This window comes from Phyllobates terribilis, unplaced genomic scaffold, assembly GCF_046119375.1.
Source record: "Phyllobates terribilis strain yellow unplaced genomic scaffold, ASM4611937v1 Scaffold_5__5_contigs__length_657084704, whole genome shotgun sequence".
Lineage (NCBI taxonomy): Eukaryota > Metazoa > Chordata > Amphibia > Anura > Dendrobatidae > Phyllobates > Phyllobates terribilis.
In genome coordinates, this window is record NW_027362765.1 from 324,749,004 (window position 1) to 325,037,361 (window position 288,358).

The window sequence follows — 288,358 nt, forward strand, 5'->3', positions numbered from 1 at the left end:
ATCCAGCTGGATGAATGTCTCAAGTGGGGTACCACAGGGCTCCGTCCTGGGACCTGTATTGTTCAACATCTTTATCAAAGATTTAGATGAAGATATTGAGGGTAAACTGATTAAATTTGCTGATGACACAAAGCTAGGAGGGATAGCTAATGCTAGAGAAGAGAGAGAGAGGATTCAAAAAGACCTAAATAAACTGGAGCAGTGGGCAGCAACCAACAGAATGGTTTTTAACAGGGAAAAATGCAAAGTACTACATCTGGGCAATAAAAATGAAAAAAGCATATACAGAATGGGAGGAATAGAGCTAAGCAACAGTACATGTGAAAAAGACTTAGGTATACTAATAGATCATAGACTGAACATGAGTCAACAGTGTGATGCAGCAGCAAAAAAGGCAAATACAATTCTGGGATGTATTAACAGAAGCATACAGTCTAGATCACGTGAAGTCATTATTGGTCTTTACTCCTCTTTGGTCAGACCTCATCTGGAATACTGTGTACAGTTTTGGGCACCACATTTTAAAAAAGACATAGACAAACTGGAGCAAGTTCAGAGAAGAGCGACCAGAATGGTGACTGGTCTGCAAACCATGTCCTATGAGGAACAGTTGCAGGATTTGGGAATGTTTAGCTTGCAAAAAAGAAGACTGAGTGGAGACTTAATAGCTGTCTACAAATATGTCAAGGGCTGTCACATTGTAGAAGGATCATCTTTATTCTCATTTGCACAAGGAAAGACTAGAAGCAATGGGATGAAACTAAATGGGAGGAGACACAGATTAGATATTAGAAAAAACTTTTTGACAGTTAGGGTGATTAATGAGTGGAACAGGCTGCCACGAGAGGTGGTGAGTTCCCCTTCAATGGACGTCTTCAAACAGAGGCTGGACAGACATCTGTCTGAGATGATTTAGTGAATCCTGCTTTGAGCAGGGGGTTGGACCAGATGACCCAGGAGGTCCCTTCCAACTCTACCATTCTATGATTCTATGATTCTATGATCATCAGAGGGGTGTAGCCAACTGCACAGCTGGTCTAGTAGGTGAGAAGCCTATCACATCTGGGTCTTCCTACTTTAGTCAGCAGGTTTTAGTGGGTGAGAAAGCAGCAAGAGCCTTCCCACTGTTCATGCAGCGGGTTTGGTAGGTGAGAGGCCTATCATATCTGGATTTTCCTACTACAGTCAGCTGGTCTAACAAGTGAGAGAGCCATGAGAGCCTTCCCTCTACACATTGACAGTCCATTCTGACTTGCTACAGTGTGGCCTGTGGACAAGGTTCAGGCACACTGACAGAGCATTTGCAGAAAGGTGAGCTATGTGAAGAATAAGTTGAAGCCATGAGCAACTTGTTCTGTGTGCAGTCAGGGCCCCCAATGAGATCCAAAACAGCTGTACAGATAGTAAAAGACAGAGGAGGAAAGGAAGCAACAAAAATGTGGGACCAATACAGAAAAAGGCAGACATGCCAGAGTGTGGATGTTTGGATGTACAAAATTGGCACTGTGCCAGCAACTGTGCAGTGTGGATTGTGTGACGGACGTATTGTGATCTGGTTCTGATGAATCATCATACTTGGTGTCTGTGCTGCGTGAACTCAAGAGAGAAAATGTAATAATAGTAGTAGTACAGGGGTCTCAAACTCAGCTGGGCACATTGCCTGCACACGGAAAAACATTTAATTTGGGGGGCCGCATTATGTGCATGACAAAGTGACATTTTTAGTGATACCATTTTATTTTCTATACACCTTTTGAACTGGTCCTCATCTTGCAGACATGGTCTCCTCTTCAGGTCCCCCATATTGCAGACATGGTCTCCCCTCCAGGTCTCCCATATTGCAGACATGGTCTCCCCTCCAGGTCCCCCATATTGCAGACATGGTCTCCCCTCCAGGTCCCCCATATTGCAGACATGGTCTCCCCTCCAGGTCCCCCATATTGCAGACATGATCTCCCCTCCAGGTCCCCCATATTGCAGACATGGTCTCCCATCCAGGTCCCCCAAATTGCAGACATGGTCTCCCATCCAGGTCCCCCATATTGCAGATATGGTCCCCCATCCAGGTCCCCCATCCAGCAGACTTGGTCTCCCATCCAGGTCCCCCATATTGTGGACATGGTCCCCCATCCAGGTCTCCCATCCAGCAGACATGGTCTCCCACCCAGGTCCCCCATATTGCAGACATGGTCTTCATATTGCAGACATGGTCTCCTATTGCAGACATGGTCCCCCATCCAGGTCCCCCATATTGCAGACATGGTCTTCATATTGCAGACATGGTCACCTATTGCAGACATGGTCCCCCATCCAGGTCCCCCATATTGCAGACGTGGTCCCCCATCCAGGTCCCCCATATTGCAGACATGGTCCCCCATCCAGGTCCCCCATATTGCAGACATGGTCCCCCACATTGCAGACATGGTCCCCCATCCTGGTCCTTATGTTGCAGACATGTCCCCCATCCAGGTCCCCCCCACCCATACTGTGCACAGGGTCGCCCCCCCATACTGCGCACAGGGTCCCCCCCCATACTGCGCTCAGGGTCCCCGTTCCCCCCATACTGCGCTCAGGGTCACCGTCCCCCCTATACTGCGCTCAGGGTCCCCGTCCCCCCATACAGCGCTCAGGGTCCCCCCCACATACTGCACTCAGGATCCCTGTCCCCCCATACTGCGCTCAGGATCCCCGTCCCCCCATACTGCGCTCATGGTCCCCGTCCCCCCATACTGCACTCAGGGTCCCCGTTTTCCCCCCATACTGCGCTCAGGGTCCCCGTCCCCCCCATACTGCGCTCAGGGTCCCCCCCCCATACTGCGCTCAGGGTCTCCTTCCCCCCATACTGCACTCAGGTTCCCCGTTCCCCCCCATACTGCGCTCAGGGTCCCCGTCCCCCCCATACTGCGCTCAGGGTCCCCCCCCACCATACTGCGCTCAGGGTCTCCTTCCCCCCATACTGCACTCAGGTTCCCCGTTCCCCCCCATACTGCGCTCAGGGTCCCCGTCCCCCCCATACTGCGCGCTGTATTTCACATGACAGAGAAAAAAAAAAAGATTCTCACCTGTCCTCCATTCCCTCGGCGTCCTTTCTGCACCTGTGGCCCGCAGGCACAGACCCCATAACGATCGCGGCTCTCTCCAGCAGCCGCCGACATCAGCGCTGTAATGCAGTGTATTGCCGCACAGAGACCGGCTCTCTGCACAGCAATACCAGTGTCAGCATGGCAGTGACGTCATACGCCGCTGCGCTGGGACGCAGACGTCAGCTGGTGGCCTCTGATAGGCCGGCGGCTAACACTGGTATTGCTGTGCAGAGAGCCGGTCTCTGTGCGGCAATACACTGCATTACAACGCTGATGTCGGCGGCTGCTGGAGAGAGCCGTGATCATTACGGGGTCTGTGCCTGCAGGCCGCAAGAAGCAGCCGGAGGGGCCACATGCGGCCCGCGGGCCGCGTGTTTGAGACCCCTGGAGTAGTAGTTCATCCAGCTAGTATATCCAGAAAGGGGAGACCTAACACAGATTTCATTGCCAAGCTCTGCGCCCTGCAGGATGTTTAAGGGAACTCCTTATTTATGTAGTTAAAACCTGCCATTATGCTCTGATCTAAGTAACCGCTTCTCTTTTGTGCTAGATGTAATCTGTTTGAATAAGAGGAGGTGGACAAAAGTTTTGTAGAAAAAGAACTTATTCTCCCAGGACATGCTATTTTGACTAGCGAAAGTAATTGCAATAACTATTGGTAGTATAGTTTTTGGATTTTTATTTGATTGGTTGTGTATCAAAGTTGTATGGCTACAAAGGGCTGGTTACCTGATGTTGATATTTCCTAGAAATTCTTCTCTTTCGAGAACACTTCAGTTCTGGGAGTTGTAATCCTTTTCTTTCTAGCAAATTGGAAGCTGAGAGAAGAGTAGAGTCTTCTAGGGTTAAGACTCTATAGGCACATTAAGTTCTTCCGTTAACTGCGGGCATTGATGTTGCAGTCATGAGTAGTGTTGAGCCACCCCCGTAGTGTTCGAGTTCGGTTCGGTTCGTCGAACACCCGTGTGTTCGCCGAACTGTTCGTCGAACTGTTCGTCGAACACCTTCGAACACCGTTAAAACCAATGGCAGGCAAACAAAAACACATAGAAACACATAGAAAACACCTTCAAAGGTGTCCAAAAGCTGACAAACTGCTCAGAAGACATAACTAACACATGGAAAAGTGACAAGTACATATAGTCATGCGAAAATAAAAGAGGTGGAGGAGTAAAAGGAGGGGGAGACACAGATATAGGCATGTCATGCCCTTCTAAAATCCAAAAAGTGAGAAGCCGACACGGCCAGTCCGCTCCTGCCCGTGCCACCTCCGTGTCGCCGGGTTTGTGCCAGAGCCACGGTGAACCCTGACGGCCAGCCCCCCTCTCCCAATACTGGTGCCTGTCCGCTGGTGGGTCGAGCGAGCCCCCCTGTGGTGGAGGCAGCTCTAAGCTTTTTAATTTAAATTGTCTCTCTAATTTGAATGAATACACTTTAAATCCATTTAAAAGGATCTATTGGAGGGCAAGTCTCATGCCAGCAGCCGCGGTAATTCCAGCTCCAGTAGCGTCCACTAAAGCTGCTGCAGTTAAAAAGCTTTTATAAGGATCGAGCTCGGCTGTCCACCGCAAGGCATCCTACTGCCAGTCCCAGCCCCTATGCCTTGGGGTGCCTCCTGATGCTCTTCACTAAGTATCCCATGGTCCCGAAGCATTTCCTTTGAAAAAATTAAGTGTCTAAACTACAGGTGGTGCAGCTTGCTTAACAGCCGGGATAATCCGCTTACTAGCAGACACTGCTACTAGGCACAAAGTATTTCCTGGGCTAGATGCAGTTAAAAATTTGTAATTAGATACTCTCGTTGGATGCTGAGAAAGCATTCCATAGAGTCTCCTGGCACGCCATATATGATTCTCTTAAAAAGCTTGGGGTAGGGGTCTAGGGGACCCTTTTATAGCCAAAATCACGGCCCTGTATCGCAATACGTCACCTAGGCTGAAGATAAATGGAACTGTAGCACCCTGAGGGCTCGGTTGCTAAAGACGTATTGCACCTCACCCAGAGGTGTGATATCTCACTCTCAGGTAAGGATGGAGTGTGGATCAGGACCCGACACCTGCATGCATTACACCACATTGCCGTGGGGCAGGGCGACCAATATGCCCCTGAGATGGGCACGACAGTCCCTGTCCCTGGCTGGAGTGGGGGGAGGGAACACTGAGGAAGGGGAACCCTGTAGTGCAGGAGCAGGGAGGAAGCAGTTCCTGGGTGCATTGAGAAGGGAGTATAAAAGGTGGGCACCATCTTAGTTCAGTGCAGAGAAGTCTGAGCAGAAGTGGCAGGGAGCAGGGGCTCTGCATGAGCTCTGCTCCGGAGGCGGGCCTAGTAACAGAGGCCCAGGCCTGGAAGAGGGAGAAGGAAGGAAGAGGAGCGGAGAAGGCTCCAGGAACGAGGAATGAAGGGATCCCAGGGGTGCGGACGGGCGAGTCGCCACCGCACGCCCGAATCCACCTGCGTGGAGGGGTCAGGCCAAAGGGGGAGACCGGTCCCCGAACTAGTGGAGGCAGGAAACGACCCTCAGCTAGAAACCGGAGGCTCTGACATTTTATGTGGCGCAGCCCCTCGCTACACCCGCTAGGAAGGCACCACATAGGGTCAGGGAAACTGGCGCCAAGTTTACCAAGAGGAGGCCCGAGGCAGCCGGACAGAAGTGTTGGTAAGAAAGGCCAGACAAAGGACACACAAAGGGGGTCCTGTGAAGTGCTCCAAAGTTATCTGGGAGTTGTCTGAGCCCCTCACCTGGTGAGCACAGTACGACGTGGGCAGCCGTTACCTGCAGACGTGGTCTGGATAATAAGAACTGTGAGTAAAGGCCCTGAACTGCATCACTGACTCCGTGTCCTTACTGCTGCTGCCCTGCACCATCACCCCCATCCTCCGCATACACTGCCCTGAGGCTATACTCCTCCCGTGGGGAGTTATGCTACGCTCTGCTGCACCCACAACACCAGCCTCAGTGGTCTGCCCTGTAGCGGCGGTTCACTCTGACCGCAATCCACGGGTGGCGTAGTCGGACATTTAAACATGAAAACCACATAAATAGTTCCGCCACTGGTTTGACCGCCCTGAGCCACGGAACTGGGTCGCCGCCACGAAGACTACAACCACCAGCATCCACCAAAAAGGGTCCGGCTCCGGGTGTCCCAAGGCCCAGGGGGTGCGTCAGAACATTTTCATCACCTTTCACAATCACCAATGGGACAAGGCAGTGATGTCCTCTGTCCCCTCTCTTATACATCCTAGTGACGGAGCACCTGCTCTCATCAATTCGCCATAACCCCAATATTAGGTGGATTGAGGTGGGAGGCACCGAGTACAAGTGCTCTCTATTTGCTGATGATGTCCTAGTATATATCACTCAATCACATATATCCATCCATGCTGTTATGGCTGAAATAGATCACTTTGCTACATGGTAAAATTTTAAAATCAATGCAGCGAAGTCTGAGGCCCTCGATGTCTCCCTCCCCAAATCCATATAGGATTCCATCCAGTCCAACTTTCCCTTTGCCTGGCCCTCACAGGGTATCAAATACTTAGGAATTCCTATTCATAGAGACCTCTCCCATCTATGTTATCTTAATTTTGGGCCCTTTATTGAACAACTCCATACAGACCACGGTTGGCAAGTTAGAACTGTAAGATTCACTACGTGAACCACTGGTGTTTTGTGGAAAAGCACATGTACACTGCGTTCCAAATTATTATACAAAAAGTGTTTAGGAGTGATAAGGGAAGAATTTGTTTGTTTGTCAGTTAAACTCATTGATGGTGATGTGTGTCAGGGCTCTTTATATCACTGTAAGCAATTGCAGACACCTGTGCTAATTAGTTTGGCAGGTGTGTCCAATGAAAGGCAAGACTACTTAAGAAGGCTCTCTCACATTATTAAGCAGCCTACATTTTCTGCCAAAATGGGAAAGAAAAAGGATGTGTCGGCTGCTGAGAAGCAACAAATTGTGGAGTGTTTAGGTCAAGGCATGACTACAATCAACATTGTGCGATGATCAGGATGAAGTGTCCTGGCAATCAAGAAGTATGTAGCTGATTCACAGTACACACGTGTGCGTGCTGATAAGGGCAAATTGAGGACTCTTTCCTACAGGCAATTACGTCAGGTTGAAAGAGCAGCGGCAAAAAAGCCTTGTCATAGCAGCAGACAAGTTTTTGAAGCTGCTTGTGCCTCCAACGTCCCCCGAACAACAAGATGCAGGGTCCTTCAGAGGTTTGCAGCTGTGCATATGCCATCCTGTCGACCTCCTCTATCCACTTCACACAAGCAGAAACGGCTCCAGTGGGCCAAACATTACATGAAGACTGATTTCAAAACTGTTTTGTTCACGGATGAGTGCCGTGCAGTGCTCGATGGTCCAGATGGATGGAGTGGAGGATGGCTGGTTGATGGACACCCCACGCAAACACGGCTACAGCGCCAACAAGGAGGAGGTGGAGTAATGTTTTGGGCTGGAATCATGGGGAGAGAGATTGTCGGCCCCTTTAGGATCCCTGAAGGCGCTAAAGATGAACTCCATAATGTATGTGGATTTTCTCAAACAGCACTTCCTGCCATGGTTCAAGAAGAAGAACCGTGTATTTCACAGCAAGATCATTTTTCTGCATGATAATGCACCATCTCATGCTGCACATAAAACATCTGCATCTCTGGCTGATATGGGCATAAAAGGGGACAAACTTATGGTGTGACCCCCATGCTCCCCTGACCTCTACCCCATTCAGAACCTTTGGAGCATCATTAAAAGGAGTGTCTATGATGGCGGGAGGCAGTTCACATCTAAGCAACAGCTCTGGGAGGGTATTCTGTCCTCATGCAAAACAATTGAAGCAGAAACCATCCAAAACCTGACAAATTCAATGGACGAGAGAGTTCAGAAGCTCCTTTCGAACAAGGGGTCCTATGTGAAAATGTAACATCACCTAGAATAAAGTTTTGAGTTGAAAACTGTTTGATTTCAGTTTCTAACAACCTGCTAATGCTTATAATTTCAAAAATGACCATTTTTTTGGTCTTTATTAAAATGAAAAGGTTGATCGAAAAGTTTGGGGGATCTAAGAGTGTGGCAACCCAGTAGTCATGATTACTTCGAATTCTGACAATATGAGGGTCATGCTGCAGGTAGTGCAGCAAGAAGGCACTTATGTGCCTTGCGCATCTCAGAGCCCCAAAATTATTTTCCGGGCTAGATGCAGCTAAAAATTATTTTTAATTTTAAATCTGGTGAAGCTTTAGTATAGATGGCCTAATAGGATCAGTGCTGCACACTGCTACTAAGCCCAAATTATTTTCCAGTCAAGATACAGATAAACATGATTAGTAATTTGAAAGCTTAAAACGGTTGGTAGGGTGATTTTAACCAATCATCAAGCTTTTACTCTCCCCAGGATGACACAGGGGTAGAAAAGTCATTTCGGATCCATGATTTGTTCATCTTTATGAACGTGAGTCTGTCTACATTATCAGTGGAGAGCCGCGTGCGCTTATCTGTCAGCACACCACCAGCAGCGCTGAACACACGTTCAGACAGAACGCTGGCTGCGGGGCATGACAAGATCTCCAAGGCGTAAGTGGCTAGCTCCGGCCATTTATCCAGATTGGAAGCCCAAAAAGAGCAAGGGTCCAGTGACACAGTCGTGGCTTCAATGTTTACTTGGAGATACTCCTGTACCATCGTCTCTAGGTGTTGACTATGTGTCAGACTTCTTGTCTCCTGTGGCCTTGCAAAGGATGGGCTAAAAAAGTGGTGAAATGATTCCGCAAAATTGATGTTACCAGCAGATACTGTGGTTCTGTTACGGTTTGAGTGCTGAACACTTGACGGTCCCACGGTTGGCAAGTTGGAACTGTGAGATTCACTACGTGCACCACTGGTATTTTGTGGAAAAGCACATGTAAGATTCTGCAACAATCTCTGCTGATACTCCTGCATGCGTGCATCCCTTTCTATGGCAGGAATAATTTCTGCAAATTTACTTTTTTACCGGGGATCTAACAGTGTGGCAACCCAGTAGTCAGGATTATTTCTAATTCTCACAATTCGAGGGTCATGTTGCAGGTAGTGCAGCAAGAAGGCACTCATGTGTGTTGCGCATCCAGGAGCACCAAGTCCCTGTTGTGTTGGTGGCGAGGTAACAATCATGCTTCCTTCCTCTGTCCTCTCCCCCCAACCTCGCACAACAGAAATGTGATCAAGGTCTCCCTCATCTGATGAGTCTTCCATCAGTTCGTCCTCCACTTCTTCCTGGGCTCCTGCACCTTCCTCACTAGTTTGGCTGCTACCATGCACCCTGGTAAAACCATCTCCCCCACCCTCACATGCCTGCCGCCTTGGTGCTGCCGACCGTCTGGACCTTGCAGATGTTAGCCCTTCCGCATACAACTCCTCCTCCTCTACTTCCTCCACCTCCTCTTGTGCCACCACCTGACTCCGAATTCTGTTTAACATGTGCTCCAGCATGTAAATCACCGGAATAGTCATGCTGATAATGGCATCGTCAGCACTAAACATCTTCGTCGCCATTTCAAAACTGTGCAGAAGGGTGCATAGGTCCCTGATCTGAGACCACTCCTCCAGCGTGATTTGCCCCACCTCTGAATCTCGTTGGCCCAGGCTATACGTCAGAACGTATTGCACCAGGGCTTGTCGGTGCTGCCACAGTCGCTGCAACATGTGCAGAGTTGAATTCCACCGGGTAGGCACATCGCATTTTAGCCGGTGAAGTGGCAGGCCCAACGACTTCTGTAGAGATGTAAGTCGCTGAGCTGCGGGATGCGAACGGCGGAAGTGAGCACACAGCGACCGTGCCCTCTGCAGAAGGCCATCTAGTCTGGGATAGTGGGCTAAAAATTGCTGGACAACCAGGTTCAACACGTGAGCCATACAAGGCACGTGTGTGACATTGCCCCGGCGAAGGGCCGCACCCAGGTTTGCAGCATTGTCGCACACGGCCTTCCCTGGTTTCAGGTCCAGTGGAGACAACCATTCATGAAATTGGTTCTCCAGAGCTGACCACAACTCCTCAGCTGTGTGACTCACATTTCCCAGACATTTCAATGTAAAAACCGCCTGATGACGTTGAGCCCTACTGCCAGCATAGTAAGGAGGTGTGCAGGATCCCTTCTGCGCAGTTAGAAAGCTTGTGGCATGACCAGACAGGCTTTGGGTGCAGGTGGAAGACCGAGAGGAGGTTGAGGAGGCAGAAGCAGTGGAGGAACTTTGACATAAAGAGGATTGACGCACAACTCGTGGGGACGGCAAGACTTGGACAGCAGCCCCTTGTCCTGCTGTCACCATAGTTACCCAGTGCCCAGTCAGCGACATGTAACGCCCCTGTCCATGCCTACTCGTCCAAGTGTCTGTGGTGAAATGCACCCTGTCACACACAGAGTTTCTCAAAGAAGCGGTGATGTTGTGTGCGACATGCTGGTGGAGCGCAGGCACACCTTTCTTTGAGAAGTAGTGCCGACTGGGCATCTGGTACTGGGGCACTGCGACGGACATAAGGTCTCGAAAATCCTCTGTGTCCACCAGGCGGAAAGGCAGCATTTCTGTAGCCAAGAGCTTGCAGATGGTGAAATTCAACCTCTTAGCTTTCTCATGGCTAGGAGGAAATGGTCTTTTACTTGTCCACATCTGAGGGACCGAGGGCTGGCTATTGTGCTTAGACGGGGTTGATAAGGGTGTCCCCGGCAAACTGCCGGTCTGTGAGGAAGATGCAGGCGGACATGTTAGGTTGCCTTGATCCAAAGGTGGTGCTATCAATGTTGGACAGCGCTCAACACCAGCTGGTGTTACCACCTCCAAAGAAAATGATGACCTGCCAATCACGCTGGCTGTTGCGGGTAAAGAGGTGGCAGGTCTGCGCCCCAAAACAGGTGTGACTGCTGTCCCCCCAGTCACAGAGGATGAAGAGGCCGCGGATGCACAAGATATGGCAGACGGTGATTGGCCCGGCCGGCTAGGCCGCATTGTAGCACACTGAGCTTCCCACTGCAACTTATGCTTCATGTCCATGTGCCGGTTCATGCATGAAGTACTCAAACTATGTATTTTTTGGCCTCTACTTAGCTTTTGCTGACAAATGTTACAGATAACACGAGTTGGGTCATCTTTATCGATCTGAAAAAATGCCCAGGCTATGCAAGGCTTAGCACCCATGCGACCTGAAGAGCCACCACGACTTGTGGTGAGAGGCAGAGTTGTGTTTGAGGATGCAGTTGTTGACGTGCTTCCAGTACTACGTCTCTGTCCAGGAAGGCGCAACCTGACCTCGTCGTCACTAGCATCTTCCTCCACCTCCTCTGCTGACCTCATCTCTTGGCTGACTGTGGGTTGACAGTAAGTGTGATCTCCGACCTCATCATCATCACCCTGTGCGTTATCACACCCGTCGTCCTCAGAGCCAACCTGTTCCTGCCCTGACAAAAAACTAAAGTTGTCGATCCAATCAGGTATTTGAGTCTTATCATCGTCTTCCTCATTGTCTCCACCAACAGGAGTTACAGTTTGGGAATGAGGGTCTACATTATGGTCAGAACCTTCTGCGTCTGGTCCTGGATCCGACTCATAAAGATTCTGGGCATCAGTGCAGATCATTTCCTCGTCTGGATTCACAGAAGCGCTGGAGTCGACCTCTGATTCCCAGGCTAAAGTATGAGTAAACAGCTCTGCAGACTCAACCATCTGTTCTACCTCATACTCAGACGGGCAGCTGGAGATTTGGGAGCTGTGAGGAAGCAAGTGCGATTTGGGTGACACCTTTGAGGACTGGAGTATTTGTGATGTTGAAGTTGATGTGGAGGAGAGACCACTTAAAGGAGCACTTGATATCCGTTGAAGCACCTGCTGTTTTTGTGCCTCATCTGGAATTTGTAGCGATTGGCGTGGCCGTAAGAAAGGGATCTTATCACATTGTCCGCTAAAAGAAGTAGACATTTTAGTTTGGCTGGAAGATGGTCTTTCTTCTGCAGATGTTACTGTTGCTTTAACACCTACCCCACGGACACAACCTTTTTTCCCCTTCCCAACACGCCTATTCCCCTTTCCACCAGCAGCAGGCCTTTTTCCACTCATTTTGGTGGTTAACTAATTCACAACTCTGGAGTTTGCACAAAAAAACAATGGATGGTAACCGAGCAGAGCTGAGTGGCCAAACTGTGGTATTAGGCCAAAACTATTGGCTGGGTTAGATGCAGAAAAAAATTATTTTGAATTTGCAACCTGATGGAGGTCAGTATAGATGGACTAACACAAATAGTCCCACACACTGCTAGAAGCCCAAATATTTTTTCAGAGGTACTGTAGATGCAGATAAAAATTATTTTTAATTTGCAACCTGATGGAGGTCAGTATAGATGGACTAATAGACCAAGTCCCACACACTGCTAGAAGCCCAAATATTTTTTCAGAGCTAGATGCAGAAAAAAATTATTTTTAATTTGCAACCTGATGGAGGTCAGTATAGATGGACTAATAGACCAAGTCCCACACACCGCTAGAAGCCCAAATATTTTTTCAGAGCTAGATGCAGAAAAAAATTATTTTTAATTTGCAACCTGATGGAGGTCAGTATAGATGGACTAATAGACCAAGTCCCACACACCGCTAGAAGCCCAAATATTTTTTCAGAGCTAGATGCAGAAAAAAATTATTTTTAATTTGCAACCTGATGGAGGTCAGTATAGATGGACTAATAGACCAAGTCCCACACACTGCTAGAAGCCCAAATATTTTTTCAGAGCTAGATGCAGAAAAAAATTATTTTTAATTTGCAACCTGATGGAGGTCAGTATAGATGGACTAATAGACCAAGTCCCACACACTGCTAGAAGCCCAAATATTTTTTCAGAGCTAGATGCAGAAAAAAATTATTTTTAATTTGCAACCTGATGGAGGTCAGTATAGATGGACTAATAGACCAAGTCCCACACACCGCTAGAAGCCCAAATATTTTTTCAGAGCTAGATGCAGAAAAAAATTATTTTTAATTTGCAACCTGATGTAGGTCAGTATAGATGGACTAATAGACCAAGTCCCACACACTGCTAGAAGCCCAAATATTTTTTCAGAGCTAGATGCAGAAAAAAATTATTTTTAATTTGCAACCTGATGGAGGTCAGTATAGATGGACTAATAGACCAAGTCCCACACACCGCTAGAAGCCCAAATATTTTTTCAGAGCTAGATGCAGAAAAAAATTATTTTTAATTTGCAACCTGATGGAGGTCAGTATAGATGGACTAATAGACCAAGTCCCACACACCGCTAGAAGCCCAAATATTTTTTCAGAGCTAGATGCAGAAAAAAATTATATTCAGTTTGCAACCTGATGGAGGTCAGTATAGATGGACTAATAGAATGATGCTATGCCCAAAAGATTTTACTTCACTAGGTGCAGTAAAAAAATTGGTATTCTATACACAGGTGTTATATCTTGCAACACAGATAGGCTACTCCACTGACTAACACACTCTGCAATAGGCCAAAAAGGATTAGCTTTGCTAGATTCAGCCAAATGCTGTGAAAAAAACTTGCACAGCACTGGCACAGACCTGCCTGGCAAAAACTGATAGGAACTCATGTAACCTAGTCCTGAAAAGGACTCCAATTACAATTAGTCTTTACTCCCACAACCTATCTATTTAAGAGCACAGACCTCCTTGATAAAAGTCGTAGGAAATGCTGTAACCTAGTCCTTAAAAGGACTGCAATCACAACTATTCCCTACTCCCAAGCTATCTGTATATTTGTGCGAAAATTGGCTTGAAATTAACAAGGTATAGCACACACAGCAACAGCGGTGCCGTCTAGCACGCAGCTGCAGCAGTGAGAAAATGGTGGCGACGGGGAAAATGGCTTGGTCTTATAGGGCAAGGACATGTGACATACACTGCCAATCACACATGCCCTTGCTTGTGTGAAAAAAAGCACTTCGCTCCGTGTGTGCGCTGCTGATAGGCTGACAGATTGCACCTCCCCACTGCAAATGCGGGAAAGAGAAAAAAAAATGGAGATCTTCATTGTTCCTGCAGAGATCCATCCCCTGCCCCTCCCCCCGCCCCGCTGTACACTCAAACTGCGTATTAACATTAATTTTCATCATTACTGAGAAAAAATCCAGTTATGATTTTGGTGCACGAACAGTTATCGAACATAACCTCGAACAGCCGAATTTTTCTCAAATTGTTCGTGTTCGCCGACCGGCTCGGACACCGCCCAAAACAGCTCGAATTTGAGATTGGCGAACAGTTCGAGTAGAACAACGCTCATCTCTAGTCATGAGGACTGGCAACTGAAAGGAAGTAAGCAATCTCAGAGGTATCACCCTTGTCCATGCATGTGATATAGTGAAGGTATGTTCCCACGGTCAGGAGCCACCTGCGGCCCCGACACAGCGGAATAGCTGGCGGCGGCTTCCGCTCATTTTATGCAAATGTGCGGTGGGATTTTTCTTTTTCACCTGCAGACTTTCCTCATAGAGGTTAGTCTATGGGGAAAGCCCGCATGCGAACCCGCCGGAGAAATTGACATGCTGCGGGTCTGAAAGATGTGCCGCATGTCAGTTTCCACGGGTGAGCCGTAGACGCATAGTGGACATGGGATTTCAAGAAATCCCATTCACTATGCTGTAATAGCTGGCCACTGCGGGTTTGATGCAGCATAACACGCAGCGTCAAACTCGCAGTGGCTCCTGACCGTGGGAATATACCCTAAGAAGGAATGGGAGAAGTGTATTTGCAATTGGGAAGGACTATTGGAAGATAGATAAGAGCAGACTTGAGCTGGCTAGGATTTGGTTAGAAGTATTCAAAGTGTCTCTCAATGAGTGAACATAAATCAGAGAAAATAGACATAGAACTGTGTATGTAATCTATGATACACAAAAACACAGAGACCCATGTAGTCTCTGTACTTGATGTAAAACTTGCATCCTTTGCAACACCCCTGCCTTATGCAGGAACGATAGGGTGGGACTGAAGATATTGTGACCAACAGAATCCCTGTGAGGTTAATTACAGTGTCCCATGGTTCCCCATGTCCATGAATGCCCAAGGTGCCTCTGTCCCCATGAGGACCACAAGTCATGTGCACTTTATACCTCCTGGGATAGAAAATTACCTGCTGGTACATGATACACCCTAGGTATAGCCAATAGCATAACAGTAGCCCTGGTCCCCCAGTGAGATCATTGCTCTCGCTGCCCAGGGTTCAGATCCCCTAACATTTAGAATGCGCCTCCATAGTGTCAGGGAGGCATATCGGGCCACACGGGATGATCTAGTCTCAATCATTTTACAATGACCTCTTATTATTGCTGCAGTGTTTAATGAACAGCCTTAGACCTATAGTCCAGAATGTATCACACACTAATTGCCCAGAGTGGCACAATATGTAATGGGTTGATCTGAAGGAAATAGCCCAGGGTGCTGAAGTATGAAGCATGTCAAAAAAAGAGTTAATTAGGACCTGTGCAGCTAAGAAATGGAAGAGGGAGGGGGAGATATGTCCCTGCGGAGGAACAAACTGTTACATTCATGATAGATACTGGATCAGCCTGTACAGTATTGATGCAAGAACACAAATCAGAAGACATACTGTCCCCCGAATATGTAACTAAATTACAAATGACTCAGCCCCTCTCACTGAATTTGCAAGATTCAACTTTAATTGTGACCCAGGTTTTAGTTTCCCCTGATGTATCTTTTAATTTGTTAGAGACAGACGTGTTGCAGAAAATTGTAGCCTGTGTAGAATTTGCTCCAAATGGCCCCAAGATGACTACCCCCTTATACGAATGCACCCCGTGTAGTCCATTGTCCCTGACACTAACTAGAGCCCTGGACAACACATGCTCTGAACCCCATTCTCTACTTAATTGGTTCAAGAACATAACCAGCCAGCTGTGGGCATGTTATAAACATGATTTGGGAAAACTACCCATTTCTCGGTCACAGTAAAATTTAAACCAGGTGTCCAACCCCCTGTACTGTCCAGAATGCGTGATAAATGATAACATCCAAGAGCTCCAGACAAGAGGTCTTATTGTCCCTATAATCTCCTCATTTAGTATCCCCAATATAACTATCAAATGCTGTAATGTTCTAAATCCAGCTACATGATTACCAGTGGATTTAGAAAAGGGAAGAGAATATTAGAATGGGAGAGAGGGAGGGACTGAGAGCCAAAACTTGCCCTTGCTTTTCAAGCTAGCATATGAGAAAGCTCAGTTTGACATTGACACTACTGATGGGCAAGCACTAAAATGCTCGAGCATTTTTCAGGTGGTTACCCCCGGCGGTCAGCAGAGGGACGAAAAATTTCCCAAACCGATGGGAACAGTGCTCAAATCACATGGGAACAGCATGGGGAAGACCCCTGGAAGCATTACTGACTCCCAGGTCACTGCTGTGAACAACATTGTCAGAGGTATTACGCCACTTTTACGGATTCACAATAAAACATACAAAAACAAAACCAAAATGGATTTTCCCGGTAAATATGTTAAGGAACATCCTTTCCAGGGTAATGACTTGTATATAAGGCAAAATAAACAACCAAAACCAAAAATACTCCTGCACACCTTGGGCTATGTTCACACGTAGCGTTTTTGATGCGTTTTTGCACTTTTGCATTGCTTTCAACCATGACAAATGCATTCACCAGGGAATGTAATTTTAACATTTTACAACTAGTGTTGAGCGAACATGCTCGCCACTGCTCGGTACTCGCCCGAGCATCACGCTACTCGGGATGTTCGGTGAGCACCGAGCATTTCCGGGTTACTCGGGCGGGAGCTCGGGTCTCCGCCCTGCATGTTTGGCGCTTTTTACAGAGCCAATGAACATGCAGGGATTGCCAGCCAGTCACTGTAATGCTGCAGCCATGTTGGTTGTGGGCATTACAGTGATTGGCTGGCCGCACAGCGTCACCTCGAGTATTTAAAACAGGGCGCCGCCATCGTGGACACAGTCGCTCCAGATTAGACAGTGTAGGGACAGCGCTGCTGATTTAGGGAGAGATATAAACTACGAAATAGTTAGTGTAGGGTCTGTAAAGGCTGCCAGAACAAACAAGCAGTCCTTTTCAGGACTAATATCCATCCCAGATACCAGGCAGGCAGGCTGTATAGGAGACACAGTGGTTATACCAGCAAACGCTGCATTACAGTCCTGTGTGCTCCTGTTGCTGAAATTGCTGGACTTAGCACCAGGTGTCGGGGGCCAGGAAAAATCCTTTTTTTTTCATCTAAATCCTCCTTTTTTTTTCCTCCTTCACACTGTACAAATACCCATCTTATTAACCTTTTGGTGTGTCCCCCCCCCCCCCCAAAAAAAGCGTGTCTCTGATTTTTCAGACACAAATATAACTGTTGAAAATAGTCTGGTGTAGGCTAGAGAAACAGAAGTGTTGTTTTGCACTTCCACGGTTCAAACCTCTGTATTATCCATTTTGGGCCATTTGTATCTAAAAAAAAAAACAGTTTGAGTGTGTCGCTCACTGTTCAGCCGCAAATATCTCTATTTAAAAAAGTGTGGTATACCCCAGTAAACAATAACTGTGGTTTTGCCATCCCACGGTAAAAAATCTCTATTATTCAGCTTTTGGTAGTTTTTTCCGTAAAGAAAAACAGTAGTGTCTCCTGACTGTTGTGACACAAAAATATATCTGTTGAAAATAGTCTTGTGTAGGCCCGACATCCCAGTGTGGTTTCGCAGTTCCACGGGTCAAATCGCTGTACTATCCAGTTTTTGGCCTTTGGTATCTAAAAAAATAGCAGTTTGAGTGTGTCGCTCACTGTTCAGCCGCAAATATCTCTATTTAAAAAAGTGTGGTATACCCCAGTAAACAATAACTGTGGTTTTGCCATCCCACGGTAAAAAATCTCTATTATTCAGATTTTGGTAGTTTTTTCCGTAAAGAAAAACAGTAGTGTCTCCTGACTGTTGTGACACAAAAATATATCTGTTGAAAATAGTCTTGTGTAGGCCCGACATCCCAGTGTGGTTTCGCAGTTCCACGGGTCAAATCGCTGTACTATCCATTTTTGGCCATTTGTATCTAAAAAAAAGCAGTTTGAGTGTGTCGCTCACTGTTCAGCCGCAAATATCTCTATTTAAAAAAGTGTGGTATACCCCAGTAAACAATAACTGTGGTTTTGCCATCCCACGGTAAAAAATCTCTATTATTCAGGTTTTGGTAGTTTTTTCCGTAAAGAAAAACAGTAGTGTCTCCTGACTGTTGTGACACAAAAATATATCTGTTGAAAATAGTCTTGTGTAGGCCCGACATCCCAGTGTGGATTCGCAGTTCCACGGGTCAAATCACTGTACTATCCAGTTTTGGGCCTTTGGTATCTAAAAAAAAAGCAGTTTGAGTGTGTCGCTCACTGTTCAGCCGCAAATATCTCTATTTAAAAAAGTGGGGTATACCCCAGTAAACAATAACTGTGGTTTTGCCATCCCACGGTAAAAAATCTCTATTATTCAGGTTTTGGTAGTTTTTTCCGTAAAGAAAAACAGTAGTGTCTCCTGACTGTTGTGACACAAAAATATATCTGTTGAAAATAGTCTTGTGTAGGCCCGACATCCCAGTGTGGTTTCGCAGTTCCACGGGTCAAATCGCTGTACTATCCAGTTTTGGGACTTTGGTATCTAAAAAAAAGCAGTTTGAGTGTGTCGCTCACTGTTCAGCCGCAAATATCTCTATTTAAAAAAGTGTGGTATACCCCAGTAAACAATAACTGTGGTTTTGCCATCCCACGGTAAAAAATCTCTATTATTCAGGTTTTGGTAGTTTTTTCCGTAAAGAAAAACAGTAGTGTCTCCTGACTGTTGTGACACAAAAATATATCTGTTGAAAATAGTCTTGTGTAGGCCCAACATCCCAGCGTGGTTTCGCAGCTCCACGGGTCAAATCGCTGTACTATCCAGTTTTGGGCCTTTGGTATCTATAAAAAAGCAGTTTGAGTGCGTCGCTCACTGTTCAGCCGCAAATATCTCTATTTAAAAAAGTGTGGTATACCCCAGTAAACAATAACTGTGGTTTTCCTCTTCCACGGTTCTAATCTACTCTTTATTACCCTTTTTCCATTGATAGTGCTAGTGTAAGCTATTTTACTTCATTTACAATGGGCAAGGTGCGTGGCAAGGGACGTGGAAGTGGACGTTCTGGTGATGGCTAGTGCAGAGGACGGGGCCGTGGCCAAGGTGAAAATGTGCCACAACCAACAGCCACATCTTCTCGCTCCCACTTCTTGACCGAATTACTAGGGAAGCACAGAACAACACCAGTATTGAGAACTGATCAGTGTGAACAGGTTATTAATTGGATAGCAGATAATACTTCCAGTTACCTGGGCACCACCACCTCCGGTCTGTCTTCCACACGGTCAACTCTTAGTAGCCGTGAGTCTCGACCGCATACTCCTCCTCACCCTGATGCTCCTTCCTCCCACCATGTCGAGTGTCGTCAGACAGCAAGTGATCCCACACTTGGACACTCTGAAGAGCTGTTCACTTGTCCATTTCCATATTTGGGCCCCTCGACTGATACGCTTGAAGTGGTGGAAGAGGAGATCCCATGTTGCGATGCCCAAATATTTGAACAGCCACGGCCACAGGAAGTCGACGTTGGCAATCTGTCACAAGAGGTGGACGATGACGAGACACAATTGCCAGGAAGTGAGGAGGAGGATCGTGGTGCGCAAGTGGAAGAGGAGGAGGTGGTGGATGATCTAGTAACTGACCCAACGTGGAAGGAGGACATGCAGAGTGAGGCCAGCAGCACACAGGGGGAGGGAGGCAGAGTAACCCAACAGGCAGGAAGAAGCAGTGTGGTGGCCGCAGACAGAAGGCAGGCAACCATTCCCCGTAACACCAACACGAGGGACGTTGCCAGTACAAGCGGTAGGTCTTCCAGAGTCTGGAATTTTTTTAAAGACTCTGCTGAGTCAAAAAGGCCATATGTTCCACCTGCCATGCCAGCATCAGCAGGGGTGACAAAACTACCAGCCTGACCACCACCAGCATGATCAGGCACATGGCAGCAAAGCACCCGACTTTGTGGGGCGAAACTCAGGGTCCACGACCAGTGTCAGCGGGTGACACCACTGCTTCTTCCACTGTTGTGCGTGCAATAGAACCCCCTGTTGTGTGTGCAAGGCAATGCCCTGTCCTTACTGCATGTAAAGATGCCCCCTCCTCTCAGTCTTCACTTGTTATGGCAGTTTCTCAAGAAACAGCATCAACGTCCACGTCCACGTCCCACCGCAGCGTTCAATTGTCCATATCCCAGACCTTTGAACGAAAGCGGAAATTCGCAGCTAACGCCCCACAGGCCACAGTCCTAAATTCGCACATTTCACGACTGCTTGCATTGGAAATGCTGCCTTTTAGGCTGGTGGAGATGGAATCCTTCCGCAATCTTATGGCGGTGGCCGTCCCTTGGCACTCGGTCCCCAGCCGACACTATTTTGCCCGGTGTGCCATCCCCGCACTACACAAGCACGTGTCCCAAAGCATCTGCCGTGCCCTCAACAACGCAGTTACTGGGAGAGTCCACCTGACAACGGACACGTGGACAAGTGCTTGTGGCCAGGCACGGTACATCTCTCTGACGGCACACTGGGTAAACATAGTGGAAGCCGGGACCCAGTCGGACCTTGGGACGGAACACATCCTCCCCACACCGAGGATTGCGGGCCCTATGTCAGTCAGAGTTGCCCCCACAGTGTACAGCTCCTGCACATCCTCCTCCTCCTCCTCCTCCTCATGTTCAGCCTCCATCTCAGATATCACCACATCAGTTACAAGCTGGAAGCATTGCAGTACTGCCTCCGCCAAGCGGCAACAGGCTGTGCTGAAACTCATAAGCTTAGGTGATAAATCTCACACTGCTTGTGAGTTGTGGACAGCTGTGAAAGAGCAGGCAGATCTGTGGCTGAGACCGCTGAACCTAGATCCCGGCATGGTCGTGTGTGACAATGGCCGTAACCTGGTGGTGGCTCTGAGGCGAGGTGAGATCACACACGTACCATGCCTGGCTCATGTGCTTAACCTCGTGGTTCAGCGGTTTCTTAAATCGTACCCCGAGTTGCAAGATCTGCTCGTGAAAGTACGCCGCCTGTCAGCTCATTTTGGCAAGTCGGCTACAGCTTCCGCCGCCCTTGCTGTGTTGCAGCAGCGTTTGCAGCTTCCGGCACACCGACTGGTGTGTGATGTCCCCACACGTTGGAACTCTACCCTCCACATGTTGCAAAGGATTTGTGAGCAGAAGAGAGCAGTTGTGGAGTACCAGCTGCAACAAGGCCGTCGATATTCTGGTCAGACTCCACACCTAAGACCTCAGGAGTGGACCTGGATGTCTGACATATGTACCATCCTGACAAACTTTGAGGAGGCCACCAAGATGGTGAGTGGCGATGACGCCATCATTAGTGTCAGCATCCCACTTGTCTGTCTTTTGCAACGCTCTCTGCAGAGAATTAAAGAGGAGGCATTGCAGCCAGAGTATGATGAGATGGATTAAGAAGCCGTAGCGGGCGATTACACACAGCCCAGCCTCATCTCATGCCAACGTGCATTGGGGGACAATGAGGGAGAGGAGGAGGAGGAGGAGAAGGAGGAAGAACAGGAGCTGCTATCATGCGTTGTAGACAGTAGTACCTGTACAAGTGTCATACCGTTGGTTCAGCGTGGGTGGCCTGAGGACAGGGGGGAGGAGGAAGAGGAGGAGGAGGAGGAGAGCATGGTCAGTCGTCATCTTGGTGAGGACACGGAAATCTTGCCCGTTACCAGTCTGGCACGCATGGCTGACTTTATGTTACGCTGCCTTAACCGTGACCCTCGCGTTGTCAAAATGTTGGGTGACAGTCATTACTGGTTGGTGACACTTGTAGACCCCCGCTACAAAGAGAACTTTCACTCTCTTATTCCTGAGGTGGAGAGGTCTACAAAAATGGGGCAGTACCAGAAGGCCCTTGCTGTAGAACTCTTAAAAAAATTCCCATCTGAACACGCTAGCGGAAGAGGTCACAGTTCGTTGCCCAACCAAGGCGTACAGGCGAGAGAGATGCAACTCCAATCCTGCAGAGGCAGGGGAACACTGTCAACGTTCTAGGACAGTTTTCTGACACCCGCCCAGCTTACAGGCCCTGAGGCGCGGGGTACTCTCACAAGGAGTGGAAAGTTTCAAAAGATGGTGAGGGAGTACCTTGCCGATCGTACCAGCGTCCTCCGTGATTCCTCTGTGCCTTTTAATTATTGGGTATCCAAGCTGGACACTTGGAATGAACTTGCTCTGTACGCCTTGGAGGTCCTGGCCTGCCCTGCCACTAGCGTGTTATCGGAGTGTGTTTTTAGTGCCGCTGGGGGAATTATAACTGATAAGCGCACTCGCCTGTCAACTGACAATGCTGACAAGCTGACCCTTATCAAAATGAACAAGGGCTGGATTGGGCCAGACTTCTCATCACCACCAAATGACAGCAGAGTAACATAAAGTCAAATCCACTGTGTTATTTCGGGAGGTGTATTCACATGCACCGCTTCACACCCACACATGGGTATACGCTTCCTCGTTTCGGCTGTTTAATCTTCTTCTCCTTATCCTCAGCCTCCACCACCACTATACCACCAGGGTGCCAGAATTGCAAGTTCCTCCGTCCTTATTTTTGGCAGCTTTTGCTTGCAAGGCATAAGCAAATACTATGGGACACCCACTCCCCAATAATGGGACTTATGTTTGTAATATGCTGTACTGCATGGCTCTTGTAAGGGGCATTGCAAGTTGCTCCGTCCTAATTTTTGGCAGCTTTTGCTTGGAAAGCATAAGCAAATACTATGAGACACCCACTCCCCAATAATGGGACTTATGTTTGTAATATGCTGTACTGCATGGCTCTTGTAAGGGGCATTGCAAGCTGCTCCGTCCTAATTTTTGGCAGCTTTTGCTTGGAAAGCATAAGCAAATACTATGGGACACCCACTCCCCAATAATGGGACTTATGTTTGTAATATGCTGTACTGCATGGCTCTTGTAAGGGGCATTGCAAGTTGCTCCGTCCTAATTTTTGGCAGCTTTTGCTGGGAAAGCATAAGCAAATACTATGGGACACCCACTCCCCAATAATGGGACTTATGTTTGTAATATGCTGTACTGCATGGCTCTTGTAAGGGGCATTGCAAGGTGCTCCATCCTAATTTTTGGCAGCTTTTGCTGGGAAAGCATAAGCAAATACTATGGGACACCCACTCCCCAATAATGGGACTTATGTTTGTAATATGCTGTACTGCATGGCTCTTGTAAGGGGCATTGCAAGTTGCTCCGTCCTAATTATTGGCAGCTTTTGCTTGGAAAGCATAAGCAAATACTATGGGACACCCACTCCCCAATAATGGGACTTATGTTTGTAATATGCTGTACTGCATGGCTCTTGTAAGGGGCATTGCAAGTTGCTCCGTCCTAATTTTTGGCAGCTTTTGCTGGAAAAGCATAAGCAAATACTCTGGGACACCCACTCCCCAATAATGGGACTTATGTTTGTAATATGCTGTACTGCATGGCTCTTGTAAGGGGCATTGCAAGTTGCTCCGTCCTAATTTTTGGCAGCTTTTGCTGGGAAAGCATAAGCAAATACTATGGGACACCCACTCCCCAATAATGGGACTTATGTTTGTAATATGCTGTACTGCATGGATCTTGTAAGGGGCATTGCAAGTTGCTCCGTCCTAATTTTTGGCAGCTTTTGCTGGGAAAGCATAAGCAAATACTATGGGACACCTACTCCCCAATAATGGGACTTATGTTTGTAATATGCTGTACTGCATGGCTCTTGTAAGGGGCATTGCAAGTTGCTCTGTCCTAATTTTTGGCAGCTTTTGCTGGGAATGCATAAGCAAATACTATGGGACACCCACTCCCCAATAATGGGACTTATGTTTGTAATATGCTGTACTGCATGGCTCTTGTAAGGGGCATTGCAAGTTGCTCCGTCCTAATTTTTGGTAGCTTTTGCTGGGAAAGCATAAGCAAATACTATGGGACACCCACTCCCCAATAATGGGACTTATGTTTGTAATATGCTGTACTGCATTGCTCTTGTAAGGGGCATTGCAAGTTGCTCCGTCCTAATTTTTGGCAGCTTTTGCTGGGAAAGCATAAGCAAATACTATGGGACACCCACTCCCCAATAATGGGACTTATGTTTGTAATATGCTGTACTGCATGGCTCTTGTAAGGGGCATTGCAAGTTGCTCCGTCCTAATTTTTGGCAGCTTTTGCTGGGAAAGCATAAGCAAATACTATGGGACACCCACTCCCCAATAATGGGACTTATGTTTGTAATATGCTGTACTGCATGGCTCTTGTAAGGGGCATTGCAAGTTGCTCCGTCCTAATTTTTGGCAGCTTTTGCTGGGAAAGCATAAGCAAATACTATGGGACACCCACTCCCCAATAATGGGACTTATGTTTGTAATATGCTGTACTGCATGGCTCTTGTAAGGGGCATTGCAAGTTGCTCTGTCCTAATTTTTGGCAGCTTTTGCTGGGAAAGCATAAGCAAATACTATGGGACACCCACTCCCCAATAATGGGACTTATGTTTGTAATATGCTGTACTGCATGGCTCTTGTAAGGGGCATTGCAAGTTGCTCCGTCCTAATTTTTGGCAGCTTTTGCTTGGAAAGCATAAGCAAATACTATGGGACACCCACTCCCCAATAATGGGACTTATGTTTGTAATATGCTGTACTGCATGGCTCTTGTAAGGGGCATTGCAAGTTGCTCTGTCCTAATTTTTGGCAGCTTTTGCTGGGAAAGAATAAGCAAATACTATGGGACACCCACTCCCCAATAATGGGACTTATGTTTGTAATATGCTGTACTGCATGGCTCTTGTAAGGGGCATTGCAAGTTGCTCCGTCCTAATTTTTGGCAGCTTTTGCTGGGAAAGCATAAGCAAATACTATGGGACACCCACTCCCCAATTATGGGACCTATGTTTGTAATATGCTGTACTGCATGTGACGCGCCCCCTGGGCCGTGTGTACACGTGTGTGGGATACCCGGTGCCGGGTCTCTGGGGTCTGTAGTCTCCGTGGCGGTGACCCGGTCCCGTGGCTCAGGCTGGTCAAACCAGTGGCAGTCTTTCTTAGGTTTTGAGGTTAATTGTCCGACTGCGCCACCCGTGGATTGCGGTCAGGGAGTACCACCGCTGCGAGGCAGACCGCTGAGGCTGGTGTTGTGTGCGCAGCATAGAATGGGATAACTCCCCTCGGGAGGAGTATAGCCTCAGGGCAGTGAGTGTGGATGATGGGGGTGATGGTGCACTAGCGCAGCAGGAATGACTCAGAGTCTTTGCAGTGCAGTTCAGGGTCTTTACTGATGATTATAAGGTAGACCCTCCCGGGAGTACTGGCTAGCATAAGAGGCCTGGTCAGTCTGTGAGCAAGCAGGAGTTCCCCTGGCCAGGTGGAGTTGTAGGCCTCCCCGTCTGTCTGCACTCTTCCTGGCTACCTTGCTGTAAGCGGGTAGAAGTAGCCCACGTCCCTGAGTGTACCGTGTAGTGCTCACCCGTATGGCTGGTGACTTGGGGCCTTCTGTTAGCCTCCGCTCCACGATGGCGGTGCTGGTCCCTTGCTTGTGACTGAGCCTCCGGGCTTCTATGGCCAGAGGACCTGAAATCCCCTGCCGGCTGGTTTCTGCTGCTGGATATATAAGTCCTCACAGCTTCGGACTCCTGTGTCCGGTTCCTATTGTCTTCCGCCAGGGCGAGCTCTGCTCAGCTTCCAGCCCCTGGTCTTTAGCTCCTAGCTCCTACAGAGCTCCTTGCTGTTACTTTTCCTTGCTCTCACTCTGACTCTGACTGTTCTCTGACTCACTCAACCCCGCCCCAGATCCAGTTTATAAGGGCAGAATTCTCCCCTCCCAGGATTGGGGCAGGAGGATGTTGCATGTGTTTAAGGGATCCTGACCAGGAAACCTCCCACTTGCTCTCCGACGTAATATCTCTATTACTGTGGTGACCAGACCTCTGGGGTGCCATACATGGCTCTTGTAAGGGGCATTGCAGTTCCTCATAATTTTTGGAAAGCCTTCCATTCACTGCTTAGGCCAACAGTGCACGGGAGACCCAGTTGCTATAAATGGAAAAAAAGGTTTAGTTAACGCCCTCTGACCTCCATGTCATTTCCAAGGGGCATTGGAGTGGCTCGAAATTTTTGGTAGGCATTGCACTCACTGTATGCCCTATAACTGTGTAGCCAAACCGCTCCTTTTGTTACAGAAACATATCCTACAAGACATATCTGGTTGACTGGCCTGATATTGATGTGAATGGTCCCTGTTCCTCCTGCTCTTTCTCCTTTGCCACTACCTCATCCATCATTTATCACCTGAAGCTTTGTTTTAACGGGAGTCATAGAACTTGGATAGTAGCAGGAAAACATCCAGCAATCCTCGGTATTGCAGCCTGGGGGTGGGTGGGTGGCAGGCTGCATACTTGCGCTTGCATTGCAAGGAATGGGAGAGGTACAATTGAACACTGCCCTGGGACAAGGACTTGAATGGGGATAGTTGCAAGTCTGCAACGACAGGTGCAAGGTGGGAGGCATCTTCGCATGTACCATGAACAGGGGTTTGGCATGCACACACTACAGCGGAATAGGCTCTCCTTCCCACTAAATGCACTGGGGAGGGCACAGGTAATGTTTTGGTATACGCGCTTAATCTTATGTATAAGGCACACCAGGACAAATATGGGCGGCTGGGGACTGAGTATGGATACCTCGCTGCCGAAGCAGCCATGAGGTAGTGGCCAGCTTCGGCCTCCTCCAAACTAAAAGGCCCCATTTCAAGTGCAAGCTAGCAGTATGGAATTGCAGTCTCTGGGTGGGTGGGTGGCAGGCTGCACACTTACACTTGCATTAAAAGAAAACATAGCAGATGCTAACTTCTGTCATCATCATCATGCTCCTCACCTTGGCACTCTCAACTCCACCGATGGAGAAGTCAGGGCCCACCGGAGGAGTCTGGTTCTCTGGTGGGCTCGTCCAATGCTGCCTAAAGCAGGCCGGGCTAAGAAAAGTGTGTGGGGGGATGTTCCAAGGAGAAATAGGGGCGGTTGGGGACCGTTTATGGACACCCGGCTGCCCCCAGGCGGCTGGGGACTGTGTGTGGACACCCGGCCGCGGGGCGGCTGGGGACCGAGTATGGACACCCGGCCGGTGGGCGGCTGGGGACTGAGAATGGATTCCAGGCCGCCAACACAGCCATGACGTGGTGGCCAGATTCCGCCTCCACATGCCTAAAAGGCCCAATTTCAAGTTCAAGCAAGCAAGCAGTATGGTATTGCAGCCTGGGGGTGGGTGGGTGGCAGGCTGCATACTTGAGCTTGTATTGCAAGGAATGGGGGAGGTACAATTGAACACTGCCCTGGGACTAGAACTTGCATGGGGATAGTTGCAAGTCTGCATCTTCTGATGCGGTAAGGATCACTTATGATTGGCACACTTTTAGACAGTGACCTGGGAGTCAGAGATGCTTCCAGGGGTCTTCCCCATGCTGTTCCCTTGTCTTTTCAGCACTTTATGCATGTGTCACACAGCACATCGCCAGATAAGGTTGTAAAATGTTAAAATGACATTTCACGGTGAATGCATTTGTCATAGTTGAAAGCAATACAAAAGTGCAAAAACGCATAAAAAATGCTACTTGTGAACAAAGCCGAAGGTGTGGAGGAGTATTTTTGTTTTTGGTCATTTATTTTAACTTATACACAAGTCTTTACCCTGGAAAGGATGTTCCTTAACATATTTCACAGGAAAAAAGTTTCACTTTCGTTTTTGAACGTTTTATTGTGAGCCTGTAAAAGTGGCTTAATACCTCTGACCATGTTGTTGACAGCAGTGACCTGGGGGTCAGAAATGCTTCCTGGGGCGATCCCCATGTCATTTGAGCACTGTCACTATCGTTTTGGGCACTTGTTAGGCTTTTAAAAGACTGCCGGGGGTGCCACCGCAAAAATGCTCGAGTCTCCCATAGGCTAATATTGGGCTCGTTGCTCGGGTCGAGCACCCAAGTATCACGGCGAGCTCGGCCCGAGCTTCGAGCACCCGAGCATTTTAGTGCTCACTCAACACTATTTACAACCTTATCTAGCCATGTGGTGTGTGAAACATGATCAGACACATCCTGTTTCATTTATGAAGTAGGGACTCTGAAAGTCAAAAAGCCTATTTTTATAGGGCCATCAGGCGGCCTTTACTATTCTTAAAGGGTCAGCAGTCGGCCCTCACTATTCTTAGAGAGCCATCAGCCGGCTATGCTTTGTTGTTCCCATTACTAAATAGTGGGTCTCGTATACTGTTATTGTGTATGTGACTCGCCCCCTGGGCCAGTGCTGTAGTGCGGCGCGCGTGCGCGCGGGGGATACCCGGAGCCGGATCCGATGGGGGTAGTAGTCTTCGTGTGGCGGTGACCCGGTCCGCGCCCAGGGTGGTCAAACTAAGTGGCAGTTATTGGTATGATGGTATTAGTGTCCGACTATGCGACCCGTTGAATGCGGTTATGAAACCGCCGCTGCAGGGCAGACCGCTGAGGCCGGTGGTATAGGTGTGCAGCAATGTTGATATAACCCCCAACGGGAGAGGTATGGCCTCAGGGCAGCGGATGTGGGTGATGTTGGGAGTGATGGTGTGGATGTCCCAGCACTAACGGTGCGACAAGGAAGCACGGAGACGCGAGGGTACAGTTCAGGGCCTTTACTGATGGTACAAGGCAAATTCCCCCGGGAGTACTGGCTAGTAGTTGGGGCCTGGTTAGTCTGCGAGTAAGCCGGAGTTCCCCTGGCCAGGTGGAGTTGTAGGCCTTCCCGTTAGTCTGTACCCTTCCTGGCTACCCTGCTTTCGGCGGTTACAAGTAGCCCACGTCCCTGGGTATACCGTGTGGTGCTCACCCGTATGGCTGGTGACCTGGGGCCTCCTGTTAGCCTCCGCTCCGGGATGGCGGTGCTGGTCCCTTCGTTGTGACTGAGCCTCCGGGCTTTTATGGCCAGAGGACCTGGAATCCCCTGCCGGATGGATTCTGCTGCTGGGTATATCTTAGTCCCCACAGCCTCGGACTCCTGTGTCCGGTTTTAGTACCTTCTCCCAGGGCGAGCTCTGCACAGCTCCAGCCCCTGGCGCTTCTCCTTGGCTCCTACAGAGCTCCTGATGTCTATCTGTCCCTGTTTCTGCGTGTTCAGACCAGACTCCGTCTCTGTCTGGAACTCCTCTCTCTAACCCTGCTCAGCCCCAGTTTATGTAGGGGAAGTCCTTCCCCTCCCAGGACTGAGCAGGAGGTGTGGCATGCTTAGGATTCCTGCCCAGGAGACCTCCCACCTGCTCACAGACGTAATACTGCTATTACTGTGGAAACCAGACCTCTGGGGTGCCACATATGCAGTGATTGGCGGAGCTGCCCAAAATTTTGACGCACCCAGTAATCCTTTGAAAATTTGGACACACCCCAATACCCCTTTGAAGAGACTTATAGGAGGGCCTCCTGAAATGTTCCCATTATTAGTAAGTGGGTCTCCCATTGTGTTTGCTTATGCAGTGAATGCAAGGGTTGCCAAAAATTTGGAGGCACTCCAATGCCCCTTGGAAGAGACGTGGAGGTCAGAGGGCCTCCTGAAAACAATGTTCCCATTATTAGGAAGTGGGTCTCCCATTGTGTTTGCCTATGCACTGAATGCAATTGTTGCCAAAAATTTGGAGGCACTCCAATGCCCCTTGGAAGAGACGTGGAGGGCCTCATGAAAAAATGTTCCCAGTGTTAGGAAGTGGGTCTCCCATAGTGTTGGCCTATGCAGTGAATGCAAAGGTTGCCAAAAATTGGGAGGCACCCCAACGTCCCTTGGAAGAGAAGTGGAGGGCCTCATGAAAAAATGTTCCCATTATTAGGAAGTGAGTCTCCCATAGTGTTGGCCTATGCAGTGAATGCAAGGGCTACCAAAAATTGGTAGGCACTCCAATGCCCCTTGGAAAAGACGTAGAGAGCCTCATGAAAAAATGTTCCCATTATTAGGAAGTGGGACTCCCATAATGTTAGCCTATGCAGTGAATGCAAGGTGTAACGGGTCTGGGAGGCGGAACCTCTGAGAAACTATACAAGGGGGCGGTCCTTGTAAGGAAGCGGGTGGCTCCCCGGGAAGACGGGCAGGTAGTCACGGCAAGTGACAGGGACAGTCTCTGGGTAGAAGGGCAGGTAGTCACGGCAAGTGACAAGGACAGTCTCTGAGTAGAAGGACGGGTACTCACGGCAAGTGACAGGGACAGTCTCTGGGTAGAAGGACAGCAGGCAGGTGGCTGGTGAACGCTCCCAGGTGAGCGGGCGAGAGTCTTTGGACAGGCGGGTGGTCACGGCAAGTGACGGCAGAGCCTCCAGGTAGGCTAGCAGGCAGGTAGCAGGTGAGTGCTCCCATGTGAGCAGGCAAGAGTCTCGGGACATGCAGGTGGTCACGGCAAGTGACGGCAGAGCCTCCAGGTAGGCTAGCAGACAGGTAGCAGGTGAGCGCTCCCAGGTGAGCAGGCAAGAGTCTCTGGACAGGCAGGTGGTCACGGCAAGTGACGGCGGAGCCTCCAGGTAGGCTAGCAGACAGGTAGCAGGTGAGCAGGCAAGAGTCTCTGGACAGGCAGGTGGTCACGGCAAGTGACGGCGGAGCCTCCAGGTAGGCTAGCAGACAGGTAGCAGGCGAGCGCTCCCTGGTGAGCAGGCAAGAGTCTCTGGACAGGCAGGTATCAAGCAGGAATCTGGCAGGTGACTGGCAGGTAACTGGTAACGGGACCTGAGGGCTGAAGCAGAGTGAAGGCTTTGCAACAACATTGCTCGGGCACCTCCATTTTGGAGGAGGTGCCTTATATATGGTGAGGTCCTCCGGCCATTGTCCGGGGACTCCTTAGGACGGCGCGCGGGGCCCCTTTAAGAGAGGGGGAGCGCGCGCGCGAGCGCCCTAAGCACAGTGGCCGGGAAGCAGCGCGCGCTGCCAGCAGGGCGGGAGGAGGACGCCAGGCACGGAGTGAAGAGGTGAGGGGAACAGCGTCCCTGCCTAGCAGGAGGCAGGGCCGCCGACGCTACAGTACCCCCCCCTTTAGGCCCCCCCTTTTTTAGGCCAGACAGAAATTTATCAAGGATGAGAGGGGCATGGATGTTCTCCCGGGGCTCCCACGTTCTCTCCTCAGGACCAAACCCCTTCCAATCTACCAGAAAAAAGGTTTTTCCTCTTACCCTTTTGGTGGCCAGAATGTACTCTACCTCAAACTCGTTTTCAGCGGAAACCGGAGCAGGAGGCGTACCTGTAGACTTGGAAAAAGAGTTAAGTACCACGGGTTTGAGGAGAGATACATGGAAGGAGTTAGGGATCCGCAAGTTGGCCAGGAGTTTCAATTTATAGGCCATTGGGTTGATTTGTTTGATAACTTCTAGCGGGCCGATGAACCGAGTCCCTAACTTGTAGGAAGGAATCTTGAGCCGGACATACTTGGACGAGAGCCAGACTTTATCTCCAGGACGGAATTGTGGAGGATCCAGGCGTTTTTTGTCAGCGTGTTTTTTCATCCGCTCCGACGACTGAAGGAGTGCGGATCGGGTACTCTCCCAAATGGAGGAAAATTTGCTAACGAGAGATTCCGCAGCCGGATTGTCCACCGAGGAGGAGACGGGAAATGGGATCCAAGGATGCTGACCGAAGACTACAAAAAACGGGGATTTGGAGGAAGATTCGCTCTCGTGATTATTGTAAGAGAATTCGGCCCATGGTAGGAGATCCACCCAGTCTGAATGGTGGGCATTAACGAAGTGCCGGAGGTAACTGGTCAGGATCTGATTGATCCGCTCCACTTGACCATTGGACTGTGGATGGTATGCGGAGGAGAAGTCCAGGGTGACGTCTAGCAGCTTACATGTGGCTCTCCAGAAGCGTGAGGTGAACTGAACCCCACGATCCGACACGATGTGGAGGGGCAGGCCATGGAGACGGAAGATGTGGCGGATAAAGTCTTTAGCCAGCTCGGGTGCAGACGGGAGGCCTGGCAGGGGAATGAAATGAGCCATTTTGGAAAAGCGGTCAGCGACCACCCAAATGACCGTACAACCGGCAGAGACAGGGAGATCTGTTATGAAGTACATAGCTATATGCTGCCAGGGGGCAGCAGGTACTGGAAGAGGAAGGAGGCGACCGGCTGGCAGGTGTCTCGGAACCTTGTTGCGGGCGCAGGACACACAGGCAGAAACAAAGTCTATTACGTCCTTGTGCAGGGTAGGCCACCAGTAGTGCCGGGTGATAAGCTGGAGGGTCTTTTTCTGTCCGGCATGACCAGCAAGCTTAGACGAGTGACCCCAGTGTAGGATCTTCTCCCGATCAGGTACCGTTACGAACGTCTTACCTGGAGGGAGATGATTTAGACTCACGGGGGCCACCTGCATTACTCTGGCGGGATCGATGATGTGTTTAGGTTCCTCCTCAAGGTCAGACACCAGGAAGGATCTGGACAAGGCGTCAGCTTTGATGTTTTTGTCAGCCGGGCGAAAATGAAGAACAAAATCAAAGCGAGCAAAAAACAAGGACCACCGGGCTTGGCGCGGGTTAAGCCTCTGGGCACTCTGGAGGTAAGCCAAGTTCTTGTGGTCCGTGTAAATTATTACCGGGTGAAGAGCCCCCTCGAGCAGGTAACGCCACTCCTCCAATGCCAGCTTAATGGCCAATAACTCTCGGTCTCCTATAGAATAGTTGCGCTCGGAAGAGGAGAAGAGTTTGGAGAAGAAGCCGCAAGTTACCATTCTCCCGGAAGACGATTTTTGGGTAAGTACCGCTCCGGCTCCAGAGGAGGAGGTGTCAACTTCCAGGAAGAATTGCTTGTTGCCGTCCGGGCGATGCAGCACCGGGGCGGAAGAGAAAGCCTGTTTTAAGGAAAGAAAGGCTTCCTCAGCTTCGGGCGGCCATTCTCTGGGATTAGTGCCTTTACGGGTGAGCGCAGAGATTGGGGCAGTCCGGGAAGAGAAGTGCGGTATGAAGAGGCGGTAGTAGTTGGCGAAGCCCAGGAACCGCTGAATAGCCTTCAACCCCTCTGGTCGAGGCCACTTCTCGATGGCAGACAGTTTCTCAGGATCCATTCGTAGGCCGGTCTGAGAAATTATGTAGCCCAAAAACGGAAGCGAGGTCTGCTCAAAGAGGCACTTCTCATATTTAGCGTAGAGGTGGTTCTGCCTGAGCCTGAGCAGAACCTGACGAACATCCCTCCGGTGTGTGGGGAGATCCGGAGAGAAGACCAAGATGTCGTCCAGGTACACCACTACGCAGGAGTAGAGAAGGTCCTGGAAGATGTCATTGACCAACTCTTGAAAGACGGCGGGAGCGTTACAGAGACCGAAGGGCATTACCAGGTATTCATAGTGGCCATCCCGGGTGTTGAATGCCGTCTTTCACTCATCCCCCTGACGGATACGAACCAAGTTATACGCCCCACGGAGGTCCAGCTTGGTGAAGATTTTAGCCCCCCTCAGACGGTCAAATAATTCCGGAATGAGCGGAAGGGGGTATTTATTCTTCACTGTGATCTGGTTAAGGCCTCTATAGTCTATACAGGGACGGAGTGAGCCATCCTTCTTTTTGACGAAGAAGAAGCCTGCTCCCGCCGGGGAAGTAGATTTCCGGATGAATCCCCGGGCCAGATTCTCCTCAATATATTCTGACATGGATCGGGTCTCAGCAGCAGACAAAGGGTAAATGCGCCCACGGGGAGGAGTAGCGCCGGGCATCAGGTCGATTGGGCAGTCGTATGGTCTATGAGGGGGTAATGTCTCTGCCTCCTTTTTATTAAAGACGTCCGCATACGACCAATAAGGAGCCGGAAGACCAGGTAGATTGGCTGGAGAAGGAGAAGGACGGACAGGATGGACGGGAACTAAGCAAGTCTTATGGCAGTCCTGTCCCCAGCGAAGGACTTCTCCGGTCTGCCAATCAAGCACGGGTGCATGTCTCTGAAGCCAAGGTAGGCCTAGCAAGAGAGCGTGAGAGAGTCCAGGCAGAACATGAAAGAAGATGCTCTCAGAGTGCAGCATTCCCACCTGCAGGGTTATGGATTCGGTGATGAGTTGGATGGGATGTGGTAAGAGGCCCCCATCCACGGCAGCGACAGATAAGGGTACAGCTAGAGGTTTGATGGGAATGCGGTATTTCTCTACCAGAGACTGAGAAATGAGATTTCCGGCAGCTCCAGAGTCAAGTTGGGCTAGTTCAAAATAACGGTTCTCCCCGCAGATGATAGAGACCGACAGCAACAGAGATGGAGAGGGTTTACTCTTGTCTAGGACGACCTCTCTGAGCGATCCTAGACACAGGCGTTTCCCGACCTCTCCGGGCAGGAACGGATCCGGTGCTCCTTACTGCCACAGTAGAAGCAGCTCCCCTCGGCACGGCGTAGCTCTTGACGGGTTTTGACCATCTTGGTCTGGTCGACCTGCATAGGCTCGGGTGAGTGCGCCTGAGGAGTAGCGGGAGAAGCGACAGGTTTCTGAATGGTAGAGGCTAGACGTGGAAACCTCCTCTCACGGGTGACCTCTTTGGCGCGTTCCTGGAACCGGATGTCAATCCGGGTGGCAAGAGTTATTAAGTCGTCGAGAGTGGTAGGTATGTCCCGACCGGCGAGTTCATCTTTAATACGGCCGGACAGACCCTCCCAAAAGACAGACACCAGGGCGTCGTTATCCCAGGCCAGCTCCGAAGCCAGGGTACGGAACCGTATGGCATATTGGCCCACTGTGAGATTTCCTTGATGGAGGCGTAGCAGAGATGATGCGGATGAGGTCTTCCGTCCGGGTTCGTCGAAGACTTTCCGGAATGCCGTGAGAAAGGCTGGCAGGTTGGACACCAGGGGGTCTCCTCTCTCCCATAGAGGATTTAGCCAAGCCAGTGCCTCCCCCGTGAGATGGGACATGATGAAGGCTACTTTGGCCTGGTCGGAGATAAACTGGTGGGACAGGAGTTCAAAGTGCAGGGTGCACTGGTTTATGAAGCCCCGAGCTTGAGCGGGGTCGCCTCCGAAGCGTGGAGGTGCAGAAAGCCGGGGTCCGGGGCAGCAAGCCATCGTATTGGTGGGCAGCGGCGCTGCCGGGCTGCGAGTCATGACACTAGCGGTGGTTGCTGGTGGAGCAGTCAGAGTGTCCAGGCGAGAGTTGACATTCTGCAGATGACTCAGGATGGACTCCTGTTGGAACCTCTGACGGGACAGTTCATGACATAGGTCCGAGAGCGAGGGAGCTTGGGTGCCACCGGGTTCCATGGCCCGAGCAAACTGTAACGGGTCTGGGAGGCGGAACCTCTGAGCAACTATACAAGGGGGCGGTCCTTGTAAGGATGCGGGTGGCTCCCCGGGAAGATGGGCAGGTAGTCACGGCAAGTGACAGGGACAGTCTCTGGGTAGAAGGGCAGGTAGTCACGGCAAGTGACAGGGACAGTCTCTGAGTAGAAGGACGGGTACTCACGGCAAGTGACAGGGACAGTCTCTGGGTAGAAGGACGGGTTCTCACGGCAAGTGGCAGGGACAGTCTCTGGGTAGAAGGACAGCAGGCAGGTGGCTGGTGAACGCTCCCAGGTGAGCGGGCGAGAGTCTTTGGACAGGCGGGTGGTCACGGCAAGTGACGGCAGAGCCTCCAGGTAGGCTAGCAGGCAGGTAGCAGGTGAGCGCTCCCAGGTGAGCAGGCAAGAGTCTCGGGACATGCAGGTGGTCACGGCAAGTGACGGCAGAGCCTCCAGGTAGGCTAGCAGACAGGTAGCAGGTGAGCGCTCCCAGGTGAGCAGGCAAGAGTCTCTGGACAGGCAGGTGGTCACGGCAAGTGACGGCGGAGCCTCCAGGATGGCTAGCAGACAGGTAGCAGGTGAGCGCTCCCAGGTGAGCAGGCAAGAGTCTCTGGACAGGCAGGTGGTCACGGCAAGTGACGGCGGAGCCTCCAGGTAGGCTAGCAGACAGGTAGCAGGTGAGCAGGCAAGAGTCTCTGGACAGGCAGGTGGTCACGGCAAGTGACGGCGGAGCCTCCAGGTAGGCTAGCAGACAGGTAGCAGGCGAGCGCTCCCTGGTGAGCAGGCAAGAGTCTCTGGACAGGCAGGTATCAAGCAGGAATCTGGCAGGTGACTGGCAGGTAACTGGTAACGGGACCTGAGGGCTGAAGCAGAGTGAAGGCTTTGCAACAACATTGCTCGGGCACCTCCATTTTGGAGGAGGTGCCTTATATATGGTGAGGTCCTCCGGCCATTGTCCGGGGACTCCTTAGGACGGCGCGCGCGGCCCCTTTAAGAGAGGGGGAGCGCGCGCGCGAGCGCCCTAAACACAGTGCCCGGGAAGCAGCGCGCGCTGCCAGCAGAGCGGGAGGAGGACGCCGGGCACAGAGTGGAAAGGTGAGGGGAACAGCGTCCCTGCCTAGCAGGAGGCAGGGCCGCTGACGCTACACAAGGGTTGCCAAAAATTTGGAGGCACTCCAATGCCCCTTGGAAGAGACGTAGAGGGCCTCATGAAAAAATGTTCCCATTATTAGGAAGTGAGTCTCCCATAGTGTTGGTCAATGCAGTGAATGCAAGGGCTGCCAAAAATTGGTAGGCACTCCAATGCCCCTTGGAGGAGACGTGCCTCATGAAAAAATGTTCCCATTATTAGGAAGTGGGTCTCCCATAGTGTTGGCCTATGCAGTGAATGCAAGGGCTGCCAAAAATTGGGAGGCACTCCAATGCCCCTTGGAAGAGACGTGGAGGAGGGCCTCATAAAAATTTTTTCCCATTCGAAAGGAGATGGTCTCCTATACTTGTAATGCCCATGCACTAACTGTATGGGCTGACAAACATTTACTTCTGGGGGGTATACATGACCATACTGTATAAAAAATTTTTTTACGGGCATCATAAACGCCCTTTAAAAAAATTATGTGGGTGTTGCATCACGGACCATGGTCACCCTGGTGATATGGTGGTGGAGGATGAGGATGAGGAGAAAGAGGAGGACAAGAGCAAATAGCCAAAATCAGGAAGCATATATGTGGTGCCTTTGAGGGTTCAGTCGCCACAGAGGTACTGCATCTCACCCAGAGGTGTGGTATCCCACTCTCAGGTAAGGATAGAGTGCTGCCCGGGACCCTAACACCTGCATCCAACACATCCACTTCGGTAGGGTAGATTGCTCCTAAGGGAGAGCACAGTCCCTGATCCCTGGCAGGAGTGGAGGGGAACAAAGTGAGAGGGAACTAGGTAGTGGGTGTGGGTGGAGGAAGCAGATCAGGGGAGCACTTGTGAAGGAGATGTATAAAAAGAGGAGCCATCTTGAGAGAGTGTGGTCAGTTGGAGGAGGAAAGTGAGGGGAGCAGGGGCTCTGCACGAGCTCTGCTCCAGAGTGGGCCTAGAGAGAGAGGCCCAAAAGAGGGAGAGAGAGGAGCAAGGAGCAGGAAAGAAGGCTCCAGGAGGAACAAGGGGATCCTAGGGGTACGGGCAGTGCTGGAGGCCACCCGTACGCCCGAATCTACCAGGTGTGGAAGGATCAAGCCGCAGAGGGGACTGGCCCCTATACTAGTGGAGAACTATAAGGCTCAGCTAGAAACCGGAGGCTGCTGTGCTTGCTAGATGCAGTTGCCACAGCCACAATTACATCGCCGAAAAGGTGGCCACAGAGGGTCCAGAGGACTGCAGGTCTCCCGACAAGACCCGAGGCTACCGGATTGGGACACTGATTGTGAGGCACAGGCCAGGAGGGTGAGAGCCAGCGCAGGAAGACGACTGAGGAAGGCACACAGAAAGGGGTCCCGTTAAGTGCTCTGGAATTACCTGAGGGATTGCTGAACCCCTGCCTGGTGAACGCAGCGCGACGTGGGAGGCTGTAACCTGTACAGTGCAACCTGAGGAACTTAACAACTGTGAGTAAACTCTGAGGACTGCACCCCACTGTCTCTGTGAATTACTGCTGCGCCATCACCCCCTGCACTACACTGCATTACAACGCCCAGCAACATTTACAACTACCCAGCCCTGGAGCTAAGCTCTATCTGTGGAGAGCTAAACCAACCCTGCTGCATTTACATCAGCTCCAGAGGACCTGCTCCGCAGCGGCGGCTCCACATAGCCGCATACCACAGGTGGCGTCACGAACTGTATATAAAAACTATAAATCCCATGTAAATATCCCCCTTTTGATTGACCGCCCTGGGTCACGGACCGGGTCACCGCCACTGTGACATCTCCCCTAGCAACGACCGGCCCGGCACCGAGTACCCCACGGCCCAGGGGGCGCGTCATCTTCCCATGTATGGGTGTAAAAAGGTGCATGGGAATACACCTCCCAAAAAGACACTGGATTTGAGTTTATGTTACGCTGCTATCTTTCGGTGGTGTTGAGAAGTCTGGCCCCATCCAGCCCTTATTCATTTATATAAGAGTCAGCCTGTCAGCATTTTCAGTTGACCGGCGGATGCGCTTATCAGTTATAATTCCACCAGTGGCACTAAAAACCCGCTCTGATAAAACGCTTGCGGCAGGGCAGGTCAGGACTTCCAAGCCGTAGAGAGCCAGTTCATTCTACGTATCCAGCTTGGATACCCAATAATTATAAGGCACAAAGGAATCACGGAGGACGTTGGTGCAGTCAGCAAGGTACTCCCTCAGCATCTTCCCAAACTTTGCACTCCTTGTGAGAGTACCCCGTGCCTCAGGGCCTGTGCGATGGGAGGGGCTGAGAAAATTCTCCCAGAACTTTGACAGTGTTCCCCTGCCTCTGCTGGATTGGAGTTGTGTCTCTCTTGCCTGTAGTCCTTGGTTGTCCAATGTACTGTGACCTCTGCCGCCAGCGTTTTCAGATGGGATTTTTTTAAATAGTTCTGCAACAAGGGCCTTCTGGTACTGCCCCATTTTTGTAGACCTCAGGAATAAGAGATATAAAGTTCTCCTTGTAGCGTGGGTCTAGAAGTGTCACCAACCAGTAATGACTGTCACCCAAAATTTTGAGAACATGAGGGTCATGGGAAAGGCAGCGTAACATAAACTCAACCATGCGTGCCAGACTGCTAACAGGCAAGACTTCCATGTCCTCACCAACAGGACGACTGACCATGCTCTCCTTCTCCTCCTCCTCTCTGTCCCCAGGCCATCCACGCTGAACAGACGGTGTGACAGCTGTAAAGGTAGAACCGTCTGTAGTGCAGGACACCAGCTCCTGTTCTTCCTCCTCCTCCTCTTCCTCATTGTCACACAATCCACGTTGTGATGAGATGAGGCTGGGCTGTGTGTAATCACCCTGTATGGTTCCTTGCTTCATCTCATTGTGCTCAGCCTGCAATGCATCCTCTTTGATTGTGAGCAGAGAGCGTTTCAGAAGAAAGAGAAGCGGGATGGTGACGCTAATTATGGCGTCATCGCTACTCACCATCTTGGTGGAGTCCTCAAAGTTTTGGAGGATGGTACGCATGTCTGACATCCATGTCCACTCCTGAGGTCTTATGTATGGAGTCTAAACTGAATACCGACGGCCTTGTTGATGCTGGTAGTCAACAACTGCCCTTTTCTGCTCACAAATCCTTCGGACTGAGTACTGAGGGACGGCCGCCGCCATCTGGTTGCGGAATGCTTCCGTCTCCTCGAGCCTAAAAGGCAACATTTTGAGTGCAAGCAGGGGTGAAATATGCGAATTTTGTAGAGTGGCCTGTGGGGTGATGGCTGCGTATTTGCGCTTGCGTTCCAAGCACTGGGGTATGGACAACTGAATGCTTTGCGTGGACGTGCTTCCTGATGCTGCTGCTTGAGTGTGCAACGACAGGTGCAGGGCAGGAGGCATCTTCGCATGCACCATGGACAGGGGATTGGCTTGCATGCATAACAGCAGAAGAAGCAGTGGTGCCACCCGCAGACACTGTTCCTGGACCCTGGGGTTCGGCCCACAAAGTCGGGTGCTTTGCTGCCATGTGCCTTATCATGCTGGTGGTGGTCAGGCTGGTAGTTTTGACACCCCTGCTGATGCTGGCCTGGCAGGTGGTGCAAATGGCCTTTTTGGGGTTATCGTCAGTCTTTAAAAAACAACCAGACTCGGGAATACCTAACAGTTGTATTGGCAACTTCCTTCATGTTGGTGTTACGGGGTACAGTTGCCTGCCTTCTATCTGTGGCCACCACACTGCTTCTTCCTGCCTGTTGGGGTGGTCTGCCTCCTTCCCCCTGTGTGCTACTGTCCTCGCTCTGCATGTCCTCCTGCCAGGTTGGGTCAATGACTATATCATCCACCATCTCGTCTTCCACTTCCGCACCCTGGTCCTCCTCCTAACTTTCAGGCAATTGTGTCTCATCATCGTCCACCGATTATGACTAGTGTTGAGCCACCCCCGTAGTGTTCGAGTTCGGTTCGGTTCGTCGAACACCCGTGTGTTCGCCGAACTGTTCGTCGAACTGTTCGTCGAACACCTTCGAACACCGTTAAAACCAATGGCAGGCAAACAAAAACACATAGAAACACATAGAAAACACCTTCAAAGGTGTCCAAAAGCTGACAAACTGCTCAGAAGACATAACTAACACATGGAAAAGTGACAAGTACATATAGTCATGCGAAAAGATAAGAGGTGGAGGAGTAAAAGGAGGGGGAGACACAGATATAGGCATGTCATGCCCTTCTAAAATCCAAAAAGTGAGAAGCAGACACGGCCAGTCCGCTCCTGCCCGTGCCACCTCCGTGTCGCCGGGTTTGTGCCAGAGCCGCGGTGAACCCTGACGGCCAGCCCCCCTCTCCCAATACTGGTGCCTGTCCGCTGGTGGGTCGAGCGAGCCCCCCTGTGGTGGAGGCAGCTCTAAACTTTTTAATTTAAATTGTCTCTCTAATTTGAATGAATACACTTTAAATCCATTTACAAGGATCTATTGGAGGGCAAGTCTCATGCCAGCAGCCGCGTAATTCCAGCTCCAGTAGCGTCCACTAAAGCTGCTGCAGTTAAAAAGCTTTTATAAGGATCGAGCTCGGCTGTCCACCGCAAGGCATCCTACTGCCAGTCCCAGCCCCTATGCCTTGGGGTGCCTCCTGATGCTCTTCACTGAGTATCCCGTGGTCCCGAAGCATTTCCTTTGAAAAAATTAAGTGTCCAAACTACAGGTGGTGTAGCTTGCTTAACAGCCGGGATAATCCGCTGACTAGCAGACACTGCTACTAGGCACAAAGTATTTCCTGGGCTAGATGCTGTTAAAAATTTGTAATTAGATATTCTCGTTGGATGTTGAGAAAGCATTCCATAGAGTCTCCTGGAACGCCATATATTATTCTCTTAAAAAGTTTGGGGTAGGGGTCTAGGGGACCCTTTTATAGCCAAAATCACGGCCCTGTATCGCAATACGTCACCTAGGCTGAAGATAAATGGAACTGTAGCACCCTGAGGGCTCGGTTGCTACAGAGGTATTGCACCTCACCCAGAGGTGTGATATCTCACTCTCAGGTAAGGATGGAGTGTGGATCAGGACCCGACACCTGCATGCATTACACCACATTGCCGTGGGGCAGGGCGACCAATATGCCCCTGAGATGGGCACGACAGTCCCTGTCCCTGGCTGGAGTGGGGGGAGGGAACACTGAGGAAGGGGAACCCTGTAGTGCAGGAGCAGGGAGGAAGCAGTTCCTGGGTGCATTGAGAAGGGAGTATAAAAGGTGGGCACCATCTTAGTTCAGTGCAGAGAAGTCTGAGCAGAAGTGACAGGGAGCAGGGGCTCTGCATGAGCTCTGCTCCGGAGGCGGGCCTAGTAACAGAGGCCCAGGCCTGGAAGAGGGAGAAGGAAGGAAGAGGAGCGGAGAAGGCTCCAGGAACGAGGAACGAAGGGATCCCAGGGGTGCGGACGGGCGAGTCGCCACCGCACGCTCAAATCCACCTGCGTGGAGGGGTCAGGCCAAAGGGGGAGACCGGTCCCCGAAACTAGTGGAGGCGGGAAACGACCCTCAGCTAGAAACCGGAGGCTGTGACATTTTATGTGGCGCAGCCCCTCGCTACACCCGCTAGGAAGGCACCACATAGGGTCAGGGAAACTGGCGCCAAGTTTACCAAGAGGAGGCCCGAGGCAGCCGGACATAAGGGTTGGTAAGAAAGGCCAGACAAAGGACACACAAAGGGGGTCCTGTGAAGCACTCCAAAGTTATCTGGGAGTTGTCTGAGCCCCTCACCTGGTGAGCACAGTACGACGTGGGCAGCCGTTACCTGCAGACGTGGTCTGGATAATAAGAACTGTGAGTAAAGGCCCTGGACTGCATCACTGACTCCGTGTCGTTACTGCTGCTGCCCTGCACCATCACCCCCATCCTCCGTATACACTGCCCTGAGGCTATACTCCTCCCGTGGGGAGTTATGCTACGCTCTGCTGCACCCACAACACCAGCCTCAGCGGTCTGCCCTGCAGCGGCGGTTCACTCTGACCGCAATCCACGGGTGGCGTAGTCGGACATTTAAACATCAAAACTACATAAATAGTTCCGCCACTGGTTTGACCGCCCTGAGCCACAGAACCGGGTCGCCGCCACGGAGACTACAACCACCAGCATCCGCCAAAAAGGGTCCGGCTCCAGGTGTCCCAAGGCCCAGGGGGCGCGTCAGAACATTTTCATCACCTTTCATAATCACCAATGGGACAAGGCAGGGATGTCCTCTGTCCCCTCTCTTATACATCCTAGTGACAGAGCACCTGCTCTCATCAATTCGCCATAACCCCAATATTAGGTGGATTGAGGTGGGAGGCACCGAGTACAAGTACTCTCTATTTGCTGATGATGTCCTAGTATATATCACTCAATCACATATATCCATCCCTGCTGTTATGGCTGAAATAGATCACTTTGTTACATGGTCAAATTTTAAAATCAATGCAGCGAAGTCTGAGGCCCTCGATGTCTCCCTCCCCAAATCCATACAGGATTCCATCCAGTCCAACTTTCCCTTTGCCTGGCCCTCACAGGGTATCAAATACTTAGGAATTCCTATTCATAGAGACCTCTCCCGTCTATGTTATCTTAATTTTGGGCCCTTTATTGAACAACTCCATACAGACCACGGTTGGCAAGTTAGAACTGTAAGATTCACTACGTGAACCACTGGTGTTTTGTGGAAAAGCACATGTGCACTGTGTTCCAAATTATTATGCAAAAAGTGTTTAGGAGTGATAAGGGAAGAATTTGTTTGTTTGTCAGTTAAACTCATTGATGGTGATGTGTGTCAGGGTTCTTTATATCACTGTAAGCTATTGCAGACACCTGTGCTAATTAGTTTGGCAGGTGTGTCCAATGAAAGGCAAGACTACTTAATAAGGCTGTCCCACATTATTAAGCAGCCTACATTTTCTGCCAAAATGGGAAAGAAAAAGGATGTGTCGGCTGCTGAGAAGCAACAAATTGTGGAGTGTTTAGGTCAAGGCATGACTACAATCAACATTGTGCGATGATCAGGATGAAGTGTCTTGGCAATCAAGAAGTATGTAGCTGATTCACAGTACACACGTGTGCGTGCTGATAAGGGCAAATTGAGGACTCTTTCCTACAGGCAATTACGTCAGGTTAAAAGAGCAGCGGCAAAAAAGCCTTGTCATAGCAGCAGACAAGTTTTTGAAGCTGCTGTTGCCTCCAATGTCCCCCGAACAACAAGATGCAGGGTCCTTCAGAGGTTTGCAGCTGTGCATACGCCATACTGTCTACCTCCTCTATCCACTTCACACAAGCAGAAACGGCTCCAGTGGGCCAAACATTACATGAAGACTGATTTCAAAACTGTTTTGTTCACGGATGAGTGCCGTGCAACGCTCAATGGTCCAGATGGATGGAGTGGAGGATGGCTGGTTGATGGACACCCCACGCAAACACGGCTACAGCGCTAACAAGGAGGAGGTGGAGTAATGTTTTGGGCTGGAATCATGGGGAGAGAGATTGTCGGCCCCTTTAGGATCCCTGAAGGGGTAAAGATGAACTCCATAATGTATGTGGAGTTTCTCAAACAGCACTTCCTGCCATGGTTCAAGAAGAAGAACCGTGTATTCCGCAGCAAGATCCTTTTCATGCATGATAATGCACAGTCTCATGCTGCACATAACACATCTGCATCTCTGGCTGATATGGGCATAAAAGGGGACAAACTTATCGTGTGACCCCCATGCTCCCCTGACCTCTACCCCATTCAGAACCTCTGGAGCATCATCAAAAGGAGTGTATATGATGGCGGGAGGCAGTTCACATCTAAGCAACATCTCTGGGAGGGTATTCTGTCCTCATGCAAAACAATTGAAGCAGAAACCATCCAAAACCTGACAAATTCAATGGACGAGAGAGTTCAGAAGCTCCTTTCGAACAAGGGGTCCTATGTGCAAATGTAACATCACCTAGAATAAAGTTTTGAGTTGAAAAGGCAAGAAGGCACTCATGTGTGTTGCGCATCCAGGAGCACCAAGTCCCTGTTGTGTTGGTGGCGAGGTAGCAATCATGCTTCCTTCCTCTGTCCTCTCCCCCCAACCTCGCACAACAGAAATGTGATCAAGGTCTCCCTCATCTGATGAGTCTTCCATCAGTTCGTCCTCCACTTCTTCCTGGGCTCCTGCACCTTCCTCACTAGTTTGGCTGCTACCATGCACCCTGGTAAAACCATCTCCCCCACCCTCACATGCCTGCCGCCTTGGTGCTGCCGACCGTCTGGACCTTGCAGATGTTAGCCCTTCCGCATACAACTCCTCCTCCTCTACTTCCTCCACCTCCTCTTGTGCCACCACCTGACTCCGAATTCTGTTTAACATGTGCTCCAGCATGTAAATCACCGGAATAGTCATGCTGATAATGGCAACGTCAGCACTAAACATCTTCGTCGCCATTTCAAAACTGTGCAGAAGGGTGCATAGGTCCCTGATCTGAGACCACTCCTCCAGCGTGATTTGCCCCACCTCTGGATCTCGTTGACCCAGGCTATACGTCAGAACGTATTGCACCAGGGCTTGTCAGTGCTGCCACAGTCGCTGCAACATGTGCAGAATTGAATTCCACCGGGTAGGCACATCGCATTTTAGCCGGTGAAGTGGCAGGCCCAACGACTTCTGTAAAGATGTAAGTTGCTGAGCTGCGGGATGCGAACGGCGGAAGTGAGCACACAGCGACCGTGCCCTCTGCAGAAGGCCATCTAGTCCGGGATAGTGGGCTAAAAATTGCTGGACAACCAGGTTCAACACGTGAGCCATACAAGGCACGTGTGTGACATTGCCCCGGCGAAGGGCCGCACCCAGGTTTGCAGCATTGTCGCACACGGCCTTCCCTGGTTTCAGGTCCAGTGGAGACAACCATTCATGAAATTGGTTCTCCAGAGCTGACCACAACTCCTCAGCTGTGTGACTCACATTTCCCAGAATTTCAAAGTATAAACCGCCTAATGACGTTGAGCCATACTGCCAGCATAGTAAGGAGGTGTGCAGGATCCCTTCTGCGCAGTTAGAAAGCTTGTGGCATGACCAGACAGGCTTTGGGTGCAGGTGGAGGACCGAGAGGAGGATGAGGAGGCAGAAGCAGTGGAGAAACTTTGAGATAAAGAGGATTGACGCACAACTCGTGGGGATGGCAAGACTTGGACAGCAGCCCCTTGTCCTGCTGTCACCATAGTTACCCAGTGCCCAGTCAGTGACATGTAACGCCCCTGTCCATGCCTACTCGTCCAAGTGTCTGTGGTGAAATGCACCCTGTCACACACAGAGTTTCTCAAAGAAGCGGTGATGTTGTGTGCGACACAGCTAGAAGCCCAAATATTTTTTCAGAGGTAGATGCAGAAAAAAATTATATTCAGTTTGCAACCTGATGGAGGTCAGTATCGATGGACTAATAGAACAAGTCCCACACACTGCTAGAAGGCCAAATATTTTTTCAGAGCTAGATGCAGACAAAAAAATATTTTTAATTTGCAACCTGATGGAGGTCAGTATAGATGGACTAGTAGAACAAGTCCCACACACTGCTAGAAGGACAAATATTTTTTCAGAGCTAGATGCAGAAAAAAAAATATTTTGAATTTGCAACCTGATGGAGGTCAGTATAGATGGACTAGTAGAACAAGTCCCACACACTGCTAGAAGGACAAATATTTTTTCAGAGCTAGATGCAGAAAAAAATTATATTCAATTTGCAACCTGATGGAGATCAGTATAGATGGACTAATAGAACAAGTCCCACACACTGCTAGAAGGCCAAATATTTTTTCAGAGCTAGATGCAGACAAAAAATTATTTTTAATTTGCAACCTGATGGAGGTCAGTATAGATGGACTAATAGAACAAGTCCCACACACTTCTAGAAGGCCAAATATTTTTTCAGAGCTAGATGCAGATAAAAATTATTTTTAATTTGCAACCTGATGGAGGTCAGTATAGATGGACTAATAAAACAAGTCCCACACACTGCTAGAAACCCAAATATTTTTTCAGAGGTAGATGCAGAAAAAAATTATATTCAGTTTGCAACCTGATGGAGGTCAGTATAGATGGACTAATAGAACAAGTCCCACACACTGCTAGAAGGTCAAATATTTTTTTCAGAGCTAGATGCAGACAAAAAATTATTTTGAATTTGCAACCTGATGGAGGTCAGTATAGATGGACTAGTAGAACAAGTCCCACACACTGCTAGAAGGACAAATATTTTTTCAGAGCTAGATGCAGAAAAAAATTATATTCAATTTGCAACCTGATGGAGGTCAGTATCGATGGACTAATAGAACAAGTCTCACACACTGCTAGAAGGCCAAATATTTTTTCAGAGCTAGATGCAGGCAAAAAATTATTTTTAATTTGCAACCTGATGGAGGTCAGTATAGATGGACTAATAGAACAAGTCCCACACACTGCTAGAAGGCCAAATATTTTTTCAGAGCTAGATGCAGATAAAAATTATTTTTAATTTGCAACCTGATGGAGGTCAGTATAGATGGACTAATAGAACAAGTCCCACACACTGCTAGAAGCCCAAATATTTTTTCAGAGCTAGATGCAGATAAAAATTATTTTTAATTTGCAACCTGATGGAGGTCAGTATAGATGGACTAATAGAACAAGTCCCACACACTGCTAGAAGCCCAAATATTTTTTCAGAGCTAGATGCAGATAAAAATTATTTTTAATTTGCAACCTGATGGAGGTCAGTATAGATGGACTAATAGAACAAGTCCCACACACTGCTAGAAGGCCAAATATTTTTTCAGAGCTAGATGCAGACAAAAAAATATTTTTAATTTGCAACCTGATAGAGGTCAGTATAGATGGACTAATAGACCATGTCCCACACACTGCTAGAAGGCCAAATATTTTTTCAGAGCTAGATGCAGACAATAAAATATTTTTAATTTGCAACCTGATGGAGGTCAGTATAGATGGACTAATAGAACAAGTCCCACACACTGCTAGAAGCCCAAATATTTTTTCAGAGCTAGATGCAGACAAAAAATTATTTTGAATTTGCAACCTGATGGAGGTCAGTATAGGTGGACTAGTAGAACAAGTCTCACACACTGCTAGAAGGACAAATATTTTTTCAGAGCTAGATGCAGAAAAAAATTATATTCAATTTGCAACCTTATGGAGGTCAGTATAGATGGACTAATAGAATGATGCTATGCCCAAAAGGTTTTACTTCGCTAGGTGCAGTAAAAAAATTGGTATTCTATACACAGGTGGAGTATCTTGCAACACAGATAGGCTACTCCACTGACTAACACACTCTGCAATAGGCCAAAAGGATTAGCTTTGCTAGATTCAGCCAAATGCTGTGAAAAAAACTTGCACAGCACTGGCACAGACCTGCCTGGCAAAAACTGATAGGAACTGATGTAACTTAGTCCTGAAAAGGACTGCAATTACAATTAGTCTTTACTCCCACAACCTATCTATTTAAGAGCACAGACCAGCCTGATAAAAGTCGTAGGAAATGCTGTAACCTAGTCCTTAAAAGGACTGCAATCACAACTATTCCCTACTCCCAAGCTATCTGTAGATTTGTGCGAAAATTGGCATGAAATTAACAAGGTATAGCACACACAGGAACAGCGGTGCCGTCTAACACGCAGCTGCAGCAGTGAGAAAATGGTGGCGACGGGGAAAATGGCTAGGTCTTATAGGGCAAGGACATGTGACATACACTGCCAATGACACATGCCCTTGCTTGTGTGAAAAAAAGCACTTCGCTCCGTGTGTGCACTGCTGATAGGCAGATTGCACCTCCCCACTGTAAATGCGGGAAAGAGAAAAAAAAATGGAGATCTTCATTATTCCTGCAGAGATCCATCCCCTGCCCCTCCCCCCGCCCCGCTGTACACTCAAGCTGCGTATTAACATTAATTTTCATCATTACTGAGAAAAAATCCAGTTATGATTTTGGTGCACGAACAGTTATCGAACATAACCTCGAACAGCCGAATTTTTCTCAAATCGTTCGTGATCGCCGAACGGCTCGAACACCGCCCAAAACAGCTCGAATTTGAGATTGGCGAACAGTTCGAGTCGAACAACGCTCATCTCTAATTATGACACTTTCCCACCGTCGCCTTCGTGTGACCGTGGCTGTTCAAATATTTGGGCATTGCTATGTAATGCAGGTGCCGGAATGCAACGCACAGAGACACAAGGCGAGAACAGTCAGAGATGAATATAAACAGTTTATATATATATATATATATATATATATATATATACAGTACAGACCAAAAGTTTGGACACACCTTCTCATTTAAAGATTTTTCTGTATTTTCATGACTATGAAAATTGTACATTCACACTGAAGGCATCAAAACTATGAATTAACACATGTGGAATTATATACTTAACAAAAAAGTGTGAAACAACTGAAAATATGTCTTTTATTCTATTTTCTTCAAAGTAGCCACCTTTTGCTTTGATGACTGCTTTGCACACTCTTGGCATTCTCTTGATGAGCTTCAAGAGGTAGTCACCGGAAATGGTCTTCCAACAATCTTGAAGGAGTTCCCAAAGATGCTTAGCACTTGTTGGCCCTTTTGCCTTCACTCTGCGGTCCAGCTCACCTCAAACCATCTCGATTGGGTTCAGGTCTGGTGACTGCGGAGGCCAGGTCATTTGGCGTAGCACCCCATCACTCTTCTTCTTGGTCAAATAGCCCTTACACAGCCTGGAGGTGTGTTTGGGGTCATTGTCCTTTTGAAAAATAAATGATGGTCCAACTAAACGCAAACCGGATGGAATAGCATGCCGCTGCAAGATGCTGTGGTAGCCATGCTGGCTCAGTATGCCTTCAATTTTGAATGAATCCCCAACAGTGTCACCAGCAAAGCACCCCCACATCATCACACCTCCTCCTCCATGCTTCACGGTGGGAACCAGGCATGTAGAGTCCATCCGTTCACCTTTTCTGCGTCGCACAAAGACATGGTGGTTGGAACCAAAGATCTCAAATTTGGACTCATCAGACCAAAGCACAGATTTCCACTGGTCTAATGTCCATTTCTTGTGTTCTTTAGCTCAAACAAGTCTCTTCTGCTTGTTGCCTGTCCTTAGCAGTGGTTTCCTAGCAGCTCTTTTACCATGAAGGCCTGCTGCACAAAGTCTCCTCTTAACAGTTGTTGTAGAGATGTGTCTGCTGCTAGAACTCTGTGTGGCATTGACCTGGTCTCTAATGTGAGCTGCTGTTAACCTGCGATTTCTGAGGCTGGTGACTCAGATAAACTTATCCTCGGAAGCAGAGGTGACTCTTGGTCTTCCTTTCCTGGGGCGGTCCTCATGTGAGCCAGTTTCTTTGTAGCGCTTGATGGTTTTTGCAACTGCACTTGGGGACACTTTCAAAGTTTACCCAATTTTTCAAAATGACTGACCTTCATTTCTTAAAGTAATTAAGGCCACTCGTTTTTCTTTACTTAGCTGCTTTTTTCTTGCCATAATACAAATTCTAACAGTCTATTCAGTAGGACTATCAGCTGTGTATCCACCTGCCTTCTGCACAACACAACTGATGGTCCCAACCCCATTTATAAGGCAAGAAATCCCACTTACTAAACCTGACAGGGCACACCTGTGAAGTGAAAACCATTTCCGGTGACTACCTCTTGAAGCTCATCAAGAGAATGCCAAGAGTGTGCAAAGCAGTCATCAAAGCAAAAGGTGGCTACTTTGAAGAACCTAGAATACAAGACATATTTTCAGTTGTTTCACACTTTTTTGTTAAGTATATAATTCCACATGTGTTAATTCATAGTTTTGATGCCTTCAGTGTGAATGTACAATTTTCATAGTCATGAAAATACAGAAAAATCTTTAAATGAGAAGGTGTGTCCAAACCTTTGGTCTGTACTGTATATGTGATCCGTGTGATGGACAAACCACAGTTTTAAATAGGTGGATTTTTAGCACTGTAATATGGAAAGGACCTGGTTGTATTTTGCACTGCCAACAAGCAAATGGCGCAGAAAAACGGTGTTCTCTGGATTGCTTTTTAAGCAAATAATGAGGATTAAGATAGAAAAAAAAATATTCCTGGTCCCTGAGACCTGGGCCTACGTCTAGAAATGTCTAACAGCAGCAGCAGCAGACAGAACTGGAATGGAGCCTCTTGTGCTATATGCACTGCAGTCTGCTATATATACTGCCTTCCTGCCTATATACACGGCCTGCCTGATATCTCTGCAGATGGATTAGTTCTCAAAAGGACTGTTTGTTGAGATGGATATGTGTAATATGCTTCTGTTCTACTGTAAGGGGGAAGACCAGGGTATAAGTGCTTTCAGAGCTAGGGATCCGGAACTGCCAGGGCCGTACCTCTTGTTGCAGGGAGAAGACAGACTGCAAGCAGAGGAGTCACGTGACAGGGAAGCAGGGGGTGTGTCGAGAGAGAGAGCTGGGAGGTCGGGTGACAGAAGGACTCCTGGTGTGACGAGAGAGAGGGAGAGACGAGGACGTTTGCGCTTGAAAGCGGAGCTGAGTCCTGCGGAGGAGAGCAGTGTGAGAGGGTCCAGGCTCCTGGCTACAGGACTTGGAGCAAGGGATCTGAGTGCAGTGGGCCGGTGGAGTCAAGCTGACTGTAGGGAGAAGAGACGCAGGGTCCGTGGAGCTGAGCACTAGGGGCTCAGCGGGTAAAACCGGAGACCGCCCGCTGTCGCCAGAAGACAGAGCATTGTTTGGGTGGGGAAGCCTGAAGACAGCATCACCAGCACCAGCTGGCAACTGCCTTGTAGAGGATACAAGTCAGCTAAGTGAAAAAACTGTCGTTTGTTACCGGTTTGACTCTGCTACATCTAGTTAAACTGTAAACTGTCAGTTACAGACTAATATCTGCTATTTCCCCATATTTTCCCCTGTTACTCCCTGTGTGGAGATTCATCTTGTTATCATAAATTTCCCTGTTTATTAACCCTATGTTGGCTGCTCTGTGCTTCTGTGTCACTGCATCTACACTGTGTTCCAAATTATTATGCAAATAATATTTTCTCAGATTGTCTCAAATTACCTATATGAATTGCAGTCATTGTAATTTTCCAGTCAAATAACTATTAGAGTACAGTTGAAAGGTTTTTGTTCAAACTGCCTATGATAGCAGTATATTTTTAAAAAAATAAAAAACTCAAACTGCACTCAAAATGCGTGTTCCAAATTATTATGCACAGCAGAGTTTTCAACCTTTTCATTTTAATAAAGGACAAAAAAATGGTCATTTTTGAAATTATAAGCATTAGCAGGTTATTACAAACTGAAATCAAACAGTTTTCAACTCAAAACTTTATTCTAGGTGATGTTACATTTGCACATAGGACCCCTTGTTCGAAAGGAGCTTCTGAACTGTCTCGTCCATTGAATTTGTCAGGTTTTGGATGGTTTCTGTTTCAATTGTTTTGCATGAGGACAGAATACCCTCCCAGAGCTGTTGCTTAGATGTGAACTGCCTCACACCATCATAGACACTCCTTTTGATGATGCTCCAGAGGTTCTCAATGGGGTTGAGGTCAGGGGAGCATGGGTGCCATACCATAAGTTTGTCCCCTTTTATGCCCATATCAGCCAGAGATGCAGATGTGTTATGTGCAGCATGAGACGGTGCATTATCATGCATGAAAATGATCTTGCTGCGGAATGCACGGTTCTTCTTCTTGAACCATTGAAGGAAGTGCTGTTTGAGAAACTCAACATACGGTACATTATGGAGTTCATCTTTACCCCTTTAGGGATCCTAAAAGGGCCGACAATCTCTCTCCCCATGATTCCAGCCCAAAACATTACTCCACCTCCTCCTTGTTAGCGCCGTAGCCGTGTTTGCATGGGGTGTCCATCAACCAGCCTTCCTCCACTCCATCCATCTGGACCATCGAGATCATTTCATGCATGATAATGCCCCATCTCATGCTGCACATAACACATCTGCATCTCTGGCTGCTATGGGCATAAAAGAGGACAAACTTATGGTGTGGCATCCATGCTCCCCTGACCTCAACCCATTGAGAACCTCTGGAGCATCATCAAAAGGAGTGTCTATGATGGCGGGAGGCAGTTCACATCTAAGCAACAGCTCTGGGAGGGTATTCTGTCCTCATGCAAAACAATTGAAGCAGAAACCATCCAAAACCTGACAAATTCAATGGATGAGAGAGTTCAGAAGCTCCTTTCGAACAAGCGGTCCTATGTGCAAATGTAACATCACCTAGAATAAAGTTTTGAGTTGAAAACTGTTTGATTTCAGTTTGTAATAACCTGCTAATGCTTATAATTTCAAAAATGACCATTTTTTGTTCTTTATTAAAATGAAAAGGTTGAAAACTCTGCTGTGCATAATAATTTGGAACATGCATTTTGAGTGCAGCTTGAGTTTTTTATTTTTTAAAAAATATACTGTTATCATAGGCAGTTTGTTCAAAAACCTTTCAATTGTACTCTAATAGTTATTTGACTGGAAAATTACAATGACTGCAATTCATATAGGTAATTTGGGAAAATCTGAGAAAATATTATTTGCATAATAATTTGGAACACAGTGTAAAGTACCTGTTTTACATTTGGCGTAGTTGGCAGGATGCAGTCGTTAGACACAGACACTGAAGAGCAGTCCATCCTGGGAGCCCCTAAATCTAGCTTGCCGCTGGGGGCCATGCTCAGCAATCTCCAAAAGTTCACCGGGGACAATATGATGCTGTGGGACTGGATTGAGAGAGTTAGGAGTATGTTACGTATGCACCCGATGACCCCAGCTATGCAAGCCGAAATAGCCTTACTGGCCCTGGAAGGCGAGGCCCGACAGTCCGTGATGTACCGCCCTCTCCATGACCGGAATACTGTAGAAAAAGTGGTGCGGATACTGGAGGAAATGCATGGGGATCCCTCCAATGTAGGAGAGCTGAGGATATGGCTGTTTCACCAAGTGCAGCAGGAGGGGGAGACTGTGACGCAGTATGTTAATGCCTTACAGAGGGTGCATGCCTATATCACTAGAAAAGACGACATGGGGAATTTGGGAATGGGCCCCCCTGACGTGATCTTAAGGGACCAATTTGTGGCAGGCCTCAGGGATGTGCAGCTGAAGCAGACCTTGCAGGAGCGCCTGCGCGCCAACCCACGTATGACTTTTCTAGAAGTGGGGGCGGAGGCACGTGTGAGAGAGCAGGAGATGGGGGTGACGGCCCTGGCAGGGATGGTCCGGAGTAATGAGGTACCCACCCCGCCTGCAGCTGAACCGGAATGTGCTCGAGAGATGCGGAAGGAGATACAGGAGATGCGGGATGAATGGTCCAGCCTCAAGAAGACCCCTGCTCCGACACCAGAGATACCCAGATTGATTGCCCCAGTTATGGAAAGAATTGAATTCAGGACCCCCCCTGCAGGAGAGTTCCATAGAGGAGGGAGGCAGCCCTACACAGACAGAGACACGACCTGCTGGAAGTGTGGAGGTGCAGTACATTACGCCAGGGGCTGTGCTAGCCGAGGGCGGCCCCTGTCGCGACAGCCGTTAAACTAGCGGGCTCCGTGTTCGGGGGACACAGCATGCAGCCTGAGGAAGGGGAAAGTAAAAAAGGAAGTCCCAAGGACCTAGTTTCCAGCAGCCCAACTGTCTGGGCCGAAATAAGCGGTCGGGCTGTTCACTGCCTGGTTGACCTGAGATCCCAGGTGACTACGATGACAGAAGCCTACTTTCAACAGCGATTTCCAGAGATAGCGTGGCCTGAATGGGGACCAGTAATTAGACTCACGGCAGCTAATCAATTACCCATCCCAGTCGCAGGGGTGGTGTGGATGAAGATACGAGTGTGTGGAAAAGATGTGGGAAAAAAAGGAGTCGTCCTGGTCGCAGGGGGAACCGAAAGTGGACCCCCGGTGACCCTTGGAATGAATGTGCTGAAAGAGATCGGGCAAATTCTGCTTAGTGAGCCGAAGGAGATTCCTCTAGACCAGTGGGACCCGCTAACTCCTCAAAGGAGGGTCTTTCAACAACTAATCCGAGCTGCCCAGGCTCAGGAGACGTCGAGTGAAGGGAAGATCCTGGGGAAAATAATAGTGCCAGCAGCAGCGGCGCTCACCTTACCGCCCGGACAAACTGTACTCACATTACCCGCACGGGCCTGCACACCTCTTGAGGGGGTCGAAGTTCAGATAGAACCAACATCGATGGACAAAGTACCCCCCGGACTCTTGGTGGCTCAGACACTGGCCACGGTCCAGGGTGGCAATGTTATAGTGCGGAGTGTTAATCTGGGAGAAGATGATCTCACACTCCCTCCCAGGGCGGAAATAGCCCAGATTCAGGGAATGCCAGAGAAGTTGGTGCGACCTGATGTGGTACAACTGTCCGCTGTACGAGGAGACCCCCGGATTCTGGCGGTCACCGGGCCGCCGGAACCCCACCGGGCTAGTGCGAAGGGGGGACGAAGAATCCTAGAATGAATGCAGGCTGAATTGACGAGACTTACACCTCGACAGGTGCAGCAGGTTGAGGATGTGCTGGAGCGGTACCAGGAAGTCTTTGCTCGCCATGAGGATGATTTTGGTTGCACCAAAGCCATTACCCACGAGATTCCTACTGGGAGCGCTGCCCCAGTGCAGGAGAGATACCGGCAGATACCTCCCCAGATGTATAAAGAGGTTAAGGAGATGCCAGCCCATATGTTACAGAATGGTGTGATACGGGAGAGTCAGAGTCCATGGGCAGCCCCGATTGTCCTGGTCCGGAAGAAAGATGGGACCCTGCGGTTCTGTGTGGACTATAGGCGACTGAATGCCTGTACAGTTCGGGACTCTTACCCACAAACCCGAATCGAAGAGTCCCTGTCGGCCTTAGGGAAGGCAAGATACTTCTCCTCCTTGGATCTGGCCAGTGGGTACTGGCAGGTGCCCGTGGCCGAACATGACCGTGCGAAGACGGCGTTCATATTACCCATGGGACTGTTCGAGTTCAATCGGATGCCCTTCGGTCTGACTAACGCCCCCGGGACGTTCCAGCGTCTGATGGAGAGGTGCCTGGGCGATTGGAACTTCGAGGCGACACTGATTTACCTTGACGACATAATTGTCTATACCGCCAACTTCGAGGAGCACCTCCAGCGACTGGAGCAAGTACTGAGTCGCATACAGAGTCATGGCCTAAAGGTGAAGCCCTAGAAGTGCCACCTGTTCCGCAAACAGATAGAATATCTCGGTCATACTGTGTCCGGTGAAGGAATCAGGCCCACCCAGGAAAAGGTGGCTGCCGTACAGGAGTGGCCTACCCTGAAGACAGTGAAGGACGTTCGGGCCTTCCTGGGACTTGCCGGGTACTACCGAAGATTCGTGAAGAACTTCACCCGCATAGCCAACCCATTGCTGGAGCTACTCAAGGGAGTGCCGGCGGGCTCCAAGAATCAGGCGATTCGGTGGGGAAGCAGCCAGGAAGAGGCCTTCCGTGCCCTAAAAATGGCCCTGACGGAGGCCCCAATACTTGCCTATGCAGATTTCTCCCAACCCTTCATACTCCACACTGATGGGAGCCTACATGGTCTGGGAGCCATGTTATCCCAAGTACAGGAGAGGAAAGAGTGCGTGATTGCGTACACCAGCTGCTCCCTTCACGACTCCGAGAGGAACCCAGATAATTATAGCTCTTTCAAATTAGAGTTGCTGGCTCTTGTTTGGGCAATAACCGAGAAGTTTGCGGAGTATTTGTCCGGGTCCGAAGTACTGATGAGAACAGATAACAACCCGCTGGCCCACCTGGGAATACAAAATTGGGCGCCCTGGAGCAGCGGTGGGTGGCCCACATGGCCAGGTACCGGTATAAGATCGCCTACCGGACTAAGGCAGAGAATACTCACGCCGACGCCCTCTCCAGAGTGACATATGAACGGCCTGATCATGACTGCGATGAAGATTTGGAGGCGGATGAGACCCCTAACTTTCGAAGTTTCGTGGGACTGCTGGCTGCGGCGCAGGGACAGATCGGAGAGACGTCGGAAGAACAAGTGCTAGGACGGCCAAGAAATGACTGGATCCGACTTCAACAGACTGACAGAGAAGTTGCTCAATTACGTCAATGGGTGGCTTTGCGGCAAGTCCCCAGTCGAGAAGAGAGGAGCACCCTGTCCTCGGCAGCACTGAAAATGCTGGGACAATGGGAGAGACTGTGTTTGCGAGACGAGCTGCTATACCGACGGGTGCAGCTACTGCGAGAGTTCGAGACCACCTGGCAAGTGGTGATCCCAGAGAAGTTGGTCGGAGAACTGGCTAAGGAAGCTCATGAATGAGGGGCTCACTTCGGACCAGAGAAGACGTTTCAGTGGTTGCAGAGGCTGGTGTATCATCCCCGACTGTGAGCAACAATAGAAGACACTTGTCGAAGATGTCGGAGCTGTGAGCTGGTAAAGCCCCCGGAGCAGCGGGTCCCCATACAAACTATTGTGACTTCTGCCCCCTTGGAGGTGCTGATGATCGACTATTTGACTTTTGGACCGGCGCATCTCGGGTATGAACATTGCCTGGTAATGACAGACCACTTCACCAAGTTTGCGGTAGTGACCCCGACCAGAGACCAGACCGCCGAGTCAGCTGCGCAGGCCATCTGCCGAGACTTCATTCGGGTGTACAGCTGCCCAAAGAGGATTCATTCCGATCAAGGCGCCTGCTTCCATGGCCGGGTGTTGGAAGAGCTGCACTGGTTGTACAAGATTGAGATGCTCCGCATGTTGGAGGAATATCGGAAGGTACGATGGCCTGAGTGTGTGGCCGAGCTTGTGTGGGTCTACAACAACTGAGTGAATAGTACGACGGGGTTCACTCCTCATACCTTGCTGTTCGTACGAAAGGGCCGAGAGAACACCGAGTTAGAGCTGGGCCCCGAGGAGGACTACCCACGGACGGGGGTGTCTTCCTGGGTCCGAGAACATCGGCATCGACTGCAGACCCTCCGGCGGTTGGTACAACAAAAGTTTCAGGAGCTCAAACATCATGAGACATTGCCTCTTCGAGGGACAGCTCTGAGGCCCGGGAGCGGGTGTTGGTTCAGGACAGGTGACCCTGGGGCAAATTGAGTATGCGGTGGGAACGGACCCCGCAACGAGTGAAGCGCAGGATTGGCGCTGAAGGACCTGTGTATGAAGTTCAACCCGAGGGGGCTGAAGGAGCCCCTACCAGAGTGGTTCATCGTAGTATGCTGCGACCCTGTCTTTCTAAAGATGATGAGGATGGAGAATAATCACCTGCTTCTAGAGAGGGTCCTGTCACAGTTGCCCCAAGGCACGATGTGGACGAAGAAAAGTTGTTGATTCTACCTCTGAGCCCCAGCACTCGATTACCTGCAGTCCCCAGTGCAGGCGGCGAGGGAACAACATCGGTTGAAGCCACCGGGCAGGCGGAGATTGGAAATCCGAGTGACCCTGCACCCCCTATCGGTCAAACTGAGTTACGCCAGTCAGAACGGACAACAGCAGGAGTGCCTCCTCACCGTTACGAACAAGATCAATTCATATGGTACCGTATCGTCCAGGAAGTCCAAGAATGTGAACGTTTGATGAAGGAACTCTCGCCAGTGGAATGGCGAGTTAAAGGAGAGCGGGAGTGTAAGGGGGAAGACCAGGGTGTAAGTGCTTTCAGAGCAAGGGATCCGGAACTGCCGGGGCCGTACCTCTTGTTGCAGGGGGAAGACAGACTGCAAGCAGAGGAGTCACGTGACAGGGAAGCAGGGGGTGTGTCGAGAGAGAGAGCTGGGAGGCTTGGTGACAGAAGGACTCCTGGTGTGACGAGAGAGAGGGAGAGACGAGGACATTTGCGCGGGAAAGCGGAGCTGAGTCCTGCGGAGCAGAGCAGTGTGAGAGGGTCCAGGCTCCTGGCTACAGGACTTGGAGCAAGGTATCCGAGTGCAGTGAACCGGTGGAGTCAAGCTGACTCTAGGGAGAAGAGACGCAGGGTCCGTGGAGCTGAGCACGTGAGGTACCGTGTTATGGACTAGGGGCTCAGCGGTTAAAACCGGAGACCGCCCGCTGCCGCCAGAAGACGGAGCATTGTTTGGGTGGGGAAGCCTGAAGACAGCATCACCAGCACCAGCTGGCAACTGCCTTGTAGAGGATACAAGTCAGCTAAGTGAAAAAACTGTCGTTTGTTACCGGTTTGACTCTGCTACATCTAGTTAAACTGTAAACTGTCAGTTACAGACTAATATCTGCTATTTCCCCATATTTTCCCCGGTTACTCCCTGCGTGGAGATTCATCTTGCTATCATAAACTTTCCCTGTTTATTAACCCTGTATTGGCTGCTCTGTGCTTCTGTGTCACTGCATCTAAAGTACCTGTGTTACACTACCTACACTACACATAATAAACAAGCAAATCTCTCCCTAGCTCAGCAGCACCGCACCCTACACTGTCTGATTGCGGAGTAGACTGATGAGCACAGCGGCGCCAGGTCTGATATAGACCTGATGACGCTGTGCGGCCAGCCAATCGCTGTAATGCCACAACCAACATGGCTGCGGCATTACAGTGAGTGGCAGGCAATCGCTGCATGTTCATTGGCTCTGTAAAGAGAGACAAACATGCAGGGAGGGGACCCGAGCATGCGCCCGAGCATCTTGCAATTACTCGGCGAGCTCCGAGCATCTCGAGTACTGAGATGCTTGGGCGAGTACTGAGTACTTGCGAGTATGCTCTCTCATCACTAATTGACACATGAACATGACTGTCAGGGATTGATGGAGGCTGAAACTTAATGCTTGTTAAATATCACTGATGTACCCCTCACTAACCCCTCTGCTGAGCATTTTGTAAATGGTTCCAGAGCTTGGTACAGTGATCCAGGACGGTTCATCACCGGGTATGCAGTCGTCCACAATGGTAAGGCAGTAATACAAGAACAACTCTCCTGCAGCTGCTCTACGTCAGAGGCTGAGCTGAAGGCGCTAGCTGCAGCGTGCAATCTGAGAAAAGGTAAAGAGATTCATGTATTTTAGGACTCGCGATATGTCTTAAAGGGTCGCACATGACTTTGGGCCATTTGGCAGATCCGTAATTTTCTGGCCTCTGCTGGTAAACCTATGAGGCTGTAGAGCAGCTACTCACAGCACCCACCCCTCCCCAAAGGGTAGCTATCGGCGCACACCGGGGAACAAACTCCCCATGTAGGAGGGAATGCCTTGGCTGACCAGGCAGCTAAGGAAGCAGCACGACTACCTCTGACTGGAATACTGGCCATAACAGACACGGCCTCGCTAGGCGACTCAGTGACCAAAAATGTGGAAAGCCCCCTTTTCACAGCGGGATTGTCACCGCACCAGCCCCGGTGGCCGTTGATCGTGAACTACTACAGGTCTTTCAGACCCAGGCTCCCCCACACGAACAGAACGTATGGGCCAAAGTGGGCTCTGTATGGTCAGAATCAGGGGTATGGCAGGTAAACACCAAGATTTGCCTCCCACGCTGCCTGTTCCCCATGATTTCTGCCCTAGCACATTCCCCCAGTGCACAATTCAAAGGGTGTTATGTGTGCAGTGGTGCTACAAAACTGGTGCGCCCCATGGTTCCCAAATGTGGCTACAAAGTATGTCTTGAGGGGCAAAACATAATCCCGCTAGACCTATTCGAGTCCCACAAAATGCACATCAAAACCAGATTACACATTTCAGAGACTGCAGGAAGACTACATACAGCTACCTAAGGTGGGTGCTTATGAATACGTCCTGGTATGTATCGATCTCTTCCCTTGGATACCTGAAGCTTGGACCGTGAGCTAAGTTAACACAGGAAAAAAGAAAAAAATATATAAGTGAGGTGATTTGTAGATATGGGGCATCGAAACCATAGAGAGTGACAGAGGCACACACTTCACTGGAGAACTGATGAAACAGATCATGGCCACTCTGGGATAGAACAGGTTTTCCATGTTCCCTATCACTCACAAAATAATGGGAAGGTAAAACGCCTTAATGGTACTCTGAAATTAAAAATCCAGAAGTGCATGGATGAAACACACTTGTCCTGGGTAGACTGCTTACCCATTGCATTGTATTCAGTGAGGACCACCCCAAGGAGTAAAAACAAATACTATTTGGTAGTGTCCCTAAGACAGGATTGTATTTCCCGCAGCAGCTGCAGGTCTCCTGCAGTTCCCTCACTAAATATGTCTTGGAGTTGCACAAATATTTGACTGTTACTCATAACCGTGTTCTTTCCTCCATCCCAGACCCCAACTGAATAAGCGACACACACATTGGTACCAGGAGACTGGGTCATGGCCATGAGACATATGAGGAGACCACTGAACCCAGATACAGTGAGCCATTTCAAGTACTACTGACCGCTACTATTTTTGTCAACCTCCAAGGCAAAGATACTTGGATCAACTCCAGGCACTGAAAAAGATCCTGATCTCCAGCAGCAGCAAACTTGATGATTCTGCCCCTTTGGACCATGCTGATGGCAATTGCATCCCTTGCCCTAATCCTCAATGAGGTACTAAAGGAGGAGAGGACTGGGACAGCAAACTGATAAGTATCAGCAACTCCTACTGAGAGACATGGACTCTAAAGACATTCCTAAGAACTGCTGGATTTGCACCCATAGCCCAATATCCTCTAATAGAACGCCATATCTCACAGAGCTCCTAACCCCATATGATGCTTTCAACTATAGCTGTTTCCACAAAGAGACTTTTGATTCTGCCCATTATGACAGAGGAAACCTCACCAGCAGCCACATGATTCTGGTCCAGATTGAGGGGTGGGTGGAGAGTCCATGGTTACAGATAAATCTTACGGGTAGCTTAAAATGTTGGTATGAGCTGGACCTAGTACAAGGTAAATTTATAACACACAGGGTTAAGAAGTTTCCAGTAAAGCCTGCAATGTCAACACTCCAAGGACTAGGAAAGGTGTGAGAGCACTTCTATGATTTTTGATGATCGATGTTTTCAGAAAAATAACCATCGAAATTTGGACAATCATGAGTTGTGGCTTACAGATTCTGCACAGACTTGTGAACATCTTGACCCATTTAATTACCATTCTGAGTCCGAGACATGCCGAAGGAATGAGTTGGTTTCCAAAACAACCAAACTTGGTGTGCCAAATCTCCGATGCCAGGTTCTTTTCACTTATATACGTTGTCTTGAGAGACTCACTGACATCATACCCTGCATATTCCTAAGGATTCATATCTAGTATGTGGTCACAAGGCCTATAAATGGCTTCTCCTGGGTCGCTACTCCATGTTTTTTTTTTCCTACCTGTGGATCAACATGTTAGGCGATAGGTTGAACTCGAAGGATGTACAATCTTAAAAACTATGAAATTCATGATGAGTGTTGGCATTTGCTACGCCGTAAATTTGTGGCAAGGTGCATGCCACTTCTCACCTTCCCTGATTCATTAAGAGGTATGTTGCTTTTAATAAATCAGGAAGGTCGCACTTCACCCCGCCCCCTCATGAAGACAGGCATAAAGATCTTAATGAATTGAGCCCATTGTATATAAAAGAAGTGCAGAATGTAATAGACAATGAGGTCAGGAGAACAGTAAGGCTGAGTTCACACGATGCGTTTTTCATGCGTTTCCGCGGCGTTTTTGCAGTTGCGTAAACGCCGCGGAAACGCATGAAAAACGCATGGTAGAAGGGCAGCAATGTTCCCCAATGGAAATCCGCATGTGCTGTGCCCATGATGCGGATTTTTCCGCAGCGTAAACGCTGCGGTCAAAAATCCGCAGCATGTCAATTAATTTTGCGGAAACGCTGCTCTTTTGCCGCCATTGACTTGCATTAGACCGCATGGAATCCGCATCACTGTATATGTTGATGCGCTTTTCATGCGGTCTAATGTGCGGATGGTACCCGGGTGTGGATGAGAGGACTCTCATCCAGACCCAGGTACCATTAAAAAAAAAAGAATAAAATAAAAAATATATATATTCTCACCTTCTGACGGCCCGCGCTGCGTCCTGCCGGCTTCCCGCGCACTTCGCGGTTGAATGAAGGACCTTCGCTGACGTCAGAGTCATGTGACGGGTCACGTGACGCTGACGTCGGAAGGTCCTACAGTCTTCACTGCCGGCAGCCGGGACCGATGAAGCAGGACACCGGGGGCCATCAGATGGTAACGTTTAGATTTATTTTTTATTTTTTGACATCACACACTATATAAATCCATGCCGGTTGCATGGATTTATATAGTGTGAAGTTGACAAGCACTTTCCAAGTGATGCTAAAATCGCTTAGGAAGCGCTTGTCAACCCGCATGCGGAAATGAAAGTGAAGACCGCTTCATTTCCGCATGTCCCTGGCAGGAAACCGCATGTACAATCCGCATGTACAATCCGCATGCGTTTTTTCCTGCCAGAGAGATGCAGAAACGCTCAGGAAAAAATCCTGAGCATTTCTGCATCGTGTGCACATACCCTTATAGATAAAAAAATGGGAGTGTTTATTTAAATTTTGTAACTAAAAATCTATTAGCCTCTTAGATTTTAAATTAGGGAACCAAGGTCGCCTAAGTAATTTTTTTGTTTTGACCTGAGAAATTTTCTTTTTTTATGGATACAAACTGGAATCAAATGGCCTTAAAGGAAATCTGTTGGTAGGAATAACCCTTCTAAGTTGTTTTTATGAACATGTAGGTTAAAGGAAGCAAAATAAAATGATACCTTAAATATCTGTGATCTGATGTGTTATTCCAGAGAAATTGACATTTTTCTTATATGTAATTGAGCTGTCCAGGGCAATGGGCTGGGCACAGATTTGCCTAAAAATCAGCCTCTTGAGCTTAATTTTAATAAAAGGGGGTATTACCAGTGTGACACATGTAAATAACACAGAACAGTAGAACTGAACTTTGTTTCCTTACAAACACATTTGCTGCAGCTCTCACTGCTCTGTTATTGCAACACTGCCTGCCTGTGGGATGGAAGCTGAAGCTGAGAGGAGCCAGCAGATGTGTCACTTATAATCACGCACAGCTCTGCAGTGAGATCAGGAGAGCAGAAAGCGGCCATTACATGTCTCACACTAGTAACTCCCCCTTTCATTTACAACAATCTCTGAGGGAAGATTCTTATGCAGCTCATTATCTGACCCATAGATCTGAACAGCTCTTTTACATGTAAGAAAAATGTGTATTTCTATAGAATAAACATCAGATTACAGATATCAAGGTATCATTTTATTCAACTTCCTGCAATCTGCATGCCCATATAGACGGCTTAGGAGGATGGATCCTATTGTCAGATTCTGCTCTTGGAAACTCTTTCCAATAATTCTTTACTGTTCCTAAAACTGAATATATCCACTTATCATATGAAACATTTTTCATGAGAGATATATTTTAACAATTTCTGGATCACATGCCAAATGCTAATCCTGAGCACCGAATCCTAACTATAGTGCTTAATACTTCTCCAGTCCAATTTGCAGGATTATCCTACTTTCAAGCAATGTGGTTATTGGTATAGTGAGAAAACGTCACTGACAGTGATTGTATAGGTCTGCACTGAAGTTACATTTTTGACATTGTAGGGATTGAGAACTAAAGACAGAAATGGGATTTTCTTTTTCTCATTGTGTCTCCAAACTGAAGAAAACAATCTTTAATATCAGCCAGTAATGATATACAATTTTGCAGAAAATCATAACACATCCATATACATTAAAATGTATTAATCTTTTATTATAAGGTACACAGCAAAAGTAGGTAGTTGGAACTTGAATAACGTAAGCTTATGAGCAACTGGAGAAACGAGAGACACTCAAGACTCTGTATTCCAAGACTCTGCTACTAATCCAACACTTGAATATTATAAACCAATTCTTTACTCGTCTTCAGAGTCACAATTATTCAAAGCTGGTGCATGAAGGCTGATGAGCTGGGCTGACTCTCAGTAAGTGCAGACAAATGGCAACTGCTTGTTGCATTTGTGAGTGAACCACTGGCCAGCTGAAAGGAAAATTAGAGAGTTTGGGTTAAGATTAGAAGATGACAAAAAGGAACAGATACAGTAACAAATGCAGGATTTTACAATACTTTATTACAAAGCATAACATGTAGTCTATAACCACATTGCATCGTAGAGATTCATAGTAGCTGGTTACACAAAGCGCTCAATGATGACTAGAACAAATATTCATTGGGCGGCTAGGTCTTCAACTAAGTTACTGATCCAGTATGCAAAATGTCAAACTGACCAAAATTTGTGTTTCCCAAAAAATAAGTCACTTGAATCTAACAGGAAAATGTGTTTGAAACCCTTAAGGGCAGAATTTCCATAGTTACATAACAATGACAGTAGGACCATGTTCACAAGTTGCAAAATTGCTGAAGATGTGGTATGGACTCCTCTCCACTAACCCGCAGCAATTTACAATGCAAAATGTGAGGATGAGGTTTCCAAAATCAGTAGCAGCAAAAATCCAAATACAAAATGAGTATGTGGTAGGTTTTCAAGTCTGCAGAATACTTAATATATTGCAGAAAATCAGATTTTTACAAAGGATTTTGAAATTTATTAACCAATACTGAACTTTCACATTAATTTTACCTGATAATAAAGTACAGGGAAAATGTACCCTTCAAATAAGTGTATTTTGGTAGCTTCACAAACAGATGGAGGCAATAGTGTAAAAATACTGCATATGTTGTGACAAAGTCACTGGCAAAAGGCTGGAGGGGAGGTATGCTTCACTGAGGCTATTAGCTTCAGTGATTTGAAACACAGAAGTTTTGCTTCAGCACACTAAGTGTTGTGAGGGGTTAAGCAGCCATTTTAAGGGTTGGGTTTTTGAGAACAACCGTAGAGCGGGTGGGAGGTTGTTCTCCATATCTCCACCCCTGGCCCTCCTGCCTTAGTCCCTTCTTCCTCTCCACTTTCTAGCCCACATGTCCTGCTCCCCTCTGTGTCCCCATCACAGCTCTCAGCCCAACAGCCACCGTGATACCAGACCCCTCTCCCACACATCTCTCTTTCTCCTTGCCCTCAGCCCCTGCTCGCTGCTGCTGTCCTTTTCAGCCCTTCAGCTTCTTACCTATAGGCCTGTAGCCTCTCGGTTTGTCGCAACTCCTCTGTCCCATTCGTTCTCAGCGTGCTCTCTGACTGCAGCATCCCCTCAGTCCCCTTGTGCTCACCTTGAGTACTCACCTCAAGTGCTCTCTCTCGTGTCACTTTCATCTCCTTTCCTCACAGCCTCACCAAGTGCCAAGCAGCCGAGAATGCGCCTCACCATCAAGACAGCTACTGGGCTAAGTATTGCACTATTATAAACCCCTTTATATTGCTGTAGGGACAGCAAGTAATGACCATTTTGACTCCATGGGTCTTTTCCAGAAACAAGCAGCAGTGGATGTTGCTGAGTGAAAATTTCAAACTGCTATTGAAGTGACCAGTACACTGTAGTGACCAATACGTTGTGCCCAGATCGTGCTTCTGGAGACATGCACCAGTAAATTAGGCAAGCTCTCATCGCTACAGGAATGCCAAACATGTGGACCCTAAATGTCGTTTAGGCTCATTGTGGGGCTCAGAAGGGAGGGAGGCATTTGGATTTGGGAGCACAAAATTTTCTGAATTTCTTTTGGGGTGCAAGGGCCATTTCACTTTTCCAATGCCTTTCTGCTACCAGTAACTTGGAAGTCCCTTATATTTTTAACAGATAACGGACCTGAGTGGGGACTAGCTTTTTTTGAGGACTGAGTTGAAGCTTTTATTGGGAAAATTTTACATAACATTTATCCGGCGCTCTAGGCTGAGCACTTACATCTGGGTTTCCATCTAAATTTCCAAGTGATGTAATTCAGATGAAACCCCTGCGGGATCCGTTCACTATAATGAGGCAGCAGAGTTACTCTGGACTCCGTCTGGCCTCTGTTTAGCGGTGTCTTTTTTTTCAGAAGTGCACAAAATTGTGGCCAATCGCACTTTTATGCACGCCTAAAAAAACTGACACCGTGGGATCACAGGCCAGATGGCATCCACAGTGCCTATATCTGCCTCATTACAGGGAATCTTCCGTCATGGGTTCCGTCTCAATCACGTATTTCTGAGATTTACAAAGAAACCCCGGTGTAAGTGCTCAGCGCAGAGCACAGGATAAATGTGAGCAGAGCCTTACTGCTATCTTTGGGAGACATAATAAATAAATCAGCAGCAGGTGAAGAATTGGTTTTATTTATTTTTTACTCGTTCCTCGTGTGGTATAACTGATAAGATGACTTTATTCTTCGGGTCGGTGCGATTACAGCTATACCAGATTCATATCAGGTTTTTATGATTGACAGCTGTCACACACTAAAAAATGCTTCTTTTTGGAAAATCTAGTTTTTGCATCGCCATATTTTGAGAGCTATCTTTTTTCCATATTTCGGCCGACAGAGTCATGTGAGCGTTTGTTTTTTGCGGGACGAGTTGACATTTTTATTAGTACCATTTTTGGGTATGTGACATTTTTTGATCGCTTTCTATTCCTTTTTTGTGAGGTAAAATGAACAAAAGTCAAACAATTCAGGAATTGTTTTTTGAGTTTTTTTTATATGCCATTCTGCGTGTAGTAAAATTGATAATGCAGCATTATTCTTTGGGTCAGTACGTTTTCAACGATACTACACTTATATCTTTTTTTATGTTTTGGCGCTTTTACACAATAAAACTATTTTATAGAAAAAATAATTTTTTTGCATCGCTTTATTGTGAGAGCTATAACTTTTTTATTTTTCGGCTGATGGAGCTGTATGGCGGCTTTTTTTGCGGAACAAGATGACGTTTTCAGCGGTACCATTTTCATTTCCATATGGATTTTTGATCGCATTTTATTCCACTTTTTGTTTGGCGATATGATGAAAAAGCATAGTTTTTTGCTCCTTTTTTTACTTTTTTTTTTTACGGTGTGCACAGAAGGAGTTAATTAGTGTGACAGTTTTATAGATCAGGTTGTTTCGGACGCGGCGATACCAAATATATGTACTTTTTTTTGTTTTTGCATAAATGTACTGATTTATTAGTTTAATATTTTATTTATTTATTTTTATTTATTTTGTGATTTTTTTAAACAGTTTGAAAACATTTTTTAGACTTTTTTTACATTTTTACTTAGTCCCTGTATGGGACATTAATTTTTATTTTTCAAATCACTGTTCTCAGGCAATGCAATAGACATGTATTGCATTGCATGAGAGCTCTGCTGACAGTGTAAAACTGTCATTATCTCCTGCTAGACTCAGCTGCAAGCTGAGCCTAGCAGGACACCGTACATGGCAGACCCGGAGGCGGTCATGCGTCCGGTCATGTGACGCCAGGTCCTCTCAGACATCAGGGGGGCCGTCAGAGAGGTAAGTGGATGACCCCCTCTCCTCTCACTATCTTCTAAATGCCGCGATCGCTATAGATCGCGGCATCTAGAAGATAGAAAAGGGTTAACATCATTGGGACCTGATCCAATCAGGTCCCAATGATTTCCCCTCTCATAGCTGTTGCTCTGCACCACACCTGCAGCGCTTGCAGGACCCTGAGGGTCCTGAGGAGCGCTGCCGGACCACCGACGACCACAGAGACCAGGCAGCGCCGACGTTTATATACAGTGGGCGGTCGGGAAGTGGTTAAACAGAGATTCCATACCACTATTAGAAATCTACTCCAACAGTCCTTGTAAGGGCTCATTCTGAAGAAAATATTAATCCTGCTGATAGCACTAGTTAGGGAGAGTTTGTGGAGACTTTGTATAGTTCAGAAGAAGGTCATGAGACGTGATCAAATACTATAGTATTAATCCTGATTTTTTTTGCAAGTTGCAGAAGATTATACTCAATTTAAAGTCTGCTACTTGTGTGTCCAAAATATATTTACACTTGTTCGCTGAAAAATAGCATCAGTATTCCATCACTGGGCAAAAGAATTGGTCATCAGGCGTGATAAAATACTGCGGTATCAATCCAGATTTTTTTTTGCAAGCTGCAAAAGGTTATACTTAGTGATGAGCGAACATGCTTGCCACTGCTCGGTACTCGCCTGAGCATCACTGTCCTCGACAAACTCGGCGAGTATTTCCGGATTGTTCGGTCGAGAATTCAGGTCCCCTCCTTGCATGTTTGGCGCTCTCTAGAGAGCCAATGAACATGCAGGGATTGCCTGCCATGCACTGTAATGCCGTAGCCATGATGGTTGTGGGCATTACAGTGATGGGCTGGCCGCACAGCATCATCAGGTTTATATTAGACCTGGCGCCGCTATGCTCATCACAGTCTACCTCGGAATCAGGCAGAGTAGGGAGAGATGCTCTGAGCTAGGGAGAGATTTGCTTGTTTAATAGTTAGTATAGATATTGAACTACATATATATATATCCAACTGAACTAACAGTCCTTCTGAGGACTAATCCAGCTGCATATATTCAGTGGTGATAGCAGGAGTTAGGCAGGCAGGCAGGGTATGTGGCAGACTGCAGTGCATATAGTGCAAAGGGTCCATTGAACGTCCTGTTAGTATAGGTATTCCACAACATATTCAGTACAGACCAAAAGTTTGGACACACCTTCTCATTTAAAGATTTTTCTGTATTTTCATGACTATGAAAATTGTACATTCACACTGAAGGCATCAAAACTATGAATTAACACATGTGGAATTATATACTTAACAAAAAAGTGTGAAACAACTGAAAATATGTCTTATATTCTAGGTTCTTCAAAGTAGCCACCTTTTGCTTTGATGACTGCTTTGCACACTCTTGGCATTCTCTTGATGAACTTCAAGAGGTATTCACTGGAAATGGTCCTCAAACAATCTTGAAGGAGTTCCCAGAGATGCTTAGCACTTGTTGGCCCTTTTGCCTTCACTCTGCGGTCCAGCTCACCCCAAACCATCTCGATTGGGTCTGGTGACTGTGGAGGCCAGGTCATCTGGCGTAGCACCCCATCACTTTCCCTCTTGGTCAAATAGCCCTTACACAGCCTGGAGGTGTGTTTGGGGTCATTGTCCTGTTGAAAAATAAATGATGGTCCAACTAAACGCAAACCGGATGGAACAGCATGCAGCTGCAAGATGCTGTGGTAGCCATGCTGGTTCAGTATGCCTTCAATTTTGAATAAATCCCCAACAGTGTCACCAGCAAAGCACCCCCACACCATCACACCTCCTCCTCCATGCTTCACGGTGGGAACCAGGCATGTAGAGTCCATCTGTTCACCTTTTCTGCGTCGCACAAAGAAACGGTGGTTGGAACCAAAGATCTCAAATTTGGACTCATCAGATCAAAGCACAGATTTCCACTGGTATAATATCCATTCCTTGTGTTCTTTAGCCCAAACAAGTCTCTTCTGCTTGTTGCCTGTCCTTAGCAGTGGTTTCCTGGCAGTTATTTTACCATGAAGGCCTGCTGCACAATGTCTCCTCTTAACAGTTGTTGTAGAGATGTGTCTGCTGCTAGAACTCTGTGTGGCATTGACCTGGTCTCTAATGTGAGCTGCTGTTAACCTGCGATTTCTGAGGCTGGTGACTCGGATAAACTTATCCTCAGAAGCAGAGGTGACTCTTGGTCTTCCTTTCCTGGGGCAGTCCTCATGTGAGCCAGTTTCTTTGTAGCTCTTGATGGTTTTTGCAACTGCATTTGGGGACACTTTCAAAGTTTTCCCAATTTTTCGCACTGACTGACCTTCATTTCTTAAAGTAATGATGGCAACTCGTTTTTCTTTACTTAGCTGCTTTTTTCTTTCCATAATACAAATTCTAACAGTCTATTCAGTAGGACTATCAGCTGTGTATCCACCAGACTTCTGCACAACACAACTGATGGTCCCAACCCCATTTATAAGGCAAGAAATCCCACTTATTAAACCTGACAGGGCACACCTGTGAAGTGAAAACCATTTCCGGTGACTACCTCTTGAAGCTCATCAAGAGAATGCCAAGAGTGTGCAAAGCAGTCATCAAAGCAAAAGGTGGCTACTTTGAAGAACCTAGAATACAAGACATATTTTCAGTTGTTTCACACTTTTTTGTTAAGTATATAATTCCACATGTGTTAATTCATAGTTTTGATGCCTTCAGTGTGAATGTACAATTTTCATACTCAGGAAAATGCAGAAAAATCTTTAAATGAGAAGGTGTGTCCAAACTTTTGGTCTGTACTGTGTATATATATATATATATATATATGTATATATATATATATATATATATATCCATCTGAACTAACAGTCCTTCTGAGGGCTAATCTAGCTGCATGTAATCAGTGCTAGGCAGGAGTTAGGCAGTCAGGCAGTGTATGTGGCAGACTGCAGTGCATATAGCGCAACAGGGTCCATTGAATGTCCTGTCTGCTGCTCCTGTAATAATTACAGATATTTGTACACATAGCCCCAGATATCAGGGGCCAGGGCAACATTTTTTTTTATCTTAATCCTGGCTATTTGCTTAAAAAGCAATCCAGAGTACACCATTTTTCTGCTCCATTTGCTTGTTCTCACTGCAGAATAAAGTCAGATCTGTTCTATATTTCAGCGATAAAAATCCAGAAATTTGAACTGAACATGGAAAATATTGGCCTCCTTTTCCATTCTTTTGCAGTGTGTCTGTCAAACTATTCACATTACGTGTCTGTAAAGAATAGTATTCAAAAATTACAGGCCTGCTATTTAAAACTGTGTTTCTCTGTCAGATATATCACCTATAAGACTGTGTGCAAAATCAGAAATTTCTTCCATTTTCATTCCGTTGCAGTGTGTCAGTCAACCTATTTACACTAGGTGTGTGTGAAGAATAGTATTAGTAAATTACAGGCCTGCTATTTAAAACCTTGGTTCTCTGTCAGACATATCACCTATAAGAGTGTTCCAAATCAGCCATTTCTTCCATTTTTATTTTGTTGCTGTGTGTCGGTGAAGCTATTCACACTAGGTCTCTGTGTAGAATAATATTAGTAAATTACAGGCCTGCTGTTTAAAACCGTGGTTCTCTGTCAGACGTATCACATATAACTGCAGTTCAAATCCAGCCATTTGTAGTGAATGTGGAAAATATTGTCTTCCATTTATAGATTGTAGCAGTGTAGCAGTGTGTCAGTGTACACCATTTTACAGCTCCATTTGCTTGTTCGCAGAATACAGCCAGATTTTTTTGTTTTATTCACATTACTGTATTGTGGAAGCAGAGGAACTTTTTTCAATGATCAGATGCACGTGATCCATATGACTGCCGTAATAATGCAGAAATTTTGTGGAGCATGCCAAATATTCCACTCCTTTTAAAGTCAGCCACCTGTGTTTTGTTGAACCAATTGACACTTGGTCGCTGACAAATACCATACTATGAGGCAACTGCCTGAAACCGTGGCCATCAGACGTTATCCCATATGACTGCCCTAATAATCCAGCAATTATTGTGAGCGTATCAAATATTACACTCCATTTAAAGTATTGCAGTTGAGGGTTCAAATCTATTCTCAGTTGGCCGCTGACAAATAGCATATCTGTGAACAATGTTGTCAGAATATTACGCCACTTTTGCAGACTGACAAAAAAAACATACAATAAGCAAGCTAAAATAGAAGAAATGTTAAGAAACATTCTTTCCCGGGTAATGACATATATAAGGCCAAAGAAATAAAAAAAAAAAAAGTTATGGACCTTGGAAGACATTTATGCGACCAGAATGAACACTAATGTGTAGTTGGTGATGATACCACCTAGCAGCAGCACCTGTTCCTATTGTAAATGCTTTATCGATAAGGAATAGAATAGATTTAAAAAATTTTTGGGCAGCATCAGCAGCACGCAGTATAAGGTAATAATACCTGGCTGGATCGGTGTAATTACGCTATCCATACTGCCATACCTCACCCGTAAAAGAATTTCAGATAAGACAGTTAATATTATAGAGCATAGAATCTATTTGAATTGTCCTTCCTATTATTAAGGAGTGTGTCTCCTATACTGTTATTGCATATGCAACAATTTCAAGGGGGTAAAAAAAAATAAAATAAAATAAAAGCACAGTTTTTCTTTAGTATAAAAACCAGACTCACCAATGTAAACTCAATGTAATCTCATTGTTCAGCTCCTGCACCTCCTCCTCCAGTTTGGCCTCCATCTCCAAAATGACCACGTCACTCACAAGCTGGAAGCACTGCAGCACTGATTTGGCCAAGCGGCAACAGGCTGTGCTGAAGATAATATGCTTAATGCTTGGGTGACAAACTGTCGACCACTGCAGAGTTGTTGAAAGCTGTAACACAGCAGCCTGATTGTTAGCTCTCATGCTGAACATACAGCCAGGCATGGTCGTGTGTGATAATGGGCGGAACCTGGTGACGGAGAAATGACAGCCGGAGTAGATACGGTTTCCCTTTATACCAGTCCTTTCACTGAGCTAAAGAATATGGCTGTGGTGAAATACAACTCTCACCGAGAAGCAGTGTCAATGAAAAACATTGGGCCCACCATAAGATTTGATTTTGAGGGCTCACCTTTCTCCCCCGCTCAAGAGTCCCATAGCAGCTGCAAAGTTTGCACTATCATGAACTCTCCTGATGGAGAAGCCAGGGCCCACCTGAAGATTCTCTGGTGAGCCAGTAAAACCCTGCAGAGAAGCAGCCCTGGCTAAGAAAAGTGTGTGGGAAGGTTCCTGGACACTCTGTGGACACTCTATGGCTGCTTTTTATTTACTGTGGACTGACTCCAGCAATTTATAAGATTGCAATCTATGATCCCTTCACTGGCTCCCCATTGGCCAGAGACTTCAGTTCAAAACCGTAACCATGACATGCAAAGCCATCCATAACCTGTCTGCTCCATATATCTGTGACCTAGTCTCCTGGTATATACCAGTACGTAACCTCCGATCCTCACAAGATCTCCTTCTCTACTCCTGCCTTCTCTCCTCCTCCCACAATCGCATACAAGATTTTTCCTGTGCATCCCTTCTACTCTTGAACTGTGTACCCCAACATATCAGACTCTCGCCTATTGTTGAAACCTTTAAAAGGAAGCTGAAGACCCACCTCTTCCGACAAGCCTACAACCTGCAGTAACCCTCGCTCCACTATACTGCTGCACGACCAGCTGTACTCTCACCTACTGTATCCTCACCCATCCATTATAGACTGTTTGTGCGCCCTCACGGGCAGGGTCCTCTCTGCTCTTGAACCAGTCAGTGACTTCTTTTCACATGTAAAGCACAATGGAATAAATGGCGCTATAATAATGAATAATAATAATAATTATACTACTTGTACTCTGGGTTAATTGATGGAACTTTCCTGGTGACTGCCCCTAAATTGATGTGTTTTGGCAGCTTTTGGTCCTGTTTGAAGGTGTTGTGTATATGTTTGGTCTTGGCACCCATTGAATCCAATGGCGCTTGGCAATGTTCGGCGAATAGTCGACAATTACATTGGCAAATATTGCAAAAACTGCGATTATAATCCAAAACGAATATTGAAATATTTGCTCGTCTCTATTCAGAAGCACCCTTTAAAAAATTATGTGGGTGTTGCATCACGGTCTCCCTGGTGATATTGTGGTGGAGGAGGAGGAGAAGGAGGAGGGTGACATAAAATAGAACAATTCCTGAAGGGTATACCCATGTCTGGATGTGAAGGGGTGCATGGGAATAGACCCCCCAAAAAATAACCACTGAATTGGAGTTTATGTTTGACGCCATCATCTGGTGGTGTTGAGAAGTCTGGCCCAATTCAGCCCTTGTTCATTTTTATAAGAGTCAGCCTGTCAGCATTTTCAACTGACAGGAGGAAGCGCCTATCAGTTTTATCAGTTATAATGCCCCCAGCGGCACTAAAAACTATCTCTGACAAAACGCTAGCGGTAAGGACCTCCAAGGCGTAGAAAGACAGTTCATGCCACGTGTCCAGCTTTAATCTTCCAAAACTTTTCCCCCCTTATCAGAGTACCCCGTGTATCAGGGCCTGGGCGCTGGGAGGGTCTGAGAAAACTGTCCCAGACCTTTGACATCGTTCTCCTGCATCTGCCACATCTGGTTTGTGTCTTCCTCACTTGTACTCCTTGGTTGTCTAATGAACTGTCTGACTGTGACCTCTGCCGCCAGCATTGTCAGATGGGAATTTTTATTTTGTTATAATTCTTCAACAAGAGCCTGAACTTAATATCTCCCAAAATGAACTCCTTCGGTTTCCTCCCTCTACTAACCTACCTATACCTGACTTTGCAATTTCCTTTAGGTGCTGCCACCATAACTCCCACTTGGCACGCCTGCTATCTTGGAGTCGTATTTGACACACAACTTTCCTTTATTCAACTTGGAAAATCACTCACTTGCTCATATCACCTGCACCTTAAAAACTTCTCCAGAAGTCGACCTTTTCTCACCTTTGATACTGCAAAAACTCTTACTGTCACTCTTATTCACTAGTTCAACTCTCTTCTAATCGGTCTCCCTCTAAACAAACTGTCTCCTCTCCAATCCCTTCTGAATGCAGCAACCAGGGTCGTGTTTCTATCAAGCCGCTTCACAGACACCTCTACCCTGTGCCAGTCACTGCACGGGTTAGGTTAAACAATCACTACAGAATACAATACAAACGCATCTCTCTCACCCACCAAGCTGTCCACAGTTCTGCACCGGCCAATATCTCTTTTTCCTCATTTGTGTGTATCACCCCTCCTGCGCCTTCCATTCTGCAACTGATCTAAGACAGACATCCTCCTTAATCAGAACCTCACACCTCCGTATCCAAGAATTCTCTCATGCCGTGCCGTTTTCTGTAATGCCCAAAATGAGTACTACGCGATGGTCACGGTAAAGGCAGGGGAACATAAAGTCAACCTTGTGCCAGACTGTCAACAGACAAAACTTCCCTGTTCTCACCAAGAGTATTACTGTCTATGTTCTCTTCCTCCTCCTCCTCATTATCACCCATTCCGCGCTGTGATGAGTCTGGGCTGGGTAGCATCACCCTGTACAGTTCCTTGCTCCGCCTGCAATGCCACCTCTATAATTGTGAGCAGCGAGTGTTTCAGTAGATAGAGAAGTGGGATGGTGATGCTAATTATGGCATCATCACCGCTCACCACCTTGGTGGCGTCCTCAAAGTTTTGGAGGATGGCACAGATGTCAAGCATCCATGCCCACTCATCAGCTCTTATGTGCGGAGGCTGAAATGAATGCCGACTGACGTGTTGAAGCTGGTACTCAACAACTGTTCTCTGCTGCTCAAAATCATTCCAAACATCTGTAACATTGATTTCCAATGAGTAGTAACATCGCACAGCCGGTGAGCTGGAAGCTGCAAACGCTGCTAAAGCCCTGCCAGGGCAGCGGAAGCCATAGCTGACTTTCTGAAATGGGCACACGCGGCATACTTTCACAAGCAGCTGTGGCAGATCCGTGTAGATTTTGAGAAACTGCAGAACCACTAAGTTGAGCACATGGGTCAGGCATGGTACATGTGTGAGGTTGCCTAGCTTCAGAGCTGACACCAGGTTTTCTGATGGAGCTTTCAACAACTCTGCAACGGTGTTTGGTTTGTCACCTAAGCATACAGTCCTGCTTATTGTTATTGCCACACACGAAGTTTAGGTAAATTATCTGGAATCTGTCCTGAAACAATGAATCAAGTGATGTAGATGGAAACTGAAGAGGAGGAGGAGGAGGTGGTGCAGGAGCTGTAGAATGTAGGGGTAACTCTGATTGACCCAGGGCCCGCAATCCTCTGTGTCAGAAGGACGTGTTCCGTCCCAGGGTCCCACTGGATCACGTCTTCCACAATATTAACCCAGTGGAATGTGTCAGTGAGATGAACCATCCCTGGCCACATTCACTTGTCCACGTGTTTGTGGTTAGGCGGTCCTTCCCACTTAAGTGTACTGGGGAGGGCACGGGTAATTTTCTGCGACTCACGCTTGTGGAACGTGGAGACGTTAGCGGGAGCAATAGTGGCTGCTGAGGTTGTGGAAAGTTTCTGCCTCCACGAGCTTAAAAGGCAACATTTCAAGTGCAAGCAGTCCAGAAATGTGACAGTTTAGGATTGCAGCCTGTGGGTGGGTGCGTGGTTGGCTGCATACTTGCGCTTGCATTCCAAGTAACACAAAGCTAAGGAGATAGATGATCCAACCATCATGAATAATTTGGTTGTTGTCTAGAAGACTGAGCCCAATATTAACCCAGTGACATGCGTCCGTGAGATGTACCGTCCCTGGCCACATTCACTTGTCCACGTGTTTGTAGTTAGGCGGTCCTTATCACTTAAGTGCACTGGAAAGGGCACGGGTAATGTTCTGGGACTCGCGCTTGTGGAAGGCGGAGACGATAACGGGAGAAATAATGATGGCTGGGTACAGAATATGGACACCGGGCCGCCGCCATGAGGATTTGAAAAGCTTCCGCCTCCACGAGCCTAAAAGGCAAAATTTCAAGTGCAAGCAGTCCAGAAGTATGGCAGTTTAGTATTGCGGCCTGTGGGTGGGTGGCTGGCTGCATACTTGCGCTTGCATTCCAAGTAACAGAAAACTAAGCAGATGGTGGCCTCTATCATTATCACGACCTCACCTCAGCACTATGAACTCTCCTGAAGGAGAAGCCAGGGCCCACCGAAGTATTCTCCGGTTCTCTGGTGGGCCCGTCCAACCCTGCCGAGAAGCAGTCCTGGTTAAGAAAAATGTGTGGGAAGGTTCCTGGAAGCCACTCCATGGCTGCATTTTTACTGAGGGGAAAATCCATGCAAACACGGGGAGAACATACAAAATACTTGCAGATGTTGTCCTTTGTGGGATTTGAAGCCTGAACCCCAGCGCTGCAAGGCTTCAGTGCTAATCACTGAGCCACTGTGCTGCCCTCTCTGTTCTCCCTCTCATATCTAACATGCTGGAGAAACTTGCACCTACTGCTACTCAGTATCTTCAGCTCCTTTGTGAGAAACTAATGTATTTGGGCAGCCACTCAGTCTACCAAATAAAATTCCTGAGAAGGAAATTGTGGATGGCTTCGCTACTGGTACTGGGGGCACTGCTAATACCATGGCATCGTGCCATAGTTCACTGGAAATATTCCAGGATGGTTGGAGCAAAGCTGATTCCAATAGAAAAGTACCAGCAGCAAGCTAAGGCGATGGTGGCCTCTATCATCATCATGACCTCACCTCGGCACTATGAACTCTCCTGATGGAGAAGCCAGGGCCCACCAGAGGAGTCTTCGGTTCTCTGGTGGGCCTGTCCAACCCTACCGAGAAGCAGCCCTGTCTAAGAAAAGTGTGTGGGAAGGTTCCAGGACACTCTATGGCTGTTTTATTTTTACTATAGACTTGTTCCATACCGTCCCTTGCCACATTCACCTGTACACGTGTTTGTGGTTAGGCGGTCCTTCCAGTAAGTGCACTGGGGAGGGCACGGGTAATTTTCTGGGACCCACTCTTGTGGAAGGCGGAGATGATACTGGTAGAAATAGTGGTGGCTGGAGACCGAGTATGGACACCCAGCCGCCGGCGGCATTATGTTGTGAAAAGCTTCCGCCTCCAAGAGCCTAAAAAGCAACATTTCAAGTGCAAGAAGTCCAATTTAGTATTGCGGCCTGTGGGTGGGTGGCTGGCATCATACTTGCATTCCAAGAACTGTGGTAGGGACAACTGAACGCTGCAAAGGGACAGGGACGTGGACGGTGATGGTTGCAAGTCTACAATGACAGGTGCAGGGCGGAAGGCATCTTTGCATGCGCCATGGACAGGGGATTGGCATGCACGCACAACAGCGGAAGAGGCAGTGGTGTCACCCGCAGACACTGTTTCTGGACCTTGGTGTTTGGCACAGCTTGTCAGGTGCTTTGCTGTCATGTGCCTGAGCATGCTGATCGTGGTCAGGCTGGTAGTTTTGGTGCTCTTGCTGATGCTGGCCTGGCAGATGTTGCAAATGACCTTTTTGGGGTTATCTGAACAGTCTTTAAAAAAGAACCAGACTGGGGAAGACCTAATAGTTGTACTGGCAACTTCCGTCGCGTTGGTGTTCCGGGGAGCAGTTGCCCGCCTTGTGTCTGAAGCCACCACACTGCTTGTTCCTGCCTGTTGTGGTGCTACCCCTCCCTCCCCCTGTGTGATGCTGTCCTCACTCTACATGTTCTCTTGCCAAGTTGGATTAGTGACTTCATTGTCCACTGCTTAGTTTTCCGCTTCCGCACCCTGGTCCTCCTCCTGACTTTCTGTCCATTGTGTCTCATCATTATCCACCTCTTGCGACTTTCCCACCGTCACCTTCGGGTGATCATGGCTCCTCAACTCGCTACATGTGATTTTCTGTTGCCCTGCTCAAAGCTGGCCGGTCGAGAGGACCAAATTTATTGATGGAAAAGTGAACAGCTCTTGAGGTAACCCTGGACTCTAATCTCTCCTTCAAACCACATATCCAAGCTCTTTCTACTTCTGAGCGGACCGAGCAAGAGGCCAGAATCTATAAATGGAAAGATGAACAAAACAGCTTTTCGAAGTGTCCAACTGTGGGATCAGTTGTCTCAGGGCACACGGAATGGTGGGAGGAAGGAGGATCAGGGTGAGGAAGATGCCGACTTCAAGTAAAATAAATTTCCTGGATCCGCACATTCCTCAACCACGAATGTACAAAAACACTAGTGCACGCGCTCATCATCTCCCTTCTCGACGACTCTCGCATTCTTCCAATCGATCCTAAACAATGTTGCCCGACTAATCCACCTGTCCCCTCGCTATTCCCTGGCCTCTCCTCTGTCAATCCCTTTACTGGCTCCCCATTACCCAGAGACTCCTGTTACAAACCCTAATCTTGGAATGCAAAGCTATCCACAACCTGTCTCCTCCTTACATCTGTGACCTAGTCTCCCGGTACTTACCTGCACACAACTTCTGATCCTCACAAGATCTCTTTCTCTACTCCCCTCTTAGGTACTTACCTGCACACAACCTCTGATCCTCACAAGATCTCTTTCTCTACTCCCCTCTTAACTTCTCTTCCCACAATCGCATGCAAGATTTCTCCCGTGCATCCCCCCTTCTCTGGAACTCTCTACCCCACTATTTCTGACTCTCGCCTACTGTTGAAACCTTTAAAAGGAAGCTGAAGACGCACCTCTTGCGACATATGTACAACCTGCATTAACCCTCGCTCCACCATACCGTTGCAAGACCAGCTCTATCCTCACCTACTGTTTCCTCACTCATACCGTGTAGACTGAGCCCTCGCAGGCAGAGTCCTCTCCTCACCTGTACAAGTCGCTGTCACATTTTTGTTCAAGATTATTGCAATTGTTTTTGCAATGTATACCCCTTTTTCACATGTAAAGTGCCGTGGAATAAATGGCGATAATGTAATAATAGTAATGTGATCCAGACTCACATCTACTGAGACTGGACCATGTGGAACACAGGGTGGTGGTGGTGGCAAACTGACTGGAAACTTTATCTGCTATCCAACCAACAACCTTTTCACACTAGAAATTGGGACAGAAAGGTAGTTCGACATGACGTTGGTGTTTGTTGTGCTCCCTCAGCAGGCACAGTTTCATCTTGCCCATGGCCTCTGCGTGCACTATCACCATCACCATAACGTCCACTTCCCTGTCCCTTGACACACACCTTGCCCATTTTAAATGGAGTTTAAGATTTGTCACGTTGCCAAAAATGTCTGTATTATTACCGCAGTAATATAGGATCACGTCTGATGAGATGATCACAGTTTTAGGCAGTTCCCTGGGAGTCAGAGGTGCTTCCAGGGGTCTTCCCCATGCTGTTCCCATGTCACACACCACATGGCAAGATAAGGTTGTAAAATGTTAAAATGACATTTCCTGGTGAATGCATTTGTCATGGTTGAAAGCAATACAAAAGTGCAAAAACGCATCAAAACGCTACGTGTGAACATAGCGTGGAGAAGCATTTTTGTTTCTGCATATTTATTTTGCCTTATATACAAGTCATTACCCTGGAAAGGATGTTCCTTAACATAATCCATTTTGATTTAGTTTTTGTATGTTTTATTGTGAATCCGTAAAAGTGACGTAATACTACTGACAACATTGATGACAACAGTGACCTAGGAGTCAGAAATGCTTCCAGGGGTCTTCCCCATGCTGTTCCCATGCCATTTGAGCACTGTTCCCATCGATTTGGTCAATTTTTAGGCCCTCTGCAGACCGCCGGGGGGAGCCGCCAGAAAAATGCTCGAGTTTCCCATAGACTTACATTGATCTTGTTAACCCCTTCAGGACCCAGCCTATTTTGACCCTAAAGACCTTGGCATTTTTGTCAATTCTGACCAGTGTCCCTTTACGAAGTAAAAACTCTGGAACACTTCAACGGATCCTAGCGATTCTGAGACTGTTTTTTCGTGACATATTGGGCTTCATGTTAGTATTAAATTTAGGTCGATAATATTTGCGTTTATTTGTGAAAAAATCAAAAATATGGGAAAAATTTTGAAAATTTTGCAATTTTCAAATTTTGAATTTTTATTCTGCTAAACTAGAGAGTGATGTGACACAAAATAGTTAATAAATAACATTTCCACATGTCTACTTTACATCAGCACAATTTTAGAAACAAAAAAAATTTTGGTAGGAAGTTAGAAGGGTTCAAAGTTCATCAGCAAATTTTCTTTTTTCCAGCAAAATTTGCAAAGCCATTTTTTTTAGTGACCACATCACATTTGAAGTCCCTTTGAGGGGTGTACATGCCAGAAAACACCCAAAAGTGACACCATTCCAAAAACTGCACCCCTCAAGCTACTCAAAACTACATTCATGAAGATTATTAACCCTTCAGGTGCATCACAGGAACTAAAGCAACATGGAAGAAAAAAATGAACATTTTAATTTTTCTAACAAAATTTTTTTTCTAGCCTAAATTTTTTAATTTTCACATGGGTAACAGGGTAAATTGCATCCTAAAATTTGTTGGGCATTTTCTCCTGAGTAAACCAATACCTCATATGTGGTCATAAACCACTGTTTGGGCACACGACAGGGCTCAGAAGGGAAGGAGCGCCATTTCACTTTTTGATTGGAAAATTAGCTCCAAAAGTCAAATTGCGCTCCTTCCCTTCTGAGCCCTGCCATGCGCCCAAACAGTGGTTTATGACCACATATGAGGTATCGGTGTACTCAGGAGAAATTGCCCAACAAATTTTAGGATGCATTTTATCCTGTTACCTATGTGAAAATTAAAAAAAATAGGCTAAAAGAAATTTTTTGTAAAAAAAAAAAGTATTTTTAATTTTTACAGATTAATTTGTGAAGCACCTGGGGGTTCCAAGTGCTCACTATGCATCTAGATAGGTGCCTTGGGGGCTCTAGTTTCCAAAATGGGGTCACTTGTGGGGGAGCTCCAATGTTTAGGCACACAGGGCCTCTCCAAACGCAACATGGTGTCCGCTAACAATTTGAGCCGAAATTGTTAGCGTACACCATGTTGCGTTTAAAGAGCTCCTGTGTGCCTAAACATTGGAGCTCCCCCATAAGTGACCCCATTTTGGAAACTAGACCCCCCAAGGCACCTATCTAGATGCATAGTGAGCACTTGGAACCCCCAGGTGCTTCACAAATTGATTCGTAAAAATGAAAAAGTGGAAAAAAAAATACTTTTTCATTTTTACGGATTAATTTGTGAAGCACCTGGGGGTTCCAAGTGCTCACTATGCATCTAGATAGGTGCCTTGGGGGGTCTAGTTTCCAAAATGGGGTCACTTGTGGGGGAGCTCCAATGTTTAGGCACACAGGGCCTCTCCAAACGCAACATGGTGTCCGCTAACAATTTGAGCCGAAATTGTTAGCGTACACCATGTTGCGTTTAAAGAGCTTCTGTGTGCCTAAACATTGGAGCTCCCCCATAAGTGACCCCATTTTGGAAACTAGACCCCCCAAGGCACCTATCTAGATGCATAGTGAGCACTTGGAACCCCCAGGTGCTTCACAAATTGATTCGTAAAAATGAAAAAGTGGAAAAAAAATACTTTTTCATTTTTACGAATCAATTTGTGAAGCACTTAGGGGTTCCAAGTGCTCACTATGCATCTGGATAGGTGCCTTGGGGGTTCTAGTTTCCAAAATGGGGTAACTTGTGGGGGAGCTCCAATGTTTCGGCACACAGGGGCTGTCCAAACACGACATGGTGTCCGCTAACAAATTGGAACCATGTTGCGTTTGGAGAGCCCCTGTGTGTGTAAACATTGGAGCTCCCCCATAAGTGACCCCATTTTGGAAACTAGACCCCCCAAGGCACCTATCTAGATGCATAGTGAGCAGTTGGAACCCCCAGGTGCTTCACAAATTGATTTATAAAAATGAAAAAGTGGAAAAAAAATACTTTTTCATTTTTACGAATCAATTTGTGAAGCACTTGGGGGTTCCAAGTGCTCACTATGCATCTAGATAGGTGCCTTGGGGGGTCTAGTTTCCAAAATGGGGTGACTTGTGGGGGAGCTCCAATGTTTCGGCACACAGGGGCTGTCCAAACACTACATGGTGTCCGCTAACAAATTGGAACCATGTTGCGTTTGGAGAGCCCCTGTGTGTAAACATTGAAGCTCCCCCACAAGTGACCCTATTTTGGAAACTAGACCCCCCAGGGAACTTATCTAGATGTAGTGTATGTGAGTTTGGTGTGTGGTGTGGTGTATACACCACACACACACACAAACAACCTCACATACACTACAACACACACACCAACCTGACATAGGTTGGTGTGTGTTGTAGTGTACGTGAGGTTGTTGTGTGTGTGCGTGATGTTTTGTATGTCATGCTAGTGTGGGTGAGTTCTGTAGGGAAGGTCAGGATGTGTTTAGTCCGGGGACATGTGATGAATTTTGAAACATTCATTCAAACACAGTCCCGGTTTATCAGGACACGTTTCACATTGGAAACGGGTGACCTTTCTTATCCCCCTTTTATGGCAGACCCAGCACCTTTTTCTTACCGTGACCTCACCAGGAAATTGTTGCCCTGGTACCACACGGGAGACTCGAGTTCCAGGGGTGCTGGGGCCCGCTTCTTCTTCGCTTCTAAAAATCAGGGCCTTTATCACCGCCTCCTGGAAGTTGAGGAAGGTGTTGGTGGTCTGGCCTGCACATCGTGACAGCACGTATGCGTTATACGGTGCCATTTGAACGATGTGCACGGCCAGTTTTTTATACCAGACTTTCGCCTTCCTCATCGCACTGTAGGGCTGGAGGACTTGATCAGAAAGATCAACTCCCCCCATGTGCTTGTTGTACCCCAGGGCACAGTCCGGTTTGCGGACCGGTGCTGGGGTACCTCTAACGTTGGTGGCCGTGGTGCCGGGACCATGGATTGTGGTCAAGAAAAAGACGTTCCTTTTGTCTTTGTACTTCACCACAACCATGTTGCCGCTACATTGAGCTCGGCTCTCACCCTTTGGGAAAACCTGCTCAATTAGCGTCAAAGGGAGACCCCTCTGGGTTCTGCGCACAGTACCGCAAGCGGCGGTAGCTCTGGCAGAGAGGGACTGAAATAGGGGAATGCTTGTATAAAAGTTATCAACGTATAGATGGTAACCTTTATCAAGCAGTGGGCGGATCAAATCCCACACTATTTTCCCACTTACCTTCAGAGCAGGTGGACATTCTGGGGGCTGAATCCTCGAATCCTTTCCTTCGTAAACTCTAAAGCTGTGAGTGTACCCTGAGGCACTCTCGCACAGCTTGTAGAGCTTTATTCCGTACCTGGCCCTCTTACTGGGCAGGTATTGTCGGAATTGAAGCCTCCCTTTGAAGTGGATGAGGGATTCATCCACAGAAATTTCCCTTTGGGGAACGTACACTTCAGCAAACTTCTTGCTGAAGTGTTCTATGACCGGACGAATTTTGAACAGTCTGTCAAAATTCGGGTCATCGCGGGGAAGGCTGTCCGTGTTATCCCTGAAATGTAAAAATTTGTGAATGACCTCAAATCTTTTGCGGGTCATCACCATTCCGAACACTGGAGTTTGATATAAAATATCGGTACTCCAGTATTGACGGATTTCTGGTTTCTTCACAATCCCCATGTGAAGTACCAGTCCCCAATATTTTAACATTTCTACTGAGTCAACGGGACTCCAAGTAGAAAACATTGAATTTGGGTTTGCAGACAAAAATTGTTGGGCGTAAATGTTAGTCTCTTCCACCATGAGACTGACAATGGCCTCAGAGAAATAGACTTTGAAAAAGTCTATTTCCCTGAGGTTTGCGGTCTCAAACTGGATTCCTGATTGGGGAAGGAAATCAGGAATCCGCGGAGCGTAATTTTCAGGGACGGGGGTCCACACCGGGGCACTGGTGCTAGGTTGGGCGTGACTAGCACCAGGTTGAGGGTTACTTACAGATGGCTGTGGGTCTTCTTCCACGGCCTCCGGACGATGCCTTGACCTCTGACGTCGTCTTGGTGCCGGCTCGGTGTCACTGGAGGAGGAAGAATGAGAGGAATAGAGGAACGTGGGGTCCTCTCCCTCACTATCAGCTTCGGAGGCAATAAATGAATATGCCTCCTCAGCTGAGTACGCCCTAGGGCGGAACGGGCGGGACATTTTGTGTGCTGTGGGGAAAAAAAAAATCTAAACTTTATTATTAGTATGAGTGTACGTGTGTATGTGTGAGTGCTTGGTGTAAATCACGTGTGGGAGCGGTCAGGCGCACGGGGCGCAGGAGGGGGCACGGTCAGGCGCACAGGGCACAGGAGGGGGCGCAGTCAGGCGCACGGGGCGCAGGAGGGGGCGCAGTCAGGCGCACGGGGCGCAGGAGGGGGCGCAGTCAGGCGCACGGGGCGCAGGAGGGGGCGCAGTCAGGCGCACGGGGCGCAGGAGGGGGCGCAGTCAGGCGCACGGGGCGCAGGAGGGGGCGCAGTCAGGCGCACGGGGCGCAGGAGGGGGCGCAGTCAGGTGCACGGGGCGCAGGAGGGGGCGCAGTCAGGCGCACGGGGCGCAGGAGGGGGCGCAGTCAGGCGCATGGGGCGCAGTCAGGCGCAGGAGGGGGCGCAGTCAGGCGCACAGGGCGCAGGTGCATGGGGCGCAGGAGGGGGCGCAGTCAGGCGCACGGGGCGCAGGAGGGGGCGCAGTCAGGCGCACGGGGCGCAGGAGGGGGCGCAGTCAGGCGCACGGGGCGCAGGAGGGGGCGCAGTCAGGCGCACGGGGCGCAGGAGGGGGCGCAGTCAGGCGCGCGGGGCGCAGGAGGGGGCGCAGTCAGGCGCACGGGGCGCAGGAGGGGGCGCAGTCAGGCGCACGGGGCGCAGTCAGGCGCACGGGGTGCAGGAGGGGGCGCAGTCAGGCGCACGGGGCGCAGTCAGGCGCACGGGGCGCAGGAGGGGGCGGAGTCAGGCGCACGGGGCGCAGGAGGGGGCGGAGTCAGGCGCACGGGGCGCAGTCAGGCGCACGGGGCGCAGGAGGGGGCGCAGTCAGGCGCACGGGGCGCAGGAGGGGGCGCAGTCAGGCGCACGGGGCGCAGGAGGGGGCGCAGTCAGGCGTACGGGGCGCAGGAGGGGGTTGAGGAGATGGAAGAGACAGCAGTGATCACTGGGCAGAAAGGGGGGTAGGAGCCGGCAGGCAGCAGGGGGGGTGATCACTCAGATGGCGGGGGGGGGCTGGTGATCACTGGGGGGGTGAGATCTGGGGGGGGTGAGATCACTGGGGGGGTGAGATCACTGGGGGGGTGAGATCACTGGGGGGGGTGAGATCCCTGGGGGGGGGGTGAGATCCCTGGGACTGGGGGATGGTGTTGTGATCCCTGGGACTGGGGGATGGTGTTGTGATCACAGGCGCAGGAGACCACCGGCTGTCAGAAGGAGAGCAGCAGCCGGTGGATGAAGACGTGGGAGAGAGCGGAGGGAGCGGTAGGAAATTGGGCTGGGGTGGGGGGTGGTAGGGGATGGAGGGGGGGGGTCGGGGGCTAAGTGGGGGCTGGAGTGAGACAAGGGGAGAAACAATTACCGGCGGCAGCAATGTGGGGCGGCAGGGGATCGCGGGCGGCAGCGGATCGCAGGAAGCGGGGGTCGCTGGCGGCGAGGGTCGCTGGCGGGGGTTGCTGGCGGGTCTCTGGCGGGTCGCTGGCGGGTCTGGGGTCGACGTCGGCGGCGGCTAACCAATCTCCTCAGCATCCACGGACAGGATAGAAGCTGAGGAATTTGGTTAGCCATTTAAATTTCCTCCTCCACATCTGATTGGAGGGCTAGCGTCACATGGACACTAGCCCCAATCAGATCTGGGGGGGGGGGGGACAGAGGTGACACTCCCCCCAGCCAATGGCTGATGCTGTAAGCATCAGGCTATGCCCAGATTGAAATATTTCACCAATTTTCATTGGTGAAATGTTTCATTCATTCCGATTGGCAGTTTCACTAAAAGTGAAAATTAAACTACCAATCGGAGGGGTCCCAGGCACGGGGGGGTTAATCCACCCCCCCTGGGGTCAACTTCAGGTTGTCTAGTTGCATCAGCAACTGTGACACCTGAGTGACCCCGCTCGCAGGCGCTGCAGGGGCTCTTTCCCTCCATGTCACAGACGCTGTGACATGGGTCGGGAACGAACTGTTTTCCATGTCACAAACGGTGTGACACGGGTCGGGAAGGGGTTAATCGGACTGAGCACTCGAGCATTCCTATTTGCTCGACCTGAGCAACGCGTACACGAGAATTTTAGTGCTCACTCATCACTAGTTATACTCCATTTAAGGTTTGCTACTTTTGTGTTCAAAATATATTTACACTTGTTTGCTGACTAATAACATCAATATTCCATCACTGGGCAAAAGAATTGGTCATCAGATGTGATCAAATACTGCAGTATTAATCCTGATTTTTTTTGCAAGCTGCAAAAGATTATACTCCATTTAAAGTCTGCTACTTTTGTGTCCAAAATATATTCACACTTGTTTGCTGACCAATAGCATCAGAATACCATCACTGGGCAAAATAATTGGTCATCACACATGATCAATTACTGCTGTGTTAATCCTGATTTTTTTTGCAAGCTGCAAAAGTTTATACTCCATTTGAAGTCTGCTACCTGTGTGTCCAAAATATATTCACACTTGTTTGCTGACCAATAGCATCAGTATACCGTCACTAGGCAAAAGAATTGGTCATCCGATGTGATCAAACACTGCGGTATTAATCCTGGTTTTTTTGCAAGGTACAAAAGATTATACTACATTTAAAGTCTGCTACTTGTGTGTCAAAAATATATTCACACTTGTTCACTGATCAATACCATCAGTATACCGTCACTGGGCAAAAGGAATGGTCATCAGACGTGATCAAATACTGTGGTATTAATCCTGATTTTTTTTGCAAGCTGCAAAAGATTATGCTCCATTTAAAGTCTGCTACTTGTGTGTCCAAAATATATTCACACTTGTTTGCTGACCAATAGCATCAGTATACCATCACTAGGCAAAAGAATTGGTCATCAGATGTGATCAAACACTGCGGTATTAATCCTGATTTTTTTGCAAGGTGCAAAAGATTATACTACATTTAAAGTCTGCTACTTGTGTGTCCAAAATATATTCACACTTGTTCACTGATCAATACCATCAGTATACCGTCACTGGGCAAAAGGATTGGTCATCAGACGTGATCAAATACTGCGGTATTAATCCTGATTTTTTTTGCAAGCTGCAAAAGATTATTCTCCATTTAAAGTCTGCTACTTTTGTGTCCAAAAAATATTCACACTTGTTTGCTGACCAATAGCATCAGAATACAATCACTGGGCAAAATAATTGGTCATCACACATGACCAAATACTGCTGTGTTAATCCTGATTTTTTTTGCAAGCTGCAAAAGTTTATACACCACTTAAAGTCTGCTACTTGTGTGTCCAAAATATGTTCACACTTGTTTGCTGACCAATAGCATCAGTATACCGTCACTAGGCAAAAAAAATTGTCATCAGATGTGATCAAACACTGCGGTATTAATCCTGATTTTTTTGCAAGGTACAAAAGATTATACTCCATTTAAAATGGGCAAAGCGCGTGATAAGGGATGGGGAAGTTGACGTGATGCTGATGGCGCACGCAGAGGCCGAAGTCGTGGATAAGATGAAATTGTTCCTGTTGAGTGAGGGAGCACCACAAACACCCACATCATGTCGACCTACATTTCTGTTCCACTTTCTAGGGGGCCACGGAACACCACTCTTGAAGCCAGAGCAGTGTGAAAAGGTTGTTGGTTGGATAGCAGATAATGCTTCCAGTCAGTTTGTGTCACGGGTGTGTCGCCACGAAGATCGTCACGATTACACAGCCTGACTTCTCGCAGCTGAGTTTTTGGTGTTTTGTGTTTTTCGGCAGTGAGGGAGTTAACTCTCTCTCTCTGTGCTAGACGAGGTCCAGCCTCGCCCAGCTGCAATCAATGCTGCAGTAGTGGGACTCCTTTAAATGCCTGCCGGTCTGTTAGGGAAGTGTCGGTGAAAGCATTTCATACAGACAAACAGAGCGGATCGTGGTATTTTGGAGTTCTGAGCTAAGTGTATTTGGTGTGGTTTTTCCCTTCCTCGCTTTATCATTTATCTCCTTTCCCGTTGGTGTTCCCTCTGTAGTTGTGGTGTAGTTTTTGTATGCAAGGTGGTTTTTGGTTTGACCATTGTACTGTCTCGTTCGTCTAAGTACTGTGTGTTGGCATATTATTTCCTGTCCCCTATTGTTGTGATCGGGGTCCTTCTCAGGACTAGATTACTGAGGTGCAGGGATCCTCAGGAGGTAGGGGTTACGCTGGCGACCTGGACCTCTGTACCTTTAACAGTACCTCCAGGTAGAGGGATTAGTCAGGACCCCAGCTTAGGGTCAGCTTAGGCCCCTGACCTCCTGTACGCAGTGTCAGTGTGACATTTTCACCGACCCACTAAGATTCTCTCCAGCTACCATGGATCCAGTAGCCAGTCTAGCTCGGCAGTTACAGAGTTTGTCCATGGAGCTGGCGGACGTTAGGTCCAAGGTTTTGTATCCCCAGGAGCAAGCCGGACCAGAACCTAAAGTTGCTCTCCCTGACAGGTTCACTGGGGGGCGGGACAAGTTTTTTGTTTACCGGGAGGCATGCAAGTTGTACTTTCGGCTGCGGCCTCGGTTGTCGGGGAGTGAAGAACAAAAGATGGGAATTGTCATCTCGCTCCTACAAGGGGACCCACAATCTTGGGCATTCTCTCTTCCACCAGGCTCCCCGGCTCTCCAGTCAGTGGATAGATTTTTTTCAGCTCTGGGTCTCGTATATGATGACCCGGATCGGATCTCCCTTGCTGAATCTAAGTTACGTAGGATCCAGCAGGGAGATCGTCCGGCAGAGGAATTCTGTTCGGAGTTCCGTAGGTGGGCCACGGACACCCAGTGGAATGACCCGGCTCTTAGGAGCCAGTTTTGTCAAGGTTTATCCGACAAATTAAAGGATGTGTTGGCTCAGTATGACCCTCCCGCACCACTGGAAGCCGCTATGGCCCTTGCTATTCGCATTGACAGACGGCTTCGGGAGAGGTGCGGGGCAATTCCGCCCCCTGTGATGACTCCACCTTCTACAAGGGTTCCTTATATGGAGGGTCCCCTGGTCAGTCCAGAGGAGCCTATGCAATTAGGAGGGACATCATTTCGGGGGAGGGGACCGGTGGTGCGCCATAAGACAGGAAGGTGTTTCTTCTGCGGGAGAAAGGGTTCATTTTATTGGGGGCTGTCCATCCCGTCCCTTGCAGAGTGAAGAGTCGTCGGAAAACTGTTGATCCCAGGTTGTGTGGTGGACGGCAATCTGGGAGTAGGTATTTCGTCCCTAGGTTCATCTCAGTTTCTCGTACCGGCGGAGGTGGTGGTGGGTACGAGAACTGAGAGGATATCTGTTCTTCTGGATAGTGGGGCCGGGGCTAATCTGGTGGACGCTCGGTTTGCCCGGGTTCAAGGTATGCGATTGAGTGAGTTGGCTAAACCCATCCCCATATTCTCGATCGATGCCAGGCCCCTCGGTCAGGGAAGTTTTTTGCAAGCTGTGCATAACGTAAAACTTCAAGTGGGGGCGATACATAAGGAACTGTTGTCTTGCTACGTGTTGGAGGGTCTTCCCACTCCTATAGTGTTGGTCCTTCCTTGGTTAACTAAGCATAACCCGGTTATTAATTGGCAATCTAGAGAGATAAGCCAATGAAGTAAATTCTGTAATAAAAACTGCATGAATACGGTCATCGGTGCGGTTACTCCTAGGGTCTTACCTCCATTTCTGGCGGACTTTGAGGAAGTATTCTCGGAGAAAGGGTGTCAGGAACTACCTCCTCATCGCGAGTATGACTGTTCTGTAAAACTACTCCCTGAGGCCAAGTTACCTAAAGCTAGGTTGTATAACCTTTCTGGTCCTGAGAGGCAGGCCATGAAGGATTATATTTCTGAAAGTCTGGCTAAAGGGCATATTAGACCTTCATCTTCACCGGTGGCCGCGGGGTTCTTCTTTGTGAAGAAGAAAGATGGAGGCCTACGCCCTTGCCTGGATTTCCGTGAACTTAATCGGATAACGGTCCGAGATCCGTATCCGCTCCCACTTATTCCCGATCTCTTTAATCAGATCGTGGGCGCCAAATGGTTCTCTAAGTTGGATCTCAGGGGGGCGTACAATCTGATTAGGATGAATGAGGGGGATGAGTGGAAGACGGCGTTTAACACTCCGGAGGGGCATTATGAGAACCTTGTCATGCCATTCGGTCTGACTAATGCCCCGGCGGTGTTCCAACACTTTGTCAATGACATTTTTCGCCGCCTGGTGGGACAGTTTGTTGTCATATATCTGGATGATATCTTAATTTACTCGCCGGATCTGGTGTCTCATCAGGAGCATGTTAGGCAGGTGTTACACATCTTGCGGGATAATAAACTGTATGCCAAATGGGAAAAGTGTGTGTTCGCCGTACAGGAACTCCAGTTTTTAGGCTTCCTGGTTTCAGCGTCCGGTTTTCGTATGGACCCTGGGAAAGTGCGGGCAGTTCTTGAGTGGGATCTGCCAGAGAATCTTAAGGCACTACAACGTTTCCTGAGGTTTGCTAATTATTACCGGAAGTTCATTCGTAATTTCTCGTCCATGGTTAAACCTCTCACAGACATGACAAAAAAGGGGACGGATTTTTCTAGGTGGTCTGACAAGGCTTGTCAAGCTTTCTCCTCCTTGAAAAAATGTTTTGCCTCGGCACCCATACTCATTCAACCTGATGCGTCACAGCCATTCATTGTAGAGGTAGACGCTTCCGAGGTAGGGGTGGGAGCAGTATTGTCACAAGGTTCGTCCCCTGGTAAGTGGCATCCGTGCGCCTTTTTCTCTAAAAAATTGTCGTCCGCTGAGAGGAATTACGATGTCGGCAATAGGGAACTCTTGGCCATTAAGTTAGCTTTTGAGGAGTGGCGCCATTTTTTAGAGGGGGCAGTCCATCCGGTCACCATCATCACCGATGACAAGAACCTGCTATATCTGGAGTCCGCTAAACGTCTGAATTCCAGACAAGCTAGGTGGTCATTGTTTTTTACCAGGTTTAATTTTGTCGTTACATATCGTCCTGGGTCAAAAAATGTAAAGGCGGATGCCTTATCTCGTAGTTTCCCTGGGGCCGGGAATACGGACGACCCGGTTCCTATCCTTCAGGAGGCGGTGGTGGATCCGGCAGTATGCTCTGAGCTTGAGGAGGAGGTATTGGAGGCTCAGGGGGATGCCCCTGTTGGACCTCCAGGGAGACTGTTTGTTCCAGATCAGTTGCGACAAAAGGTGATCGAGGCACACCATAACTCAGTTTTTGCAGGACAGTAAAGCAACGGTGGATCTCCTCTCGCGTCGGTTTTGGTGGCCTAACTTACATAGGGAGGTGGTAACTTTTGTCGCGTCCTGTGGGGTTTGTGCGCGCTCTAAGACCTCACATACCCATCCGTCTGGGGCCCTCTTACCTTTGAAGATCCCGGAGCGTCCTTGGACTCATCTGTCTATGGACTTTATTACGGACCTCCCGCCGTCTTCGGGTAAAACGGTCATACTCGTTGTAGTGGACTGGTTCAGCAAGATGGCACATTTTATCGCTCTTCCTGCTCTTCCTAATGCTAAAACTCTTGCGCAGGTGTTCATTGGGGAGATTGTGAGGCTTCACGGGGTACCCTCCGATGTGGTGTCAGATCGGGGGTCTCAGTTTGTGTCCAAATTCTGGAAGGCTTTTTGTACACGGCGGGGGATGCATTTATCGTTCTCATCGGCTTTTCATCCTCAGACCAATGGTCAGACGGAACGTATGAACCAGAGCTTGGAGACATATATCCGGTGTTTTGTGTCAGAGAACCAGGAGGACTGGGCTTCTTTCTTACCTCTGGCGGAGTTTGCTCTTAATAATAGGCGGAGCGAATCCACTGGTAAGTCCCCGTTTTTTGGGGCATATGGTTTTCACCCCCAGTTTTGTACTTTCAGTAGAGGGGGCTCTACGGGGGTTCCTGAGGAGGAACGATTTTCGTCATCACTCGCTTCAGTATGGAGTGGGGTGCTGAAGAATCTGAATACTATGGGGAACCGATACAAACGTATGGCTGATAGGAGGAGAGTGTCTGGTCCGGACCTAAGTGTGAACGATCGGGTATGGTTGTCTACCAGGAATATAAAACTTAAGGTTCCCTCCTGGAAACTGGGTCCCAGGTTCATCGGGCCGTACAGGATCAGTTCTATAATTAATCCGGTGGCATTCCGTCTTGACCTCCCCCCTACGTTTAAAATTCACAACGTGTTCCACAGATCGTTGCTTAAGAGGTATGTGGCGCCGGTAATACCGTCACCTTTACCTCCCCCTCCAGTGGTGGTCAATGGTAACTTGGAGTTCCAGGTATCGAAGGTCATCGATTCACGCTTTAATCGCCGGTCCCTTCAGTACCTGGTTCATTGGAAGGGGTATGGTCCTGAGGAGAGGATGTGGGTTCCTGCGTCGGATATTAACGCAGACCGATTAGTTCGGGCCTTCCACACGACTCACCCGGATAAACCTGGCCCTGAGGGTCCGGAGGCCCCTCGTAGAAGGGGGGGTACTGTCACGGGTGTGTCGCCACGAAGATCGTCACGATTACACAGCCTGACTTCTCGCAGCTGAGTTTTTGGTGTTTTGTGTTTTTCGGCAGTGAGGGAGTTAACTCTCTCTCTCTGTGCTAGACGAGGTCCAGCCTCGCCCAGCTGCAATCAATGCTGCAGTAGTGGGACTCCTTCAAATGCCTGCCGGTCTGTTAGGGAAGTGTCGGTGAAAGCATTTCATACAGACAAACAGAGCGGATCGTGGTATTTTGGAGTTCTGAGCTAAGTGTATTTGGTGTGGTTTTTCCCTTCCTCGCTTTATCATTTATCTCCTTTCCCGTTGGTGTTCCCTCTGTAGTTGTGGTGTAGTTTTTGTATGCAAGGTGGTTTTTGGTTTGACCCTTGTACTGTCTCATTCGTCTAAGTACTGTGTGTTGGCATATTATTTCCTGTCCCCTATTGTTGTGATCGGGGTCCTTCTCAGGACTAGATTACTGAGGTGCAGGGATCCTCAGGAGGTAGGGGTTACGCTGGCGGCCTGGACCTCTGTACCTTTAACAGTACCTCCAGGTAGAGGGATTAGTCAGGACCCCAACTTAGGGTCAGCTTAGGCCCCTGACCTCCTGTACGCAGTGTCAGTGTGACAGTTTGCCACCACCACCACCACCCTGTCTTCCACACGTTCCAGTCTCAGTAGCCGTGAGTCTGGATCACATATTCCTCACCCTGATTGTCCTTCCTCCCACCATGCCAAGCACCGGGAGACAAGTGACCCACTCTGAAGAGCTGTTCACATTTCCATTTATATATTCTGGTCTCTCGCTCGGTCCTCTTCAACCGGAGCAACATGAGATCACATGTACGCAATGCTCAAATATTTGAGCAGCCACAGTCACATGAAAGCAACGGTGGGAAAGTGAAATTACTGTCGCAAGAGGTGGATGATGATGATGACATACAATTGCCAGCAAGTCAGGAGGAGGCCCAGGGTGCGTACGTGGAAGACGAGGTGGTGGACGATGAAGTCACTCACCCACCTGGCAAGGTGACATACATAGCAAGGACAGCAGCGCAGAAGGAGAGGAAGGTGTAGCACCACAACAGGCAGGAAGAAGCAGTGGGGTGGCCACAGACAGAAGGCAGACAACTGCTCCCCAATATACCAATACGAGGGAAGTTGCCAGTCCAACTGCTAGGTCTTCCTGAGTCTGGCTCTTTTTTAAAGACTTTTTAAAAGACTGTCCAGATAACCCAAAAAAGGCCATTTGCAGATCTGTCATGCCAGCATCAGCAGAGGCAACAAAACTACTATCCTAACCACCACCAGCATGCTCAGACACATGACAGCAAAGCACCCGACTAGTTGGGCCAAATGCCAGGGCCGAGAAACAGTGTCTGTAGGTGACACCACTGCCTCTTCCACTGTTGTACATGTACGCCAAGCCTCTGTCCATGATGCAGGCAAAGATTCCTCCCACCCTGCACCTGTCATTGCACACTTGCAACCATCACCATCAGCAACCACGTCGACGTCCTTGTCCCAGCGCTGCATTCAGTTGTCCCTACCTTTGTCCTTGGTACGCAAATGCAAATATGCAGGCATCCACACACGGGCCACAATACTAAATTGCCACATTTCTCGACTGCTTGCACTAGAAATGTTGTCTTTTAGGCTCATGGAGCTTTCAGAAACTTCATGGCGGCAGATGTCCCTTGGTCCTCGGTTCCTAGCCGCCACTATTTCTCCTGGTGTGCCATCCCTGCATTGCACAAGCATGTGTCCTCATCGACACAGTCACGGGAAAAGTCCTCCTAACCACAGACACATAGACAAGTGCTTGTGGCCAGGGACGGTACATTTCACTGACGGCACAGTGGGTTAATATTGTGGAAGCCGGGACTCAGTCGGACCCTGGGTTGGAACATGTCCTCCCGACACCGAGTATTGCGGGCCATGGGTAAATCAGGGTTTCCACCAAATTCTACAGCTCCTGCATCTCGTCCTTCTTCTCCTCCTCCTCTTCAGCCTTCATCTCCGAAATGATCACACCAGTCGCAAGCCGGATGCACTACAGCACTGCCTCGGCCAAGTGGCAACAGGCTCTGCTGAAACTTATCTGTTTAGGCGACAAACCATGTCACCATCCCGCTTCTCTGTGTACCGAAACGCTAGCTGCTCACAATTAAAGAGGAGGCATTGCAGACTGTGCACGATGAGATGGAGCAAGGAACTATACAGGGTGATGAAACACACAGGTATGATGAAACACACAGCCCAGCCTCATCTCATCTCAACGCAGATTGGGTGATAATGAGGAGGAGGAGCAGGAGGGGGAGGGACAGGAGCTAGTTTTCTGCACTACAGATGGTACTACCCCCATCATATTCATACCGTCTGTTCAGCGTGGATGGCCTGAAGGACCAGGAGGAGGATGAGGAGGAGAACATGGAATGTTCTCCTCTTGGTTAGGACAGGAAAGTCTTTGCTGTTGGCAGCCTAGCACACATAGCTGAGTTTATGTTCCGCTGCCCTTCCCGTGACCCCCAAGTTGTACTCATTTTGGGCAACAGTAATTACTGGTTGGTCACACTTCTAGACACGCGCTACAAGGAGAACTTTCTATCTCTCCTTCCCGTGGCAGAGAGGTCTAATAAAATTTTGCAGTACCAGAAGGCACTTGTTGAAGAATTATTAAAGAAATTCACAGCTGACAACTCTCGCCGCAGAAGTCACAGTTCCTTGGACAACCAAGGAGTACAGGCGAGGGAGACACAAAACAGATGCAGCAGGCAGGGGAACACTGTCAAATGTCTGGGACAATTTTCTCAGACCTTCCCAGTGCCAAGGCCCTGATACGCGGGGTACTTTGACAAGGAGGGAAACATTTTGGAAGATGCCGACAGTACCAGTGTCCTCCGTGATTCCTCTGTGCCTTACAACTATTGGGTATCCAAGCTGGACATGTGGCATGAACTGTCTCTTTACGCCTTGGAGGTTCTGGCCTGCCTCTAGCATTTTGTCAGAGCAGGTTTTTACTGCCGCTGGGGGTATTATAACTGATAGGCGCATCCGCCTGTCAACTGATGCTGACAGGCTGACTCTTATCAAAATGAACAAGGTCTGGATTGGGCCAGACTTCTCGACACAACCGGATGATAGCAGTGGAACATAAACTCAAATCCAGAGAGTCTTTTTGGAGGGTCTATTCCCATGCACCCCTTCACACCCAGACATACAGTACAGACCAAAAGTTTGGACACACCTTCTCATTTAAAGATTTTTCTGTATTTTCATAACTATGAAAATTGTACATTCACACTGAAGGCATCAAGACTATGAATTAACACATGTGGAATTATATTCTTAACAAAAAGTGTGAAACAACTGAAAATATATCTTATATTCTAGGTTCTTCAAAGTAGCCATCTTTTGCTTTGATGAGTGCTTTGCACACTCTTGGCATTCTCTTCATGAGCTTCAAGAGGTAGTCACCGGAAATGGTTTTCACTTCACAGGTGTTCCCTGTCAGGTTTAATAAGTGGGATTTCTTGTCTTATAAATGGGGTTGGGACCATCAGTTGTGTTGTGCAGAAGTCTGGTGGATACATAGCTGATAGTCATACTGAATAGATTGTTAGAATTTGTATTATGGTAAGAAAAAAGCAGCTAAGTAAAGAAAAACAAGTGGCCATCATTACTTTAAGAAATTAAGGTCAGTCAGTCCGAAAAATTGGGAAAACTTTGAAAGTGTCCCCAAGTGCAGTTGCAAAAACCATCAAGCGCTACAAAGAAACTTGCTCACATGAGGACCACCCCAGGAAAGGAAGACCAAGAGTCACCTCTGCTTCTGAGGATAAGTTTATCCGTGTCACCAGCCTCAGAAATCGCAGGTTAACAGCAGATCAGATTAGAGACCATGTCAATGCCACACAGAGTTCTAGCAGCAGACACATCTCTACAAGAACTGTTAAGAGTAGACATTGTGCAGCAGGCCTTCATGGTAAAATAGCTGCTAGGAAACCACTGCTAAGGACAGGAAACATGCAGAAGAGACTTGTTTGGGCTAAAGAACACAAGGAATGGACATTAAACCAGTGGAAATCTGTGCTTTGGTCTGATGAGTCCAAATTTGAGATCTTTGGTTCCAACCACCGTGTCTTTGTGCGACGCAGAAAAGGTGAACGGATGGACTCTACATGTCTGGTTCCCACCGTGAAGCATGGAGGAGGAGGTGTGATGGTGTGGGGGTGCTTTGCTGGTGACACTGTTGGGGATTTATTCAAAATTGAAGGCATACTGAACCAGCATGGCTACCACACCATCTTCCAGTGGCATACTATTCCAACAGGTTTGCATTTAGTTGGACCATCATTTATTTTTCAACAGGACAATGACCCCAAACACACCTCCAGGCTGTGTAAGGGCTATTTGACCAAGAGGGAGAGTGATGGGGTGCTACGCCAGATGACCTGGTCTCCACAGTCACCAGACCTGAACCCAATCGAGATGGTTTGGGGTGAGCTGGACCGCAGAGTGAAGGCAAAAGGGCCAACAAGTGCTCAGCATCTCTGGGAACTCCATCAAGATTGTTGGAAGACCATTTCCGGTGACTACCTCTTGAAGCTCATCAAGAGAATGCCAAGAGTGTGCAAAGCAGTCATCAAAGCAAAAGGTGGCTACTTTAAAGAACCTAGAATATAAGACATATTTTCAGTTGTTTCACACTTTTTTTGTTAAGTATATAATTCCACATGTGTTAATTCATAGTTTTGATGCCTTCAGTGTGAATGTACAATTTTCATAGTTATGAAAATACAGAAAAATCTTTAAATGAGAAGGTGTGTCCAAACTTGTACAATTGATATTTGACTGCGTCTTAATTTTTGGCAGCCCTTGAACTTGCTGAATACGCCATAACAGTATAGGATACCCACTCCTAAATAATGGGAAGGTCAATTCAAATCGATTCTATATTCTCCAATATTAACTCTTACCTGAAATTCGTGTATGGGTGAGCTATTGCACTGTGGATAGTGTATTACACGCATCCAGACAGGGATTATTGCCTTACACTCTTGCTGCTGCAAGGAAAAAAAATCTATTCCCTATTGATACCGCTGTTGGCTGCTTTTAGAATAGGGACAGGAGCTAGGTATCTTCAGCTGGAAATGAGTGGTCAGATTCTGGTCACATACATCTTCCACAGTGCATAATTTCATAGATTTTTTCAATGCACTCGTTTTAATGGTGATTTGTAAGTAGAAGTTGATGAAAGCAGACCAGGTTGCTTGCGTTCCTTTACAGTTTGGTGGTGCAACGTACCAAAAAAACCTCTTTGGAGCCAGTTAAATTCTATTTTCTGTTGTACTATATTACCTCTCTTATTTGAGATTCGTGTACGGGTGACCTATAGCAGTAGGGATAGCGTTTTACAGGCATCTAGTCAGGGATTATTGTATTATACTCCGTGCTGAAAAAAAAATTATATTCCTTATTGATAACGCTGTTAGCTGGTTTTAAAATAGGGAAAGTGATAGATGGTATTATCAGCTGGAAATGAGTGCTCATTCTGGATATGTCTCATCATGTCTCACACACCACATGGCCAGATAAGGTAGCAAAATGTTAAAACTACATTTACTGGTGAATGTATTTTTCACCATTGAAAGCAATGCAAAAGTGCAAAAACGCATCAAAAACACTAGGTGTGAACATAACCCAAGGTGTGGAGGAGCATTTTTATTTTTGGTTATTTATTTTGCCTTATAAAATGGGAGGTTGTTCTCCATATCTCCACCCCAGGGGTGGTCTGGGGTTTAAATAGATGGCCTGCTGGGGCATTCCGTGTTCAGTGTATCTGGAGAGGCTAGTTCCAGAGAAACAGAGAAAGGAGCTTGTGGTTGTGCTAACCTGAACCGTATGTGTTTTGCTAACTCTGTGCGGGTGGGCCTCAGGACTGTGCTATTTTTCTTTTGCTTACCCGTTATGCTAAGAAAGGCCTGGTTGTTTTGATGGACTTTACAGTGGTTTATGCCGTGCTTTAATAAACCACTGACAAATTTAAAGCAACAGTGTTCCTGTGTATACCTCCATGTGCAGCTGAGTGAGCCGATCTACCACAATGTCAAGATAATATCTATTTTGAAAATTTGAGTAAAATTCAACATAAAAAAGAATATATAAGTAAATAAACAGTAATTCAAAGAAAAGTCTAGTTTTTCTTGCTGCAAAAAAAAAGAAAGTAAAAAAGTGTGTGTCTGTATGTGATTATATATATATACACTACCGTTCAAAAGTTTGGGGTCACCCAGAAAGTTTTGTGTTTTCCATGAAAACTCATACTTTTATTTATCAAATGAGTTGCAAAATGATTAGAAAATATAGTCCAGACATTGACAAGGTTAGAAATAATGATTTTTATTGGAAAGAATAATTTTTTCCTTCAAACTTTGCTTTCGTCAAAGAATGCTCCCTTTGCAGCAATTACAGCATTGCAGACCTGTGGCATTCTAGCTGTTAATTTGCTGAGGTAATCTTGAGAAATTTCACCCCATGCTTCCTGAAGCCCCTCCCACAAGTTGGATTGGCTTGATGGGCACTTTTTGCGCACCATACGGTCAAGCTGCTCCCACAACAGCTCAATGGGGTTGAGATTTGGTGACTGCGCTGGCCACTCCATTGCAGATACAATACCAGCTGCCTGCTTCTTCCCTAAATAGTTCATGCATAATTTGGAGGTGTGGTTTGGGTCATTGTCCTGTTGTAGGATGAAATTGGCTCCAATCAAGCGCTGTCCACAGGGTATAGCAATGCATTGCATTGCAAAATGGAGTGATAGCCTTCCTTATTCAAAACCCCATTTACCTTGTACAAATCTCCTACTTTACCAGCACCAAAGCAACCCCAGCCCATCACATTACCTCCACCATGCTTGACAGATGGCATCAAGCACTCTTCCAGCATCTTTTCAGTTGTTCTGCGTCTCACAAATGTTCTTCTGTGTGATCCAAACACCTCAAACTTTGATTCGTCCGTCCATAAAACTATTTTCCAATCTTCCTCTGTCCAATGTCTGTGTTCTTTTGCCCATATTAATCTTTTCCTTTTATTAGTCAGTCTCTGATAAGGCTTTTTCTTTGCCACTTTGCCCTGAAGGCCAGCATCCCGGAGTCGCCTCTTCACTGTAGACATTGACACTGGCGTTTTGCGTGTACTATTTATGTGGCACCCTGCTGTTCACGGGTACCACAGGACCCAAAAGGGTGCATGGACGGACTTCTCCACAAGAGGCCCTCATTACAAACAAACACCTCCAAGTTTCCACCTCATACCACCAGAGGGAGCCCTGTTAGGGATATATATATGGAGGGTGGAGCCAGGCAGTTCAGTTTAGTTTAGAGTGTGCTGCCACTGAGAGCAGTGAAGACGCAGCATGTCTGCTGCTGTATTGAGGGCCCCGAGTGTGGCCGAAGGCAAAAAGGAGAGGAGAGTGGAGTTGAGGGGGCAGAGGAGCACCATAGGCTCACCCCAAGACACAAACCGGACACCGGGTCCGCGCCTACAGGGTCCTTTATACCCAGTAGGGATCACCGGCATACCAGGAGGACTACAAGTCCCTGGTCGACCTGAAGCTAAACCCTTAACAGGACTAGGAACCACGAAGGCCCCGGCATCCAGGGATAGTGGTTGCCAGAAAAAGGTTCTACTACCAAGCGACAGGTGTAGGAACAGCACGACACAGAAGCTAGGCCCAGTTGCAGGCTGGCCAGGAGCTTAGAGAGAGGGAGACATGGACCAGGAGGCTTTATACCCGCTCACTGGGGAGAAGTCCTGAAGTGCACCCTTCCTACCGAGTACCCAGGACCGTACCTGACATCCGCACCAGTAAAGGTACTGAAGTGAATCCCCTGTCTCTGTCAGTTACTCCTGCTGCGCCATCTCTCCTGCACTACAAGCCCCAGCATCACCACCATCTGCACCTAAACTGCCCCGGGGGCCGGCTCCACCTGTGGGGAGCAGAAACATCCCAGCTGCCATCCCATCACCCCCGGAGGTCTGCAGCAGCGCCGGTAACCATTACCGGAAACCACAGGTGGCGTCACGAGACAAACTGTACACTAAAACACCTTTTAAAAGAGAGACCCAGAGTACGGTCCCGGGAGCCGACTGCCGTGACCTCCTAAACAAGGTAAAAGGCCCGGGTACCGAGTCCCCTATATTCCCCCTCGGTGACGAATTTAATGAAGCTGCCAGTTGAGGAGCTGTGAGGCGTTGATTTCTCAAACTAGAGACTCTAATGTACTTGTCTTGTTGCTCAGTTGTGCAGCGGGGCCTCCCACTTCTCTTTCTACTCTGGTTAGAACCTGTTTGCGCTCTCCTCTGAAGGGAGTAGTACACACCGTTGTAGGAAATCTTCAGTTTCTTGGCAATTTCTCGCATGGAATAGCCTTCATTTCTAAGAACAAGAATAGACTGTCGAGTTTCACATGAAAGTTCTCTTTTTCTGGCCATTTTGAGAGTTTCATAGAATAAACAAATATAATGCTCCAGATTCTCAACTAGCTCAAAGGAAGGTCAATTTTATAGCTTCTCAAATCAGCCAAACCGTTTTCAGCTGGGCTAACCTACTTGTGCAAGGGTTTTCTAGGGTTTTCTAAACATCCATTACACAGTTAGTGACGCGCCCCTGGGCCTTCATCGCGCGGCATCGCGCGCACGGGGGCTTACCCGGAGCCGGATCCGATGGGAGTAGTAGTCTCGTGGCGATGACCCGGTCCGTGCCCAGGGAGTCAAGCTGGACGGCAGTGTTTTGAACGGTAGATGTTGGACGACTACGCCACCCGTTGAATGCAGCTATGGAGCTGCCGCTGCAGGACAGTCCGCTGAGGCCGGTGATATGGTTGTGCAGCGTAGATGGTATAACCCCCAACGGGAGGGGTATGGCCTCAGGGCAGTAGACGTAAATGATGGTGGTAGTGATGGTGCGGCAAGGAAGCTCAGAGACGTGTGATGCAATTTCAGGGTTTTTACTCACAGGTGTTGCTCCGGTCACTTCGGCCAAGGGTGACCACCCGGGCCGTGCTGCGTCCACCAGGTGCGGGACTCGGTCAACTCCCGGGCAGTTCCAGAGCGTGGTCCTGAGCTCCCCTCTCTCTTTCTTCCTACTGGCCGTCCCCACCAGGGACCCACCTTTGTCCGGCTCCCTCGGGCCTCTTGGTGGCAAAACCTTTCCTGGCTTTCCTGACCCTATTCGTGGTATGCCTTCCTGGTGGATGTGGTGAGGGTCGTGCCAAAGCTTGACCACGACCTCCGGTTCCTGGCTAAGGATATTTTGCCTCTGCCAGTTTGGGATCCGGTACCCTTTTCTGCCAACTCTTCACCCTTCTGGTTTACTTCTGGGATCTCAGGGTTCCCTCTCTCCTTGTGTCTCTGGGCCTTTCTTCCTCCTTCTCTCTGCTTCAGGCCTGGCCCTGGAGCTGGGACCAGCCGGAGCCACAGCTCCCTGTCAGCCCTCTTGGCTGAACTCTCCCTCAGAACACACTCCCTGACTCTCTCTCTGTCTCAAGATGGTGCCCACCATATATACTCCCTCTATGTGTGAGCCCAGGTGACTAGCACCCAATGGGCTCCTACCTCTATGCCCAGAGCCCCTCCCCTATCTGCCCCTACACTACTGGGATGTTCCTCCCCCCCCTCCCACTCCAGCCAGGGACAGACGCTGTCGTACCTGCACATCTAACTGGTGGGAGTACCGTAGTTCTGTCCCCTGGAAATGGGATGAGTGTAGTGCATGCAGCTATCTGAGCTCAGTCCCACACTCCATCCTTACCCGGGAGTGGAATACCACACCTCTGGTTCGAGGTGCAATACCCCTGTAGCAGCCGAGTCCTCGGGGTGCTACATTAGCAAACACAATGTACCATTAAAACACTGGAGTGGTGGTTGTTGGAAATGGGCCTCTATACACCTATTTAGCTATTGCAATAAAAACAAGACTTTTGCAGCTAGAATAGTCATTTACCACATTAACAATGTATAGAGTGTATTTCTGATTCATTTAATGTTAGCTTCATTGAAAAAAAATGTGCTTTTCATTCAAAAATAATGAAATTTCTAAATACCAGCAAACTTTTGAACGGTAGTGTATATATATATATATATATATATATATATATATATATATATATACAGTACAGACCAAAAGTTTGGACACACCTTCTCAGTTAAAGATTTTTCTGTATTTTCATGACTATGAAAATTGTACATTCTCACTGAAGGCATCAAAACTATGAATTAACACATGTGGAATTATATACTTAACAAAAAAGTGTGAAACAACTGAAAATATGTCTTATATTCTAGGTTATTCAAAGTAGCCACCTTTTGCTTTGATGACTGCTTTGCACACTCTTGGCATTCTCTTGATGAGCTTCAAGAGGTAGTCACCGGAAATGGTCTTCCAACAATCTTGAAGGAGTTCCCAGAGATGCTTAGCACTTGTTGGGCCTTTTGCCTTCACTCTGCGGTCCAGCTCACCTCAAACCATCTCAATTGGGTTCAGGTCTGGTGACTGTGGAGGCCAGGTCATCTGGCGTAGCACCCCATCACTCTCCTTCTTGGTCAAATAGCCCTTACACAGCCTGGAGGTGTGTTTGGGGTCATTGTCCTGTTGAAAAATAAATGATGGTCCAACTAAACGCAAACCGGATGGAATAGCATGCCGCTGCAAGATGCTGCGGTAGCCATGCTGGTTCAGTATGCCTTCAATTTTGAATTAATCCCCAACAGTGTCACCAGCAAATCACCCCCACACCATCACACCTCCTCCATGCTTCACGGTGGGAAGCAGGCATGTAGAGTCCATCCATTCACCTTTTCTGCGTCGCACAAATACACGGTGGTTGGAACCAAAGATCTCAAATTTGGACTCATCAGACCAAAGCGCCGATTTCCACTTGTGTTCTTTAGCCCAACACGTCTCTTTTGCTTGTTGCCTGTCCTTAGCAGTGTTTTCCTAGCAGCTATTTTACCATGAAGGCCTGCTGCACAAAGTCTCCTCTTAACAGTTGTCGTAGAGATGTCTGCTGCTAGAACTCTGTGTGGCATTGACCTGGTCTCTAATCTGAGCTGCTGTTAACCTGCAATTTCTGAGGCTGGTGACTCGGATAAACTTATCCTCAGAAGCAGAGGTGACTCTTGGCCGTCCTTTCCTGGGGCGGTCCTCATGTGAGCCAGTTTCTTTGCAGCGCTTGATGGTTTTTGCAACTGCACTTGGGGACACTTTCAAAGTTTTCCCAATTTTTCGCACTGACTGACCTTCATTTCTTAAAGGAATGATGGGCACTCGTTTTTCTTTACTTAGCTGCTTTTTTCTTGCCATAATACAAATTCTAACACTCTATTCAGTTGGACTATAAGCTGTGTATCCACCAGACTTCTGCACAACACAACTGATGGTCCCAACCCCATTTATAAGGCAAGAAATCCCACTTATTAAACCTGACAGAGCACACGTGTGAAGTGAAAACCATTTCCGGTGACTACCTCTTGAAGCTCATCAAGAGAATGCCAAGAGTGTGCAAAGCACTCATCAAAGCAAAAGGTGGCTACTTTGAAGAGCCTAGAATATAAGACATATTTTCAGTTGTTTAACACTTTTTTGTTAAGTATATTATTCCACATGTGTTAATTCATAGTTTTGATGCCTTCAGTGTGAATGTACAATTTTTATAGTCATGAAATTATATATATATAAACATATATATGTATACACAGGTGCATCTCACTAAATTAGAGTATCATCAAAAAGTTAACTTATTTCAGTTTTTCAATACAAAAAGTGAAACTCGTATATTATATAGAGTCATTACAAACAGAGTGATCTATTTCAAGTGTTTATTTCAGTTAATGTTGATGATTATGGCTTACAGCCAATGAAAACACAAAAGTCATTATCTCAGTATATTAGAATAATGAACAAAAAACACCTGCAAAGGCTTCCTAAGCGTTTAAAAAGGTCCCTTAGTCTGTTTCAGTAGGCTCCACAATCATAGGGAAGACAGCTGACTTGACAGATGTCCAGAAGTCCAGAATTTTCTTTTGGAAATCAAGGTCCCAGAGTCTGGAGGAACAGTGGAGAGGCACAAAATCCAAGCTGCTTGAGGTCTAGTGTGAAGTTTCCACAATCAGTGATTGCTTGGGGAGCCATGTCATCTGCTGGTCTAGGTCCACTGTGTTTTATCAAGACCAAAGTCAGCGCAGCCATCTACAAGGAAATTTTAGAGCACTTCATGCTTTCCTCTGCCGACAAGCTTTTTGGAGATGGAAATTACATTCTCCAACAGTAGCACTGTGCTTGGTTGGCCAGCAAACTCGCCTGACCTTTATTGTCAAGTGGAAGATGAGAGACACCAACCCAACAATGCAGATGAGCTGAAGGCTGCTATCAAAGCAACCTCGACTTCCATAACACCTCAGCAGTGCCACAGGCTGATCGCCTCCGTGCCATGCTGCATTGATGCAGTAATTGATGCAAAAGGAGCCCGGACCAAGTATTGAGTGCATTTACCGGACATAGAATTCAGTAGGGCAACATTTTGGATTTTAAAACCATTTTTCAAGCTGTTGTTATAAAGTACTGTAATTTACTGAGATAATAACTTTTGTGTTTTCATTGACTGTAAGCCATAATCATCAACATTAACAGAAATAAACACTTGAAATAGATCACTCTGTTTGTAATAACTCTATATTATATATGAGTTTCACTTTTTGTATTGAAGAACTGAAATAAATTACGTTTTTGATAATATCCTAATTTAGTGAGATGCACCTATATATACAATATATCAATATCTCACTGGACACAAGAATATTTTTACAAGACTGAGTTTCATTGAACATTTTTTAACCCATAACATGAGTAAGGTTAGTAAGGTAACGTTCTTTACAAAATCTTCAGTTTTACTCAAATTAATTGATGCTGAAAATTAAAATACCCCACAACAAAAAGTACTACATCTAGCGTTTTGTATGACCTCTATGATTTTTAAGGACAATAACAAGTCTTTTAGGCATGGAATGAACATATTGCAACGTCTATCTTTTTCCACTTTTCAAGAACAACCTGTTTTAGAGCCTAGATGCTGGATGGAGAGTGATGCTCAACTTGTCTCTTCAGAATTCCCCAGAGGTTCAGTTGGGTTCAGCATAGGCACCATGATTTTTTTCGCAATTCATTTTTCTAAATTCATGGTGCCTACTACTACTACTACAACTGCTACTAATAAAAAAAAATATTACTTTTAAAAAGGGGGTGAGCTAATTTATGCTGTGCAGTGTATATGAATATATATATACACTGCTCAAAAAAATAAAGGGAACACTCAAATAACACATCCTAGATCTGAATGTATGAAATATTCTCATTGAATACTTTGTTCTGTACAAAGTTGAATGTGCTGACAACAAAATCACACAAAAATCATCAATGGAAATCAAATTTATTAACCAATGGAGGCCTGGGTTTGGAGTCACCCCCAAAATTAAAGTGGAAAAACACACTACAGGCTGATCCAACTTTGATGTAATGTCCTTAAAAAAACAAGTCAAAATGAGGCTCAGTATTGTGTGTGGCCTCCACATGCCTGTTTGACCTCCCTATAATGCCTGGGCATGCTCCTGCTGAGGCTGCGGATGCTCTCCTGTGGGATCTCCTCCCAGACCTGGACTAAAGCATCCACCAACTCCTGGACAGTCTGTGGTGCAACGTGACGTTGGTGGATGGAACGAGACATGATGTCCCAGATGTGCTCAATCGGATTCCAGTCTGGGGAACGGGTGGGCCAGTCCATAGCTTCAATGCCTTCATCTTGCAGGAACTGCTGACACACTCCAGCCACATGAGGTCTGGCATTGTCCTGCATTAGGAGGAATCCAGGGCCAACTGCACCAGCATATGGTCTCACAAGGGGTCTGAGGATCTCATCTCGGTACTTAACCCCTTTAAAGCCCAAGACGTACTAATACGCGTCAGTGCCCTGGGCTTTAAGAGCCTGACCTGTATTAGTACGTCATCGCGATTGCGCGCGCACACAGGCTGTGCGGGCGCGATCGCCGCCGGGTGTCAGCTGATTGTCACAGCTGACACCCGGTACTATGTGCAGGGAGCGGTCCCGCACCGCTCCCGGCACATTAACCCCCGCAATGCTGCGATTGAAGTCGATCGCAGCATTGCGGAGGCAAGGGGAGGTGATCGCAATACTCACCTCCTCTTCTGGCCTCCAGCGCCGTCTGCCAGGGCTTCCCGGGTGTTGCCGATTTTTCATTCAATTTGTTAGCGGACACCATGTTGCGTTTGGAGAGCCCCTGTATGCCTAAACATTGGAGCTCCCCCACAAGTGACCCCATTTTGGAAACTAGACCCCCCCAAGGCACCTATCTAGATGCATAGTGAGCACTTGGAACCCTCAGGTGCTTCACAAATTGATTCATAAAAATGAAAAAGTGGAAATAAATATACTTTTTCATTTTTACGAATCAATTTGTGAAGCACCTAGGGGTTCCAAGTTCTCACTATGCATCTAGATAGGTGCCTTGGGGGGGTCTAGTTTCCAAAATGGGGTCACTTGTTGGGGGTTTCCACTGTTTAGGCACATCAGGGGCTCTCCAAACGCAACATGGCGTCCGCTAATTATTCAAGCAAATTTTACAATCAAAAAGTCAAACGGCGCTCCTTCCCTTCAGAGCCCTGCCATGTGCCCAAACAGTGTTTTTTTCCCATATATGGGGTATCTGCGTGCCCAGGGGAAATTGCACAACATATTTTGGGGTCCATTTTTTCTTGTTACCCATGCGAAAATAAAAAAAATTGGGTCTAAAGTAACATTTTTGTGAAAAAAGTTAAATGTTCATTTTTTTCTTCCACATTCCAAAAATTCCTGTGAAGCACCTGAAGGGTTAATAAAGTTCTTGAATGTGGTTTTGAGCACCTTGAGGGGTGCAGTTTTTAGAATGGTGTCACTTTTGGGTATTTTCTGTCATAAAGACCTCTCAAAGTGACTTCAAATGTGATGTGGTCCCTAAAAAAATGGTTTTGTAAATTTTGTTGGAAAAATGAGAAATCGCTGGTCAACTTTTAACCCTTATAGCTCCCTAAAAAAAAAAAATTTTGGTTCCAAAATTGTGCTGATGTAAAGTAGACATGTGGGAAATGTTATTTATTAACTATTTTGTGTGACATATCTCTCTGATTTAAGGGCATAAAAATTCAAATTTTGAAAATTGCAAAATATTCTAAATTTTCGCCAAATTTCCGTTTTTTTTCACAAATAAACGCAAGTGATATCGAAGAAATTTTACCACAATCATGAAGTACAATATGTCACGAAAAAACAATCTCAGAATCAGGGGGATCCGTTGAAGAGTTCCAGAGTAATTACCTCATAAAGTGACAGTGGTCAGAATTGTAAAAATTGGCCTGGTCATTAACGTGCAAACCACCCTCGGGGGTAAAGGGGTTAATGGTAGTCAGACTACCTCTGGTGTGCACATGGAGGGCTGGGCGGTCCTCCAAAGAAATGCCACCCCACACCATTACTGACCCACTGTCAAACCGGTCATGCTGAAGGATGTTGCAGGCAGCAGATCGCTCTGAACGGCATCTCCAGACTCTGTCACGTCTGTCACATGTGCTCAGTGTGAACCTGCTTTCATCTCTGAAGAGCACAGGGCGCCAGTGACGACTTTGCCAATCCTGGTGTTCTGTGACAAATGCCAACCGTCCTGCACGGTGTTGGGCTGTGAGCTCAACCCCCATCTGTGGACGTGTGGCCCTCATACCACCCTCATGGAGTCGGTTTCTAACCGTTTGTGTAGACACATGCACATTTGTGGCCTGCTGGAGGTCATTTTGCAGGGCTCTGGCAGTGCTCATCCTGTTCCTCCTTGCACAAAGGCGGGGGTAGCGGTCCTGCTGCTGGGTTGTTGCCCTTCTACGGCCCCTTCTACGTCTCCTGATGTACTGGCCTGTCTCCTGGTAGCGCCTCCAGCCTCTGGACACTACGCTGACAGACACAGCAAATCTTCTTGCCACAGCTCACATTGATGTGCCATCTTGGATGAGCTGCACTACCTGAGCAACTTCTATGGGTTGTAGAGTCCATCTCATGCTACCACGAATGTGAAAGCACAACCAACATTCAAAAGTGACCAAAACATCAGCCAGAAAACATTGGAACTGAGATGTGGTCTGTGGTCTCCACCTGCAGAACCACTCCTTTATTGAGGGTGTCTTGATAATTGCCAATAATTTCCATTTATTGTCTATTCCATTTGCACAACAGTATGTGAAATTGATTGTCAATCAGTGTTGTTTCCTAAGTGGACAGTTTGATTTCACAGAAGGTTGATTTACTTGGAGTTATTTTCTGTTGTTTAAGTGTTCCCTTTATTTTTTTGAGTACATACATGCACACACACATGCATACACTTTGTGCACAATTATTAGGCAAGTGAGTATTTTGACCATATCATAATTTCTATGCAGATTTTCCAACTCCAGGCTGTATAAACTTGAATGCTCATTGATTGAAGCAGATCAGGTGATGTGTATTTGTGCAATGAGGAGAGCGCAGCCTAAAAATACACCTTTTATCAATTTATGCAGAATTTTTAGTCAGCTTGTTCTCTTAAGGCAAAATGGGCCAAAAAAGAGATTTAATTGACTATGAAAAGTGAAAAATTCCTACAGAGTCCTACAGAGGGATGACATTATGCCCATGAGAAATGACTTGAAGTAGCCTCTGTAGTCTCATTCTCGCAGTCACATCATTGCTGTGAGCCCCGACCATGAGAGCGAGACTGCAGAGGTTAATCGTGGTCATTTTTCACAGGCGTAACGTCATCGTCAATGACCTTGAATAACCTCTGCAGTCTCGTTCTCGCAGTCATGGTTCACGGGTGATGATGTTATTGACGGGATCGCCAATAAGGAAATCAGTGGACGATGTGGGACCTAGTGGGATGTTTTTGGGTCTGAGGAGAAGTTTTGTTTTATTAAGAAATGGGTAAACCAGGGAATACGTGGGGAAGTCTTAATTCAAATAAAAAGTTTTCCTGTGTGTGTATTATTTTTTACCTTAATGGGTTAGTAATGGGGGCAACTGATAGATGCCTGTCCATTACTAACCTATGAGCTTGATATCAGCTGACATTACAAAGCTGACATCAACCCCAAAAACAATTACCCTGATTGCCAGCGCACCAGGGCAGTCGGGAAGAGCTAAGCGCCAGAATTCCAAGCATCTAATGGATGTGCCATTTCTGGGGTGGCTGAGGGCTGGTGTTATTAGTCTGGAAGGGGCCCCTTTCCAGCATATTAAGATCAGCGCACAGCTGTCTGTTTAATCTTTGCTGGTTATTAAAAAAAGAGGGGACCCCCACATCAGTTTTTTGGGGGCCCCTGCTTTTTATAACCAGTAAAAGCTACGCAGACAGCAGTGAGCTGTTTTTAATTGGCTGGAAAGCTTCATGGATATTGGCCCCTTCCCAGAATAATAACACCAGCTGTCTGCTTTTTCTTTGCTGTTTATTAAAAATAGGAGGTACCCCACATGTTTTTTTTTCCATTTATTTAATTATTTATTAACAAGTACAGTAAAATATACACCCAAGGTAATCTTAGTTCACAGTCTCCAGGTGTTCCAGCAGCTGGAAACTGCAGGAACCTTAAAGTCTCCCTCAAGGTTCACATAAGGTTTCCAGGCCTCAAAGCTGCCAGGAGACCCGATAGTTGTGAACACTGGTAACCTGAGTTCTCAGCCACCGGGTCTTCCAGTAGCTCAAGTGCCGGAATAATGAGTGCCTGAGTGCCGCGTGCTGGACTTGCGGTCGCTCATTAATCAGGCTGCCCTCATGAGAACCAACCGCTATGAACTGAAGTGACCTTCTTGACCTTACTGAATAAAAATGTGTTACTGTACTTACTGTTTGTCTTCATGGCAACACACCATTCTCCAATTAATTTACGTTGCCCACTACCCCAGTTGACATAATCCAGGTTGCTACCATCAAGATTCCTGTAATTCGAAAACTAAAAAAAAAAAGTCATCATTTACTACCTTTATTCTGTATTTGTGAGAAAAAAATCAAAAGTAGCCTATAGGCATATCGATTCAAAAAATATAAAAAAACGGAGAACTAAGTGTCCATAAAGCTATAAAAAATAAGAATTTTATTGTGAACAATTTTTAAAAACCACAAATGATTTTTTTATTCCAATGGAAAGATCTTAGTTGAAAGCTAGTAAGCTACTACTTCAAAAATGGGTTAGGGTATGTGCCCACGGTCAGGAGCCGCCTGCGACCATGACGCTGCGGAATAGCCGCGCAGCTTTCACCCTCATTTTATGCATTTTATACATGTGGACCCGCAAGAGAAATTTACATGCTGCGGTCTGGAAAGATGCGCCGCATGTCAGTTTGCACAGGAAATCCGCAGGTGCCCAGATACATATAGTGGACATGGTATTTCTAGAAATCCCATCCACTATGCTCTGACATCTGGACGCTGCTGGTTTGACGCTGCATAACACGCTGCTTCAAACCCGCAGCGGCTCATGACCGTGTGCACATACCCTTATATAATTGAAAATGCATATCACATAAGTATACCTGTATATTATATACTCTCTAAACAAGCTCCACACAAAATGTGCAATGTGGATAAAAGCCGGCACGCTGGTGGAACATTAAATGGATAATTAACACTTATATTATCGTTATGGCCTATGCAAACTAGCATTAAAGTCACTTATACAATTGATGCCCTTATAAATGTTTCTATACTTGCACAATATAAGACTATATTGCTTTTGATTTATATGCTATATGGTGATGAGTGGGCACTAAAATGCTCAGGTGCTCATTGCTCGGGTCTAGCAAATTGTAATGCTCGGGTGCTCGACCCGAGCAACAAGTTCAATGTAAGTCAATGGGAAACTCGAGCATTTTTATGGTGCTTCCCCCCCGGATGTCTGCAGGGGGCCTAAAAATTGCCCAAATCAATGGGAATAGTGCTGAAATGACATGGGAACAGCATGGGGAAGACCCCTGGAAGTCACTGCTGTGAACAAGGTTGTCAGAGTATTACGCCACTTTTACGGACTCACAATAAAACATACAAAAATGAAACCAAAATGGATTTTACTGGAAAAAACATTAAGGAACATCCTTTCCAGGGTAATGACCTGCACACAAGGCAAAATAAATGACTAAAAAAACCTGCTCCTCCACACCTTGGGCTTTGTTCACACGTAGCGTTTTTGATGCTTTTTTGCACTTTTGCATTGCTTTCAACTACGAAAAATACATTCACCAGTAAATGTAATTTTAACATTTTACATTTGTGGTGTGTGAGAACTGATCAGACACATTCATACAGTGCTGTATTGACATGGGAACAGCATGAGGAAGACCCCTGGAAGCATCTCTGACTCCCAGGTCACTGCCTAAGACCGTGGTCATCAGTCGTGATCCTATATTACTGCGGTAATAATACAGACATTTTGGGCAACGTGACAAATATTACATTTCATTTAAAATAGGCAAGGTGCATGGCAAGGGACGGGGAAGTGGACGTAATAGTGATGCTGATGGTGATGGTGCACTCAGAGGCCGAGGCCATGGGCAAGATGAAACTGTGCCTGCTGAGGGAGCACAACAAGCACCCACATCATGTCGACCTAGCTTCCTGTCCCACTTTCTAGGGGTCGGCGGAATACCACTCTTGAAGCCAGACCAGTGTGAAAAGATTATTGGTTGGATAGCAGATAAAATAAATAATGCTTTCAGTCAGTTTGCAACCACCACCACTCTGTCTTTCACATGATCCAGTCTCAGTAGCCATGAGTCTGGACCACATTATTATTATTATTAATTATCAGAGCGCCTTACATGTCAAAAGGGGTATACATAGCAAAAACAATTACAATAATCTTGAACAAAAACGTGACGGCGACTGGTATTGGAGGAGAGAGGACCCTGCCTGTGAGGGCTCACAGTCTACAAGGGATGAAGGAGGAATAGGATACAGTAGATGAGAGTAGACCTGGTCATGCAGTGGTATGGTGGAGCAAAGGTTACTGAAGGAAGGCTTGTCGGAAGAGGTGGGTGTTCAGGTTCCTTTTAAATGTTTCAACAGTAGGTGAGAGTCTAATATGTTGGGATAAAGAGTTCCAGAGTAGGGGGAATGCACGGGAGAAATCTTGTATGCGATTGTGGAAAGAGGAGATAAGTGTCATGCTGGGTATGGGGAGAACCCAGCATATAATGACAGGAAAAGGGAAGGGTGCCCTACAAGTGGTGAAAGGGGGAAAGGAGACCCCTAAATATCTCAAACGACAAACCCTGACTCCCCTACGGACCCTATACAGGTTCTGCACCTATCGCCGAGCGGGAAACCTGGCCCGAGCTAACCCCTAGGTAGGGAGGGGTGAGCACTAGTCAGCCCCACTAAAGTACACACGAGGGAAACAAACAAGGGAATACACTTAGCTTAAAGATGACACCGGGGAAAACAAAGCAAAAACCCTTGAAGGAACTCCAAGAAAATTCTGTCCAACTACTAGAATTCCAAGCCTGAACAGATAAGAACACTCCATCACCAGGCACTCTCTGGAGAAACTGAGTGTATATAAGGATACAGCATGGGTGTGGTAATTAGCAGCAGAAGATGAGAATCACTGTTGGGTCCTAATGGTATAATCCTAAAGCAAGGTGAGGATCACCGCTGGGTCCTAGAGAAAGAGGGATCATGAAAGGATTAGAAAGATGTTTGGAAGGCCAAATGCAGCAACCTCCTACAGCCGGTCCCCGTATGACTGTCTGTCAAACCTGACACACCCATGACAATAAGAGGGGAGTAGAGAAGGAGATCTTCTGAGGATCGGAGGTTGTGTGTAGGTATGTACCGGGAGAGAAGGTCACAGATGTATGGAGGAGACAGGTTGTGGATGGCTTTGTATGCCAATGTTAGGGTTTTGAACTGGAGTCTCTGGGCAATGGGGAGCCAGTGAAGGGATTGACAGAGAGGAGAGGCCGGGGAATAGTGGGGGGACAGGTGGATTAGTCAGGCAGCAGAGTTTAGGATAGATTGGAGGGGTGCAAGAGAGTTAGAAGGGAGGCCACAGAACAGAGGTTGCAGTAGTCAAGGCGGGAGATGATGAGGGCATGCACTAGTGTTTTTGCAAATTCTTGCTTGAGGAATGTGCAAATTTTTTTTACTTGGAGTTGTCATATTCTTCAGTTGTTCCTCAGTGTTCAGTTGTCCCTACCGCAGTCCTTGGAACGCAAGCGCAAACACACAGCCACCCACCCATCCACAGGCCACAATACTAAACTGCCACATTTCTCAACTGCTTGCACTAGAAATTTTGCCTTTTAAGCTCGTGGAGGCGGAAGCTTTCCGCAACCTCATGGTAGTGGCTGTACCTTGGTACTCGGTCCCCAGCTGCCACTATTTCTCCCAGTGTGCCGTCCCGCCTTATACAAGCATGGGTAACAGAACATTACTCGTACCCTCACCAACGCACTTACTGGGAAGGACCACCTAACCACAGACACGTGGACAAGTGCTTGTGGCCAGGGATGGTACATCTCACTGACTGCAGATGGCCTTAATATTGTGGAAGCCTTGACCCAGTTGGACTCAGGGATGGAACTCATGCTCTCGACGCTGAGGATTGCGGGTACTGGGGTCAATCAAGCTTCAACACAATGTTCACAAGGTAGACAGCAGTAGTGGTCGGTATCCTAGACAATGAGCAAAATCCTTCATGATGATAGAGGCCACCATCTCCTTAGCTTACTGGTACTTTTCTGTGGGAATGAGCTTGTCTCCATCCAGCTAGGAATATCCACTGAATTATGACACGCTATGGTTTTGTATTAGCACCCAGTATCAGAAGCAAAGCCATCCACAATTTCCATCTCAGGAATTTTATTTGGTAGACTGGCTGCCCAAACATTAGTTTCTCACAAAGGAGCTGGAGACACTGAGTGGCAGTAGGTGCAAGTTTCCCCAGCATGACTTGTTTGTTAGATATCAGAGGGAGAACAGAATTGGGCTTTGCCAAGGTGCCAGATTGCATCTTAAGATTTATAGCTGGAGCCAGTCCACAGTAAAAAAGCAGCCATAGAGTGTCCGGGAACCTTCACACAGACTTTTCTTAGCTACTCTCGTTAAGAGTTGTATTTCACCACAGACATACTCTTTAGGTTGGTGAAAGGACTGGCATGGAGGGAAAATGTATCTACTCTTGCTGTCATTTCTCCGCCATCAGGTTCTGGCCATTGTCACACAAAACCATGCCTGACTATATGTTCAGCAGTGAGAGCCACAGATCTGCCTGCTCTGTTACAGCTTTCAACAACTCTGCAGCGGTGTGCGGTTTGTCACCTAAGCATATTATCTTCAGCACAGCCTGTTGCCGCTTGGCGGAGGCAGTGCTTCCAGCTTGCGACTGATGTGATCATTTCGGAGATGGAGGCCGAAGAGGACGAGGAAGTGAAGGAGCTGTAGAATGTGATTACATTGAGGTTACATTGGCGAGTCTTGTTTTTATACTAAATATTCTGCTGTGCTTTTAATTTTTTTTTTTTTACGTCTCTTCAAATGTATTGAAATGCATCCTAATTTTTGGCAGCCCTCGAAATTGCTGCATTTTACTACATAGAGCTTAATGTTGAGGTGAGTCTGATTTACTCTGGCTCTGCCATTACCAACACGGCTTCTACTGATTTTTCTTTTCTGATTACAGTATATACTCAAGTATAAGCTGACTTTTTCAGCACATTTTTTGTGCTGAAAAAGCCCCCCTCGGCTTATACTCGTGTATATACTTGAGTATATACATTCTGGTGGTGGATAGTGGTGGAGGGGATTGCGGCAGCGGAGGAGTGGGACACACACAGTTGCCACTGCTGCAGCTAGCACGTGTGCCCGCTGCTAAAGGTAAATGAGTATTCAATCTTCTCCACACCCATGGGCATGGAGAAGAGTAAATATTTATTCTCTTCAGTAGCACGGAACACAAGATCGCTGAGCCGCGGCTGCGATTGATAGTGCCCGCTATTAAAGAAATTGCATATTCACTCCTCTCCACGCCCATAGTCCCGGCGCGGAGAGGAGTGAATATCCCTGCACCTCACCTCGGTGTCTGAGGGCACATGGCTGTGACATCATGCTTTGCTCAGATGCTGATATGAGCTGCTGGTAGAACAGGTTGCAGTGCTGGATCAGAGAGGAGGAAGATGAGCAGAAGTGTTTTTTTTTTATGTGTGCAGTGATGGGAGCCATGTATACCAGGATAGGGGGGCCATACATACAAGGATGGTGAGCATGTATACCAGGATTGGGGATGAGGGATGCCATACATAGCAGGATTGGGGATGAGAGGTACCATACATAGCAGGATTGGGGATGAAGGGGCCATGCATACCAGGATTGGGGATGTGGGGGCAATGCATACCAGAATGGGGAAATTTACCAGTAGCTGCTGCATTTTCCACCCTCGTTTTATACTCGAGTCAATACGTTTTCCCAGTTTTTTTGTGGTAAAATTAGGTGCCTCGGCTTATATTCAGGTCGGCTTATACTCGAGTATATAAGGTAACTCAAAACTTAATGCTACAACACAGAATTAACCTGCTTATGAAATACATATTTAAATGTGGGAAATCCAGAAATGTAATTATTATTTTTTTTAATTGGAAGTGGTTCCAGAAATATAAAGTTTTATTAAGGGATTTCCATTCCACAATAATGCATGTGCTAGAAATCCAAGCAGCCGAATTAATTCTTTAGCATAAAACCCATATACAACTTGTTTTCATTTCCGTGTGGCCAGGTTGCTTTATTTTACACTGCACCTATTTGCCCTTGCTTTAATTAAAGCCAGAGCAAGTAAATACTTCTGTAATGCTATTTACTAATTTATTAATTATGACAACTTTGTTGTTTATCGTGTAAAAAGGCTGATAGTGAGTAGACATGGGTAATTTGAGTTTGTCTTTATTATGTAGAGCACACTTTTCTAGCTTCCGAAACTTATTTGTTTTGGAACTCGGGCTGCTAGTATGCAATAACAGTATAGGAGACCCACTCTTTAATGATGGTAAGGACAATTCAAATAGATTCTATATTCTAGAATATTACCTGTCTTATCTGAAATTCGTTTACGGGTGAGCTATCGCAGTATGGATAGCGTATTACACTGATCCAGCCAGGCATTATTGCCTTATACTGCGTGCTGCTGGTGCTGCAGAAAAAAAAATCGATTCTATTCCTTATCGATACCGCTGTTAGATGCATTTACAATAGGGACAGGTGCTGCTAGGTGGTATCATTATTTGGCTATTAATTTGGCCTTATATACAAGTCATAAACCTGCAAAGAATGTTTCTTAACATTTCTTCCAGGAAAATCCATTTTAGCTTTGTTTTTGTAAATTTTATTGTCAGTTCGTAAAAGTGGTGTAATACGCTGACAACATTGTTCACAGATATGTTATTGGTCAGTGACCAAGTGTAAATAGGTTTAAACAACACACAACTGACAGACTTTAAATGGAATGTAATATCTGGCACGCTCCCCAAAAATTATTAGCGCAGTAATATCGGATCATGCATGATGACCACGGTTTTAGGCTTTGGCCTATTAGGATGATATTAGTCAGTGACCAAGTGTGAATAGGTTTGAACAATACATAACTGCCAGATTTTAAATGGAGTATAATATTTGACATGCTCCCAAAAATTTCAGGATTATTACCGCAGTAATATGGGATCACGTCTGATGACCACAGTTTTATGCACTGGCATTGTAGTATGGTATTAGTCAGCGACCAAGTGTGAATAGGCTTGAACAACACACAACTGGCAGACTTTAAATGGAGTGTAATATCTGGCATGCTCCCAAAAATGTGACGATTATTACCACAGTAATATAGGATCACGTCTGATGACAATGGTTTTAGGAAGTGGCCTTATAGATGTGGTACTGGTCAGCGACCAAGTGTGAATAGGATGAACAACATCCAAGTGGCAGACTTTAAATGGAGGGTAATATTTGGCATGCTCCAAAAAATGTCACGATTATTACCGTATTAATATGGGATCATGTGTAAGGACCATGGTTTTAGGCACTCCACTGACCTTGTAGTATGGTATTGGTCAGCGACCAAGTGTGAATAGTTTGGAGCAACACACAACTGGCAGACTTTAAATGGAGTATAATATTTGACACGCTCCCAAAAATTTCAGGATTACTACCGCAGAAATGTCTGATACGTCTGACGACCACGGTTTTAGGCACTGGCCTTGTTGTATGGTATTTGTCAGCGACCAAGTGTGAATAGTTTGGAACAACACACAACTGCCAGACTTTAAATGGAGTATAATATTTGACGCGCTCACAAAAATTTCAGGATTATTACTGCAATAATATGAGATCACGTCTGATGACCACAATTTTAGACACTGGCCTTGTAGTATGGTATTTGTCAGCAATCAAATGTGAATAGTTTGGAACAACACACAACTGGCAGACTTTAAATTGTCCAAAAATTGTGACGATTATTATCGTAGTAATATGGGATCATGTGTCATGACCACGGTTTTAGGCAATGGCATTAGAGATATAGTATTGGTCAGCGACCAAGTGTGAATAGACTTGAAAAAGGAAAAAAAATCTCACCGTACTATATCATCTCATGCCTGCTTCAGCTCAGTGGAGTGCCGTATCCAAAACTGCTGACCCGCAAAGAAATCCATTAAAAACATAAAGTGGGAAGGCACCTCCAGTTAAAACAATCTTCAAACTTTATTTCATATCAAAAAAGAGAATAAAAATTTCCACATGTTGGCAGTAAAAACACTCTTTGGAGGGCTGCACAGCCCTCCATGTGCTTGCCAGAGGTAGCCTGACTGCCATTAGGTACCGAGATGAGATCCTCAGACCCCTTGTGAGACTATATGCTGGTGCTGTTGGCCCTGGGTTCCTCCTAATGCAGGACAATGCCAGACCTCATGTGGCTGGAGTGTGTCAGCAGTTCCTGCAAGATGAAGGCATTGAAGCTATGGACTGGCCCACCTGTTCCCCAGACCTGAATACAATTGAGCACATCTGGGACATCATGTCTCACACCATCCACCAACGTCACGTTGCACCACAGACTGTCCAGAAGTTGACGGATGCTTTAGTCCAGGTCTGGGAGGAGATCCCACAGGAGACCATCCACAACCTCATCAGGAGCATGCCCAGGCATTGTAGGGAGATCATACAGGCACGTGGAGGCCTCACACAATACTGAGCCTCATTTTGACTTGTTTTAAGGACATTACATCAAAGTTGGATCAGCCTGTAGTGTGTTTTTCCACTTTAATTTTGGGGGTGACTCCAAATCCACGACTCCATTGGTTAATAAATTTGATTTCGATTGATGATTTTTGTGTGATTTTATTGTCAGCACATTGAACTTTATACAGAACAAAGTATTCAAAGAGAATATTTCATTCATTCAGATCTAGGATGTGTTATTTGAGTGTTCCCTTTATTTTTTTGAGCAGTGTATATATGTATATATATACAGTACAGACCAAAAGTTTGGACACACCTTCTCATTTAAAGATTTTTCTGTATTTTCATGACTATGAAAATTGTACATTCACACTGAAGGCATCAAAACTATGAATTAACACATGTGGAATTATATACTAAACAAAAAAGTGTGAAACAACTGAATATATGTCTGATATTCTAGGTTCTTCAAAGTAGCCACCTTTTGCTTTGATGACTGCTTTGCACACACTTGGCATTCTCTTGATGAGCTTCAAGAGGTAGCCACCAGAAATGGTCTTCCAACAATCTTTAAGGAGTTCCCAGAGATGCTTAGCACTTGTTGGCCCTTTTGCCTTCACTCTACGGTCCAGCTCACCCCAAACCATCTCGATTGGGTTCAGGTCTGGTAACTGTGGAGGCCAGGTCATCTGGCGTAGCACCCCATCACTCTCCTTCTTGGTCAAATAGCCCTTACACAGCCTGGAGGTGTGTTTGGGGTCCTTGTCCTGTTGAAAAATAAATGATGGTCCAACTAAACGCAAACCGGCTGGAATAGCATGCCGCTGCAACATGCTGCGGTAGCCATGCTGGTTCAGTATGCCTTCAATTTTGAATAAATCCCCAACAGTGTCACCAGAAAAGCACCCCCACACCATCACACCTCCTTCTCCATGCTTCACGGTGGGAACCAGGCATGCAGAGTCCATCGGTTCACCTTTTCTGCACCGCACAAAGACACGGTGGTTGGAACCAAAGATCTCAAATTTGGACTCATCAGACCAAAGCACAAATTTCCACTGGTCTAATGTCCATTCCTTGTGTTGTTTAGCCCAATACGTCTCTTTTGCTTGCTGCCTGTCCTTAGCAGTGGTTTCTTAGCAGCTATTTTACCATGAAGGCCTGCTGCACAAAGTCTCCTCTTAACAGTTGTTGTAGAGATGTGTCTGCTGCTAGAACTCTGTGTGGCATTGACCTGGTCTCTAATCTGAGCTGCTGTTAACCTGCGATTTCTGAGGCTGGTGACTTGGATAAACTTATCTTCAGAAGCAGAGGTGACTCATGGTCTTCCTTTCCTGGGACGGTACTCATATGAGCCAGTTTCTTTGTAGTGCTTGATGTTTTTTGCAACTGCACTTGGAGACACTTTCAAAGTTTTCCAATTTTTCGGACTGACTGACCTTCATTTCTTAAAGTAATGATGGCCACTCGTTTTTCTTTACTTAGCTGCTCTTTTCTTGCCATAATACAAATTCTAACAGTCTATTCAGTAGGACTATCAGCTGTGTATCCACCAGACTTCTGCACAACACAACTGATGGTCCCAACCCCATTTATAAGGCAAGAAATCCCACTTATTAAACCGGACAGGGCACACCTGTGAAGTGAAAACCATTTCCGGTGACCACCACTTGAAGCTCATCAAGAGAATGCCAAGAGTGTGCAAAGCAGTCATCAAAGCAAAAGGTGGCTACTTTGAAGAACCTAGAATATAAGACATATTTTCAGTTGTTTCACACTTTTTTGTTAAGTATATAATTCCACATGTGTTAATTCATAGTTTTGATGCCTTCAGTGTGAATGTACAATTTTCATAGTCATGAAAATACAGAAAAATCTTTAAATGAGAAGGTGTGTCCAAACTTTTGGTCTGTACTGTATCTATATATATATATATATATACATATATATAAATATGTATTAGGATTTAGGAACATACACAGCAAATAGTATAGGACACCAATGGGAAAAAGCAACAAAAAAGTATTATTTTATCGTGAAATATACTTCAATAAATAAACATGGTGTCAGCTTTACAGTTCATTCCAATAAGCTGTTTTGGATCCAAAGCAACAATCCAGAAAGCCTCCCTGGTAAACAACTTATGTTGCCAGCTACCATTTCTTTTCGGAGTTTTAACCTTTTCTATGCCAAAAAAACAAAAACTCACCAATTTCCCCTCATGTCGCTCCAGAAAATGTCTAACTGCTCCGGAATAAGTGATGTTGTTGCTGTTAATATTATAGATGTGTTCTGAGATCCTTTCTTTTAATTTACGACTAGTGCAGCCTATATATTTGATTCCACAGATAGTACACTCAAAACAGTAAATGACATAACTAGTGATGAGCGAGTGTATTCATTACTATTAGCTATTCGCATGGATAGTACGGTATTCGGGTTACTCGTTATATTGTATTTGTGTACTCGCCTCGCTATATTCGGATGTCCCACCCTGCAGTTTTGGCGCGTCCTTTGCAGCCACTAAACATGCTGGGCTTCTTAATCAATTACAGTAATGCCGCAGACATCTTGGTTGTGGCATTACTGTGATTGGCTGGCCGCCCAGCGTCATAGGGTCTATTGAAGCCCTGCCGCCGCCATTTTGTGCACATTGCGTCTGGAGCCTGCGTTCTATAAGCATAGGGAGAGATGGCTGAGCTGCTAGGGAGAGTGTTTAGGCCTCTTGATAAAACAAAAGCCCTTTTAAGGGCTACCTGCAATGTATACTAGTTCTGTTTTTAAAGGAGCCGCTCACTAGCTCCATAATACCACCAAAAAATATCTCTTTTCAGAGCTGAAGACACACAACAAAGCCAGAGTACAGGGACGGAGAGATTGTCTATTAGATAGGGAGAGGTTAAAGTGTTCTTCCAGTGTCCATCTTAAAACAGCTCTTGTCAGAGGCAAAGCAATATTTTTCCAGCACACAGAAGTAGCATTTTGTGCTGCCTTTTTTTTTAAAAGCATGAGTCCATTTTCCCCGCTGTTTTAGGGGTCAGAGCCTGGCTTCTGCTGTCCACATTAGCCCACTTAAAAAGGCGATTAGTGCTCAGTGCAAAGCAGTAGGGGTTTTATGGGAAGGGGGTGACATTAACAGCAGTAGCATGAATCTGCATTTTTGGTGAATTTAGGTTGGCTTGCTCTCAGCTGGAGGAATTACAAACTGTGGAGATATCCAGTCCTTGTTGAATGTAATCAGAGTAAGTCTGTCTGCATTTTCCATGGAGAGACGTGTGCACCTATCAGTGATGATTGCCCCAGCGGATCTGAAAACATGCTCCGACACCACATTAGCAGCCGGGTAGGCCAGCACCTCCAAGGCATATAAGGAGAGGTCGGGCCAAGTGTTCAGCTTAGACACCCAATAATAAAAGGGAACTGAAGCATCAGAAAGGATGCACGTATGGTCACTTAAGTACCCCTTGACCATGTTCTGCAACTTATCCCTCCTTGGCATTGTTACAGGCACAGATAGCCCTTGCTGTTGTGCTGGTTTTTTGAAAATTGCCCAATTTGTGCACATTTTCCCCCCACCTCTGTTGGAGCTGGGGTTCGTGTCTCTCCCCATTATCCCTTGGTGTTGAAAAGAGATGGTACCTCTGCCACCAGCATTGCCTGAGGGTGTTGTTTTCAGCAACTGATCTACAATGGCCCACTTGAACGATTCCATTGTAAAACTCTTTGGTGACTCCAAAAGGAGAGAAGGAAATTTCTCCTTGTACCATGGATCGAGAAAGGTGGCCAACCAGTATAGGTCACTTTTGTCACCTGCACCTTACAAACATCTCCAGAATCCGACCTTTTCTCACCTTTGAAACTGCTAAAACTCTTACTGTCGCTGTTATTTACTCTCGTCTGGACTACTGCAACTGTCTTCTAATTGGTCTCCCTCTTACCAAACTTTCTCCTCTCCAATCCGTCCTGAAAGCGGCAGCCAGGGTCGTATTTCTGTCCAGCCACTTCACCGATGCCTCCATCTTCTGCCAGTCATTACACGGGTTGCCCATTCGCTACAGGGTCCAATATAAACTCATCACTCTCATCCACAAAGCTCTCCACTGTTCTGCACCACCTTATATCTCCTCTCTCATCTCTGTCTATTGACCTACAGGTGCCCTCCGTTCTACAAATGACCTAAGACTAACATCCCCCATAATCCAAACCTCGCACATCCGTCTCCAAGACTTCTCTTGTGCTGCGCCAGTTCTCTGGAATAATCTACCCCAGACGATCCGACTGATGCCTAGCCCCCACGTTTTCAAGCTTGCTTTAAAAACCCATCTCTTTAAACAAGCCTACCACCTCAACTACTAAGTAAACTAACTTTCCTCTGTTCCCTCCTTCTAAATATTATTCAGAATCTGCACCCTACTATTCATCTGTCTCCACACCCTCCATGCACACAATAACTGCACTCAATACTTGATTATTGCACTTAAGCATACTGGCTGATGACCGGATCATGCAGCTTTATATGAAAATCCCTACTTATTATAATTGCCAGACCTGAAATAACAAGCACTTTTCACCTATTGTTTCCACCCATTTCCTTGTAGAATGTAAGTTTGCGAGCAGGGACCTCACTCCTAATGTAACTGTTTAAACTGTCTTACCTTGTATTGAATTTATTGTATGTACATGTCCCCACTTAATTGTAAAGTGCTGCGGAATATGTTGGCGCTATATAAATAAAAATTATTATTATTATTGTTGGATAAAATGTGTATCACGCGAGGGTCTTGCCACAGTCACTTACACATGAACTGTGCCATGTGGGCCAAGCTGCAAAAAGGCAAATGTTCTGTGTCCCCAACAGGAGAAACAGTACCCATCCTCTCCCCACGCTGACTCACCTCCTCCACCTCCTTTTCTCCAGCCCATCCAGGCTGGACAGACATGAAGCTTGGGTTGGGTGTCCCCTCTGTAGCATTACGAGTCCCCTCAGTAGCACAGAAAAACAAGTCCTCTTCCTCCTCATCCTCCTCATCTTCCTCCTCATCACCCAATGTTGCCTCAGAATATTGGCTGGGCTGGTTAGTATCACCCATTGGGAAATCTGGCTCCATACCAACATGCTCGGTACTCAAAGCTTCCTCTTTGAGATTATGCAGTGATTGTTTCAAGAGACACAGCAGCGGGATGGTTACGCTGATAATAGCCTGATCACCACTCATAAGGTTGGTGCAGTACTCAAAGTCCTCAAGAACCTCACAAATGTCAGCGATCCACACCCACTCAACAGTTGTTATGTTTGGTGGCTGACTCTCAGTCTGACAGGCATGTTGAAGCTGGTATTCAGCTACTGCACTCTGCTGTTCACTAATCCTCGCCAACATATGATAGGTTGAGTTCCACCGCGTTGGCAGGTCGCAAATGAGTCGCTGACTTGGCAAATTCAAGCTCTTTTGCAGAGCTGTAAGAGCAGCAAAAGTGGTATAGGAATGGCGGAAATGGACACTAATACTGCGCACCTTCTCAAATAGGTACGGCAAGTCACGGTAAGTTTTCAGAAATTCCTGAACAACTAGGTTCAGCACGTGAGCCATGCATGGCACGTGTACCAGCTTGCCGACCTTTAAAGCCGCCACCAGGTTACATTCAATATCGCAGACGACCAGACCAGGTTGGAGGTGCAGCGGGGAGTGCCACTGATCGGTCTGTTGTTTTAAAGCTTGCCACAGCTCTGCTGCAGTGTGTGCTTTCTGACCTAAACAGATCAGCTTCAGCAGAGCGTGTTGCCGCTTTGCCGATGCGTTGCTGCACAGGTCCCAGCTTGGCAGTGATTGGGAGGGTAATTCAGCAGAGTATGAGGAGCAGGAGGATGGGAGAGAGGAAGTGAAATATGAAGAGGCGGAAACCCTGACAGAAGTTGGGCCCGCTATTCTTGGCGTGGGTAGGATGTGTGATGTTACAGTTTGTGCCTTTGTCTCACCCTCCACTAGGTTCACTCAGTGTGCCGTGAACGAAATGTATCGTTCCTGTCCACAACAACTTGTCCAGGTGTCTGTTGTTAGGTGGACCTTCCCAGTTATGGCGTTGGTGAGATCATGGTTCAGATTGTTTAACACGTGCTTGTGTAACGCAGGGACGGCACAACGGGCAAAATAGTGGCAGTTGGGAACACTGTATCGTGGGGCAGCCACAGCCAAGAGATCACAGAAAGACTATGTTCCCACAAGCCTAAGCGGCAACATCTCCACAGCTAGCAATTTGTCAATGTGCAAGTTTAGTATTTGTGCCTGTGGGTGTGTGGCTGGGTATTTACGCTTTCTTTCCAAGCTCTCAGGCATGGACAATTGGACGCTTCGCTGGGACAAGGAAGCGGATGTGGTTGATGTTTGTTGTGTGTGAACAACCGCAGCTTGAGGGCAGGAAGTATGAGCGCCTGCTTCCTGAACAGCAGATTCTGAAGGACATAGCCCATGCGACATGGCATTGGTTTGACCCGCAGATGCTGAATTGGTACCCTGGTGTTCCGCCCACCTACTGGGGTGCTTGGCTGCCATGTGGTTTCGCATACTGGTGGTGCTCAGGTTGCCTTTGCCCTAGCCTCTGCTCAACTTGGTATGGCAGATGCAACAAACTACAATATTTTTCTCTGAAGGACTTTCAGAAAAAAAATTCCACACAGCAGCTGAACGACCCCTTGCCCTGACTTGGTTCACAGCGGGGGGTGCTCTTGAGAACAGTTGACCCAGTTCTCACTCTGGACAAACCACGACCCCTTGGTGCCTGAGTTGGTGCTACATATCCATCTTCCTCTGTGTTGCTGTCATGGCTATGAGTGCCAACGGTCCAGGTCAGATCAGTGGACTCATCATCGACCACCTCATCTTCCATCTCATCCTCCTTCCCAGTTGACATTGTAGGCTGACCTGTTGGCAGCTGTGTCTCATCATCATCAGCCTTCACCTCTGGAGACAGTAAATGACGCTCCTCCAAGTGGCTTTCTTCTGGCCGTAGGTCCTCAAATACTTGAGCATCAATGCACGCCACCTCCTCTTGTCCCTCTTCAATGCTGCACGGTGATAGGCCAGAGCCAACCAAAGGATACGTACCAAACAGATCCTCGGAGTGGCCAAGCTTGGGGTCATATGTCTCCTGTGACTGATAATGACGGGAGGAAGGAGAAACAGCTTCAGGATTGGATGGGCCAGCCTTCTGTGTATCCAGAGTAGACTGTGTGGTCTTGGAAGATTTATTGCTGCTTGACAAATGCGTAGAGGCCTTGTCTGCTATCCAAGACAGAATCTGCTCTCACTCTTCTGGCTACCACATACGTTTACGTTCCAGACCTGGAAATTTTTCCAGACAAATAGTGGATGCATCAAGCTTCTTCTGACCTGACACAGACTGAGTGCCTTCTCGCACACCGCTGACAACACCACGTCCACGTCCCTTAACAACAGGCTTTTTTGGCATTTGGGGTTTTGTTGACAGATTTTCAGATGTTGATGGCACAGGCCAAGCTAGCTGTCACAGCCAAAATAGTGAGCCAACCATGACTCAGCCCATAGGGCTGATTTTTACAAACCCGATGCACATTGTGCAGTGGACAAACCAGGACAGTATTCCTACTCCAGCCTAACTACTATTTGTGATTGGAGGCCCTTGGGTTGGTGGCTTCTTGCGTCAACCATGACTCAGCCCATAGGGCTAATTTTTACAAGCCCTATGCACATTGTGCTGTGGACAAATCTGGAATGTACAGTGGTCCTACCAAACTAATATTTGTCATTGGATGCCCTTGTCACAGGTTGTGCTACATTGTGACTGAGATAGGGGATACATATTCAATAGAAAAGTACTGTCAGTCACCCTATTTGGCAAAAAAACATGCCTTGCTCGTGCCACATTGTGACTGAGGTAGGTGATACATATTCAATAGAAATTTACACTGACTGTTGATGACCGACTGATGGCCTTCTGAAAACTTGTATTGAGGGCCACAACTACTACAGTACACCATCGTAAATAATGTTTGTCAAGGGAGGCCCTTGTCATGGAATCTTCCTGCACCTATGACACATCCCCCAGGTGTAATTATTGGAAATATGATGGCACTTGGCACTATCAAATGTACACAAGAGGGACCTCCAAAATTTCTAAAGGAGGGCACTTCAAAATGTATGTTACAGGGCCACACGAGGGCTCTCACAAAACTCAGCTTTCCTGTCTACTGCAGGCCCTCTGAACATTTGAATTTAGGGCCTCAGTATCACATGATGGAGGAGGAGGATTGAGAGTCAAGCCCAACACTACAATAGGCATATTGTAAACTGCTATGGAATATGAATTCCAGTATCTGAGTGTCAATGATGGAGGGACCGCCCAAATGTCTAAATATCAGCTGTCCCTCCAAAACACATGTTTCAGAGCCACTTGAGGGCTCTCAGGTCAACGATCAACATACCTACTGGTGCGTTCTAGCTGTACTTGTAAAGTGCTGGGGAATAGTGAGCTAAAAATGATGTATAACAGAGGGACCTACAAAATGTATAAGTCAGGGCCCTCCCAATTGTAAAAGGTGAAAAAAAGCCACAACAGTATGTGTGAACAAACGCTAAAAGGGATATTTTTTTTGTTTCTCTGGTTTATTTAGCCTTATATACAAGTGATTATGCAGGAAAAACTGTTTCTTAACCTTTTTGGCTTGTTAAATGCAATTTAAGTTAGGTTTGGTAGTTGTTCTTGTGTGTCTGTAAAAGTGGCGTAATACTGCGAAAACTTATTCCCAGAAACCATATGTGAGTCAGAAATGCATGCAGGGATATTCTCCAGGCTCTTCCCATTCTGTTTCATCACTTTCCCATCCATTTCAGCCTTTTCCTCAGGCCCCCAGACCCTTTGTAGGGTCCAGCAGAAAATTACTCGCATTTCCCATTGACTTACATTGTACTCGCTATTCGGAACTAATACGCGATTATTACCAAATACTCATTACGAGTATAGCGATTACGAATATTACGGTACTCGCTCATCACTAGACATGACATGTTTCACAATTAATAAATGAATTGATATTATACTGGTCATTTATTTTTAAAGTTTTTTTGGCATATTGACAGATGTTACATTTCTTACAAAAACATTTGTGAAATCCCTTGGTCATTAAGCAAGTCGCATTATTAGTGCATTTTTCATATAAACTTGGTGAAAGTAAAGTGCCAATAGATTTTCCTCTTCTGGCAACACATCTATATCCTTTATTTAAAATGTCATGCAATTTATTGTCTGGGTACAAAACTGGAATATATTTCATTATAGTATTTTTAATTTTGTTTAATTGGGTGCTATAGGGAGTACTAAATATGATAATTTGGTTAGTATTTTTTGGGTGTCTGTTATTTTTCGTTTTGGACTTTTTTCTTTCCAGCACTGAAAAATTTCTTTTCTTTCCAGCACTGAAGTTTTTTTTCACGCCCTATCAATAATTTTGTTTGTATATCCTCTTTCTTTCAACCTAGTTTTTGTAATAGACAGTTCTCTCTAGTAATATGAGATCACGTCTGATGACCACGGTTTTAGATACTGGCCTTGTAGTATGGTATTTGTCAGCGACCAAGTGTGAATAGTTTGGAATAACACACAGCTGGCAGACTTTAAATGGAGTGTAATATCTGGCACGCTCCAAAAATTGGGACGATTATTACCATAGTAATATGGGATCACGTGTGATGAGCACGGTTTTAGGCAGTGGCGTTAGAGATATGGTATTGGTCAGCGACCAAGTGTGTAGATTGAACAACACACATGCCAGACTTTAAATGGAGTATAATATTTGGCACACGGTTATTACTGCAGTAATATGGGATCACGTCTGATGATGGAAAGGTTTCTCTGCTTCCACAATACAGCAATGCAAATAAAAGAATAAAATCTGGCTATATTCTGCTAACAAGCAAAAGGAGCAGTAAAATTGTATATTGTATTGCTTTTTAAGCAAATAATCAGGATTAAGAGCAAAAAAAAATTAGCCCTGATATCCAGGGCTATGGATATCTGTAACAGCAGAACATGCAATGGAATCTATTGTGCTGTATACACTGTCCACAAACTCTGCCTGCCTAACTCCTGCTATATATGCAAATGGATTAGTCATTAGAAGGACTGTTAGTACAGATGGATATATATCTTACTGTGGAATACCTAACTAATAAACCGCCAATTCTGTCCCTCACTCAACAGAAGCTCTCCACACTCTGCCTGTTTCCGGGGTAGACTGTGACGAGCATAGGGTCACCAGGTCTTATATAGACTCGATGACGCTATGCGGCCAGTTAATCACTGTGATGCCATAACCAACATGGCTACGGCATTACAGTGAGTGGCAGGCAATCCCTGCATGTTAGTTGGCTGTCTATAGAGCGCCAAACATGCGGGGTGGGAACCTGAGCTCTCGCCCAAGCATTCCAGAAGTACTCCCCGAGCATCTCCAGCAGTGACATGCTCAGACGAGTACCGAGCAGTGGCGAGCATGCTCGCTCATCACTAATGCTATACTTAATAGAACCATACATGAATAGGCTTTCCTATAGCTCGTTAACATATATACAAAATACATGCCTGCTATTCTCTTGCTCCAGATGTAGATGCATAAAGTGAAGTAATTTATACAACCAGCTAACACAAAAAAAGAAAAAACAAATTCTGCATCTGTTTTTCCAATATGTGATGTAATCTTGAATACTGATTTAACACTTTATGCAAATTAGAAAGTACATAATAAACAGTTATACTTGTGTGTATCTTGTTCTATGCATTTTGAATTATATTGTAACTCAGTTTTGTCTGTAGTAGCTTACTGGCTTTCCAATAGGATCTTTCCATTGAAATTAAAAATCATATGTGTTTTTTAAAAATTGCTCATAATAAACTTGCTATTTTATTATAGCTTTATGGATTCTTTGTTCTCCATTTTTTAAAATTATAACATTTAGTAGGAGTAGTAGGAGATGCCTTAAGTATAGAAAATATTGCAGTACTTACTGAGCCTTTCTTCCAGACACCAAGCCAAGCATACTTGGTATTTTTAACACTTTCTTTAAGTAAGCTTTGCAGATAACTATTTTCGTCAAAGTTATGAACAGAACTCAAATTTCCACTCCGATTATGACAAAAGTTCTAGGAAAGAAAATATAATATGAAAAAAGTGTATCTTCCATTATAATGTTAATATAGTTAAATATGGATAAAAGTGTATGTGTGCATGTATGTGTATCGTATGGAATATAGGGATTTATTATTCCTACTTGTAGAGAATCTTAAAGGTAATGTGTAATCATAAAATGAACTATTTCTTAAAAGTAGATTTTGTATTAAGCATATTTTTCCTTAAACCCTTCACTCCTGAGCCAATTTTCACTTTTCTGACCAGGTCAAGGTTTACAGTTCTGACCAGAGTCATTTTCTGTGGTAATAACTCTGGAACGCTTCATCATATCTCAGTAATTCTGAGGTTGTTTTTTGTAACACATTGTACTTTATGCTAGTGGTGAATTTAGTTCAATATTTTTTGCGTTTATTTGTGAAAATGTTGGAATTTTGGCAAAAATGTAAAATATTTAGCAATTTTCAAACTTTTCATTTTTATGTCCTTAAACTAGATAGTTGTATCACACAAAATAGTTAATAAATAACATTTGCAACATGTCTACTTTACATCAGCACCATTTTTTAAACTAATTTTTCTTAATAAGTTAGACTGGCTAAAAGTTTATCAGCAATTTTTCATTAGTCTACCAAAATTCATAATCCAATTTTTTTTAGGAATCACGTCACATTTGAAATGACTTTGAGATGCTTGTATGACAGAAAATACCCAAAAGTGACATTTTTAAAACTTCACACCTCAAGCTGCTCAAACCACCCATAAGTGACCCCATTTTATAAACTACACCCCTCAATGAATTAATTTAGGGGTGCAGTGAGCAAGTTGACACCACAGGTGTGTCACAGAATTTTATAACATTGGGCAGTGAAGAAAAAATAATTATAATTTTACCACAAAAATGTAGTGTTAGCCTCAGATTTTACATTTACATTTTCATACTGTCACACAGTTTCTGCTGAGCATGGAAATATCTCATATGTGGCTGTACAGTACTGCTTAGCGAGACTCGGTAGGGATAGTGCGCTTTTTGACTGTTGGAAAACATATTACATAGAATAGATTGTGGACTCCATATACAGAGTGTTATGGACATTTACACCCTCAAACACCAACTACAGACTAGAAAGTCCCTAACCACACAACTAAAAAGACCACCTCGGACCTAACTCTCTGAAAGGCCGTTGAGGGGTTTCTCGAACCTCCAGAGGAACAAGAGGAGAGGCGCCACACACAGCCAACAATGGGAAAGGAAAGTGTGAAGTAAGATAGGAAAACACATTCATAGGGTAGAGAGAAAGCTAAGGAGAAGCTAAAATAAAAGGAATAAGTTTAACCTCCCAGAAACCTAACAGTGGTAAAAGGAAAATGTGCTGTAAGGAAAAGTATACAGACTCACTGCAAGAATACAACTGGAGTTTACCAAGCATCATAAACCCCTTAGTTGAAGAGCTGGAACTCCTGAAAACACATCCACCAAGCGGTAAAGCCAGCAAGGAAGTGAAGTCAAGGGTGAATATATAAAACCCCACCCAGAATATGATAGGGAAAATGAAATTAGGAAAATGAAAAAAAACTTGGAGAGAAGCAAACCAAGAAAGGAAAACAAAGACAATAGAAATCATCAGCATTTGGACAAGGAAGAAAGGGCAATAGCTCAACATACATGGGATGAGACCATTCAGCAACAGGTCAGTGGATCAAATCACCAAAACCGACCCATGACGCAGAGCCCCTAAGTACAAGAAGAGAGGAATCACTCCTCAAGTTAACTCATTTTGGAGATTACACCCCTCTGGGTATTTATCTACAGGTGTATTGATAATTTTGACTTCAAGGATGTTTTCCAGAAACAAACAGAAATGGATGTTGCTAAGTGAAAATTGGAAATCTGCTGCCATTACAGTGCCCGTACATTGCAGTGTCCAGTCTTTTGTAGTACTCAGTACATTATGCTCAGCTTGTGCTTTTGGCAGCATGCACCCGTAAATTAAACAGGCTCTCATTGCTGCAGAAATGCCAAACAGGTGGATGCTATATGTGATTTTGGCACACTGGAGCTCAGAAGGGAGGAAAGCATTGGACTTGGGAGTGCAAAATTCGCTGAATTTCTTTTGGGGTCGAGGAGCTATAGTACCTTTCCAGAGCCTTTGTGCTACCAGTAACATGGAGCACCCTATAATTCCATTGACAGATGATGGACTTGAGTGCAGATTTCCTTTTTTTGCAGATTGATTTGAAGCTTTTATTGGGAACATTTTACATAAACTTTTGGATCACATTTATCCAGTGCTCTATGCTGAGCACCTACATCGGGGTTTCCATCTAAATGTATGAATGACATTATTCAGATGAAACTCCTGAGGGATCCATTCACTATAATGAGGCAGCAGCATTTCTCTGGACTCCATATGGCCTCTGTTCAACTGTGCCCTAATTTTCACAGGTGCACAAAACTGTGGATGACCACTTAAAAAGGGGACACCATTCGATCAAGGCCAGACAGTGTCTACAGAGTCTCCTTCTGCCTAATTATAGCAAATTTTTCTCTGAGGGTTCCGTCTGAATCACGTATTTCAAAAATGTACACATAAACCCCGGTGTAAGTGCTCAGCATAGAGATCGGGACCCTTACTGCTATCTTTGTGAGTTAGAATGAACAAAGCAACAGCAGGTGAAGAATTGTTTTTATTTTTTTTACAACGTTCTCCGTGCAGTATAAGTCATTGTACGACTTTATTCTTCTGGTTGGTGCGATAACAGCGATACCAGATTTATATGTTGTTTTATGTTTTTGCATTGCCATATTTTGAGAGCTAGTAATAATTTTTCTATATTACAGAGCCATGTGAGGTCTTGTTTTTTGTGAGATGAGGTGAAGCTTTTTTGTATCATTTTTGGGCACATGACATTTTTTGATCGCTTTTTATTCTGATTTTTGAGAGGGACAATTAACAAAAACCATCAATTTAGGTGTCTTGTTTTTAGCAAGACAAAAATCCATTTTCAGAGATCCCATTTTTATTTACATTTGACTTTTTGATCATATTTTATTCCACTTTTTGTTAGTCAGTATGATGAAAAAGCATAGTTTTTGGGTTACGTTTTTTATTTATTTGTCTACGATGTTCAATGAAAGGGTTAAATATTGTGACAATCTCATATATCGGGTCATTCCTGACGTGATAACACCAAATATGTGTACTTTTGTTTGTTTTTTTACATAAATATATGTATTTATTGGTATAATATTTTTTTCATTTTTTAATTTATTTTGTGATTTTCTAAATATTTTTAGATATTTTTAACTTTTTAATTTAGTCCCTCTTTGGCACTTTAATTGTTGTTACTTTGATTGCTGGTAAAATGCATTTCATTATTCCTGTCAGTGCTGCACTGACAGAAACCTCTTAGGATCATGCTGCTATCACAGTCTAAACAGGCCACCACAGCAACGATCGGTTCCTCCCAATGATGTTGTGGGGGTGATGATCTGAAAGGAGTGGGAGCCCCCTCCCTCTCCCAGCCTTTTAAATGCTTTGATTGCTTTTGATTGCAGCATTTAGGGGGTTAAATGGCCATGGACTGTGCAGGCTTGGCTTTCACTTAAGCTGAGCTCCCAGTGTCAATCGTGTAGGCAGAGCTCATGTGACATTTTTAGGGAACCCCTTCATGATCATGACGTAAACTTACGTTGAATGTCATGAAGGGGTTAACCAGTTCAACAGTGGGCCATTTTCCCCATTCATGACCAGACACATTTTCATTATTTTTTTTTTGTACATTTTGTGTATTTTGAAACTTCGGTTTTCTCTGTCCAGTTATACAGTATGTGTCATTTTTGTCTTTTTTTGTGATTTTTGGGGCCTAATTTTTCTGATATTTTGATATTTCTTATTTGGGGATATTGGGAGTAAATGTAAAGGAAAAAAAAAATATGTGTCTATTTTTCACATTTATAGTTTTTTAATACATTGAAATACATGTAACATTCTATTCCCCTTTCTATTACAATTATTTTGGAGTATGGAATATTTCGATTTTTTCATTGACAGTTGGGCTGGAAACTGCTGTTTGTCCTTGCTGTGACTAGACCAAGCTCATTTACTCCACAGATTGTATGTAAGGGTGTGTTGGTGCCTACGCATGCTCTTCATCCCTTCCTGGTAAAACAGTAGATGTGTTAAGGGAGTAATAACCAGACTTAAATAATGGTTTTATATATAGTATGTGACTAATATAATGTGTACTGTTTTGGTTGAAGATGACTAATGTTGAAATAATGAAAATGCGTTTTACTATGCTGTAATAAAATAGTATAGGGAAAGTATAGGAAATCAGGAATGAGATAAGGTTAGTTAGGAAGAGGTATTGCAGTAGGGGTCACTGTAGTGTAAGAAATAAGTAAAGTTATAGTTAATAGGTTCAGGGAATTTCCCAGATGGGAGGGGAGTGAAGTGATAAATAGGAGGAGTATTTCCTGGTTCTAGTAAGACAGAGTAAGCAAGTGATAGTTGCAACATTTAAGAGAGTACTGGAGAGGAAGAGATCTGAGGAAAGGCAGAGTAGGCCAGAGAGCCTGGAAAAGTACGGAAAGCACAGGATTGGAAAGGAAGGACAGAATGCGGACGACTGCCAATATTTTCAGTGGTAACTCTCAGGAAATCCGGAGCCTACTGCCTGAATCAGGCATCGACAAGGGTGCCTCTTTCATCTCTCAACAGGGGGAGCAGGATGGGATACTGAAGTATGAAGCTGGGAAAGGAAACAGGGAAGCTGTGAAGACAGAGAGAGGAAATCAGGGGCCTGGGGCATCAGAAACGGAAAGGAGAGCTCAGGCTGCAAAACTTGATATGTGCTGTACTGGAACTGCCATGAAACATCTGAACTTGTTGAGTAAAGTTGAGTTTTTGGAAAAAGAAACAGAGTCTGTCGTTGCATGTGTGGTAGCTGCCGTACCCGGAATCGCAGGACCAGAGGGACCCCCAAGCTCAAACATGAGTGTGGTACAGTGCACACAAACTACAAGACAGAAAGGACATTACTTATTCTTTGTGGGAGAACTACAGCCACTACTACCACTCTGTGTACCTCACATGTACATTCATTGTACCCCACATAAGGTCATAAAAATTACCGGTTACATTTGAAATTCAGTAATATGTCGGCACTACAGAGCTGATCTGAGTTTGCTAAGTCGTGCACCTTCTTGACGCTTGGGGATCATGTGTAGGGATCATGTGAAGGGAGGCATCATAGTGGCTTCCTTAATCTTATATATACAGTGCATATGCTTAGTCAGCAATGGTTGTAGAGCAATTAGAAACACAGATATTGTAATTAACCAACTCTGTCTTCCCTGAGCGGAGTTTGATTGTCTTTGACAGAAACTCCTGCAACTATGGTCTTACACAATATGCATGCAGCTACAGACTCTGTGAGAATATTAAAAAATGTCCTTGATAGCACCACAATGTTTTAAAATCTTGGAAGATTATTAGTTCATTTTTATTAAGCCGGAGGAAGGGTAAGTGTTAGAATCAAAATGTTATCACATGGGAAAATAAAACAATAATATATTTTTTATATACAGTACAGACCAAAAGTTTGGACACACCTTCTCATTTAAAGATTTTTCTGCATTTTCATGACTATGAAAATTGTACATTCACACTGAAGGCATCAAAACTATGAATTAACACATGTGGAATTATATACTTAACAAAAAAGTGTGAAACAACTGAAAATATGTCTTATATTCTAGGTTCTTCAAAGTAGCCACCTTTTGCTTTGATGACTGCTTTGCACACTCTTGGCATTCTATTGATGAGCTTCAAGAGGTAGTCACCAGAAATGGTTTTCACTTCACAGGTGTGCCCTGTCAGGTTTAATAAGTGGGATTTCTTGCCTTATAAATAGGGTTGGGACCATCAGTTGTGTTGTGCATAAGTCTGGTGGAAACACAGCTGATAGTCCTACTGAATAGACTGTTAGCTACTTTTTTCTTGCCATAATACAAATTCTAAGTAAAGAAAAACGAGTGGTCATCATTACTTTAAGAAATGAAGGTCAGCCAGTGCAAAAAATTGGGAAAAATTTGAAAGTGTCCCCAAGTGAAGTTGAAAAAACCATCAAGCGCTACAAAGAAACTGGCTCACATGAGTACTGCCCCAGGAAAGGAAGAACAAGAGTCACCTCTGCTTCTGAGGATAAGTTTATCTGAGTCACCAGCCTCAGAAATCGCAGGTTAACAGCAGCTCAGATTAGAGACCAGGTCAATGCCACACAGAGTTCTAGCAGCAGACACAAATCTTCAACAACTGTTAAGAGGAGACTTTGTGCAGCAGGCCTTCATGGTAAAATAGCTTCTAGGAAACCACTGCTAAGGACAGACAACAAGCAGAAGAGACTTGTGTGGGCTAAAGAACACAAGGAATGGACATTAGACCAGTGGAAATCTGCTTTCGTCTGATGAGTCCAAATTTGAGATCTTTGGTTCCAACCACAGTGTCTTTGGGCGACGCAGAAAAGGTGAACGGTTGGACTCTACATGCCTGGTTCCCACCGTGAAGCATGGAAGAGGAAGTGTGATGGTGTGGGGGTGCTTTACTGGTGACACTGTTGGGGATTTATTCAAAATTGAAGGCATACTGAACCAGCATGGGTACCACAGCATCTTGCAGCGGCATGCTATTCCATCCGGTTTGCATTTAGTTGGACCATCATTTATTTTTCAACAAGACAATGACCCCAAACACACCTCCAGGCTGTGTAAGGGCTATTTGACCAAGTAGGAGAGTGATAGGGTGCTACGCCAGATGACCTGGCCTCCACAGTCAGACCTGAACCCAATCGAGATGGTGTGGGGTGAGCTGGACCGCAGAGTGAAGGCAAAAGGGCCAACAAGTGCTAAGCATCTCTGGGAACTGCTTCAAGATTGTTGGAAGACCATTTCTGGTGACTATCTCTTGAAGCTCATCAAGAGAATGGCAAGTGTGCGCAAAGCAGTCATCAAAACAAAAGGTGGCTACCTTGAAGAACCTAGAATATAAGACATATTTTCAGTTGTTTCACACTTTTTTGTTAAGTATATAATTCCACATGTGTTAATTCATAGTTTTGATGCCTTCAGTGTGAATGTACAATTTTTATAGTCATGAAAATACAGAAAAATCTTTAAATGAGAAGGTGTGTCCAAACTTTTGGCCTGTACTGTATGTGTTTGTGTATATATACAGTTGAAACTAGAAGTTTACATACACTATATAAAAAAGACACATCTGCATGTTTTTCTCAATATCTGACATGAAATCAGAATAAACCTTTCCTGCTTTAGGTCATTTAGGATTGCCATAATTTTTAATATTTGCCAAATGCCAGAATAATGAGAGAGAATGTTTTAAGGCATTTTTATTACTTACTGCAAAGTCATAAGTTTACATACATTTCATTAGTATTTGGTACCATTGCCCATAAACTGAATGACTTGGGTCAAACGTTTGGGATATCCTTCCACAAGCTTCTCACAATAGTTGGTCAGAATTTGGGCCCAATCCTCCTGACTAAACTGGTGTAACTGATCCATGCTTGTAGGTCGCCTTTCTCGCACCTGCCTTTTCAGCTTTTCCCATAAATTTTCAGTAGGATTGAGGTCAGGGCTTTGTGATGGCCACTCCAAAACATTGATTTTGTTATCCTTAAGCGACTTTGTTACCATTTTGGCAGTATGCTCCGGGTTATTGTCCATTTGGAAGACCCATTTCTGCCCAAGCTATAACTTCCTGGCTGATGTCGTGAAATGTTGCTTCAGTATTGCCACATAATCTTCTTTTCTCATAATGCCATCTATTTTGTGGAGTGCACCAGTCCCTCCTGCAGAAAAACAACCCCACAACATTTTGCTGCCATCCCCGTGTTTCACAGTTGGAATGGTGTTCTTAGCCTTTCAAGCTTCTCCCTTGTTCCTCCAAGCGTAACAATGGTCATTATGCCCAAAAAGTTCAATTTTAGTATAATCAGACCACAGGACATGTCTCCAAAAATGAAGGTCTTTTTTCCTGTGTGCATTTGCAAACATTAATCTGGCTTTTTTATATTTCTTTTGGAGTAATGGCTTCTTCCTGGCAAAGCAGCCCATGTTGACACAGTATTCGTTTCACTGTGGATGTTGACACAATCTTACCAGCTTCCGCCAACATCTTCGCAAGGTCTTTTGCGTTTGTCCTTTGGTTGTTATGCACATCTTGGACCAAAGCACATTCATCTCTGGGACACAGAACCCGTCTCCTTCATGAGCGGTATGAAGGCTGGACATTCCCATCTTTTTTGTACTTGCATATAGTTGTCTGTACAGATGAACAAGGCACCTTCAGGTATCTTGAAATTGTAGCCAAGGATGAGCCAGACTTGTGCAAGTCCACAATTCTCTCCTTGATATATTGGCTGATTTCTTTAGACTTTCCCATGATTCTCCACAAAGAAGCAGTGTGTTTCATGTGTGCATTAAAATACATCCACAGGTATGTCTCTAATTAACTCAGATGTTGCCAAAAAATCTATCAGAAGCTTCCAAACACATGACATCAACATATGGGCAGTCCAGAATTGTTTAAAGGCATAGTAATCTTAGTGTATGTAAGCTTTTGACTTTGTAGTAAGTAATAAAAATGCCTTAAAATATTCTCTGTCTCTCATTATTCTGCCATTTGACAAATATTAAAAATTATGGTAATTCTAATTGACCTAAAATGGGAAAGGTTTATTCTGATTTTATGTCAGATATTGAGAAAAACATGCATATGTGTCTTTTTATATAGTGTATGTAAACTTCTGATTTCAACTGTATATATATATATATATACTAGCTATTGAACCCGTTCTACGCCCGGGTGGTGAGCATTTTTATTGGTATATGGTTTCCCATGCTGGTATGTGCTGCCCCCCTCCTGTTATTTGAGCTGCCCCCATCCTGTCTCCACCATCTTATCCTGGTATGCATGGCACCTCTCACCCCCAATCCCGGTATGCATGGCACCCCCCACCCCCAATCCCGGTAGGCATGGCTCCCCTCACCCCCAATCCCGGTATGCATGGCACCCCTCATCCCCAATCCTGGTATGTGTGGCACCCCTCATCCCTATCCTGGTATGTGTGGTACTCCTCACCCCTATCCCGGTATGCGTGGCACCCCTCACCCCCAATCCCGGTATGCATGGCACCCCTCACCCCCAATCCCAGTATGCATGGCACCCCTCACCCCCAATACCGGTATGCATGGCACCCCCCACCCCCAATCCCGGTATGCATGGCACCCCTCACCCCCAATCCCGGTATGCATGGCAACCCTCATCCCCAATCCTGGTATCCGTGGCACCCCTCATCCCTATCCTGGTATGCGTGGTACTCCTCACCCCTATCCTGGTATGCGTGGCACCCCTCACCCCCAATCCCGGTATGCATGGCACCCCTCACCCACAATCCCGGTATGCATGGCACCCCTCACCCCCAATCCTGGCATACATGGCACACCCCACCCCCAATCCCGGGATGCATGGCACCTCTCACCCTCAATACTGGTATGCATGGCACCCTTCATCCCCAATCCCGGTATGCATGGCACCCCTCATCCCCAATACTGGTATGCATGGCACCCCTCATCCCCAATCCCGGTATGCATGGCACCCCTCATCCTTATCCTGGTATGCATGGTACCCCTCATCCTGGTATGCATGGTGCCCCGCATTCCTATCCTGGTATGTGTGGTACCCCTCATCCCTATTCTGGTATGTATGGCACCCCTCAACCCCCAATCCTGGTATGCATGATCCCCTCACCCCCCAATCCTAGTATGCATGGTCCCCTCACCCCCCAATCCTGATATGCATGGTCCCCTCACCCCCCAATCCTGGTATGAATGGTGCCCTCACCCCCCAATCCTGGTATGCATGGTGCCCTCACCCCCCAATCCTGGTATGCATGGTCCCATCACCCCCCCAATCCTGGTATGTGTGGTGCCCCTCACCCCCCAATCCTGTTATGCATGGTCCCCTCACCCTCCAATCCTGGTATGTGTGGCCCCCTCATCCCTTTCATGCTGTACACACATAAAAAAATAAACACTTATACTCAACTTTCTTCCCTGTGCTCCAGCACTGCTGTGTCCTCCTCTGCCGGAGGCCTGGGGAGGAGTGCGGCGCCGGAGCACCGCGCTGTCTGGCGCCATTTTGCTGAAGACACACTGCATATGTGTCTTTAGTAAAATGGCGCCGGATAGCGCTATGCGCATGCGCCGATCCGACGCCTCACTCCTGCCACGGTCTCCGTCGAAGAGAGGCGCCGTGGCAACGCTCCTCCCGGTCAGGTAAGTATCTAAGTATGGCGTCGGAGATCGCGGTATGCGTTTAGTGTCTACGCATACCTTGATCTCCGGCGCCATACACTCCTCTTACCTGTAATGGCTGGATGCCTGCTTCTGTCTGGAGCCAGACTGCGCGTCGTGCATGCGCAGTCTATAAAGACTTCAGACAGAGACACGCAACCCCAGTTATATTATAGATATTTTTATTTCTTTTTTTTTTCTTACTGTGCCAGTCACAATAGTTATGTGCTGTGACCGTTTAGCAGATACCAGCATCCTTTAGCAGATCAAGTATAGCTAGCCAGTCAGGCTCATATTTGTTAGCTGGCACTGTCCATGTCTGAGGTTATATAGAACTCTAGTACATTACCTATCCCTTACCCAGGGCCCAGAGTGAATAGTTGTATTCTATGTGGTTCTGGGAGGTGCAATCATGTCTTTTGAAATGCATTTAAAACTATACAATCGCCTTATATGTTGTTGATGCTGCCGCTACAATGACATCACATAATGATGGTGACAATAAACAGATGAATTTAACATTCAATCTCATTCTGTTATGGCCCCACACATGAATGTCATCTGGCTATAATTCAGCTGGGCAAAGGTGAATATCATAAGCCAATTGACAAAATGCTATTTGCTACATTATCAGGTCAGATTTCATGAAAATTTGCTCCAACAGCAGCAATATTGTACACTGGCATATAACACACAATTATAAGGCTATTAATTACTATAGATATAAACACATACCGTGGCTATGTGGAAGTCACTAGACTCTTGAAAAATATGGTACTTGTATGTTCCTTTATCAGGACAGGCAGTATGTTCTGCTTTTTCAGTAAAATCTGGCTCAATATGGTCACTTTCTTGACTCAGAGACAAGTCTTCTTCATCCAACTCATCTTCATTGTATTCATCAAATAACTCATGAATGTTATCTTCATTTGTGGCAACTTTCATTAACTGATCGCCGTTTTCCTGCTCATAATCACCTGAGAATTGAAGAAAACATCATTTAAACTCACTTCTACTGTGGGCTTTATCACTAAGGCTCTGGTCAAAATTCTAATAGATTATTTTTTACCAGGGTGGCATTGGTCTTGATAGTTTATTTATTATGCATTGCTTATATAGCGCCATCATATTCCTCAGCGTTTTACAGACATTATCATCACTGTTCCCAATGGGGCTCACAATCTAAATTTGTGTGGGAGGAAATCGGAGTACCTGAAGGAAACTTACACAAACACAGGGAGAACTTACAAACTCCTTGCAGATGTTGTCCTTGGAGGGATTTGAACCCAAGATGCCAGCGCTGCAAAGCAACAATGCTAACCACTGATTTGGCCAGAATAGAATAATTAAAAACTATGGACAGCCTATATTGACAAAATAACATAAGGATATTAATTATGGCAGCAGCACTCAGGGTCAATCAGCTGCTGCAAAAACAAATCGAATTTTAGAGTGTATGAAAAAAAGAGAAAAAACATTGAAGAGCACCTTTCGCCAGACTTTTCATAGTAAACTGAACACACGATCTAATAGGTGCTGCAGTGCAGAATAAAACTTTTTATTTATTTTATTTCACCTTTCCGTTGCAGAGATACAGTATACAGTGGGTACAGAATGTATTCAGACCCCTTTAAATTTTTCACTCTTGGTTTCATTGCAGCCATTTGGTAAATTCTAAAAAGTTCATTTTTTTCTCATTAATTAAAGTACACGCTGCACCCCATCTGGACTGAAAAAAACAGAAATGTAGAATTTTTTGAAAATTTATTAAAAAAGAAAAACTGAAATATCACATGGTCATAAGTATTCAGACCCTTTGCTCAGACACTCCTATTTAAGTCACATGCTTTCCATTTCCTTGTGATCCTCCTTGAGATGGTTTTACGCCTTCATTTGAGTCCAACTGTGTTTAATTAAACTGATAGGACTTGATTTGGAAAGGCACACACTTGTCTATTTAAGACCTCACAGCTCACAGTGCATGTCAGACCAAATGAGAATCATGAGCTCAAAGGAACTGCCCAAGGAGCTCAGAGACAGAATTGTGGCAAGGCACAGATCTAGCCAAGGTTATAAAAGAATTTCTGCATTACTCAAGGTTCCTAAGAGCACAGTGGCCTCCATAATCCTTGAATGGAAGAAGTTTGGGACCACCAGAAGTCTTCCTAGACCTGGCCGTCCAGCCAAATTGAGCAATCGTGGGAGAAGAGCCTTGTTGAAAGAGGTAAAAAAGAACCCCAAGATCACTGTGGCTGAGCTCCAGAGATGCAGTAGGGAGATGGGAGAAAGTTCCACAAAGTCAACTATCACAGTAGCCCTCCATTATGGCAGAGTGGCCTGACAGAAGCCTCTCCTCAGTGCAAGACATATGAAAGCCCGCACAGAGTTTGCTCAAAAACACATGAAGGATTTCCAGACTATGAGAAATAAGATTCCCTGGTCTGATGAGACAAAGATAGAACTTTTTGGTGATAATTCTAAGCAGTATGTGTGGAGAAAACCAGGCACTGCTCATCACCTACGCAATACAATCCCAACAGTGAAACATGGTGGTGGCAGCATCATCCTATGGGGGTGTTTTTCAGCTGCAGGGACAGGACGACCGATTGCAATTGAATGAAACATGAATGCGGCCAAGTACAGAGATATCCTGGATGAAAACCTCTTTCAGAGTGCTCTGGACCTCAGACTTGGCCAAAGGTTCACCTTCCAACAAGACAATGACCCTAAGCACACAGCTAAAATAACAAAAGAGTGGTTTTAGAACAACTCTGTGACCAGTCTTGACTGGCCCAGCCAGTGCCCTGACCTAAACCCAATTGAGCATCTCTGGAGAGACCTGAAAATGGCTGTCCACCAACGTTCACCAGCCAACCTGACGGAACTGGAGAGGATCTGCAAGGAAGAATGGCAGAGGATCCCCAAATCCAGGTGTGAAAAACTTGTTGCATCATACCCAAGAAGACTCATGGCTGTACTAGCTCAAAAGGGTGCTTCTACTCAATACTAAGCAAAGGGTCTGAATACTTATGACCATGTGATATTTCAGTTTTTCTTTTTTAATAAATTTGCAAACATTTCTACATTTCTGTTTTTTTCAGTCAAGATGCAGAATGTACTTTAATGAGAAAAAAAATGAACTTTTTAGAATTTACCAAATGGCTGAAATGAAACAAAGAGTGAAAAATTTAAAGGGGTCTGAATACTTTCTGCACCCACTGTATGACCTCCTTCCTGGTATATATATCCCCTCATCCTGGTATATATATATGCTCTCCATCCTGGTATTTATGTCCCTCCTCCTGGTATATATGTCCCTCATCATAGCCCTATCCTGGTATATATATCCCCCATCCTGGTATATATCCCTTATCCTAGGCCCCATCCTGATAAATATATATCCCCCATCCTGGTATATTTCCCTTATCCTGGGCTCCATCCTGGTACATATATCCCCCATCCTGGTATACACGTATGTCACCCATTCTGCCGCTGCTCTTTAATGCATAGAATAAAATAAACCATTACACTCACCAGATGCGTACGTGGAAGTCATGGGGCTCCATAGCAGACACATAATGCACCCCCCATAGTCCTCAATATAGTATAATGTACCCCCATAGTCCTCCATACAGTATAATGCACCCCCATAGTCCTTCATATAATATAATGCACCTCTCATAGTCCTCCATGTAATATAATGCACCCCTGTTATGCGCTTCGCAGAGTGATCCAAGCAAGACTGGCACCAAACCAGCAAAGTCACAGTCACAGATGCACTTGGCACAAGCTTCCCAGCTAGGTGAGTCCTTGAGAGCTGTGAATACGCTCCACCCAGATCCCAGTAAATGGAAGGGGGACTTTGGCAGAGCCCTTCCCAGGCCCATTGTTGCCGGACAGCTGGTGTCTGGTGACGCGACTGGTGCCTAGTCAAGAACCAGGTGTATACCTTTGCAAGAACCCCAGGAAGTTAAACCGGAAAGAAAATGAGAAAACCCCTGAAAAGATAGCAAGACTAATGCTAGTACCACTCACCACCAAGCACATAGGTAACTGCAATAAACAGCAAAGGACTGAGCAGGAAGCAGTATTATATAGCCTGCCTAATGATTAAGTATTGATTACCTCCCAATCATCCCCAGACAGCCACTCCCTGCTATATTCAACAGCAGAATGGACAACATCCCACCACTGCATAGTGCAAGACAAAACAGCGTCTTGTGCTGCCTGGCAACCGGGGAGACAGCATCCCATCATCCCCGGGCAGAGAAATCAGTGAGAGACATGGCATACCCCATCCTCTTACATCTCATAAGACCAGAACGCAAAGCTCCACAAGATTGGGACAGATTCCCTGCATGCTTAGTAACTCCGCCTCCATGGTCAGAACAATGGCGGCACTTGAGTTTGGAGTAGCGTAGCAACGGACCTGCTCCATTCCCAGATGGGAGCACAGAACTACAATTCGTAACAGCCACCCATAGTCCTCCATATAGTATAATGCATCCCATATTACTCCATATAGTATAGTGCACTGTATAGTCCTCTATATAGTATAATGCACCCTCCATAGTCATCCATATATAATGCACAGCCCATAGTCCTTCATATAGTATAATGCACTGTATGGTCCTCCATATAATAAAATGCACCCTCCATAGTCCTCCATATAGAATAATGCACCTCCATATACAATGCATAGCCCATAGTCCTCAATATTAGCATAATGCACAGCCCATATCCTTCATATAATATAATGCACAGCCCATAGCAATCCTCGTACTATAATCCACAGCCCATAGTTATCCATGTAGTATAATGCACAGCCCATAGTCATCCATGTAGTATAATGCACAGTCCATAGTCATCCATATAGTAGTATGACCACCGTATACTCACTGATTTTTTAAAAAAAAATGCTCACCTTCCCTCCGCTCCCCCGGTCACTGCCACGTGCCCCCAGTTACATGCACGCCGACATCAGCTGCTGGCCTCTGATTGGCTGGCAGCGTGTATTGCGACGCACAGACCCGACGGGTCTGTGCACGGCAATACACTTCAGCTGAATGTGCGTTCGAGGATGTACATATTTGCCAGCGTCTGTGTGCAATTGTGGGTGGGTGTGCTGGGAGGACTTATCGGTTTTGACTGGATAAAACCTTTAAGGTTACTGACGTTTCCAGCTGCTGGAACACCTGGAGGCTGTGAGCTAAAGTTACCTTGGGTGTGTATTTTACTATAGTTGTTAATGGAAAAAAAAGACTCAGGGTACACCATAATTTTCATAATCAGAAGAGGGAAAACTGATTGCTGGGCGTTGATGTTAATATTTTGGGAACGGACCAATAGCCCTACAGGTTCCCAGGCTATTAATATCAGCTGACAGTGGTTTGCTTAGCTTTTAGTGGTTATTAAAAGGGAGACCCCACAAAAATTGATGTGGGTTCCACCCTGTATTCACTAACCAGCAAAAGCTAAAAAGACAGCTGTGGGCTGATATTAATAGCCTAGGAAGGGGCCATTAGGCCCAAATGTTCCCTGGCTATTAATACAAGCTCACAGCTGTTTGATTAACATTTACTGGCTAGATAACAGGGGACCTCAGAAAAAAATTGACGTATGGTCCCCCTATGAAATCCAAACAGCAAAGGCTAATCAGATAGCTGTGGATTAATATTAATATCCAGGGAAGGGGACATGCATACTAGCCCCCTCTGAGGCTAATTATATCAGCCCTCAGCCACCACAGAAATGGCGCATCAATAAGATGCACCAAATCTGGTGCTTAGCCTCATCTCTTCCCAATTGCTCTTGTTTGGTGGCAAGTATGGTAATAGGGTTGAGGTTCATGTCAGCCTTGTATTGGCAGCTGACATGAAGCCTGAGGGTTAGTAATGGAGAGGCATCCATGAGACGCCCCCATTACTAACCCCATAGTAAAAGTTTGTAAATAAAGACATTGCATGTAAAAAATCCTTTATTTTAAATAAAAGTACACACGGTTTGACTCATTTATATAAAAAAACACAGTTATACTCACCTAATGCCTAATCCCTGAAGCCATTGCCCCCTGTAAAAAAAAAAAGCACATTTATACTATTCCTAACACCTAATACCAGAAGCCACTGTCACCTGTAAAAAAAAAATGAATAAACAACTATATCCTTTGCCTTTCCGTAGTGATTAAATAATCCACACTGTCCCACGACGATCTCACTTGTAGAGCAGTCACATCAGCAGATGTGACTGCTCTACATGACAGCAGGCTACACACTGACACAAGCAGTGTGTAGCGCTGAGCTACCAGGAGAGAGGTCACAGGAGTTCATCAGCCAATGAACACCAGTGACCTCACTTACGGCACAGGTGCTGTGTGAGAACTTTCATGCGGCGGTGCAGTAAGTTAGATCACCGGAGCTCATCAGCTGATGAACTTCTGTGAACTCTGTCATAAGCCACCTAGTCCTTTTGTGGCATTGAAATTCAGCTGTTTTCAGAGTAAAAAAATCTATTTTTTCTGTTGCTAACCAGAGTAAAAAATAATATTTTTTCTGTGACAAACATGATACAGTTTGCCATCTAGTACTTTTATGGTGGTGAAATTAAGCTGTGTGTAGACTGAGCAAACAAATCATTTTTTTTCTGTTGCTAACCACAGTAAAAACAATGTTTTTTTCTGTGACAAACATGATACAGTCTGCCATAAGCTACCTAGTCCTTTTGTGGTGTTGAAATTCAGCTGTTTTCAAAGTAAAAATATCTATTTTTTCTGTTGCTAACCAGAGTAAAAAATATATATTTTTCAGTGACAAGTGTGATACAGTACGTCATATGTCACTTTGTCATTTTGTGGCGTCAAAATTCAGTTGTTTTCAGAGTAAAAAAATCTATGTTTTCTGTTGCTAACCAGAATAAAGAAAAATGTTTTTCTGCGTTAAAACGTGATACAGTCTGCCATAAGCCTCCTAGTCCTTTTGTGGCATTGAAATTCAGCTGTTTTTAGAGTAAAAAAATCTTTTTTTTCTGTTGCTAACCAGAGTAAAAAAATATTTTTTTCTGTGACAAACGTGACACAGTACATCATATGTCACCTTGTCATTTTGTGGCAGTGAAATTCAGCTGTATGCAGAGCTCATGCAGAGTAAAAAAATCTATTTTTTTCTGTGACTAATGTGATATCTCAGGCTAGATGTGAGTTTGAAATATCTTGGAGCATATATTCTATGTTATACAGGCCTCATCCACAGTAAAAAAAATACTTTCTTCTGTTAGTAACGTTATACAGCACGGGACATCTCAATTTGAAATAGTTTGGAGCATATCCGCTATGTTATACAGGCATCATCCACACTAAAAAAATACTTTCTTCCGTTACTAACGTGATAGAGTAGGGGACATCTCAGGGTGCCAAGGGAGGGTGAATTACTGCGATCGAGGGGGGTTGGTTATACCAGACAAACTGTTAGAGAAGGTGCAAGAGGTGAGGAACAAATGGAGGAGGAAGAGGTGATGGGCGAGCAACAGTCAGAAGATGACGAGGATAATCATCCCCTCTCTGTTGTTTGTGTTTGGCGGGAGGGGACGGAGGAAAAAAGCATCATAGTTACCCCGCCACCAACACAGCATGGGCTTTAACCTCATGGAAGAGGTCTACATATGAGTGCCTTCTTGCTGCGCTATCTGTAACATGATCCCCGTATAGTTAGGATTCGAAATAGTGCTGACTACTGGGTTGCCACTCTGTTAGATTCACATTATAAGAGTAAATTTTGCAAGATGCTTCCTGCCCTGGAACGGGACCCGTGAATGTTGGAGTATCGAAACAAATTTTTACACAACCTTAAGAGAGGTTTTCCCCAAGACAGCAGTGAGGCACATAGTGTGCATCTCAGCTTTACACTTACAACCTCCGCACGTCAATTCTTCAATGCCATAATATTAGCAGCAGCAGTAGTGTAAGTGGCAGAAGCAATTTCTGTGAGTCCTTTCAAACATTTCAAAGTCTGACACGTGGTGAATGACTGGAGAGGATGGTGCAGAAGTATCTAGAACTCAATATCAATACCATCAGGCAGGGTTTGGACCTTTTGACATTTTGGTCTTCAAAGATGGATGAGTGGCCTGAGCTTGCCTGCGTTCTCTCAGAACGTGTCTTCAGCGCTGCTGGTGTTGTCCTGACGGATAAGCGTAGCTGGCTGTCCTCTGATAGTGTAGACCGCCTAACTTTCAATAAGATGAACAAGACATGGATCTCCAAGGACTTTTGCACCCCAATCGCAGACTATACAGACTAGGCGATGTTATAGTTTTTAGTGTGCTGCACTGATCTCCCAGAATTTCAGTCTGTGATATCTTTACCATGGCTTCTGTGCCCGCTCTTGCTGCTGCTGCAGGTGTTAACACAAATTTTTGGAAATGTGAACACTCATAATTGTGTCTCCATCTGCTGAGTTGGTGTCACGCTGTCTCAGTATACTGGAGGTCAGGGGCCTAAGCTGACCCTAAGCTGGGGCCCTGACTAATCCCTCAACCTGGAGGTACTGTTAAAGGTACAGAGGTCCAGGCCGCCAGCGTAACCCCTACCTCCTGAGGATCCCTGTACCTAAGTAATCTAGTCCTGAGAAGGACCCCGATCACAACAAAAGGGGACAAGTAATAATATGCCCACACACAGTACTTAGACGAACGAGACAGTACAAGGGAAAAACCAAAACCACCTTGCATACAAAAACTACACAACTACAACAGAGGGAACACCAACGGGAAAGGAGATAAATGATAAAGCGAGGAAGGGAAGAAACACTCCAAATACACTTATCTCAGAAACTCCAAATACCACGATCCGCTCTGTTAGTCTGTATGAAATGCTTTCACCGACACTTCCCAAACAGACCAGCAGGCATTTGAAGGAGTCTCACTAAATCAACATTGATTGCAGCTGGGCGAGGCTGGACCTCATCTAGCACAGAGAGAGAGAGAATTAACTCCCTCACTGCCGAAAACACAAAGCACCAAAAAGTCAGCTGCGAGAAGTCAGGCTGTGTAATCGTGACGATCTTCGTGGCGACACACCCGTGACAGTACCCCCCCTTCTACGAGGGGCCTCCGGACCCTCAGGGCCAGGTTTATCCGGGTGAGTCGTGTGGAAGGCCCGAACTAATCGGTCTGCGTTAATATCCGACGCAGGAACCCACATCCTCTCCTCAGGACCATACCCTTTCCAATGAACCAGGTACTGAAGGGACCGGCGATTAAAACGTGAATCGATGACCCTTGATACCTGGAACTCCAAGTTACCATTGACCACCACTGGAGGGGGAGGTAAAGGTGACGGTACCACCGGCGCCACATACCTCTTAAGCAACGATCTGTGGAACACGTTGTGAATTTTAAACGTAGGGGGGAGGTCAAGACGGAATGCCACCGGATTAATAATAGAACTGATTCTGTACGGCCCGATGAACCTGGGACCCAGTTTCCAGGAGGGAACCTTAAGTTTAATATTCCTGGTAGACAACCATACCCGATCGTTCACATTTAGGTCCGGACCAGACACTCTCCTCCTATCAGCCATACGTTTGTATCGGTTCCCCATAGTATTCAGATTCTTCAGCACCCCTCTCCATACTGAAGCGAGTGATGAGGAAAATCGTTCCTCCTCAGGAACCCCCGAAGAGCCCCCCCTACTGAAAGTACAAAACTGGGGGTGAAAACCATATGCCCCAAAAAACGGGGACTTACCAGTGGACTCGCTCCGCCTATTATTAAGAGCAAACTCTGCCAGAGGTAAGAAAGAAGCCCAGTCCTCCTGGTTCTCTGACACAAAACACCGGAGATATGTCTCCAAGCTCTGGTTCATACGTTCCGTCTGACCATTGGTCTGAGGGTGAAAAGCCGATGAGAATGACAAATGCATCCCCCGCCGTGCACAAAACGCCTTCCAAAACTTGGACACAAACTGAGACCCCCGATCAGACACCACATCGGAGGGTACCCCGTGAAGCCTCACAATCTCCCCAATGAACACCTGCGCAAGAGTTTTAGCATTAGGGAGAGCCGGAAGAGCGATAAAATGTGCCATCTTGCTGAACCTGTCCACTACAACGAGTATGACCGTTTTACCCGAAGACGGAGGGAGGTCCGTAATAAAGTCCATAGACAGATGAGTCCAAGGACGCTCCGGGATCTTCAAAGGTAAGAGGGCCCCAGACGGACGGGTATGTGAGGTCTTAGAGCGCGCACAAACCCCACAGGACACGACAAAAGTTACCACCTCCTTATGTAAGTTAGGCCACCAAAACCGACGCGAGAGGAGATCCACAGTTGCTTTACTCCCCGGGTGTCCTGCCAAAACTGAGTTATGGTGTGCCTCGATCACCTTTTGTCGCAACTGATCTGGAACAAACAGTCTCCCCGGAGGTCCAACAGGGGCGTCCCCCTGAGCCTCCAATACCTCCTCCTCCAGCTCAGAGCATACTGCCGAAACCACCACCCCCTCCTGAAGGATAGGAATCGGGTCGTCCGTATTCCCGGCCCCAGGGAAACTACGAGATAAGGCATCCGCCTTTACATTTTTTGACCCAGGACGATATGTAACGACAAAATTAAACCTGGTAAAAAACAATGACCACCTAGCTTGTCTGGGATTCAGACGTTTCGCGGACTCCAGATATAGCAGGTTCTTGTGATCGGTGATGACGGTGACCGGATGGACTGCCCCCTCCAAAAAATGGCGCCACTCCTCAAAAGCTAACTTAATGGCCAAGAGTTCCCTATTGCCGACATCGTAATTCCTCTCAGCGGACGACAATTTTTTAGAGAAAAAGGCGCACGGATGCCACTTACCAGGGAACGAACCCTGTGACAATACTGCTCCCACCCCTACCTCGGAAGTGTCTACCTCTACAATGAATGGCTGTGACGCATCAGGTTGAATGAGTATGGGTGCCGAGGCAAAACATTTTTTCAAGGAGGAGAATGCTTGACAAGCCTTGTCAGACCACCTAGAAAAATCCGTCCCCTTTTTAGTCATGTCTGTGAGAGGCTTAACCATGGACGAGAAATTACGAATGAACTTCCGGTAATAGTTAGCAAACCCCAGGAAACGTTGTAGTGCCTTAAGATTCTCTGGCCGATCCCACTCAAGAACTGCCCGCACTTTCCCAGGGTCCATACGAAAACCGGACGCTGAAACCAGGAAGCCTAAAAACTGGAGTTCCTGTACGGCGAACACACACTTCTCCCATTTGGCATACAGTTTATTATCCCGCAAGATCTGTAACACCTGCGTAACGTGCTCCTGATGAGACACCAGATCCGGCGAGTAAATTAAGATATCATCCAGATATATGACAACAAACTGTCCCACCAGGCGGCGAAAAATGTCATTAACAAAGTGTTGGAACACCGCCGGGGCATTAGTCAGACCGAATGGCATGACAAGGTTCTCATAATGCCCCTCCGGAGTGTTAAACGCCGTCTTCCACTCATCCCCCTCCTTCATCCTAATCAGATTGTACGCCCCCCTGAGATCCAACTTAGAGAACCATTTGGCGCCCACGATCTGATTAAAGAGATCGGGAATAAGTGGGAGTGGATACGGATCTCGGACCGTAATCCGATTAAGTTCACGGAAATCCAGGCAAGGGCGTAGGCCTCCATCTTTCTTCTTAACAAAGAAGAACCCCGCAGCCACCGGTGAAGATGAAGGTCTAATATGCCCCTTAGCCAGACTTTCTGAAATATAATCCTTCATGGCCTGCCTCTCAGGACCAGAAAGGTTATACAACCTAGCTTTAGGTAACTTGGCCTCAGGGAGCAGTTTTACAGAACAGTCATACTCGCGATGAGGAGGTAGTTCCTGACACCCTTTCTCCGAGAATACATCCTCAAAGTCCGCCAGAAATGGAGGTAAGACCCAAGGAGTAACCGCACCGATGACCGTGTTCATGCAGTTTTTATTACAGAATTTACTCCATTGGCTTATCTCTCTGGTTTGCCAATTAATAACCGGGTTATGCTTAGTTAACCAAGGAAGGCCCAACACTATAGGAGTGGGAAGACCCTCCAACACGTAGCAAGACAACAGTTCTTTATGTATCGCCCCCACCTGAAGTTTTACATCATGCACAGCTTGCAAAAAACTTCCCTGACCGAGAGGCCTGGCATCGATCGAGAATATGGGGATGGGTTTAGCCAACTCACTCAATCGCATACCTTGAACCCGGGCAAACCGAGCATCAACCAGATTAGCCCCGGCCCCACTATCCAGAAGAACAGATATCCTCTCAATTCTCGTACCCACCACCACCTCCGCCGGTACGAGAAACTGAGACGAACCTAGGGACGAAATACCTACTCCCAGATTGCCGTCCACCACACAACCTGGGATCAACAGTTTTCCGACGACTCTTCACTCTGCAAGGGACGGGATGGACACCCCCCAATAAAATGTCCCTTTCTCCCGCAGAAGAAACACCTTCCTGTCTTATGGCGCACCACCGGTCCCCTCCCCCGAAATGATGTCCCTCCTAATTGCATAGGCTCCTCTGGACTGACCAGGGGAACCACCATATGAGGGGACCTTGTAGGAGGTGGAGTCATCACAGGGGGTCAAGTTATCCCGCACCTCTCCCGAAGCCGTCTGTCAACGCGAATAGCCAGGGCCATAGCGGCTTCCAGTGACGCGGGAGAGTCATACTGTGCCAACACATCCTGTAATTTGTCTGATAAACCTTGACAAAACTGGCTCCTAAGAGCCGGGTCATTCCACTGGGTGTCCGTGGCCCACCTACGGAACTCCGAACAGAATTCCTCCGCCGGACGATCTCCCTGCTGGATCCTACGTAACTTAGACTCAGCAAGGGAGATCCGATCTGGGTCATCATATACGAGTCCCAGAGCAGCGAAAAACCTATCCACTGACTGGAGAGCCGGGGAGCCCGGGGGAAGAGAGAACGCCCAAGATTGTGGGTCCCCTTGTAGGAGCGAGATGACAATTCCCACCCTTTGTTCTTCACTCCCCGATGACCGAGGCCGCAGCCGAAAGTACAATTTGCATGCCTCCCGGAAAACAAAAAACTTGTCCCGCCCCCCAGTGAACCTGTCAGGGAGAGCTACTTTAGGTTCTGGTCCGGCTTGCTCCTGAGGATGCAAAACCTTGGACCTAACGTCCGCCAGCTCCATGGACAAACTCTGCAACTGCCGAGCTAGACCGGCTACTGGATCCATGGTAGCTGGAGAAAAACTAAGTGGGTCGGTGAAAAATGTCACGCTGTCTCAGTATACTGGAGGTCAGGGGCCTAAGCTGACCCTAAGCTGGGGCCCTGACTAATCCCTCAACCTGGAGGTACTGTTAAAGGTACAGAGGTCCAGGCCGCCAGCGTAACCCCTACCTCCTGAGGATCCCTGTACCTAAGTAATCTAGTCCTGAGAAGGACCCCGATCACAACAAAAGGGGACAAGTAATAATATGCCCACACACAGTACTTAGACGAACGAGACAGTACAAGGGAAAAACCAAAACCACCTTGCATACAAAAACTACACAACTACAACAGAGGGAACACCAACGGGAAAGGAGATAAATGATAAAGCGAGGAAGGGAAGAAACACTCCAAATACACTTATCTCAGAAACTCCAAATACCACGATCCGCTCTGTTAGTCTGTATGAAATGCTTTCACCGACACTTCCCAAACAGACCAGCAGGCATTTGAAGGAGTCTCACTAAATCAACATTGATTGCAGCTGGGCGAGGCTGGACCTCATCTAGCACAGAGAGAGAGAGAATTAACTCCCTCACTGCCGAAAACACAAAGCACCAAAAAGTAAGCTGCGAGAAGTCAGGCTGTGTAATCGTGACGATCTTCGTGGCGACACACCCGTGACAGTTGGCTATAATGGAAGAGTTGTCTGTCCCCATTATACTACTTCTACTCTAGTGAAAGTGATGCCACTTTGGTGGTTTTCGGCCCTAATTTTTTTAAATGTGAACACTACTGATTGATTCTCCATCTGCTTGGTTGGCTGTAGTGGAAGAGTTGTCGGTTCCCATTATACTACTTCTACTCTAGTGAAATTGATGCCACTTTGGTGGTTTTAGGTCCTAATTTTTTTAAAATGTGAACACTCCTGATTGGGTCTCCATCTGCTGGGTTGACTATAGTGGAAGAGTTGTTGGTCCCCATTATGCTACTTCTACTCTAGCGAAATTGATGCCACTTTGGTGGTTTTAGGCCCTATTTTTTTTTAAATGTGAACACTCCTGATTGGGTCTCCATCTGCTGGGTTGGATATAGCAGAAGAGTTTTCGGTCCCCATTATACTACTTCTACTCTAGTGAAATTGATGCTATTTCTTTGGTGTCAGGCCCTAATTGAGGGAAATGTGACCACTCCTGGTTGGGTCTGACGCGCCCCCTGGGCCGTGGGGTACTCGGTGCCGGGCCGGTCATCACTAGGGAAGATGTCACAGTGGCGGTGACCCGGTCTGTGACCCTGGGCGGTCATTAAAAGAGGGTTATTTTTACAGGGGATTTATAGTTTTTATATACAGTTCATGACGCCACCTGTGGTATGCGGCTAAAGGGAGCCGCCGCTGCGGAGCAGGTCCTCTGGAGCTGGTGTAAGTGCAGCAGAGTTGGTTTTGCTCTCCACAGGTAGAGCTTAGCTCCAGGGCCGTGTTGAGTTATTATGGATGTTGCGGTGTAGGGCAGGGGGTGATGGCGTAGCAGTAAGTCACGGAGACAGTTGGGTGCAGTCTTCAGAGTTTACTCACAGTTGTTGCAATCCAAGTTACAGGTACCGGTGTAACTTCCCACGTTGCACTGCGTTCACCAGGCAGGGGTTCAGCAATCCCTCAGGTAATTCAAGAGCACTTAACGGGACCCCCTTCTGTGTGCCTTCCTCAGTCGTCTTCCTTCACTGGCTCTCACCCTCCTGCCCTGCGCCTCACAATCAGTGTCCCAAGCCGGTAGCTTCGGGTCTTGTCGGGCGACCTGCAGTCCCCTGGACCCTCTGTGGCCACCTCTTCGGCGATGTAATTGTGTCTGTGGCAACTGCACCCTAAAAGTACGGAAGCCTCCGGTTTCTAGCTGAACGTTGCAATTTTCACTAGTTAGGGGTCGGTCCCCTCTGCGGCTTGATCCTTCCACGTCCTGGTAGATTCGGGCGTACGGGTGGCCTCCAGCACTGCCCGTACCCCTAGGATCCCCTCGTTCCTCCTGGAGCCTTCTCTCCTGCTCCTCTCTCCTTCCTCCTCTACTCAGTCTTGGGTCTCTCTGCTAGGCCCTCCTCCTGAGCAGAGCTCCTGCAGAGCTCCTGCTCCCACTACCTCTCCTCTCACACTGATCTGTCTTTCCAAGATGGTTCCCTCTTTTATATCACTTCCTTTCCTGTGCTCCCCTGAACTACGTCCTCCATCCACACCCACTACATAGTTCCACCCTTCAGCTAGGGACCAGGGACTGTGCTCTCCCTTAGAAGCAATCTTGCCCTGCCCCCCACTGAAGTGGAATGTGTTGGATGCCAGTGTTAGAGTCCCGGGCAGCACTCTATCCTTACCTGAGAGTGAGATACCACATCTCTGAGTGAGATGCAGTACCTCTCTGGCAACTGAACCCGCAGGGGCACCACAGGTCTCCATCTGCTGGGTTGACTGTAGCTAAAGAAGTGTCTATCCCCATTATACTACTTCTATTCTAGTGAAATTGATGTCACTTCGTTCGTGTTAGGCCCTAATTTTTTTAAATGTGAACACTCCTGGTTGGGTCTCCATCTGCTGGGTTAGCTGTAGTGGAAGTGGTGTCAGTCCCCATTATAATAGTTATACTCTATTGAAATTAATTCTTTAGTGCAGATATTGTTATCCACACAGGGGTGCACACGATAAAATTTAAATTGGTTGTCTTACTACTGTGGTATGTAAAGCAGGCTACATTTCATCTTTAAATTATTTGGTACAGATATTGTTCTCCACACAGGGGTACACATGATAAAATCTAAATTGGTTTTCTTACTACCGTGGTATATAAAGCAGACGACATGTAATCTTTTAATTCTTTGGTGCTGATATTTTTCTCCATACAGGGGTACACATTAGTGATGAGTGAGCACTAAATGTGCTCAACTTAGTGGTTCAGCAGTTTCTCAAAACCTACCCAGATCTTCTAGAGCTGCTTGTGAAAGTACCCCACGTGTGTGCCCATTTCAGAAAGTCAACTACAGCTTCCGCCACCGAAGCAGTGCTTCAGCAGTGTTTGCAACTTCCAGCCCACATGAAGGACTTTGCTCGTTGTCTAGGAGACCAACCACCGCTGCTATCTATTTTGTGCCCATTTCAGAAAGTGAGTTAAGCCACCCTGGCAGTGCTTCTGCAGCATTTGCAGCTTCCATCTCACCGACTGGTGTTCGATGTGATCATACATTTGAAATCAACGTTGCAGATGTTGGGAAGCATTTGTGAGCAGCAGAGGGCAGTTGTTGAGTACCAGCTTCAACAAGCTCGTTGGAATTCAGGTCAGCCTCTGCACATAACAGCTGATGAGTCGGCATGGATGCGTGAAGCCCAGCTGTGCTTGGCATCACAGACCCAGAAGGGTGTATTGAAGGATTCCTCCACAAGAGGCCCCCATAACCATTCACACATCTCCACCTTCCACCTCAGACCACCAGAGGGAGCTCCTTAGGGAGATATATAAGGGAAGGTGGAGCCAGGCAGCCGTGAGTCTTGAGACTACAGTCTGTGTGAGTAGCAGTTAGTCTATTCTGGTTTAACAGTGAGTCCAGTGCAGTCTGAGACGTGTTACCTCAGAGGACAAAAGCCTGTTCCAGCTCCAGCATCCTACCCTGCAGTGGAGCTTATCCAGATCAAGACTCGGTGTAGCTCAGTGAGGTGAGCTGTAGGTGTGCCGGCGCCATAAGATCGGTGAACCGTGGCACGCTGCCGTTTGTGTGAGTAGCCTATTGAGGGCTCGAGTAGGCCGAAGGCGAAGGAGTAGAGAGTTAGTTCATAGGGGGCAGAGGAGCTTAATTAGCTCACCCCTAAGAAGAAGTTACCGGACACCGGGTCCGAAGCTTGCTTGGATCTCCATGACCCAGTAAGATAAACCGGAATCCCTGGAGAACTACAGGTCCCAGGATCGCTAAAGTGCTGATACGTACCAGAGCCAGGAGACACATAGGCCCCGGAAGTCGGGAGCGTGCACTCCAAGAGAAGGCCCTACCACAAGGTCAGCCAGCGCAGGACAGAGACAAAGTTAGGCCTAGCTCCAGGCAGGTCAGAAACTTACTACGCAGCAGCAAGAACCAGGAGGCCCAAAACCTGCTCATTAGGGAGGATCCGGACATACACCGTTCACCCTACAGTGCTCCGGGGAGTGCCTGAAATTCCACCAGTAAAAGGTACTGAAGTGGCTATCGTGTCCATCCCTGTTCTTGCTCTGGCCCGGCGTAGTCTCTTAATCCTGCATCCCCGTTCCTATACTGCCCTGAGGCCCAGCTCTACCTGTGGAGAGCAATGCCATCAAGCTGCCCTATCATCAGCCTCAGTGGACCGCGCAGCGCTGGTGATCTTCACCAGAAACCACAGGTGGCGTCACAAACTCTTTCTTTTATAAACTTAACCCAAAACATCAACCCCTTTTTAAAGAGAGGCCCAGGGTACGGGCCCGGGAGCCGACCACCGCGACATCCCTAAAGGCCAGGCTAAAGGCCCGGGTACCGAGTTATCCCCCATCTTCCTCTGGGCTAGTCAGATGTCTAACATCTGTGAAATCCTTCAAAACTTTGAGGACTCCACCAAGATGGTGAGCGGCGATGACGCCATTATAAGCGTCACCGTCCCGCTTCTCTGTCTACTGAAACGCTCGCTGCTCACAATTAAAGTTCATTGCTGGCGGAGCAAGGAACTGTACAGGATGATGCTACACTGCCCAACCTCATCTCATCTCAATGCTGATTGGGTGATAATGAGGAGGAGGAGGAGAACATGAACAGTCATCCTCTTGGTGAGGGCAGGGAAGTCTTGGCTGTCTTGGAAGTATTGATACCCCTCTTTCAGTCTGTGGGAAAGCTGTATGAGTTTCGCTTAATGATGAACTTCAGTGGCCTAAACCTTCACTTTGCTTATGCATGTGACGCGCCCCCTGGGCCAGTGTTGTTTGGGGGATACCCGGAGCCGGATCAGATGGGGGTTGTAGTCTCCGAGTGGCTGTGACCCGGTCCGTGCCCAGGGTGTCAAACTCAGTGTGCGGCAGACCTTCTAGATGTTTGAGTGTCGACTACGCCACCCGTTGATTTGCGGTCAAAAGGCCGCCGCTGCAGCAGGGTCCGCTGAGGCTGGTGGTATGTGCGCAGCTGTGGTAGTATAACCCCCAACGGGAGGGGTATAGCCTCAGGGGGTCAGGTGTAGAGGATGGTGGTAGTGGTGGTGCAGTGTGGATGGCAAGAAGACTCAGAGTCGGGCTGTGCAGTTCAGGGTTTTTACTTACTGCTGTTCTGTTGGTCACTCTGGCCTTGAGTGACCGCCCGAGCCGTGCTGCGTCCACCAGGTCCTGGACTCGGCCAACCCCCAAGCAATTCTGGTGCGTGGTCCTGAGCTCCCTTTCTGACTGTCCTCTCTACTGGCCGTTCCCACCAGGGGTCCACTTATGTCCGGCTCCCTCGGGTCTCCTATTGGGTGAACCTTCTTTGGCTTCCCTGACCCTATGCTCGGTGTGCCTTCTTAGTGGACTTGGTGAGGGGCTGCTCCACATGTAATGTCGCAGCCTCCGGTTCTTAGTTGAGGGTTGTTTCTCTCCTCCACTAATTTGGGATCCGGTTCCCTTGCGTGCCAACCCTTCACCCTTCTGGTTATATTCTGGGTTCTTGGGGTTCCTTCTTCTCCCCCTCTGGGTCCTTCTCTTCTCCTCTCTCTTCTCTCTGCAGGCGCTCCTGGACCTCTCTCAGGACTGACTAACCCTCTACAGAAGACTGACCCTGATCTAAGATGGTGCCCACCTTATATACTCCCTCTATGTGTGAGCTCAGGTGACCAGCACCCAATGAGCTCCTAGCATTACCCAGACTACTCCCCCTATCTGCCCCTACACTACTGGGATGTTCCACCCCCCTCCCACTCCAGCCAGGGACAGACACTGTCGTACCTGCACATATACTGGTGGGAGTACCGTCGATCTGTCCCCCGGAAATGGGATGTATGTAGTGCATGCAGCCTACTGAGCTCAGTTCCACACTCCATCCTTACCCGGGAGTGGAATATCACACCTCTGGGTTGAGGTGCAATACCCCTCTAGCAGCCGAATCCTCAGGGTGCTACATTCCCCCCTGGTAAATCACAGCACGTCCTCGGGCTGTAAGAGAATAAAACATCCATAAACATACAAATTTTTTTTTTTCATAAACATCATAAACATATAAAACATTATATATATATTTCTACAGCATAAAACGTTTTCATAATAAACATTCTTGTAAACTTTCTTGTTCCTCCGGCCACGGTGCAACTTGTGACCGGGTAAAGTGCGACAGTCTCTTGTAGAATAACACAGCTTTCCTATAAAACCAGTAGGGGGCGCCTTAAAAAGCGCAACTATATACAAGGGGAAATATGGCCGCTCTCAGTCCTCGGCCAGTGGGAATAGGGACACACGGGTTTCAGTTCAATTTGCTGGTCCCAACGGGGACTATATTTTAACTAGCAGCAGTAACAGTTCTTATACCCTGACGGGTAACTATGTACAGTCTCTTTACCGTACTTTAATGACGGCGTACTCCTGCTCCTTCTTCAGACCCGTCCGGGTCCTCTTGCTCCTCCTCACACCGCAGCTCCTCCTCCGTCAGGCGATGTACATGGAGGGCGTAGGGTCCTTTGGCACACTTGTGCCGGGTGAACGTGACCTCGTCCCCTACGTACAGGTCACGACCTCTGTGTCCCTCCGGCAGATGGCTTTCTACGTCTCTGCGGGTGACAAAGACGTCGCCGGGGGTGTGATGATCCCTGATGAAACCCCAACCGTGCTGCAGTTGGAATTTAATTACAGTCCCGGTGGCATGGGGACCGTGGGCTGCACGGGGGTTCCTCCTGGTCCGGCTCTTCTGCTCTGCACTCTGGATTTGCAGCCACTGCTCACGGACCCGCCTCTCTCTCCTCTCCCGGTCGAAGACCTCTAACTGCTGCCGGCAGCACTCCGCACGTTCAGCTGCGGCCGCCCGCGTTTCTTGGGTGAATCCCATGAGGTCTCCTCCGGTGGGGTCCCACTCGAACTGCGCTTCTTCCAGCGGGAGCGGGGTCCTCTTAACGGGCTTCGGAGCCGGAATCAGGGGCTCGCACAGGGGCCTTGCTCTTTGGAGTTCCAGTTGGTAGTACTCCTGGGGCCATACAAAGGGCTGCCCATCCGGGCACGTGTGCTGGGCAAATAGATCTTCGCCCAGGTGCGGCACTCGAGATGTTGAGGGCGCGTTGATGGTAGCGGCGCCCGGGTCGACCAGGCCTTGCGACCAGGCTTGGGGCACCCTAAAGGTAAAGGGCACCGTAAGGACGGCGGCGCCCGGGGTTACTCGGCCCTGCGACCAGGCCGGTGGCTCCGCGGAGGTAGGGGGCGCTGTTGGTACTGCGGCGCCCGGGGGTATTAGACCCTGCGACCAGGCCGATGGTATTTCCTGCTTCGCCGCGCTCAGGGTTGAGGCGCGTGACGTCACAGGGGTTGCGGCCGCGGCTTCTGCTTGAGGCCTTGTCTGGAGCGGTGACGATGCAGCGACGGGCACGGCAGGGGGAATTTCGGGCTCTGCGACGGGGAGCTGGGACAGGTACACGGTTTCTCGGCTCGGGGTAGAGACGTCCCCTTTACCTGCCTCCGTCCGTTCAGCTCCCTTCTCGGCGCCGTCTCCTGCCTTCATTCCTCCTGCGCCATCCTCAGAGGCTGTCTGTCTCCTCGTCTCGGGTGGCGTGCTCCGCTGACGGGTTCCGGTCTGCTGGGCCATCTCACGGCTCCACTCCGTCAGCGTGTCTTGCTGCACCTGGGCCATCCTCCGTGCGAGGCCCTCCAGCGCGGTCTGTGCACACTCCCGGTCTCGGGGGAGCTGTGCTAGGATCTCCACTAAGCCTAGTGGGGTTGCTGCTTGCAGCAGGCTCCTGACCACTGGGTCGGTGCTGCCTGTCTCTCCCTCCATCTCCGGGTGCGCTTTCTCTGGACTCCTCTCCAGACTTCTTGTCTCCGGGTGCGCTCTCTCCAGACTCCTCCAGGCTGCACCCATCTTCGTTCTTTTGTTCTGTCTCCGCCCACATTGAGGGTGGTCCCGGGGCAACTTAGTGATTGTCAGTTCCAGGGGCAGTTCTCTCACGCTGATGGACACTTCCAGCATCACAGTCTCTGTTGGTGGGCGCGGTTTCCGCTTTTGGCGCCATTCTTCGACCTGGCCCACGATGGGAGGTGGCCTTTTGCCACCCTCTGGTACGCCCATAATGGCGTCCGCTCTTCCAAGGCGGGAAATCTTCGGAAATGGCGGGAATCGTCTCCCAGTGGCGGGAAACTCCATGGATGGCGGGAAAAAGCTGCAAATGGCGGACAACCGGCGGGAAACGACCTGTGATGGGGTCCGTTGGCTGGGACCCTCCGGAACCGGCGGGAGACTTCTTTTTGAGGTAACGGTGAACTTTTCTTCAGGCACGCAGTACCCGGTTGTTGCGGGCACGTTATCCTGCCGACTACGCCAAAGTTGACGCGCCCCCTGGGCCAGTGTTGTTTGGGGGATACCCGGAGCCGGATCAGATGGGGGTTGTAGTCTCCGAGTGGCTGTGACCCGGTTCGTGCCCAGGGTGTCAAACTCAGTGTGCGGCAGTCCTTCTAGATGTTTGAGTGTCGACTACGCCACCCGTTGATTTGCGGTCAAAAGGCCGCCGCTGCAGCAGGGTCCGCTGAGGCTGGTGGTATGTGCGCAGCTGTGGTAGTATAACCCCCAACGGGAGGGGTATAGCCTCAGGGGGTCAGGTGTAGAGGATGGTGGTAGTGGTGGTGCAGTGTGGATGGCAAGAAGACTCAGAGTCGGGCTGTGCAGTTCAGGGTTTTTACTTACTGCTGTTCTGTTGGTCACTCTGGCCTTGAGTGACCGCCCGAGCCGTGCTGCGTCCACCAGGTCCTGGACTCGGCCAACCCCCAAGCAATTCTGGAGCGTGGTCCTGAGCTCCCTTTCTGACTGTCCTCTCTACTGGCCGTTCCCACCAGGGGTCCACTTATGTCCGGCTCCCTCGGGTCTCCTATTGGGTGAACCTTCTTTGGCTTCCCTGACCCTATGCTCGGTGTGCCTTCTTAGTGGACTTGGTGAGGGGCTGCTCCACATGTAATGTCGCAGCCTCCGGTTCTTAGTTGAGGGTTGTTTCTCTCCTCCACTAATTTGGGATCCGGTTCCCTTGCGTGCCAACCCTTCACCCTTCTGGTTATATTCTGGGTTCTTGGGGTTCCTTCTTCTCCCCCTCTGGGTCCTTCTCTTCTCCTCTCTCTTCTCTCTGCAGGCGCTCCTGGACCTCTCTCAGGACTGACTAACCCTCTACAGAAGACTGACCCTGATCTAAGATGGTGCCCACCTTATATACTCCCTCTATGTGTGAGCTCAGGTGACCAGCACCCAATGAGCTCCTAGCATTACACAGACTACTCCCCCTATCTGCCCCTACACTACTGGGATGTTCCACCCCCCTCCCACTCCAGCCAGGGACAGACACTGTCGTACCTGCACATATACTGGTGGGAGTACCGTCGATCTGTCCCCCGGAAATGGGATGTATGTAGTGCATGCAGCCTACTGAGCTCAGTTCCACACTCCATCCTTACCCGGGAGTGGAATATCACACCTCTGGGTTGAGGTGCAATACCCCTGTAGCAGCCGAATCCTCAGGGTGCTACACATGTTATTTCTCAAAACACATTGCAGATCAGGTCATTGCCAAACTCTGTAGCCATGATATTCAAGGCGTAAAGAAAGATCTTTGTGTGTTGAAGCACCACCGAGAAGTGTGAGCTGATGTTGGACGGGCTGCCATTGCTTATGGAACAAGCTGCATTAGAGGACTTCCTGGGAGAAATGACAGCCGGGGTAGATATGGTTTCCCTCTATGCCAGTCCTTTCACTGAGCTAAAGAATATGGCTGTGGTAAAATACAACTGTCACCGAGAAGCAGTGTAAGACTGAAGAACATTGGGCCCACCAGAGGATTTGATTCTGAGAGCCCACCTTTCTCCCCCACTCAAGAGCCCCATAGCAGCTGCAAGGTTTGCGCTACGAACTATTCTGAGCAAGAAGCCAGGGCCCAATGGAGGATTCTCCAGTTCCCTGGTGGCCCCGTACAATCCTGCTGAGAAGCAGCCCTGGCTAAGAAAATCTGTGTGAATGTTCCCAGACACTCTATGGCTGCTTTTTTACTGTGGACTGGCTCCAGCAATCTATAAGATTGCAATCTATAAGATCCCTTCACTGGCTCCCAATTGCCAGCGTATCCAGTTCAAACTACTAACACTGACCTACAAAGCCATCCATAACCTTTCTCCTCTGTACATCTCTGAAATAATCCCCCGATATATTCCCTTACATAATCTCCGATCCTCCTAAGACTTCCTTCTCTCCTCCACACTTATTCATTCCTCACCCAATTGCCTCCAAGACTTCTCCCAAATATCCCTCTGTAAAAAAAAATACTTCTTTCTGTATTTTTTCTCTATCGAGGACTTCTCAAAGTATCAATATCAAGATATTCTTATAAAAAAATGTATATATTTATACTTGGGTTGTCAATTAAAAATAATTATTGCAGAAGGTACATACAATAATTAGTTACAAAGTTATTGTCCATTTGTCCATAATTAGCTTAATTGTTGAGATTCACCCATCTTTCCCTGGGATCCTGGATGGTAGATTGCATCTGTCTGTGTCCAGCACGTATATCCGGATGACACCATGTGTCCGGGTAAAGAACGTGTTTCCTTGGGCCTACATCAGCATCTGGTTTACACACAGACCTCATCCTGTGTCCTGTGGAATGGCAAGAGAAACCCCCCCTGTCTCTAACTTGGGCTTTTACAGACATATGGCACCTGTTCTTCTAATTATGGTGCTGAACTAAAAATACACAAATAGCGCATGTCATTTAGAAACGATGGCTGAAGCAATCTTATGTAATGTATGGTACAGAATTCAGAATTAAGAATAAAATGAATATCCATAATTAATATTTAACACCCCCATCCTCTGAAATCCTTCCGACAGAACCTGAAAACCCATCTCTTCAAAACAGCCTACAGCCTGACATTACCTCGCTGCCACCTCAACACCACCGGAGCTACTGCAACCCCCCAACCTACTGTCTCCTTCGCCACCATCCTGTAGAATGTAAGCCTATAAGGGCAGGGTCTATAAGACTTAAGATGAAATCTGGCACCTTGGCAAATCCCAATTCTGTTCTCCCTCTGGTATCTAACAATAACAAACAGGTCATGCTGAAGAAACTTGCACCTACTGCCACTCAGTGTCTTCAGCTCCTTTGTGAGAAACTAATGTTTGGGCAGCCACTCAGTCTACCAAATAAAATTCCTGAGAAGGAAATTGTGGATGGCTTCGCTTTTGGTACTGGGTGCACTGCTAATACCATGGCGTGCCATAATTCACTGGAAATATTCCAGGCTGGTTGGAAACAAGCTCATTCAAACAGAAAAGTACCAGCGGCAAGCTAAGGAGATGGTGGCCTCTATCATCATGATGGAGTTAGCTCGCTGTCCACATCTCTTCAGTTGTATGACTGTGATCTCCAAGGCATATTAATTTTAACACTGCCTGATTGCGGTGAGCCCTGCCTGCGCATTACGGAGGTGGGGGGATTCTATCTGTACTGTTGGAATGTGTGTCTCATTAAGGCAGAGGTTGAGGGCACAGGTGGGGGACCTAGAGGAGGTGGAGGAGGCAGAAGCATTGGAGGAAGTGTTAGATACAGAGGTTTTATCCCGCAGGCCTTGGGGATTCGAACACTTGCTGTCTAGTGACATCTTGGTGTCTAGTGGTTTAGTTATCCATCCCCTGGTGTGTAGTAGTTTAGCTCTCCAACCCTAGATGTTTAGTAGCTTAGTTTTCCAACCCCTGTTGTCAATTAGTTTGGTTCTCCATCTTCTGGTGTCTAGTGGTTTAGTTCTCGATCCCCTGGTGTGTAGTAGTTTAGTTCTCCAATCCTACCTGTTTAGTAGCTTAGTTTTCCAATCCTGTTGTATATTAGTTTAGTTCTCCATGTTCTGGTGTGTATTTGTTTCGTTTTCTAACCCATCAACGCCCACCCAAAGGGGTTAACGTCTGGTAACTAGGGTTTGCATTCTGCTCGGACCCGGATCAACTGCAAAAAATGTTGGCTATCGCTACACATGCTTTTCCCCTCTTGAGTCTGTGGAGCTTTGTATCAGACCTCTGCTGGCCCAGGATAGAATATGTGAACAGCTCTGCAGACTCGCCCATCTGTGGTTCCCCACAGTCAGTTGGGCGGTTGGAGAGTTATGACGCGGGAGAAAACATGGGTAATTGGGGTGCCACCTCTGAGAACTGTACTGTCTGTGATGTTAAGGTGGAGGAAGAGGAGCAGAGGCCACTTGATGCAGCGCTTGTCATCTACTGGAGCACATGTTCTTTCTGGCCCTCATCTACAAAGCGTACCGCTGTCTCGGTATCACCGACTTGGCCCTATCTTGTATCTCTTCATACCTAACTGACCGGACATTCAGTGTCTCCCACTCACATACCACCTCCTCATCCCGCCCACTTTGTGTCAGTGTCCCCCAAGATTCAGTTCTAGGACCCCTTCTCTTCTCCATCTACACCTTCGGCCTGGGACAGCTCGTAGAGTCTCACGGCTTTCAGTATCACTTCTATGCTGATGACACTAAGATCTACCTCTCTGGACTTGATATTATCTCCTTACTAACCAGAATCCCACAATGTGTGTCCGCTATTTCATCCTTCTTCTCTGCTAGATTTGTAAAAATTAACATGGATAAAACCGAATTCATCATCTTTCCACCATCTTATTCACCCCCCAACTAACCCATCCATCAAAGTCAATGGCTGCTCACTCTGATCTGTCCTTTAAAGATCAGATCCAAGTCCTTTCCACTTGCTTCTGACTCCAGCTCCAAAATATCTCTGGTATCCGCACATTCCTCAACCATGAATCTACCAAAACACCAGTGCTCCCCCTCATCATCTCCCGCCTCGACTACTGCAAACTCCTGCTTTGTGGCCTCCCTTCTGCCACTCTCGCACCCCTCCACCTGTCACCCCGCTATTCCTCAGCTTCTCCCAGCCCTGACTCCCTGTTGGTCAGAGACTCCAGTTGAAAAGCCTAACTTTGGCATACCAAACCATCCAAAACCTGTCTCCTCCATGCATTTGTGACCTAGTCTCCCTGTAATTACCTGCACACAACCTCCCATCCTTCCAAGATGTTCATCTCTACTGCCCTCTTATCTCTTCCTACCACAATCGCATACAAGTTTTGTCCCATGCATCTCCCCTACTATGGAACTCTGTGCCCCAACACATCAGACTGCCGCCTGCCATGGAAACCTAGAAAAGGAAGCTGAAGAAGACCCACTTCTTCTGACAAGCGTACAATCGGCAGTAACCCTCGCTCCACCATACTGCTGCACGACCAGCTGTACCCTGACCTACTGTTTCCTCACCCATCCCTTGTAGATTGTGCACCCTCACAGACAGGGTCCTCTCTCCTCTTGTACTAGTCTTGACCCCTTTTCACATGTAAAGCGCCACGGAATAAATGTTGCTATAATAATAAACAATAATAATTAGACTTCTTGTACTCTGGGTCAATGGATCACACTTTCCTGGTGTCTGCCCCTAATTTGATGTGTTTTGGCAGCTTTTGTGCCCGTTTGAAGGTGTTGTATATGCATTTGTTTTTGCCCCCCATTGAATCCAATGGCGTTCAGCAATGTTCGTCGAATATTCTGCAAATAAATCGGCAGATATTACAAATTCGACGATCGTAATCTCAACCGAATATTGAAACATTCGCTCATCTCTAATCAGAATTAATATTAATATTATTTTATATTAATTGTATTACTTAATATTAATTGTATCTACTATATAATCGGCTTATCCCGTCTGTCTGTCTGTCCAGGAAATCCCGCGTCGCTGATTGGTCCGGCCGCGGCCAATCAGCGACGCGGGATTTCAGAACAAGATGGCGGCTGTTAGTGGGTCATCTGCCGCACGGAGGTCACCGCTGATCTCCCGACGGTAGCCGCATGGAGGTCAGCGGCGATGCAGCCGGGAGATGACCGGTGCTAGCCGATCATCTCCTGGCTGCTCGCAGTGGAAGTACCCACACAGGCAGCGCCGCTCCCCGGTCCTCACTAACACGGTTCGCTGATCAGCGATATTGGCACCAAATTTAAACACCGCTCTGCTGATTGGTCGCGGCAGCCCGGCCGCGACTAATCAGCGATATTGGCGCGAAATTTAAAACACTGCTTCTCTGATTGGTTGCGGCCAGCCGGCCGCTACCAATCAGCGACTGGCGCAGCCCGGCCGCAAATTGGCACCGGATTTGAAACACGCAGGCCACCGTCGGGAGATCAGCGGCGACGCACTTGGGAGATGACCGGTGCTAGCCGGTCATCTCCCGGCTGTTCTCAGCAGAAGTACCCCGACCGGCGGCCTCGCTCCCCTGTCCTCCCTTCACACTTGCCGTCGGGAGCCGAATGGAGGTCAGCGGCGATGCAGCCAGGAGATGACCAGCGCTAGCCAGTCATCTCCTGGCTGCTCGCAGCGGAAGTACCCACACAGGCAGCGCTGCTCCCCAGTCCTCACTAACACTGTTCGCTGATTGGTCGCGTCCGGTCGGCCACATACATATTCTAGAATACCCGATGCATTAGAATCGGGCCAACATCTAGTTACTTAATATTGAGCAGAATTTAAAGGGAATCTGTCACCCCCCTGGACTACATCAGACCTCTACTATAGGCATACTGGTGATAGAAAAGTAAATCTATACTTACCTGTATGACCCATAGCAGAGGTCTGATTGCAGAGAAATCTGGTTTTATAAAGTCTGTTTTCCAGAGGCTTGGCGTCCGGGGGAAGCCAAGCGAACCACTCCTATCTGCTTACTATTCCCCTAAATCCCCCAGACGATAAGCCTCTGTAAAACAGACTTTATAAAACCAGATTTCTCTGCAATCAGACCTCTACTATGGCCATACAGGTAAGTATAGATTTACTTTTCTATATCCTGTATGGCCATAGTAGAGGTCTGATATCACCCAGGGGGGTGACAGATTCCCTTTAAGTTGTTCACGACTTTAAGATTGATGACTTATCCTTAGGATAGGTCATCAATGTCTGATCAGTGGGGGTGCGACACCCAACACCCCCATTGCGGGATCAGCTGTTCTTGGTGTCCGTGGCAGCTGGAACTACCCAGTTATGGAGCTGCACAGTGCAGCTCCATCTATACTATAGCGGCCACACCTGGAACTGCACCCTATTCAAATCCATAGGTGATCAATATTAAAGTAGTGGACAACCCACTTTAAGTCTGTTGACCCGCTGCTACTGCTAATATATGTTACAATAGGGCTTATTGTAATATACATTTTTTACAACTAGGAGCTGACCAACAATCTTTAATTTATTGATTTTTATAAAGTTTATAAATTTCAGCGCTAGTAATAAATATACAGCATGAGCCTTCTGTATACAGTATGATCCCCCACACAGTCCCCCTATATACAATATTATCGCCACACAGCCCCTATATACAGTGTGAGCCTACACACAGACCACCCTTATATACAGTATAAACACACAGAGAGAACCCTCCATAAACAGAACACCCTTACTTACCATATTTATAGCAATATATATGCCATAAATACCCACAAATTTTTGAAGAATTTGCAATCATCATTGGCTCCAATCTCCACCCTAAAACATTATAATAAAACACCAGAAAGTACCCTTGACGTAGCTGTACCCACTACAAATAGAAAACCCTGGCACAGACAGCGGCAACCCTGGCAAACGCTGCAAAGAAATTTTCTACAGCGGTGCTTTGGCATGCCGAACGCCTGTGGAAAAAATCCTTTTGGCTGAATAGTTCATCCAATATAAGTTTATGCTGATAATATAACTCTGCTCTTCACTAGTGATGGGTGAGCACTAAAATGCTCGGGTGCTCGATGCTCTGGTCGAGCAAATTGGAATGCTCGGGTGCTCGACCCGAGCAACGAGCCCAATGTAAGTCTATGGGAAACTCGAGCATTTTTCAGGTGGCTCCCCCCGGCAGTCTGCAGAGGGCCTAAAAATTGCCCAAATCGATGGGAACAGTGCTCAAATGACATGGGAACAGCATGGGGAAGACCCCTGGAAGCATTTCTGACTCACAGGTCACTGCTGTCAACAATGTTGTCAGAGATATTACGCCACTTTTACGGACTCACAATAAAACATACAAAAACGAAACCAAAATGGATTTTCCTGGGAAATATGTTAAGGAACATCCTTTCCAGGGCAAAATAAATAACCAAAACCCAAAATACTCCTCCACACCTTAGGCTATGTTCACACGTAGCGTTTTTGATGCATTTTTGCACTTTCGCATTGCTTTCAACTGTGACAAATGAAATTCACTGGCAGATGTCATTTTAACATTTTACAACCTTATCTAGCCATGTGGTGTGTGAGACTTGATCAGACACATCCTGTTTCATTTATGAAGGAGGGACTCTGAAAGTCGCAAAGCCTATTTTTATAGGGCCATCAGGCGGCCTTTACTATTCTTAAAGGGCCAGCAGTCGGCCCTTACTATTCTTAGAGAGCTACAGCCTGCTATGCTTTGTTGTTCCCATTACTAAAGAGTGGGTCTCCTACACTGTTATTGCGTATGCAGTGAGTGGCAGGGCTGCCCAAAATTGGACGCACCTCAATACCCCTTTGAAGAGACTTAGAGGAGTGCCTCCTGAAAACGATGTTCCCATTATTAGGAAGTGGGTCTCCCATAGTGTTGGCCTATGCAGTGAATGGAAGGGCTGCCAAAAATTGGGAGGCACTCCAATGCACCTTGGAAAAGACGTGGAGGAGGGCCTCATAAAAAAATGTTCCCATTAGAAAGGAGCTGGTCTCCTATACTTGTAATGCCCTAAGTGTATGGGCTGACAAACATTTACCCCTGGTGGGTATACATGAACATACTGTATAATTTTTTTTTTTACGGGCATCATAAACACCCTTTAAAAAATTATGTATGTGTTGCATCATGGATCACGGTCACCCTGGTAATGTGGTGGAGGATGAGGATGACGAGAAGGAGGAGGACAAGAGCAAATAACCAAAATCAGGAAGCATATACCAATGTGTGGGTGTGAAAAGGTGCATGGGAATACACCTCCCAAAATAAGACACCGCATTTGAGTTTATGTTACGCTGCTATCATTCAGTGGTGTTGAGAAGTCTGGCCAATTTTGTAGACCTGTCCGCCACAGGAATAAGAGATATAAAGTTCTCCTTGTAGCGTGGGTCTAGAAGTGTCACCAACCAGTAATGAATGTCACCCAAAATTTTGAGAACGCGACGGTCACAGGAAAGGCAGCGTAACATAAACTGAGCCATGCATGCCAGACTGCTAACAGGCAAGACTTCTGTGTCCTCACGAAGAGGACAAGTGACCATGCTCTCCTCCTCCTCCCTGTCCTCAGGCCATCAACGCTGAACAGACGGTATGACAGTTGTGCAGGCAGTACCATCTATATCGTATGAAACTAGCTCCTGTTCTTCCTCCTCCTCCTCCTCTTCTGTTACGCACATGCCCGGGCAGACTAGCATGAGCGTGATTAGTGATCCCACTGTACCATGAACCGAGGAGTGCCTGGAGCGACGTAACTAAGTATCAACCCGATCTGACCAAGGTCGCATGGCGGGTCAGTCGACTCCGTGAACCAGGGAGGAACCAAGCAGAGGGACCAGGTGCTACTCCAGGTCAGACCCTGGTCACAGATGTTGACCCACACCGGGGAATGCAGGAACAGGCAGGTTAAACTGGCATATTGACTGGTGGGTACTGGCAGGTACAGCTGGTATGCAGACAGGTGGATATTATCAGGCACAGCTGGTATGCAAACAGGTGGGCACTGGCAGGCACGGCTGGCATGCAGACAGGTGGGCACAGGCAGGCACGGCTGACATGCAGACAGGCGGGTACTAGCAAGTAGGAACGTAGACAGGATAGGGACCAGTACAGACTGGGATACAGGAACAGAGCCGCAGATGCGGTAGACAAGCAGAGCGGAGCAAAACCCGCAGATGCGGTGAACAAGCAAAGCAGAGCAAAACCCGCAGATGCGGTGAACAAGCAAAGCAGAGCAAAACCGCAGATGTGGTGAACAAGCAAAGCAGAGCAAAACCCGTGAATGCGGTGAACAAGCAAAGCAGAGCAAAACCGCAGATGCAGTGAACAAGCAAAGCAGAGCAAAACCGCAGATGCGGTGAACAAGCAAAGCAGAGCAAAACCCGCAGATGCGGTGAACAAGCAAAGAAGAGCAAAACCGCAGATGCGGTGAACAAGCAAAGCAGAGCAAAACCCGCAAATGCGGTGAACAAGCAAAGCAGAGCAAAACCGCAGATGCGGTGAACTAGCAAAGCAAAGCAAAACCCGCAGATGCGGTGAACAAGCAAAGTAGAGCAAAACCGCAGGTGCGGTGAGCAAGCAGAGCAAAGCAAAACCCGCAGATGCGGTAGACAGGATAGGGCTCTGTTCACATGGAACAGACTGGAAAACACAAGAATATAGCTGGAACACAGGAGTTAGATACATAGGAAAGGAAACAGAATGAGCAGAACCAGATATACGCAAGGTACTTGCAATGAAGTAGCGAGTGGACGCAAAACTCACAAACAGAAGTACAGAGACAACGAGTTGAAGTTAGGTGCAGGTTCAGATACTGCAGGAAAAAGGGAAGATACAGACATAGAGACAAACAAGTAACAGACTAGGACACTGTTCAGACAGGATCTGAACCAGGCACAAGATACAAGAACAAGCCTGGGAACTCAGCCCCCAGGGTGGCAGAAACTGGCTAGAAGTCACAGGTACAGGTAGCGGCCCTGGGTACTCAGCCCCCAGGGTGGCAAAAACAGACTAGAAGTCAGAGATACAGGTAGCGGCCATGGGTACTCAGCCCCCAGGGTGGCGGAAACAGACTAGAGTCAGGACACAGAAAACACTGTAGGAAAGTGTTGCTGAGGCACCTCCTACTGGGTGGAGGGGGTTTAAGTATCCAGTGACTCACAGCAATAGGCTGGGGACACATTAGGACTATGCACACTGTAGCTTTAAGAATCTGAAAGCAACAGCACCAACACCGCAGGTACTGGAGCAAAGTGTGCATCCAGGCCTGAAAGGTAAGATTGCCGTCTTGCATGGTGGGAGATGGTAAGCCATGCAAACACGCTGCCAGGGATGTTACATCTTCCTCATTGTCACCCAATCCGCGTTGGGATGAGATGAGGCTGGACTGTGTAATCACTAGAGATGAGCGTTGTTCGACTCGAACTGTTCGCCAATCTCAAATTCGAGCTGTTTTGGGCGGTGTTCGAGCCGTTCGGCGAACACGAACGATTTGAAAAAAATTCAGCTGTTCGAGGTTATGTTCGATAACTGTTCGTGCACCAAAATCATAACTGGATTTTTTCTCAGTAATGATGAAAATTAATGTTAATACGCAATTGAGTGTACAGCGGGGCGGGGATGGATCTCTGCAGGAATAATGAAGATCTCCATTTTTTTTTCTCTTTCCCGCATTTACAGTGGGGAGGTGCAATCTGTCAGCCTATCAGCAGTTCACACACGGAGCGAAGTGCTTTTTTTCACACACGCAAGGGCATGTGTCATTGGCAGTGTATGTCACATGTCCTTGCCCTATAAGACCCAGCCATTTTCCCCGTCGCCACCATTTTCTCACTGCTGCAGCTGCGTGTTAGACGGCACCACTGTTGCTGTGTGCGCTATACCTTGTTAATTTCAAGCCAATTTTTGCACAAATCTAGCTTGGGAGTAGGGAATAGTTGTGATTGCAGTCCTTTTAAGGACTAGGTTACAGCATTTCCTACGACTTTTAACAGGCAGGTCAGTGCTCTTAAATAGATAGGTGGGGAGTAAAGACTAATTGTAATTTCAGTCCTTTTCAGGACTAAGTTACATCAGTTCCTATCACTTTTTGCCAGGCAGGTCTGTGCCAGTGCTGTGCAAGTTTTTTTCACAGCATTTGGCTAAATCTAGCAAAGCTAATCCTTTTTGGCCTATTGCAGAGTGTGTTAGTCAGTGGAGTAGCCTATCTGTGTTGCAAGCTACACCACCTGTGTATAGAATACCAATTTTTTTACTGCACCTAGTGAAGTAAAACATTTTGGGCATAGCATCATTGTAATAGTCCATCTATACTGACCTCCATCAGGTTGCAAATTGAATATATTTTTTTTCTGCATCTAGCTCTGAAAAAATATTTGGCCTTCTAGCAGTGTGTGGGACTTTCTCTATTAGTCCATCTATACTGACCTCCATCAGGTTGCAAATTGAATATAATTTTTTTCTGCATCTAGCTCTGAAAAAATATTTGGGCTTCTAGCAGTGCGTGGGACTTGGTCTATTAGTCCATCTATACTGACCTCCATCAGGTTGCAAATTAAAAATAATTTTTATCTGCATCTAGCTCTGAAAAAATATTTGGGCTTCTAGCAGTGTGTGGGACTTGGTCTATTAGTCGATCTATACTGACCTCCATCAGATTGCAAATTAAAAATAATTTTTTTCTGCATCTAGCTCTGAAAAAATATTTGGGCTTCTAGCAGTGTGTGGGACTTGGTATATTAGTCCATCTATACTGACCTCCATCTGGTTGCAAATTAAAAATAATTTTTATCTGCATCTAGCTCTTAAAAAATATTTGGGCTTCTAGCAGTGTGTGGGACTTGGTCTATTAGTCCATCTATACTAACCTCCATCAGGTTGCAAATTGAATATAATTTTTTTCTGCATCTAGCTCTGAAAAAATATTGGGCTTCTAGCAGTGTGTGGGACTTGTTCTATTAGTCCATCTATACTGACCTCCATCAGGTTGCAAATTGAATATAATTTTTTTCTGCATCTAGCTCTGAAAAAGTATTTGGGCTTCTAGCAGTGTGTGGGACTTGTTCTATTAGTCCATCTATACTGACCTCCATCAGGTTGCAAATTGAATATAATTTTTTTCTGCATCTAGCTCTGAAAAAATATTTGGGCTTCTAGCAGAGTGTGGGAGTTGGTCTATTATTCCATCTATACTGACCTCCATCAGGTTGCAAATTGAATATAATTTTTTTCTGCATCTAGCTCTGAAAAAATATTTGGGCTTCTAGCAGTGTGTGGGACTTGGTCTATTGGTCCATCTATACTGACCTCCATCAGGTTGCAAATTGAATATAATTTTCTTCTGCATCTAGCTCTGAAAAAATATTTGGGCTTCTAGCAGTGTGTGGGACTTGGTCTATTAGTCCATCTATACTGACCTCCATCAGGTTGCAAATTGAATATAATTTTTTTCTGCATCTAACCCAGCCAATAGTTTTGGCCTAATACCACAGTTTGGCCACTCAGCTCTGCTCAGTTCCCATCCATTGTTTTTTTGTGCAAACAACTCCAGAGTTGTGAATTAGTTAACCACCAAAATGAGTGGAAAAAGGCCTGCTGCTGGTGGAAAGGGGAATAGGCGTGTTGGGAAGGGAAAAAAAGGTTGTGTCCGTGGGGTAGGTGTTAAAGCAACAGTAACATCTGCAGAAGAAAGACCATCTTCCAGCCAAACTAAAATGTCTACTTCTTTTAGCGGACAATGTGATAAGATCCCTTTCTTACGGCCACGCCAATCGCTACAAATTCCAGATAAGGCACAAAAACAGCAGGTGCTTCCATGGATATCAAGTGCTCCTTTAAGTGGGCTCTCCTCCACATCAACTTCAACATCACAAATACTCCAGTCCTCAGAGGTGTCACCCCAATCGCACTTGCTTCCTCACAGCTCCCAAATCTCCAGCTGCCCGTCTGAGTATGAGGTAGAACAGATGGTTGAGTCTGCAGAGCTGTTTACTCATACTATAGCCTGGGAATCAGAGGTCGACTCCAGCGCTTCTGTGAATCCAGACGAGGAAATGATCTGCACTGATGCCCAGAATCTTTATGAGTCGGATCCAGGACCAGACGCAGAAGGTTCTGACCATAATGTAGACCCTCATTCCCAAACTGTAACTCCTGTTGGTGGAGACAATGAGGAAGACGATGATGAGACTCAAATACCTGATTGGAGCGACATCTTTAGTTTTTTGTCAGGGCAGGTGGAGGAGAATGCTAGTGACGACGAGGTCAGGTTGCGCCTTCCTGGACAGAGACGTAGTACTGGAAGCATGTCAACAACTGTATCCTCAAACAGAACTCTGCCTCTGACCACAAGTCGTGGTGGCTCTTCAGGTCGCATGGGTGCTAAGCCTTGCATAGCCTGGGCATTTTTTCATTGTTTAGTGCTGACGATGCCATTATCAGCATGACTATTCCGGTGATTTACATGCTGGAGCACATGTTAAACAGAATTCGGAGTCAGGTGGTGGCACAAGAGGAGGTGGAGGAAGTAGAGGAGGAGAAGTTGTATGCGAAAGGGCTAACATCTGCAAGGTCCAGACGGTCGGCAGCACCAAGGCAGCAGGCATGTGAGGGTGGGGGAGATGGTTTTACCAGGGCGCATGGTAGCAGCCAAACTAGTGAGGAAGGTGCAGGAGCCCAGGAAGAAGTGGAGGACGAACTGATGGAAGACTCATCAGATGAGGGAGACCTTGATCACATTTCTGTTGTGCGAGGTTGGGGGGAGAGGACAGAGGAAGGAAGCATGATTGTTACCTCGCCACCAACACAACAGGGACTTGGTGCTCCTGGATGCGCAAGACACATGAGTGCCTTCTTGCTGCACTACCTGCAACATGACCCTCGAATTGTGAGAATTAGAAATAATCCTGACTACTGGGTTGCCACACTGTTAGATCCCCGGTACAAAAGTAAATTTGCAGAAATTATTCCTGCCATAGAAAGGGATGCACGCATGCAGGAGTATCAGCAGAGACTGTTGCAGAATCTTACATGTGCTTTTCCACAAAACACCAGTGGCGCACGTAGTGAATCTCACAGTTCCAACTTGCCAACCGTGGGATCGTCGAGTGTTCAGCACTCAAACCGTAACAGAAACACAGTATCTGCTGATAACATCAATTTTGCGTAATCATTTCACCACTTTTTTAGCCCAAGCTTTGCAAGGCCACAGGAGACAAGAAGTCTGACACATAGTCAACGCCTAGAGACGATGGTACAGGAGTATCTCCAAGTAAACATTGAAGCCATGACTGTGTCACTGGACCCTTGCTCTTTTTGGGCTTCCAATCTGGATAAATGGCCGGAGCTAGCCACTTACGCCTTGGAGATCTTGTCATGCCCTGCAGCCAGCGTTCTGTCTGAATGTGTGCTCAGCGCTGCTGGTGGTGTGCTGACAGATAAGTGACGCGGCTCTCCACTGATAATGTAGACAGACTCACGTTCATAAAGATGAACAAATCATGGATCCGAAATGACTTTTCTACCCCTGTGTCATCCTGGGGAGAGTAAAAGCTTGATGATTGGTTAAAATCACCTCACCAACCGTTTTAAGCTTTCAAATTACTAATCATGTTTATCTGTATCTTGGCTGGAAAATAATTTGGGCTTTGTAGCTGTGTGCAGTACTGGTTCTATTGGGCCATCTATACTAAGCTCCACCAGATTTAAAATTACTAATCATGTTTATCTGTATCTTGGCTGGAAAATAATTTGGGCTTTGTAGCAGTGTGCAGTACTGATTCTATTAGGCCATCTATACTAAGCTCCACCAGATTTAAAATTACTAATCATGTTTATCTGTATCTTGGCTGGAAAATAATTTGGGCTTTGTAGCAGTGTGCAGTACTGATTCTATTAGGCCATCTATTATAAGCTCCACCAGATTTAAAATTACTAATCATGTTTATCTGTATCTTGGCTGGAAAATAATTTGGGCTTTGTAGCAGTGTGCAGCACTGATTCTATTAGGCCATCTATACTAAGCTCCACCAGATTTAAAATTACTAATCATGTTTATCTGTATCTTGGCTGGAAATTAATTTGGGCTTTGTAGCAGTGTGCAGCACTGATTCTATTAGGCCATCTATACTAAGCTCCACCAGATTTAAAATTACTAATCATGTTTATCTGTATCTTGGCTGGAAAATAATTTGGGCTTTGTAGCAGTGTGCAGTACTGATTCTATTAGGCCATCTATACTAAGCTCCACCAGATTTAAAATTAATAATAATTTTTAGCTGCATCTAGCCCGGAAAATAATTTTGGGGCTCCGAGATGCGCAAGACACATAAGTGCCTTCTTGCTGCACTACCTGCAACATGACCCTCAGATTGTCAGAATTCGAAGTAATTCTGACTACTGGGTTGCCACACTGTTAGATCCCCCACACTCTTCGATCAACCTTTTCATTTTAATAAAGACCAAAAAAATGGTCATTTTTGAAATTATAAGCATTAGCAGGTTATTAAAAACTGAAATCAAACAGTTTTCAACTCAAAACTTTATTCTAGGTGATGTTACATTTGCACATAGGACCCCTTGTTCGAAAGGAGCTTCTGAACTCTCTCGTCCATTGAATTTGTCAGGTTTTGGATGGTTTCTGCTTCACTTGTTTTGCATGAGGACAGAATACCCTCCCAGAGCTGTTGGTTAGATGTGAACTGCCTCCCGCCATCATAGACACTCCTTTTGATGATGCTCCAGAGGTTCTGAATGGGGTAGAGGTCAGGGGAGCATGAGGGTCACACAATAAGTTTGTCCCCTTTTATGCCCATATCAGCCAGAGATGTAGATGTGTTATGTGCAGCATGAGACGGTGCATTATCATGCATGAAAATGATCTTGCTGTGGAATACACGGTTCTTCTTCTTGAACCATGGCAGGAAGTGCTGTTTGAGAAACTCCACATACATTATGGAGTTCATCTTTACCCCTTCAGGGATCCTAAAGGGGCCGACAATCTCTCTCCCCATGATTCCAGCCCAAAACATTACTCCACCTCCTCCTTGTTGGTGCTGTAGCCGTGTTTGCGTGGGGTGTCCATCAACCAGCCATCCTCCACTCCAGCCATCTGGACCATCGAGCATTGCACGGCACTCATCCGCGAACAAAACAGTTTTGAAATCAGTCTTCATGTATTGTTTGGCCCACTGGAGCCGTTTCTGCTTATGTGCAGTGGATAGAGGAGGTCAACAGGATGGCGTACGCACAGCTCCAAACCTCTGAAGGACCCTGCATCTTGTTGTTTGGGGGACGTTGGAGGCACCAGCAGCTTCAAAAACTTGTCTGCTGCTATGACAAGGCTTTTTTGCCGCTGCTCTTTTAACCTGACATAATTGACTGTAGGAAAGAGTCCTCAATTTGCCCTTATCAGCACGCACACGTGTGTACTGTGAATCAGCTACATACTTCTTGATTGCCAAGAAACTTCATCCTGATCATTTCACAATGTTGATTGTAGTCATGCCTTGACCTAAACACTCCACAATTTGTTGCTTCTCAGCAGCCGACACATCCTTTTTCTTTCCCATTTTGGCAGAAAATGTAGGCTGCTTAATAATGTGGGACAGCCTTCTTAAGTAGTCTTGCCTTTCATTGGACACACCTGCCAAACTAATTAGCACAGGTGTCTGAAATTGCTTACAGTGATATAAAGAGCCCTGACACACATCACCATCAATGAGTTTAACTGACAAACAAACAAATTCTTCCGTTATCACTCCTAAACACTTTTTGCATAATAATTTGGAACACAGTGTACATGTGCTTTTCCACAAAACACCAGTGGTTCACGTAGTGAATCTTACAGTTCTAACTTGCCAACCGTGGTCTGTATGGAGTTGTTCAATAAAGGGCCCAAAATTAAGATAACATAGACGGGAGAGGTCTCTATGAATAGGAATTCCTAAGTATTTGATACCCTGTGAGGGCCAGGCAAAGGGAAAGTTGGACTGGATGGAATCCTGTATGGATTTGGGGAGGGAGACATCGAGGGCCTCAGACTTCGCTGCATTGATTTTAAAATTTGGCCGTGTAACAAAGTGATCTATTTCAGCCATAACAGCAGGGATGGATATATGTGATTGAGTGATATATACTAGGACATCATCAGCAAATAGAGAGCACTTGTACTCGGTGCCTCCCACCTCAATCCACCTAATATTGGGGTTATGGCGAATTGATGAGAGCAGGTGCTCCGTCACTAGGATATATAAGAGAGGGGACAGAGGACATCCCTGCCTTATCCCATTGGTGATTATGAAAGGTGATGAAAATGTTCTGACGCTCCCCCTGGGCCTTGGGACACCCGGAGCCGGATCCTTTTTGGTGGATGCTGGTGGTTGTAGTCTCCGTGGCGGCGACCCGGTTCCGTGGCTCAGGGCGGTCAAACCTGTGGCGGAACTATTTATGTGGTTTTGATGTTTAAATGTCTGACTACGCCACCCGTGGATTGCGGTCAGAGTGAACCGCCGCTGCAGGGCAGACCGCTGAGGCTGGTGTTGTGGGTGCAGCAGAGCGTAGCATAACTCCCCACGGGAGGAGTATAGCCTCAGGGCTGTGTATGCAGAGGATGGGGGTGATGGTGCAGGGCAGCAGCAGTAACGACACGGAGTCAGTGATGCAGTCCAGGGCCTTTACTCACAGTTCTTATTATCCAGACCACTTCTGCAGGTAACAGCTGCCCACGTCGTACTGTGCTCACCAGGTGAGGGGCTCAGACAACTCCCAGATAACTTTGGAGCGCTTTACAGGACCCCCTTTGTGTGTCCTTTTTCTGGCCTTTCTTACCAACCCTTCTGTCCGGCTGCCTCGGGCCTCCTCTTGGTAAACTTGGCGCCAGTTTCCCTGACCCTATGTTGTGCCTTCCTAGCAGGTGTAGCTAGGGGCTGCGCCACATAAAATGTCACAGCCTCCGGTTTCTAGCTGAGGGTCGTTTCCCGCCTCCACTAGTTTCGGGGACCGGTCTCCCCCTTTGGCCTGACACCTCCACGCAGGTGGATTCGGGCGTGCGGTGGCGACTCGCCCGTCCGCACCCCTGGGATCCCTTCGTTCCTCGTTCCTGGAGCCTTCTCCGCTCCTCTTCCTTCCTTCTCCCTCTTCCAGGCCTGGGCCTCTGTTACTAGGCCCACCTCCGGAGCAGAGCTCATGCAGAGCCCCTGCTCCCTGTCACTTCTCTGCACTGAACTAAGATGGTGCCCACCTTTTATACTCCCTTCTCAATGCACCCAGGAACTGGTTCCTCCCTGCTCCTGCACTACAGGGTTTCCCTTCCTCAGTGTTCCTTCCCCCCACTCCAGCCAGGGACAGGGACTGTCGTGCCCATCTCAGGGGCATATTGGCCCACGGCAATGTGGTGTAATGCATGCAGGTGTCGGGTCCTGATCCACACTCCATCCTTACCTGAGAGTGAGATATCACACCTCTGGGTGAGGTGCAATACCTCTGTAGCAACCGAGCCCTCAGGGTGCTACAGTTCCATTTATCTTCAGCCTAGGTGACGTATTGCGATACAGGGCCGTGATTTTGACTATAAAAGGGTCCCCTAGACCCCTACCCCAAGCTTTTTAAGAGAATAATATATGGCATGCCAGGAGACTCTATGGAATGCTTTCTCAGCATCCAACGAGAGTATCTAATTACAAATTTTTAACTGCATCTAGCCCAGGAAATACTTTGTGCCTAGTAGCAGTGTCTGCTAGTCAGCGGATTATCCCGGCTGTTAAGCAAGCTACACCACCTGTAGTTTGGACACTTAATTTTTTCAAAGGAAATGCTTCGGGACCATGGGATACTCAGTGAAGAGCATCAGGAGGCACCCCAAGGCTTAGGGGCTGGGACTGGCGGTAGGACGCCTTGCGGTGGACAGCCGAGCTCGATCCTTATAAAAGCTTTTTAACTGCAGCAGCTTTAGTGGACGCTACTGGAGCTGGAATTACGCGGCTGCTGGCATGAGACTTGCCCTCCAATAGATCCTTGTAAAAGGATTTAAAGTGTATTCATTCAAATTAGAGAGACAATTTAAATTAAAAAGCTTAGAGCTGCCTCCACCACAGGGGGGCTCACTCGACCCACCAGCGGACAGGCACCAGTATTGGGAGAGGCGGGCTGGCCGTCAGGGTCCACCGCGGCTCTGGCACAAACCCGGCAACACGGAGGTGGCAGGAACGGACTGGCCGTGTCGGCTTCTCACTTTTTGGATTTTAGAAGGGCATGACATGCCTACATCTGTGTCTCCCCCTCCTTTTACTCCTCCACCTCTTTTCTTTTCACATGACTATATGTACTTGTCACTTTTCCATGTGTTAGTTGTGTCTTCTGAGCAGTTTGTCAGCTTTTGGACACCTTTGAAGGTGTTTTCTATGTGTTTCTATGTGTTTTTGTTTGCCTGCCATTGGTTTTAACGGTGTTCGAAGGTGTTCGACGAACAGTTTGACGAACAGTTCGGCGAACACACGGGTGTTCGACGAACCGAACCGAACTCGAACACTACGGGGGTGGCTCAACACTAGTAATCACCTTGTATGCTTCCTTGCTCCATCTCATCATGCTCCACCTGCAATGCATCCTCTTTGATTGTGATCAGAGAGCGTTTCAGAAGACAGGGAAGCGGGATGGTGATTCTAATTATGGTATCATTGCCGCTCACAATCTTGGTGGAGTCCTCAAAGCTTTGGAGGATGGTACAGATGTCTGACATCCATGTCCACTCCTGAGGTCTTATGTGTGGAGTCTGAACTGAACACCGGCTGCCTTGTTGATGCTGGTACTCAACAACTGCCCTTTTCTGCTCACAAATCCTTTCCAACATCTGCAGTGTAGGGTTACAATGCATGGGGACATCATACACCAGTCGGTGAGCCGGAAGCTGCAAATGCTGCTGAACCACGACAAGGGCGGTGGAAGCTGTAGCTGACTTTCTAAAATGGGCACACAGGTGGCGTACTTTGGCAAGTAGATCCGGCAGCTGCACGTAGCTTTTGAGAAACTGCTGAACCACGAGGTTAAGCACATGGGCCAGGCATTGTACATGTGTGAGCTCGCCTCGCCTCAGAGCCGCCACTAGGTTCCGGCCGTTGTCACACACGACCATGCCTGGCTGTAGGTTCAGCGGTGTCAGCCACAGATCTGCCTATTCTTTCAGAGTTGTCCACAACTCTTCAGCATTGTGCGGTTTGTCATCTAAGCATATTAGCTTCAGCACAGCCTGTTGCCGCTTGGCTTAGGCAATGCTACAGTGCTTCCAGCTTGTGACTAATGTGGTCAATTCGGGGATGGAGGCTAAAGAGGAGGAGGAGGCTGAGGAGGATGAGGTGCTGGAGCTGTAGTTTGTGGGGGAAACCCCGATTGACCTAAGGCCCGCAATCCTTGGTGTCGGGAGGATGTGTTCCGTCCCAAGGTCCGACTGGGTCCCGGCTTCCACTATGTTAACCCAGTGTGCCGTCAGCGAGATATACCGTCCCTGCCCACAAGCACTTGTCCACGTGTCTGTGGTTAGGTGGACTTTCCCTGTAACTGCATTGTAGAGGGCACGGCTATTGTTGTGGTACACGTGCTACACGTGCTTGTGTAATGCGGGGACGGCACACCAGGAGAAATAGTGGCGGCTGGGGACCGAGTACCGAGGGATGGCCGGCGCCATCAGGTTGTGGAAAGCTTCCACCTCCACGAGCCTAAAAGGCAACATTTCGAGTGCAAACAGTCTCGAAATGTGGGAATTTAGTAGTGTGGCCTGTGGGGCATTGGCTGCGTATTTGCGCTTGCATTCCAAGGACTGGGGTATGGACAAATGAACGCTGCGCTGGGACAAGGACGTGCATGCTGATGGTGCTAGTTGAGAGTGTGCAATGACAGGTGCAGGGCAGGAGGCATCTTCGCATGCACTATGGACAGGGGATTGGCTTGCACGCACAACAGCGGAAGAAGCAGTGGTGTCACCCGCAGAAACTGTTCCTGGACCCTGGGGTTCGGCCCACAAAGTTGGGTGCTTTGCTCCCATGTGCCTGATCATGCTGGTAGTTTTGCTACCCCTGCTGATGCTGGCCTAGCAGGTGGTGCAAATGCCCTTTTTGGGGTTATCGGTAGTCTTTAAAAAACAACCAGACTCGGGAAGACCTAACAGTTGTACTGGCAACTTCCGTCGTGTTGGTGTTACGGGGAGCTGTTGCCTGCCTTCTGTCTGCGGCCACCACACTGCTTCGTCCTGTCTGTTGAGGTGCTCTGCCTCCCTACCCCTGTGTGCTGCTGTCCTCACTCTGCATGTCCTCATGCCAGGTTGGGTCAGTTACTATATCATCCACCACCTCGTCTTCCACTTCCACACCCTTGTCCTCCTCCTGACTTTATGGTAATTATCTCTCATCATCATCCACCTCTTGTGACACTTTCCCACCGTCGCCTTCGTATGACCGTGGCTGCTCAAATATTTGGGCATCGCTACATGCGATCTCCTCTTGCCCCGCTTTATGTGGACCAGGTGAGAGGTCCGAATCTATAAATGGAAAATTGAACAGCTCTTTCGAGTGTCCAAGTGGGATCAGTTGTCTCTGGGCACTCGGCATGGTGAGAGGAAGGAGGATCAGGGTGAGCAATATGCAGTCCAGACTCACGGCTACTGAGACTTGACCGTGTGGAAGACAGGGTGGTGGTGGTGGTGGCTAAGTGACTGGAAGCATTATCTGCTATCCAACCAATAACCTTTTCACACTGCTCTGTGTTCAATAGTGGTGTTCTGCAGTCCCCTATTAATTGGAACAGGAAGGTTGAGCGAGAAGATGTGGGTGTTTGTTGTGGCACAATTTCAGCTTGCCCACAGCCTCGGCCTCTGCATGCACCATCACCATCACGTCCAGTTCCCCGCCCCTTGCCATGTGCATTGCCCATTTTAAACGGAGGACAATATCTTCCACGGTCACTACAAATGGCTGAATTTGGACAGACAAACCACAATTTTAGATAGCTGGCCTGTATGTAACTATTTTTGACACCAAACTGGTGTCAATAACTTCACTGACACACCGAAACAAAATTTTAATGAAGGCCAGAAATGGCAGAATTTTCTGCGCAGTTACAGTGGTGATCAAAAGTATTGGCACCCCTGCAATTCTATCAGATAATACTCAGTTTCTTCCTGAAAATGATTGCAATCACAAATTCTTTGGTATTATTATCTTCATTTAATTTGTCTTCAATGAAAAAACACAAAAAGAATTGTCCTAAAGCCAAATTGGATATAATTCCACACCAAACCTAAAAAAGGGGGTGGACAAAAGTATTGGCACTGTTTGAAAAATCATGTGATGCTTCTCTAATTCGTGTAATTAACAGCACCTGTAACTTACCTGTGGCACCTAACAGGTGTTGGCAATAACTAAATCACACTTGCAGCCAGTTAACATGGATTAAAGTTGGCTCAACCTCTGTCCTGTGTCCTTGTGTGTACCACATTGAGCATGGAGGAAAGAAAGAAGACCAAAGAACTGTCTGAGGACTTGAGAAACCAAATTGTGAGGAAGCATGAGCAATCTCAAGGCTACAAGTCCATCTCCAAAGACCTGAATGTTCCTGTGTCTTCCGTGCGCAGTGTCATCAAGAAGTTTAAAGCCCATGGCACTGTGGCTAACCTCCCTAGATGTGGACGGAAAATAAAAATTGACGAGAGATTTCAACGCAAGATTGTGCGGATAGTGGATAAAGAACCTCGACTAACATCCAAACAAGTTCAAGCTGCCCTGCAGTCCGAGGGTACAACAGTGTAAACCCGTACTATCCGTCGGCGTCTGAATGAAAAGGGACTGTATGGTAGGATACCCAGGAAGACCCCACTTCTTACCCCGAGACATAAAAAAGCCAGGCTGGAGTTTGCCAAAACTTACCTGAGAAAGCCTAAAACGTTTTGGAAGAATGTTCTCTGGTCAGATGAGACAAAAGTAGAGCTTTTAGGGAAAAAGCATCAACATAGAGTGCACAGAAAAAAAAAAGAGGCATTCAAAGAAAAGAACACGGTCCCTACAGTCAAACATGGCGGAGGTTCCCTGATGTTTTGGGGTTGCTTTGCTGCCTCTGGCACTGGACTGCTTGACCGTGTGCATGGCATTATGAAGTCTGAAGACTACCAACAAATTTTGCAGCATAATGTAGGGCCCAGTGTGAGAAAGCTGGGTTTCCCTCAGAGGTCATGAGTCTTCCAGCAGGACAATGACCCAAAACACACTTCCAAAAGCACTATAAAATGGTTTGAGAGAAAGCACTGGAGACTTCTAAGGTGGCCAGCAATGAGTCCAGACCTGAATCCCATAGAACACCTGTGGAGAGATCTCAAAATGGCAGTTTGGAGAAGGCACCCTTCAAATATCAGGGACCTGGAGCAGTTTGCCAAAGAAGAATGGTCTACAATTCCAGCAGAGCATTATAAGAAACTAATTGATGGTTACCGGAAGCGGTTGTTCGCAGTTATTTTGGCTAAAGGTTGTGCAACCAAGTATTAGGCTGAGGGTGCCAATACTTTTGTCTGGCCCATTTTTGGAGTTTTGTGTGAAATGATCAATGATTTGATTTTTGCTTCATTCTCTTTTGTGTTTTTTCCTTGCAAGCAAATTAAATGAAGATAATAATACCAAAGAATTTGTGATTGCAATCATTTTCAGGAAGAAACTGAGTATTATCTGCCAGAATTGCAGGGGTGCCAATACTTTTGGCCACCACTGTATATGTGATCCGTGTGACGGACAAACCACAGTTTTAAATAGCTGTCCTGTAGGTAACTATTTTTAACAGTGCCGACCTCGTGTCAATAAGTTCACTGACACACTGCAATAAAGTTTCAATGGAGGCCAGAAATGGCAATATTTTCAGGGCAATTATATGTGAATCACAGTTTTAAATAGCTGGATTTTTAGCGCTGTAATAAGGAACTGGCTGTATTCTGCAGTGTCAACAAGCAAATGACGCAGAAAAACGGTGTTCTCTGGATTGTTTTTTTAAGCAAATTATCAGGATTAAGATAAAAAAAATGATTCCTGGCCCCTGAGACCTGAGGCTATTTCTACAAATATCTGAAAAGCACCAGCAGACAGAACTGGAATGAACCCTCTTGCTATGTGCACTGCAGTCTACTATATACCCTGCCTGACTGCCTAGCACTGATATCTCTGCAGATGGATTAGTCCTCAGAAGGACTGTTAGTTGAGATGGATATGTGTCTCTAATATAGTCTGGTATACCTACACTAACTAGAAACAAGCAAATCTCTCCCTAGCACAGCAGCACCTCTCCCTACACTGTCTGATTCTGGAGTGACTGTGACGAGCATGGCAGCGCCAGGTCTGATAAAGACATGATGACGCTGTGCGGCCAGCCAATCACTGTAATGCCACAACCAACATGGCTGCGGCATTACAGTGTGTGGCAGACAATCCCTGCATGTTGATTGGCGCTCTAAAGAGCGCCAGACATGCAGGGAGGGGACCAGACCCCCCGCCGAGAAATACTCAGCGAGCGCCAAGAATCTCGAGCAGTGAGATGCTCGGGTGAGCACCGAGCAGTATCGAGCATGCTCGCTCATCACTACTCTTCACTTCTCCAAACTACCTTACTTCACAGCCCTCATCACCTTACTATTCAACAATCCAAAATGACTCTGACACTTTTCACTCCCACCTCTGTCTAAAACTGCACAAAGAAAAAATTTACAATATCCGACAAGAAATTTTCCCCAGTCCCCTAATATCAAGTATCCTCTTCCCTCTCGCACTTCATCTAGCTCACTTTCTGTCTTTGAACAGTTCACAGGAGAAGTTACCGGGCTCCTTGCCTCTTCTCGCCCTGCTACCTGCACCACTGACCCTAATCCCACTCACCTTCTTTAGTCACTCTCCTTGGCTGTCATTGCCCACCTAACTAAAGTATTTAATCTCTCTCTTTCATCCTGTATCTTTCCCTCCTCCTTTAAACACTCCATCATACACCCATTACTTAAAAAACATCTCTCGACCAGAACTGCGTTGGTATCTACAGACTTGTCTCTAATCTCTCATTCATTTCTAAACTCCTGGAACGCTTGGTCTACTTCTGTGTAATTCTTTATTTTTCAGTTAACTCCCTTCTTGACCCTTTACAATGTTCGCTCTTTAGTCTTTACACTTTACTGAAACTGCCCTCACTAATGATCTACTAAAATTTAAATCTAATGGCCACTGCTACCTGTTGATTTTCCAGGATCTCTCTGCATCATTTGACTCTGTGGGTCACCAGCTCCTCCTCTCTATGCTCCGTTCCTTTGGTCTCAAGGATACTGCTCTCTGTAGGTTTTCCTCCTATCTGACCTTTTATTCATTGAATCTTTTGCTGACTCCTTTTCCTCTCTTGTTCCCCTTATTGTCTGGTTCCTCAGGGTTCAATCTTAGGCCCCCTCCTCTTCTCTCCATATATTACCCTTATCGGACAAACCATCAGCAGATTTTGTTTTCAGTACTATCTCTATACTGATTACACCCAATTAGATACTTCTTCTCCGCACATCACCCCTGCATTTATTAAATAAAAAATACCATTGATTGCCTCTTCACTGTCTCTAACATTATAACCTCCCGCTATCTAAAACTAAGTGTGTCAAAAACTGACTGACAAGTGACACTAACATACCTAAACCCAGTATTGCCATTTCTGTGCATGGTTCTACCATAATTGCTAAGCAGGTTTTCCGCTGTTTTGTGGTTATATTTAGTTCTACAAAATATCTCACAAATATATTAACTTAATTATTTAAAAAAATAGAGTAGCTCAATGACGGGCTAAGAACAAACCTCCCAATGCTATAAACAGTATATAGTTAGTATGCCTACTAGCGATGAGCGAGTATGTTTTGTTAACCCTTTCGCCGAGTATACTCGGGCGAGCACCGAGTATTTATAGCATGCTCGGGCTTTAAGTTTTCGTCTCTCCTGAACATGATTTGCGACTGTTTGACAGATTTAATACATGTGAGGAATGCCTGTTTTTCCAGCATTAGGATTAGTAAATATGCTGGCATGTAGTCCTCCATGTTTGTGAGCTCGGTACAACCCCACCCCCACCACTGATTGGCAGCTTTCTGTCTATTCACAGTGTACACAGAAAGATGTCAGTCAGTGTGAGTGGGGTTATACAGAGCTCAGCATTCAGAGAACTGATAGATCTGCAGCAGAGAAAACAGTAATTATGTAAAAACTGCACCAATTTAATACTTCTCAAATGGGGTAGAACAATCCTGGTTAAAGATTTCCTTTAAAAATATAAATTGTCTTTAAGGCAAAAATATTTACTACATCAGCAGTAACATTATAATTCTTCTCAAGACTATAGATTTGAAGGTATATTGGCATCAATGATATGTTAACTAGTGTTGAGCCACCCCCGTAGTGTTCGAGTTCGGTTCGGTTCGTCGAACACCCGTGTGTTCGCCGAACTGTTCGTCGAACTGTTCGTCGAACACCTTCGAACACCGTTAAAACCAATGGCAGGCAAACAAAAACACATAGAAACACATAGAAAACACCTTCAAAGGTGTCCAAAAGCTGACAAACTGCTCAGAAGACACAACTAACACATGGAAAAGTGACAAGTACATATAGTCATGCGAAAAGAAAAGAGGTGGAGGAGTGAAAGGAGGGGGAGACACAGATATAGGCATGTCATGCCCTTCTAAAATCCAAAAAGTGAGAAGCCGACACGTTCAGTCCGCTCCTGCCCGTGCCACCTCCGTGTCGCCGGGTTTGTGCCAGAGCCGCGGTGAACCCTGACGGCCAGCCCCCCTCTCCCAATACTGGTGCCTGTCCGCTGGTGGGTCGAGCGAGCCCCACTGTGGTGGAGGCAGCTCTAAGCTTTTTAATTTAAATTGTCTCTCTAATTTGAATAAATACACTTTAAATCCATTTACAAGGATCTATTGGAGGGCAAGTCTCATGCCAGCAGCCGCGTAATTCCAGATCCAGTAGCGTCCACTAAAGCTGCTGCAGTTAAAAAGCTTTTATAAGGATCGAGCTCGGCTGTCCACCGCAAGGCATCCTACTGCCAGTCCGAGCCCCTATGCCTTGGGGTGCCTCCTGATGCTCTTCACTGAGTATCCCGTGGTCCCGAAGCATTTCCTTTGAAAAAATGAAGTGTCCAAACTACAGGTGGTGTAGCTTGCTTAACAGCCGGGATAATCCGCTGACTAGCAGACACTGCTACTAGGCACAAAGTATTTCCTGGGCTAGATGCAGTTAAAAATTTGTAATTAGATACTCTCGTTGGATGCTGAGAAAGCATTCCATAGAGTCTCCTGGCACGCCATATATGATTCTCTTAAAAAGCTTGGGGTAGGGGTCTAGGGGACCCTTTTATAGCCAAAATCACGGCCCTGTATCGCAATACGTCACCTAGGCTGAAGATAAATGGAACTGTAGCACCCTGAGGGCTCGGTTGCTACAGAGGTATTGCACCTCACCCAGAGGTGTGATATCTCACTCTCAGGTAAGGATGTAGTGTGGATCAGGACCCGACACCTGCATGCATTACACCACATTGCCGTGGGGCAGGGCGACCAATATGCCCCTGAGATGGGCACGACAGTCCCTGTCCCTGGCTGGAGTGGGGGGAGGGAACACTGAGGAAGGGGAACCCTGTAGTGCAGGAGCAGGGAGGAAGCAGTTCCTGGGTGCATTGAGAAGGGAGTATAAAAGGTGGGCACCATCTTAGTTCAGTGCAGAGAAGTCTGAGCAGAAGTGGCAGGGAGCAGGGGCTCTGCATGAGCTCTGCTCCGGAGGCGGGCCTAGTAACAGAGGCCCAGGCCTGGAAGAGGGAGAAGGAAGGAAGAGGAGCGGAGAAGGCTCCAGGAACGAGGAACGAAGGGATCTCAGGGGTGCGGACGGGCGAGTCGCCACCGCACGCCCGAATCCACCTGCGTGGAGGGGTCAGGCCAAAGGGGGAGACCGGTCCCCGAAACTAGTGGAGGCAGGAAACGACCCTCAGCTAGAAACAGGAGGCTGTGACATTTTATGTGGCGCAGCCCCTCGCTACACCCGCTAGGAAGGCACCACATAGGGTCAGGGAAACTGGCGCCAAGTTTACCAAGAGGAGGCCCGAGGCAGCCGGACAGAAGGGTTGGTAAGAAAGGCCAGACAAAGGACACACAAAGGGGGTCCTGTGAAGCACTCCAAAGTTATCTGGGAGTTGTCTGAGCCCCTCACCTGGTGAGCACAGTACGACGTGGGCAGCCGTTACCTGCAGACGTGGTCTGGATAATAAGAACTGTGAGTAAAGGCCCTGGACTGCATCACTGACTCCGTGTCATTACTGCTGCTGCCCTGCACCATCACCCCCATCCTCCGCATACACTGCCCTGAGGCTATACTCCTCCCGTGGGGAGTTATGCTACGCTCTGCTGCACCCACAACACCAGCCTCAGCGGTCTGCCCTGGAGCGGCGGTTCACTCTGACCGCAATCCATGGGTGGCGTAGTTGGACATTTAAACATCAAAACCACATAAATAGTTCCGCCACTGGTTTGACCGCCCTGAGCCACGGAACCGGGTTGCCGCCACGGAGACTACAACCACCAGCATCCACCAAAAAGGGTCCGGCTCCGGGTGTCCCAAGGCCCAGGGAGCGCGTCAGAACATTTTCATCACCTTTCACAATCACCAATGGGACAAGGCAGGGATGTTCTCTGTCCCCTCTCTTATACATCCTAGTGACGGAGCACCTGCTCTCATCAATTCGCCATAACCCCAATATTAGGTGGATTGAGGTGGGAGGCACCGAGTACAAGTGCTCTCTATTTGCTGATGATGTCCTAGTATATATCACTCAATCACATATATCCATCCATGCTGTTATGGCTGAAATAGATCACTTTGTTACATGGTCAAATTTTAAAATCAATGCAGCGAAGTCTGAGGCCCTCGATGTCTCCCTCCCCAAATCCATATAGGATTCCATCCAGTCCAACTTTCCCTTTGCCTGGCCCTCACAGGGTATCAAATACTTAGGAATTCCTATTCATAGAGACCTCTCCCATCTATGTTATCTTAATTTTGGACCCTTTATTGAACAACTCCATACAGACCACGGTTGGCAAGTTAGAACTGTAAGATTCACTACGTGAACCACTGGTGTTTTGTGGAAAAGCACATGTACACTGTGTTCCAAATTATTATGCAAAATGTGTTTAGGAGTGATAAGGGAAGAATTTGTTTGTTTGTCAGTTAAACTCATTGATGGTGATGTGTGTCAGGGCTCTTTATATCACTGTAAGCAATTGCAGACACCTGTGCTAATTAGTTTGGCAGGTGTGTCCAATGAAAGGCAAGACTACTTAAGAAGGCTGTCTCACATTATTAAGCAGCCTACATTTTCTGCCAAAATGGGAAAGAAAAAGGATGTGTCGGCTGCTGAGAAGCAACAAATTGTGGAGTGTTTAGGTCAAGGCATGACTACAATCAACATTGTGCGATGATCAGGATGAAGTGTCTTGGCAATCAAGAAGTATGTAGCTGATTCACAGTACACACGTGTGCGTGCTGATAAGGGCAAATTGAGGACTCTTTCCTACAGGCAATTACGTCAGGTTGAAAGAGCAGCGGCAAAAAAGCCTTGTCATAGCAGCAGACAAGTTTTTGAAGCTGCTTGTGCCTCCAACGTCCCCCGAACAACAAGATGCAGGGTCCTTCAGAGGTTTGCAGCTGTGCATACGCCATCCTGTCGACCTCCTCTATCCACTTCACACAAGCAGAAACGGCTCCAGTGGGCCAAACATTACATGAAGACTGATTTCAAAACTGTTTTGTTCACGGATGAGTGCCGTGCAGCGCTCGATGGTCCAGATGGATGGAGTGGAGGATGGCTGGTTGATGGACACCCCACGCAAACACGGCTACAGCGCCAACAAGGAGGAGGTGGAGTAATGTTTTGGGCTGGAATCATGGGGACAGAGATTGTCGGCCCCTTTAGGATCCCTGAAGGCGCTAAAGATGAACTCCATAATGTATGTGGATTTTCTCAAACAGCACTTCCTGCCATGGTTCAAGAAGAAGAACCGTGTATTTCACAGCAAGATCATTTTTCTGCATGATAATGCACCATCTCATGCTGCACATAAAACATCTGCATCTCTGGCTGATATGGGCATAAAAGGGGACAAACTTATGGTGTGACCCCCATGCTCCCCTGACCTCTACCCCATTCAGAACCTTTGGAGCATCATTAAAAGGAGTGTCTATGATGGCGGGAGGCAGTTCACATCTAAGCAACAGCTCTGGGAGGGTATTCTGTCCTCATGCAAAACAATTGAAGCAGAAACCATCCAAAACCTGACAAATTCAATGGACGAGAGAGTTCAGAAGCTCCTTTCGAACAAGGGGTCCTATGTGAAAATGTAACATCACCTAGAATAAAGTTTTGAGTTGAAAACTGTTTGATTTCAGTTTCTAACAACCTGCTAATGCTTATAATTTCAAAAATGACCATTTTTTTGGTCTTTATTAAAATGAAAAGGTTGATCGAAAAGTTTGGGGGATCTAAGAGTGTGGCAACCCAGTAGTCATTATTACTTCGAATTCTGACAATATGAGGGTCATGCTGAAGGTAGTGCAGCAAGAAGGCACTTATGTGTCTTGCGCATCTCGGAGCCCCAAAATTATTTTCCGGGCTAGATGCAGCTAAAAATTATTATTAATTTTAAATCTGGTGAAGCTTTAGCATAGATGGCCTAATAGGATCAGTGCTGCACACTGCTACAAAGCCCAAATTATTTTCCAGTCAAGATACAGATAAACATGATTAGTAATTTTAAATCTGGTGGAGCTTATTATAGATGGCCTAATAGAATCAGTGCTGCACACTGCTACAAAGCCCAAATTATTTTCCAGCCAAGATACAGATAAACATGATTAGTAATTTGAAAGCTTAAAACAGTTGGTAGGGTGATTTTAACCAATCATCAAGCTTTTACTCTCCCCAGGATGACACAGGGGTAGAAAAGTCGTTTCGGATCCATGATTTGTTCATCTTTATGAACGTGAGTCTGTCTACATTATCAGTGGAGAGCCACGTGCGCTTATCTGTCAGCACACCACCAGCAGCGCTGAACACACGTTCAGACAGAACGCTGACTGCAGGGCATGACAAGATCTCCAAGGCGTAAGTTGCTAGCTCCGGCCATTTATTCAGATTGGAAGCCCAAAAAGAGCAAGGGTCCAGTGACACAGTCGTGGCTTCAATGTTTACTTGGAGATACTCCTGTACCATCGTCTCTAGGCGTTGACTATGTGTCAGACTTCTTGTCTCCTGTGGCCTTGCAAAGGATGGGCTAAAAAAGTGGTGAAATGATTCCGCAAAATTGATGTTACCAGCAGATACTGTGGTTCTGTTACGGTTTGAGTGCTGAACACTTGACGGTCCCACGGTTGGCAAGTTGGAACTGTGAGATTCACTACGTGCACCACTGGTATTTTGTGGAAAAGCACATGTAAGATTCTGCAACAGTCTCTGCTGATACTCCTGCATGCGTGCATCCCTTTCTATGGCAGGAATAATTTCTGCAAATTTACTTTTGTACCGGGGATCTAACAGTGTGGCAACCCAGTAGTCAGGATTATTTCTAATTCTCACAATTCGAGGGTCATGTTGCAGGTAGTGCAGCAAGAAGGCACTCATGTGTGTTGCGCATCCAGGAGCACCAAGTCCCTGTTGTGTTGGTGGCGAGGTAACAATCATGCTTCCTTCCTCTGTCCTCTCCCCCCAACCTCGCACAACAGAAATGTGATCAAGGTCTCCCTCATCTGATGAGTCTTCCATCAGTTCGTCCTCCACTTCTTCCTGGGCTCCTGCACCTTCCTCACTAGTTTGGCTGCTACCATGCGCCCTGGTAAAACCATCTCCCCCACCCTCACATGCCTGCCGCCTTGGTGCTGCCGACCGTCTGGACCTTGCAGATGTTAGCCCTTCCGCATACAACTCCTCCTCCTCTACTTCCTCCACCTCCTCTTGTGCCACCACCTGACTCCGAATTCTGTTTAACATGTGCTCCAGCATGTAAATCACCGGAATAGTCATGCTGATAATGGCATCGTCAGCACTAAACATCTTCGTCGCCATTTCAAAACTGTGCAGAAGGGTGCATAGGTCCCTGATCTGAGACCACTCCTCCAGCGTGATTTGCCCCACCTCTGGATCTCGTTGACCCAGGCTATACGTCAGAACGTATTGCACCAGGGCTTGTCGGTGCTGCCACAGTCGCTGCAACATGTGCAGAGTTGAATTCCACCAGGTAGGCACATCGCATTTTAGCCGGTGAAGTGGCAGGCCCAACGACTTCTGTAGAGATGTAAGTCGCTGAGCTGCGGGATGCGAACGGCGAAATTGAGCACACAGCGACCGTGCCCTCTGCAGAAGGCCATCTAGTCTGGGATAGTGGGCTAAAAATTGCTGGACAACCAGGTTCAACACGTGAGCCATACAAGGCACGTGTGTGACATTGCCCCGGCGAAGGGCCGCACCCAGGTTTGCAGCATTGTCGCACACGGCCTTCACTGGTTTCAGGTCCAGTGGAGACAACCATTCATGAAATTGGTTCTCCAGAGCTGACCACAACTCCTCAGCTGTGTGACTCACATTTCCCAGACATTTCAATGTAAAAACCGCCTGATGACGTTGAGCCCTACTGCCAGCATAGTAAGGAGGTGTGCAGGATCCCTTCTGCGCAGTTAGAAAGCTTGTGGCATGACCAGACAGGCTTTGGGTGCAGGTGGAAGACCGAGAGAAGGTTGAGGAGGCAGAAGCAGTGGAGGAACTTTGACATAAAGAGGATTGACGCACAACTCGTGGGGACGGCAAGACTTGGACAGCAGCCCCTTGTCCTGCTGTCACCATAGTTACCCAGTGCCCAGTCAGCGACATGTAACGCCCCTGTCCATGCCTACTCGTCCAAGTGTCTGTGGTGAAATGCACCCTGTCACACACAGAGTTTCTCAAAGAAGCGGTGATGTTGTGTGCGACATGCTGGTGGAGCGCAGGCACACCTTTCTTTGAGAAGTAGTGCCGACTGGGCATCTGGTACTGGGGCACTGCGACGGACATAAGGTCTCGAAAATCCTCTGTGTCCACCAGGCGGAAAGGCAGCATTTCTGTAGCCAAGAACTTGCAGATGGTGAAATTCAACCTCTTAGCTTTCTCATGGCTAGGAGGAAATGGTCTTTTACTTGTCCACATCTGAGGGACCGAGGGCTGGCTATTGTGCTTAGACGGGGTTGATAAGGGTGTCCCCGGCAAACTGCCGGTCTGTGAGGAAGATGCAGGCGGACATGTTAGGTTGCCTTGATCCAAAGGTGGTGCTATCGATGTCGGACAGCGCTCAACACCAGCTGGTGTTACCACCTCCAAAGAAAATGATGACCTGCCAATCACGCTGGCTGTTGCGGGTAAAGAGGTGGCAGGTCTGCGCCCCAAAACAGGTGTGACTGCTGTCCCCCCAGTCACAGAGGATGAAGAGGCCGCGGATGCACAAGATATGGCAGACGGTGGTTGGCCCGGCTGGCTAGGCCGCATTGTAGCACACTGAGCTTCCCACTGCAACTTATGCTTCATGTCCATGTGCCGGTTCATGCATGAAGTACTCAAACTATGTATTTTTTGGCCTCTACTTAGCTTTTGCTGACAAATGTTACAGATAACACGAGTTGGGTCATCTTTATCGATCTGAAAAAATGCCCAGGCTATGCAAGGCTTAGCACCCATGCGACCTGAAGAGCCACCACGACTTGTGGTGAGAGGCAGAGTTGTGTTTGAGGATGCAGTTGTTGACGTGCTTCCAGTACTACGTCTCTGTCCAGGAAGGCGCAACTTGACCTTGTCGTCACTAGCATCTTCCTCCACCTCCTCTGCTGACCTCATCTCTTGGCTGACTGTTGGTTGACAGTAAGTGGGATCTCCAACCTCATCATCATCACCCTGTGCGTTATCACACCCGTCGTCCTCAGAGCCAACCTGTTCCTGCCCTGACAAAAAACTAAAGTTGTCGCTCCAATCAGGTATTTGAGTCTTATCACCGTCTTCCTCATTGTCTCCACCAACAGGAGTTACAGTTTGGGAATGAGGGTCTACATTATGGTCAGAACCTTCTGCGTCTGGTCCTGGATCCGACTCATAAAGATTCTGGGCATCAGTGCAGATCATTTCCTCGTCTGGATTCACAGAAGCGCTGGAGTCGACCTCTGATTCCCAGGCTATAGTATGAGTAAACAGCTCTGCAGACTCAACCATCTGTTCTACCTCATACTCAGACGGGCAGCTGGAGATTTGGGAGCTGTGAGGAAGCAAGTGCGATTGGGGTGACACCTTTGAGGACTGGAGTATTTGTGATGTTGAAGTTGATGTGGAGGAGAGCCCACTTAAAGGAGCACTTGATATCCGTTGAAGCACCTGCTGTTTTTGTGCCTCATCTGGAATTTGTAGCGATTGGCGTGGCCGTAAGAAAGGGATCTTATCACATTGTCCGCTAAAAGAAGTAGACATTTTAGTTTGGCTGGAAGATGGTCTTTCTTCTGCAGATGTTACTGTTGCTTTAACACCTACCCCACGGACACAACCTTTTTTCCCCTTCCCAACACGCCTATTCCCCTTTCCACCAGCAGCAGGCCTTTTTCCACTCATTTTGGTGGTTAACTAATTAACAACTCTGGAGTTGTTTGCACAAAAAAACAATGGATGGTAACCGAGCAGAGCTGAGTGGCCAAACTGTGGTATTAGGCCAAAACTATTGGCTGGGTTAGATGCAGAAAAAAATTATATTCAATTTGCAACCTGATGGAGGTCAGTATAGATGGACTAATAGAGAAAGTCCCACACACTGCTAGAAGGCCAAATATTTTTTCAGAGCTAGATGCAGAAAAAAATATATTCAGTTTGCAACCTGATGGAGGTCTGTATAGATGGATTAATAGAACAAGTCCCACACACAGCTAGAAGCCCAATATTTTTTCAGAGGTAGATGCAGAAAAAAATATATTCAGTTTGCAACCTGATGGAGGTCAGTATAGATGGACTAATAGAATGATGCTATGCCCAAAAGATTTTACTTCACTAGGTGCAGTAAAAAAATTGGTATTCTATACACAGGTGGTATATCTTGCAACACAGATAGGCTACTCCATTGACTAACACACTCTGCAATAGGCCAAAAAGGATTAGCTTTGCTAGATTCAGCCAAATGCTGTGAAAAAAACTTGCACAGCAACGGCACAGACCTGCCTGGCAAAAACTGATAGGAACTGATGTAACCTAGTCCTGAAAAGGACTCCAATTACAATTAGTCTTTACTCCCACAATCTATCTATTTAAGAGCACAGACCTGCCTGATAAAAGTCATAGGAAATGCTGTAACCTAGTCCTTAAAAGGACTGCAATCACAACTATTCCCTACTCCCAAGCTATCTGTTGATTTGTGCGAAAATTGGCTTGAAATTAACAAGGTATAGCGCACACAGCAACAGCGGTGCCGTCTAACACGCAGCTGCAGCAGTGAGAAAATGGTGGCGACGGGGAAAATGGCTTGGTCTTATAGGACAAGGACATGTGACATACACTGCCAATGACACATGCCCTTGCTTGTGTGAAAAAAAGCACTTCGCTCCGTGTGTGCGCTGCTGATAGGCTGACAGATTGCACCTCCCCACTGCAAATGCGGGAAAGAGAAAAAAAAAATGGAGATCTTCATTGTTCCTGCAGAGATCCATCCTCTGCCCCTCCCCCCACCCCGCTGTACACTCAAACTGCGTATTAACATTAATTTTCATCATTACTGAGAAAAAATCCAGTTATGATTTTGGTGCACGAACAGTTATCGAACATAACCTCGAACAGCCGAATTTTTCTCAAATTGTTCGTGTTCGCCGAACGGCTCGAACACTGCCCAAAACAGCTCGAATTTGAGATTGGCGAACAGTTCGAGTAGAACAACGCTCATCTCTAATGTTAACTCACCAGATTCTTGAGCACAAGCGGTCCCCACCAAGAGCAGCAGTAGGAGCTTCCACATGTTCTCTAGGTGTCTTCTCACAAGTCGATGATCTTCTACAAGCTTGTTTTTTTGTTTCAGGTCTTCTCTTTTATAAATAACATTTGGGAACTTGAAAGCCAAGATACATTTCTCCATTAAGCTGATAAGAAATGTTGCAAAAATCTGATAAACTTAGTGATTGCCTCAGTTTAACTGTCTAAACAGTTACAGTATGTAAAGTCAAATTTCTTAGTATTTGGTACGTTTTGTGAGGTTGTATATTGTGGTCAAAATATCGACCAATGCCTCATGTATTTTATACATCATTTTTTATCTTTTTATTGCACATTTTTCTGTTGTTATGCAGGATGCAACAAGGCTCTTTATTATTGGTTGGGTGAATTGGGGCATCTGTTCTTGTGGGGTGCACTTATATAGTGCTGGGCTGCCTGCCTGATCTAACAGTATGGGTATTATCAATAGGCTGTAAGCCGGACACTGAATATCACACGTACCTGTGTTACTAGCGCCCTATGCAAGCCTCATCTGTGTGCATTTTTAACTATGGTTGCTCCATCAGTATTTTGAACCTGTGATGCCCCCGCCTTTGTCATGGGGGTCTACTGCATCCTGCTAGTGCATTGCTAATCTGACCTTGAGTTGATAAGGCTGCTTCTTTTCTCAGGATTGAACTGGTCCACCCAAGTTCCAGGTTCTGATGCAATAATGGCTCCCATTGGTCTACCAGAAAACAACCCCATTTTCAGTTGACTTTGGAAGTAGGATTTATTTTTAGGGTTTAATTTAGAACCTATTAGTCTTTATTGAACGTAGGTCCTAATTGTACAATAAAGTTAGCAAACTTCATGATGTAATGTTGATCTGCATTTTATTTTTTGTAACTGTGTTATATATAAAGATAAAAATGGAGAAAATACCCTCACGTGCAGATGTGTTTTTCTAAGTGAAGTGACTTGCATAGACTTTTGTTAGATGTAGTCACTTAGAATACTATCTTATATAGTATATTTCCCAACTTTGAAGTTCAAGAAAGAGGAACTATGTGCATTGTGCTTACATGTAACACAGGTGTTGCAATGCAATGCACAGAGACCATGAGGCGGGAACAGTCAGGGGTTGATATAACCATTTATATATATAACAATCATTTTAAAGGGGTTAAGAATGGAAATTAACTGTAACTTTGAATAACGAAGAGGAATCTTTCAGCAAGTAACAGTAAAGTTCTTCTCTGTAATGTGGTGCACCCAGTTGTGGGAGTCACCATGTAAGTTCTCTTTCTCTCTATATAGCCCTTGTGGCAGTCACCAGTTCTTCCCACTAGGCCGCAAGTCTCTTTCAGATATAGTCAATCAAGTCACGTTGATCCCAAGCACCAACTGGCCCTCTCCCAACCTGAAGTCCTAATCCCAACTGTACCCGTTACCGTAAGTGAAAGTTGAAAGTGACGGCCCTGCTCACTTGCGCAGTTCCTCCACTTCTGCTGGCATGCCTCTCCTGTCAAAGTCTTCTCTCAGCCCTTTTTTGCTTAACCAACGACGGTAGTCTCTCAGGCTTGGAGCAGGGGGGCCCAGACCTCGGCTCTTGACAGGAGACGTTGGGTTCCGGAATATGAATCAGTGCAAAGCCGGAGTCCTACACCTGATCATCATATGCAGAACTCGGGGCAAAACTGTGAGGGGACCGGACCTTGTCAGGCAGTGTCTGGCGCTTAGGTGGCGCGGACCTCCTCCTGAGGCCTGTCACACTGGGCTCTGCAGCACCTCTAGAGCACGTCTGCTCTGTTCTCCTGCTTGGCGCCAAATCTCCCTGTGGTTTGGCACGCAGGGATTTTGTATGCAGGAAATCCTCCCTGTGGGTCACCTGATCAGGCCCGTCATTTGGATTTACTCCCCCTTCAAATTTCCTATCACAACTTGGTTCCATTTGATTTCACCTGGCCAGCAGATGGCAGTCTTTCTTCACTAATGGCACATCCTGCAAGAGTTTTGATGTTTTACTCCCTTCTCCTACATACCATGGCAATGTTTATTTTACTATAAGCTACTTCCCTAAACTTGCCAGTACTTTATATTTGTCCACCAAGAAATATTGCTCTTAACATGATGGAATGATGAAGTCCATTAGTGTTTCCAAATGGTACGGTACCTCTTTCATGGTTCCCACAGTGTACCCCGATTTATGATATCCCCACTGAGTCCCATGAGATCAGCGTGGTCCATGATTTATTGCACCTGATTATCATAGGTCGAGACTTTGTGTTGTTTTGGGACTTGTGGGGGAGGGTCAGAGACCTCACTTTTTCGGGTAAGAAATGGGTTGGCTCTAAAAATGTCCCACCAACCCTAGAGTCTGATGAGTTTCGATTCTGTGTTATGAGTGAAGAGGAGAAAATAGTATCCCCTGAGGCAGACAATCCTGAAATAGGGGTGACCAGAGAAAATTTGGGTTCACCCAACTTAGAGACCTAACTTTAAAAGAGGCATTCAATAAGGTAACAGTTATAAATGGAATAACACAGGAGTCGAGGGCTGACACCAGATTTCCCTATTTCATGTTGAGTGGGGACTTATTGTACCGGGTTACTAAAGTAACGGAGGAGATAGTGGAGCAATTATTGGTACCAGGATCCTATAGACAAAGGGTGTTGGACAGGGCCTATTCACATGTCTTGGGTGGCTATCTGGGGGTGGAAAAAACTCAAGAATGGGTCATGTGGAGGTACTATTGGCCAAGATGTCACCGTGAAATCCTAAAATATTGCAAGTCCTGTCCCACCTGCCAGTTAATCGCTACCACCTTTCCCTTCCAAAATCCTCTTGTGCCGCCATCTGTCAAGGCAGGGCAACAGAGAAACCAAGTTGAAACTCCATATGGGCTGGACAGACCAGAAGGTGACACAAAGAGACACTGTCACTGGCTCAGAAGCAACAGTGCCAAGAACTGCTTCAGTGGAACCGGGACCTGTTTTCGGAGTTGCCAAGATGTGCACAGGTTGGTGAATATGGAATCCTGATGGAACCACGTGTACAGGTGAACCAAAAGCCATATAGAATCCCCAAAGCCCACTGCAAGGGGTTTTCGAAGGAAGATACCCCGCGATGATTAACTCATATCGAAGCTAGGGTCAGCCAGATATATCACCTCCCTGGAGAAGAAGATGGCCTCTTTTACGCCTGATGGTTGCTTCCAGTATACCGGAAGTTAATTTGGCCTGCAAAGAGACCGTGCTACCAGATCTTAGCCCGTCACAAAAAGTACACTGCAGCTTACCTTGATGATATTGTGATATTCAGCCTGGATTGGGGAAGCCATCTACAAAAGGTCCAGGCTGTGCTGTATGCGCTGAGAAAAGGGCGGTTTACCATAAACCCAAAGAAGTGTGTGACGCGCCCCCTGGGCCTGTGTTGTGCAGGGGAACCCGGAACCGGGCCTGTTGTAGAATGCTGGGGGTTGTAGTCTCCGTGTGGCGGTGACCCGGTCCGTGCCCAGGGTGGTCAAACCAGTGGCAGTCTATTTGTATTGTAATAAGTGTCCGACTACGCCACCCGTGGATTGCGGTCAGTGGGGACCGCCGCTGCGCTGCAGACCGCTGAGGCTGATGTTGTTTGCGCAGCCGAGTATGGGATGACTCCCCATGGGAGAAGTATTGCCTCAGGGCAGCTAATGTGGAAGATGATGGGAGTTATGGTCTGAGGGTCCCAGTGCTAATGGTGCTGGAGCGGCAAGGAATCACAGAGACGTGAGGTGCAGTTCAGGGTCTTTACTGATGGTACAAGGCAGACCCTCCCGGGAGTACTGGCTAGTATAAGGGGCCTGGTCAGTCTGCGAGCAAGCAGGAGTTCCCCTGGCCAGGTGGAGTTGTAGGCCTCCCCGTTTATCTGCACTCTTCCTGGCTACCTTGCTGTCAGCGGTTACAAGTAGCCCACGTCCCTGAGTATACCGTGTGATGCTCACCCGTATGGCTGGTGACTTGGGGCCTTCTGTTAGCCTCCGCTCCTGGATGGCGGTGCTGGTCCCTTCTCTGTGACTGAGCCTCCGGGCTTCTATGGCCAGAGGACCTGGAATCCCCTGCTGGCTGGTTTCTGCTGCTGGGTGTATATCAGTCCCCACAGCCTCGGACTCCTGTGTCCGGCTTTAGTATCTTCGTCCAGGGCGAACTCTGCTCAGCTCCAGCCCCTGGACTTCTGCTACTGCTCCTACAGAGCTCCTGTTCTCACTTTCCCTCTCCAGACTCTGACTCTGTCTGCAGCTTCACTCTGACCCCTCTAATCCCGCCCCAGACCCAGTTTATAAGGGCAGATTCCTCCCCTCCCAGGTCTGGGTGGGCCATGTTGCATGTTTAGGGATCCTGACCAGGGAAAACACCCACTTGCTCTCAGACATAATATCTCTATTACTGTGGCAACCAGACCCCTGGGGTGTCACATTCCCCCCTAGTAAATTTTAGTACTCCGGGACTAAACACATTTTTTAAAGAAACATAAATACAAGGTATAACAATAACAAGACAACATATTTACAAGAAGCTTTAGTCTGTAGAGGTCACGGCGTTTCCGTGACCGGGTGTCCGTATCACCCAACAAGGCGAAGTCTTGGCACAGAATAGGGGACCTGTCCAAAGCAAACCCCTTGCGTTGTCCTTGGGCGTGGCTGCAAGGGTAGACTAACTACTTTGGGCCGCAAGGAGGCCACGCCAGACAGGTTTTCTCTTCCGCGGCCGTCTTCACAAGAGGCACCAAGGTGCAACTATCTACAAAACTGTTCCGGTTATCCAGTGTCCATAACCTGTTAGTTCAAATAAATCTGCAGGGTAACTGAGAAACATAATTAGTAACAGGCAACAAACATAAACCATAAACATTTTTCAATAAACAGTCAACTTTACAGTGCATTGGTTTAGATTCTCCAGCGAACGGGCATCTGACCTCTAGTGACTCTAGTGGACCTACGGAGCTCACTAACTGGTCCTGCACTACAGGGTGTAGGAGGTGTTATGGGCAAGCTGGGCAGCTTTCTGCGCACTCTTTGGCTCACTAGGGGCACGGCAGGCTCACTACTAGCAGAGGGTTGATCCTCCTGTACTGCTGGTGTGGACTCTTCTGCCTCTTGGGCCGGCTGCTCTTCCAGCTCTACCGGTTCCTCTGTAGGCACTTGCGGGGCTGGCTGGAGAAAGGTGAGGGAGGGGAACTACGACAGCGCCGTTTACTTGTGTCCAAGACCGGGGGAAGTCTCCGAGTACGGTACTGATCATTTCTTCCCTTTCCTCTGCGGGTTGAGGGTTTTCTTGATCTTCTTCAGGGCTTTGCAGCTGCTCGGGACACTTCTTCAGGTGGTCTCTGGAGACAATGGCTGTGGTTTCTCCTCCATCCTTACTGATTACGCAGATTTTTGGGTTCTCATGGCTTGATGGCAGTACGGTGTACGGGTCCTTCTCCCACTGGTCGTCCAACTTGTGGAGCCGCCTCTTCCTCTTCAAGACCTGCTCTCCAGGTACCAGGGGAACAGCGGGAGCATACTGGTTATAAGCCTTCTCTTGCCTTTCTCTAGCTTGAGACAGACTTCGCTCGACGCTCTCCTGCACTTTCCGATACTGCTGCTGCCGTTCTGTATCCCAGTCTGCCTCTGGCGAGGTGTCCTCAGGCGTCAGGACTCCCATATCCAGGTCGATAGGCAGCTTACCAGGTCTTTCTCTCATTAGGTAAGCCGGGGTACAGTTGGTGGAACCTACAGGGATGTGGTTATACAGGTCCCCCAGATCGGGCAGTTTCTCAGGCCACAGACTGCGTTCTTCCAGGGGCAATGTTTTTAGCAGATCTATCACCACCTGGTTCATCTTCTCGCAGAGTCCATTGGTTTGAGGGTGATAGGGCGTTGTTCTTATCTTCTTGCAGCCATACAGGTTGCAGAACTCCTGGAAGACCTCCGCTTCGAAGGCTGGTCCTTGGTCTGTCAACACTTGGTCCGGGTACCTGTGTGGACGGCAGAAGTGCTGCTGGAAGGCTCTGGCTGCTGTTTGAGCCGTTAAGTCCTTGACCGGGACAACCACCAGGAACCGGGAGTAATGATCTACGATTGTGAGGGCGTAGACATACCCAGATCTGCTTGGAGCCAGTTTCACATGGTCCAGGGCTACCAGTTCCAGTGGCTGTCTGGTGATGATGGGCTGCAGGGGAGTCTTCTGGCTGGCTCGGTCTTTTCTTCTCAGGTGGCACGGGCCACAGTCTCTGCACCACCTCTCGATGGCTCCTCTCATGCGTACCCAGTAGAACCATTCACGCAACAAGAACTCCAGCTTCTTCCATCCGATATGCCCTGCTCCGTTGTGGTATGCCTCCAGAACCATAGCCGCGTCTCGTATTGGGACCACTACCTGCCAGGTCAACTCATGTGTTCGAGAGTTAACCATTCTCCGGCACAGCTTCTCCCTGTAGAGGAACAGCTTACTTTTCTTCTTCCACAGTTGCTTGGTCTCCTCCGGAGCATCTGGGTTAAGACGGGCATCGGCCTGGGTCAGCATTTCCTTCACCAAATGGACTGCGGGATCACTGTCTTGCGTCTCCGCCCAGTTGTAGTGGGGCAAGGGATTGAACGTCACGGAGCGCCTGTCCTTCACACGGTGGGAATACAGGGTAATCCCATGATGGTGGAACGCAGGGAGCTCAACTTCTTCCAGATCTTCTGGATCTTCCCCTACGTCCGGTAAGTTCGGCATTCTAGACAGGGCATCCGCGTTGGCATTTGAGCGTCCTGCCCGATATTTGATGGTGAATTCAAAGTTGGACAGGCGGGCCATCCATCTCTGTTCCAGGGCACCGAGCCTTGCAGTGTCCAGGTGTGTCAACGGGTTGTTATCCGTGTACACGGTGAATTTGGAGGAGGCAAGGTAATGCTTGAAATGTTCGGTCACTGCCCACACTACTGCCAGGTACTCCAGCTTGAATGAGCTATAATTCTCAGGGTTCCTCTCCATGGGCCGTAGCTTTCGGCTGGCGTAAGCGATTACCCGTTCTTTCCCTTGCTGGATCTGGGACAGTACGGCTCCTAGCCCGATGTTGCTTGCGTCCGTGTGAAGGATAAAGGGCTGGCTGTAGTCTGGATATGCCAGGATTTCATCCCCCGTGAGGGCCATCTTCAGCTGGCAGAAGGACTCCTCTTCCAGCTTTTCCCACCTAAAGGGCGGCTTCTGGTTTTTGGCTTTCCGAGATCGACCTATCAGGAGGTCCTGCATAGGGGCTGCCATTTTGGTGAAACCGGGAATGAATCTTCGGTAGTAGCCTACCAACCCGAGGAACTGCCGCACTTCCTTTATGCTGGAGGGTCTTGGCCAGTCCTTAATTACGGTGATCTTATCAGGGTCGGGAGCCACTCCGTCAGCACTCACCACGTGTCCCAGGTACTGCACCTTTGGTTTCAGGAGGTGACACTTGGAGGGTTTCACCTTTAGGCCGTAGTTTGCCAGAGCTTCAAACACTTCTGCCAGGTGTTTCAGGTGGTCCTCGTAGGTCTTGGAATAGACGATGACATCGTCCAGGTATAACAGGACCGTCTCGAAGTTCCGGTGTCCCAGACAGCATTCCATCAACCGTTGGAAGGTTCCTGGTGCGTTGCAGAGCCCGAACGGCATACAGTTAAATTCGCTGAGACCCATCGGGGTGGTGAATGCGGTCTTCTCCCGGTCCGCCTCTGCTACAGGAACCTGCCAGTACCCGCTAGTGAGATCCAAAGTAGAGAAGAAGTTAGCAGATTTTAATGCAGCTAAGGACTCTTCTATCCTTGGTAACGGGTACGCATCTTTGTGTGTGATACGGTTGACCTTCCTGTAGTCTACACACATTCTCATGGTGTTGTCTTTCTTTTTCACTAAGACTAGTGGAGCTGCCCAGGGGCTACAGCTGTCCCTGATTACCCCAGCCTCCTTCATGTCTCTAAGCATCCCCTTTGCGTGTTGGTAGTGTTCCGGGGGTACGGGTCGGTATCTCTCCTTTATGGGAGGATGGTCTCCCGTGGGGATGTGGTGTTCTACCCCCTTTACTCGCCCGAAGTCTAGCGGGTGTTTACTAAACACTCTCTCGTACTCTCGAACCACCCGATAGACTCCCTGTTTCTGGTGTGAGGGAGTGGAGTCAGTACCCAAATGCAGTTGCTGACACCAGTCCTCCATTGGTTTCTTAGAGCCGTTACCTTCCTCTGGTTGAGATGGAGGCAAGGGTTCCAAGGCCTGTACAGAATTCTGGTTTATGGTGAACAATTTGGCTAGCGTGGCATACCGGGGCAGGTGTACTTCTCTCTCCCCGATATTTATGATGCGAACGGGCACCCTCCCATGGCGTACATCGACCACCCCCCGTGCTGTCAAAATGGTGGGCCTACTGTCTGAGTAGACGGGTTCTACCATTGCTTGGTAGTCTCTACCTCTTAGACCAATAGCTGCCCGGCACCAAATCATCATCTCACTTTTTGGGGGCATGGCAATAGGGAACGGGTCACACATTCTCACGCTACCTATCTCACCACCAGATAGTTCCACCTGTTGCCGCTTCATCAGTGCCCGGATCTCTTTTTGGAGCACACGCTGCTGGCCGGAACTGGCGTTCTTGGCAACCTGCTGTAAAATGAGAATCACCTCTGCAAGACAATTTTCAATCACATTAGTTCCCAAGGTTATTCTAGGGTGACTCTCATGACGGTCTATGTCCACTATTATCAGTCCTTGTGCCGCCAGTTAGACTTTACCGATCTTAATGGTCACCTCTTTGAATCCCACCTGCGGCACGGGCTGACCATTGCTGGCGATGATACTCAGGTCGTCATCTGGGTAGCGGGTTAAGTCCGAGTCATTCCAGTACTGTTTAAAGAGCACGTACGGGATGGTGGTCACCTGTGACCCAGTGTCTAGTAGGGCACTCATAGGAATGCCATCCAGTACCACAGAAAAGATTGGACGTCCCCCTACGTATTTATCACGCCAGTTTGATGGGCCTGATGGTCTTATGCCTGGGGGTTGGCCCTCTACCCCAGGTTGTGCCCGTTTAAATGACAGTACCTTGCCACATGTCCGGGTTGATTGCAGCGGCGGCAGATGGGTCGTCCATCCTCGTTGTATCTGTCGCTGGGTCTTCCTCTGGCCGGTGGGGTCCTCCTCAGTCGGCGCCACGGGACGTCCTCCGGTCCGGATGCCAGCTGGATCTTTCCTGGAGAAGAGACCTGTAAAGACTGCACAGTTCTGGTTAGCGCGGCAACGCTCTTAGTCAGCTCTTGGACCTGATGGTGCAGGTCTGTAGCCGGGTCACTGTTTAAAGCCTGCGCATCCGCTCCCACAGGCCCTGCAGACAAGGGCGCCGTCTCCTGGTGGTAAGTGATAGCAGGGCGCCTGTGGGTCACAGCGCCACCTGGTGCCGGTTCTCGGAGCACCCGGATGGCTCTGTCCTTGAACTGTGCAAAGTCCAGGTCAGGGTCCTGTAAGGCCATTGCCCGCAACTGGGTTCGGTGGGCATTGCACAGTAGACCCTCAATAAATTGTTCAGTCAACAGCTTATCTTCATTTCCCACGCTGTCAGGGTCTGCCTGCTTAATGGCTCTCAGGGCCTCTTGTAGGTTTAGAGCATAGTCTCTTATACTCTCATGTGCCCGTTGTTTGCACCCATAAAATCTTAGTTTTATTTCGGCTGAGGTGCGGGTGTCAAATGTGTCTTTCAGCCGGGTTAGTATGTCTCTGACAGTCCTCTTCCTCCCAGGTGGCCAGGACTTTACCTCCCTTTGGGCTGCCCCGATTAATTGGACCACCAGGATGCTCACTTTTTGCTCTTCTGTGAGGGGGTACACCTGGAAGAGGCTATCCAGTCTTTCTCTAAAGTCATTTAGAGTATGTGACTCCCCTGAGTACTGGGGTAGCCAGGTTGCCCCCGGGATATAGGGCATGGTGAATGGCATGACTGCTGCAGCGATTGCGCTGGCGGTGGCTGTGGCAGTGAAGCTCCCCTCGGTGTCCGACATCCTCCTTCCCCCCTAGTGGACCGTGGCCTACCTTGCGATGCTCTTCTTCCGCAGGCCGCGGCTCCGCAGTCGATCGTCGGGGTTGAGGACCTGGCGTCGCGCTCCGATGACGTCAGCGTCGCTCTTCCTCCCTTCCAGGACCTTGCGCAGTGTCACTGTGTGGGGCGGAGCTTCGGATCTCGCTTTCGGCGTCCGCGCCCCTCTTCTTCCTGCTCGGCGTCCCGAAGATGGCGTCCGATGGCGGGAAGCAGCTGCGGATGGCGGGAAGAAGGCAGAAGACGGCGGGAAATGGTCCAAGATGGCGTCTGATGGCGGGAAATGACTCCGGACGGTGGGAAACTTCACCACAGGTAAGTATAAAAGTCTCTTTTTCAGGCACGCAGTACCCGGTGGTTGCGGGCACGAAATCCTGCCGACTACGCCAAAGTTGACGCGCCCCCTGGGCCTGTGTTGTGCAGGGGAACCCGGAACCGGGCCTGTTGTAGAATGCTGGGGGTTGTAGTCTCCGTGTGGCGGTGACCCGGTCCGTGCCCAGGGTGGTCAAACCAGTGGCAGTCTATTTGTATTGTAATAAGTGTCCGACTACACCACCCGTGGATTGCGGTCAGTGGGGACCGCCGCTGCGCTGCAGACCGCTGAGGCTGATGTTGTTTGCGCAGCCGAGTATGGGATGACTCCCCACGGGAGAAGTATTGCCTCAGGGCAGCTAATGTGGAAGATGATGGAAGTGATGGTCTGAGGGTCCCAGTGCTAATGGTGCTGGAGCGGCAAGGAATCACAGAGATGTGAGGTGCAGTTCAGGGTCTTTACTGATGGTACAAGGCAGACCCTCCCGGGAGTACTGGCTAGTATAAGGGGCCTGGTCAGTCTGCGAGCAAGCAGGAGTTCCCCTGGCCAGGTGGAGTTGTAGGCCTCCCCGTTTATCTGCACTCTTCCTGGCTACCTTGCTGTCAGCGGTTACAAGTAGCCCACGTCCCTGAGTATACCGTGTGGTGCTCACCCGTATGGCTGGTGACTTGGGGCCTTCTGTTAGCCTCCGCTCCTGGATGGCGGCGCTGGTCCCTTCTCTGTGACTGAGCCTCCGGGCTTCTATGGCTTCTATGGCCAGAGGACCTGGAATCCCCTGCCGGCTGGTTTCTGCTGCTGGGTGTATATCAGTCCCCACAGCCTCGGACTCCTGTGTCCGGCTTTAGTATCTTCGTCCAGGGCGAACTCTGCTCAGCTCCAGCCCCTGGACTTCTGCTACTGCTCCTACAGAGCTCCTGTTCTCACTTTCCCTCTCCAGACTCTGACTCTGTCTGCAGCTTCACTCTGACCCCTCTAATCCCGCCCCAGACCCAGTTTATAAGGGCAGATTCCTCCCCTCCCAGGTCTGGGTGGGCCGTGTTGCATGTTTAGGGATCCTGACCAGAGAAACCTCCCACTTGCTCTCAGACATAATATCTCTATTACTGTGGCAACCAGACCCCTGGGGTGTCACATGTGCCATCGAGAAAAAGGAGGGAAAATACCAGGGCTACATTGTCGGAAGAAGCAAAGTAAAGCTGCAAGTGAATAAAGTGGAGGCAGTCCAAAATTGTCCAAAACCGGTCTCCAAGGAACAGCTTCGAGTATTTCTGGGAATTTCAGTCCAAATTTCGCCATGATATCTGCACCCCTGACTGACCTTCTTAAGGGCACAAAGATGTCAATGGCCAAATGGCCTCTTGAAGTAGAGATAGTGTTCCAAGAGTTGAAAGTCAGGGCTATAGTCCTTCATCTTTCATGTGGAACACAAGCATGGGAAGCTGCACAGTAACGCAGATCACAAGTTTAGACTTCTATGTTTGGTGACTGAAGGTGTCAAAACCTACAGCTTTGGGCAGAGGGGGAAATATGTTGTGACAAAGTCACTGGCAAAGTACTGGAGGGAAGATATGTAGCACTGAGATTATTACAGAAAGAGTTAGTATTTCAACTCACCTGTTTTACTGCACGGTCCAAAAGCCAGAATAAGTAAGTCCAAAAAAATAGACCAGCATAAGGGTTTGCAATAAAATCCATATATTTATTGTTGAATTCTTTGTACAAGAGTGAAAAACACCAAGTAGTGTGCACATTGGTGTTTTTTCGGACTTACTGAGATTATTAGCTCTAGTAATTAAACATAGAAAAAATATTCCAGCACATGAAGTAATGAGGGGTTAATCAGCCATGTTTAGTGCTAGGGTGATTAAACACCTGTAGAGAAGGAGGAGGTCAGAGGATAAATTTCAAGCCTTTTAGAACATTTGGTGTGGGGTGGATCTTGAGGCACAAGCTCTGGAGCTGTTTTGTCATGTGAAGGAAAGTTAAACCTTGGATTGTTTGTTCCTGAAGCGGGCTGTTAACCGTAGCAACATGGACTGTGCCATATGTTCTGTTTTTGTTTTTCCTGGAAGGCCGTGTTTATTTTTCTAATTTTGTCGTGGTTTATGTAGTGCTCTTAATAAACCACAGAAGATTTAAAGAAACAGCGTTTCTGTGTCTACCTCTATGTACAACCAAGTGAGCTGATCTATCACAATGTTCATCACCACCGTAAGACTTTTGGGGACCCTCTAAGTCCATGTTAAATGCCGCAGGATGTGGAGGAGGGGGAGACGAGAAAGAGGATGAACAACATGTAGATGAGAAGGAGTACATTGAGTTGGAACAGGCAGGGGATGAGAATGACAGAGTGAAAATAACAATGATGCAGGTCATGATAACCAATTGTCACAGTGGGATGTAGATAGTGAAACAACGAGGCCGTTAGTCGTGCTCGCAACCATGGCAAGCTGTATTATGGAATGCTTGTGGGATAACAGGCATATCGTTACCTTCAACAAAGGGATGACTATGAAGTAGCTATGCTTTAGAACCTTTTTGCACTGCCAGACATCTTTCCTACTCCATCATATTTTATCCCATGTGGCTTCTGCTGCTGCTACTGCCACTGCACAGCAATGCCAGCCACATATCTCCTAGCTGCTCCTGTATTTTCTAGTGCTATACTGTACTGCTGTTGTCGGGCCTGACATTGTTGGTCTCACACTGACGCATATCTCCTGACTGCCCCGTCATGTGCAGCTTCTGCCACTGCCACCCCCACTAGATGCCCACACACATCTGGTCTTGTTTAGTGTGTTGTTTAGCTATTCTACACTGCTGCAAATACGTGTAGGATAGACAAGCATGAAGCAGCTCCAAAACATGGAAAATGTTTCTTGTTGTTTGGTGAAAAGTCATTGCTTATTTCTTTTAAAAGCAGCTAGCTTGTTCCTGTGTCTTGAATAAGAAGATAAGCTCTTGATTATTAAAGATCTTTGATTTTCACGCTGGTCTTGATAAGAGAGTGTAGAGACACGGGGTCTCCCGTGAGCGTAGTACTACTCAGACAACACAGGGTGAGGGTAAAACAGTGTGGCGACAATTTATTGAACTATCAGCAATCAATAACATATAGAACTGTCCAAACAAATACACAAGATGTGCAAATTACCGAGTATTACTGTTATGCGCTCGCTGCTAGGTTTAGATAGGGGCGAGACAGGTCTCATGAATTCTTGGAATCCTGGGGGAACCATTACTCAGGGCGACATTGCAGCTTTCTCAGGCATAAGATTTATTCACTTACTGTTCAAGACACACTTGGCACAGTCCTCTTGAACAGGCGAATAGTATGGTATGGTTCCCTTGACTGAACTTCTGTAAGAGACAGATCACACACCACTTATTCATTTGGCTGCAACCAGAATAGTAAACAAGTTCCCCCCAATCTCACTGGGGCTCTGCTACCCACTCGCTGTCTCATATGACTGTGTTAACCCCTCTAGCTGCTGGATGTTTCTGAAGCAAACCACTTCCTGTTTCCTGCAATTGTGTTAACTCTTTAAGTTTCTGGATGCTTTTGAATCAACAGTATTACTTCTACCTGTCACACTCTTCCGTCCTTTTTTTTTTAATGTCATCCCTGACATTCGCCTTAATTGGTCGATCTGACCAATTCTGAGACAGTGGTGAGACTTGTGTAACTTTCTATACAAATTGGCATTGTCAAATTGGCATAACATTTACAAACATCAATAACAACCTATTCTTATGAAATTTTGCTTGTAGGACTCCCGTAAGAAAAACACAATTAAAACAATCAGCATCTCTTCCGCTGGAGCTTTTTGTATGTCTTCAACCAGCTCTCTTTCTCTCTTCTTAGGCCAAAACAAGTCTTTCCACCAGGTAACATTGTCCATACTGTCTCTCGGTGGTGAATACCACTCAAGTGGGCTTACCTGGTCCGTAGGCAGAGATACTTGTTTCCAATCGACAGTCTTTGGCACTTGGCTCGGTTCACCAAGTGTCTCATACTTCAGCATCACAGACCTCCTCACTTCTCGATTCAACATCCTCCTGGTGTGTTGTTCCTCAGATACCACGGGTTCCTCAGCTGCAGCAGTTTCTTCTGCCGCACTCATTTCTCGTACTTCCTCAGATGATCTTGGAACTGCCTATGTAAGTTCCTGTACTTCTCTTGAATCATCCGCTTCCACCTGGTCTGGTAATTCTGCTACTCTTAAGTGTCGATCGGTCTCTTCAATGACCAGTGTTCGATCGTCAGATTTAGAATGGACTTCCCAGTATGAACGAAGTTTTCCTGGACCACCTTTTTTATGTACGTTCTTTACTAGCACCCGACTTCCCGTGTCAATTCTGCTCCATTACATTTTCGATCATAGTACTCCTTACTCTTGCTCTACCCTTGCGTAAACACTTTGGACGCTATGTTGTATGCCTCTGCCATCTGTTCCTTCCATTTCCAAATGTACTCCGAATACTTTTTGTAAGTCTCTGACACCGGAGTATCGAACATGATGTCGATTGGCAGTCTTGGCAATCGTCCATACAATAGGAGGAAAGGTGAGTAACCCGTTGCCTCGCTCTTTGTACAGTTATAGGCATGTACAATTTTTGACAGAGAACTCTTCCAGTCTTTCTTCTCGACAGGTGTTAAAGTGCATAACATCGACAATAATGTCCAGTTAAAACGTTCCACTTGTCCATTACCCTCTGGGCGATAGGGTGTTGTGTGGGATCTCTGAATGCTATAGTGCTTTCCTAACTTGGCAAAGAGCTGGTTCTCAAATTCTCTTCCTTGGTTGTGGTCTAACCTCGTAGGGAACCCAAACTTCAAAGCAAAATCATTGAAGATCTTCTCTGCCACTGTTCGACCAGATTTATTGGTGGTGGCATATGCTTGCGCAATTCGAGTAAAATGGTCCATCACCGCCAAGATGTATTCATAACCGCCCTTGCATGTCTCTAGATGTAGAAAGTCTATTGAGACCATCTCAAACGAGTACGTAAATTGGATGTTGCCCATAGGTGTCTGGGTTGATGTGTTGGGATGTTTATCTTTCAGACACCCACACTACCTGGTCACGTACCTCTCAATATCTCTCTGCATGTACAGCCAGAAGAAACATTCATGGATCAAGTTTGTTGTCCTTTTCACTCTCAGGTGTCCCATGTTTTCATGGAGTTCTTTGAAGACCAACCTACATAATACTCTGGGTAGTACAAACTGCTGGTTTTGTCCTCCTTTATGATACAGGATACTATCTTCACTGAGATAGAGCTTCGCCCATTGTCTAACTAAGACAGATACTGCTGGTGACTCATTTTCTCTCTCCCGTTTACTTGGAAACTGATTTTGGTCCACATAATGTAGTATTCAGCCAATTATCTGATCTTCCCAGTGTGCTCTACGGATTGTTCATTTTGATAGTTGTTGAATGGGCAGGGGGTGATAATGTTCCTTTGCTTTTACAGTGGTTTCCACTGGCAACGGACACCACAATTCCTTTTGATGAGCCAGTACTGCTTGGGTAGTGCTCTCAATAGCTTCTAGACTGACTTCCTTTAAGCATTCTTGCATGAACTCCTCAGGCTTTAGTGGCATTCTCAACAATCTTTCAGCATCTGCATTGCATTTTCTTGGCCTGTACTTGATACTGAAATTGAAGTCAGCTAGTTCGGCTACCCATCTCTGACCCATTGAATTCAGTTTTGCTTTAGTGAGGACATTGTTAGAACCCTCCTGTTATTTCTTTTTCTATTTTGTTGGTCACATGACTTTTTGTCTATATAATCCAGCTCCGCCCTTCTGGCCTTGCTGGACTTCAGTGTTTCTTTTACCCTTAAGCTAGCCAGGTGCCTTGTACCTAACTCTGTAGTTTGCTTGGTCTTTGGACCACTAGTACTTTTTGTTTGTTTGTCTTTGCTCTGCTACAATTTCTGCTAGGAGGTGTCCATCTATATCCCAGTCCTTAGTTCTTATAGGGACCCCTCCCTTATATCTATAGGTCTGCGTTCAGACTAGCCGAGAACTTAGGCGGGTCTGTTCACAAGGAACAGGTCCCCCGCTGCATCGTAGGGAATCAGCTTAGTCCTATTGTAGGGTCAGTTTTCCTATCTTTCCTTAGTGCTTGTAGCAGTTCATAACAGTAAGTCCAGCCCAAAACAAAAATAAAACACTCTAAGGAAAGAAATCCAGATATCAGCATGGTGTCGGTTCAGGAGTTGGCTCATCGCCTACAGGGACTGTCTTTGGAGGTGGCCGAGCTCCAGCAACATGTGAGTAGCTGTCCTGGAGCGCATTTTGTGGAACCGAAGGTAGGACTGCCAGATTTTTTTTATGGTAAACAGCAAGATTTTTTTTCCTTTAAAAACGCTTGTTTATTATATTTTTGTTTCAGACCCAGATCCTCTGGGAATGAATCACAGCGCATTGGGTTTATAATGTCACTTTTGCGCAAAGAACCACAGGGATGGGCCTTTTCTCTCCAACCTAATGATCCGTGTTTTAGATCAGTGGAAGATTTTTTTTCTGCTATGGGGTTGTTGTATGACGATCCTGATCGAGTCTCATCTGCTGAAACTGAATTAAGACGTTTGAAGCAGGGATCAGGTGATGTGGAAAATTATTGTACACACTTCAGAAGATGGTCGGCCGAAGTGGAATAGAATGATTCGGCATTAAAATGTCTGTTTCTTGCTGGTCTAGGTGAAAGGGTTAAGGATCTGTTGATTGCCTTCCCAACACCTGGAACCTTGCAGGAGGTAATGCAATTACCTATACGTGTGGACAGGAGACTGCGTGCTAGGATTAATGAAGAGAAATCTACTGCTATGGCAGCTCCTAGTTTTCAGAGGGTCTGCTCGGAAGGTGGAGAACCGATGGAGTTTGGGGCGATATCACCCCATTCTCAGGAAAAAGACCGCAGGTTTCCTAAGGGATTATGTTTTTATTGCAGTAAATCTGACCACTTTATTAAGAACTGTGTGCTTCATTTGAACAAAGAAAGAACCAGGATATTGAACAGTTTTTGCGTTGTTTTGTGGCTGACAATCAAGAGGGGTGGTCTGAGTTTCTGCCACTTGCTGAATTGTCTCTTAACAACCATACATCCTCTTCTGCTGGGTGTTCTCCTTTTTTTTGTTGTACTGGAAGACATCCGTCGTTTGGGTCATTCTCCAAATTGGTATCGGCTGTGCAGCAGGAGGAGAATTTTTCCAGTGATTTGGAGAGAGTTTGGACTGATGTACGTTGTAACCTTCAAGAGGCTAACAAAAAATCTAAGAGGTACTTTGACATGAAACGTCAAGAGGTTTTGTTTACGGTTGGTGACATGGTTTGGCTGTCCTCTAAGAATCTGCGGTTGAGGATTCCTTTTAAGAAATTGAGCCCGAAATTTGTAGGGCCGTTTAAGGTACTTCAGGTAGTTAACCAATCTGCTGTTAGGTTGGAGGTTCCCACCTCCTGGAAGATTAATCCGGTGTTTCATGTTTCCTTATTGAAAAAAGCTGATGTTTCGGATAGGGACGCCACTGTCTCTGTTTCTCCGGTGGTGGAAGACGGTGAATATGAAATTTCTCACATTCTTAATTCTAGATGGCATAGAGGGAGATTGCAGTATCTCTTTGCTTGGAAAGGTTTCGGTCCCGAGGATAACTCCTGGGTAAAGGCGGATGATGTCTCTGCTCCTAGACTTGTCGGAGCATTTCACAGGAGGTTTCCTGATAGACCTGGGCCTGGAGGATCCGGAGGATCCTCATAGAAGAGGGGGTACAGTTAGAACCCTCCTGTTGGTTCTTTTTCTATTTTGTTGGTCACATGACTTTTTGTCTATATAATCCAGCTCCGCCCCTTCTGGCCTTGCTGGACTTCAGTGTTTCTTTTACTCTTAAGCTAGCCAGGTGCCTTGTACCTAACTCTGTAGTTTGCTTGGTCTTTGGACCACTAGTACTTTTTGTTTGTTTGTCTTTGCTCTGCTACAATTTCTGCTAGGAGGTGTCCATCTATATCCCAGTCCTTAGTTCTTGTAGGGACCCCTCCCTTATATCTATAGGTCTGCGTTCAGACTAGCCGAGGACTTAGGCGGGTCTGTTCACAAGGAACAGGTCCCCCGCTGCATCGTAGGGAATCAGCTTAGTCCTATTGTAGGGACAGTTTTCCTATCTTTCCTTAGTGCTTGTAGCAGTTCATAACAGACATAGGTCAAAGCGTTGTTGTCAGTGTATACCTCAAACTCTTTGCTGTAATAGAGATAATCTCTAAATCATTCACAGATAGCCCATTTCAATGCCAGGAATTCCAATTTTCCGGAATGTAGATGGTTATTCTTCTCGCCATCTGTCAACGTTCTGGAACCGTAACCGGTGACTCTCAATTTCCCATCTTGATGCTGATACAGGGAAGCTCTCAGTCCAACTTGAGAAGCGTCACAATGAAGAACAAATGGTAAGTTGAAATCAAGATATCCCAAGATGGGTGGTTTTACCAGGTAATCCACTAGTTCTTCCAATGCCTCCTGGTGATCTGCTGTCCAGAGAACGGGTTGCTGGGACGATACAGCGTTGTTTCTTTTAAGCCCGGTCGTGCCCACGTTCTTCTTTTTCTCTATGGGTGTTGTTGACTCCGTTGCCCCCCCCAAGAGGAGGTATAGTGGGGTGGCAATTATGGAGAAGTTCTGGACGTAAGTAGGAGAGGAATCCTAACATCTGCCTCAACTCCCCGACAGTAGAGGGTCATTTGTCTTTTATGGCCTGTACTGGAGCGATTTCTGCTGGGTCCATGGTATATCCTTCTCCAGACACAATTTTCCCTAGAAAACAGATTTGCCTTTTGAACAGTTCACACTTCTTTGGGGTCAACTTGACTCCGTGTTGTTGATACCACTGGAGTACAGTCCTCACGTGTTCAACATGCTCTCGGAAGGTTTTGCTGCGTACCACTTTGTCATCCAAGTACGGCTGGCAGATATCGTCCCTCAACCCTTTTAAACAAGTCTCCATACTCCTCTGGAATTCTGTTGGAGCTGAACTGAGCCCAAACGGTATGCTTATCCACTCATATAATCCCCACGGTGTGATGAATGCTGTCAAGGGTCTACTGGACTCTTCAACAAACCCTTGGTGGTATGCCTTACCCTGATCGAGGACAGAGAACCAGGTACTTGCTGATACGTAGTGTTGGGCGAACGCGAACAGTAAGGTTCGGCGTCGGTACCGAACACCTACTGTTCGGTCACGAACCCCGAACACTGACTTCCTCTGGAAGTCCGTGTTAGGCTATGTACCCATGATGCAGAAATGCTCCGGAGTTTTCCTGAGCGTTTCTGCATCTCCCTGGCAGAAAAAATGCATTCGGATTTTACATTTGTTTTTCCAGCCAAGGACAAGCGTTTTTCACACGTTTTCCACTTGCGATTTCGCATGCGGGTTTTCAGGCGCTTTCTAAGCGATTTTTGCATCACTTGGAAAAGTGATTGACAACTTGGTCACACTATATAAATCCATGCAACCGGCATGGATTTTATATAGTGTGACCAAGTTAGTTAAAAAAAAGAATAAAAATGGTAAAGAATAAAAAAAAACCATATACTCACCTTCTGATGGCCCCCGGTCTCCTTCTCCAATGCGTCCGGTCTCCCCGGTGTCTCGCGGTGGTGTAAAAGGACCTTCCATGATGTCATTTAGTCATGTGACAGGTCACGCGACCGCCGACGTCAGCGGTCGCGTGGCCTGTCACATGACTGAATGACGTCATGGAAGGTCCTTTTACTCCATCGCGAGCCACCGGGGAGTGAAGACATACCGGATAGAAGACCACGGGCCATCAGAAGGTGAGTATAATGTTTTTTTTTATTTAAATTCTTTTTTTTTACAGGTACTATGGTACCCGGGTCTGGAGGAGAGTCTCCTCTTCTCCAGACCCAGGTATCATCCGCACATTGAATCACTTAATATCCTCATGTGCACATGTAGTCATGCGGATATTAAGCGATTCAATGCAAGTCAATTGCGGAAATTACGCTGGGTGTCCAAAATAATTGGTAGTGCTGCGGATTTTTCTGCAATAATAATCCGGAGCGGAAATTTAATAGCAGACCTACTAACAAGCGTTTTTTAAGCGTTTCTGTGGCGGAATTGCCGCTGCAGAAACGCTTAAAAAACGCATAGTGGGCACACAGCCTTACTGTTCGGTCTCGGGTTCGGGTGTATTGCATTACCACGATCAGAGCGCTGTGGCATCATGCTGACAGGTGTTAGCATGATGCCACAGCTGTGACAGTGACCTGGCTGTAAAAAGCTTACTTCGGGTTATAGGCGCCAGCTGATGGTACTACTACCACCATCAGCTGGCGCCTCCTGCCATAGGAAACAGCGAGCTCAGGCGCCGCTGGATGGGAGCAGTAGTCTCTCCATTACTAATCTGGGCTTGATGTCAGCTGGCATTATAAGCTGACATCAACCCCAACCCTATAACTCCACTGCCACCGCTACAGGGCAGTGGGTAGAGCGAGGCTAAGTGCCAGAATTGGCGCATCCTATGGATGCACCATTTCTGGGGTGGCTGAAGGCTCCTGTTTCTAGCCTCGGAGGGGGCCAATATTCATGCGCCAATGCCGATTTCAACTCTGCACTCCTGCCCTGTTCTCCGGCCAGAACAGAGGCGCTGTGGCAACACTCCTCTCGGTCAGATAAGTATGTAAGTATGGCGCCGGAGATCGCGGTTTGCATTCAGTGCCTACGCATAGCGCGATCTCCGGCGCCATACACTCCTCTTACCTGTAACGGCTCGATGCGTTCTTCTGTCTGGAGCCAAACTATGCAGGCGTGTCGCGCTTGCGCAGTCTATAAAGGCTTCGGACAGAGGGACGCTTGTACGATTATATTATACATATTGAGAGATAGATAATAGATATATGGATAGATAGATAAATAGATTAATAGATATATGGATGGATAGATAGCTAGATAATAGATATATGGATAATAGACATATAGATAGATAAATAGATTATTGATCTATAGATAGATATATGGATAGATAAATAGATTTATAGATAGATAATAGATATATGGATAGATATATAAATATATTAATAGATATATGGATAGATAGATAATAGATATATGGATAGATAGATATATAAATAGATAATAGATAGACAGATAGATAGCTAGATAGTTAGATAATAGATAGATAATAGATACATATATGGATAGATATATGGATAGATAAATAGATTTATAGATAGATGGATAGATAATAGTTAGATATATGGATATATAGATATATGGATAGATAGATAAATAGATTAATAAATATATGGATAGATAGATAATAGATATATGGATAGATAAATAGATAATAGATATATGGATAGATAAATAGATTTATAGACAGATAATAGTTAGATATTATTATTTATTATTATAGCGCCATTTATTCCATGGTGCTTTACATGTGAAAGGGATATACATAGCACAAACAATCACAATAATATTCATGGCCCCTTCCTAGGCTATTAATATCAGCCCTCAACTGTCTACATAGCCTTTGCTAGCTGTTAAAATAGGGGGAGCCCACGTCTTTTTTTTGGGGGGCGGTCCCCCATTTTAATAGCCCGTAAAGGCTATGTATACTGCTGGGGGTTGATATTAGTAGCCTGGGAATCTCCATGTGTTTTACCCCCTTCCCAAATACCAGGATGCTCCAGCTGTCCTCTTTCCCTCTGCTGGTTAATAAAATTACGGGGGACCTCACGCCATTTTTTTCCAGAAATGTACTAATTTATTAATAAATTACATGAACAGTAAGGTACAAACGCAAAGCACGGATTATATATATCACATATTTATATCCATCTGTATATCTATCTATTACCTATCTATTATCTATATATCTAGCTATCCATATATCTATCTATCTATCGATCTATTATCTATTTATCTATCTATTTATCAATATATCTATTTATCTGTTGTCCTATCTAATTATCTATCTAAGATAGATCATAGATAGATATATGGATATATTGATATATTGATAGATAGATGGATAGCTGATAGATAGATAAATAGATAATAGATCGATAGATAAATATTTGGATAGATAAAAAGATAGATAGATAATAGTTAGATATATGGATATATAGATACTAGCTATTGAACCCGTTCTACGCCCGGGTGGTGAGCATTTTTATTGGTATATGGTCCCCCATCCTGCTCCCCCATCCTGTTATGTGCTGTCCCCATCCTGGTATTTGTGCTGTCCCCATCCCAGTATTTGTTCTGTCTCCATCCTGGTATTTGTGCTGCCCCCATCCTGGTATTTGTGCTGCCCCCATCCTGGTATTTGTGCTGACCCCATCCTGGTATTTGTGCTACCCAATCCTGTTCCCCCATCCTGTTATGTGCTGCCCCCATCCAATCCTGGTATGCATGGCACCCCTCATCCCCAATCCTGGTATGCATGGTACCCCTCATCTCAAATCTGGTATGCATGGCACCACTCATATCAATCCTGATATGCATGGCTCCATCATCCCCAATCCTGATATGTATGGCCCCCTCAGCCTTATGCTGGTATGGATGGTACCCCTCATCCCCATCCTGGTATGCATGGCACCCCTCATCCCCCAATCCTGGTATGTATGGGTCCCTAAGCCTTATGCTGGTATGGATGATACCCTTCATCCCTATTCTGGTATGTATAGTACACCTCATTCCCAATCCTGGTATGTGTTGTACGCCTCTTCCCTATCCTGGTATGTATGGTACCCCTTATCCCCAATCCTGGTATGCATGGCACCCCTCATCCCCAATCCTGGTATGTATGGCCCCCACAGCCTTATGCTGGTATACATGATACCCCTCATCCCGATTCCGGTATGCATGCCACCCCTCATCCCCCAATCCTGGTATATATGGTACCCCTCATCTCTAATCCAGGTATGTATGATATCCCTCATCCCTATTCTGTTATGTATGGTACCCCTCATCCCCAATCCTGGTATGTATGGTACCCCTCATCCCCAATCCTGGTATGCATGGCACCCCTCATCCCCAATCCTGGTATGTATGGTACCCCTCATCCCAATCCTGCTATGCATGGCACCCCTCATCCCCAATCCTGGTATGCATGGCATCCCTCATCCCCAATCCTGGTATGCATGGTAACCATCATCCCTATCCTGGTATGCATGGCACCCCTCATCCCTATCCTGGTATGCATGGTACCCCCTCATCCATATCCTGGTATGCATCGTTCCCCCTCATCCGTAACCTGATATGCATGGCCCTTCATCCATTTCCTGGTATGCATGGAACCTCCTCATCCCTATCCTGGTATGCATGGTACCACCTCATCCGTATCCTGGTATGCACGGCTCCTCATCCCTATCCTGGTATGCATGGTACCCCATCAGCCATCCTGGTATGCATGGTATGCCATCTCTCATCCTGGTATGCATGGTACCCCCTCATCCCTATCTTGGTATGCATGGTATCCCATCCCTCATCCCTATCTTGGTATGTATGGTACCCCTCATCCTGGTATGCATGGTACTCTCATCCCTACCTTGGTATATATGGTACCCCCTCATCCTTATCCTGGTATGCATGGCACCCCTCATCCCCAATCCTGGTATGCTTGGCTCCCCTCATCCCCAATCCTGGTATGCATGGCACCTTGCATCCCAATACTTGTATGCACGGCACCCCATCCCTCATCCTGGTATGCTTGGCCCCCTCATCCCCAATCCTGGTACGCATGGCTCCCCTCATTTCAAATCTAGTATGCATGGCACCCCTCATATCAATCCTGGTATGCATGGCTCCATTATCCCCAATCCTGGTATGTATGGCCCCCTCAGCCTTATGCTGGTATGGATGGTACCCCTCATCCCCATCCTAGTATGCATGGCACCCCTCATCCCCCTCATCCTGGTATGTATGGTACCCCTCATCCCTAATCCTGGTATGTATTGTACCCCTCTTCCCTATCCCGGTATGCATGGCACCCCTCATCCCCAATCCTGGTATGTATGGCCCCCTCAGCCTTATGCTGGTATGGGTGATACCACTCATCCCCATCCTGGTATGCATGGTACCCGTCATCTCTAATCCTGGTATGTATGGTACCCCTCATCTCTATTCTGGTATGTATGGTGCCACTCATCCCCACTCCACTCCTGCTATGTATGGTACCCCTCATCCTCAATCCTGGTATGTATGTACCCCTCATCCCCAATCCTGGTATGTATGGCACCTCTCATTCCCAATCCTGGTATGTATGGTACCCCTCATCCCAATCCTGGTATGCATGGCACCCCTCACCCCCAATCCTGGTATGTATGGCCCCCTCAGCCTTATGCTGGTATGGGTGATACCCCTCATCCCCATCCTGGTATGCATGCCACCCCTCATCCCCCAATCCTGGTATGTATGGTACCCTTCATCTCTAATCCTCGTATGTATGGTACCCCTCATCTCTATTCTGGTTTGTATGGTGCCACTCATCCCCACTCCTGCTATGTATGGTACCCCTCATCCTCAATCCTGGTATGTATGTGCCCCTCATTCCGAATCCTGGTATGTATAGCACCCCTCATTCCCAATCCTGGTATGTATGGTACCCCTCATCCCAATCCTGGTATGCATGGCACCCCTCATCCCCAATCCTGGAACACATGGCATCCCTCATCCCCAATCCTGGTATGTATGGTACCCCTCATCCCTATTCTGGTATGTATGGTACCCCTCATCCCTATCCTGGTATGCATGGCACCCCTCATCCATATCCTGCTATGCATGGCCCTTCATCCATTTCCTGGTATGCATGGTACCTCCTCATCCCTATCCTGGTATACATGGTACCCCATCATTCATCCTGGTATGCATGGCACCCCTCATCCCTATCTTGGTATGCATGGTACCGCCTCATCCGTATCCTGGTATGCATGGCCCCTCATCCCAATCCTGGTATGCATTGTACCCCATCCACCATCCTGGTATGCATGGTACGCCATCTCTCATCCTGGTATGCATGGTACCCCCTCATCCCTATCCTGGTATGTATGGCACCCCTCATCCCTATCCTGGTATGTATGGTATCCCATCCCTCATCCTGGTATGTATGGCACCCCATCCCTCATCCTGGTATGCATGGTACCCCCTCATCCCTATCCTGGTATGCATGGTACCCCATCCCTCATCCCTATCTTGGTATGTATGGTAACCCTCATCCTGGTATGCATGGTACCCTCATCCCTACCTTGGTATGTATGGTACCCCCTCATCCTTATCCTGATATGCATGGTACCCCTCATCTCCAAACCTGGTATGCATGGCACCCCTCATCCCCAATCCTAGTATGCATGGCACCCCTCATCCCCAATCCTGGTATGCATTGCACCCCTCATCCCCAATCCTGGTATGCATGGCACCCCTCATCCCCAATCCTGGTATGCATGGCATCCCTCATCCCTATCCTGGTATGTATGGTATCCCCTCATCCCTCATACTGGTATATATGGCACCCCATCCCTCATCCTGGTATGCATGGTACCCCCTTATCCCTATCCTGGTATGCATGGTATCCCCTCATCCCTCATCCTGGTATGCATGGTACCCCATCCCTCATCCTGGTATGCATCGTACCCCATCCCTCATCCTGGTATGCATGGCACCCCTCATTCCCAATCCTGGTATGCATGGTATCCCTCATCCTCAATCCTAGTATGCATCGTACCCCTCATCCCCAATCCTGGTATGCATGGTACCCCATCCCTCATCCCCAATCCTGGTATGTATGGTACCGCTCATCCCTATTCTGGTATGTATGGTACCCCTCATCCCTATCCTGGTATACATGGTACCCCATCATTCATCCTGTTATGCATGGCACCCCTCATCCCTCTCTTGGTATGCATGGTACCCCATCCACCATCCTGGTATGCATGGTACGCCATCTCTCATCCTGGTACCCCCTCATCCCTATCCTGGTATGTATGGCACCCCTCATCCCTATCCTGGTATGTATGGTATCCCATCCCTCATCCTGGTAGGTATGGCACCCCATCCCTCATCCTGGTATGCATGGTACCCCCTCATCCCTATCCTGGTATGCATGGTACCCCATCCCTCATCCCTATCTTGGTATGTATGGTACCCCCTCATCATTTTCCTGATATGCATGGTACCCCTCATCTCCAAACCTGGTATGCATGGCACCCCTCAACCCTATCCTGGTATGTATGGTATCACATCCCTCATCCTGGTATATATGGCACCCCATCCCTCATCCTGGTATGCATGGTACCCCCTCATCCCTATCCTGGTATGCATGGTATCCCCTCATCCCTCATCCTGGTATGCATGGTACCCCATCCCTCATCCTGGTATGCATTGTACCCCATCCCTCATCCTGGTATGCATGGCACCCCTCATCCCCAATCCTGGTATGCATGGTATCCCTCATCCTCAATCCTAGTATGCATCGTACCCCTCATCCCCAATTCTGGTATGCATGGTACCCCATCCCTCATCCTGGTATGCATGGCACCCCTCATCCCCAATCCTGGTATGCATGGCACCCCTCATCCCTATCCTGGTATGTATGGTATCTCATCCCTCATCCTGGTATGTATGGCACCCCATCCCTCATCCTGGTATGCATGGTACCCCATCCCTAATCCTGGTATGCATGGTACCCCATCCCTCATCCTGGTATGCATGGCATTCCTCTTCACCAATCCTGGTATGCATGGCACCCCTCATCCCTATCCTGGTATGTATGGTATCACATCCCTCATCCTGGTATGTATGGCACCCCATCCCTATCCTGGTATGCATGGTATCCCCTCATCCCTATCCTGGTATGCATGGTACCCCATCCCTCATCCTGGTATGCATGGTACCCCATCCCTCATCCTGGTATGCATGGCATCCCTCATCCCCAATCCTGGTATGTATGGTACCCCTCATCCCTATTCTGGTATGTATGTACCCCTCATTCCCAATCCTGGTATGTATGGTACCCTTCATTCCCAATCCTGGTATGTATGGTACCCCTCATCCCAATCCTGGTATTCATGGCACCCTTCATCCCCAATCCTGGTACACATGGCATCCCTCATCCCCAATCCTGGTATGTATGGTACCCCTCATCCCTATTCTGGTATGTATGATACCCCTCATCCCTATCCTGGTATGCATGGCACCCCTCATCCATATCCTGCTATGCATGGCCCTTCATCCATTTACTGGGATGCATGGGACCTCCTCATCCCTATCCTGGTATACATGGTACCCCATCATTCATCCTGGTATGCATGGCACCCCTCATCCCTATCCTGGTATGCATGGTACCGCCTCATCCATATCCTGGTATGCATGGCCCCTCATCCCAATCCTGGTATGCATGGTACCCCATCCACCATCCTGGTATGCATGGTACGCCATCTCTCATCCTGGTATGCATGGTACCCCCTCATCCCTATCCTGGTATGTATGGCACCCCTCATCCCTATCCTGGTATGTATGGTATCCCATCCCTCATCCTGGTAGGTATGGCACCCCATCCCTCATCCTGGTATGCATGGTACCCCCTCATCCCTATCCTGGTATGCATGGTACCCCATCCCTCATCCCTATCTTGGTATGTATGGTACCCCTCATCCTGGTATGCATGGTACCCTCATCCCTACCTTGGTATGTATGGTACCCCCTCATCCTTATCCTGATATGCATGGCACCCCTCATCTCCAAACCTGGTATGCATGGCACCCCTCATCTCCAATCCTAGTATGCATGGCACCCTTCTTCCCCAATCCTGGTATGCATTGCACCCCTCATCCCCAATCCTGGTATGCATGGCACCCCTCATCCCTATCCTGGTATGTATGGTATCACATCCCTCATCCTGGTATGTATGGCACCCCATCCCTCATCCTGGTATGCATGGTACCCCCTCATCCCTATCCTGGTATGCATGGTATCCCCTCATCCCTATCCTGGTATGCATGGTACCCCATCCCTCATCCTGGTATGCATCGTACCCCATCCCTCATCCTGGTATGCATGGCACCCCTCATCCCCAATCCTGGTATGCATGGTATCCCTCATCCTCAATCCTAGTATGCATCGTACCCCTCATCCCCAATCCTGGTATGCATGGTACCCCATCCCTCATCCCCAATCCTGGTATGTATGGTACCGCTCATCCCTATTCTGGTATGTATGGTACCCCTCATTCCTATCCTGGTATACATGGTACCCCATCATTCATCCTGGTATGCATGGCACCCCTCATCCCTATCTTGGTATGCATGGTACCCCATCCACCATCCTGGTATGCATGGTACGCCATCTCTCATCCTGGTACCCCCTCATCCCTATCCTGGTATGTATGGTATCCCATCCCTCATCCTGGTAGGTATGGCACCCCATCCCTCATCCTGGTATGCATGGTACCCCCTCATGCCTTTCCTGGTATGCATGGTACCCCATCCCTCATCCCTATCTTGGTATGTATGGTACCCCCTCATCATTTTCCTGATATGCATGGTACCCCTCATCTCCAAACCTGGTATGCATGGCACCCCTCATCCCTATCCTGGTATGTATGGTATCACATCCCTCATTCTGGTATATATGGCACCCCTTCCCTCATCCTGGTATGCATGGTACCCCCTCATCCCTATCCTGATATGCATGGTATCCCCTCATCCCTCATTCTGGTATGCATGGTACCCTATCCCTCATCCTGGTATGCATCGTACCCCATCCCTCATCCTGGTATGCATGGCACCCCTCATCCCCAATCCTGGTTTGCATGGTATCCCTCATCCTCAATCCTAGTATGCATCGTACCCCTCATCCCCAATTCTGGTATGCATGGTACCCCATCCCTCATCCTGGTATGCATGGCACCCCTCATCCCCAATCCTGGTATGCATGGCACCCCTCACCCCTATCCTGGTATGTATGGTATCTCATCCCTCATCCTGGTATGTATGGCACCCCATCCCTCATCCTGGTATGCATGGTACCCCATGCCTAATCCTGGTATGCATGGTACCCCATCCCTCATCCTGTTATGCATGGCATTCCTCTTCACCAATCCTGGTATGCATGGCACCCCTCATCCCTATCCTGGTATGTATGGTATCACATCCCTCATCCTGGTATGTATGGCACCCCATCCCTATCCTGGTATGTATGGCACCCCATCCCTATCCTGGTATGCATGGCACCCCTCATCCCTATCTTGGTATGCATGGTACCCCATCCACCATCCTGGTATGCATGGTACGCCATCTCTCATCCTGGCACCCCCTCATCCCTATCCTGGTATGTATGGCACCCCTCATCCCTATCCTGGTATGTATGGTATCCCATCCCTCATCCTGGTAGGTATGGCACCCCATCCCTCATCCTGGTATGCATGGTACCCCCTCATCCCTATCCTGGTATGCATGGTACCCCATCCCTCATCCCTATCTTGGTATGTATGGTACCCCCTCATCCTTTTCCTGATATGCATGGTACCCCTCATCTCCAAACCTGGTATGCATGGCACCCCTCATCCCTATCCTGGTATGTATGGTATCACATCCCTCATCCTGGTATATATGGCACCCCATCCCTCATCCTGGTATGCATGGTACCCCCTCATCCCTATCCTGGTATGCATGGTATCCCCTCATCCCTCATCCTGGTATGCATGGTACCCGATCCCTCATCCTGGTATGCATCGTACCCCATCCCTCATCCTGGTATGCATGGCAACCCTCATCCCCAATCCTGGTATGCATGGTATCCCTCATCCTCAATCCTAGTATGCATCGTACCCCTCATCCCCAATTCTGGTATGCATGGTACCCCATCCCTCATCCTGGTATGCATGGCACCCCTCATCCCCAATCCTGGTATGCATGGCACCCCTCATCCCTATCCTGGTATGTATGGTATCTCATCCCTCATCCTGGTATGTATGGCACCCCATCCCTCATCCTGGTATGCATGGTTCCCCATCCCTAATCCTGGTATGCATGGTACCCCATCCCTCATCCTGGTATGCATGGCATTCCTCTTCACCAATCCTGGTATGCATGGCACCCCTCATCCCTATCCTGGTATGTATGGTATCACATCCCTCATCCTGGTATGTATGGCACCCCATCCCTATCCTGGTATGCATGGTATCCCCTCATCCCTATCCTGGTATGCATGGTACCCCATCCCTCATTCTTGTATGCATGGTACCCCATCCCTCATCCTGGTATGCATGGCACCCCTCATCCCCAATCCTGGTATGCATGGTATCCCTCATCCTCAATCCTAGTACGCATCGTACCCCTCATCCCCCTCATCCTGGTATGCATGGTACCATTCATCCCTATTCTGGTATGTATGGTACCCCTCATCCCCAATCCTGGTATGCATGGCACCCCTCATCCCTCATCCTGGTATGTATGGCACCTAATCCCTCGTCCTGGTATGCATGGTACCCCCTCACCCCTATCTTGATATGCATGGTATCCCCTCATCCCTATCCTGGTATGCATGGTACCCCATCCCTCATCCTGGTATGCATGGTACCCCATCCCTCATCCTGGTATGCATGGTACCCCCTCATCCCTATCCTGGTATGCATGGTACCCCATCCCTCATCCCTATCTTGGTATGTATGGTACCCCTCATCCTGGTATGCATGGTACCCTCATCCCTACCTTGGTATGTATGGTACCCCCTCACCTCCTCATCCTTATCCTGATATGCATGGTACCCCTAATTTCCAAACCTGGTATGTATGGCACCCCTCATCCCCAATCCTAGTATGCATGGCACCCCTCATCCCCAATCCTGGTATGCATTGCACCCCTCATCCCCTATCCTGGTATGCATGGCACCCCTCATCCTTATCCTGGTATGTATGGTATGACATCCCTCATACTGGTATGTATGGCACCCCATCCCTCATACTGGTATGTATGGCACCCCCTCATCCCTATCCTGGTATGCATGCTATCCCCTCATCCCTATCCTGGTATGCATGGTACCCCATCCCTCATCCTGGTATGCATCGTACCCCATCCCTCATCCTGGTATGCATGGCACCCCTCATCCCCAATCCTGATATGCATGGTATCCCTCATCCTCAATCCTAGTATGCATCGTACCCCTCATCCCCAATCCTGGTATGCATGGTACCCCATCCCTCATACTGGTATGCATGGCACCCCTCATCCCCAATCCTGGTATGCATTGCACCCATCATCCCCAATCCTGGTATGCATGGCACCCCTCATCCCTATCCTGGTATGTATGGTATCACATCCCTCATCCTGGTATGTATGGCACCCCATCCCTCATCCTGGTATGCATGGTACCCCATCCCTCATCCTGTTATGCATGGTACCCCATCCTTCATCCTGGTATGCATGGCACTCCTCATCCCCAATCCTGGTATGCATGGCCGCCCTCATCCCTATCCTGGTATGTATGGTATCACATCCCTCATCCTGGTATGTATGGCACCCCTCATCCCCAATCCTGGTACGCATGGCATCCCTCATCCCCAATCATGGAATGTATGGTACCCCTCATCCCTATTCTGGTATGTATGGTACCCCTCATCCCTATCCTGGTATGCATGGCACCCCTCATCCATATCCTGCTATGCATGGCCCTTCATCCATTTCCTGGTATGCATGGTACCTCCTCATCCCTATCCTGGTATACATGGTACCCCATCGCTCATCCTGGTATGCATGGCACCCCTCATCCCTATCCTGGTATGTATGGCACCTCTCATCATCCCTATCCTGGTATGCATGGTACCCCCTCATCCCTATCCTGGTATGCATGGTACCCCATCCCTCATACCTATCTTGGTATGTATGATACCCCTCATCCTGGTATGCATGGTACCCTCATTCCTACCTTGGTATGTATGGTACCCCCTCATCCTTATCCTGATATGCATGGTACCCCTCATCTCCAATCCTGGTATGCATGGCACCCCTCATCCCCAATCCTAGTATGCATGGCACCCCTCATCCCCAATCCTGGTATGCATTGCACCCCTCATCCCCAATCCTGGTATGCATGGCACCCCTCATCCCTCATCCTGGTATGTATGGCACCCCATTCCTCGTCCTGGTATGCATGGTACCCCCTCATCCCTATCCTTGTATGCATGGTATCCCCTCATCCCTATCCTGGTATGCATGGTACCCCATCCCTCATCCTGGTATGCATGGTACCCCATCCCTCATCCTGGTATGCATGGCACCCCTCATCCCCAATCCTGGTATGCATGGTATCCCTCTTCCTCAATCCTAGTATGCATCGTACCCCTCATCCCCAATCCTGGTATGCATGGTACCCCATCCCTCATCCTGGTATGCATGGTACCCCCTCATCCCTATCCTGGTATGCATGGTACCCCTTCCCTCATCCTAGTATGCATGGTACCCCCTCATCCCTAGTCTGGTATGCATGGTATCCCTCATCCCTATCACGCTGCACACACACAAAAAAATAAACACTTATGCTCACCTTTCTTCCCTGTGCTCCAGCTCTGCATCCCATTCTGCCGGAAGCCGGGCTAGGTGTGTGGTGCCAGAGTATGCGCGTACCCATACCACGCTGTCCGGCGCCATTTTGCTGAAGACACACTGCAAATGTGTCTTCAGTAAAATGGTGCCGGATAGCTCTCTATGCGCATGCGCCGATGCCAAATCTGATGCTGCACTCCTGCCCCGATCTCCGGCCAGAAGAGAGGCGCTGTGGCAACACTCCTCCCGGTCAGATAAGTATGTAAGTATGGCGCCGGAGATCGCAGTATGCGTAGGCACTGAACGCATACTGTGATCTCCGGCGCCATACACTCCTCTTACCTGTAAGGTGCGTCGCACTTGCGCAGTCTATAAAGGCTTCGGACAGAGGGACACTTGTAGCATTATATTATAGATATTGAGAGATAGATAATAGATGTAGGGATAGATAGATAAATAGATTAATAGATATATAGATGGATAGATAGCTGGATGATAGATTTCTGGATAGATAAATAGATTTATAGACAGATAGATAATAGTTAGATATTATTATTATTATTATTATTATTTATTATTATAGCTCCATTTATTCCATGGCGCTTTACATGTGAAAGGGATATAAATAGTGTGGCACCACAGGGATCTGGTTGCCACAGTGGTAGAAATACCATGTCTGAGAGTGAGCATGGGTTTTCCTGATCAGGAGCACTGTTGCATGCAACGCCTCCTGCCCCAGTCCAGGGAGGGGAGGAACCTGCCCTTTATAAACTGGATCTGGGGCGGGGTTAGTTAGTTAGTTCCAGAGGAAGGGACAGAGGAGCAGCAAGGAGCTCTGTAGGAGCCAGGAGCTGAAAGCCAGGGATTGGAGCTGATAGAGCTCATCCTGGCAGAAGACGCAGAGAACCGGACACCGGAGTCCGAGGCTGTGAGGATATCCACATCCAGCAGCAGAAATCACCCGGCAGGGGATTCCAGGTCCTCTGGCCATAGAAAGCCCGGAGGCTCAGTCACACGCAAGGGACCGGCACCGCCATCGAGGAGCGGAAGGCACCAAAGGTCTCAAGCCACCAGCCATATGGGTGAGCACCACACGGTACACTCAGGGACGTGGGCTACTACACGACTACAGCAAGGTAGCCAGGAAGAGTGCAGTCAGACGGGAAGGCCTACACCTCCACCTGGCCAGGGGGACTCTTGTTCACTCACAGACTGACCAGGCCTCTAATGTTAGCCAGTACTCCCGGCAGGGCCTTCTTCATTACCAACAGTAAAGACCCTGAACTGCACTGCACGGACTCTGAGTCATTTCTGCTGCGCCCATGCACCACAACCCTCACCATCTACTCATGCTGCCCTGAGGCTATATTCCTCCCGTGGGGAGTTATACTACCCTCTGCTGCGCACACAATATCAGCCTCAGCAGTCTGCCCCGCAGCGGCGGTTCTCAGTGACCGCAATCCACGGGTGGCGTAGTTGGACATTTCAACATTAAAAAACAAGTAAACAGATCCACCACTGGTTTGACCACCCTGAGCCAAGGGACCGGGTCGCCGCCACGGAGACTACAACCCCAGACATTACACAGAGACCTGGCTCCGGGTATTCCCCCACACACGGCCCAGGGGGCTCGTCAACTTTGGCGTAGTCGGCAGGATTTCGTGCCCGCAACCACCGGGTACTGTGTGCCTGAAGAAAGACTGTGATACTTACCGTGGTGAAGTTTCCCGCCATCCGCAGCCTCTTTCCCGCCATCCGCAGCCATTTTCCCGCCATTGGGCGCCATTTTTGGGACGCCGTGCGGGAAAAAGAGGGGCATGGACACCAAAAGCGCGCAAGAGCTGAAGCCCCGCCTTACGTACTGACGCTGCACAAGGTCCTGAAAGGAGCCCAGCGGACGCCGACGTAACCAGCGCAAGGTCCTCTACCCCGACGATCGCCTGCGGAGCCGCGGCCTACAGAGGAGAAGCAACGGAAGGTAGGCCATGGTTAACTAGCGGGGAGAAAGACACCAGGAATGGAGGGAGCTCCCACCGCCAGCGCGGCTGCTGCCGCAGTGATGCCGTTCACGATGCCGTATATCCCCGGAGTGGCATGGTTACCCCAGTACTCGGGGGAGTCGCATACCCTGAGCGACTTTAAAGAAAGACTGAATAGCCTATTCAAAGTATACCCCCTGTCCGAGGAACAAAAAGTGAGCATCCTGATAGGCCAGTTAATCGCAGCAGCCCAAAGAGAAGTGAAGTTCTGGTCAGCCAGGGAAAAGGGGACTGTAAAGGAAATACTGGCCCATCTAAAGGACACTTTTGATACCCGCACCTCAGCAGAGATCAAGCTAAGATTTTATGGGTGCAAACAGCGGGCACAAGACAGTATACAGGACTATGCTTTGAATTTGCAGGAGGCCCTGAGAGCCATTAAGCAGGCAGACCCTGACAGCGTGCGGAATGAGGATAAGATGTTGACTGAACAGTTCATTGAGGGTCTACAGTCCAGCGCCCACCGAACCCAGTTATGTGTAATGGCCTTGTAGAACCCTGATTTGGACTTTACGCAGTTTAAAGACAGGGCCATCCGGGTGCTCCGAGAACCAGCACCAGGTGGCGCTGTAACCCACAGGCGCCCTGCTATCACCTATCACCAGGAGGCGGCGCCCTTGTCTGCAGAGCCTGTGGGAACTGATGCACAGGCTTTGGACAAAACCCCGGCTGCAGACCTGCACCATCAGGTCCAAGAGCTGACCAAAAGCGTTGCAGCGCTAACCAGAATTGTGCAGTCTTTACAGGTGTCCCCCCCCAGGAAAGATCCAGCTGGCTTCCAGTCCGGAGGACGTCCCTTGGCGCCGACAGAGGAGGATCCCATCGTCCAGAGGAAGGCCCAGTGATCGCTACGACCAGGACGGACAACCTATCTGCTGCCGCTGCAACCAACCAGGACATATGGCAAGGTACTGTCATTTAAACGGGCCCAACCTGGGGCAGAGGGCCGACCCCCAGGCATAAGACCATTAGGCCCATCGAGCTGGCGTGATAAGTACGTAGGGGGATGACCGGTCTTGCCTGTGGTGCTGGATGGCATTCCTATGAGTGCACTACTGGACACCGGGTCACAGGTAACCACCATCCCCTATGTGCTTTTTAAGCGGTACTGGAATGACTCAGATATTACCCGCTACCAGTTAACGATTTGAGCATCATCGCCAGCAATGGTCAGCCCGTACCGCAGGTGGGATTCAAGGAGGTGACCATCAAAATTGGTAAAGTTGAACTGCCAGCGCAAGGACTATTATTGTGGACATTGACCGTCGTGAAAGCCACCCTAAGATAACCTTGGGTACTAATGTTATTGAAAATTGTCTTGCAGAGATAATTGTCATATTACAGCAGGTTGCGGTGAACGCCAGCTCCAGCCAGCAGCATGTCCTACAAAAAGAGATCAGAGCCCTGATGAAAAGGCAACAAGTAGAACTGTCTGGTGATGAGATCGGTAGTGTTAGGATGAGTGACCCGTTCCCTATCGCCATGCCTCTAAAAAGTGAGATGATGATCTGGTGCCGGACTGCAATCGGGTTAAGAGGAAGGGACTGCCAAGCCATGGTAGAACCCGTCTACTCAGACAGTAGGCCCACCATTTTGACAGCACGGGGGGTGGTCGATGTACGCCATGGGAGGGTACCCGTCCGCATCCTAAACATCGGGGAAAGAGAAGTATACTTGCCCCGGTATGCCACTCTAGCCAAATTGTTCACCGTTAACCAAAACTCTGCAAAGGCCGTGGAACCCTTGCCTCCATCTCAACCAGAGGAGGGTAACGGCTCCAAGAAACAAATGGAGGACTGGTGTCAGAAGCTGCATGTGGGCACCGACTCCACTCCCTCACACCAAAAACAGGGAGTCTACCGGGTGGTGCAGGAGTACGAAAGAGTCTTTAGCAAACACCCGCTAGACTTTGGGCAAGTAAAGGGGGTAGAACACCACATCCCCACAGGAGACCATCCACCCATAAAGAAAAGATACCGACCTGTACCCCCTGCACACTATCAGAATGCCTAGGGAATGTTGCGAGAAATGAAGGAGGCTGGGGTAATCAGGGACAGCTGTAGCCCCTGGGCAGCTCCACTAGTTCTTGTGAAAAAGAAAGATGGCACCATGAGAATGTGTGTAGATTACAGAAAGGTCACCCGTATCACACACAAAGATGCGTACCCGTTACCTAGGATAGAGGAATCTTTAGCTGCATTAAAGTCTGCTAACTTCTTCTCCACTTTGGATCTTAATCTTACTAGCGGGTACTGGCAGGTTCCTGTAGCAGAGGCCGACAAGGAGAAGACCGCGTTCATCACCCCGATGGGTCTCAGCGAATTCAAATGTATGCCGTTCGGGCTCTGCAACGCACCAGGAACCTTCCAGCGGTTGATGGAGTGCTTCCTGGGGCACAAGAATTTCGAGACGGTCGTGCTATACCTGGACGATGTCATCGTGTATTCCAAAACATATGAGGACCATCTGAAACACCTGACAGAGGTGTTTGACGCCCTGGCAGGCTACGGCCTAAAGGTAAAACCCTCCAAGTGTCATCTACTGAAACCAAAGGTGCAGTACCTGGGACACGTGGTGAGTGCTGACGGAGTAGCTCCAGACCCTGATAAAATCACAGTGATTAAGGACTGGCCAAGACCCTCCAGCATAAAGGAAGTGCGTCAGTTCCTTGGGTTGGTAGGCTACTACCGAAGATTCATCTCTGGGTTCACCAAAATGGCAGCCCCTATGCAAGACCTCCTGTTAGGTCAGTCAAAGACCAAAAATCAGAAGCCGCTCTTCAGGTGGGACAAGCTGGAAGAGGAGTCTTTCCTCCAGCTGAAGATGGCCCTCACGGGGGATGAGATCCTGGCTTACCCTGATTACGGCCAGCCTTTCATCCTCCACGCAGACGCCAGTAACGTGGGGCTGGGAGCCATACTATCCCAGATCCAGCAGGGCAGAGAGCGGGTAATTGCTTACGCCAGCCGAAAACTACGGTCCACAGAGAGAAACCCTGAGAATTATAGCTCCTTCAAGCTAGAGTTCCTGGCAGTGATGTGGGCAGTGAGGAATGTTTCAAACATTACCTTGCCTCTGCCAAGTTCACTTTGTACACGGACAACAACCTGTTGACACACCTGGACACTGCAAGACTTGGTGCTCTGGAGCAAAGATGGATGGCCCGGCTGTCCAACTATGAGTTCACCATCAAATACCTGGCGGGACGTACAAATGCCAACGCAGACGCCCTGTCCAGGATGCCGAACTTGTCAGACGGAGGGGAAGATCCAGAAGAACTGGAAGAGATTGAACTCTTCCACAGTGTTCCCACTGTGTAAGAGACAAGCATTCTGCAACGTTCACTCCCTTACCCCACTACAGCTGGGCGGAGATGCAAGACAGTGACCCAGCCGTCCGCCTGGTAAAAGAGATGCTGACACAGGCTGATGCCCGCCTTGACCCAGACGCTCTGGAAGAAACCAAACAGCTGTGGAAGGAGAAGAGTAAACTGTTTCTCTACAAGGGGAAGCTGTGTCGGAGAATTGTCAACTCCCGGACACATGAGCTGACCTGGCAGGTAGTGGTCCCGAGACGAGACGTGGCTATGGTCCTGGAGGCATACCACGACAGAGCAGGGCACTTTGGATGGAAGAAGTTGGAGTTCCTGTTGTGTGAACGGTTCTTCTGGGTAGGCATGAGAGGGGCCATTGAGAGATGGTGCAGAGACTGCGGCCCGTGCAACCTAAGAAGAAAGGACCGTGCCAGCCAGAAGACTCCCCTGCAGCCCATCATCACCAAGCAGCCTGTAGAACTGGTAGCCCTGGACCATGTGAAGCTGGCTCCCAGTTGGTCTGGGTACGTCTACGCCCTCACCATCGTAGACCTCTACTCCCGGTTCCTGGTGGTGGTCCCTGTCAAGGACTTAACAGCTCAGACAGCAGCTAGAGCCTTCCAGCAGCACTTCTGCCATCCGCACGGGTATCCGGAGCAAGTGTTGACTGACCAAGATCCAGCCTTCGAAGCGGAGGTCTTCCAGGAGTTCTGCAACCTGTATGGCTGCAAGAAGATAAGGACAACGCCCTATCACGCCCAAACCAATGGATTATGCGAGAAGATGAACCAGGTGGTGATAGACTTGCTGAAAACATTGCCCCTGGAAGAACGCAGTCTGTGGCCTGAAAAACTGCCTGATCTGGTGGACTTGTATAACCACATCCCAGTAAATTCCACCAACTGCACCTCGGCTTACCTAATGAGAGCAAGACCTGGTAAGCTGCCTATTGACCTGGATATGGGAGTCCTGACACCCGAGGACACCTCGCCAGAGGCAGACTGGGATACAGAACGGCAGCAGCAGTACCGGAAAGTGCAGGAGAGTGTTGAGAGAAGTCTGTCTCAAGCAAGAGAAAGGCAAGAGAGGACTTACAACCAGCATGCTCCTGCTGTTCCCCTGGCACCTGGAGAGCAGGTCTTGAAGAGGAAGAGGCGGCTCCATAAGTTGGATGACCAGTGGGAGAAAGAACTGTACACAGTAATAGCCTCAAGTCATGAAAATCCGAAAGTATGCATTATCAGTAAGGATGGAGGAGAGACCACAGCCACTGTCTCCAGAGACCACCTGAAGAAGTGTCCCGAGCAGCTGCAAAGCACTGGTGAAGACCAAGATAGCCCTCAACCCGCAGAGGAAAGGGAAGAAATGGTCAGTACAGTACTCGGAGAATTTCCCCGGTCCTGGACACAAATTAACAACGCTATTGTGGTACCCGTCCTTACCTTTCTCCAGCCAGCCCCTTAAGGGCCTACAGAAGAGCAAGTAGTGTTGGGAGAGCAACCGGCCCCGGAGGCAGAAGATTCCATACCAGCAACCCAGGAGAATCAACCCTCTGCTAGTAGTGAGCCTGCCGTGCCCGTGGTAAGCCAAAGAGTACGCAGAAAGCTGCCCAACCTACCTGTAACATCTCCAAACACCTGTAGTGCAGACACTAACAAGCCCACTACACAAGGGGTGGAAACAGGGGACTCAGAAAGAACACCACCAGATAGTGTGTTACGTAAGTCCACCATGAGCACTAGAGGTCAGAAGCCCGCTCGCTGGAGAATCTAGAAAAAATGATGATATATACCTGTATATTGCAAATGTTGAAATGTTTTATGTTTGTTGCATGAATAATAATTATGTTTCTCAAGTTACCCGACAGGGTTTATGGACTGACAGGTTATGGACAATGAATAACCGGAACTGTACCTTGTAAATAGTTGCACCTGTTAAGTGCCCCTTTTGTGCCAGACCACAGAACAAAAACCTGTGGAGGTGGCTGAAGATGTGGTCCAGCGCCGGATCATCGATGCCCTGTAGCCACCCCAGGGCCTACGTGGAGGGTTTGGGACGGGTCCCTCAAAATACATCTTGGGTGACATGGACATCTGGTTATGGAAGCGCCGTGACCTATAAAGACTCAACTCCTTGTACATATGTTGATGTGTTATTGCTTATACCCTGTTATGTATGTTTTCATAAAATGTGTTTAGTCCCGGAGTACTAAAATTTACCAGGGGGGAATGTGGCACCCCAGGGGTCTGGTTGCCACAGTGGTAGAAATACCATGTCTGAGAGCGAGCATGGGTTTTCCTGGTCAGGAGCACTGTTGCATGCAACGCCTCCTGCCCCAGTCCAGGGAGGGGAGGAACCTGCCCTTTATAAACTGGATCTGGGGCGGGGTTAGTTAGTTAGTTCCAGAGGAAGGGACAGAGGAGCAGCAAGGAGCTCTGTAGGAGCCAGGAGCTGAAAGCCAGGGATTGGAGCTGATAGAGCTCATCCTGGCAGAAGACGCAGAGAACCGGACACCGGAGTCCGAGGCTGTGAGGATATCCACATCCAGCAGCCGAAACCACCTGGCAGGGGATTTCAGGTCCTCTGGCAATAGAAAGCCCGGAGGCTCAGTCACACGCAAGGGACCGGCACCGCCATCGAGGAGCGGAAGGCACCAAAGGCCCCAAGTCACCAGCCATACGGGTGAGCACCACACGGTACACTCAGGGACGTGGGCTACTACACGACTACAGCAAGGTAGTCAGGAAGAGTGCAGTCAGACGGGAAGGCCTACACCTCCACCTGGCCAGGGGGACTCTTGTTCACTCACAGACTAACCAGGCCTCTAATGTTAGCCAGTACTCCCGGCAGGGCCTTCTTCATTACCAACAGTAAAGACCCTGAACTGCACTGCACGGACTCTGAGTCATTTCTGCAGCACCCATGCACCACAAACCTCACCATCTACTCACGCTGCCCTGAGGCTATATTCCTCCCGTGGGGAGTTATACTACCCTCTGCTGCGCACACAACATCAGCCTCAGCGGTCTGCCCCGCAGCGGCGGTTCTCAGTGACCGCAATCCACGGGTGGCGTAGTCGGACATTTCAACATTAAAAACCAAGTAAACAGATCCACCACTGGTTTGACCATCCTGAGCCACGGGACCGGGTCACTGCCAAGGAGACTACAACCCCTGACATTACACAGAGACCCGGCTCCGGGTATTCCGCCACACACGGCCCAGGGGGCGCGTCAATAGCACAAACAATCACAATAAATTTTGAACAATACACGTCGGCGACTGGTACAGGAGGAGCGAGGACACGGCCCATGAGGGCTCACAATCTACAGGGGATGGTTGAGGATACAGTAGGTGAGGGTAGAGCTGGTTGTGCTGCGGTATGGTAGAGCGGTGGTTACTGCAGGTTGTAGGCTTGTCGGAAGAGGTGGGTCTTCAGGTTCCTTTTGAAGGTTTCCACGGTAGGCGAGAGTCTGATGTGTTGTTGTAGAGAATTTCAGAGTAGGGTGATGCATGGGAGAAATCTTGTATACGATTGTGGGAAGCGGAGATAAGAGGAGAGTAGAGAAGGAGATCTTGTGAGGATCGGAGGTTGCGTGTAGGTAAGTATCGGAAGACTAGGTCACAGATATATGGAGGAGACAGGTGGTGGATGGCTTTGTACGCCATGGTTAGGGTTTTGAACTGGAGTCTCTGGGCAATGGGGAGCCAGTGAAGGGATTGACAAAGAGGAGAGGCCGGGGCATATCAGGGGACAGGTTGATTAGTCGGGCAGCAGAGTTTAGGATAGATTGGAGGGGTGTGAGAGTGTTAGAAGGGAGGCCACAGAGCAGGAGGTTGCAGTAGTCGAGGCGGGAGATGATGAGGGCGTGCACTAGTGTTTTTGCAGATTCGTGGTTGAGGAATGTGCGGATCCGGGAGATACTTTTGAGTTGGAGTCGACAGGAAGTGGAAAGGGCTTGGATATGTGGTTTAAAGGAGAGATGAGAGTCCAGGGTTACCCCAAGGCAGCGAGCTTGCGGGACTGGGTTGAGTGGGCAGCCATTGACTTTGATGGATAGGTCAGTCGGGGGGTTGAGTGATACGATGGAAAGATGAGGAATTCAGTTTTATCCATGTTAAGTTTTAGAAATCTGTCAGAGAAGAAGGATGAAATAGCCGACAGACATTGTATGATTCTGGATAGTAGAGAGGAGATATCGGGTCCAGAGAGGTAGATCTGTGTGTCATCAGCATAGAGGTGATCCTGAAAACCATGGGACTCTATGAGCTGTCCGAGGCCGAAGGTGTTTATGGAGAAGAGCAGGGGTCCTATTACTGAACCTTCGGGGACACTGACAGATAGGGGGCAAGATGAGGAGCTGATGTTTGAGTGGGAGACACTGAATGTCCTGTCTGTTAAATATGAGGAGATCCAAGATAGGGCCAAGTCTTTGATGCCAAAAGATGAGAGAGTCTGTAGTAAGAGGGAGTGGTCCACTGTGTCAAAGGCAGATGACAGGTCCAAGAGGAGGAGGACAGAGTAGTGTCGTTTGTATTTGGCAGTTAGTAGGTCGTTGGTGACTTTAGTCAGGGCAGTTTCAGTGGAGTGGTGCGGTCGGAAGCCAGATTGTAAGCGGTCAAAGTGGGAGCAGGAGGAGAGGTGGGAGGACAGTTCAGAATGGACGTGTTTTTCCAGTAGTAGTAGGCATAAGGGAGAAGTGATATGGGACAATAGCTAGTCAGAGAGGATGGGTCAAGGGATGGCTTTTTGAGGATGGGTGCGATTGAGGCATGTTTGAAGCATGAGGGGAAGACACCGGTTGTTAATGACAGGTTGAAAAGGTGGGTTAGGGTTGGGATGAAGACTGTGGTGAGATTAGGGATGAGATGGGACGGGATTGGGTCAAGTTCGCATGTGGTGAGGTGTGATTTGGAGAGTAAAGAGGAAAGTTGATCGTCCGTTATGGTGGAGAAGCTGGTTTTGGAGGAGAAGGGTTGAGTAGATATGAGGAGGGGCTGTGGGGACTTTAGGCAAAAGCTTTGTCTGATGTTATTGACGCGCCCCCTGGGCCGTGGGGTACCCGGAGCCGGGCCGGTAGACGCTGGGGGTTATAGTCACAGTGGCGGTGACCCGGTCCGTGACCCAGGGCGGTCAATCCACGGGGTTATTTGTATATATGGGTTTTATAATGTCCGACTACGCCACCTGTGGAGTGCGGTTAATAGACAACGCCGCTGCTGAACAGTCCTCTGAAGCCGGAGGTATAGCAGCAAAGGTGGTATAACTCCCCACAGGAAGAGTTAGCTTCAGGGCAGTGTGTGTGGATGATGGTGGTTGTGCAGGGTGTCCCGGTGCAGAAATAACCACAGAGTCCGTATAGTGCAGTCCCAGGGTCTTTACTGGTGGCAATTAGACAGGCCTGGACTGGAGTACTGGCTAGAGATAAGAGTCCGGTCAGTCTGGGAGCAAGCATAGAGTCCTCCTGGCCAGGTGGAGTTGTAGGCCTGCCGTGCTCACTATTCTCTTTGGCTATTCTGCTTTTAGCTGTGTTGTAGCCCAAGTCCCTGAGTGTAACGTGCTGTGCTCACCCGTATGGCTGGCAGCTCGGGCCTTGTGGATGCCTCGCTCCTCCTTGGCAGTACTGGTCCCTCGATGCTGCTGAGCCTCCGGGCGTCTGATGGGGCCAGGAGACCTGCAATCTCCTGCCATGCGGTATCTGCTGCTGGGCCTGAAGTATCCCACAGACTCGGACTCCGGTGTCCGGTTCCTCGTGTAGCTCAGCTAGGACGAGCTATCTCCAGCTCCAGTCCCTAGCTCCCCTCTCTTCAATGTCCTAAACTCAACTCCTGCACTAAGCTAAACTAACCCCGCCTCCAGATCCAGTTGCCAAGGGGAGGAGCTCCCCTTGCTGGCCTGGAGCCAGAAAAATGTTGCATGTATAGTGTTCCTGACCAGGAAACCCCTGCTTGCCTCCAGACATGGCATTACCTCTTTTAAGGGAGGCAATACCACTGTGGCAACCCTCTGGGGTGCCACATTCCCCCCTAGTTAATTTCAGTACTCCGGGACTGAACATATTTTTGCAAAATAACAGGTAACACATACAATAGCAATAACAAGGTACATTAGAATATTTACAAGCATTATAGTCTTTTACAGGTTACAGTATGATCTGAAACCAGGTGTCCATTCCACGGAGCAAGATGTAATTTGAGGGACCCGTCCAAAACCCTCCACGGAGGCCCTGGGGTGGCTGCAGGGCATTGATGATCCAAGTGCTGGACCACGTCTTCGGCCACCTCCAACGGGTTTTTGTTCAGTGGTCTTTCACAAGGGGGCACTTTTACAAGTGCAACTATTTACAATGGAAAGTTCTTGGTTATTCACTGTCCATAACCTAAAAGTCTTTGTACCCATTTCGAGTAACTGGATAAACACGTTAAATGCACACATATAAAACATTTCAAAATTTTTCTATACTTTAAACTTTGGCATTTTAAATTCTCCAACGGGCAGGGGGCTGACCTTTTGTAGCTCTGGTAGATCTACAGAGTACACTATCTGTCAGTGCTCTACCCTGGTCCCTTGTGTCTACCCCTGGTGTGGTGGGTTCAGTGTGAACTGCATCACTAGTATTTTGAGGTGACGCTGGTAGGTTGGGCAACTTCCTACGGATTCTTTGGCTTACCGTGGGTACGACAGGTTCACTATTAGCAGAGCGTTGATTCTCCTGGTCTGCTGTTGATGAAACTTCTGCCTCCGGGGCCAATTGTTCTTCCATCTCTTCTGGGACTTCTGCAGCTTCCTGAGGGGCTGGTTGGAGAAAGGTGAGGACTGGCACGACAATTGCATTATTCACTTGTGTCCACGACCGGGGAAATTCTCCGAGTACTGTTGTGACCATTTCTTCCACTTCCTCTGTGGGTTGAGGGCTATCTTGGTCTTCTTTAAGGTGTTGTAATTGCTCGGGACATTTCTTCAAGTGGTCTCTTGAAACTGTTGCTGATGTTTCTCCTCCATCCTTACTAATGAGGCACACCTTGGTGTTATCATGACTCGAGGGTAGGATGGTGTACGGCTCTACTTCCCACTGGTCATCCAATTTGTGGAGTCGCCTCTTTCTCTTAAGGACCTGTTCTCCAGGTGACAATGGAACAGCAGGTGCGTGTTGATTGTAAGTCTTCTCTTGTCTTTGTCTTGCTTGAGACAGACTTCTTTCAACACTCTCTTTTACTTTGCGGTATTGTTGCTGCCGCTCAGTGTCCCAATCTGCATCTGGTGAGGCCGTCTCTGGTGTTAGGACTCCCATGTCCAGGTCGATGGGCAGCTTACCAGGTCTTACTCTCATCAGGTAAGCAGGTGTGCAGTTGGTAGAGTTTACTGGGATATGGTTGTATAGGTCCACCAGATCTGGTAGCTTTTCTGGCCACAGGCTGCGTTCCTCGAGGGGCAATATCTTCAGCAGGTCTATCACCACCTGGTTCATCTTCTCACACAACCCGTTGGTTAGGGGGTGATACGGCGTTGTCCTGATTTTCTTGCAGCTGTACAGGTTGCAGAATTCCTGGAACACCTCCGCTTCGAAGGTTGGACCTTGGTCAGTAAGCACACGTTCTGGGTAACCTTGCGGGCGACAGAAGTGCTGTTGGAATGCTTTGGCTGCTGTCTGAGCAGTCTGGTCCTTTACTGGCACTACTACCAGGAACGGGGAGTAGTGGTCTACGATGGTGAGAGCGTAGACATAGCCTGACTTGCTTGGGGCTAGCTTCACATGGTCCAAGGCTACCAGTTCAAGTGGCTGTTTGGTGATGATGGGCTGCAGGGGAGCCCTCTGGCTGTCACGGTCTTTTCGCCTTTTGTTGCATGGTCCGCATTCTCGACACCACCTCTCGATTGCTTTCCTCATGCCAGCCCAGTAGAACCGTTCACATAGCAGAACTTCCAACTTCTTCCAGCCAAAATGTCCCACTCCATCGTGGTACGCTTCCAAGACCATTGACGCATCCCGCCTCAGGACTACCACCTGCCAGACCAATCATTTGTCCGGGAGTTGATGGCTCTTCGACACAGCTTCCCTTCATAGATGAATAGCTTGCCCTTCTCCTTCCACAGCTGTTTGGTCTCCTCTGGAGCATCTGGATCAAGGTACGAGTCAGCTCATGTCAGCAACTCCTTGACTAGGCGGACAGCCGGGTCACTATCTTGTGTCTCTACCCATCCATGGTGGGGCAATGGATTGAACATGGCCTCTCTGTTGGCGTAGCACCTGTTCTTCACACAATGGGAGCACTGGGTTACTCCATGATCGTGGAAAACGGGGATCTCTATCTCCTCTAGCTCTTCCGGGTCTTCTCCCCCATCTGGCAAGTTAGGCATCCTGGACAGCGCATCGGCATTTGCATTCTTGCGCCCAGCCCGGTACTTGATGGTGAACTCATAATTAGACAGTCGGGCCATCCATCTTTCTTCCAGGGCACCAAGTTTTGCAGTGTCCAGGTGCGTCAGCGGGTTATTATCCGTGAAGACGGTGAATTTGGAGGAGGCGAGATAATGCTTGAATCGCTCTGTCACAGCCCAGACTACGGCGAGGAACTCCAACTTGAAGGAACTGTAATTTTCGGGATTCTTTTATGTGGGCTGGAGCTTCCTGCTGGCATATGCGATCACTCTTTCTCTGCCTTGCTGTATATGGGACACCACCGCTCCTAGCCCCACATTACTTGCGTCTGTATGGAGTATGAAGGGTTGGCCATAGTCAGGGTAGGCCAGGATCTCGTCTCCTGTGAGAGCCATCTTCAGCCTACTGAAGGATTCGTCTTCCGGCTTATCCCATTTGAATGGAGGCTTTGAGTTTTTGGCCTTCCTGGACTGGCCTACTAGGAGTTCCTGCATGGGTGCCGCCATCTTGGTGAAGCCTAGGATAAATCTTCGGTAGTAGCCCACCAACCCGAGGAACTGCCGCACTTACTTGACAGTGGAGGGTCTTGGCCAGTCCTTGATTACTGTGACCTTGTCAGGGTCGGGTGCTACACCTTCAGCGCTTACCACATGACCTAGGTACTGTACCTTGGGCTTCAACAGGTGGCATTTTGACGGCTTCACCTTCAGGCCAAAACCAGCTAGGGCTTTAAACACCTCTGCCAGGTGCTTCAGGTGATCTTCATAGGACTTGGAGTATACTATGACGCCATCCAGGTACAGCAGGACTCTCTCTAGGTTCTTATGTCCTAGACAGCACTCCATCAACCACTGGAAGGTTCCTGGGGCATTGCAGAGCCCAAATGGCATGCAGTTGAACTCGCTGAGGCCCATCGGCATTGTGAATGCAGTCTTTTCTTTATCCGCCTCTGCTACAGGAACCTGCCAATACCCACTAGTGAGATCCAAAGTAGAGAAATAATTAGCAGATCTTAATGCAGCTAGTGACTCCTCAATCCTGGGTAATGGGTATACATCTTTGTAACGGGTCTGGGAGGCGGAACCTCTGAGCAACTATACAAGGGGGCGGTCCTTGTAAGGAAGCGGGTGGCTCCCAGGGAAGATGGGCAGGTAGTCACGGCAAGTGACAGGGACAGTCTCTGGGTAGAAGGGCAGGTAGTCACGGCAAGTGACAGGGACAGTCTCTGGGTAGAAGGGCAGGTAGTCACAGCAAGTGACAGGGACAGTCTCTGGGTAGACTAGCAGACAGGTAGCAGGTGGACGCTCCCAGGTGAGCGGGCAAGAGTCTCTGGACGGGCAGGTGGTCACGGCAAGTGACGGCAGAGCCTCCAGGTAGGATAGCAGGCAGGTAGCAGGTGAGCACTCCCAGGTGAGCGGGCAAGTGTCTCTGGACAGGCAGGTGGTCACAGCAAGTGACGGCAGAGCCTCCAGGTAGGCTAGCAGGCATGTAGCAGGTGAGCGCTCCCAGGTGAGCGGGCAAGTGTCTCTGGACAGGCAGATGGTCACAGCAAGTGACGGCAGAGCCTCCAGGTAGGCTAGCAGGCAGGTAGCAGGTGAGCGCTCCCAGGTGAGCGGGCAAGAGTCTCTGGACTGGCAGGTGGTCACGGCAAGTGATGGCAGAGCCTCCAGGTAGGCTAGCAGGCAGGTAGCAGGTGAGCGCTCCCAGGTGAGCGGGCAGGCTGGTCCATAGCCAGACTGACAGGTGTCGGAAGGCAGACCGTCGGACCGCAGGCTTGCAAGCAGGTAAGCGGATATCAGGCAGGTATCAAGCAGGAATCTGGCAGGTGACTGGCAGGTAACAGGCAGGAATCTGGCAGGTGACTGGCAGGTAACAGGCAGGAATCTGGCAGGTGACTGGCAGGTAACAAGCAGGAATCTGGCAGGTGACTGGCAGGTAACTGGTAACGGGACCTGAGGGCTGAAGCAGAGTGAAGGCTTTGCAACAACATTGCTCGGGCACCTCCATTTTGGAGGAGGTGCCTTATATATGGAGAGATCCTCCGGCCATTGGCCGGGGACTCCTTAGGACGGCGCGCGCGGCCCCTTTAAGAGAGGGGGAGCGGCCGCGCGTGCGCCCTAAGAACAGTGGCCGGGAAGGAGCGTGCGCTGCCAGCAGAGCGGGAGGAAGACGCCGGGCACGGAGCGGAGAGGTACGCTACAGTACCCCCCCCTTTTGGCCCCCCCTTTTTTAGGCCAGACAGAAATTTACCAAGGATGAGAGGGGCATGGATGTTCTCCCGGGGCTCCCACGTTCTCTCCTCAGGACCAAACCCCTTCCAATCTACTAGAAAAAAGGTCTTTCCTCTTACCCTTTTGGTGGCCAGAATGTTCTCTACCTCAAACTCGTTTTCAGCGGAAACCGGAGCAGGAGGCGTACCTGTAGACTTGGAAAAAGAGTTAAGTACCACGGGTTTGAGGAGAGATACATGGAAGGAATTAGGGATCCGCAAGTTGGCCGGGAGTTTCAATTTATAAGCCACCCGGTTGATCTGTTTAGTAACCTCCAGTGGGCCGATGAACCGAGGCCCTAACTTGTAGGAAGGAACCTTGAGCCGGACATACTTGGACGAGAGCCAGACTTTATCTCCAGGACGGAATTGTGGAGGATCCAGGCGTTTTTTGTCAGCGTGTTTTTTCATCCGCTCGGACGACTGAAGGAGTGCGGATCAGGTACTCTCCCAAATGGAGGAAAATTTGCTAACGAGAGATTCCGCAGCCGGATTGTCCACCGAGGAGGAGACGGGAAATGGGATCCGAGGATGCTGACCGAAGACTACAAAAAACGGGGATTTGGAGGAAGATTCGCTCTCGTGATTATTGTAAGAGAGTTCGGCCCATGGCAGGAGATCCACCCAGTCTGAATGGAGGGCATTAACGAAGTGCCGGAGGTAACTGGTCAGGATCTGATTGATCCGCTCCACTTGACCATTGGACTGTGGGTGGTATGCGGAGGAGAAGTCCAGGGTGACGTCTAGCAGCTTACATGTGGCTCCCCAGAAGCGTGAGGTGAACTGAACCCCACGATCCGACACGATGTGGAGGGGCAGGCCATGAAGACGGAAGATGTGGCGGATAAAGTCTTTAGCCAGCTCGGGTGCAGACGGGAGGCCTGGCAGGGGAATGAAATGAGCCATTTTGGAAAAGCGGTCAGCGACCACCCAAATGACCGTACAACCGGCAGAGACAGGGAGATCTGTTATGAAGTCCATAGCTATATGCTGCCAGGGGGCAGCAGGTACTGGAAGAGGAAGGAGGCGACCGGCTGGCAGGTGTCTCAGAACCTTGTTGCGGGCGCAGGACACACAGGCAGAAACAAAGTCTATTACGTCCTTGTGCAGGGTAGGCCACCAGTAGTGCCGGGTGATAAGCTGGAGGGTCTTTTTCTGACCGGCGTGGCCAGCTAGCTTAGACGAGTGACCCCAGTGTAGGATCTTCTCCCGATCAGGTACCGTTACGAATGTCTTACTGGGAGGGAGAAGATTTAGACTCACGGGGGCCACCTGCATTACTCTGGCGGGATCGATGATGTGTTTAGGTTCCTCCTCAAGATAAGACACCAGGAAGGATTGGGACAAGGCGTCAGCTTTGATGTTTTTGTCAGCCGGGCGAAAATGAAGAACAAAATCAAAGCGAGCAAAAAACAAGGACCACCGGGCTTGGCGCGGGTTAAGTCTCTGGGCACTCTGGAGGTAAGCCAAGTTCTTGTGGTCCGTGTAAATTATTGCCAGGTGAAGAGCCCCCTCGAGCAGGTAACGCCACTCCTCCAATGCCAGCTTAATGGCCAATAACTCTCGGTCTCCTATAGAATAGTTGCGCTCAGAAGAGGAGAAGAGTTTGGAGAAGAAGCCGCAAGTTACCATTCTCCCGGAAGACGATTTTTGGGTAAGTACCGCTCCGGCTCCAGAGGAGGAGGCGTCAACTTCCAGGAAGAATTGCTTGTTGCCGTCCGGGCGATGCAGCACCGGGGCGGAAGAGAAAGCCTGTTTTAAGGAAAGAAAGGCTTCCTCTGCTTCGGGCGGCCATTCTCTGGGATTAGTGCCCTTACGGGTGAGCGCAGAGATTGGGGCAGTCCGGGAATAGAAGTGCGGTACGAAGAGGCGGTAGTAGTTGGCGAAGCCCAGAAACCGCTGAATAGCCTTCAACCCCTCTGGTCGAGGCCACTTCTCGATGGCAGACAGTTTCTCAGGATCCATTCGTAGGCCGGTCTGAGAAATTATGTAGCCCAAAAATGGAAGCGAGGTCTGCTCAAAGAGGCACTTCTCATATTTAGCGTAGAGGTGGTTCTGCCTGAGCCTGAGCAGAACCTGACGAACATCCCTCCGGTGAGTCTGGAGATCCGGAGAGAAGACCAAGATGTCGTCCAGGTACACCACTACGCAGGAGTAGAGAAGGTCCCGGAAGATGTCATTGACCAACTCTTGAAAGACGGCTGGAGCGTTACAGAGACCAAAGGGCATTACCAGATATTCATAGTGGCCGTCCCGGGTGTTGAATGCTGTCTTCCATTCATCTCCCTGACGTATACGGACCAGTTATAGGCCCCACGGAGGTCCAGCTTGGTGAAGATTCTAGCCCCCCTCAGACGGTCAAATAATTCCGGAATGAGCGGAAGGGGGTATTTATTCTTCACCGTGATCTGGTTAAGGCCTCTATAGTCTATACAGGGACGGAGAGAGCCGTCCTTCTTTTTAACGAAGAAGAAGCCTGCTCCCGCCGGGGAGGTAGATTTCCGGATAAATCCCCGGGCCAGATTTTCCTCAATATATTCAGACATAGACCGGGTCTCAGTAGCGGACAACGGGTAAATACGCCCACGGGGAGGAGTAGTGCCGGGTAACAGGTCGATTGGGCAGTCGTATGGTCTATGAGGGGGTAATGTCTCTGCCTCCTTTTTATTAAAGACGTCCGCATAAGACCAATAAGGAATCGGAAGTCCAGGTAGATTAGCTGGGGTAGGAGAAGGACGGACAGGATGGACGGGAACTAAACAAGTCTTATGGCAGTCCTGTCCCCAGCGAAGGACTTCTCCGGTCTGCCAATCAAGCACGGGTGCATGTCTCTGAAGCCAAGGTAGGCCTAGCAAGAGGGCGTGAGAGAGTCCAGGCAGAACATGAAAGAAGATGCTCTCAGAGTAATGGATTCGGTGATGAGTTGGATGGGATGTGGTAAGAGGCCCCCATCCACGGCATCGACAGATAAGGGTACAGCCAGAGGTTTGGTGGGAATGCGGTATTTTTCTACCAGGGACTGAGAAATGAGATTCCCGGCAGCTCCAGAGTCAAGTTGGGCTAGTTCAAAATAACGGTTCTCCCCGCAGTTGATAGAGACCGACAGCAGCAGAGATGGAGAGGGTTTATTCTTGTCTAGGACGACCTCTCTGAGCGATCCTAGACACAGGCTTTTCCCGACCTCTCCGGGCAGGTACGGATCCGGTGCTCCTTACTGCCACAGTAGAAGCAGCTCCCCTCAGCTCGGCGTAACTCTAGACGGGTTTTGACCATCTTGGTCTGGTCGACCTGCATAGGTTCGGGTGAGTGCGCCTGGGGAGTAGCGGGAGAAGAGACGGGTTTCTGAACGGTCGGAGCTAGACGTGGAAACCTCCTCTCACGGGTGACCTCTTTGGCGCGCTCCTGGAACCGGATGTCAATCCGGGTGGCAAGAGTTATTAAGTCGTCGAGAGTGGTAGGAATGTCCCGACCGGTGAGTTCATCTTTAATACGGCTGGACAGACCCTCCCAAAAGACAGACACCAGGGCGTAGTTATCCCAGGCCAGCTCCGAAGCAAGGGTACGGAACTGTAAGGCATATTGGCCCACGGTGAGATTTCCTTGATGGAGGCGTAGCAGACATGATGCGGATGAGGTCTTCCGTCCGGGTTCGTCGAAGACTTTCCGGAAAGCCGTGAGAAAGGCTGGCAGGTCGGACACCAGGGGGTCTCCTCTCTCCCAAAGAGGATTTAGCCAAGCCAGTGCCTCCCTCGTGAGATGGGACATAATGAAGGCTACTTTGGCCCGGTCAGAGATAAACTGGTGGGACAGGAGTTCAAAGTGCAGGGTGCACTGGTTTATGAAGCCCCGGGCTTGAGAGGGATCGCCTCCGAAGCGAGGAGGTGCAGAAAGCCGGGGTCCGGGGCAGGATACCATGGTACTGGTGAGCAGCGGCGCTGCCGGGTTGCGAGTCATGACACTAGCGGTGATTGCTGGTGGAGCAGTCAGAGTGTCCAGGCGAGAGTTAACTCCACGTAGGTGACTCAGGATGGACTTCTGTTGGGACCTCTGACGGAAAAGTTCATGACATAGGTCCGAGAGCGAGGGAGCTTGGATGCCACCGGGTTCCATGGCCCGAGCAAACTGTAACGGGTCTGGGAGGCGGAACCTCTGAGCAACTATACAAGGGGGCGCCCCTTGTAAGGAAGCGGGTGGCTCCCAGGGAAGATGGGCAGGTAGTCACGGCAAGTGACAGGGACAGTCTCTGGGTAGAAGGGCAGGTAGTCACGGCAAGTGACAGGGACAGTCTCTGAGTAGAAGGGCAGGTAGTCACAGCAAGTGACAGGGACAGTCTCTGGGTAGACTAGCAGACAGGTAGCAGGTGGACACTCCCAGGTGAGTGGGCAAGAGTCTCTGGACGGGCAGGTGGTCACGGCAAGTGACGGCAGAGCCTCCAGGTAGGCTAGCAGGCAGGTAGCAGGTGAGCGCTCCCAGGTGAGCGGGCAAGAGTCTCTGGACAGGCAGGTGGTCACGGCAAGTGACGGCAGAGCCTCCAAGTAGGCTAGCAGGCAGGTAGCAGGTGAGCGCTCCCAGGTGAGCGGGCAGGCTGGTCCATAGACAGACTGACAGGTGTCGGAAGGCAGACCGTCGGACCGAAGGCTTGCAAGCAGGTAAGCGGATATCAGGCAGGTATCAAGCAGGAATCTGGCAGGTGACTGGCAGGTAACAGGCAGGAATTTGGCAGGTGACTGGCAGGTAACAGGCAGGAATCTGGCAGGTGACTGTCAGGTAACAAGCAGGAATCGGGCAGGTGACTGGCAGGTAACTGGTAACGGGACCTGAGGGCTGAAGCAGAGTGAAGGCTTTGCAACAACATTGCTCGGGCACCTCCATTTTGGAGGAGGTGCCTTATATATGGAGAGATCCTCCGGCCATTGGCCGGGGACTCCTTAGGACGGCGCGCGCGGCCCCTTTAAGAGAGGGGGAGCGTGCGCGCGCCCTAAGCGCAGTGGCCGGGAAGGAGCGTGCGCTGCCAGCAGAGTGGGAGGAAGACGCCGGGCACGGAGCGGAGAGGTGAGGGGAACAGCGTTCCTGCCTAGCAGGAGGCAGGGACGCCGACGCTACAATCTTTATGTGTAATGCGGTTAATTTGCCTGTAGTCTACACACATTGTCATCGTGCCATCCTTTTTCCTTTCGAGAACTAATGGAGCTGTCCAGGGGCTACAACTATCTCTTATCACCCCAGCCTCCTTCATCTCTCATAACATCCCTTTGGCATTTTGGTAGTGTGCAGGGGGCACAGGCCGGTACCTTTCTTTAATGGGTGGATGCTCTCCCGTGGGGATATGGTGTTGAACCCCTTTCACCCGCCCGAAGTCGAGTGGGTGCTTGCTGAAGACCCTTTCATACTCCTGGACCACCCGGTATACTCCATGTTTTTGGTGCTGAGGGGTGGAGTCAGTGCCCACGTGTAGCTTCTGACACCAGTCCTCCATCTGTCCCTTGGAGCCATTATCCTCCGCCGGTTTGGATGGAGGTAAAGGTTCCACTGTTTTTATAGAATTGTTGCTGACGGTGAATAATTTGGCAAGGGTAGCATACCGGGGCAAATGGACTTCTTTCTCCTCAATATTTAGGATGCGGACTGGCACTCTCCCATGGCGGACATCAACTACCCCCCGGGCTATCAAGATGGTGGGCCTACTGTCATAGTATATGGGCTCTACCAGGGCCTGGTAATCTTGACCCCTGAGACCGATTGCTGCCTGACACCATATCAACATTTCACTTCATGGGGGCATGGCAATGGGGAACGGATCACTCATCCTGACACTGCCAATTTCACCACCAGACAGTTCTACCTGTTGTCTTCTCATCAGGGGTCTGATTTCTCTCTGCAGAACCCGCTGCTGACTGGAACTGGCAGTCTCCGCAACCTGCTGTAACAAGACAATAATTTCTGCAAGACAATATTCAATGACATTAGTGCCTAAGGTTATCATGGGATGACTTTCTCGGCGATCAATGTCAACAATTATCATTCCTTGCACCGGCAATTCCACTTTGCCAACCTTTATGGTCACTTCTTTATACCCCACTTGAGGTACAGGCTGACCATTGCTGGCATAAATGCTTAAATGTTTATCTGGACGGCGCGTAATGTCTGAATCAGTCCAGTAGCGTTGGTAGAGAATGTAGGGGATAGTGGTCACCTGGGATCCAGTGTCCAACAACGCGCTCATTGGGATGCCGTCAAGCACGACAGGTAGGACCGGTCGTCGTCCCACATACTTGTCTCGCCAGTTGCGTGGGCCTGGTGGCCTTACACCTGGGGGTTGGCCCTCTGCCCCAGGTTTTGCTCGTTTAAATTACAATACTTTAATGTCCTGGCTGGTGACAGCGGCGGCAGATGGGTTGTCCGTCCTGGTCGTAGCGGTCACTGTTCCTCCCTCTGGTTGGTGGAATCCTCCTCTGTTGTCGCCACGGGACATCCTCCGGACTGGAAGCCAGCTGGATCTTCTCTTTGGGGGACACCTGCAAGGACTGCACAGTTTTTGTTAGTGCAGCTACACTTTTAGTCAGCTCTTGGACCTGAAGGTGCAGGTCTGTAGACGGATCATTGTCCAGAGTCTGTGAATGAGCTCCCACAGGCTCTGGGGAAAAGGGTGCCACCTCTTGGTGGTAGGTGATAGCTGGGCACCGGTGAGATGTAGCGCCACCTGGTGTTGGTTCTCGCAGCACCCGGATGGCTCTGTCTTTAAATTGTGCAAAGTCCAGATCGGGATTTTGCAGAGCCATTATGCGCAGCTGTGTCCGGTGAGCGCTGGACTGTAGACCCTCAATAAACTGCTCAGTTAACAGTCTGTTCTCATCATGCACACTGTCGGGGTCTACCTGTTTGATGGCCCTCAGCGCCTCCTGCAGGTTTAAAGCATAGTCCAGTACACTGTCCTGCGCCCGTTGTTTGCACCCATAAAACTTCATTTTTATCTCAGCTGTAGTACGGGTGTCAAAAGTGTCCTTTAGGCGGGCCAGTATCTCTTTCACAGTCCCTTTGTCTCTGGCTGACCAGGACTTCACTTCTCTCTGGGCTGCACCAATCAACTGGCCTATGAGGATGCTCACTTTCTGCTCCTCGGACAGGGGATACACTTTAAATAAGCTGCTCAGTCTTTCTTTAAAGTCACTCAGGGTGTGTGACTCTCCTGAGTACTGGGGCAACCACGCCGCCCCCGGTATATATTGCATGGAGAATGGCATTACCGCGCCAGCGATCGCGCTTGCGGCTGAAGTTCCCTCCATATTGGGCATCTTCCTCCCCCCTAGTGAACCGTGGCCTACCTTCTTTCACTTTGCTTCCGTAGGCCGCAGTTCCGCAGGCGATGGTCTCATTTGAGGACCTGGCGTCGCTTGCTTCTGACGTCAGCGCTCGCTGGGGCTCCTTCCAGGACCTGGCGCTGCGTCAGTGCGTGGGGCGGAGCTTGGGCTTCCAGTGGTTACGCCCCTCTTCTTGCAGCGCGGCGACCCGGAAATGGCAGCCAATAGAGGGAAACAGCGGTAATTGGCGGGAAAACTTCACAACGATATGCGACACAGTTCGTGAAGGCGCACAGTATCCGGGGGTAACAGGCACGTAATCCTGCCGACTACGCCAAAGTTGACGCGCCCCCTGGGCCGTGGGGTACCCGGAGCCGGGCCGGTAGACGCTGAGGGTTGTAGTCACAGTGGCGGTGACCCGGTCCGTGACCCAGAGGGCGGTCAATCCACGGGGTTATTTGTATATATGGGTTTTATAATGTCCGACTACGCCACCTGTGGAGTGCGGTTAATAGAGACCGCCGATGCTGAACAGTCCTCTGAAGCCGGTGGTATAGTAGAAAAGGTGGTATAACTCCCCACAGAAAGAGTTATCTTCAGGGCAGTGTGTGTGGATGATGGTGGTTGTGCAGGGTGTCGCGGTGCAGAAATAACCACAGAGTCCGTATAGTGCAGTCCCAGGGTCTTTACTGGTGGCAATTAGACAGGCCTGGACTGGAGTACTGGCTAGAGATAAGAGTCCGGTCAGTCTGGGAGCAAGCATAGAGTCCTCCTGGCCAGGTGGAGTTGTAGGCCTGCCGTGCTCACTATTTTCTTTGGCTATTCTGCTTTTAGCTGTGTTGCAGCCAACGTCCCTGAGTGTAACGTGCTGTGCTCACCCGTATGGCTGACAACTCGGGCCTTGTGGATGCCTCGCTCCTCCTTGGCGGTACTGGTCCCTCTGTGCTGCTAAGCCTCCTGGCGTCTGATGGGGCCAGGAGACCTGCAATCTCCTGCCCTGCGGTATCTGCTGTTGGGCCTGAAGTATCCCACAGCCTTGGACTCCGGTGTCCGGTTCCTCGTGTAGCTCAGCAAGGACGAGCTATCTCCAGCTCCAGTCCCTAGCTCCCATCTCTTCGATGTCCTAAACTCAACTCCTGCACTAAGCTAAACCAACCCCGCCTCCAGATCCAGTTGCCAAGGGGAGGAGCTCCCCTTGCTGGCCTGGAGCCAGGAAAGTGTTGCATGTATAGTGTTCCTGACCAGGAAACCCCAGCTTGCCTCCAGACATGGCATTATCTCTTCTAAGGGAGGCAATACCACTGTGGCAACCAGACCCTCTGGGGTGCCACATAATCAATCTTCTGCTTGAAGAATGAGGCAAAGTCTTCGGCTGAGATGAGAGGAGAGGGAGGAGGCGCTGAGGGACGGAGGAGAGAATTGAAACTTTTGAATAGCTGTTTAGGGTTGTGAGACAGGGAGGATATGAGAGATGAGAAGTAGGTTTGTTTTGCTGCAGTAAGTGTGGACTTGAAAGTAGTGAGGGACTGTTTGAATGCGATGGAATGCTCGTTGGAGTGGGACCTTTTCCATTTCCACTCAGCAACCCTGGAGGCCCTTGCAGTTCTCTAGTCAGGTTGGTGTGCCAGGGTTGCCTGTTGAGTGGGCAAGCTGTGGTATGTGCGAGGGGGGTGACCGAATTGAGAGCTACAGCTGTTGTGGTGTTATATAAAGTGGCAGCAGCATCGTGTAATGAACTTATGCCTGTGAGAGGGAGAAGGGATTCAGAGAGTGAGTATAGGTCAAGGTGTTTGAGATTTCTGCGAGGGTGTGCAAGTTTGTGGAGTGGGGCTTGTGCACCTGGAGAGGAGAGAAAAGAGACTGTGAGTAGGTTCTGGTTAGAAAGAGGAAGAGGTGAGCTAGAGAGGTTAGATAGGGAACAGAGGCGGGAGAAGATGAGGTCCATGTGTGGCCTTCTTTGTGAGTGGGGGTAGAAGACCATTGAGCAAGACTTAAGGAGGAAGTGAGGGATAGAAGCTTGGAGACAGATGAGTGGAAAGTGTCAATGGGGATGTTGAAGTCACCCACGATGAGAGTGGGGATGTCAGCGGAAAGGAAATGAAGCAGCCATGTGGTGAAGTGGTCAAAGAAGGTGGTGGCTGATCCTGGAGGGTGGTAAATGACAGCCAGTTGGAGCGGGAGTAGATGTGCACATAATGCACCTCAAAAGAGGGGAGAGTAATGGAGGGTGGCAGTGGGATTTGGGTGAAGGAGCAGTTATCTGACAGGAGAAAACCTACTCCCTCACCATGCTTGCCATTGGAGCAGGGGATGTGAGAAAGATGGAATATACCATACAAAAGTGCAGCTGGGGAGGCCGTGTCAGAGGAGTTAAGCCAAGTTTTGGTGATGTCGAGGAAGGAGAGTTTGTTAGTAATGAAAAGATCATGAATGTAGGAAAGTTTGTTGCAGACGGAGCGAGCGTTCCATAGAATTCCTGTTAGTGGGACTGAGTGAGCGGGGGCTGTGCGGATGGGTATAAGGTTTGAAAGGTTGCGAGAGTTTGTGACAGATCGTGAATAGGAGACGGAAGTGACTGTGGAGATGTGCTGAGGAGGGACAGGATTTGGAGAGATATCGCCGGCAGTCAGAAGGAGCAGGGAAAGTGTTAGTAGGTGGGAGCAGGAGAGGGCATGAGGCGGCTGTCTGTTTGATATATGGATATATAGATATATTGATCGATAGATAGATTGATAGATAGATAGATAGATAGATAATAGATATATGGATAGATAGATAATAGATATATGGATAGAGATGTACAGTAGATAGATAGATAGATAATAGATATATGGATAAATAGATAGATACCGTATTTTTCGGACTATAAGACGCACCGGACCATAAGACGCACCTAGGTTTTAGAGGAGGAAAAAAAATTAAAAATGTACGCAAAAAATGTGTTCATGATGCACTTTTAAAGGGGAGGGGGTCTTCTGCTGACACTGGTATAGGGGTAATATTCCCCAATTCTGACAATATCCCCTATCCTGGTATATATGTCCCCCCCTCCTTCATTTTATACGTGGTCCCCATCCCCATCCTGGTATGCCTGGCATCCCTCCATCCTGGTATGCATGGAACTCCTCCATCCTGGTATGCATGGCACCCCTCATCCCTATCCTGGTATGCATGGCACCCCTCATCCCTGTCCTGGTATGCATGGCACCCCTCATCCCTGTCCTGGTATGCATGGCACCCCTCATCCCTATCCTGGTATGCAAGGCACCCCTAATCCCTATCCTGGTGTGCATGGCACCCCTAATCCCTATTATTTTATGCATGGCACCCCTAATCCCTATTCTGGTATGTATGGCACCCCTCATCTTTATCCTGTTATGTATGCCCCCCTCACAGTTATCCTGGTATGTATCGCCCCCTCATCTTTATCTTGCTATGTATGGCCCCCTCATCTTTATCCTGCTATGTATGGCCCCCTAAGCATTACCCTGGTATGTATGGTCCCCTCATCCTTACCCTGGTATGCATGGTCCCCCTAATCCCCATCAGGCTGCACAAAAAATAAATAAATAAACACACATACTCACCTTTCTTCTCTCCTCCAGCGCTGCGTCCTGTCTGCCCGCACTGATCTCTCCATGTGAGCCGCGCATGGCGTCACTGCCATGCGCGGCTCACAAGGAGAGATCAGCTGCCAGAAGTCACTGCTCCCCACGCTGGGACTGTGTGCGCAGGGAGCAGTGACTTCAAGCTCCTTCATAGCCGGCACACAGCGTAGTCGCGCTGCGGCTCCTGCTGTTGCCGGGCTATTGCGTGTGCCCGTTTATTAAAGGGCATGAATATTCACCCCTACCCACGCCCATGGGCGTGGAGAGAGGTTGAATATTCATGCCCTTTAACAGCTGGCACAGGTGATTCCGGCAGCAGCGGGAGCCGCAGCGCGGCTACACTGTGTGCAGCTATTAAGGAGCATGAATATTCAGTGCTCCCCAAGCTCCATGGTCGTGGGGAGCTGTGAATATTCATTTTCTTTAGCAGCGGGGACAGTGTAGGCTGCAGCAGGCGGCAGCTGCCTCCTGTGCCCCCCTCCTCCACCGCTGCCGCTCCCCCCACACCCCACATACAGTACAGACCAAAAGTTTGGACACAACTTCTCATTTAAAGATTTTTCTGTATTTTCTTGACTATGAAAATTGTACATTCACACTGAAGGCATCAAAACTATGAATTAACACATGTGGAATTATATACTTAACAAAAAAGTGTGAAACAACTGAAAATATGTCTTATATTCTAGGTTCTTCAAAGTAGCCACCTTTTGCTTTGATGACTGCTTTGCACACTCTTTGCATTCTCTTGATGAGCTTCAAGAGGTAGTCACCGGAAATGGTCTTCCAACAATCTTGAAGGAGTTCCCAGAGATGCTTAGCACTTGTTGGCCCTTTTGCCTTCACTCTGCGGTCCAGCTCACCCCAAAACATCTCGATTGGATTCAGGTCTGGTGACTGTGGAGGCCAGGTCATCTGGCGTAGCACCCCATCACTCTCCTTCTTGGTCAAATAGCCCTTACACAGCCTGGAGGTATGTTTGGGGTCATTGTCCGGTTGAAAAATAAATGATGGTATAACTAAACGCAAACCGGATGGAATAGCATGCCGCTGCAAGATGCTGTGGTAGCCATGCTGGTTCAGTATGCCTTCAATTTTGAATAAATCCCCAACAGTGTCACCAGCAAAGCACCCCCACACCGTCACACCTCCTCCTCCATGCTTCACGGTGGGAACCAGGCATGTAGAGTCCATCCGTTCACCTTTTCTGCGTCGCACAAAGACACGGTGGTTGGAACCAAAGATCTCAAATTTGGACTCATCAGACCAAAGCACAGATTTCCACTGGTCTAATGTCCATTCCTTGTGTTCTTTAGCCCAAACAAGTCTCTTCTGCTTGTTGCCTGTCCTTAGCAGTGGTTTCCTAGCAGCTATTTTACCATGAAGACCTGCTGCACAAAGTCTCCTCTTAACAGTTGTTGAAGAGATGTGTCTGCTGGTAGAACTCTGTGTGGCATTGACCTGGTCTCTAATCTGAGCTGCTGTTAACCTGCGATTTCTGAGGCTGGTGACTCGGATAAACTTATCCTCAGAAGCAGAGGTGACTCTTGGTCTTCCTTTCCTGGGGCGGTCCTCATGTGAGCCAGTTTCTTTGTAGCACTTGATGGTTTTTGCAACTGCACTTGGGGACACTTTCAAAGTTTTCCCAATCTTTTTGGACTGACTGACCTTCGTTTCTTAATGTAATGATGGCCACTTGTTTTTCTTTACTTAGCTGCTTTTTTCTTGCCATAATACAAATTCTAACAGTCTATTCAGTAGGACTATCAGCTGTGTATCCACCAGACTTCTGCACAACACAACTGATGGTCGCAACCCCATTTATAAGGAAAGAAGTCCCACTTATTAAACGTGACAGGGCACACCTGTGAAGTGAAAACCATTTCCGGTGACTACCTCTTGAAGCTCATCAAGAGAATGCCAAGAGTGTGCAAAGCAGTCATCAAAGCAAAAGGTGGCTACTTTGAAGAACCTAGAATATAAGACATATTTTCAGTTCTTTCACACTTTTTTGTTAAGAATATAATTCCACATGTGTTAATTCATAGTTTTGATGCCTTCAGTGTGAATGTACAATTTTCATAGTCAAGAAAATGCAGAAAAATCTTTAAATGAGAAGGTGTGTCCAAACTTTTGGTCTGTACTGTAGATAGATAATAGATATATGGATAGCTAGCTAGCTAGCTAGCTAGATAGCTAGATAATAGATATTTGGATAGATAGATAAATCTGTACTTTGCGTGTGTACCTTACTGTTTATGTAATTTATTAATAAATGACTACATTTTTGGAAAAAAAATGGCGTGGGGTCCCCCGTAATTTTATTAACCAGCAGAGGGAAATTGGACAGCTGGGGCAGATGTTTTTAGCCTGGAAAGGGTGTAATACTTATGGAGCTTCCCAGGCTACTTATATCAACCCCGAGCTGTATACATTGCCTTTCCTGGCTATTAAAATGGAGGACCCCCGAAAAAAAAAGACGTGGGGTTCCCCTATTTGAACAGCTAGCAAATGCTATGCAGACACTGGAGGCTGATATTAATAGCCTAGGAAGGCGCCATGAATATTGGCCCCCTCCGAGCCTAGAAACAGGAGCCCTCAGCCGCCCCAGAAATGGCGCATCTGTGGCACCCTGCTGTTCACAGGTACCACAGGACCCAAAAGGGTGCATGGATGGACTTCTCCACAAGAGGCCCTCATTACATGCAGACACCTCCACCCTTCCAACTCATACCACCAGAGGGAGCCCTGATAGGGATGTATATATGGATGGTGGAGTTAGGCAGTCAGATAGTGTGCTGGCACTTAGACCAGTGAAGAAGCAGCACGTGAGCTGCTGTGTTCCGAGGGCCCTGAGTGTGGCTGGAGGCAAAGAGGAGAGGTGAGAGGAGTTGAGGGGGCAGAGGCGCATCATAGGCTCATCCCGAGTATACAAACCGGACACCGGGTCCGCGCCTACAGGGTCCCTTTATGCCAAGTAGGGATCAGCGGCATACCAGGAGGACTACAAGTCCCTGGCCGACCTGAAGCTATACCTATTACAGGACCAGGAACTACGAAGGCCCCGGCGCCCAGGGATAGTGGTTGCCAGCGGAAGGTCCTACTACCAAGCGACAGGTGAAGAGAGCAACACGACACAGAAGCTAGGCCCAGTTGCAGGCTGGCCAGGATCTTAGAGAGAGGGAGACACGGACCAAGAGGCCTTATACCCGCTCACTGGGGAGAAGTCCTGAAGTGCACCCTTCTTACCGAGTACCGTGGGCCGTACCTGACATCCGCACCAGAAAAGGTATTGAAGCGAATCCCCGGTCTCTGTCAGTTACTCCTGCTGCGCCATCTCCACTGCACTGCAAGCCCCAGCATCACTACCCACCATCAAACTCTACACTGCCCTGAGGCCCGCTCCACCTGTGGGGAGCTGTTCCATCCTAGCTGCCTATCAACTGCCTCAGAGGTCTGCAGCAGCGCTGGTACAAATTACCAGAAACCACAGGTTTTTCCGCAGCGTTTATGCTGCGCTCAAAAATCCGCAGCATGTCCATTAATTTTGCGGAAGCGCTGCGTTTTTGCCGCCATTGACTTGCATTAGAACACGCCAATTCCGCAAGACTGCATCTGTACTTGCGTAAGTGGCGCGTTCTAATGTGCGGATGGTACCCGGGTGTAGAGGAGAGGAGAGTCTCATCCACACCCAGGTACCATAAAAAAAAAGCTGTAAAATAAAAAATAAAGATTATATTCACCTTCTGGCGGCCCACGCTGCGCTCCTTCTCCTTTGCCGGCACATCGCGTTGGACTGTAGGACCTGCGATGACGTCACAGTCATGTGACGGTAGGTCCTTCAGTACAGGGCAGCACACGCCGGGCCATCGGAAGGTAAGTATCAAGGTTTATTTTTTTATTTTTAACCATTCTAATGGTCACACTATATAAATCCATGCTGTTTGCATGGATTTATATAGTGTGACCTAGTTGTCAAGCACTTTCAAAGTGATGCTAAAATCACTTTGAAAGCGCTTGTCAATCCGCATGCGGAAACGCATGTGAATCCGCATGTATTACGCAGTAAAAATGCATGTACAATCCTCATGTACAATCCGCATGCGTTTTTTCTGCCAGGGAGATGCAGAAATGCTGCAGAAATTTTCTGCTTCATTTCTGCATCGTGGGCATATAGCCTAACAGTTGGTTCAATCAGTCCTGGAAGCTTGCATTTTTTTTGTAAATATGGTTTTCATCCCCGTTTTGGAAAATTTTCCAGGATGAATTCTGGGTGTCCTGGAGTAGAGGTTGCCATACAGAAGCTTGGGGATGTCTGGAGGGAGCTCCAAAAGAATATTAGGGTGGCTTAGCGTAGCCAAAAACAGAAGGCTGATAGGAAACGTTGATTAGTTATGTTTATCATCAATAGATATTAAGCTGAACGTATCTTCAGTGAAGTTGGGTCCTAAATTTATTGACCCGTATAAAATTCTGGAGGCAATCAACCCAGTTGCTGTCAGGCAACCGGCAGGGTCTTACCGGGAGAGTTCTTGCACCTTGGATGCCAGTGGGAGTTGGGGCAGATCTCCGTATAGGGGAGCTGAGCTCTCTTCTGTCTGTGTGATCAAGTGTGTCCCTTGTGTTTCTGGGTGTACTCAGGCTTCCCAGCGTGTTACCTCTCATCGCTCTCTGGTTGCAAATGGTGGGGTGTCAACTTCAGGGGCGGGGCCTGCAAGGGGCTCCGTATTGCCCTTGTACTTTGTTCCAGGGGACCTGCTTCAGGATGTGTTGGGAGGCTGGATGCCGTCATTTCCATTGCTAATGACGCGCCCCCTGGGCCATATTCTTTAGGGGAATACCCGGAGCCGGATCAGATGGGGGTTGTAGTCTTCCGAGTGGCTGTGACCCGGTCCGTGCCCAGGGTGTCAAACTCAGTTGTATGTGGCAGTCCTACAGATGTTACTAAGTTCTTAATGTCGACTACGCCACCCGTTGTGTTGCGGTCACTGTGGCCGCCGCTGCAGCAGGGTCCGCTGAGGCTGGTGGTGTTGGTGCAGCTTGATAGGATAACCCCCAACGGGAGGGGTATAGCCTCAGGGGGATCAGGTGCAGAGGATGGGAGTTGTGGTGATGCAGTGTAGACGGCAATCAGAGACAGAGTCGGGTTATGCAGTTTAGGATGTTTACTCACTGCTGATGTTCTGGTCACTCCAGCTTCGAGTGACCTCCCGAGCCGTGCTGCGTCCACCAGGTTCTGGATCCAGCCAACCTCCAAATAAGTCCGGAGCGTGACCCTGAGCTCTCCTTCTGTCCTTTCTCTGGCCGTCCCCACTATTGATCCACCCAGGTCCAGCTCCCTCGGGCCTTCTGTTGGGAGACCCTTGGCCTTGGGTTCCCTGACCCTCCTCGTGGTATGCCTTCGTGGTGGATGTGGTGGGTGGCCGTGGCAGACGCTGCCCACGGCCTCCGGTCTCTGGCTGGGGTGTGTTTTTGCCCCCACCAGCTTGGGTTCCGGTACCCTGATGCCGACTCTTCACCCGGGGATTTAATTTGGGGTCTTAGAGTCCTTTCTTCTGTTTCCCCCTCTGGGTCTCTCTTCTCCTCTCTCACTCTGGGTCTCTCTTCTCCTCAGCTCGCTGACTTTCTCTCTGCAACTGACCCTGTTCTTAGTTGGTGCCCACCTTATATACACCCTCTATGTGTGAGCTCAGGTGACCAGCACCCAATGAGCTCCTAACTTTACCCAGGCTGCTCCCCCTATCTGCCCCTACACTACTTGGGATGTACCACCCCCCTCCCACTCCAGCCAGGAACAGACTCGGTCGTACCTGCACATTTCTAAGTGGGAGTACCGTCGGTCTGCTCCTCGGAAATGGGATGTGTGTAGTGCATGCAGCCTACCGAGCTCAGTTCCACACTCCTTCCTTACCCGGGAGTGGAATATCACACCTCTGGGTTGAGGTGCAATACCCCTGTAGCAGCCGAATCCTCAGGGTGCTACATTCCCCCCTGGTAAATCACAGCACGTCCTCGGGCTGTAAGACAAAAACATCACAAAACATACAAAAATTTTCATATAAACATAAACATATAAAACATAATAAACTTTATATAAATTAGCAGCATTAAACATTCTCGTCGTCTCTTGTTCCTCCTCCGGTCACTGGGCAACTGTTGACCGGGCAAAGTGCGACAGTTCCTTTCTTTAAGATGATTTAACAGTAAAACCAATAGGGGGCGCTTTAGGACGCGCAACTATATACAAGGATATGGCCGCTCTCAGTCCTCGGCCAGTTAAGGAGGGAAAGGGAATGGCTGCTCACAGTCCTCAGCCTGTGGGATTAAGGGTAAACGGGTGAACAGTTCACTCAGCTGGTCCCAACGGGGACTATATTAGCAATAACAGTTTCTTTGTACCCCGATCGGGTAACTATTTACAGCACCTGCTCCGCTGTACTCAACAACGTCTTCCTCCTGCTCCTTCTTTGGGGATCTCAGCTTCAGACCCATCCGGATCCTCTTGCTCCTCCTCCTCACATCGCAGCTCCTCCTCTGTCAGGCGATGCACATGGAGGGCGTAAGGTCCTTTGGCACACTTGTGCCGGGTAAAGGTGACCTCGTCCCCGATATAAAGGTCACGACCTCTGTGCCCCTCCGGCAGATGGGACTCCACATCTCTGCGCGTGACAAAGACGTCGCCGGGGGTGTTGTGGTCTCTGATGAAGCCGCACCCATGCTGCATGTTGAACTTAATTACAGTCCCGGTGGTGCGGGGACTGTGCGCTGCACGGGGGTCCCTCCTGGTTCGGCTCTTCTGCTCGGCGCTCCTTATTTGGGCCTGTTGTTCCCGGACCCGCCTCTCTCTCCGCTCCCTCGCAAACTCCTCGAGCTGCTGTCGGCAGCACTCAGCACGCTCCGCTGCAGCTGCCCTGGTTTCTTGAGTGAACCCCATAAGATCTTCTCCGGTGGGGTCCCACTCAAACTGTGCTTCCGCTAGCGGGGGCGAGATCCTTATCACGGGCTTCGGAGCCGGAATCAGGGGTGCACACATGGCCCCAACTCTCCTCTGGTGCTCCAGTTCATAATATTTCTGGGGCCAGATGAAAGGCTGCCCGTCCGGCCACGTGTGCTGGGCAAACAAGTCCTCTCCCAGATGCGGCACCCTTGGTTTTACGGGTGCGGGCGCGGTGGTGGTGGCGCCCGGGTTGCCCAGGCCTTGCGGCCAGGCCTGGGGCACCTGGAAGGTGAAGGGCACCGTTAGGACGGCGGCGCCCTGGGCTACCTGGCCTTGCGGCCAGGCCGGAGGCTCCGCGGAGGTAGGGGGCGCTGTTGGTGATGCGACGCCCGGGAATTCTAGGCCCTGCGACCAGGCTGGTGTTACTTCCTGTTTTGCCACGCTCGGGGTCGGTGCGCATGGCGTCACAGGGGTCGCGGCGGCGGCTTCCGGTTGGGGCCTAGTCTGCGTCGGTGACATGGCGTTTTCGGGCACAGCAGGGGGACTTTCGGGCTCTGCGACGGGGAGCTGGGGCAGGTAAGCGGTGTCCCGGTTTGGGGTATAGACGTCCCCTTTACCTGCCTCCATGCGTTCGGCTCCCTTCTCGGCGCCGTCTCCGGCCTTGGGTCCTCCCGCGCCATCCTCAGAGGCGGTCTGTCTCCTCATCTTGGCTGGCGTGCTCCGGGTCTTGGTTTGCTGGGCCATCTCTCGGCTCCACTCCGCCAATGTCTCTCGCTGTACCCGGGCCATCCTCCGTGCGAGGCCCTCCAGGGCAGTCTGTGCACACTCCCGGTCTCGGGGGAGCTGTGCAAGGACCTCCACTAGGCCTAGTGGGGTCGTGGTTTCCAGCAGGCTCCTGACCAACGGGTCGGTGCTGCTCTGCTCTTCTTCCAGCAGGCTCCTGGCCAGCGGGCCGGTGCTGCTCTGCTCTCTCGCCATCTCCGGGTGAGCTCCTCTGCTACTCTTCTCCAGGCTTCTTGCCTCCGGGTGCGCTCGCTCCAGACTGCTCCAGGTGGCACCCATCTTCGTTCTTTCTTTTCGTCTCCTCCCACCTCGAGGGCGGTCCCGGGGCCACTTGGTGACTGTCAGCTCCAGGGGCTGTTCTTTCACGCTGACAGACACCTCTAGCATCACAGTCTCTGTTGGTGGGGGCGGTTTCCACTTTTGGCGCCATTTTCGGTCCTGGCCCACGATGGGAGGCGGCCTCTCACCACCCTCTGGCACGCCCATAATGGCGTCCGCTCTTCCAAGGCGGGAAACCTTTGGAAATGGCGGGAATCGCTTCCCAGTGGCGGGAAACTCTGCAGATGGCGGGAAAACGCTGTTAATGGCGGACAACCGGCTGGAATCGACTGGTGATGGGGTCCGATGGCGGGGACCCTCCGGAACCGGCAGGAGACTTCTTTTTGAGGTAAACTCGTTCTTTTCTTCAGGCACGCAGTACCCGGTTGTTGTGGGCACGTAATCCTGCCGACTACGCCAAAGTTGACGCGCCCCCTGGGCCATATTCTTTAGGGGAATACCCGGAGCCGGATCAGATGGGGGTTGTAGTCTTCCGAGTGGCTGTGACCCGGTCCGTGCCCAGGGTGTCAAACTCAGTTGTATGTGGCAGTCCTACAGATGTTACTAAGTTCTTAATGTCGACTACGCCACCCGTTGTGTTGCGGTCACTGTGGCCGCCGCTGCAGCAGGGTCCGCTGAGGCTGGTGGTGTTGGTGCAGCTTGATAGGATAACCCCCAACGGGAGGGGTATAGCCTCAGGGGAATCAGGTGCAGAGGATGGGAGTTGTGGTGATGCAGTGTAGACGGCAATCAGAGACAGAGTCGGGTTATGCAGTTTAGGATGTTTACTCACTGCTGATGTTCTGGTCACTCCAGCTTCGAGTGACCTCCCGAGCCGTGCTGCGTCCACCAGGTTCTGGATCCAGCCAACCCCCAAATAAGTCCGGAGCGTGACCCTGAGCTCTCCTTCTGTCCTTTCTCTGGCCGTCCCCACTATTGATCCACCCAGGTCCAGCTCCCTCGGGCCTTCTGTTGGGAGACCCTTGGCCTTGGGTTCCCTGACCCTCCTCGTGGTATGCCTTCGTGGTGGATGTGGTGGGTGGCCGTGGCAGACGCTGCCCACGGCCTCCGGTCTCTGGCTGGGGTGTGTTTTTGCCCCCACCAGCTTGGGTTCCGGTACCCTGATGCCGACTCTTCACCCGGGGATTTAATTTGGGGTCTTAGAGTCCTTTCTTCTGTTTCCCCCTCTGGGTCTCTCTTCTCCTCTCTCACTCTGGGTCTCTCTTCTCCTCAGCTCGCTGACTTTCTCTCTGCAACTGACCCTGTTCTTAGTTGGTGCCCACCTTATATACACCCTCTATGTGTGAGCTCAGGTGACCAGCACCCAATGAGCTCCTAACTTTACCCAGGCTGCTCCCCCTATCTGCCCCTACACTACTTGGGATGTACCACCCCCCTCCCACTCCAGCCAGGAACAGACTCGGTCGTACCTGCACATTTCTAAGTGGGAGTACCGTCGGTCTGCTCCTCGGAAATGGGATGTGTGTAGTGCATGCAGCCTACCGAGCTCAGTTCCACACTCCTTCCTTACCCGGGAGTGGAATATCACACCTCTGGGTTGAGGTGCAATACCCCTGTAGCAGCCGAATCCTCAGGGTGCTACACTAACACTATGCAGGGGTCCCGGGACACCGTGTTCTCCAGTGTCAGCTGTTGCCAGGAGACATGGGATGCTATGTCTCCTGGCTCAGGTATGTGGTGGGAGGTTCCTTTCTCTCCATCCTCCTCGCCCTTTCCTCTGTCTCTCTAGGCAGAGGGTGGAGATTGAAAGTTACCTCAGCGGTGTCAGGTGATCCATGAGAGGGATATATAAACCTGCTATATCCTCTACTTTCAAGCTGATTATTCAGTTGTGCTTCAATGGTACAGTCGGTAGTTATTTGGTGAGTGTTTGTTTGGTTTGTGTTTGTTTGGCTTGTCTCTGGCTCTGGTGTTTGGTGCCCTCTGGTTTCTACATCCCTGTTTTATGCTCCCTGACTTTCAAAGTTCATTTGTTAGGTTTTGTTCAGCCTTACAGGTATAGCTTATTTGTGAGTTTGACCCAACTGTGGCCAGTGTGCCCAGCCACCAGCCAATCAGCTATTGGCACCTGGAAAGGCCTAAGCAATAGAGAGTGGGTAAGAGTATCCCGGCCTCCAAGGGTATGTATTAGCATGAAATCTTGAGCCAAGTGTGTCAGGCATACTGCTGTTGCTGGCTTTCAGTCCGGTCATCTAATCACTACTCGAGTTTCACAGTTGCCATTAGATTAAAGCTTGCTCCCTCACTTCGTATTCCAAATGTTTTTTGTCAAGTCTCTATTAACCGGTTCAGGACCGCCCACTGTACATAAACGTCGGCGCTGCCCGGGCTCTGTGCAGCGCCGACGTTTAAAAACGGTGGGTGGTCCCGCAGCGCTCAGGACCCCCAGGGTCCTGCTAGCGCTGCGGTACCGGTTCAGAGCGATAGCTCTGACATGTGGCATCATGGGGACCTGAATGGATCAGGTCCCCATGATGTTAACCTGTTCCTATCTTCTAGATGCCGCGATCCATAGCGATCGCGGCATTTAAAAGATAGCAACAGCTGGTGGTCGGCGATCGGGACCCCCCACATACCTCAGGAGCGGCGGGGATCCCGGTGCTGTGACCTCTGACATCATTGAGACCTGATTGGCTCAGGTCTCGATGATGTCAGCGTCACACCAGCCAATCAGAGAGATCACCAGGGAAGTTTGTTTTAGCAACAAACTTTCCCGGGCGATCTGCCTGATAAATACACTGTTTCTCCTCCGATCTCAGTGAGAGAGCAGAGGAGAAACAGTGTGACAAGAGCTGTGTCAGCCTTGCCACTGTGAAAGTAAAAAAAAATAAATAAAAAAGAAAGTAAGAGTTAGGGTTAGTGCGTCTGTCAGATCAGTCAGTCCTGTCAGATCAGTCCTGTCAGATCTGTCAGTCAGTCAGTCCTGTCAGATCTATCAGTCAGTCCTGTCAGATCAGTCAGTCAGTCCTGTCAGATCAGTCAGTCAGTCCTGTCAGATCTATCAGTCAGTCCTGTCAGATCAGTCAGTCAGTCCTGTCAGATCAGTCAGTCAGTCCTGTCAGATCTATCAGTCAGTCCTGTCAGATCAGTCAGTCCTGTCAGATCTGTCAGTCAGTCAGTCCTGTCAGATCTGTCAGTCAGTCAGTCCTGTCAGATCTGTCAGTCAGTCAGTCCTGTCAGATCTGTCAGTCAGTCAGTCCTGTCAGATCTGTCAGTCAGTCAGTCCTGTCAGATCTGTCAGTCAGTCAGTCCTGTCAGTCAGTCCTGTCAGATCAGTCCAGTCAGTCAGTCCTGTCAGATCTGTCAGTCAGTCAGTCCTGTCAGATCTGTCAGTCAGTCAGTCCTGTCAGATCAGTCAGTCAGTCCTGTCAGATCAGTCAGTCCTGTCAGGTCAGTCAGTCCTGTCAGATCAGTCCCGTCCGTTCAGTCCGGTCCGTTCAGTCCAGTCAAAAAATCTAAAAATAAAATGGCCCGTCAGACTTATACCGCAGAGGAGGTGTATGCCCTGCTGTGTTCTGACACTGATGACAGCGCAATCTCAGATGGCGATGTGGATTTTGAGGGCTTTAGTAGCGGCGACACTGAGAGCTCAGAAATGAGCAGTGATTCTGGTCCATCCTCAAGCCCAAGGACCAGTACAACAATAGGGGCAAATAGCGCTACTGGAGAAACGTCTCCAAATCAGGGAACACTGCCCAGTACAAGCGCTGTCCCTGCTACTAGTGAATTGGCGCACGCCAGTGTACAAGGGGCTTTGCCACATGATCTAGCATTTCCCAGATGGGAGGCTTCGGATTCGGCTGCTCCATTCAGCCCTGATTTCAACGCCATTCCTGGTATAAATGTGGAGGTGGAAGATTTTGGACCAATTCATTTTTTTAATTTGTTTTTTACAGACAGCTTGCTAGAGCATATTGTCGTGCAAACAAATTTATATGCATCCCAATTCATAAGCCAGAATCCCCGATCTTACTATGCTAGGGCAAATTTATGGACACCAACTAATGTCCCGGAAATAAAAAAATTTTTAGGACTTACATTTGCCATGGGGCTTGTTAAAAAACCGAGCATTCGATCCTACTGGTCCAACCACCCTGTTCAAGCCACCCCTATGTTTTCAGTCATTCTGCCTAGGACCCGTTATGAAATGCTCATGCGGTTTTGGCATTTTAACGACAATAGTCAATGCCTGCCCAGAAATGCCCCAGAACATGACAGGTTATATAAAATTAGACCCATCATTGAAAATTTGTCAGAAAAATTCTTAAGCCTCTACACCCCAACACAAAATATTTCTATAGATGAGTCCCTTGTAAAATTCAAAGGAAGACTGCACCTCAAGCAATTTATCCCATCTAAAAGGGCAAGGTTTGGAATAAAGATCTATAAAATGTGCGAAAGTTCAACCGGATACACATCCGCTTTCCGCATATATGAGGGGAAAGACAGCCAACTAAACCCACCAGGATGCCCTACTTATCTGGGGACATCTGGAAAAATTGTTTGGGAGCTGATAAGTCCATTTTTTCAAAAAGGCTACAATCTATATGTGGACAATTATTACACCAGCATACCCCTATTTAAAAGTCTGGTTGAACACAACATCGGGGCTTGTGGGACCATCCGTAAAAACCGTCAGGGGTTTCCACAACCATTGGTCAACCAAAAGTTCCAAAAGGGGCAGTCAGGGGCTGTACGCAACGGAGAGCTGCTTGCCCTGAAATATAGGGATAAGAGGGATATTTTTGTCCTCAGCTCGATCCACACAGATGCCACAAGGGCCACTGTAGAACTAGGATCCACCACTCCGAAGCAAAAACCTGTGTCAGTCATTGACTACAACAAACACATGGGGGGTGTGGACCTTGCAGACCAGGTTCTACAGCCATACCAGGTATCAAGAAAGTCCTATACCTGGTATAAAAAGTTGGTTATCTATTTGTTTCAGGTGGCCACATACAATTCTTTTGTGTTGTACAAAAAAGCAGGAAATTCAGATCCTTTTCTTGATTATCAAGAAAAGGTCATTGAAAATCTTGTCTTTCAAAGTGTTAGCCCCGCTCATCCATTAGAATCTGAGGATGTGAAAAGACTCACTGAGCGACATTTTATTGCACTTATTCCAGCAACGGAAACAAGAAGGAACCCCCAGAAAAGATGTCGTGTATGTACTAAGAGAGGAATGAGGCGTGATACCCGCTACTATTGCCCACAATGCCCATCATTGCCAGCCTTATGCGTCACTGACTGCTTTAAAATCTACCACACAGAACCACGTTTTTAAACTGTAAAAATGTATCCCAATTTGTCATTCAAACATTTGGTTCATTTAGTGAATGACATATTCGAGTAGAGCTCACTTAATTTCCAGGGGGGGTTCTCCAGAATCTAAACCTTCCATTGCGTGCTTGTTTCTGGAAATCATCCATCGAGTTAAAATGGTCACTAAACCCATAGATGAATTCCCAGAGGGGTGTCATTTCCAAAATGGGGTCACTTCAGGGGGGATTCTTTAGCTCTGGTACTCTGAAAAGTGCCAGAACAGCATAATCCCCCCTGAAGTGACCCCATTATGGAAATGACACCTCTGTGGGAATTCATCTATGGGTTTAGTGACCATTTACCTACTTATTTTCCCACCACTAGATTAATTTATACAGAGGAGTAGATTGTAAAATTCGGTCACTTGTTGTGGGTTTCCTCTGTTTAGGCACCTCAGGGGCTCTCCAAATGCAACATGGCGTCCGCTATCCATTCCAGTTAAATTTCCATTCCAAAAGTCAAATGGCGCTCCTTACCTTCCGAGCCATGCCGTGCGCCCAAACAGTGGCTTTGCACCACATATGGGGTATCAGCGTGCTCAGGAGAAATTGCACAACACATTTTGGGGTCCATTTTTTCTGACTGCCCTTGTGAAAATTAAAAATTTGAGGCTAAAGTAGCAGTTTTGTGTTAAAAATGTGTTTTTTTATTTTCACCCTTCAACATTATAAAATTGTGAGAAGCCCCTGGGGGTTCAAGGTGCTCACCACACATCTAGATAAGTTCCTTGAGGGGTCTAGTTTCCAAAATGGGGTGACTTGTTGGGGGTTTCCTCTGTTTAGGCACCTCAGGGGCTCTCCAAATGCAACATGGCGTCCGCTATCCATTCCAGTCAAATTTCCATTCCAAAAGTCAAATGGCGCTCCTTACCTTCCGAGCCATGCCGTGCGCCCAAACAGTGGCTTTGCACCACATATGGGGTATCAGCGTGCTCAGGAGAAATTGCACAACACATTTTGGGGTCCATTTTTTCTGGCTGCCCTTGTGAAAATTAAAAATTTGAGGCTAAAGTAGCAGTTTTGTGATAAAAATGTGTTTTTTTATTTTCACCCTTCAACATTATAAAATTGTGTGAAGCCCCTGGGGGTTCAAGGTGCTCACCACACATCTAGATAAGTTCCTTGAGGGGTCTAGTTTCCAAAATTGGGTGACTTGTTGGGGGTTTCCTCTGTTTAGGCACCTCAGGGGCTCTCCAAATGCAACATGGCGTCCGCTATCGATTCCAGTCAAATTTCCATTCCAAAAGTCAAATGGCGCTCCTTACCTTCCGAGCCATGCCGTGCGCCCAAACAGTGGCTTTGCACCACATATGGGGTATCAGCGTGCTCAGGAGAAATTGCACAACACATTTTGGGGTCCATTTTTTCTGGCTGCCCTTGTGAAAATTAAAAATTTGAGGCTAAAGTAGCAGTTTTGTGAAAAAAAGTTAAATGTTCATTGTTTTCTTCCACATTCCAAAAATTCCTGTGAAGCACCTGAAGGGTTAATAAACTTCTTGAATGTGGTTTTGAGCACCTTGAGGGGTGCAGTTTTTAGAATGGTATCACTTTTGGGTATTTTCTGTCATAAAGGCTCCTCAAAGTCACTTCAAATAAGATGTGGTCCCTAAAAAAATGTTTTTGTAAATTTTGTTGTAAAAATGAGAAATCGCTGGTCAACTTTTAACCCTTATAGCTTCCTAACAGAAAAAAATTTTGGTTCCAAAATTGTGCTGATGTGAAGTAGACATGTGGGAAATGTTATTCATTAACTATTTTGTGTGACATATCTCTCTGATTAAAGGGCATGAAAATTCAAAGTTTGAAAATTGCAAAATTTTCAAAATTTTCGCCAAATTTCCGATTTTTTCACAAATAAACGCAAGTGATATCGAAGAAATTTTACCACTATCATGAAGTACAATATGTCACAAAAAAACAATCTCAGAATCAGGGGGATCCGTTGAAGCGTTCCAGAGTAATTACCTCATAAAGTGACAGTGGTCAGAATTGAAAAAATTGGCCCGGTCACGAAGGCAAAAACAGGCTCTGGCGCGAAGTGGTTAATAGCATTTACCCCTTCTGTATTGCCTCCCTCGTCTCTGCCTCCTCCAGTTTGCATGGATGGAGGGTTAGAGTACAAGGTGTAAAATATTGTGGATTCTCGGAGGGTCCAGAATTCCCTCCAATATTTTGTTCATTGGAGGGGATATGGATTCGAAGAGAGATCCTGGGCCCTGGCTTGTTTAGTGAAGGCTGATCGTCTGGGAAAGCTAGGTGTCTGGTGGCCCCCCTAGAAGATGGGGTACTGTCACAATTCTTCCTGAGTGCCTGGATGCAGTGATTGACAGTTCTGTTATCCAATCTAGGAATGGAGCATGGTGAGCTGTCAGTATGGTGATGGACAGCTCAGCAACTGATCAGATGCTGGGGTGTGCTGAGCTGTCAGTGTCTGGAGTGGCAGTTTAGCCATCCAGGTAGGACCAGGGTGTGCCGGGGCTTCATCCGTGTTTCTTGTCCAGAGTTATTATTTAACCAGCTCTCTGCCCTTGATTGCTGCCAATTTTAGCTTTGCTCATAAGGTGTATGCTTGCTCTGTATTCTTTGTCTGGTGTTCTGATGTTTGTTGCTCAACCTAGGATTTGTCTTGACCATCTGTTTGCCTAGCCCTTTTGTTGTGATCAGCTACCTCCTTGGAATATTTACCTCAGAGTGTTTTCTGACGACGCCTTCATCTTACCCCTCTATCTATGATGTACTCTCTTGGCTTTTGACCTCGGACCTCTTGACTACCCAGCCTCACAGTGTGACGCAGTTCCTTGGGACTATGGGCACTAACAAGGTCCCTAGAACTAGGGTGACTAGGGGTGCTAAATAGGTCCCTAAAACTAGGAGCGCCCTTGTCTATCCCTGTTTCCCGGATTACTCCTGAAGGTGGAGATACTGGATTTATGTTCCTTGCAATGCTCCTATATCAACCCTTATCTGTCTTCTCCCCCACTCCAACCTATCTAATCCTGAAGATAGCATTGTCATTGACTGCTAATCACACATGAATTGGTCAAATTATGTGCTAATCATCTCCATTTTTTCTTATTATCTAGAGCAGTAATACAATTCAAATTTCATATACGGTATTTCATGTTTATATGCTATAGCACTACAGAGTGCAACTTTATATATCCTTAAATCTGGCTGCAATATTGTTGCAAAAAAGCTCCATCTTTGGGTAATGTTCTGTCACCCAGTTTTTTCAAATCTGTTATACCCAGTAGTACATGTCTTAATTATAAGGGTTTTTACCAATGTGGGGCAAGACGCTGTAAAACTTGCAGGTATGCCAGTACTTATATCAGTTTTTCAAACCATGATGATACTCAAACACATCAGATTAAACAATTTATTTTATTTATGTAATTTGAAAAATGTAATCTACTATATCCATTGTGCAGCTTGTCAATTGATTTTCATCGGATGCACTAGTAGCAAAATGAAAATTAGAATTAATGAACATTTAAATGACGTTTCAAATCCAAATTGTTTCGCTAACAGAAATACCTCTTCTGCTTCTAAGCATTTCATTACCTGTCATCAGAGACAACTTACCTTCTTCCAAGTATTTGGCATTGAAAGGGTGAGGGATCTTCCGCAGGGTGAAGATATGAGAAGGCTACTCCGAGTCCTCACCAGGGAAGCCTTCTGGATATTCAATTTGGGAACCAGATCCTCCGAGGGTGTAAATTTGCGCTGCGATATTATGTGCTATTATTAGGCATTCTGATTGTTATTTCTTTCATGTTTCTTGTTTCATTTTGTCAAATGTGTGTATTTGTGTTTTGTTAGTTTTTGCAGTTTTAAATGTCACATGATTTTTATCCTATTAGATTTAGGACAGATGGGAAATTTTTCCCACCAGACCTTGAGGAATAACACTGTGTTGCGTTCGAAATACGTTGCCATGTTGTTTCCGGCTCCATGCTTCATTGTCATTGACTTTTAAATGTTTGATTCAACTTTGAATATTTTTTAACATTTACTACCAGAAGCTGGAATATCCTTTTTTTTTAGCAAGAACTAACACTGGCAATCCATAAGTACCAGAGGCGAGCATATATATAGCAGAGGGGAGTGGCCAACACTGAACAGCTGAGACAATCTAGGTAGGAAAGCTCCAGGACCTTCAACTGAACAGATTAACCCTTGCACAGATAGCAAGGAAAAAAACTTGCTCTGTTTAATCAGATGGTGAAGTACTTACGAGTACGTAATTGTAGCATCGGCGTCTCTGCCCCCTGACAGGCAGAGATGCCGTCCCCCTTACCGCCGTGCTCCTGGCCCGGCATCTTCCGGCTCTCCTGCTGCTGCCGGCGCGTGCAGCTTCCCTGGCACTGTGCTTAAGGCGCACGCTCCCTCCCTCTTTGAGGGGCCGCGTGCCGTCCTAAGGAGTCCCCGGCCAATGGCCGGAGGACTTCTCATATAAAAGGCACCTCCTCCAAAATGGAGGTGCCCGTGCAAGGCTGTAGCTCTGTGTACTTACTCTGCTTCAGCCCTCAGGTCCCGCTACCAGCCTGACTACCAGTCCAGTCCACCAGCCTGACTACCAGTCCAGTCCGCCAGCCGGACTACCAGTCCAGTCTGCCAGCCTGACTACCAATCCAGTCCGCCAACCTGACTACCAGTCCAGCCCAACTGTCTGCTCACAGCCCAGCCCGCCAGTCTGTCTATAGGCTTGGCCAGTCTGCTTATCCGGAGCCTTACCTGCCGTGCCTACCAGCCAGCCTACCTGGAGGCTCCTGCTTGTTTCCTGATGTGCCTACCAGCCTGCCTATCTGGAGGCTCCTGCCAGTTACCCGTGGTGTCTGCCAGTCCGTCTACACGGACTACCCGTCAGCCTGCCTGCCGTGCTCATCTGCAAAAACCGGTCAGTCCCTGCCTTCTGACCTGTGGGAGTCGCCTGCTCTCATACAAGGACTGGCCCAGAGTAGCACCTGGTCCCTCTGCTCAGTCCTTCCCTGGTTCACGGGGTCAATTGAGCCGCCGTGTGACCTTGGTCAGTCCGAGATGATACCTAGTTACGCCCCTCTGGTCCCTCCTTGCACCGCAGCACAGAGGTTCCACCACCCGGATCCGTAACAGTAATCGTATAACCAGTGCAGAAGTTCGTGAAACCAGATGGCGCAGTTTCTTGCCCCTGTCTGTCACTGTATCCCCATGATACACTGCTTATCCGTGAGTAGTGACTAGTGTCCCAGTATGTATGTAAAATACAGTATGTGTTTGTGTGTGTATCATGAAGTGCATGTGTATGTGGGGGGGATGTGTGTAACACGGAGTGGGCTAAATACCAGCACTGCACTAAATAAACCAGCAAAAAGGATGCTCATTCACTGGGTGATTGGATAGTTCATGCTAGTACATAAATCGTTGTTCTCAGCAGCACATTGCCTTGTGTAAACAGGAGTGTCATGACTCAGTGTCAATCTGGCCACTTGAGCAGGGTGAACTATTCTTAATTATGCCAGACACATTATTCCTTTGTTCAGTAAGTCAAGGTACATTAGCCATTGTTTCATGTAAGACTTCCCGACGCCCCTTTTTGTATGTAAATTTGTGAAATGCCTGATGATTAAGGATTGCATCAGCCCCCTGAGGTGTACTAGTCTGCATCAGTTAGAGGACAATTATGCAGTCTAAATGAACAATCAAACAATGACTATCCAGCCATGACTATCTCTCCCCAATTATTTGGGACAATGCCTTGAAATAGGAGCTGAGGGTTATAAAAAGGGGACTGTTCCAGTCAACTATGTGATTCTACAGGACTTCAGCCTAGGGACCTTTGTTCCAGTTTATGGATTACAGAACTGCTCCACGGCTCCAGGTTGGGACAATCCGGTCACGTGGCCACATACCTCGCTGTGCTCAGTCAGCTTTCTAAGCTTGACGCTACCTCCTCTCAATGGATGTCCGCCAAAAGAGAGGTGCTGCTGGCTTGGGTAGTTGGCCCTGGATGCTCTGAAGTGGCAGAGGTTCTAATCCCTGGTGAACTATCAGAAGGGTGAGAATCTGTACGCACACACTAGTGTATAAAAAATGTGGTCCCATTCTTACCCAGGAGAATGGGACGATTTTTTTCTCACTTGTTACCCGTGTGCAATCTATTTTTTTTACTCAGCAGCTATTAATCATTTTCAGGACCATTTACAGTTTCCTATGCTACAGAATTGTAATGTATCCATAAAAAACAGACGCCATACTGATGGTCCATATACGACATCTGATTTTTTTCTCACACACATCAGATTTCGCAGTTATTTTTTTCTCATGCCAAATACAGCTGAGCAAAAATCTGCACTGCCTCATTGAATAACATTGGTCCGAGTGCAATCCGTTTTTTTTATAAGATTGCACTTATCCAAGGTATACACCAGTGTGAGCGAGCCCTAAAAGTGAAAAAATGTGAGGATTCCAACATTTATGGCAGCGTTGTATATAAAAACACAAGAAACTATATAATTTTTAAAATCACTTTTTATTAGATTTTTGAATGGTATCTGCACAAAGCCAAAGCATGACAACATGAAAGATATAGAAGCATGAATTTAATAGACTTGAAATGGTCACTGTTGTTTGAAGAAACAAGGACATACAGTACTCTATGGGTTAGGACCTCTTAAATGGCTGACCGGATTACTGGGAGTAATTAGCAATCTGGAGCTACCAAAACAACACTTTCAGTCCATAAAATGATTTGCACTTGGGATCATTAGCTGTGATAGCACAATTTTAAAATAAAAGCTCAGTGCTAGAAATGAAAGCTTTATATGACTGGTTAATATGTGCAGACAAAAGGCAGTTGATAACAGCAGTTGAAAGTATACCATTGACCATCTGAAAAGTAAAAAATAATCACGTTAATGATGGGACAGATCAGAGCCTCCACTTTCCATTCAGTACAACACTTTGCAGTTAAAATGTTTGTTTTTTTTAAAGAGGTTGTTCACGTTTAGTAAACAGGGTCTACTTTTTAAAGGGTAAAGTGTTGCTTCTATCTCTGACTTCCCAGCCTCACACAGTGGTCAGAGGTACTCCAAACCTCAGTCACTCCCCAGGCTCTCCTACAGTCCACCAATCTTCTCCTTGAGTAGGTGTATACTTACTCCCACAAGCCTTACTGGCTACCATGGTCTTCACACATGTGACTCTGGTTGTTTGTTTTTGCAAGATGAGTAGTAGTTTGAATGACACCATTCACTTTACCATATACAGGTGCATCTGACTAAATTAGAATATCATCAAACAGTTAATTTATTTCAGTTCTTCAATACAAAAAGTGAAACTCATATATTATATAGAGTCATTACAAACAGAGTGATTTATTTCAAGTGTTTATTTCTGTTAATGTTGATGATTATGGCTTACAGACAATGAAAACACAAAAGTCATTATCTCAGTATATTAGAATAATGAACAAAAAACACCTGCAAAGGCTTCATAAGCGTTTAAAAAGATCCCTTAGTCTGTTTCAGTAGGCTCCACAATCATGGGGAAGACTGCTGACTTGGCAGATGTCCAGAAGGCCGTCATTGACACACTCCACAAAGTCACAGAGTTCCAATTTTCATTTGGAAATCAAGGTCCCAGAGTCTGGAGGAAGAATGGAGAGGCCACAATCCAAGCTGCTTGAGGTCTAGTGTGAAGTTACCACAATCAGTGATGGTTTGGGGAGCCATGTCATCTGCTGGTGTAGGTCCACTGTGTTTTATGTGGACCAAAGTCAGCGCAGCCGTCTACCAGGAAATTTTAGAGCACTTCATGCTTCCCTCTGCCGACAAGCTTTTTGGAGATGGAAATGTCATTCTCCAGCAGGACTTGGCACCTGTCCACACTGTCAAAAGTACCAATACCTGGTATAAAAACCACAGTATCACTGTGCTTGATTGGCAGCAAACTCGCCTGACCTTAACCCCATAGAAAATCTATGGGGTATTGTCAAGAGGAAGATGAGACACCAGACCCAACAATGCAGACGAGCTGAAGGCTGCTACCAAAGCAACCTGGGCTTCCATAACACCTCAGCAGTGCCACAGGCTGATCGCCTCCATGCCACGCCGCATTGATGCAGTAATTGATGCAAAAGGAGCCCCGACCAAGTATTGAGTGCATTTACTGAACATACATTTCAGTAGGCCAACATTTCGGATTTTAAAAACATTTATCAAGCAGTTGTTATAAAGTATTCTAATTTACTGAGATAATGACTTTTGTGTTTTCATTGGCTGTAAGCCATAATCATCAACATTAACAGAAATAAACACTTGAAATAGATCACTCAGTTTGTAATGACTCTATATAATATACGAGTTTCACTTTTTGTATTGAAGAACTGAAATAAATTAACTTTTTGATGATATTCTAATTTACTGAGCTGCACCTGTAATATTCGGAGTAAGATCTAACTCACACCACCGCATTTTCTGTCCGAGTGCAATCCAAGAAAACATTGTATTGCACTTGGACCAATGTTATTCTATGGGGCCGTGCACATGTCCAAGTTTTTCCTCAGACCAAGTCTGTCTGAGGAAAAAATTGCAGCATGACCGAGTTTGATCCAATTATTGGATTCAATAAGTGCATGGAAATCGTCAGACTCCACTCGGATGACATCTGAGTGCAGTCCGATTTCCGCCCTCTGACACAGTGGAGAAGATGGAGAAATTTTGTTCTCCATCTTTTCCTTACAGTGTGTTCTGATTCTCTCATCTGAGAGAATCAGATTTCAATATGCTGACAATTATATTTGAATCAAATTCTTATCAGAACGAGAGTCTCTATGGTCATGTGACCCTATCCTAATAATTCTGTCATTGTATTTTGGGTTTTGTATTTACGGTGTTCATTGTGTAGTAAAAATGGCCTGGCAACATACATCTTCAGGTCAGTATGGTTATGGTGATACCAAATGAATATGCATTTTTGGTTGATGGCGTTCAATGCGGACCTGTTTCTGGCAAGCTGTAGTTTGTATTGCCATTTCAACTTTTTGATAGCAAATTTGCTTGTCTTTATTTTTCCATTTCTTCATTTTCAGAATGAGAAAAGGAATGATTTCAGCTTTCAGATTTGTTTTATTTTCTAAATATATATTTCTTTGACGGTTTCCTACAGGGGGCTTGAACTTGCAACCATCTAATTGCTTGTACAATACACTGCAACACTTTTGCATTTTCTATACTGTCAGTTTACCAATTTCCCCTGATGCCAAGTCATAACCCGGATTTCATAGATTTCTGAAAATGATGTCGCGGAGGGAAGAAAGGGAAGCTGCAATGTGAGAAAATGCAGCTTCCTATGAATCTAATCATCTACATGCTACTGTCAGTGACTGAGAGCATCAAGTAATTAAGCAGCAATCAGCGCTAGCTCTGGTCGCTTCTGTTAATGACAAATTCCGACAGTATAACACAGCCAACATCTGCCATCTTTAGAGCAACTCAGCTCTATCCAAGAGCACCAAATGTCTGCAGTGCTGTACATGTACTGCAGGGGGCGCAGAGAGCAGTGGATAGTAAATGGAGGGGAGTATTTAGAATAGATTCTAATCTTTCTATTTTTATCCTATTCCTTGTTTTACTTTTAAAAACTACATAAAAATTGCATCAAAGGACAAAAGCCCCTAAACCTCCTCATGAAAACCAAACCTTACTTGGGTTCTCTCTTTTCCTAGTAATGTCGTTTTGTAGCTCTGGGCTATAATACAGCTTACAGCTAAGGATTACTATAAAAAAATGTACGCTATTTTTATGTCGGATATGGCTATATTCACGCTGTAGTGTGATGTATCGATCTGCTACTTATGGAACTTCTCTTTATTGTTTTCTACTTACTTGCCAACCTAAGAGCAGTGCACCAGGTTCCACACCTTTGCGGGTAGCCACAGGCCCAATTTGTATAGTTTAATGTACTTCCGTCTGCATTTACATATTGATGACTCTGCATTGGTGAAAAAAAGACATCACGGTTGAAAATAGGCAGAATGCTTGTAACACTAATACATCTAGAAGCATTCCACTGAAAAGAAATGTTGGGTGGTCTTAAGGCTCCTTAAGGTCATTATAATGTGTGATATTAATATTATTATAATTCTTATTATTCTACTACTAGTAATAAAGTAGAATAAAAGAAAGGTAATAAAGAAATGTTTGAGATGATTTACTGACATTCTCCCTACCCTAATAGAAAGGTGGTATCATGCATACAGCGGGGGCAAAAAAGGATCGTCAGCCACCAATTGTGCAAGTTCTCCCACTTAAAAAGATGAGAGAGGCCTGTAATTGACATCATAGGTAGACCTCAATATGAGAGACAAAATGAGAAAACAAATCCTGAAAATCACATTGTCTGATTTGGAAAGAATTTTTTTGTGAAATTTTGGTGGAAAATAAGTATTTGGTCAATTACAAAAGTTCATCTCAATACTTTGTTATATATCCTTTGTTGGCAATGACAGAGGTCAAACACTTTCTGTAAGTCTTCACAAGGTTGAAATAATTATTTGGTAACATTAAGTGTATTTACTAGAAGAACTGCCTTTCCCAGGTACTTACATTGCAGTTTTTATAGACACCAATCCACACATATCCAAACCGGTTACCCAAAGTACTTTGAGCCAGAGTTCTCACATAATTATTAACACAGTAGTTGTGTATGGAGCTTAGACTTCCACGATGACAGCGACAATATCCCTTAATCCACAATAAAAATATAATTAATATGTGGGCATCATTTTTTCAAATGTGATATTTTGTATTCGAAATAATTTACAGATATATGAAATGATAAATTAGAGGTGCTGTTTTATTAGAAATGTCGATGAAAAGCTTATGACAAACTTTTATAATACATTATATTTTGAACGTTCACTAGTCTAAAGCTGCCAACCCATTCTTAAATAAAAAAAGAGACCCCCAGACTGGTGATAGGTACTGTTTAAGCATTTTTTTTAATCCGTTGATTGCCTACTTCTTACACCTCCTGTTATCACCTGTTGTCACATTTAAGCCGATATCACAATACAAGCTGCAGACATTATTAAATAGATCTCTTAGACCCTATGAGGCTGATATACTTACTTTGAAAATCTATGTCAGAGTGACTACTAGAGTTCAGGAAAAAGATTTGCGCTGCCCTGGTCCAGGGTACAGCCTGGTCCCCTGTGTCAGAGCAGTCTTAACTTTTGTGCACAGCTTTCATGGCCCAACATGGGTGCCTCTTGTGCTTACTAGGGGCCACATTGTCATGACATTACGTGAGGTCTGGTCACTAGACCTCGTGCAATGTCATAATATGTGTCATTGTGTAACATGATGTCATGGGGTCTAGTAAGCATAAGTGGTGCCAGGAAAGCTTGGCCAAGGATGGAAAGCACAGAAGAGAAGACAGTCCTGCCCTGTCTGCCATGGAATACTCATATGGATTCCAGGCTAGGGTAGCACAAATTTTTTTACTCAACTCTAATAGCTGCTTTTTAAAAGTTTTTAGTGCATAAAATATCTAGAGAACTCATTAATCCAAATGATCAAGAGTCAACCTCAATCTCCGTGATTGAAGAGCTCTTCAGTGTCCTTCATCCCTGTGTGATATCTCACAATATGCTGCTCAATATAAGCTGCAGTCAGGTTAATTATTTGCAAAGCTAACAAGTTTAAATAGTAATTGTTTTCTAAATTTAGTTTATTTAAAGGTCATTGGTCAGTATGATCAAACCTCCTAAGCCGTCTATATGAGCATACAGATCATAGGAAGCTGAATAAAATGATACCTTGATATCTAAGATCTGATGTCTTTTTCTCAAGAAATCTATGTTTCTCTTAAATATAAATGAGCGGTTAAGATACTAGTGTGAGACATGTAATCACTGACAGTCTGCTCTCCTGATCTACTTGACTCACACTGGTAACGCCCCCTTTCATTTAAAATAAGCTTTGGGGCAGGTTCTCAGGGAGATCTATGTCCGGCTCATAGATCTTAACAGCTCATTTACATAGAAGAAAAACATGGATTTCTCTGGAAAACCTGCTCTGGAATATGGAATACAAGATGTAGTACTTCTCTTACATACAAGATTCAGTTCTAGACTAAACCACAGGGACCTGGATGGTGCTGTCAAGAAATACAAGGAAGCAGCCTCTCGGAGCACCGTGCCTCTTTATTCTGCTTTATTCCGCTTAATGGTGGGGGATAATTAGCTAGGACTCCACCATTCACACGTCATATCACTGTCAATAAGAAACACTATTAACTTCTTAAAGGTTTCTTTACAATTCTGAAAATCCCTTTGTTTTTGATTAAGTACAATAAATTCTAGCAGCTTACTGAACTATATTCAAAAATGCCACAAACCTGAGCTTGTGCAAAGGTCCTTGGACATGAAATGATACGATAGGCGCAAGTTCCTTTACTACGACACTTATCGCCATGCTTTGTTCCACACTTTAGTTCCACACTGGTTCCATCCAATGACACATTTTGGCATTTTTCCATCTGGCAGTTACCTAGAGGAGTATTTTCAATGACCTCAGGCATGTCACATTTATCCTCTTTGACGCCTGGAACAATTTTTCTTTCATGGTGATCCTGTGGACAATCATCTACAGGAGATAATGGATGAAATTTGAATATACATATTGCATTGTTTCAGTTGTTATTTAGCATTAGTTGTATATAGATTTGTGTGTCCTTCCTAAACTTTTTTTTGCCACAAAATATCCCAAGATATGTGGTGCAGGATTACCAGATTTCTTATTTTTTTTAAAAAACATGATTTTGTGCTAATGTGTCACAAGATGTTTTCGTTACATGAGTCCGTGTGGCACTAATTGGTTGTGATGTTGTAGCTTGTCAAGGGTTTGGCGTAACAGTTACTATGTTCTTATATTGTATTGAGTTTTTTTAAAATGAGAAATTGTTGTCCATATCTAAATTCAAGAAAAGGCAAGAAAAGGCAAGGGAGGACACATCTGTATATATCAAGGTGTTATACCAGTGTGGTAACCATACAGTGTGAAGAAGCTGCGGATACATTCAAGTCTTAGAGCATAAACTGTCTCAGAAGGTCACATTGTCCAACATGAGACCAAAACAAGTGATGTTTGATAGCTGATCACTATTATTACAAAGGAGGTCTTCTTACAATGAGCTGAGCACCACTAGCTGTGTTTCCTTTTTTCTCCTGTCTTGGGGAGTGTTCCAAGATCCATGTTTGAGTGTCTCCCTTTCCACTATGCTAAGTAGCTGTTATCTGGAGCTGGCAGTGCAGGGAGCATTACCATCTTTTTCACTATTGTTACAATTTTGACTTAAGACCAATGAGCTTTAGGTTACTCATATGGTCAATAAGACTATACAAAAGGACCTATTTGCTATTCACGCTGCCCTAACCATGGGAAGCATGAAATACAGACTCCTTGATAACAATTAACTATTTTTGCTCTAAAACGCTTCAATGTTTCAGAAAAAACATAATTTTAAAAAGTGCCAGACTCAGAGTGAAGCGTCCCCTGTGCTACTCCATACTGACTTGACTTAAAGGGTTTTCCCACGAACAAAAGTTCATTTTAAAAATGGTCTGTGTCTGACCGTGTATGGATCATACCACATCTCCTGGGCAGGGGAGGAAGCAAAAGACAATGCAGACATTACAGCAGGGGATCACAGAGGATTCATTTTGTACAAATAAAATGAACTTTTCTTTGTGGGAAAAGCCCTTTAAACCCACCTGACTTGATGAAGAGATATGTCTTTCCAAGGAAATAAAACGTAAGTAAACAAAGCTCTGGAGTAAGATGCTCTGCCAGCAGAGTCAGGGACATCCAGATGAAGTAAGGTGCCTAAGATATTTATTCCAAGAGTAACACCTTTCAAGACCGGTAAGTTATGGTCATCAGTTCAATAGGTAAATAACATGCAGTTCAAATTCATACTGAGAAAGAAAGCAGCGGCATCTCCTTCCTCTACCTTGTCTTTGATTTAGGCTATGTTCACACGTTTTTTGGTGCGGATTACATGTGCTTTTTGTTTACCGTTCATGTTTATTGAAGTTAGTTTTATGCACGGATTAAAAAATGTAATGAAAAAAACATTTGTTGCATTTTTTGTAGCTTTTTTTCACTTTCTCATTGCTTTCTAAGGGTGAAAAACGCTGCAAAAGCACTAAAAGAATTAACATGCTGTAGATTTAAAAAAAAAAAAAAAAAGTGCATAACTTTTCTGCTTTTACTGGTATGGTAATTTGTATTTTAAGAAAAACAGAGCAAAAAATGCTGCATGTGAATATAGCCTTACAGTTAATATTTAAATTAAGGCTATGCTCCCACGATGAACTTTTGGTGAGATTTTGTCACTGCAGAATTTCTGCACATATGATTTAAATTAGGTTATTTGCTGTTTTTCATTGCTTTTTTTAACATTAATTTTTATCGCGTTTTTGACACTGCTTTCTTTGTCACTTTTTAGTGTGTCATACTTTAAACAAAGCTGTTTTATTTTTTATACTTACTGTTATTTGGCTTTGACAAAACTTTATTGACTTACTTAGGTTCGGATTACATGCGTTTTTGACGCTTTTCTGCCGCGGAAATATACTAAAAACGCATTTGTGCATTTTTTACCTGTGGAATTTCCGCACCTAAAATCAGGTCTATGGAGAAAATCCTCACCGAAAACTCAGCGTACCCGAAAGAGAAATTGACATGCTGCAGATTTGAAACACGCACCGCAGGTAGTTTGCTCTGAGTTACAAAGACGCACAGTGGGTATGATATTTCGATAAATCCCATCTACTTTGCTGTAACTGTAACATACTGCGTCTTGAAGCAGCAAAAATCTGCAACATCAAAAAAGCACCAAAAGGTCATTGTGGGAACGTAGACTAAGACTGATTTTTTTATTATTATTTTTTTAGAAGGTTCCTAAACAAAGAGCATAAAGATAAGGAAAAATGAATTACAAGCTGATCGAAGTTTAGAGAATATTTCAAAAATATTCACTCATTTATGTGTTGTACTGGATTACACAGACATAATAAAATACACTCAATTACTGAAGTATAGTGTCAGCTCACCAGGCTTTTCAGCAAACACAGTGCCCACTAGAAGCAGCAGCAGGAGACACAACATTTCTGTAAGGAAAAAAAACATTCTCTTAAATCTCTGTACTTGAGATCATCATATAAATGTGGTTGATTTACCGTAGTGGAGATTGGAGCCCTTTGTAACTTCTGTATAAATTCTTCCGGTCTTCTTTCAGATCTCTTCTATGTTTTCTCCCATTTATAGATGAATTTTAGGAAGTTGTGGTCTTAATGTAACACAACTATGTCAAATTTTCAGAAGAACTTAGAAATTGACCAAGGTATAGATAAAGTAATCTGTAGTTACCAGTATGTTGATTGCCCAAGTGGAAAAACTAAAATAACGGTATTCAAAATTGTTAAACAAACTAGAAGATTAGATCGTGTAGATATTCAACCAAAAAAT

General features: G+C 47.5%; 2 protein-coding genes across 2 annotated transcripts; both read right to left on the minus strand.

Moving 5' to 3' along the window:
- Positions 1-64,247: 64,247 nt before the first annotated feature.
- LOC141271147 (snaclec purpureotin subunit beta-like) lies at positions 64,248-199,733 on the minus strand. The gene is made up of 5 exons (XM_073681247.1): positions 199,613-199,733; positions 142,142-142,383; positions 130,908-131,042; positions 111,507-111,612; positions 64,248-64,512 (listed from the first exon to the last, which is right to left on the minus strand). Exons 1-5 carry the CDS (start codon positions 199,665-199,667, stop codon positions 64,454-64,456), a joined length of 597 nt encoding a protein of 198 aa, XP_073537348.1. The 5' UTR covers positions 199,668-199,733; the 3' UTR covers positions 64,248-64,453.
- Positions 199,734-279,335: 79,602 nt separating this feature from the next.
- On the minus strand, positions 279,336-288,168 carry LOC141271148 (bone marrow proteoglycan-like). The gene is made up of 6 exons (XM_073681248.1): positions 288,070-288,168; positions 287,944-288,000; positions 285,225-285,472; positions 283,430-283,567; positions 282,710-282,815; positions 279,336-279,713 (listed from the first exon to the last, which is right to left on the minus strand). The coding sequence occupies exons 2-6, from the start codon at positions 287,996-287,998 to the stop codon at positions 279,655-279,657; spliced, it is 606 nt and encodes a 201-aa protein (XP_073537349.1). The 5' UTR covers positions 287,999-288,000; positions 288,070-288,168; the 3' UTR covers positions 279,336-279,654.
- Between the last annotated feature and the right edge of the window lie 190 nt (positions 288,169-288,358).

Excerpts from the sequence above, each read along its gene's own strand:
- LOC141271147 (XM_073681247.1), bottom strand. The coding sequence starts at position 199,667 with ATGTGGAAGCTCCTACTGCTGCTCTTGGTGGGGACCGCTTGTGCTCAA. Across the intron at positions 142,384-199,612 it reads CGCTTGTGCTCAAGAATCTG|GTGATTATGAGCAGGAAAAC; the intron begins GTGAGTTAACAT and ends TTCAATTCTCAG. Across the intron at positions 64,513-111,506 it reads TGTTGCCATGAAGACAAACA|CTGGCCAGTGGTTCACTCAC; the intron begins GTAAGTACAGTA and ends TTTTCCTTTCAG.
- LOC141271148 (XM_073681248.1), bottom strand. The coding sequence starts at position 287,998 with ATGTTGTGTCTCCTGCTGCTGCTTCTAGTGGGCACTGTGTTTGCTGAA. Across the intron at positions 285,473-287,943 it reads TGTGTTTGCTGAAAAGCCTG|ATGATTGTCCACAGGATCAC; the intron begins GTGAGCTGACAC and ends TATCTCCTGTAG. Across the intron at positions 279,714-282,709 it reads CACTGCTCTTAGGTTGGCAA|ATGGTCAATGGTATACTTTC; the intron begins GTAAGTAGAAAA and ends TTTACTTTTCAG.